The sequence below is a fragment of the Hemicordylus capensis genome, chromosome 9 (assembly GCF_027244095.1).
Source record: "Hemicordylus capensis ecotype Gifberg chromosome 9, rHemCap1.1.pri, whole genome shotgun sequence".
In the NCBI taxonomy this organism is placed as follows: domain Eukaryota; kingdom Metazoa; phylum Chordata; class Lepidosauria; order Squamata; family Cordylidae; genus Hemicordylus; species Hemicordylus capensis.
Window position 1 is genome coordinate 3245586 of NC_069665.1, and position 258864 is coordinate 3504449.

Here is a 258864-nt window from a genome sequence, read left to right on the forward strand (position 1 = left end):
CATGCGTGCAATGCGTGGCTGTGTGAACGCCCAGCTTCGGTTTTTCCTGGAGAAATCCCTGCTCCGAGAGCCCAGCCCATTCCGCAGGGACATAGGGTAAGGCAGCTTCCAGGGCCCCCCACCCCGGAGTTGGTCCCTTGGTCCATGGAGCTCAGGGCTCCCCACCCTGACGCCAAGGAGCCTTCCCCAGCCCCTCCTGGAAATGCAGCCAGGGATTGAACATGAGACCTGCCCTTGCTTTAAAATGCTCTTAACACACCTTTATAAATTTGGCCCGATCAGGACAATAAAAGCATGATAAACACACTGAAAGCCTTACAATGTTATCACCTCTTTCCATCTCTAGAGGAAGTAGATGACCTTGTCAAAAACCACAACGAGCATTTGCACACTCTCCAGACGGCACCAACCACCCTCCATCACGATGTCCTCCTATCATGTATGAATAGGTCGGGATACTGGGATGTTTACAGGACCCATCACTTTAGAGCTCTCAGCAGGGTGAGAAGTGCTACAGGAGGTCTTTCCCCCTAGAATTATAGCTTACACCTACTTCGAACTCAACTCCACATCAAGCAAAACGCAGATGCAGAAGATCCTCTTTTATTGAGACACAAGCAAACTAGGAGAAACCTGCAGACTTTTTTTTTTTATTAAATTTTCCCATTTCATCTGTACAGAAAAAAAATGCACATTATGTTCAGAATCAGTTAACAATTCAAAATTACACAGCATGGACATGTAAAAACAAAGAACAGCCAAGATTTTATACATAGAAATGAAAAACAATTTACAAAAAAGTTAATGTTACATTTTTAAAAGGATAAAGGTCAGCCAACATCTGCTGCATAATCTACCGTCTGCTGTCTTTCTACGAGGCCTGTTTCACAAGCTGCAGGAGGGGCTTCGAACATCACCCCTGGACACCATCCTGAGTTACTCTGCTTGCATGCATGTTCCTTCAAACATGTCGGTGTAAGTCAGCTTCCTTCCTGTCGCCCACAACCATAGTTATGGGCTCCAAAACATTGACTGGGGGGGGGAAATGCAGCTAGGCTCTGATATGTCCCAAGGCTACAGTAGAAAAGGAACTGGATTTTATTTGTACCAGTTATGGCAGATTGGGGTGTGTGGGGAGGCTTTGAAGTGCCAGCTGTGCAGGATCAACACCCCCAAGCCATGCAAACTGATGGTGGCTCTTCCCGGAGATTCTCCCCCTCCCTCACCTTCCCGCCGGGCGCTCTTAATACACAGGGAGTGCCTGTAGTGTGTCTGCTTGGAAAGAAGCAGCCATTCATAGAGACCAAAGGGGCACAGCATGTCTGGTCCTTCAGGTGCCCATCTCACCAATTCTGCAACACAGTCAAGGTTGCTTCTATGAGCCACTGCCAAGGAAGCAGGGAGGTAACTGCTCCTCAGACTCTCCAGTGTCACTTGCACAGCCCCTTTGCAAGAAAGAGCCAAGGGCCTCTGCAGAACTGGCCTCTCTCCTGCCTGCCTGCGCAGATGAGCCCACCTACCCCGCCCTCACAAACTCTACAACATCCTATTTGGTGGACAAGCGACAAGGTTCCTTTCTTCTGGAGGAAGCATCGGCACAAGGGCCAGAAGCAGGAGCTGCTTGTGTAACAAGAAAATAAAGGCCAATTGTTGCAGACAAGCGCCAGGAGTTCAAACAGGAATTTTTCAAGAGGGGGAAAGCAGGCAGGAGCAGCCTCTCCCCCAGTTTTAAGCACCTTGAACACACTTAAAAACTGTGGCTAGGCAGTGCGGCTCTTTCCACCTTCGTCAAACAGCTGCCCTTACATGCCTTGTGTGCTCCTGAGCAGGAAGTGGAGAGCACAGTGCCTGCAACGCAGTTAATATTTTACCAAATAAACCCTTTCATCAAGAGCAGCCCTTAAGAGTAAAGCCTCAGGAGAAAGGCTTGGCTCTCAGAAGAGCCAGCCAGTAGCCGCTCCTCCTAAGGAGCCCAGAGGGGTGCCAAAGTCTGCCCCTCTCGCCACCCATGAGTGGTGCTGCCTGCAGGCTGGCTATTCATCAGGTAGAGCTGTGCAGTTAACTGCACAGTGAATGGCCAACCTGCAGGCAGCATGGCTCTTGGGCAAGGCAGGAGAGAGAAGAGCAACCTTTGGCACCCCCTGGGCTCCTTTGGACAAGCTGCTACTGGGGCCAGCATACTCTCCTGCCCAGGCAGGACTTGAGGAAGCAGCATAAGGAGTGTGTGCACGCAGAGTGATGGCACAGAAGCCTAGCTGCAGAGACCCTTGGGGCAAAGCTCAGGAAACCTGCTGCACATGAACTCAGGAGGCCGCTTCTGTCTCCTTAAGCAGCAGCCGACTCCAGCTAATGGAGTGTCACGATGTGTCCCAACCGCCTTGGGGTCCTGCCTTGGCTATGGCAATTAAGCCTCCCTCCACGTCTGACCTTATTGCAAATACTCCAAGTGCCACCCGGAAGCACTCCACAGCTCCTCTTGCCCTCGCACATCAGTAGCACCACTGCATGCCAGCGGCTGACAGCATCTCCAGGTGCCCTCCAGGCCAACGGCCACCGCCGCTTGCTTGGGAGCTGCCCCAGCACACTCCCACCAGCACCTGGGGAAGGCAACTGTGGTGAGCGGATGGGCCCACAGTGAGAGAGCAGCTCCTCCGGCACCAGAGTCTAGCCACGAGCAGGTCAGAATGACGGGGCCCTCCTCGCTTAGCAGTATCGGGCACGGGGTGGCTGCTCCAGCTCCCTCCCAACTTCTCGCAGCATTCTGAACGGGACACGCCCAGGGCCGTGCCTTGCCTCCCACCATGTGACTTTGGGCTCTCGCCATTCTGCCACTCACTTTCTGCACCCAGCCTTCCCACTGGGGTTTTCGAGTTGCTCTGGGAGCAACTGTGTGCCCCCCCCGCCCCTACTTCTCTTCCCAATTTTGGACGATAGCAGATGTGACCGTGCGTGTGTCTGGACCAGAGTCCCCACCCCCAGCCCAGGCCAGTACCTTCGGAGAAAAGGGATCCTGTGTGCTCACAGGACAACACTGAAGTGGCCTCACTGGGGAGCCCCGGACACACGCCCCCTTTTCAGTCCCACCATACCCCAAGTAGGGAGCAGGAGTGGACGCTCGTCCTATACTAGTCCAAACTAGACTCCACTGGCAGTGGTCCAAAGAAACCTTCAAGTACACACACTAGAGAGCAGGTCTCCTGCACCTGCTTCCCCAGCCACGTCCCCTGAACTCTGGAGGCTTGGCCCGGGCCGTGGTCACCAGACAACCTGCACATGCTCTACCAGCCTCCCGTGCCCAGGGGACAGACTTGATCTTGCATTGCTCATGCTCCAACAGGACAAAAAAAGAAAAGAAAAAATAGAGCTTCCCTACAGCTAAAATGTTACACCCTTTAAGAGCAGCAGAAAATATTCACAGTATTGTTACGCATGACAATCCGTCCACATCTACATTACAGCCAGCTGGTCCCCACTGGGAAAGGCTCCTGGACCTGCATCAGATGCAGAAGCTGACATTTGCCTAGCTATGCAACAGCGAAGAGGAAGAGGCGGCGGCGGCTGCATTCGAGCATCCTGCCTTGGCTGGCAAGTCCAGGCACATGACGTGGCACATACAGGCAATCCCGTCCACCAGGTTAACAGACACCCTCCCTGTACAGGCCATCCAGTTTATGAAATCACTGCCACGTTGCATTCCTCCCCAGTGTAGCCAAGGGGAGGGTGGAAGTCTGCAAGAAGCATCCTTCAGCCAAGGCACCACCTCTCCCCAGCTAGAGCTCCCTCCTCACCCACCGCTGGTTCTTAGTGCCAGCAGTCTGCCAGCTTCCAAAGAGGCCCAGGATGCTTCCCTGGACTCTGGCAGCTCAGTGGAGAATCTTAGCAACCTGCAGAGGCCTACTCAGGGAGGGCTAACTGTCTGCAGCTTAGGCCATCCTGTGCGGAGTGCCGAAGCCATCCCGTTCCCATCCAAAGATACTGACTCCCCACCCAGCAACATGCCTCCACTAGGGCTTGGCCCACGGCTTCCCTTAGGGTGCAGCAGAGTTTCGCAAGGCGAGCACGGCAGTTTCTTATCCTGGTCAATCTTTTATTTATCCCAGAGGCAGGGAAACAATGGAAGGTGCTGCCTTCTGGCAAGAATGGTGGGGGGGGGGGGCATAAAAGGGAGAAAGCCCCACAACAGAACAACAAAAGCTGATCAGCAGAGATGACAGACTTCTGGAGGCCACTTCCGCTGACTGAGGATGCATGGGAGACGTTGGTGCTAGGGTGAGCCCGATGTCCAAAGCAAGGCCAGCTGTGAGTGGGGGCCAACGACCCTTCCCTTCGGCTCTCCTCCTGCCCAGCCGCGGAGCACAAGGCTTGCCCACCAAGACCAGCTGCCCAACACTATGCCTGGAATAGATCTTTAAAATTTTACTTTAAAAACCTCTCGAGCTGCAGGTTGTCAAGTCTGGTTTGGAGAGTGAAGGCAGTTCCAACAGAACAAGAAAAAAGAGAGAGAGGGAGAGGCAGAGAGAAAGAGAGAAAGAGAGAGAAAGAGAAAGAAAGAAAAACTTGTCTACAGGCAGGCAAACAACAGTCGCTAACGATGGGGTAACGAAGCTGCTGGCTGGGCCGCCAAGGCTGCACGTGCCAACTCGTTCCGAGGGTGGAAATGCCATGGACGAGATGGGGAACTCAGCTGACACACGCTGCTGTTCTAAGTTGCTTGCACTCTCCGCAGAGGAGTGAGGTGGGTGGGGAGACTATACAGAGGAGGGCTGTACAAACTGGGCCCTGGGCAGGCCTGCCTTCCTTCCTCCCTCGCGCTGCCAAGGCAGGCTCTACCTGTCCTTCAGCTCTCGTGTCACCCGCTTGGTGATGCGGCCGCACATCAGGCCCACCAGGAACAAGACACAGATGCCCACGCTGATCACGGAGAGAATGTAGTTCTTCGAGGGAGAGGTCAGGACTTGCATGGCAAGGTCAGAGAAGCCTTCTGCGGGAGCAACCTGGCAGGCGAGGAGGAGGAGGAGGAGGAGGAGGAAGAGGGTCAGTTCCCAGACCACCAAGACACACACCAAAAGGAAACAATCCCTCGCCAGCTCTAGCCATGGAGTTCAGGGGTCAAAACCTCAGACAAATGTTTAACATCAAGGTACTTTTATTACTAGAATATCATCAGAATCCAGTGATCAGCTTTGACTGCATATCAGCAAAAACCTATTACAAAAATACCACATTCTCCACCATGAAGCTCGAGCATGTGATACTAAACCAAAAAAAAACCTCAGTGCTGACACAATTACAAAATTTCAAATTAAATTCAAGCTTGCTGGGTGTGTTTTGATTAGGTCTCCTTTGGCAGCTTTATGGTGCACCTATCTTGAAATGGTTTCATAACTGCAAACCAGTTGGGAGGGGACCAGCAGGCCTTTCACAGTCCCCTCCACAGTGAAAATGCCTACATGTCAAGTCAGGAGCTGTGATTAGATGAAATAAATCTTAGGTGATCAAACAACTAAAAACTTTGCACAGTTAGAAAACTAAGTCTGCATGGAGTTTGCTGGTAAGGAGTGCTTTGGCAGGTTGTCCGTCAGTCCTGTGGTGTTTATTGATGCGCCGACACAGCAGGCCGACCAGGAGCACGACACAGATGCCCATGCTGATGATAACCGGCAGGAGGATGTAGTTTTCGGACAGAGGGATCAATGCTTGGATGGAAAGATCAGAAAAGCCTTCTGGGTGGGAGATCTGGAAGGCCTGGAGGAAGAGGAATCACTAAGCGTCACGGTGTCATGTGACAGAGGTCATGTGCAGAAATCTGAAAGGAATCCCAGCAGAGAAGCCAGGAAGAGGCGATGCATGCAGTCTCCAACATCTATATAAACACACAGAGCATGGGGAGCTAACAGGACAAACCTGAAATCCAAATGTGAGCAGGCAAGTATGATCCGACAGGCATCCCTGAAACTTGGGTGGGATGAGACTCATGACTGGAATATAGTACTTGACAGGTGGAAAAGGTTCAAAAGGAACAGACCCAACAGAAAGCAAGGGGAGAAACTTATTATAGGTAAAGGTATACACCGGCACAGAAATCCATGAATCTGAGCACAGAAGCCCAGTCGGAAGTCTCTGGGCAAAAATAAAGGTGAGAGAAATAAAGATGGTACCATTGTGGGAGTTTACTGAAGAGCCATTGGCCAAGCAAAAGACATAGGCGATGCTTCCCTGAACGAGAGGAGTACGCTTTCAAAGAGGTGAGCCACCATGATCATGCCAGCTCTTCTGACATCTCCTGGAAATCTAACTCTGCTATAAACAGTATGCCCATTGCATTCTTGCCTTGCTGACATCATCGTCTTTGAGAAGATAGATCAAGGGAGTTGGCTACACTGGACTTAATCAGTACCAACAGGGAATAATTGGTAAAGAAAGTGGTGGGAATCTTGGGGGGGGGGAAGAGATCACATCATCTAGCAATTTGAGTTATCAAAGGAAGGCCAGGGCGGAGGGGGGGAGGAGAATAAGGGTAGTCAGATGTGTACTCCAGATTTTTACTCTGAATCGGATACTCTGGGATCCGATTCAGGATCCCTGGGCTGGCAATTCTTAAGGTGAGACAAGTCCAAGAGGGACAGGAGATCATGGAAGCCAAGAGCCTAAAGGCACAATCACAAACAATTCCAGTGAGGATTAAAAATGGAAGGTATTTGAAGAAACGAGCATGGCTATACAGACAGTTCTCTGAAAAACTGAGAAGCAAGCAGGATATGTAAAGGAAATAGAAAGGGGGGGAGGGGGCACATTAGCAAAGAACCAAAGAGCAGCCTGAACCTGTAGAGAGGGTATCGGGAAGACTAAAGCTCAGAATCAGCTGAGGCTTGCAAGGGATGCCAAAGACAACAGAAAGGCAATATTGTGGAGTGGTGACGAGGAATGGAGAGAAGGCAGAACTGCTTAACTCCCGTTTTGCATCTGCCTTCTCCCAACAAGGGAGACGTGGCCCAATCAGACAGCAGTTACTCTGATGAAGGAGGAAGGGCACTGGATGAATTTATGTCTCCAGGGCCAGATGAACAACCTCCCAGTGTATTGAAGAAACTTGCAGCTGTGATCTCAGGGCTGCTGCCTAATCTTTGAGAACTCCTGGAGAATTGGTGCAGAGAGATGAGCAAACGTCCATGTCTTCAAAAAGGGAGGAAAACGAGGAGCCGTGAAATTACTAAGCGTGATGGTGACCACCAATCATCCTCTTAGAACAGACTATCTTAGAAATTCTGCTATCATCCACTTAGAACAGCTTGGGTTTGTCAAAGTAAGCCATGCAAGACTAATTTTATCAAGTGACTAGTTTAGTAGACCATGGGAATGCCATGCACATAGAGTGTCTTGATTTTAGCAAAGTGTTGAAGCGTAACAGGCATTTTATCATTGTTGGCAAAATGGTTAAATGCCTGCTAGATGATACTAAATGGTAAATGATACAATGGGAGATGATTAAGTGGATTCACAGCTAGCTGAACCGCCGGGCTGTAATCGGTGCTCATTAAGGACTCCACATCAGCCTGCAGAAAGGTATTGAGTTGAGGGCCACGGGAGTCTGTCCTGGGCCCTGGGCCGTTCAACATTTTTGTCGATGCCTTGCAGGAGGCAGTAGAGGGGGTGCTTAACAAATGTACAGATGACATGAAACTAGGGCAGTGAACCTTAGAGACTCAAGATTCAAAATGTTCTTGACAGGTTTAGACGTTGGGCAAAACCATCAATAGGAGAGACCTGCCTTGCAAGCCGTACATGTGAAACTGATCTGGGTGTCTTAGTGGACCACAAATGGAACGTGAGCCAGCAATGCAATAAAACTGCTAAAACGGCTAATGCAATCTTGGACTGCAGTGTCCAAATCCCAAGTAGTAACTGTTCCGTTCTCAAATATCTGAAGGACTGTCCGATAAGAAGAAAAGCTGACTTGTTCTCCACTGCTCCTGAGGCAGGTGCCCAGTGCCTAGACTAGGTTATTTAGAGAAAGAGCTATTTAATAAAAGTTTTATTTGTTCCAGGCAGCCCTGTTTCTGTTCTAAATACACTACTTGTAGAGGGGCTAAAGAGAAGCCCATTGCCACCACTAGCTTGCAATGTCCAGCATTAGTTCTCTCTCCACGTTCAGGTGAGATCAGCTAAATGGCCTGCAATTAAATTCCCCATGTAAATGGCGACTGCCAGGCCAGATCTCCTATTCTTGGGCGTTTTATCTTTCTCGTGTGTGTGTGTGTGTGTTTTGATATGTTTGTAGAATACGGGCTGCATTTTATATTCGGGCTAATATCTGTAATAGGATTTTGTAGGAATCAAGCCACCACATTTTTATGGCACTGTGACAGTAAATTCTGCATCTTAAAACAATATTAAAATTCAAACACAGACCCCAGCAGTACCCAACGACCCAGGATATCCCATTCCCTCCTATGACCCAGATCAAGCAAAGAGAGGGGGGGAGAGAGAGGAGGAAAAGGAGCAACAGCACCATGTGCTGGGGGAGTGATAGGAGGGAAGGCAAACTACAAGAGATGTTCAAAATTAGGCAAGGGGAAGATAAAACAGGATTCAAAGAGTTCTTCGCTTTCAGACCAGAAGTGCTGTTCCTTGAAGCTGAGGGGGAAAGGTGTTCTGAAATGTTAGCCCCTCTCTTTTATCTGTACTTCCCAGCCACCCCCAGGAGTTATGCCCAGTGGCAGAGGACACATTCAATGAACAAAAGGTCCCTGGTTCAGTTCTTTGCATTTCTGGTAAACTGAGGTTGAGCAACAGGGCAGGGAAATGCCTCTGAGCCCCCCCTGCCAATCTAGACAGACAATACTAGGCTCATTAAGCCAGAAGCCTGACTTAATGAGCCCCTGGTGGCGCAGTGGTAAAACTGCCGCCCTGTAACCACAAGGTTACAAGTTCGCTCCTGACCAGGGGCTCAAGGTTGACTCAGCCTTCCATCCTTCCGAGGTCGGTAAAATGAGTACCCAGAATGTTGGGGGGCAATATGCTAAATCATTGTAAACCGCTTAGAGAGCTTCCAGCTATAGAGCGGCATATAAATGTAAGTGCTATTGCTATTGCTATTGCTATTGATCTCAGGCACCATCACATGTTCATCCATGAAGGAGCTAAACCAGGGCTCTGGGGAGGAAAGGGCACAAGTGTGCTTCTGCACACACGTCCAGTTATGTCCCTCACTCACCCGCGTCTAACAAAGGGCATCCAAGTAGAGGCAACCAGGAGTGGCGAGAGGGCCACTACACTTGTTGCATCTTCTGAGCAGACACTATTCTCTCAAGAGTCAGGGTGTCCTTTCCTGTAACTGAGCCCCCCTTGCTCTCTACAGCAAGACAGGCAAACCAGTCAGGATTTAAGCACCAATGCTACAAGGGGGAAGGCTGAGACCCAGGGATGATCTGTCAGGGCAGGGTTAGGCAACCTTGGTTCTCCAGCTGTTGTTGAACTACAACTCACATCAACCCCAGCCACAATTTATGGCTTGTGGGGGTCGCAGGCTGCTTTTATGGGAGGAACAGAGGAAGCGGCCTTCTACCGAGTCAGGCCATTGGTCCATCTAGCTCAGTATTGTCTACACAGACTGTCAGCGGCTTCTCCAAGGTAGCAGGCAGGAATCTCTCTCAGCCCTGTCTTGGAGATGCTGCCAGGGAGGGAACTTGGAACCTTGATGCTCTTCCCAGAGTGGCCCCATCCCCTAAGGGGACTATCTTACGGTGCTCACACATGTAGTCTGCACAAGGATGAGCTTGGGTGTGGCAGGTCAGTTAAGTCTTGGCATAAGTGTCCAGGAGGGAGCCACCAGTCATCCTCGCACAGTCCTGGACAACCTGCAGCACCTGAACGTGAGCCATATGGAACATTTCCCACTGAATAAGGCAAGGATTCTTAAACCCGAGTCCCCAGATGTTCAGTGGACTTCAGCTCCCATCACCCCCAGCCCCGATGGCCTATGGATAGAACCCCTGGGATAAGGAGTCTCTGCAGACCTCCACCATTCTGTCCTGACTCCCATAACCCACCTGCATCCCAAAGGCTCACCTGTGGAACAGCCCAGGCAGCCCCTGCTCACCTTTGCCGCATAGCTCCACATTTCTATCCGGTCGTTAAGGCGTTTCTTACACTCTGGTTGTAACCGCACACGCTTGTCCTCCAAGGCCTCCATCAGGCAGGACATTTCTGGAGAACAGAAGAGACTGTGTTACAAAGACTGCCTCTCTTTACAGGGCCCTAGAAAAGCGCTTCACTTCCAGAGAGTGCAAACACGACAAGCCCAGCAGGGGAGCTCTGCTGAGCCCACAGAGCGAGTGAGACCCAGCCACCCAGCCACCCTCGGCCTTTTTTTCAAATGCAACGTTTGAAGGCCAGACGTCTTGATCCTTAAGTGTTATAAACTTGCAGGTCCTAGCGTGAGAATTATCACTTTGTGGAGCACAGGATATGGCACAGTAGAAGCGGCTGGATTCTGCACTGGCAACAAAACAAACAAAAATCTCTCTGCTGTTCCTATAAAAATAAACTGAAATGAGGCTACCAAGAACTACCCATAGAAGATTGCTCCAAGTTTCAGCGTTTCCTGACAATCAAAAGGCGAGCAAGGTGGCTTTTTACTGTGATGAAGAAAGGATTCAGGATCAGACTCCTGCACAAGAGCTCTCTAGAGGTATCAAATGCTTCAAGACTCAGCTGGGGAATTACCCAAACATGGGACTGCACAAGGCCAGTGATGAAGCAAGTTTTACTCCCCCTGCCCCCTTTCTCTCTCTCGAAAGTTTTAATCAATCATGACCAGAGAGACGAGCCTGAAAACACACGAGCAACTTCTGAAAAGAGCTGATGGGTCAGAGGAAAGACAAGAGTGGGGCATCCCGAATCACAAGTTCCATTCCACATTTCCGAGCTTTAGTATGTGCCCTTCTTTCCCAAGCCTCATTTTTTCACTGATCCTGGGCCTCTTTTCCCAAATTCCTAACAAAAATTTACAATGAACCACATAAAACAAAGTACATAGAATTTCAGTTTGCTCCAGCTAGGAACATAAGAAACTGCCATATACTGAGTCAGACCATTGGTCTATCTAGCTCAGTATCGTCTTCACAGACTGGCAGCAGCTTCTCCCAGGCTGCAGGCAGGAATCTATCTCAGCCCTCTCTTGGAGATGCTGCCAAGGAAGGACCGTGGAACCTCCGCGGCTCCATCCCCTGAGGGGAATATCTTACAGTGCTCACACATCAAGTCTCCCATTCAGATGCAACCAGGGCATACCCTGCTTAGCTATGGGGACAAGTCATGCTTGCTACCACAAGACCAGCTCTCCGGCAAAGATGCCTCCAGGGGCAGAATTTGGGGGCTCCAACCCTGGAAAATCCCAGACCACAAAAGGAAAGTGTCCTGGGGACACAGTTGGAGTGGGGGTCTGCCCAGCACTACCAAGTGCTTCCAAAGCTCCCCACACATGCCCCAAAGTCAGTGCAAATCCAGAAGCTGCCAGCTATGAAGCAGCTAGCATACACCCTGATGAAGGCAAGTGCATAAGAAGGTCACCCTGAGCTGTCACCACCAAGGCTCCTGGCATCCATCTCCTCAGGCTTTGAAGCAGCCATCAGGGAACAAAAGCCTGCAGACCACTGAGTTGGGGGATGCAGCAGCACTGCAGGCACAGGAGTTTCTGGGGCCCCACATTTGTTCACCCAGGCTTTTAAGTAAATACCGTTTTAATGGTTGTAACTTCATTTTAAACTATTGTTTTAACATTTTAAATTGTAATGTTTTAACTTTTTGTTGTCATATATTTTATGCAATGTTTTATTTTATTTTATTTTAATTTTTGTCATTTATCTGTTTTCACTTCTTGTTTTTGTTGTAAACCACCCAGAGACATAAATTTTGGGCAGTATAAAAATGTGTTAATAAATTAATTAATTAGATAAATAAAAAAAATAAAATAAAATAATAATAAAATAAAGCAACAGACTACTTACGTCGCCCTCGTCCTGGTGGGATGGCAGCACAGTGGTGCTTGATGTCGAGGGCACAGGCTGTATGAAGGACAGGGTCCACAAAGATGTCTGCTTTACTCTCCTTCAGCATGTTGAGCACCTCCTGCAGGATGGAAGAGGGCAATGCACTCTGAAAAGCGTCACTGGGGTGCTCCGGCTTCACTCACCCCACCCACTGGCTCAGGAGCAGAGGCCTGCACACCGTAAGGCCCAGGGGCTGGATTCGGCCTGCAGGGACTATTTTACTGGCCCCCAGGTATCCTGCAGCAACACAGGAGCTGGAAACTGCCTTGTAGCGCCATCCTGTGCATGCTTTCACAGAAATATGTTCCATGCGAGGCTTACCCCCATGTAAGCATGCCTAGGATTGCAGCCTGAAAGCAACAACAGTTTAGGGAGAGGAGAGCATTTGGCATTTGTTTGGGGCTGGTGTGCAATCCAGGGGCCCCACTGTTAGAGCAGGGACAGGACCGATTTTCTGGCCACTATCCTTGGTTGAAACTATGGGCCCACTGACAGGGGGAACAGATCCACAAGTAACTAATAATATTTAATTTTTATGTATAATGTGCTAGAAATTGACCTTGGTCCCTGCATGCCAAGCTGTGGATGGTTCTGGCCCACTAGGGCATATGAGTTCTGCAGCCCTGGTGTAGCATAACACAGTAAGACTGAGCTCAAAATGAAAACATAGGAAAATGGGTTAAAATGGTCCCCTCCAGCTAGCCCAATTTTAAAGAAAAGAAAAAAGATGTTGCCATCCTAGAGGGCTTCAGGGTTCACAAACAGCTTCTGGAAGTGTGCTCTGAAAACAGCACTTGGACCTTTGAACACTTGGTGGCGGTGGGCTAAGCAGCTCGCCCAGTCAGGAAGCTTCTGCACTACTGAAGCAATGATTGATGGAGGGATGACGTGCCATCAAGTCGTTGTCAACTCTCCACAACCACATGGATAGATTCTCTCCAGGATGATCTGTCTTCAACTTGGTCTTTAAATTCAAGTGGTGCATTCACTGCTGTTGTAATCGAGTCCATCCATCTTGCTGCTGGTCATCCTCTTCATCTCATTCTTTTAACTTTCCCCAGCATTTTGGACTTCTCAGGGAGCTGGGTCTTCGCATAATGTGTCCAAAGTAGGATAGTTTGAACCTGGTCATCTGTGCCTCGAATGAAAATTCTGGATTGATTTGTTTGATGATCCATTTGTTTGTTTTCCTGGCTGTCCATGGTATCCTCAGAAGTCTTCTCCAGCACCAAAGTTCAAAAAGCGCACACCACTTATATTAGCCCCAAGTGGAGCATATTTATGGTAGTCCAAGGTTATGAAGGCACCGTGTCTGCTGCTGGTCTTACTCGGAAAGAAAGGGATGCACTAGATTGTTGCTTCCCAAGCAAGTGGAAATAGGGGGATGTGTGGGATAATGCAAAAGGGGAGGGGGCATGCATCTCTGTTATGCTTCTGGCAAGTTGAAATGAGACTAAGGAGGCAGAGCACAATGCCTGCCAGGAATCTCTAGAGAGGGCATTTAAGAGAGCCCTGCCCATCTACTAAGATAATCAAGGGAGGTCCGGTTGCAGTTACCATCGGCTCCTTTGGTGGCAACCCAAGCTGGGCCCTCTATAGGGTTGCCCAGGGCTCTGGAACACACACCTAAATGAAATCAGAACCTCCCCATCTCTGGTTGTGTTAAACGGCTTTTGAAAGCACACTTGTTTTATCAGGCTTTTATTTTATGATGTTTTAAAGTTTAATTGATAATCTAAATTTGTTTTTACATGATGGTTTGGTTTAAATAGTAAGCCACCCTGCGATTTTATATAGGGCAGTATAAAACTACAATCAACCAAAGTCCACAATTCAGGGGCCATCGGGCACTGGAACAAATAACCACCAGCTGCACACAAAACAGCTTACGGCAGGGGTTCTCCAACTTGGGTCTCCAGAGGTGGTTGATCTACAACTCCCATCATCCCCAGCCACAAGGCCCAAAGGGTTGATGGGAGTTGTAGTTCAACAGGATCTAACTTTGAGAACCCCTGTCTTATGGAGAACCACAGTCTGTGCCCAGAACACTCCATGCCCCCTTTCCACAACCACCACCATGCACCTAGTGCTCCTTTACCTTTTTGCACATTTCTGTTTTGATTTTAAGCAGGTTCACTTTCAGACACTCTTCGACTTGCCCTGTCTGCTCCTGGGCTGCTGCTTCTTCTGCACACAAGCTAGAAATCTTTCAAAAACAAAAGCATATTAGGATGAAGGCCCTATAGGGCAGACAGGCCAGCAAACCACTCCAAAATAGCATGGAGGAAAATGAACGTTTTCATTTTAGTGAAGGAAGAGCCCAGAGTGCAATATCAAGCAACAGAAAGAGGGGAAAGGGCTTCCCCATTTTTAAAGGATAACCATGGCGGTTCTCTTTCAAGGAGCAATTCTCTTTCAATTGGGGGGGGGGAGTGGAAGATACTGGCCCTATCCCACTTCAACACCCCTAACCCTCCAGTGGCTGTTGCTAGTTTGTGAGTCCTTTGGGGTGGAAGGACCATCTTATTGTTATTACTAAGTAAATGGCAATGAGCCCCAGCTCTCCAGAACTCCTTGCCCCTTATTCTTAGGGCTTGTCCTCCTCCCTATCTAGTTTTAAATGAAAGCTGAAAACGTTTTTATCCCAGTAGGCCTTCCCCCTAACCCTATACATTTCTCTGTGACAGCCCTGTTTTAATGACTGCTTTATCCTGCATTTCTATTTTAGAGGTTGTGTTTTAATGAGTTTTCAAATGAATTTTGTTGTGAATTGCCATGAATTTATGAAGAATGGCAGCATACAAATCTTTTAAATATAAACAATAAACTGCTTTGTGAACCTTTTGTTGGTACCAAACAAGGCCCTCTAACATAACTCAAAGAATTTTTCCTGGGATCAAACCCAGAAGCTACTTAAGGCAGAGGTTCTCAAACTTGGGTTCCCAGATGTTGGTGGACTAAAACGACCATCTTTCCCAGCCACCACGGCCTTTGAGAGCCCCTGCTTTAAGGACTGAGTTTAAACCTTACCACACACCCCACTCAGGGGCCCTGGCGCCACAGGGGGGACAGGAGAGCTGGTCTTGTGGTAGCAGGCATGACTTGTCCCCTTAGTTAAGCAGGGTCCACCCTAGCTGCACATGAATGGGAGACTAGAAGTGTGAGCACCGTAATCTTCACCTCAGGGGATGGAGCCACTCTGAGAAGAGCAAAAGGTTCCATGCTCCCTCCCTGGCAGCATCTCGGAGCTAGGGCTGAGAGAGATTCCTGCCTGCAACCTTGGAGAACCCGCTGCCAGTATGTGAAGACAATACTGAGCTAGAGAGACCAATGGTCTGACCCAGTATGTGGCAGCTTCCTATGTTCCTATGATCACTTGGGGCCCTGGACTACATTCCTATATAAGGTTTGTTCCAGAGGCTCCACAAGGTCTCGGTACCAACTTCCAGCAGACAGAGCCTCTCAAGGAGAAGAAGAGAGAGGAATGACAAGTAGCAGCCAGAGCAAGCTTGCTTGCTTGTAGGCTGGTGCGCTATTTGCCCCACAGCATAATGCTACGAAGGGCCAGTTGATCCTGCTTTCCCCCCTATATGAAGTAGGCATTTTCCCAAACTGGTCTTTAAATATTAGAATGGAGAAGGGGGAGGGGGAAGGAAAGTGCTCCACTCCAGAGTGGAGTGAAGAACAGGCCCGGGGTGGGGAGCGGGATCCCAACATGATTACACTAGACAGGCTCTTTCTGCAAAAGATGCCAAGCTGGTTTTCCTGTAATGCTTTGCTGTACTCTCAGATTACTCTTGAAACAAGTCTAACTTTTTGCAAGTTACAACAGCACAAGTGATGAAAGTCACAAGAGTACTTTCCATTGCTGGAAAATCTGGCTCAAGAATCTCTGTAGTTCAGGTTGTGCTACCAAGAGCTTGTAAGAGCTCGTCAACATATATAGGATGACGCAAGACTGAACTTGGAAGCTCCCACCTCTTCAGAGCAGTGCATCTGCAGCTGAGGATCTAACCGGTAATCAAGAGCAGATTCCTCGATGATCACTCGAATCTGATCTTCGCAGTCTGGAGAGAGGCGCTGTTTGGAGAAGGACAACAATCATGCCAGCTTTGCCCACTGGAGAAGAACCAAATGTCCACTGAGCCTTACTTGCCACTTAGCTGAAATGATTTGGTCCCTGCACTTTCACCTCCTAAATTTGCTGGCAATCAGCAGCAAGGTCTGGCTGCTTTTTGCACACGATGCCATGTGATGTCCATGGAAATGCAGCAGTCCAGTATGAAAGATAATTCCACTTCTGCTTCCTAACTGCATGCCCTTGCACAGTTTGAATACACCAATGAACCCCCAGACCCACAGAATCCAGACCTAAACAGACTTGCAAGCTCTCCAGTATTATAGGAAGCAGCTAGCCAACCCATCCATGTCCTAGATTCAGCATAAAACTACCCACTCAGGCTTCCATGCAACCTGCAGAATGGACACACTCCTCTAGTGCAGGACTTCCCAATCACTGGTCCCCAGATGCTGCAGTCCCACATCTGGGGGCTCAAGGATGGAAACCCCAGTATTAAGGGAGTGTCTCTACATTATGTTCATCACTAGGTGTGTCGGCCAGGTTCCAATTTTTGAGAAGCATTCAGAATTCTCAACAATAAAGCGGAAAAAGCTGGAGGAGTTTGCTGCTTATATCTTCTCTCCAAGCTTTTCCTAGATGTTTGAAGGGGGAGGTACAGGGATAATTAGTTGCTAAGGAAGGAAAAGATAAGCACAGATCAGCTAAGGATAGAGAAAGACAGTCAGTAGCTCTGTTGTCTCTTCCAGCTTTTGTCTGCCTGTCTCAGAGTAAACCTTCAGAATCCTCCCCTGTCACAGCCTGGCTTACATGGGGCAACTTTTGATGCAATTAATGGAACAAGTAGCTAGGTGCTAAGCTCTTAATTAAGAAAATAACCCCCTAGGAGCCCGCTTTACCGCATTTTAATGTGTTTGTGTCCAGGCTAGACAGCAAATGCACCTTCCTCTCCCAGCTCTGATGTGTGCACGTGCACACACGCGCGCGCACACACACACACACACACAACGTCACCTGGTCTGCGTATTTCAGCTTCAGGCAGGATATCACCTGCCCTTCCAGCTCAGAGTCATCCTTGGCCTTGCTCAGAATGCTTTGACAGAATTTTGGGATGTCTGCTTTGCAGGCCTTCCTGAGCACTGGGTTCAGACGGTAGTCTAACAAAGAGGAAATGAGCTTTATCAGCATTTGAGATCAGCTCCTGAAAGGAGGCACCATTGGCAAGCCTGCCCTTACTAAGCAGCCTGCAGCTAGATTGGCCTTCAACAAAGCCAAATTACAAGAAGTCTCACCTTCTCTGGAAATGGGTAACACACTAAAGACTGGGGTTCTCCAAATTGGAAACCAAGTTGGAGAACCTCATCCTGAAGAGAATCTATCTATGGGGTCGCTAAGAGTCGACACCGACTTGACAGCACTTCATCAATCACTCAAGCAAGCACGCTGCAACTGCACTGAAATACAGGGGGAGAGAATGTGGTAGGAGGTATGCAACTTAACTTTCATTTAAGAACAGCACTTTCTAGTCCTTATGGCTATAAACCAGGGGCAGGCAACCTTAGCTCTCCAGCTGTTGAACTACTACTCTCATCATCCCCAGCCAAAATAAATTAGGGCTGGAGATGATGGATGATGGGAGTTGTAGTTCAACTGTTGAAAAGCCAAGGCTGCCTGCCCCTGCCATAAATACATACTTAGATACATATGTGGTGGCAAAGTCTACTGAAATCTCCAAAGCCAGACTGATGGCTATAAGCTTTCTTCAGGAGATGTCTTTGTGAGAAGGCTTTCTCCAAGGTGGCCCCAAAATGTGGAAATCTCTGCTTTGGAAGATTTGAGGTAAAGTCTGCCTCCTCTTCAGTGCCAATCTGTTTTTTCCTCCCCAGAAGACCTTTAATTAGCTGTTTGAAGTTATCGTCTGTAGGTTCTCACGCTTGTTTTGTTTTTTCTTTTTAATTTTCATAGCTTTATCTTGTCATGTGATTATTTTGACTATTTTAAGCCCTTGTTGTAAGCTTCTTTAAAGACACCTTTGACTGGGAAAATGGGATACAGGTTTACTAAAATAAAACTCAATAAATAGGTTTTCCAGTAGCTGGAGACAGCTGGGCTTCAAGGTCATTGCCTTTCCCCTGACAACTCTACTTGTGCACTTCATAACTACTAGAGGCCTGGAGATGCAGACAAGGGATGTGCACAGAACCAGATTTTGTGTTTTGTTTTGAGCTCGGAAAAAAATGCAGATGGCCCAAAGGTTTCATCGAAACAGCAGTCAACCTAGTTGTTTCCACAGAACAAAACTTGAAACGTTTTGAGTGTTTCGGCCATAGGGAACAATGGGGAAACTCGAAACATGACATTGTTCCCCATGGGTAGCTCCTAAGGACACCAAAGTGGGCTGCGTGGTAGGGCATCATATTTATTTATTTAATTTATATACCGCTCCTCCAAAAAATATGGCTCAGGGCAGTTTACAACAAATAAACACAATTAAAATCAATTAACAGTTAAAATCAAAACTAAAATCATATTTTAAAAATCATTTAAACGTTAAAAACATTAACATTAAAATAATTTAAAACCAGCATTAAAAATTGAAACCATAAATCTAATTAAAAGCCTGGGTGAATAAATGTGTCTTCAGCACCTTTTTAAAAGTTGCCAGAGATGGGGAGGCTCTTATTTCAACAGGGAGTGCATTCCAAATCTAGGGGCATCAACGGAGAAAGGATGCTACCTACCACCCAGCCCGCAAAAAGAAATGGGCAAGCAGGCAATTTTTTAACCTTTCCACAAGCCAATCTGAAGCAGTGCCAAAAAACCAATCCGCAAGGGGAAAACAGGTCCCCAAAATGGCGCTCAATACATTGAAACATTTCAAATCAAAACGGGGTAGTTTTGTTCCAAGCTTGAAACAGTCCCTTCATTTAAAGGGCGTTTTTGTTTCGGGGTTGAGACACTCGAAACGGCCCGTTTCGACATCAAAACGTTTTGCCCTTTGCACATCCCTAATGCAGACAGTTCTGCCTGCTGGTGCCTCCCTCTTCCTCCCTCCCAATCCCAGCAAGCGGCCTCCAATTACCTGTGTTCTGTGTAATCTGGCGCTTGGTGATCATTTGCTTGCATTTGGGATCCATGACCTCGCTGTTCTTGTTCTGTTTCAAGCACTGAAGCATGTTCTTTGCATCTGCTTCTGGACAGAATCTCTGTCAAGGGAAACCAAGAGGCAACAACTAAGCAAAAGAAAGGCACACACACACACGTGGTGAAGAGGGACAAGCCAGACAGGTTGCCTTGCTTGCCCATCTTGAATGTGGATCTGAGGCCAACTGGCATGAATTATTCCAGTTATTGCATTGCACTAGTGCCTATGCAGCCTAGTAATGCCAGAAAGGCCACAGTAATGGCACATTTCAACCCATATACTACTGCAGAGAAAGTTTTGCAGCAGAGTCAGGACAGGAGCTTGGAAAAACAGAGCTGAGCTGAGCTGCAATCCTGGCGGCCTCTCCAGCGGGCTGTCAAGTCACCGACAAGCCACCAGTGTCAGAGAACCTTTTGGCTGTAACAGACTCTGCATCAGGCTGCAGCCGGGCAAGACATTTTCAGAAAGTTTAACCGAGCATTGAACCATCATTAGCAGAACAAAAGCTTGCTGCAGGTTTTGATGGTTCCCCATGCCAGTCAATATGGGATTCAGAGCTGGATTTTTTAAAAGGTGGGGGCAGGGGGGCGCGCTTGAGAACAGAAAAAAGATGTTTTAAGATGAGACCCGCTTGAGCATATCCAGACTGAGCGGGGCTGGACTATAAACTTAAAATTTGTCAGATGATGAAATGATTTTACTTGAGACTCACAGTCTAGCCAGATGCAGCAAAAACTCTTATTTCACTTGTTCCTATTCATGGTACATTATGCCGCCCGCGGCTCCGGCCGGGCCCGCCGCCACCAAAGGGAAACTGATCCAAGCCCCCTTCAACCAGCTACCCTCACCTTGATCATCTGCTTGCAGACACGCATCAGAGTGTAGTCCAGTTCTGGGTCCATCATCTCTGTCTCCTGGAGTTTGAAGACCTTCTGATGGCAGCGGGCAGTCAACTGTTTCTTGCTTTCCTTCAGACACTCAACAATCTGCAGTTAAACAAAAGCTCTAAGCAACATCTCAGGAAGGAGGCTACCACGGGAGCAGCCTGGCTGAGAAGAACAGAATAGGATAGAAGAATAGAGTGAGCCGACGACTCACTGATCAAAGAGGTAATGTAATATATAATATATAATACATGCAGCATCTCATCAAAAATGGGAGCGGTAATGGGGTCTCACCTGAAGCACATTTTGGCTGAAGTATTTAACAGAGGGAGGTTAGATTAGGAAAGGTTTGGAGTTAGGATAATTATTTCAAGGACAACTTGTAAGACTTAAGGAACTAGGTGCACATAGCCTAGAGAAAGAAGAATGGGACAAAGTTCTGCCAAGGAAAAGCACAGAGCGGAGAAAATTTAAATGCATGAGTAACTGAGCAGTATCTGGAGGAACAGAGCCATTTCTGCCTTCAGGCAATATGGCTGTTGCTTAAGTCTGGGCTGCTTCAGCAAAAACGGATCCATAAGGAAGTGCCTCAGAAGAGGCTAACCACTTTTTGGGCAGAGGCTCTTGGGCAGCTGATCAGTCCCTCCGATGCTATGAGCCAGGAAATAAGCAAAAGCACTCAAAATCAAAAGCACACCTGCATATGTTTAAATGCAAAACAGATTCCTGCTGAAGCTTCTCTTGCCAAGCAAGAGCACATCCCAAGAGAGAACTGAAAAGGTTGGTCACCTGAGCATTGCCATAGGGAACGTTCTGACAGTGGTCCCGGATGTCAGTTTTGCATGCCTCATAAAGGTCTGGCTCCAGGCGGATATCCTCAGTCTGCAAGACAAGTCAACAAGTTAAAAACAAAGAGGTGCAAAGTTTTCACACACCATCATTTTGTCTGCAAGAGAACGGTCTGAAAATGCTGCACCAATGGCACATGTCCCCATGGAAGATCAAGAGGATTTACAGGCACGGGGACAGAAGCCTTTGGCACTTCAATCACCAAAAAGTGGGGATGGGGGGGAACATTTTGGTGAGCTTGCATTCAGGCAAAGAAATCTGGGGTTATGGCAATCCAGTAGGGATTCTTTGACATATAATCCAATATGTCTCAAAGTGTACAAAAGATATGCCATCAGGGCGCTGGGAACCTTTTCTTTGACCGCAGCAAGGTTAGTGTTGACAAAGCACTAGGAGGATTCTAAGTCACCTACTAAGTCAGGATAGAATGGCCAATGACATGTTGGGAGATGTCTGAACTGGTGAAATTCTCAGCCTTCTTGAGACTGGAGGGAGCGTTTGAGGAAATGTGTCACAACTGGAGACCTGTACATGCCAACAATTGTCTGTATTTAACCTAATATGTATTGAATTATCAATATCATAATTCTTCTATTTATTAAAGTTAAGTTCTAAAATAATGAATGACATTTATTTTTCTTATATATGCATGTGTGTACGTGTACACATAACTCTGTGTGGGGGGGGGTTTGCATTATTTATACTTATTTGCCAACTTTTTCTAATAACATGCTTCATGATCTTTATATGTATGCTACAGCTGAAAATTATGTATCTTATTATAGTGATGTGTACCTGTTTATATTCTGTTTATATTAATAAAGTGAGCACACAAACCCCAAGATTCAGACCCAAAAGGGAGGGCAGAGCCGGGGCATGGAAAGCATACCATCCCATCATTAAAAAGTACTCTGGAGAACTAAGCATCCATCTCTTTTCTGCAGGCAACAATCAGCACTCTGGGTTACACAGTACAGGCCACCTCCCTCACCTGTTCAGCTCCTCCCCCATGGGCCAAGAAAGGTTCTCAGAAAGGTCACTGAAACAAGGCCAAGGGATTGGGGGCTGGCTTGTGGTTCTACAAGTCCCAGAGAGCTGATTGAGAAAGACTCCCGTCTGGGGATGGACTTCGCTTGGTAAACAGCCACAAAGTGCTTAGAAAAGCTGACCTTCTGTATAGGAACATAGGAAGCTGTCATATACTGAGTCAGACCATTGGTCCATCTAGCTCAGTACTGTCTACACAGACTGGCAGCAGCTTCTCTAAGGTTGCAGGCAGAAATGTAGTGGTTCTCTAAGGTTGCAGGCGGGAGTCTTTCCCAACCCAGTCTCAGAGATGCCAGGGAGGGAACCTGGGACCTGCTTCATACAAAGCAGCTGCTCTAGGGAATGTACTAAAATGAATGACAAGGAATGCCCACTGAAGAGCCCTGGTTCCTTCCAATGGCCATTCGGAAATTCAATGCATCGCATGGCCATTTTGAAGAAGGAACATAGAAAGCTACCTTCTATCAAGTCTGACCATTGCTCAGGATTGTCTACTACACAGACTGGCAATGGCTTCTCCAAAGTTTCAGGCAAGAGTCTCGCTCAGCCCTATCTTGGAGATGCTGCCAAGGAGGGAACTTGGGACCTTCTGCATGTGAGCATGCAGGTCCTCTTCCCAGAGGGGCCCCATCCCCGAAGGTGAAGATCTTACAGTGCCCACACATGTCGTCGCCCATTCAGATGCAAACCAAAGTTCAAAAGGGACAATTCATGCTTACTACCACAGGACCAGCTTTCCTCTCCTGCAGAAGCCTGCGATAAGCCAGATTTGGACGGGCATAATTAGAGAGAAGCAAACATGCTTTGAGGGATGGCCAAACCTTCCCACTGGCTGGATCCAGGGAGAGAGAAGCTCTTGTGCGGCCTCAGAGTAGCAAGGGAAGAGGGTGCATTTACCATTTCCAGCTCCTCGACACGCAGCTGCTTCCGGCATTTCACAGAGACCCGGTGCTCCTTTCCGTCCTGCAGGGTGTCGTTGCGCACCGTGGTGCTCAGGCAGATCACCACATCCACCCTGAAGAGGAAAAGCAGCGTCACAATGCCACCCTGGACCCGAGGCTGCCTCGGTGCAAGTTCCTTAGCAATCATTTGCTTGCAGATTAAGAACAATTTCTTTAGTTAGATTCTGAAGGTGGAATTTCCTACGTACTTTTTCTTGATGTTTGGGCACAGCTTCAGCACATCCTCCTTGCAGGCCATTTTAAATTTGTAAGAGAATCTGAAATCCTTCATCTGGACCTAAAGAGATGGAGAGGACTGTTAGCAGGCACCTTCCAAGGTCAGATGCAAGAAGAATCTCCAGAGCATCCCAACGGCTAAGACTATAGCTGTCCCACTGGGCGTGTTCTACACTTCTCTTCCCATCTCTCAACTCTTGCCTGGAGAGGCTCCATGAGGAGGCTAGTTTGAGTGCAACAGTCACAGAGACCACAATGGGCTCCAGTCACATGCATCACCTGACTTCAGTTCACTAGCCATGCAAACTGGGTGGGAGCGAGCAGCAGGAAAGGGCTGGGACATGGTGTCAGGGTGCCACAGAACCAGGAAGCTCATTAGCAGCAAATAAGCCAAGGCGGCACCAAAAGAAAATATTAAGCAGAAGAGTTCAATTCCCAGCTGCTGAGAAGACTGAGAAAGCCTTCACGGGAGTAGGAGGAAGTGGACGTCTGACACCCAGTCTAAGACAAGTCAGGAGATGCTGGAGGACCTGCCACTCTTACCAGCTGGAAGTGGGTGACCCCAACGGCACACTTCTCATTCATCTCCTTCTGGTGCTTGTTCTGAATGAGGCACTCCATGAGGTCCCCTGAATCGATCTGGTTGTCTGCTACTTCCTGAATGGGAAAGAGAGTTGGAGGGTTTTACCACCATGCCAGGAACTGGGTCCCCTCTCTGACAGCCTATGCACTCCAGTTAAGAACACAAAAGGACCCAGAACTGGGGAAGGCCAACACATTGCTCTTGGCCCCGACTGTTAAGATGACGAACTGGGGCTCAGTAACTCAGGTTGTTGCTCAGGGTGCTACTGTGACAAATGCCTTTGCAAAGCCAGAACACAAGAACACTTTTTAAATGCTGCTCGAAAATATAATGAGACAATCAGCTAGAAACACCATGCTAAAAACAAATAAAACCTCTGCACCTAGGCAACCAACAAAAGCCAAATGATAAAACTGATTAAATGAGCTCATTTTGCATAACATACTTTCTCCTATTTTCTAACATTTATTAATCATAAGGGCTAGAAACTTGCTCTTTGTAAACAAAGCAGAAGCTGAGATTCTCAGAAAGTCAAGTCTACACTTTCTGCACTCCCACAGAATTATAGTATGCACAAAGCCCTGTACATAATGTTTGTTTCTTCACTTGCAACAACTCTTGGTGCTTAGACTAGCTGCAGGGGAGTAACAGCAGGAGAGAGGGCATGCCCTCAATTCCTGCCTGTAGGCTTCTCAGAGGCATCTGGTGGCGCACTGTGTGAAACAGGATGCTGGACTAGATGGGCCTCCTTGGGCCTGATCCAGCAGGGTTGTTCTTCTGTTCATTGTATTACGAGACTACAATCCCCTTTGAATCTCATATGATGATATAACAGCACAGAGTCACTTACGTGGCAGTAGGTCTGGATGATGGGCTCACACGCTCGCATCAGCAAGGCTTCAATCTGGATATCCTGCCAGAGGCACAGAAAGCATCGAGTTTATCCAGGATCGCACCCACTCAACAAGGCAAGTTCACATTCTTGGGCTTTTTCCTTTGACATCTACACTGCTGGGTACACCTTCTGTCTACTTCTACTACAATAATACCACTTTTTCAACAAGAGTTCCCAAAGCAGAAAAATAAATAAGATGGCTCCCTGTCCCCAAAGAGCTCACAATCTAAAAAGAGACACAAGGAAGACACCACCAGCAGCCACAGGAAGGATGCTGTGCTGGGATTGGAAAGGGCCAGTTGCTCTCCCCCTGCTTAATATAAGAGAACCTCCACTTTAAAAGGCATCTCTTTGCTCAGTTAGCAAGGGTAGCAAGTTGTGAATGCAGGAGCTCCCTCCTGGTTTTAGCCTCCCTAGATACAGGTCAAGAAGCCTTCTGTACAAGGAGCAGCCTACCCATTTGAAGAGGAGTCCTCAAGAGCAATAACTGGTTTCAACAATGGATGGCTTTAAGAAGAGTTTGGATAACTTCATGGAAGAGAGGTCTATCAATGGCTACTAGTCGGAGGGCTATAGGCGGCCTGATCCAGCAGGGCTATTCTTATGTTCTTAACAAGTATCCCTTACAGTCTGTGGCCTAAACTAGATTTAAACAAACACCAGCAGGTTTCAGGGAATGATGTTTGTGATAAAAAGGTCTAGCCTATACATACAGCCTTAAAAAAAGAGAGACACTAATTTACTGGATTACATTTTGTTCCCAGACACCTGCAGACACCAAGCTTCAGTGGTTATTTCTGGACAAGCAACTGAAACCTGATCCTTTCTCCTCTTCCTTTAAGTGACCAAAATGAGTGTTATCCATTTCAAGACAGTGCATGATGAATCATCAACCCACAGGCAGGTACTCCATTGGCACCCACGCACACCATGCCAGTACAACCACCACAATGCAGGGAGCCTCTTTTTCATTCAGGACTAAAGCATCTTACCTCAGATTCCAGCTCTGTGAGATTTCCAACTATGTCTCGGCATTCAACCACCAAGTCATCCAGATGGTCCTGGAGACACTCAAGTTCCTAGACAAGGGACACAAGGAATCTTAATGAAGAACACATCTGTGCTGGGTGAAGATTCATCTCATTACTGCCTGAAGAAGCCTGCAAATGCACCTCAAAATGCCCCTGGAACGCCTCAGTTTCAGGAGCAAGAAACTATGCTAACCAAAACCAACTACCACCCTTCCACTGAAGATCTGGGAAGTGAAGATGTGACATGACCCCTTTCTAACCAACACTGTAAGCCCAGGAAGTTGTCAGCTTTAATTTATCCAAACTTACAGAGAGAGCACTGGAAAAACTAAATTTTGCTTCCTCCTGATGCATGCAGATCTAATGACTTCCCCCCTCTCCTAAATAAGCTTGACTTGTGTGCATAATGCAATACAACCAATTCTGAAGGAAGAGGGATTCTGAATTTTAAAGAAAGTAAGAAGAAGCAGGAGGTACACAACAAACATGTTTTGCTTTGCAACACAGGAGACCTACACATTTCAACAAGAGACTGTTATCCTGGTTTAAAATTCAGCACATCCAGCTTGTTATTCAAGACTGCTAACAATTACATTTGTTGCTAGCAGACCACCACCAAGTCCTCATGAAGTATGGGAGACGCCCCTGAACGCTCTGTCAGAACCAGACTGCTAAAGCCTGTCTCCTTTAACCCTCTGACTCCTTTCATTAACCCACAAGCACAAACATCAGCACAATACAACAGTTGGGGGAGCTCGCATTCGGATCTCCTCTCTGCACATCTACAGAGCTCTTTGGTACTCTCCTGCCAAGGATTGATAAAAGGGAATACCCGCATCTATGCCATTCTGAGTTTCTTGGAGGAATGGCAGGATACACACGGAATAAGCTTCAGCTCTGGCCAAACAGACAGCGAGAACTAACATTTGCAAAGGGAACATGACAAGCCTTGTGGAGAAAAAGCAGTTTCAGATCTGTAGGGAAATGCTGAAAAACGTGTCAGGGATAAAGGAAGTGCTTACTTCTAGCAGCCTGAAGCCCAAGAAACTCAGATCAGTGTTTAAAAACCAGCAGCAGAAGCAGCCCACACTGCTTGCTGGATGCAGCTGCCCTCTAGGGCTGCCATGTCACTAGGCTACAGTGACAGCAGAAGCCCCAACGAATGGGATTCCCCAGTCACGGTCTGGACTCCCAGCACAGAAGCCCTTGGTGCCTTGTCTTTCCTCCAAGTTCTCAAACCTTCCTGCCAAAAATGCAAGACACCAGGCTCACCCTCCAGTTTAGCCCCTATCCTACCTTCTTGTCATCACCTCCCCAACCCCATGTCTCCAACACACTTTGCTTCCCCCAAGTCCCTGCTTTCCTCAGCACTGCCAACTCTGTCGCATTTCCTTTAGAGGCCCCAATCCGTGACGACGACGACTACTATTACTACTACTACGAATATTTATATACCGCTCTTCAATCAAAGTTCTCAAAGCAGTTTAACATAGACAAATAAATAATACATATGTAAGATGGTCCCCTGTCCCCAAAGGGCTAGCAATCTTTAAAAAAAAAAAAAACAGAAGGCAGATACCAGCAACAGCCACTGGAGGGATGTTGTGCTGGGGTTGGAGAGGGCCAGTTGCTCTCCCCCTGCTAAACAGAAGAGAATCACCACTTCCAGCTGCCAAACCTCCTTTCTGACCATAATCCCAAAGGGGCTTCTTCAGAGCCTGCTCTCTCTTTTGGCCCTCTGCTACCACAGACAGCGCTGGAGGCCTCATAAGAACAAGAGGAAGCCAATTCAGAGCACTATGCTATTAACAATGGGATCATCATCTGCAGGTTACAGTGGCTCTCCAGGCCACGATCATGCCATCTTGCTACAGCACTGCAAGTGCATCTCAATATCTGGCATCTCCAGGTAGAGTTGGGAAAAGACCATTCTCTGCTTGAACCTACGGAGCATCTCTGCCAGTCATCAGTGCAGGCAATACCGGCCTAGGGGGCCAATTTCCTAGCCTCATCCATTCCTAAAGGAGCAGGAACTAAGTTACTTAATTGTAAGCAGCCCAAGCATCTCCTATCCATTTTACAAGAGCGAGATCATGCATTCGGCACATTATCTCAAAACTTCGCAAAAGCACACAAGTAATCGGCAAGAGAGGTAATTATTTTTTTGAGCTAGCGGGGGGAACCCTCCCCGCTTCCTACCAAGAGTCCAAAAACGAATCCCCCAAATACCTGTCCCGTCTCAGTTTTGTCATTGCACCACTTCCCCAAATCTATCATGCACTTGTCCTGGAGAGCTGGATCCAGTTTCACATCCAAGGCACGCTGGTGCAGAATTCGCTGGACTTCTGCTCTGCATTCTCGGGACAGCTGCCAAACAAAAGGAGGGAGATTTGTTCCAGATGGACCCTCCCAACTGCTCAGAGCTGGGAGGGAAAAGGCTCTTCCCAGCCGGCAGTCAACGTGGGCCCTTCTCTTCCAGAGGCAGACCGCAATTCTCCTCTGCTATTCTTAGCCTCCTCCCACCCAAGCCCAGAGCTGCATGCTCTCAAATGGGCAGTTTGCAAGGGCAGCTCCCCACACCCAGCTAACCCACGTTTAAGTTACCAAAATAGCAGGCAGGCGGGACACAGCGGCATTATAAGTGTAGGGGCACTCTTTCCCGCCGCCATCTTGGTAGACTGAGGGCAGTCAAAAAAGAAACTCTGTGCCAGGCAGAGAGGGCAAGCCCAAACCTCCAGACTGGTAGGAGTCTCTGGCCAAGCAGGGAAGGACTCCCAGGGATGAAAAGCTGCTGACACTTGGTATGTGCTGCCAGGAGGCGGTGGCTGGGCATTCAGCGGAGGGTTCGCTACTGGAGCATGGAAGCTGGTTGCACATAACAGAAGGAGGAGGGCCCCTTATAATTCACATTGAGTGACTCTAGCAAGACAAGGGAACAAGGCAATGCTCCCTTTCCTGTCTACAGGAAGAACTGCCCCAACCTCCTGTAAACTAGCTCCATGGGACCAGTTCGTGACGCAAAGGAGCAACTGCCAGGTTTGCTCTGCCCAGAACTCCACCAGCTTAGTGGGCTCAGGGCAAACTGGTCATCCTCCTCCTCCAAAAAAGCAAGCACAGGTACAGCATGGGGGAGGCGGGGGGAAGAGCTACTCAAGACTGTGTGGTAGAAGACAAAATCAAGCAACCACAGAGGGGCCCCTTTTGCTCGGCATGAGCTTGTAAGGCAGGAGAGATCTCCTTGCTGAACAGTCCCTCAACAGAAGCTCCCCCAGAAGCTTTCTGCCTGACATGCAAGTTCTGTACAAGCCGGGAGCTTCTATGAAGGAGCATTCAAGCGTGAGCAGACTCCCACACCTGCAGTCCGAGATGAGCCAGTCCAGTAAATGCTACTTCCGCACACTTTGCTGACTGTGCCACTCTGCAAAAGCTGCCTACGGTTTGTCGGTTATCTGACGCTGACCACAGCCCTAAACAGGCCGCCTTGCCTTCCTCTCCCAAGCCTTAACCTGCTAGCTTCCCTCCCACCACAGCCTTTCCTGCTGCTTGCTCCAGAGCACTAACCTCAGCTGCCAGCAGCAGCGGCTAGACCACATGCCCTGGCAACAAAGGAAGAGGAGGCCATTCTGCACGTAGCCTACTCAGTCAACAGCACACAGACAACCTGCCTATCCTTCACCATAGGAGAAACTTTCCAAGCCTCTCCCAGGGGCCATGTGCAGGCCCAAGATTCCTCCTTCAAAAACTGTTTGTCTGTCTCAGAAAGCCTTCACCAACACATCCAATTACCTTGCAAACCGGAAACAAAAAAATGAGCAACTGTGCTGGCACAAGATGATCTGAGCACCGTGGAAAGATAAAGAACAAGGGTCCAGTGAAGCAGAGGCCTGCATAGTTTGTTGCCCTTTTCCATGAAAGAATGCCTTTGGCTAACAAGCAGTTTGCAGGAAATGGCAAAAGGTGGTGGGAGGGATGGGCTAAGACTGACAGCATAGCCATAGCTAGGCTAAGGCATAACACCTCTGCTAATGAAAGAGAGAACTGTGTGCCTTGCCACAGATACCACTCCCAAGGAGAACAACAAGTTGCTTACCTGTAACTTTAGTTCTTCTAGTGGTCATCTGTACTTTTACACCAATGGGCTATGCGCCTGCGCAGAGACCTCATCGGAACCTAACAAGCTCAATTCTCCTGCTTTTGACTGTACGTGATCACCTTGTCCCATTCGGTCAAAAATGGGGCCAGGCGAGTCCGAAAGCTCCCTGAGTCATTGTTTCTTTTGAAAGGTGTTCGGGCATTGCTTTTGGAAGGGCAGCTTATTAGGCTGTGGGCCCGACTTGTATTGTGACTGGTATTTGTTGCCACGAAAGGAACCTTCAGAAGGCAATTGCGGTTGAGATGGGGCCTTCTGTTGATAAGGGGATGACCTGGAAGGCTTCTGCAGTTTGAGTGCCAGAGAAGAATAGGACATGGACTTCGCCATGCTCCTCAGCTTTTGAAGCATGTCATCAGTCTGTTCCGCAAAAAGGCTAAAGCCTTCAAAGGAAAGGTCCTCAACTCTAGCGCGGGCCTCACAGGTCAGGCCAGAGGAACGCAGCCAGGCATGCCGCCTGAGAGCCACCGACGTGGCCATCACTCCACAGAGTGTCTGGTCAAGTAGAGTTCTTGTTTAGCAACTTGTACTGCTTCTCGTAGGAACGCCTTAGCAGGATCATGCTTATCTTGTGGTAGTAGATCCAGAAAGGGAGCCACTTTCTCCCACAGAAAGTGGTTATATCGGGCATTGTAGGCCTGATAGTTGGCCACTCTTAAGTGGAGGACTGAGGCCGAATAAAGCCTTCTCCCAAAGAAGTCCAATTTTCTGCCCTCCTTATCGCCCGGTGCTGACTGGCCGTGACCTCTAGTCTTCTGCAGAGACGCTTCTACCACGATAGAATTAGGGGTAGGATGATTCTTCAGGAACGCTGTATCATCCTGTAATTGCACCCTATAAAAGTTCTCCAAGCATCTATTAGGCTGCTACAAAGTCGCTGGCTTCTTCCAATGACCCTGCATGACCCCCAATAATGCCGAATTAAGGGGTAAAGCAGCTGGTACCTTAGCCTCCGCATCAATGAGGCTAAACAAAGGATCCAATTCCCCCTTCTGTTGCGTACCGAGGCTCTCGCCCAAGGCTGAAGCCATCCGTGCCACATATGCTGAGTATTGTTTAAGATCTTCTGATGGAGAAACAGAGTCTGACTATATATCCAGGGGAGATGAGCCCTGGGAAACACGTTCCGATTCCGGAGAGCTAGGATCACTCTCATAGCCTGACTCAGGAGGAGCCGATGAGTCCTGGGCCAAGGCCGCCAAAACCGTAGGGGATTCCGGCTTGCTGCCCTTATCAGTCGGCATCGAGGCAGGAAGCTCCGCTGACAGCACCTGGTTAGAGAGCGAGGCTTGCTGCATAACAAAAGCCACAGAGGAAGAGACGCGCCGCTCAGGACGATCCCAAGGGGAACAGTTTGGGGAACGAAAGCGCGGCCTTTCTTTGGAGTTTGAGGGTGGCTCACGCCAGTCCCGAACAGTTCCAGGTCTTGCATACGCGGGATCATCTGGGTATCAAGGGCCATATCGAGGCCTAACATAGTCCAAGTAGTACAAACGGTAGTCCCTGCGGTATCGGTCATAAGAATCCAAGTCCCGACGCCAAACACTATCCAAGGGTGCCACCTCTGATACATGGTACCGATCCGTGTACATGGGCTCACGACAGTCCCAGTCCCAATCCTGTCTGTAAACAGAGGAGTGATCTTCTAAGTTCCAACGGGAGCTTTGTTCCCTAGGAGAGAGATGCTCCCAATGCCGTTGAGAGGGTGACCAATGCCGAGGCAGCCACGACGCATCTTCGGTGGGCTTTTCTGGCGAACAGGCCTCCTTCCCCGATGAAGCGTAGCCAGGTTCATCCGTCGCTACCGACTGTTCTCTACGCGGGCGAGCATGCTCAGGTGCCACATCCAAGGAATCTCCGGTCAGTGGCGAGTCCAACTTAGGCTTCTTGGCTAACTGTCCCTCTGGCGTAGAAACCAACGCATTCTTCTTTTTCTTCAGAACAGAAGGGAGGTGTTGACCTGCCGGCAAGTCATGAGATAACTTCAGCACCTTCTTCTTCATTTTTGACCTTGAAGGGGTCGGGGAAGAATCTGGCACCGCTGGCAGAGGGTGCCGAGGCAAGTCATCCGAACACACCAAAGCGCTCGAAACCGAAGGAAAGACGATGACGGTGGGTGTCAATACTGGTATCGAGGCCGGCTTTTCGGCTTCCATGGAAGTAGATTCAGGACTGTCAGACTGTACCAATGAAGCCATTTTAACTGAGCACTTCAAAGATAAGGCTTCTGAAGAACAGAGAGACAAGTCCCACAGGGCTGCGCACAGGTGAGAAGCCCTATTCTCGAGAGCCTGCTTCATAAACCTCTGGCAGTGAAGACAGGTCTCGACAAAGTGGGATTCCACCAGACAAAGACGACACTCTGTATGAGTATCGGGGGGAGGGATCTTAGATCTGCAGTGAACACATTTCTTGAAGTTCGTCATGCCCAGCATAAATGCCGTAGGTTGGCCGGCCACAACACTCCATCCCAGCCGGGATTGGAGCTCTGAAGATGGGAAAACCCCTTAGGAAAAACAAAACGCCAAGAAAAAATCACTACTACACGAAAATAAAGTAACGAAGAAACAGAGAACAAAGCAGGAAAAAAACAAGGGGGTAGAAATAATTCTAGTCGTTGCTGAGCTGCAGATTCCACGATGTTGACTGAAGCACGGATGACGAAAGACTGAGGGGATGAGGAGTGGTGCAGCCGCATATAGCGGCTGCGGGCGGGGTTCCTGCCAAAAGCAGAATTGAGCTTGTTAGGTTCCGACAAGGTCTCTGTGCAGGCACATAGCCCATTGGTGTAAAAGACAGAGACTACATTGAAGAAGCAGAAGGAGAAACAATCAGTTTCACTGCTCCTGCTTTGCTGCATGCCTCCACCCAACGTGCATTAGTGGGATTTCCACTTTTTATGCCTATTTCCATGCTTTGGCTGTGAACATCGCGCAGGATGGCCTCTGCAGCTACCCGTTCCTGGCAGAACTTGCAGCTTTTAATCCCAAGAGCTCTTGCCCTTGCCACTCAGGTACACAAAAAACTTAAGCTAAAAAGGGTGTGGAGGTCTCATCACACGGGCACCTTTTTACTCATGCAACTTCACAGCTAAGGTGGTTGGATCACTGGAGACCTGCACATAGCTCACATGTGGAATTTCCCCAGAGCCACTTGCTTCATTTCTCCATCCCATCCGGATATTCAAGGCCTCCTTCCAAGGTCTCAGAAGGCAGTGGCAAACTCACCACATGACCTCAAATTACCCTTGTTCTCTGACACAGGAGGGCTACTAAGACTGTGGAATGGTGCCTACCCTCCTTCCCTGCTCCTCTGTGCGGTAGGCATGTCTGTACAAACAGGAGAAGATCGCCCCAGGAGGGATCATCTCATTTGTCTCGTTCCAGCCGTGTGTGTGGCATAGTCGGGACGCATCTCCCTGGCACTTGCGGTAGAGGACAGGATCCAGCCTGTAAAAGCAGACACATCCATGGAGACGCTGATAGGTTCTAGGCTGCCCTTTGCTCACCATCAAGGGTCACAGATCTCCTACTGAAAATATCTCACCTCTGAAATGTAGCAACATCAAGAGAGAGGCAGGATCCATTTGTGCACAACACAAAATCCAAGCCCAGCATTTTCCATGCCCCACCCCAATAGAATATTTTAAGAAACAGCAGGACAGTTTTGTAGTTTTACTGCAATTTTAAGGAGGTGTGAGGAATTTTTGGGAGCCTCTCAGGAACTATAAAGCAGGGTATAATGTTTTAAAATAAAATATAAAAAAATAGAAATATGGGTATGCACAAAAATATGACTAAGGTGGAACTACTTCAGGGAAAAGAAACAGTTTTTACATTAGAAAGATCTTTGGCCTCATGAGCCACAGGCTCTAAACAGGCTACTTTTAAAAAGCCTATTGTGTAGTTCAGTAAGACTGGGACACCTTCCAGAGTCTGCTGGAGGTCTGGATTAGCAGTGAGAGAATCAGCACCTACAACAACAGACAGCTCTTGAAACTTGGCCTGCAAGCCAGAACCCTCTATTTCAGGGCTGCACAACTTCAGCCCGCCAATTGCTTGACTACAACTCCCATCACCCCCCAGTCACAGTGCCAACAGTCAGAGATGATGGGTGTTTTAGTCCAACATCTGCAGGAGGGTCAAAGTTATGCAGCCCTGCTCTACTTAAAGGTGTAGCTCCCCATTTCCTGTAGACCAGGGATTCTCCAACTGGGGTTCCCAGATGATGTTGGACTGCCGAAGGCCACAGTGGCTGGGGAGGATGGGAGCTAGAGAACCCCGATCTAGACTTTACCTTTGAAGTGCTCTTTCCTGCGGCCCAAGAAGCCGATTTTCCCGCTTTGCGGGGGGATCAATCCCCCACTTGGTGCACCACGGCGTTAGCAGTAGCAGACACTACTGCCTGGGCTCAGGCCTCGTCAAATACCAAGGTGGCGATAGAGTTCTTGGAGAGGGAGTGAGACCTCTTTCTTGCTACTGCCGGCCTGCGCAGCCATGAATGGACAGCACGAAAGAGAGCTTGGGCAGCCCAGCCGCAAACTGTCTCCCTTTCCCCGCTGACTCACGGCTGTACCCGATAAGGGAAACAGGGGAGAGAGAGGCGGCCATCCAACTACTGAAAAACTTTGCACCAAAGAGAGCGACAAAAACAGCTCCTGCTCAAAGAGAGACAGGGCCAAGACTGGAGCCTGAGGGGTCGATCCCTCCCTCCCACTGGCTCGACGTGTCTTCTTCTGATTGGCCCTGTCTCCGAACAGCTGGGAGGAACAAACTATCCTAGGATACACTCCTCTTACTAAGGGAGAATGAGGCAGCTGCAGCCATTGCAACTGCAAATAGTACATTCTGCAAATTCTGAATAGAAACAGCTCTTAGAGCGGGAGTCACAGAAGAACTGAACCTGCCCCCCACAATGCAAGTTCAACACAGGACTGCTTTGGCCCAGTGCTGCTGGCAGGCCCCCTTGCAGATGGCAAGGCCTGCACGTTGCCACATCCCCCACTCACTTCCAGTCCCGCGAGATAAAGTACTGGAGCTCCAGGAGCCGGTGCTCACACTCCTCCACCATCTTCTCCGTATACAAGTGCTCCATAAGGCAAGAGAGAATCCTACAAGAGGGGCAACAACAGTCCGTCATTCATTCATTTTCACTTACATGCCGTCTGGCGAAAAATGGCTCAGGGCAGTTCACACACACACACAAACCCCATTTAAGATATTTACACAAAATGTAAAACCATTTAAAGCTAGCTGACCTGGCGCAGAGCATCTGCACCCCTAGTTCATCCTGTCCTCCTTCCCTCCCCGCCTGCCGGCCCGGCAGCCGGCGCTCTCCCTCCCCATACGTGGGCACTTTCCTTCCCCACCAGCCTAGAGATGGCCACTATTTTCTCTCTCCGCACCCATCGCTAATCTGGCAGCTGCTTGCAAACTCTCGTGAGAGCTGACACACATGGGATTAGCGATGGATACGCCTAGAAGAAATAAATATATAGATATTAACATTAGAACTTGTTCTAAAACCCTTAAAACCCACTTAAATTTTATTAAAAACCAAACTGAAGAGGTGGGTCTTTGTGGCTTTCTTGAAGGCCTCCACAGGTGATAGCCTGAGTTCCCTCTAACAGGGATTCCCAGAGGTTGTTGACTACAACTCCCAGAATCCCCAAGCAAAAGCCACTGCAGATGGGGATTCTGGGAGTTGCAGTCAACAATCTCTGGGAATCCCTGTTAGAGGGAACACTGGTGATAACCCTCTATTCCCCAAGGAGCACGTTCCACAAGCAAGGGGCAGCCACTGAGAAGGCCTGAACCCAAGTTGCCATGAAACAAACTGGTAGCACCCAAAGAAGGACCTCCCCTGATTTAATAAGCAGTGGGAACCTTGCCGGGAAAGGTGCTCTCTCAAGTAACCTGGGCCCAAGCTGTTCAGGGCTTTAAAGGAAATAATCAGCACTTTATATTTTGCCCGGAAACCTATCAGCAGCCAGTGCAACTGTTTAAGAACAGGCATATGGTATGGTCTCTCCGGGCTACCTCAGAGACCAACTTGGCTGCCACATTTTGGACTGACATTGCCAGACTGCGTACAAAGGCAGCAGAACGCACTGCAGTAATCCAGTTAGACCAAGAGAGACAGCACTTGGAACACGGAGCCTTCACAGGCCCTGCACCCACTAGCCTCTCACACTGACAAGAGAGACACAAGCTAAATGTAGAAGAGGAACTGCATACTGCAACACACACACACCTCTGGCCCATGCTTCCCCACATCCCTCACTTGTAAGGCTAGGACACTCCACCAAGGAAGAGCAGCCTGTAGACTCACACCAAATCCCGTCACCCTGCACCCAAGTCTCTTCTCATGCGCCAGATGCCCTGAACACCGCCCCCCGCCTCAGCCCTCACCCAGGCTTATTAGCCGCCACCCCCAACCCCGGCCCCAAGCAGCTGCAGCAAAAGCAGAGAACTTCTCAGGGGGCCTCATCACCTACATGGGGTCTCCGGCACGAATGTGTTTGCAGGCTGTCTGGATCACTGACTCACAGGCCTCATTCAAAGCTCTGTCGATGCGGTAATCAGCACCAGGGTCAGCCTCCTGGATCAAGGTCTGAAGCTGGAGGAGGAAGAGAGATGGGGAAAGAGTTTAGCGAGTTCTGTCCTTGGCAAAACAGCAAAGCTAGCTGCATTGGATTCTACCCTCACTTCAGAGACTGCTTCTATAGATGGGTGATCTTTTTCACAAGTTCCCATTGATGTCAATGACTGCTCCCTGGAAAAAACGTTTGCTATGTTTTATGGGGGTGAAGAAGCCTCTGAGCAATTGGTGTATCTTTCAAGCCCAAGCCCAGTAAACAGCAAATGACTGAGATGTGCCAAATAGAAGAGAATTCTCCCCTGCACCGCATTCAGTCAGAACAGGATTTTTGTAGTGCTGCTATTTCAGACGCAAGTGAGCGAGGAAGAGAGGAAACAGGAAGCTTGACTGAAGAAGGCGAGGCATCAAGCCACCCACGACAACACAGAGCAATCCAGACGCTTTGCAGCTCAGAGATTCTCCCGATTACCTCTAGAGCATCCAAAGGAGACTCACCAGGCCAGATGCTGTTCCACCCCATGGGGCCTGAGTGGAGGAGAGCCAGGTCTCTCTAAGGCTCAAGAATCGCTATGCAACAGAATCTCCCAAACACAGAATATCACGGACAGAAGCGGGAGCCTCCAAGTCTGAAAAAGTGCTGGTGGTCAGGGGTCTGCGGGGAAGTGGCATCTCCCCCCAAGCATGACCTTGGGGCAAACAGAGCCAGCCCTTGGGTAGGTAAACAGACCCAGTCCTTTCATTTAGGATGGGGAAGGGAGACAGGGATACTCTTTGAACTGGGCAGCAAGAGAGGAAACTAGCACAAGGGAGCAAGCAACAGGGATGTAGCTCAGTGGTAGAGCACCTGGTCTGCATCCAGAAGATCCCTGGCAACACCTTCAGGTGGGGCTGGGAAAGGTCCCTGACCCTGGAGAGCTACTGCTGGCCAGTGTGGGCAATACTGAACTAGATGAACCAAGGGACTGAATCATCGTAAGACAGCTTCCTATGAAGCTGTGCAGAGGATTGTGGCAAGGAGGCAGGGTGGATTTGATTTAAATCAAACTGATTTAAATCACGATTTAAATCACTAGCAGGGTGGATAAAAATCAAAAAAATCCGATTTAAATCAAAAAAATTGGATTTTTTGGATTTAAATCGTATTTTTGATTTAAATCGGATTTTTTTATTTAAATTGGATTTTTTTTATTTTTATCCACCCTGCTAGTGATTTAAATCGTGATTTAAATCGTGATTTAAATCAGTTTGATTTAAATCAAATCCACCCTGCAAGGAGGTAACTTTAAAAATTCACAGGTCTCCTTGGAAGAGGAGACTTTGCAGAGTGAATGGAGTTGTGCAAATCCAATGTTGTGGAGGCAACAATCAAACAGAAGCGGCAAAGCTAAGTGAAATCTCACCAACAGGTAAGGACTGGCTAAGAGGGAATGGAGGCTAGAAATGTCTTGGACATCACCACCCACCCAGGGAAGAGAATGAAGATCTATGAACTGGTTCAATGCTGGCCCCTAGGAGTAAGGATATGCCCTGCAGAGGAAAAACCAGAGAACGGCCTTCCATTTGCAAACAGTTCTGTGGTCAGACTTGTCACTGATGGTTTGCAAGAGGAACAGGGCAGGATTTTCCAGTGGGTGGGTATTTCACCAGTTCTTTGCAAGCAATACTTCTCAGGAGCTGAAAAGCAACTCAAATTCTAACCACAAGGAAGTGTGTCCAGACAGCCTAACCCCTATCAACCTCTCCCACATACAGCGGTGGCGCCCCAGAGAGCTGTGCCATGTCTTCAAGACCAGTTAGGGGCACTGAACACTCAACGTCACGGCACAGTTGCATACATCAAAGCCATCGCCATCCAGAAAGAGAGGCTAAGCTGCCCGAGGAAACATCAGTAGTCTGACAACCTGTTCCTGCCTGGAAAGCAGCTTTCCTGCACTCACCATTTCAAGATGAAAGATCTTTGGAAGCCTGCCTGACATGGGCAACAAGCCACCTCCAATATCAACAGAAGCAAGCGAGCTGTCTGGTGGGCTTCCTGATTTGGTTCCAGTCAACACTCTGCAAGTTATGCCGGGACTGACACTCTCAAGTAAGCAGCCCAGGGCCATCAGTCCTGCACAGGACATTGCCTGGGCTCTCACAGCTCCAACCGTAATGTTGCCCAAGCTTTTAACTCCTACACTGTTGGAGAGAGTCATGATCACAGCACCTATTCACTCAGAACGAGGGAGAAGTGCAAGGGTAGAAAGCGAAGATATGGCTCTGCCAAAGAACCCCTCCAAACACCCACCCCTCAAACTGTTTGGCATGTGTAAAGGTTTCAGAGAGAAAGTGATACATAGCACTGAGAAGCAGGATGCATGCAGAAGAGAACGAAAGAGACCAGGAGCCAATGAGAGAGCATATGGAACAGGACCAAGTGGCAAAGTCCTAGGATGACTAGACCACTGGGATGCCCCACTCTGGGGCCATTATAGGACCAGTGTTCCCTCTAACAAGGATTCCCAGAAGTTGTTGCCTACAACTCCCATAATCCCCAAGCCAAGGCTACTGCAGCTGGGGATGCTGGGAGTTGTAGTCAACAACGTCTGGGAATCCCTGTTAGAGGGAACACTGGTTAGGACACTTCCTATGCCCTTTACACACAAACAGGAGGCTACTCTGTGCACAGCTTTATCTCCTCACACAACTGATGTCTACATCAGAGAAGCACGTGTGGCTTCTTGATGCCATGTGCACAGGGATTAAGGGGCCACAATACAGACAGGCTGCTTCATCAGTCTACTTGCAACAGAACCCATACTAGGACCACCCATCACAGGTTGAAAAATATACATCACCCACCCCCCACAAATGAAATTAAGTTGTTAGAGCAATTACTATACTACCTTGCATTTTTCACAGCTCCATATACCAACACATGCAAAATGTCTCTGGGGTGAACTATGCAATACTTGTGCTGGTCACCTAGCTCCATGAGACCGATGAGTTTCTTCTAGCAGCTGCCCATCTACCACCTTGTGCTGAGTTGTTCCAGCCCCCTTCTCAAACTCTCTTTACAAAGCAGGCCTATGGGACTAAGTCAAGAGCCTTTGCGACCTCAAGAGTCAAGGTGTCCAGCACACTGCCTTCCTCAGAGCTACCTTCCACTGAAGGAGCAGAAACAAACTGTTTTATCTATGCATGAATAGCAGGCCATCAATCAACAGAACACTTAACCTTGAGCACCACCAGGGACCCGAAGCCTTTTTAAAAAGCCCTATCAGCTGCTCGTTTTTTGGTCATGAAAACCGCTTTCGTGAGGTTTTCTGGAGAGCGGTATATAAATAGCTTAACTATCAGTAATCAACCCATTTATGTCTACATCAATTGTTTTATTAGAGTTCCATAAAATTGATATTAATTAACCTCTGGGAGTGAAGACTCCCTGAAGCAGTGAAGCTGTAAATGGCACCCCAGTTCAGGTTCTGGTTCTACTTTACAACATAGAAAAGGAGCTACAGTACATTTGGTACCCACAAGCGGATCCTTCTTTCCCAGCCACATGCTAATCCTGAGCCATCCATCCTGATCTCTCTGGACAAGGTCAGGTCTCCGGGATGTCAGGACAGACTGGCTGGACTAGACTCCACCTCGTCCAACACAACCGTGGTCTTCCAGGTGCCTCTGGAAGCTCAAAGAGCCAGCTACAAAGGCAACAGCCATGCCCTTTTTCTTAATGGTCCCCACTGCCAGACTTCACCATGAAACCTTGAGAGGTACAGTTTTCTGTGAGCAATACATCCCATACTGCAGCAAAGGCCACCTGCTCTGGGAAGTGTGGAGCAGACTTGTGGAGCAGACTCCCACATATTTATTTAGGAGAGGTTATTTGCTCAAACTCTGGAATCACCTGCTGATGCTCAAAAACCTTCATTCTGCTCAGGGGAAGATGGGCCCCAATTCAAAACACACTAAAACTAGTAAACCCAGGTACAAATATGATATTTATATACCGCTTTTCAACAAAAGTTCCCTAAGCTGGATGGATGGATGGATGGATGGATGGATGGATGGATAGATAGATAGATAGATAGATAGATAGATAGATAGATAGATAGATAGATAGATAGATGAAATGGCTCCCTGTCCCCAAAGGACTCACAATCTAAAAATAAACAGAAGATATGACTCCAGCAACAGCCACTGGAGGGATGCTGTGCTGGGGATGGATAAGGCCAGTTGTTCTCCGCTCAATAAAGAGAATCACCACTTTTAAAAGGTGCTTCTTTGCTCAATTAGCAGGTAAAGCATACAAGATCCAGGATGTCAAGATCTAGGAACAGGGTGGATAAACCTGGCCCTCCCGATTATTATCTATCTATCTATCAAATTTGTACACCGCCCCAAACTTTCACCTCTGGGCAGTTTACAATAGCATAAAACCAGTTAAAAACATATACAAAAAACTTAAAACAATTTAACCATTTAAAAATAAATCAGAGATTAAAACCCCCAAAATTTAGGAAGCTGAGAAAGCTTGGGCGAAAAGATGGGTTTTAAGGTGTTTTTTGAAAATTGGCAGAGATGGGGAGGATCGTGTCTCAGCAGGGAGCTGAGCAGGGAGCTGTAGTTGTTGCACTACATCTTCATCTGTTGAGCTACAATAAATTGAGGCTGGGGATGCTGGGAGCGGTAGTCCAAAGGCAGCAGGAGGGCCAAGTATGCCCACCCCTGATCTAGGATGTTGGGACAGGCATGAGAAGGTCCCCGCCCCCATCACCACCGCCTTACCGACTGCTGGCAGCCGACGCCCACGTTGCCCTTCTCTCCTCGCACCACTTTCATCAGGCAATGGAGTGTCCGGCCCTTCCGATGCAGTCCCGAGCAGTGGTGCTCGATCTCGCTGCGGCAACCCAGGATGATCTCTGGGCTCAGCGAGAAGTCTTCCATCAACATGCGGCGGTAGTCCAGCATCTCCCCCTGGCATTCACTGCTCACTTGCCGGCCTGAGCCAAGCCACAAAAGACACAAGTTGGGAGACGTCAGCCCAGGACATGCTGCACACAGCAGATGTGCCGTGGAGCCCCATCAGTGCGATCACAGACAACTGCATCAAGTATGGTATACACACCACGCACACGCATACGCACGCGCACACACACACACACACACACACACACACACACACTGTGCACAACCTGTTACATTCAGTAGTTTTCTCCTGCTGCAAAAATTTGGGTTTGGCTACTTTCCCCTCCCTGACCGTTTATAGAGTTATTTTGGAACTGAAGAAGGGCTGTCAAGAGTGGGGCGGGGAGAGAGAGAGACCGACGCCTGAGCCGAGGAAGCCGGCTGGAATGCAAGGATGGGCCCACGGCCCCAAAAAGCCACCATAACTACCCTTTAGGATGCCCAGACCGGACTTGACCATTTCCAAGCCTCCTTGAGCACAGGGTTACCTTCTGGTTACCTCCTGGTTACCTCACATACACTGAGAAAGCTAAATTGTATGCCAGACTCCATATTCCAGGCTGCACAGAGTGCAGTTTGTGATCAGGGCTGTCTTCCCTGAGCATATGATGCAGAATTTGCTTTCCAGAATGAGGGTTTGGGGTCCATGTGTGTGTGCGCATTACAGCAAGTCTCACCCTTGAATGTGTGAGCAGCAACTGATGCTTGCACTGTTTTCTTTACTTGTTTAAGGATGGAGCTCAGCAACACACACAGTTTCTTGCCCTTTGCCGATTAGCAGTAGTAGGGTTCAAAATATGCAAGCTGAAAGATCCCTTGATTTGCATAACGTATTCAGACGGCAGAGTCTGACTTCTCTCCTCATCATACCAGGAAGAGTAACTGATACTGCGCGGTTGCAGTAGGGCCATCTTCAAATCAACAACAACATTTTCTAACCCAGAGTGATGGCGGAGAGTGCCCATTGCCCTTTAAGCCTGTTCTGTACATGAGGAATCCCTCCATATTTTTCCCAGACTACCTCCTCTTCACAGCAGCAGCTCCTTGGATTCAAAGAGAGGTGCCCCAGGGAGTAGTTTAACGAATGCCCCAGTAGTCAGGGAAGAGATCTGTCTATCTGGATCACTGGTTGCCTATCAGTTTAATGGTGCCCCCAGGGCATTGTGGGAGAAGGGGAGAGAAAGAAACGCTCACATGCATACGCACGGACACTGCCTAGCTAGTTTGAATGGAATCCGCAAGCCAAACCACCACCTACTGATACAATTCAAATGGGATGCTGTTCCCCTCAAGCTATAACTAGAAGTTACATTCTACAGAGAAGGTAACTGGGAGACAAGAGACTACCTAACATTTGTTCTTCCTTGGAGTAAACGTCACAAAACATTAACCTGCATTAATACTGTAGAAGCTTTCCAATGTAAAGTTTCGAGGGCAGGTTGCCTCAAGGCAGAGGGAAGCGAACAGGCTGGTCTTCCACAGCACTGCACATCCAAAGCAGCGTTCCAAATATTTTAGAAAATGTACAACCCACCTTTGGAGTCGCAGACAATTCAACACTGAAACATAGCCACAATCAAACGACTACAAAACAAGTTGATATAAATGCAGCAGACCTGGCTTTTGCAGGCCTTTCATTGTATTTGTACAACTTGTTGGCTTCTATGTTTTGATGATTTTGTTTTTACTGCTACTTTTTATATTGCTTTGTTTGCGTTCTTTTGATTTATTGTGGTTCTCTTGTTATACATCAGTTGCCACGCAAATCATAGGCACGTTTACTCAGGAAAACAGAGCACAGGTGCTTCAAATTCAGCATTGTGAAAATACAACAAACATTCTGGTACGGCTTTCAGTTTCTCTATTCTGGAAGAGCAAAATCAGATGGCATTTTTGTGAACACAAATGTTGCCGCCAAGACCTCAGCATTTAGAATGAGACCCCTCAGATCTAGCAAGACTGCTTACGACCGGCACATCCCTCATTTCACTCCAGACACAACCAAGGAAATGAAACACAGATCTCTCTGCAGCACCCAGCGAAGGGTGCTCTCCTAGCAAGCCACCTCATTTCAGTCTGGCTACTAGAAGATGAGAAAACTGGACCGGACTGGACATACTCTGTCAATAGTTGCTTATGTGTTCTTCTGGTCTAGAGGAATACACAGTACAACAGTGACAGGAGTCTGCTCGGATGCTTTCCAGGAAGACGACAGGTATTAGTCATACAAGTGGAAGATTTTGATTGGAAATTTGCTAAGGCCCAAATCTTACGGAAGGGGCAAGCCTGTATCTGGGCTGTGCCATGCCACTTCAGACTGCAGCTTCAGCTGGAGGTACATGGGGTGGAATGTTCCACCACAAGGAGAAACTCCCGGCACATACAAACTAGCAAGTCCGGGAGTCTCCTCTGCCCCCATCATCCACATTCTAATTTCCTGTGCACAGGAATCTGCTTGCCTGGGAGAAGTTCCCATCACGCAGGCCCCACCCTCACCCCCTGGCATCTTTAGCATGAAGTGGCACTGTCCAGACACAGCTCTACATCACTTTCATGAGAACTAAGCCAATGTCCTGTTACAGAACAGCAAGAGAAGAACCTAAGGGGGCAGCTAGATGAGTGGTCCTCTGTGGTCACTCTGCATGGCTTACGTGCACATGGTAGGCTCCCCCCCCACCCGCCGTCCCCCCGATAGGTAGTACTTGCCCTACCTAGGCTGCACCCACCTCCGCAATGAAGCAACAACAGGGCAGCTGAAGCATCAAGGACTGAGGGCCTGGGGGAGGGCAAACAAGTCATGTATGCTGCAGGGTGGGGGTGGGGGGGTGGCAGCAGGCAATGCAAAAGGAAGAGGTTAGGGCCTCTCTCTAAGGCAGGGGTTCCCAACCTTGGGTCCCCAAATGATGCTGGACTACATTTCCCATCATCCCCAGCCACAAAGGCCACTGTGGCTGGGGATGATAGGAGCTGTAGTTCAACACTGGGGGACCAAGGTTGGAAATCCCTGCTTTAAGGGACGACTAGCAAGACCCTGATGCCTGAAGAACACATTTTCATTCAGAGCAATCGTGCCCTGCCCCTTCAATGAGGGTTTAGCGGGAAGGCAGATCTAGCTGTCAGTGAGTACTTGAAGCAATCCTGTGTGCGGCGAGGCTGCCTTACCTCTGTGCACGGCGGACTCCAGACACATGAGCAGGTAGGAAAGCCGGGCCTCCCGGGAACGAGGGAGGTTCTCCACATTGCAGCGGTACTTCTTCAGGTCACTTTTGCAAGACTTTGCCAAGGAGTAACTGACTTTGTAGTCCTGTGCAATCAGTTTTTGCCGAGTTGTCAATGCATCACGACACTGAGGAGAACAAGCAAGGGGGCAAGTGAGCTGCCAGCTGCTGTCAAGACACACCAGTGCACTGCTCCTCTGTCACCTGGGCTCTTACTGTGCTGGACCAAGGGGTGGCACAAACATTTAAGCCCAATGGCTGCTTTTAGAGGAAAAGCCACAGCTGGCAATGGAACACACTGCTGACGGGAGTTTAAACCCCCTGAAGTTTCAATTCACTGGAGCAATACTTCATTTCTGGAAAACACCATATGACAACTCGGGGTGGGAGGGAAGAAATACAGAGAGGACTGCACAGCTTTTGAAGTGCACTAAGCCACCAGCATGGCCTGTCATTTCAATCTGCTCTTTATTTTACAATAGGAACAAAGGAAGACGCCTTCTACCAAGTCAGACCATTGGTCCATCTAGCTCAGGATTATCTACGCAGACTAGCAGCGGCTACTCCAAGGTTACATGCAGGAGTCTCTCTCAGGACTCTCTCTCTCAGATGCCAGGGAGGGAACTTAGAACCTTCTGCATGCAAGCATGCAGGTGCTCTTCCCAGAGCGGCCCCATTATCTCCTAAGGGGAACATCTTACACTGCTCACACACGTGGTCTCCCACTCAAATGCAAACTAGGGAGGACCCTGATTAGCAAAGGGGACAATTCATGCTCACTACCACAAGGCCAGCTGTCCTCTCCAATTATCTGTCAAAAGGCAAAGAGGAAGTGAGGAGGTGGAATCACCTTGGAATCATGATCCACAGCACGTGCTCAAAATATTGCCACTTTGGGAATCTAAAAACCACCTTAAAGAGCTCACAAATATATGTTTCACAGCTAACGAGAACTCCCCACCCAGAGAGCCTGCAAGTCTGAGTGCAAGCTCCCAAGTCTGATGCATGCTGGCAACTCAGTTCAACCACACAAGGCAAACCGATAGCTCAAGGGTGGGCAACTTATCTTCAGGCCATGGGCCACAGAGGTGGCTGCTGCCGAAATATAGCTCTTTCAGAGTGAGTTTGTTTTAATAAAAAACAGGAAGAGAATGGGTGATGACATCTAGAAAGTCTCTTCATATCTCAACTGCTGTAAAAATTTAGCATATTATCCTCCTCCTCCTCAGCGGTGTACATGGTTATGTTTACTTTCACAACTACCCCGTGAGATACATTAGGCTGAGAGAGAAGTGACTGGCCCAGAGTCACCCAGCGAGTTTCATGGCTGAATGGGGATTAGAACTCAGGTCTCCTTGGTCCTAGTCCAACACTCTAACCACTACACCACACTATTAAACAGACATGACCTGTTAGCTTTCGCCTTTCCTTCTCAAAAAGAAGCATATGATAACTTTGTCCCATTTTTCTATAACCTTTCTCCCTTGAATGACCCAAAGCAATGATACCAGGACGATCACTTCAGCCATACCCACCCACAGGTAACCACTCTTACTCATCTACCTGACCACCTAACACAGTTTAATTCATTCACTGACATTGCTGTCTACATAAAACAGACATTTCCCAACAACTTTAGATCATTCAGAAAAGACAGAAAGCCAATCAGTGCTAAGCAGGCTGGATCCAAAAATTCCACTAAATGAAAGGGCTACCTACCTTTTCACTCATAGATTCTTCAAACTTGTGGTTAAAGAGGCACTTATAGACCCTGCCTTCCCCAGCCTGAGTCTGTGAAACAAAACAACAGTATTGGTCACACAATGCAATCCGCATGATAGGAAATGTTCAATATGGAATTAATTCACATTTATAATACTTGCATCTTACTCTTCCTGCAAGGAGCTTACGGTGCCCCCTCTTACTGTACTTACTGTGCCCCCAACTAATGAGCTGTAAATAGGAAGGATTTAAGGGTTTATAATAGTGTGGATTAATAATATTGATGATATGGATTATTGTTGTTTTTGTTGGTTAACTCGACTATATTACTGTTTGTTGTGATTACTGGTCACAGACCAAAATAAACTTCTTTCATTCATACTGTACCCCCCAATATCCTAAACAACCCATGAAGGAGGCTGGTGCTGAGACCGTATTACTTGCCTAAGACCACCCAGTAAGCTTCACAGCCAAGTGGGGAGCTGAACCAGGTCTCCACCGTCAAACTTCCTCTACTCAGACCACCTCAGTAGCTTTTTACCACAGTCCAACATGTTGCAGATGACAGTGCGCTAGACTGTGTTCAACTTATTTTGTGCTGCTCATGATGACGGCTTCTTTCAGAAATGTGACAGAGTTGAGACTTTTTTAATTTATATACAAAAATATGAGCATCTAATAATAATCAATGCCTCAGAGCATAAGTAATTTATTTTAAATGATTTGCATCTAGCCTCTCAGAGACAGGCTAGATTCTTAAACACACCTCTTTCTATACGAATAGTTATATACAGCTTTTCAACAAAAGTTCCCAAAGCAGGTATACACACACACACACACACACACACACACACACACACACACACAAGTTCTCAAAGCATATATCTATATCTATATCTATATCTATATCTATATCTATATCTATATCTATATCTATATCTATATCTATATCTATATCTATATCTATATCTATATCTATCTGCTATCTCTCTCTCTCTGCTTTGGGAACGTGTGTGTGTGTGTGTGTGTGTGTGTGTGTGTGTGTGTGTGTGTGTATAATAAAATTGCTCCCTGTCCCTAAAGGGATCACAAAAAGACACATAAGATAGATACCAGCAACAGCCACCAGAGGGATGCTGTGCTGGGGATGCATAGGGCCAGTTGCTCTCCCCCTGCTAAATATAAGAGAATCACCACTTTTAAAAAGGTGCCTCTTTGCTCAGTTAACAGGGGACCCCCCCCCCAATAAAAAGCAACTAAAATAAAGCCACAATTCACAGCTAAAGTCCCCAAAGTCACCACCAAAAAGCAAAGCATTAACAGCACGCCTGAGGAATGGCAGAGCAGGGGACAGGTGGGCCTCTATGGAGAGAGCATTCCACAATGTCAGTGAAGAAAAGGCCCTGCTCTCAGTGGTTGCCCACTGGAGCTCAGAAGGCAAGGGCACCCAGAACAAGGCCTCAGATGGTAATCACAACCTAAAGGAAGGCACAGTGGAATGAAGACAGTCCCTTCGCTAATGAGGTCAAAAACTATTTAGGGTGGCAGTCTTCACTTTCTTTCAAGCAGGGCCACTTTGGCAAAAAAACAAAAACAAAAAACAAAAAACCCTTCAATGTGAGAGCTGTTTCCCACTGTTCTGACCTCTAAACAGTACTGCACTCTTCTTAGTGCTGGGAGAGCCCTGTAAGAGATGGAGCCCTCTCTTAAGAGCTCAAGGAAAGCACTGGGAGGGAGTACACTTCCCAGCATTCTGTGCACATCTTCCAAGATGGTGCAGGGGCTCAAGAGGCCTCAGTTTCCCTTAAAGGAGCTCCCCGCTGGTGAGAATGGCAGCCTCCACATGGTGCCCAGGAGACTGTACAGAGTATTCCGTTTTGGCCAAAGCTTTGCACAGGCTTAACAAACAATTAGTCAGGGGTCTGCACTTTGGGTTCATGGGGGCTGCCACTGGCCCTTGGGCCTTTCATCCAAGAACACTGATGTTTCATCCAAGAACAATGATGAACACTGATTAGGGCTTTAAAGCCCTAAATAACCAGCACCTTGAACAGAACCGGAAACCAATGCAGATAACACAAGATGAAGTAATGCACTCCCAACAGACAGCCCCTGTTAAACACCTGGCTATAACACACGTATTTCTGAACTGAGTTCAGTAGATTGTGCATTTGAGGAACAGAGGATTGAATCAATTGATCTGTTCTATGATATTCTGTGCCTACAACTGGGCCACGTATTGTGTGGCAAGTGGGGGAGCTCGGGCGTGGACTCCTGGTTCAAGGGAAAGAAAAGGAGGACTCACATTTTCACAGAAGCGCTCCCGGTCATCTCGACATGCAAAATAGAGGTGCCGGTCCAAATGGAAATCATCGGAGGAGAGCTCAGCCACACGAAGAATCGCCTTTTTGCACTGCTCCGAGACCCGAATCCGGGGCTCTGTCTCTTCTGCCTCCTTCACCAGGCCTTTCTCCAGGCAGGCTACCACCTCACCTTGAGAATGGGCATCCTGAGCACAGAGAAGGAAGTTAGCCACAAACAGACCATACTAGCACCCCACCATTTCTGCCTGTCACTCCAGGAGACTACAAAAGGCACACAGTTATCAGTTTAATAATGTGCTAAAATGTGTTCAGACAAGGCTGAACCCACCTCTCCTTTATACTGCGGCTGAAAGCACCAATACCATATTTTTGCATATATATAACCCATGGGTTATATAATGTTTTGTTTCCCTGAGGCAGAAGGTGCAAGGATCTAAGTGGATGAGGGTTATACAACATTATTTCTCCAGAAACTCATTTGCTTCCCTCCTTTCTCTGGCGCCTAACCCTAACCCTGCACCTTCTTCTGCCTCCCAAGGGTGCTGACTTTGTCGACAGAGCCAGTCCAATCTGCTCCAGCTTTTACAGTTTGCTTTCCAGTGTCACATGGTTAAATTAAGAGTGCATCTTCCTAGAGAGTGTGGGGGCAAAATGGAAAAATGCCCCCAGGCAGAAAAAGGTCCAAGTGCAGGGAAATACACAGGTGCAGGCTATGCACTTAAAACCTTGAATGCCAATTCTGTTCAGGTAATACAAGGGTGTGGGTTATATACACGAAAATACGGTATATCCCAATGGAAGATCTGAGCCTGTAAAGGCTTCATATCTTTTCAACATTCCAGACTAACAAGAGATCACATAACACTCTAGTAGCGGGGCTGGTGGACACATGCAGCCTATCACACTGTGGGGGCAGTTAACACAAAAGTGATCCTGCCACCAGCAGTCTACAGGACCTTCAAAAAACTGTTTCCTGACTAGTCAGTGTGCCAGCCTCACAAGCCCTCCCGCTCTGTGGGAAATGCAGGAAGGGGTCAGAGCTGCAATACACACAGCAGGGATGGGATCTTGCTCCACTACAACAGGAGGGGAGATGGATGGACGGAAAGAGAGCAAGACATTTAGCTAGGGACATGCCAGGCAGTCCAGAACAAGTACTAGGACTACAAAATCTTTTTCTTCCAAAACATTTGGTTTTATAACTGTAACTGCACTTCCACTAGGAAACCTTAAGTGGTTACACAGTCAGCCTAAATCTGAGGGTCATCACCAACCTATTAAAAACTAATGCAACCTTGCTCTTGTAGAGGATAACTCAAACTCTGTCTAAAACATTCTTCTACCAAGCACTGGGGCAAATCCCCAAAATAATACAAGTTTTGAATGCTGGCTGCAATCCCCTCCTGGCCTTTTCTGGAGCAGACCTTACTCCAGCAAGAGGACACTCTCTCATGCCCTGGAGCCTGCACATTTTGCAAAAGTTTACCTTTTCTCCAGGGCGAATGCTGCCACACTTCAGGATGTTAATATCATTCCTGCAGCCTTCCATAAAGCCACAGATCAGGCGGTAGTCACTGAAAATTATGGCTGTCATTTTGGTGATGTACTGGTGACACTGGTATTCGGTGATATTTCCTCTGTGATCTACCAGACAGGACAGCACGTAACCTTTCCCAAGAGGCTCATCTGTACACTCCTTGATCTGTTCAGAAAGATCCAGGTTAAAAATCAGGCCTGTGTTTCATCTAGCAATTGTGGAGAAATGACCAGCATGCCTTCCCACCTAACTAGCATTCAACTGAGCAACATGTAAAAACCTTGACCTCCATTTTAAGAGAAAGGTGGCCAGAAAAGATATTAATGGGAACAAAGACGGGCATGTCAAACAGTTGATAGATCATCTGACCTATCTGACAAACGTTGTCCAGTAGTCCATGAAGCCATAACAATGATGTTTGAAGAACTGGTCTGTTGCCTACTTAGTACAACTGCCTTTAAAGAGCAGACTTTTAAAAATAGTTATTATTTCAACAATTTTTAATTTATTATTATTTTTAAATGTATTTGATTTATACACCACCCTTCCAAAAATGGCTCAGGTCAGTTTACATTAAAACCAAAAACAAAACAATCAAAATAAAAAACCAATTAAAAGCAGATTAAAATTACAATTAAAACTAAACATTAAAACTAAATATAATTTAAAGCCAGGCTAAAAAGATGAGTATTCATGGCTCCTGATATAAACAAGTTTTGAAACAGGGCTGATCCTGGTGTTCCAAAGTACGAGCCAAAGAGAATAACTGCTCAGGGAACTGTCCCCACTGACAGAAAGCTTATCTAACATTTTTAAAAGCTGTAATTTATTTATCATATTTACATGCCACCCAACATATACTAGGCAGTGCACACAATCCAAATGATAATATAAAAATGGAAGCAATTAACACACTTTCACAGGATAAAAACAATTAAACAGTTTAAAACTAATAATTAAACGCCAGAGAAAACAGGTGTGTCTTAAAGGTCTTTTAAAGAGCAATCAAGACATGGAGAAGCTCTTATTTTGACAGGGAATACATTATTGTAACACAGATAATGAAATTAACTTTCTCAACTCATTTGTTTTGGGGTTCAAGTATCAAACCTGTTTTTAAATTAATGCTTAAAAACAGACAATAGTTGGCCAGTCAATCAACTAAATTCCTAATCCTAAAAACACGCAGAGAATGAAATCTGTGGCTGCTGTTGCTCCTCGGGCCCCGCTCCCAAAAGACTGATCTCAACCTGAGGAGAAAAAGATGAACATTTGGGGTGAGAACATTTCACACTAGGAGGCTCATTACAGCAAGGATGCAATCCTGCAGCCACTGGAGGTGAGACTGGCTGATAAGCATGAGAGCAAGAATCTAAGAACAAGTCTCATACTATAATCCATGGCCTCGCAAACCATAGAAAATGGCTTTGGGAGTCTAGTCCAGTAGGAAACATGCTCACTCCGTCACCATTCTGAACAAGCTACAAGTGATGGAGTAGCACAGCTACTCATTGCCAGAAAATGTAATGCAGGCTACCATTTTCTCCACTGACAGATCACCTCGGCAAAGACAAGGCACTCCAGCGTCTAGAATGGAAGCAGAAAAGCCACACACAGGATAGCTGAGAAGCAGCTCTAGCCAATTTGCTGTATTACTCCAACACTTTTGGAACTACCTAAAGAATCTGAACCTGGTAGATCAGGTACAAGTTTAGAAACAACTGCACTATTTGTAGGACAGAATTACAGTTTACATCCACTTTTGGGTCAAGTTCAGGCAATTTCTAGGGATGCGCGGAAGGCTCCTTCCAGGTCAATAGTCCGATATTTCAGCAGGTGGTGGAGCGGGGAGTTCTAAAGCCCATCTCTCAACCCAGCATTCTGGAAAAGATCCCCAAAGTACTGTGTCTAATGCGCATGCACACAGGCACATGTTCACTCCCTCCATTATCAGCCAATACTTTAAAGCACTGTTACAGGGAGAGGGAGAAATATACTATTGTGCTGCATAATACATGCCTGAACAGGGTGAGTTTTAAGAGTTGTGAAGTACATCCAGCATCCCAGGCTAGAGATTAATTCTTAAGAGTGCACTTGAATAAGCAAGGTGATGACGGGGAGTTAGGGAAGGTAGCATTAGCTGGGCTATTTGTCAATTCAGCAACATTCTCCATGTAATTCTTTCAAGGTTATCTAGAGAATGCTGAGGAACTTGAAATAAAATATCCTTGTCAGTGAGATAATTGCCAACTCCAGTCAAAGCAAGTTTTAGAATACCATACAAAAGCCCATCACAAAATACTGGCAGCCTGCTCACCTAGGACAGCAACCAATATTTATTAGATGGCTAATATGTACAACTGGATTTTTACGGAACCTCTTAATGGATCATTTAATATGCACTACCTCTCTGCACCATTAGCCACAATTTGCAGAAGTCATTAACATCCGATTAAAATTCTGCAGCATTCCCTTTGCATTTAGATATTTTCATCCAAGATTTACAGTGTAATATTTAGAACACTTAAATCGTCTGAATAAAAATTGATATCAACTGCTGCATTTGCCTGCTGGAAAAACAGCATAGACAGACTTAGGACCCAAATGTTCTGCAGGGCTGGGAAGCAAAGGAGTCCTCACTCCAGTACAACAATAACTCCATAGTACAATAATTTTAAAAAGACCAATACACAAGGGCATGTGACTAAGAGAAACTTGTGACAATATTGGTCCATGGTCAAGTAAGCAGTCAGCTGACTTGTGGACCAACTCTAGCTAGCTTACAGAGAACATTTACCAGTATCTGTTATTCGTGCTGCTTTCAACCATTTCACCCCAAAATTATCCCAATGGGTTTTCATCTGGCTCTTGGCAACCTGGAAGTCAAGCCCTCCCATATACTTAGGCTGCATGCCAACTTCCACAAGTCCCAGTTCACACCATGGGAGTTAACATATTGAGCCTCACTTGTTAGCTATATTCTTCCAGGCTTTAATTTTGTCCTTCCAAATTGACTTGTTCTCTGGGATTACTGCAGCTTAACTTTTCCAAGTCTTGACATCAGTACTGCATTCAAACAGGAAGGAGACACACAGGCAACACTGGCTTGCCCTCAAAAGAAAAAGTGCTCAGAACAGCCTCAGTGGAGCAATATGAAAAGAAGCACTTTACTGGAAAACACATCAGTGTGCTAATGAAGGCAAACACATGCTTTCTGCATTTATACAAACAACTATGAATTGTCAATGGCTGTGTCACTTCTGGTATGCAATTCCTCCTTTTCCAACCCAGAATTTAAGCATATTACACAATTGCTTAAATAAGTGTTTTATACACACATTTGACAACTTCATTTATTTTATTATGTATTAGATACTAGTGCACAAAATTCTAGATTTTTCCTAAATTCTGATATACCTCAATTTATATTTTACAAACACCAGGAATAGAGTAAGAATTTTAATGATTTAAATTCTGCTGCAAACTAAGTTGTCCATCCTGTCAATACATTCTACTTAAATTACAGTACGTCAACAATCCATATCACCACTATGGGCCTCTTAATTACGACTCAATCTAATCAGTTTGCAGATTCTGATTTCCAGCCACGTACCAAGTTGGTCCCTCCATCCAATTCCTAAAGGCAATTTAAATTATTCACCAGTAGTTGTGTTTTTTGTTTTGAGGTTTATGCATTTTAAGAGTTGTTCAAGCTCCCTGGAGAGAAACAGTAATAGTGAAGACAAGTGGGACCAGCAAGAAAGTGTTGTAGTGTATATCTTAAGGAGGACCCTGTAGAACTGGAAAAGGCGCAGAAGATGGCAACCAAGATTATTTATTTATTTATTTATCAAATTTGTATACCGCCCCAAACTTTCGTCTCTGGGCGGTTTACAACAACGTAAGATGATCAGTAGTCTGGAGCAGCTTCCTTATAAGGCAAGGCTGCATCATTTGGAGCTCTTTAGTTTGGAAAAGAGGAGACTATGGGGAGACATGATAGAGGCGTATAGAATTATGCATGGAGTAGAGAGTGTAGACAGACATTTTTCTCCCTCTCTCACAACATTAGAACCAGGGGCCATTCCATAAAACTGAAGGTCAGGAAATTTAGGACCAACGAGAGAAAGTACTTTTTCACACAGTGCATAATTAATCTATGGCATTCTTTGTCATGGGATGTGGTGATGGCCACTAGTTTGGATGGCTTTATCTAGTAGCCATTGAATTAGTAGCCATTGATAGACCTGTGTCCTCCCTGAATGTATCTAATTCATGGAGGACACAGGTCTATCAGTGGCTATAGGCCACCTCCAGCTTCAGAGGCACAATGCCTCCAAATACCAGTTGCAGGGGAGCAACAGCAAGAGAGGGGCATGCCCTCATCTCTTGCATGTGGGCTTCTCAGAGGCATCTGGTCGGTCACTGTATGAAACAAGTTGCTGGACTAGATAGGCCTTGGGCCTGATCCAGCAGGGCTGTTCTTACAACTAGCCCATAAGATGAGCTCTCCTGTTCATGCACAGTGGCTGGACTCTATACGTAGTCACCAAACTGGCAGTCATACCAAAGGGATCTGCGTCTGTGCAGAGACTTCTAGAGCTTTCTGTAGCTCAGCCTAAAGAACACTGGCATGAACACAGAGACCATAAAGAGTCAAATGCCTCATCTCCCTTCCCTGATGGACATTCAAGAAGGATACCATGATAATTAAAAGCCAGGAAGAGAACCAGGAGAATTAGAAGTTGCACTCCCCCAACCTTCTTCCTTCAAATGTCGTTTACCAGAATGACCAGAGCATTTTCAGGTCTACAATCAGTCTGAAATAGGTCTGAGAACATCAGCAGTATCTGAGAATATTAGGATAGTTTATACATGTTGCCCATGAAGAAATGGTCTGCAACCAACTGGTGCTTGAAGGACTTGGCATGTGTTCAGGGAGAATTTCTTCTTTAGTGCTCTCACAGCAGGTTCTTCTCTCAAGCTTGCTGAGATCACCCATTCCCTTAACTGAAACATTCACTGCCTCCCAGACTCAACTGGTTATTCTCCTCAACTAGATGTTATCAACCCAGATGGGAAAGGACTAACCCTCACCCCAGTGCAAACACTCCATCAACATCCCCCAAGATAAAAAACTGGAACTCATCCAAGCAAAAGAACTGACTAGAAGGGCCTAAAGAAAATGCTCCATTTCTGAAATGTAGAATTCTAACAAAGCCTCCCTGATAGCAAGAAAAGGATTATCTAAAACATACGTAGAGACTGTTAGCAGCCTATTCGCATGCTCCTCTCAAGCTATGAAAGTGAACAGAAAGAAAAAACTCACAGCTCATCCTCATTTAGAATTGGCATCAGTTAGAATACTTTGTTAGCTGTAAGATTACCCCTGTTGAATCTTCCTCAGTCTTACCTCAGCTATGGTGGATTTGCAGACCTCCTTGGCCACAGATTCGAATTTTGGGTCTCTAGTCAGGTTCAGTTTGTAATTCCACAACAGCTACAGAGAAAAAAGGGAAAACAAGATGAAGCAGAACTCTCGTGCACACTAGGATAACAGCTACTGTTCTGGTTCAGATGGAAGCAGAAATTCAACCCCACCCAACTTTTTTATTGTGGTACTGGGACTGCTTTTCATGGCTCCAAGTCAGACTGAAATCTATGCAAAAGATTTTGAGCACTGACAGCCTTTAACAGGTAAGCTTGCCCCACTGAGCAGACTTCCCAAAAATTCCCATAATGCATAGGAGTTGCAGGGGATCATATGGTTGGTAGAGCTGGGCTGTTTTTTTTTGGGGGGGGGGGTTCATGTGTGTTTTTTCATTTCTTTTATTCATTTATCCTATTTTACTATTCCAAGTCAATGAGTATCTGCTCCAGGTGGATCAGAGACAGATACAGATTAAGCATGACCAGCTCCAAAATATGCTGCTCACAGACTTGATGCCAGTCTGGCAGCCTCAGGAAATTTTCGTTTTAAAGACATAACTAGGGAAAACCCACACCTGAGCCGATGACCCAGGTCTTATAGCAACCTGCAAATAAGCATTCAAGTGTCACTCGGAACAAGGCTCCCATTCTTTGCTCGCTCTCCCCCCACCCCACTAAAAACCACAGTAATAAGCCATGGCAGCCACCAGGTTCCCTACCAACCTCTGGTTTCACTCTGAGGGAGGGAAGAGCAAGGCCTGCTGTGATGGCATCTCCTAGGCTTTGCAAAGCTGCACAGTGCAGATCGGCACTGCTTTTGACTCAACTGCTCACCCAGGGACAATTGCTATTCACTCCTAGCAAGTGACAAACTACAGGGCTCTCTACTTGGCCTTCTGTTTTACTTAAAACTCCTCTGTGGTATCTGCACAACCAAGAGAATGCTGCACCACTCTCCCAGAAGCAGTATCAACGTCCGTACCAAAATGGTCACCAAGGGAGATTTCTTTCAGTTAGGCAATCAACTGGAAGTCAAACCTTTGACAATGCAAGTGGCCACAGAAGGAGAAACAAATCTGACCCTTTCCTTCATGGATGGGGTGGTCCAGAGTCCCAGAAAGAAACATATCGACAAACAAACATAGCAAAAAGGGATAGATGCTCTATAAGCAGCATGCATCAAACCCCCTTGAAAGCACACACACTTACGTGGTTGCAGTCTGATGAGATTTCATTGTCCGGCTGGAAAAGAAAGAAAGTGACATTAATTCAGAACAGGACAGAACACACCGTTTCCTTCCTATCCCACAAACAGTCACAGGCTATTGTTTCAGAACAATGAACACTATTGAACTAGGCTTGCAGGTCAGTCTACAAAAGTTACCAGCCCATAAATTGAACACAAGTTTATCTAATCTACCCAATCTATCTGTGCCAACAAGGGAATGATCTCAGCATTAGAGATCTACTGTGCCGGGGGGGGGGGGGGGGGTGGCATGTCACTAGGGTTGCTTTTAAAATAAATAACTAACTATCAATGTGCTCCCTGCTGAGATAGGATCCTCCCCATCTCTGGCAATTTTCAAAAAACACCTGAAAACCCTTTTCACCCAGGCTTTCTCAGCTTCCTAAATTGTGGGGGTTTTAATTTCTGGTTTATTTTAAAATTCAAAACCCGATTTGGGGGCTGTAATTGGGGGCTGTAATCACTGTAATTGTTTAATTGCTGTTTTAAAATGTTTTTAAATTGTTAATTGTTATATTGTTTTTTAATTTGTTTTAGCTCTTTACTGTTTTAGTGGTGTGTTTTAATTGTAAACCGCCCTGAGCCATGTTGGAAGGGCAGTATACAAATCAAATCATCAATAAATCAATAATAAGAGTATGCCTGTTATGACCTCTCTAGGTGGTTGGACACTGAACTTGTCTTTTCCCCACTGTGTCAATTTGCCATTATGAATTCCATTCCACAGTAAAGGGAAATACTGACACAACCCACACAACAAACTCTGCTGTCCCTTTGGACTTGTTCTATGCAAAACCAGGGGCACAAGACCAGAAGAGATCACCTGGATCCAATGTCCATGTTACAAGTTGTGGGTTCTCCTCCCACCAAGAATAGCCTCAATGAGAAGGAACAGAAACTGCCTTGGTTTCCACAAACCACTAGTCACAACCAGCAGAGCCTTTAGTTAGAACCCTCCCCTCAGCCAGCCCAGCAAGCAGCCTTTTGAAGTAGTTCCAAGCACCTTTGCTGCCCTTGTGCGTGGAACCTGCAAATCCCTCTTCAGCTCCCTCCTGTCTTTTGCAAGTGGTCTTTGGGTTAATCCAGGAATCCTCATTCCCCAACTGTGCCTATTCAACTGCATTAACTTGCCTTCCAGTCCTTTCCTCTCCCTCCCCACACCTTGTGGCATTTCGGCCTGCCAGTTGTAGATGCTTGGGGGCAGGGTTTGGACTGGCTGATGGACAGTCTGTTAAGCTGATGGTTTGCTGATGGTTTCACATAAAACAGCAATAGTTCTACCTGCCCCACAAGAGGCAGGTAAAAAACCACCCAGTCTCCCCAAACTTCTAGCTTTCCACATCTCTGCTAGCCCACTCTGGCTCCTGCTCAGGTAGCCAACTGCTGAATGCTAACCCACGAAATGACAGCTGACTCTGCTAAAGCACAGCCACTGCAATCAGTGCAGGCTCCTGTGAGCCCCCTTAACCCATTTCACCCAGACCTAAGCTGCCCTGCTCACTCCAAGTGCTCCTCTTTAGAGCAGAAGTCCCAGTTCGTTCTGGCTCGGCCTCTGCATCCATTCTCAGCTGTTCCTTGTGGCAAAACAGCCACTTGATTCCTGGATTCACTAAGTGGGTGACAACCAGACACATTACTGGCGACCACTGTTCCCTGTAACAGGGATCCCTGGATGCTGTTGACTACAACTCCCATTATCCCAGCCAAAGGTTACTACAGCCAGAGAGGCTATGTTCCATCCACATTCTGCAGTACCCAACAGTAAGAGGTGAGTAAACCTACCCCACATGGTTTTGTTGCACTAAAGCTTTGGTTATCATCCAATCTTTATTACGGTCATAGACCAGAGTACAAACACACACAAAAGAACACACACCAAAAAAAAAAACAAATCCCAGAAAACATATAAACAAATATATCACGATCAAACATTCTAAAGCTTAGGAAAGAGAAAAAAGATACAATATTTCAAGTACTGCTTTTGGTTTTCTAAAGTCAACACACAGAGAGGAATGCAAGACAAGCTTTATATAGCCTTTTCATGAACTAACAACCCAGAGAACAGGATGTGGCAGGTTCTTTTGTTTTTAGCAACTATGAAGGCCACTTCAAACGCAATTTGCCACAGGTTTATTTAAGATAGACTTCGAAAATAAGTAGAAAAGGTAGGCAGAACGGAACGCTGCTCCAATTCATTACAGTCCTACTGAATTGCTTCTATCTCCTCCAAGGCGAGAGCAACATAACATGAGATTTTAGCCATGTGCTTTCTCATCTACCCAACTTTTAGCATTATATTTAAATTGTGACTAAAACATGAATTCACACAGGCAAACTACGTTAATCCTCTTGTGTCAAAACCTGACAAAGCATTCAACAGTGGCACAGATATCTTTGATTAGCCTCAAGTTAGTATGTTGCAGACTAACACACTTGTTTAGTGGTCTAGATACAAGCTGTAGAACGAAACTGCATCATCACAAGTATCAATGGTTTAGGGGCTTGCATGTCCAGGCACCAAGTATGTTTCTAGCCCTGCCAAGGTAAGTGAATGGGCCTGATCGCCAGCTCATGACTGCTTCAGGGATGCAAGGATGGAGTTATGAAAATGCTACTCATGCTACTACGTTTATATTTGAGCTCTAAATACAAAAGGGAAGTCTGCAGACCTATCTAGTCACCACTGTTAATGCCAGAAGTCAAAGCTGCATTATTATGCAGAATGATCTTCTTGGGTGGGTCAAGGCATCACACCAAAATCCCAAGGCGTGCACGCCCCCAACCATTACCATCCTACTTAAAAGCAAATGGCCAGACCATTTTGGAACCTGTCATGACTCCTGACCAATTTTCAACTGTATGAGGCACCAATGAAGAAGCTGGGGACTCTTATTTCTCTTCTGTTATGGCTCACTTTTAGGTTATGAACTATTCTTACCTAATCTAAGATAACCAGTTATTACAAGTCTTCTGGAGAGGTTAATGAAGAAGCTATTTAAGCTGAATTCAAAGCTAAACCAAAAGGTCAAAAAACCCTGGGAATCCCCACAGGGTGCAGGAGTATTTGACACAGAGACTAAGCAATCCCCCATAGGATTTGAGCTGGAAAAGCTGAATTTTAGATGGAAGAAAACCAACTTCAAGGGTGGGGAGGGGGGAGACTGAAATCCTTCACTTCAACCTCTTTGTTCCCAACATACTGAGGAGGCATCTAAACATTGCCACAAACATGTTTACCGTTGAAGTCTGCTTTTTCTCCTGCTGAAGAGCCTTTGAAAGAGTCTGAAATAGTTTGATCAATACAATATGCTCTCTTGCACCATGTGGAGCTTCCCTTTCTCCATTTTGATTTAACACTGATGGGCTATTTGTGTGTTGAAATTGATTTTCAAAAACAGTAGAGTTAGAAGTTGCAACTACAGCCAACATGATTAACAACTCTTTTCATGACTAATATGATAACAACCCCTCCCCTCCCCACCCGATAAAGACTTGAAATTAAAGAGCCATTCCTTAATCTCACCAATCTAATTCTTATTGCTTTCAGCCCCACAAGAGTTCATATGGAATTGCTAAGTGTGCTTTTTAAATGGGTAGATAAAGCTTGGGTTCTTTTAAATTGGATTTCTGTGTTCCTAATTTGAGCTGTTAGTGAGCACTTTAAAAATAGCCTGAATGAAGTTTGACTACCTGCCTTCTCAGGTCAAAACAGCACAACAGATAGATCCAAGACCCGGACATCTAGATCCTAAGACTGGCTCTGTTTTAGACAGAAAGTCCAGCACTTAGCGCCTCCCCTGAAACAGCCTTCTTCCTTGGAACACAGGAAGCTGCCTTATATAGAGTCAGAATGACCCTTGGTCCATCTATTGACTGGCAGCAGCTTCTTCAAGAGGTTGCAGGCAGGAGTCTCTCCCAGCCCTAGTTGGAGATGTTGCCAGGGATGGAACCTGGGACCTTCTCCATGCAAAGCAGGGGGGGTTCTCACTGAGCTACAGCCCCACTCCAAAAGAAGACATGACTTCTTTGCTGGACTAGGACCAGGGAGACCAGAGTTCAAATCTCCATTCAGCCATGATACCTCTCTCTCAGCCTAACCTACTTCACAGGGTTGTTGTGAAGAGAAACCTAAGTATGTAGTACACCGCTCTGGGCTCCTTGGAGGAAGAGCGGAATATAAAATGTAAAACAAACAACAACAAAAAAAACTTCTTTAATGCTGCCTGCTTCTGCAAGGAATTCAGGAAGCTCTTTTGAGCTTCTGTACCTAAAGAAAACAATAAGTGCCACCTTCAGGGCTTCCCTGATTTCTGTGGTGCAGAACAGGATGGAAGAGAGGACAAACACCTCTAAAGTTGTAAGCTCATCAACAGGCTCCAAGGAGAAGGGAGCAGAGAATGTAATATTCCAGCACACCAAACAAAAGCTCCATGTAGCGACAAATCAATTGCCTTTGATGTGCAATTTGGTTTATTTATTTGGTTTATTTATTATTTATTTGATGTGCAATTTGGTTTAGGAAGTTATTTGAAATGCCTATAAAATACTTCAGATTTTTTTAATCTGATTTAAAAATTGCTCTTTCACTGCCAGTTTTAAAATTGCCTCAGTTTAGAACCATCCATTCAGCTTTAAAAATAGCCCATTACCACCCAAGGCCAGGGATGAATGGATAAAAGTTCCAAGAGCAAAGAAATGTGAACATGTATACAACTGCCACAGCCCATGCATTGAGGCAGTTTCTTACCAGCACACTGAGTTTTGCTCTGATTCTTTTGTTCTACTCATGCTATCCCAAAACTCGATTTGATGGATCCCTTTTCCAGGTCTGCTCCAATATTAAAAGTACTGCTCTCATGAGCATTTAACATGAACTCTTTGATAAATACACACTGGCAGATGGAACTTCCAAATCTTGGGACACCCTTTTGTATCATGCAGAACTTCGAGTGTCTGTGTCTCAGACTGCAAGCCCAGTCTTTATCTATGTATATAGCTTAGGTATTTTGTTTCGTTTAAGCACTGTATGCAGACATAACATAGAACTCTTCCTACAAATTCAACACATCATTAAAGTAAAATGTGCCGTTGAGTTGGTATCGACTCCTGGTGACCACAGAGCCCTTGTCTTTGGTAGAATACAGGAGGGGTTTACCATTGCCATCTCCCACGCAGTATGAGATTATGCCTTTCAGCATCTTCCTATATCGCTATGCCCGATACAGGTACCAGAGGGGATTCAAACCAGCAACCTCTGGCTTGCTAATCAAATCATTTCCCCGCTGCACCATTAGGTGGCTGTCCAACACGTCATTAGGGTTGACATATCAAAATTCCAACACACTTTCTTGTTAGCATCTGCAGTTTTCTCTTAGCAATCAAGCAAGCATTCATATTCACACTACTATATAATACACTGACACAAAGGCTAGCCTGAATTTCACACTGCAAAAGAATCACTTTGCATGCTATTTTAATATTCTTTGCACATAAGGATACCATGGGCTCCATATTGGTATGCCTTAAAGGCTTTGTAGATTGGCACCGGAAATGCAGTTGAAACCTGGCAACCTGATAGTATCACATGAGAGAATAAGAATTTTGATTTGCTGCACAGTCAATCCAACAACAGGACGTTTTACTCAAAACTGCTCAAGTCAACTATTACAAGTTCATAAGCATCAGCCTTCTACTGAGTCAGACCTTTGCTCATCTAGCTAAGTATTGTCTTCACTGACCGGCAAACAGCTCTCCAAGTTTCAGGCAGGAGCCTTTCCCGGCCCTGCCAATTTTCTCTCTGCTAGGAATATGAAAAGCTTTCAAAACACTCCTTTGCCTTATATGAACTGTGATCCAATTTGTTATGCTTGACATATATTTAGTAAACAAAACCTTTAAAAGTACCCATATAAATACAAATCAAAGGTTTTCTAAGAGCTAGCATTTGAACTGAGAAATTCCATTAGAAAAAAATTCAAATATCCAATGTGCAGTTTTTATCCAAATGCAAAGCTTTATATATAATTTTTTTTAACAGCTTTAACAAGTTTAGCGGTAACATCCAGCCCAACGCTGAGCATGCTGAATATTTTGGCAATCCAATAGGGGCAGGGTGGCTGTGGATGCAGAGTCCACGACTATCTGAGGTCTGACTGACTAGGCAAAGGAGAATACAAGGATGCCAAGATGCAGAGTTAACCAGATGATCTTGCACTTAAAAAGGAGATACCTGCCTCCTTTTTGAGAGCTAACTGTTGAAGACACATGAATCTTTTTGGAGTGTAGGGTGAAGTGCACTTTAAACTGCAATCCAGAAAAAAGGTAACCTTGAACAAGGTAAAATTGTGACCTGCAGACGCAGCCACCATATATATATATAAAAAAATCAGATATAATCCACCATATAATCAGAGCCAGCGTGGTGTAGTGGTTAGAGTGCTGGACTAGGACCGGGGAGACCCAAGTTCAAATCCCCATTCAGCCTCATGAGACTTGCTGGGTGACTCTGGGCCAGTCACTTCTCTCTCAGCCTAACCTACTTCACAGGGTTGTTGTGAAAGAGAAACTCAAGTATGTAGTACACCGTTCTGGGCTCCTTGGAGGAAAAGCAGGATATAAATGTAAAATAATAATAATAATAATAATAATAATAATAATAATAATAATAAATAGCACAAAGGTTGCCCTTTATTCATAATGAGAACGAGCCACAAAGAATTCCCCTACAGATCCCAACACAGACATAGCCAATTTGCTTGCTGAAATGCTCACTGCCTTCATGGTATGCAAGACAGGGGTTTTAAGAAGTGTGTGTGTTGCAATGCTTAAGGCCAAAAGGGACATATGCAAGCCATGTACAAGATTCAGTGCCCCCCCTCCACCACCACAGCCAATGCTTAGAAAAGTATGAACAAGGGATAACACAAAGTTCTCCTACAGGCTTGATATACAATTTAGATGGCACTTCACAAGCCCCAAAGCAACACAAGCTTAATAATCCAGGCAGCTCTGCAGGGGTCATGGAGCGATAGTCTTAAGAGAAACATCGTGAACTCACAATCTTCCTCCATTGCATGGATGCTCGAAAGAGAGACCAACCAGAGCAAAACGTAGGAAGGAAAATTTGCTAAACTGGCTGATGACAGGGAAAGTAAGAGTACCATCGGCTGGTGCTGCTTGGGCACCATACTCCTGGAAGGGGGGCTTCTTTCTGGACTTGCCCCCTCCCCCCCCCCACACAGCAGTCATCGGTTTTAACTGCAGCATCGCTATGACTGTATTGTTTAATTTATGGCAAGTGGCTCTGCACATGTGTACAGGTATACGTACTTGTTTGTGTGAGAATGACCATACAAGCGTTCATCTAAAAAGTGGGTCTAGGCACAGATGTGCAAGTTACAGATAGGCAGTACACGACTTGAACACGAGTGAATCTTTGAGTGAAGCCATGTACTTCCAAACTGCAACTTACATGCATCTGTAAATGCATACAGATCTATCTATCGATACAATACACAGCCTGAACATGTGTTGAACATAATGTGTGAATAGGACTGAAGTTTCGCATGAAAGACCTAGACTTCATGACCAAAAGCCACAGGATTCTAGCCACATACTGATGGACGTCACAATGCAAGCAGTAATTGTTCAGGCACAGCAAGGGCTCATAACGTTACTTCATCTTAAAGAGGGCCGAGAGATAGCAAGTGAACAGTCTGCAAGAACCTGATCCTGCAGTAATACGAACGCTGTGGGTGAAGGCCTGACTAGTCCCTTGAATGGGAGACCACTGATAACATCCCAGAAGGATTCTTTCCACAGAATATGTTGCAGAATAGATTGGCCCATGTCATTCCTAATCTTGCCCTGATAGCTGTGGCAACACTTGTGGTCCAACGTGTTTTACATTTACAAAATCACACTCAAGATTGCTTAATCATTAAAGCAAAACTCATCTGTCACACTAGATGACACCGACTATTCCAGTTTTCTGTCTGACAGTGGACAGCAATATACCTCTGGGAGCTTACAAGAAGCCAGCAGGCCCACTAAAAATGGTTTAGTTACCATGTTCTACCTACCCAGGTCATCTTTATTTTTGTAGCATCCTTACAATTTAACCAGGCTTCCAAATAAATGTACACAGGTTTTAAGTCCACAATAATTATTTCTAGCTCACAAATACTGATGTTAATTATTTGTTGTCAAACCCACAAGTTCCCAATTTACAATTTTTCGGTTGATTGCTTGGTGACAATATTTACTTGCCACGGGTAGCCAGAAGATTGGCCATTTACAAGCCTGCATGTTCCACTTAACGGCAATTATAGTTGTAGTGAATTCAAGATAGTTATTCCCAATATTGGGTAAACCTCTTAGAGCAGAAATCCCACCTCAAAATCCTGCTCTGTCACTGGAATGAAAAGCACTGCTGGATCATCTCATTCAAACATACAAGCTCCTTTGGTGTGAAAGTCATTTTAAGCTCATGCCAGCAGAAAGCTTCTGACAAGGCAGCTTTCACAGCTATTACACCGAGCATAACTAATGAGGATTTTGCTTTTAGTAGTATTGCTCTGACTGTTCTTTGCAAGACCTGCTATGAGCGAGTTCTCATAAGAGTTCTCATTTGAGCCAGGGAAATTTCTCCAGCCAAGCAACACTTTTCCCTCCTTCCTGCCCTGCAGTTCTGAGGACAACATGCTTCTTTGCTTACCATTCGTTATGTGCAGTCATTTGATTACCAGGTACATCTCATTCTTTGTGGCTTTATGTACAAAGTCTTGTAGCGTCATGGCATGGCAGCAAATCTACAAGTATTCTATCCAGACTCCTCATCCTTCACACATCAGTCTAGATGCCAAAGTACTGGACTTGCCAGAAGCAGGCCTGCTCATCCTACTGGGTGGCTCTAAGACCCTGTACTATAAGGAATCATCATGAGGGAATGAGTCAGACTGACCACCAAGCCTTATGAAACTCTTCACTACAAGCAGAAACGGGGCACGGATGCTCAAGAGGTATTTGCAGAGCAAACAAACTAGTCCACAATGCTCAAGGAAAGGGGGGATCCAGAGCCATTAATCAATCCAGCACAGAGAAAGTCCCCCCACCCCAGTTCCAAATACAGCCAGACTGTCATAAGGAAAAGCCACACAGAGTGAAATGTCTTTGGAAACAATGGTGCTTTCTCTAGCAGTAGTAGTCCATTTTTACTCTACAGACAGTGAGGAAAATTCTCAACCAGAGATCTATGAAAGTTTTATTCTGCTGAGAGACTTGTGTCCTGTGATTTGCCAAATTTATTTCACTCTGCATTAAGTTGAACCCTATCTGCTTCCATAAACCTTTCCAGAATCTGATTCCAGGTATTCCATGGTCCTAAAGTAAAACAAGGGATAATGTGCTTTGATCCAGTCTCTTACAGCAACCATATTTATTTCACTCTGCATTAAGTTGAACTCTATTTGCTTCCATAAACCTTTCCAGAATCTCTGATTCCAGGTATTCCATGGTCCTAAAGTAATACAAGGGATAATGTGCTTTGATCCAGTCTCTTACGGCAACCTACTCACAAGCACATTGCTTTCTGCACTCAGCCAATAGTTGAGAGTGCAAGGTGTCAAACCTAAGCCATTATTTCTCTATTCATGAATTTATATTCTGCCTTTCCTGTAAACTGCAACAGTGGCAACGGATATAAAAACAAGCGTTTACTATACTAAAAAGCAACAGACAAAAGCAGCAAGCAGGAACAAGACAGACCAAAGTATAATGTAGCTGAGATAATCAATTTAGGAGGACTTGCAAAAGAGAAAGTTTTCAGTTTAAACAGAAACAAGGAGGGAGCCACTTTTTTCTTACTTTGTAAAATTTGCCTTATAATTACACAAGCAGGGGACATTAGAAGCAAAGAGGTCATGATTTGGTAGGCACACTGGAAGGCACTGCGGCAAACTCACATTAAAAACTGCAAACTACTTTAAAAAAATAATACTGTTTCTCTGTCCCTCTTATCCCTCCCCATTTTAAGTGCTCTTTGCTTTGAATTTATGCTTTTTCAAAGTTCTGTTTTGAATTTATTCTTCTTGCACATGCATTTCCAAACAGGACTCCATATTCTATATGCAGTCACATCAGTGCCTTGATGTGTTCTAGCCCTAACACAGCATTCAAGGACTGCATTTGCAACTCCGTGTCATCTTGTGATGAGCCAAGGCCGAGATCTCCCTCCCCAACCACCCCACACTCATTGTTTCCAGCAGATGAGCCCCAAACATCTAATAACACACATTTGTTTGCCTGCAAATGCAGGGGCTTGACCACTGATGATCTGCCATTTGACTCCCTCTGCAGCACACAGATCACTGGGTTGGTTGCACAGCTGCAGGAAAGGGGCCAGGGCAGACTTGACTGGATAGGGAGATAATGGGAGACTGGAGCGTGGAGGCGGCTGGGCACCAACTTCCTACTGAATATTCATTCCTTAATGGCAGGTTCAGCTGTGTCAATATTGATTAATTGCAGACACAGATCAGTGGACAATAAACTGTGGCTGTGAAGAAGATGAGCTAATGTAAAAGGGCGGGAGGAGCTCAGATGTCTTTAACTCTGAAGCATTTCTGCATTGCCACCCTCTCCCCTGCAGAATTGCACAAAGATGTACCCAACAAAGAAGAGATATTTTGGAGACTGACGAAGAAGAACTGCTCTTCCCTCTTTGGAGTGGGCAGCTCTATTTTAGGCAGCACCCTGATAACAAACTCACACTCCATAGTTCATTCCACCCTCAAACTTTGCTCACGCCCGACTCTTCCCTTCAATGCGTTCGTGTGTTCCCTATCCCACCTGCTTCCAGAAACTGTACAAGTTTGATTCTACTGGCATTTTCATGCTTCTCATTGAAGTGTTAACATGGGACAACGGGCCACCTCACAGGTCAAGACTCAGGCAGCCGATGCATAGAATGGAGGTTTTCCTGCAAGCGACATCAGCGCAGAGCGGCATCTGAACTCCAGATTGGTGCACCCCATCATTTCGCATGTTAAAAGAAGGGAACCGCAGACAATCTCATCTCAGGCAGTTCTTTTGCACTGAAGAAGCAAGGAGAATGTGTTTCCTATCATATGGGCCCTTTCTAGCATCTGTGCTTGACCTAAAGGGGTCACTGCCCTTGGAGAGGAAATGTTTGTAAATGATATAATGCCTTTCAGTCAAAATTGTTAATTTTGTCAAGACTAGAATGTTTGGTTTTCACCCATGCACGTCAATCCAGAGACTTCAGAAGGAGCAGACGGGGGGGTGGGGGGTGCACACATTTCTATAACACAGGAAAGGAAAACTGCAAAAATGTGTCCCATGCACAGCTCTGATTAGACCACGGGGAGATGATGATGATGATGAAGAATCTAGACAGGACAAATATCTACCAGTCAAGTGTTTTCTTTCCATGTTGTCCTTCATAGTCTGGTTATAGGTTTCATTATCATTTTGTGCTGAATCATGTATAGCTATTATTATTTGTGTTTTAGTGCCTGTGAAAAAGGATGTTTATCATATACATGTTGGGCTGAACACAGCATTTTGTGAGATTTCAAAAGCATTTTGTGAGGTTTGTGAGGAACCTAGGGGTTTCTTCTTTTTGTTTTGCTAGCAAAAGCCAAACCAGCAAAGCTGCCACAAGCCTAAAATTGCTACTAGTTTGAAGGAAGCAAAATAATTTGTTCTGGTTCAAATAAGTGTTTTGATACTGGATTCAATCAAAAGAAGAGGGACCAAAATCCTGTTATGTAAAAAAAATTAAAATCTACCCAATCTCTAGGACAGCCCTTAAGGTCTATGCCTCTGCTTCATCTTCACTCAGCAACAAACAGGCTCGGCCAACGATCTGAAACAGAGCTTATCCTGGCCTGAACTCTACATCTGTGGGAGCAGATAAGAGTAACGCAGCTCAGAGTTAGTTCCACGTTACTGAGCTAAATGAACTCAGGCGGCAGGCCACTCAGAGAAGCTCTGCTAGCGATCAGATGTGGGAGCGACAAGAGGGGGTGTTTTGCCCTACCCTGGACACCCCAGAGATGCTGCTACTCATAGGAACATAGGAAGCTGCCTTCTACCAAGCCAGACCCATGGTCCACCTAGCTCACTATTGTGTCTACACGGACTGGCAGGGGCTTCTCCAAGGTTGCAGGCAGGAGTCTCTCTCAGCCCTATCTTGGAAATGCCAGGGAGGGAACCTGGGACTTTCTGCAGGCAAGCATGCAGATGCTCTGTGCTAGGATTGCTCTGAGCTACGACTAAGCTATGGTCCCATTATCCTCCAAGGGTAATATCTTATGCATCGCTCAAGAACTGCAAACCAAGGCATACTCTGCATAGCAAAGGGGACAATTCATGCTCACTACCATAAGAACAGCTCTCCTCCTCGAATGATTCCATTCCATGAAGCGGAGTCGTGCTCTTCAAGAGAAGATAGTGGACATCAGTTCAAGAGTGATTAAGTAGATTACAGACAAAATGGCTAGGAAGCCGGGAAAAGGGCAAGGGCCCTTACGTAAGAAGCCCCGAGAGTACCGCTGTGCCACCTTGTGTTGGCAGCCTGACAGCCAAACCATAGACTCACTCTAAGCTGGCTTCACTTTAGCTAGAAGCCTCTCCCCACCAGACACATACAACCCCACGTTCAGTGTTGCACAACAAGGCAAACACATCTGAAAGCACCAGACCCCCATATCGAACATGCCTCTTCCAGCACAGGCATGCAACACCAGGAGCACCGAATCACCACAAGAGCCTCCCGTTCATCTGTGCAATCAAGTTAGCTCTGCCAGGGGACTCTGCTCGTGGTTACCCCGAGTTTACCTGCACAACCCCCACTTAGGCTTCTTTCGGTTTTGCTTCACATTAAAACCAAAGGAGGAACAGCCAAAACCATAGTCTGGACACGCAACACAAACACTAAGACCACGGATATGACTGCTGAGTTCCAGTCTACACACAAGCAAGCAGCTCAAGGAGCAGGTGGCCAGCCCCTGCCTCATCTCTTGATCAAAGTAATTATTTGCAGGCCCAGAAAACCAGCTGCAGCCCAATGCACAGCCTCCTGGGAGAACAGAATGAATGACATCTGACAAAGCAATTCTAGTAGAGCATTTGAATGATAGTGCAGATCTTGCACTCTCTCCCTTGCACCCTCCTCAGGGGACAATTAGCAGGTAAGAACTGGAACCCTGCCTACACCATAGACTTCTAGTAAATAAGGACAAAAGTTATAATAAGGAAGCGAAAATCAAGATCGTGCACCAGCTTTGTCACTACGGGTGTGGGGGTGTTGGGGAAGCAGTGTGCCCCAATATAATTTTTACACACACACACACTTAATAACACACACTCAAGATGAAAAAGGCTAGGAATGCACTGCCTCAGAGTGTATTTGGCCACACACTATCATCTCATGCCTTCTGCAGTCTCATTTTAGTCCTCTGGGGGTTTATACACAAGCCACAATCCTCTGCAGACATCCACTTGCATTTCTAGGCACATCACATATGACTAGGACTACAAATATTTATAAACTGCTTTTCAACAAAGCGGTTATCAAAGCGGTTTACATAGAAAAATATAAACAGAAATCTACATATAAAATCAAAGACTACAGGCATGCTGGGGACCACTGCCAGGGTCAGCATAGTTTAATCAGAGTTAAGGGAAAGGAACGCAGACAAGAGGCCACCTCCAGCCACCAGGACCAAGGACACTGAGCTGGGATGTCCAGCTAATGCATCCTGTCTGCTCTCAAGTGGCCAGTGCATCTCTGAAAGGAAAATATTAAGTCCTTGGTTTATAGTATCCTTTTAAAAAATAAGCTCCTGCTCAGCTATTTCCCCTCCCATGTGCACGTTTGGAAATACAACAGATCAAGAAACAAGCCAGTATGTTAAAAAAAGGGGGGGGGGAGCAGAGATACTAGTTTCAGCCACGGAAATCTTCACTCTATGGGGATAAAAATGAAAGCTCAGAATCCAAACTTACTGATTTTTCAGAAACAGTTTCTGAAAGAGAAACACTTAATGATAATATTTTTAAGCTATATTATTAAAATGACACAGTACTGGTTTCATGAGGCTAATTTTATTAACAGCTACTGTGACTAACTATATGAGATGATGTATTACTAACAAGTTCATTGTTGTACAGTTTGATTCAGTGGCTCAGTTCACACTGATCCACCCACTTTGGCTTAACCATATACTGTGACTTGGATTGTTAAATGATGCGGCCCGGGCCATGCCTTCTTCAGAGAGGTGTAAGGGGGAGAGCAAAGAGCAAGCTATAACCTAGACAGCAGGCCCACCACCCCAGAGATATTTGTCTCCTCCCACTCACCCCGTTCAATTGTAGCTATGCCAGGGCTTGTGCAAAAGCAGGAACCACAGTTTAGCTCTGGCTTACAAAAAAAACCCAACTTGAAGTTGTTTTCACATTCTGGTTTGTAAGCCAAAGTTAAACCACTTTCGGGATCCACAGAAGCCAAAGAACCAGGATTTAACATGCCTGGATTTCCAGCAGCATGCAACCCAAAAAAGGAAAGAACTCCAGCACACTGACTTGGCTGTCAAGTCAGTGCCATCAAGTCAGTGTCGACTCATAACAACCACATAGATAGATTCTCTCCAGGATGATCTTCAACTTGGCCTTTGAGGTCTCTCAGTGGTACATTCATTGCTGTCGTAATCAACTCCATCTACCTTGCTGATGGTTGTCCTCTTCTTCTCTTGCCTTCAACTCTTCCCAGCATTATGGACTTCTCAAGGGAGCTGGTTTTTCGCATAATGTGCCCAAAGCATGCTAGTTTGAGCCTGGTCATTTGTGCCTCGAGTAAAAATTCTGTATTGATTTGTTCTCCTGGCTGTCCATGGTATCCTCGAAAGTCTTCTCCAGCACCAAAGTTCAAAAGCGTCAATGCTTTTTCTACCTTGCTTCTTCAAAGTCCAGCTTTCACATCCATAGGCCTTCATTGATACTCTATTATTGAAAGCAACCCCCAACTATTTTTTAAAAATATCTGAAGACCCACCTCTTCACCCAAGCTTTTTCAGCTTTTTAAATTTGTAGTTTTAATTTTATACTGTTTTAATTTTATACTGTTTTTAAGTTGTTAAACTGTTTTAGCCTTTTATATTTGTTTTAATTGTTTTTATGTTGTTATTAACCACCCAGAGATGAAAGTTTGGGCGGTATACAAATCAAATCAAAATCAAAATCAAATCATGTGAATTATGTGGACCAGGCCAAAATCAAGATTTGCTAATGGTTCTTAACACTGTGGTGTGTTCTTTTCCACCCTTTCCCAGACTTCTGGAAACACCTTGGAAAAGGGTTGTAGCTAGTCGTGTGTACTGTAATTTGCTGCTTTTAATATTGTAAACCACTTTGGGTGCCTTTGTCAAGGCAGAAAGGCAGTATTAAAAAGTAGCAAAACAAACAAACAAACAAATAAATAAATATGCTCCAGGGCCTGACAAATCCCAGGAACCTGGAAGTCACAGCACCTAGTCTAGGTTATTTAGAGGTAGAGTTATTTAATAAATTCTTTGTCCTAGGCAGCCCTATTTCTGTTCTAAGTATGTTACTTGTAACGGGATAAAGAAAAACCCAATTACCCTCCTCTCATGATGTCCATCACTAAGTCCAGTGATCTTGTCCAGTTTTCTTTTTCCGACTCCTAAATTTTTGGGCTACATTTAGAGCTAGATCCAAAGAAAAACTGTCACGGCTTGGCATTCCAAGGTTGACAAACAGTTATTGCGGGTTTTCGTATTTTCTTCCATTTCTGGAAAATGCTGACACTATCTAGCTGGAAGAGGTTTCTAAATTGTGTTAACATCTTCCTTTTAAGATGAAATTTTCCCAACACTGATCATTTCCAGTTCAGTTTCCTCGGTTTACAACTTGAAAATACCAAGATGTTTTGGTACATTTGGCTAAAACAGCTTGCTGCTCAATCTCCAGTACTGGGTACACTTGTAATTATCTGAATAAAACTAAGACATTTATATTTTCAAATCTTATTAAATAGTTCAATTTAATATGCTAAAGCATTTTATGTTCTTAGACTTGATAGGAATGTTGTGCACAGTCTTCCACTTTCCCCAAAGTTTCAATTTTTTTCCACCAAAACAGGAGAAACTGTCCCATTGCCAGGGGAATTTGAATCCCTCATCCAGGAGTCTGACTAAATATCTGCTCAGAGCCCTGTTCCTTGCCCTCCCTGTAAAGACAGAGCTGGGACAGATGATTCCTTGGGGTAAAGGACCTGCAGACCCACAATCCAATGCTGTACTCATCACATTGCCAAAACAGGTATGAAAGCCCAACGCATCATTTCTTTTTTCAAGGATATGCATTCAGAACTCGGAATGTACAAATATGGTTTTAACTGTTGAAGTTAGCTTGGTTAAAAGGACTAGAACTGCCACAGCATTCAGGCAATGGCAGTTCAAACACAAGCATGACTCATCACAGCAGCAATTTACACTGTGGTTGCAAAAATGCAGAGGTGGAAATTACCAGCCTTAACCCATAAAGTTGCAGTGAAGAGCTATGAAGAAGACTACCACTCTACCCAGCTTTCCTTCCTCAAGAAGATTCTAAGCATAACTGAGTATCTGCTCAGAGTCCTGGCCACACACAAGGGAGTATGTGAGACAAGCCTCAAATACATTAACTAACCTTGACTTCAGTCAATGTCTTAGTACAGCTATGCAAGTGTGACATCTATATTACCAAAATGCAGAAGGGAGTTACCAAAAGCAGGATGCAGAAGGAAGACCTTGCTATTTTTCTTGACAGGCTGTCACTAGATGCAATGGAACCCCATTTACCAGGAAAGTGGGTAAGGATGGAGTATTTTCCTCCAGACTGCAAGAACAAAACATAAATACAAGCTAGTCCAGGGGTAGACAACCTTGCTTCTCCAGCCACTGTTGTGGTACAACTCCCATGGGGTGATGGGAGTAATAGTTCAATGACTGCTGGAAAGCCAAGGTTGCCTGCCCTTGAGCTAGTCTATGTAACAGTACCTTATTCCAGATCACAACCTTCAATTAAAAAAAAAATTAAAAAGATGCTCTTCCAAGAGACACATGTGCTTCAAATGAATTAAGGCGCTCAGTGGCTTTTTCACTGAACAAAGATTAATTTTTGCCACAGTCAAGAACTGCACTTTAAAGAACTTCCTACGTATCACCAGTGGGAAGTTAGGCTGAGAACACACAGCCAAGGACACAAGTTAGTTATAAGTTTATTCGGTCATTGACCAGCAAAAAGGACACAATGTGAACAGCACATTAAACCAAGTATCAGAACATGGGGCGGCAGAGAGGAGCTTGTGAAAGGCCCAGTTTAGCATAATTAAGAATAAGCCACAGCATGCCCTTGGGTCACACACCTGCTCCATACCCAGCAAGTTGGTAGTTCAGAGCCTGCTTTGTTTGAACTAAGCACAGTTTGGATAAACTAGTTTCGCAAGTTTGGACATAACTGTAAAACCGTCATTTACTCAAAACCAAAAATAACCCTCCCCCTGCCCAATCTCCTCCTCTTGAGCATGAAAAATGGGGGAAGGCAGCATGAGCGCCACTAACATATGAGTCACTCTCATAACATTAAACCATGCATTACATGTCAACCAAACCTACATATCCACAGCGAATACCTGCTAAGCCCTTGTTTAGGAGAAAGTTCATCCAAAGCTAACACCTATCCAAAATGAGCAGAGTTCTAGAGTTCAAGGGTAGGCTGTTAAGTAGACTGTAGTCTAAATGTGGACCATCTGAAGGTTGCTGGGATTCTTGTAAAAGAAAACTGGACTAGGTGGACCTTAATCTAATCCACAACTGGTGAAGACCACCCTTTCCCTAAATGCTGCAGGCAGAGTAACCTAAGCCACCTAATGGTGCAGCGGGGAAATAACTTGCCTAGCGAGCAAGAGCTTGTCGGTTCGAATCCCCGCTGGTATGTATCCCAGACTATAGGAAACACCTATATTGGGCAGCAGCGATATAGGAAGGTGATGAAAGGCATTACCTTATACTGTGCGGGAGATGGCAATGGTAAACCCCTCCTATTTTCTACCAAAGTCAACCACAGGGCTCTGAGGTCTCCAGGACACCAACTCAACAGCGCAACTTTACTTTGAGCAACCTAACTTCAAGGACTCAATGGTGTCATTTACTTCAGGTGGATTAGGAAAGTGAACATGTACTGGTGTTGAACTGAAGCACTCTCTTCTGCCATGGCTACTAAAAGAGCCTATCAAGACAGTGATTTTAAGTTTATTTTTCAGCCCTGTACTATTGCAGGAAGTTTTTAAACCATTAAAGGTTTCTTAAGTGGCGCAGCAGGGAAATGTTCGACTAACAAGCAGAAGGTTGCCAGTTCGAATCCCCGCTGGTATGTTTCCCAGATTATGGGAAACACCTATATCAGGCAGCAGCGATATAGGAAGATGCTGAAAGGCATAATCTCAGACTGTGCAGCAGGAGGCAATGGTAAAACCTTCCTGTATTCTACCAAAGACAATCACAGGGCTCTGTGGTCACCAGGAGTCAGAATCAACTTGACGACACACTTTACCTTTATACAGTACTTACTAGCATCCCCTGCTAACTTGGCAAAGAGGCACCTTTTAACGTGGTGATTCTATTGAGCAGGGGGAAAGTAACTGATCCTATCCACCCACAGCACAGTACTTCCAGTCACTGTTGCTAGTGTCTAGCTTATGTTTCTTTTTAGATTGTGAGCCCTTTGGAGACAGGGATCCATCTTATTTATTTATTTATTATTTCTCTGTGTAAACTGCCCTGAGCCATTTCTGGAAGAGCGGCATAGAAATCGAATGAATGAATGAATGAATGAATAGAATATGACAGAACATTGCATTGCACATAACTTAGCACATGGAAGTACTACAAATATTGATGATTTTAATGTTGATCACCTTAGTTTGATCATTGATCATTTAGTTTCTATTCAGAACTGTATACCCAGAAATGGAACTGCAAAGTGCTCATCCACAAGGTTTCTAAAGGCTACGATCCTTTACATGCTTATTAAGAAGTCCCATGTTCAGTGGGACCTACTTCTGAATAAACGCACAGGATGAGATTTCTTGTATATTTTTTGACAAATCAAAGTAAAATCAAAAAGAAAAGGTTGTTTGAGATTAGGAAGTAGGGCTGTGCAATTCGGGTTTTCAGTGATTCGGTTCGGGTCCACCCCGATCTGTTCTGTGCCCGAATCTGGGCCACCCGAATCACCCCTGATTCGGATTAAATCCGAATCCGAATCGATTCGGGAAGGAAAGATGGGTCCCAGGGGGGCAAAATAGTGGGGTGGGGTGGTAGTGCACAATGGTTGGAGGCTACCACCCAAATTTCAGGGGAATTGGGCAAAGGGCTGATTTTTGGGGAATTTTTTGAAGTTTTAGTGTCTTTGGGGCAGTTCGGGGGCATAGAGTGGGATCTGGGCAAAAAGAGTGGGATGGGGTGGTAGTGCCTAATGGGTGAAGGCTACCACCCCAATTTCAGAGTGATTGGGCAGAGGGCTGATTTTTGGGGAATTGTTGGAATTTACGTGTCTGTAAGGTTTTCCCCCATAGAGAAGCATTGAGGTGTCAGCAAATGGATAGCTTCACGCGGGGGGCAAAGGGGTGGCCTAGAGCAGTGTGGGGTTGGTGGTAGTGCTATGTAGGGTCAAGGAAGCTACCTGATTTTTTTCAAAGGATTTGGGCAGAGGGCTGATTTTTGGGGAATTGTTAAAGTTTATGCGTCTTTAAGGTTTTTCCCCATAGAGAAGCATTGAGGTGTCAGCAGCCCCATAAATGCACTTGGGGGGGTGCTGGGGTGGCCCAGAGCGAGTGGTGATTTCTCATTAGCTATCATAGAATCCACACACAGAATACCTCTGAAACAACAGAACCCTGTACCCCATGGGTTAGAAACCCATGGGGGTGGTTGGCACCCTATGTGCACTACACTACCACTCGCTCTGGGCCACCCCAGCACCCCCCAAGTGCACTTTAACCCTACATAAACTTTAACATAAACTTTAACCCTACCTGGCACTACCACCAACCCCACACTGCTCTAGGCCACCCTTTTGCCCCCCGCGTGAAGCTATCCATTTGCTGACACCTCAATGCTTCTCTATGTGGGAAAACCTTAGACGCGTAAACTTCAACAATTCCCCAAAAATTAGCCCTCTGCCCCATCACTCTGAAATTGGGGTGGTAGCCTCCACCCATTAGGCACTACCACCCCACCCCACTCTTTTTGCCCAGATGCCACTCTATGCCCCCAAACTGCCCCAAAGACACTAAAACTTCAAAAATTCCCCAAAAATCAGCCCTTTGCCCAATTCCCCTGAAATTTGGGTGGTAGCCTCCAACCATTAGGCACTACCACCCCACCCCACTATTTTGCCCCTGGGACCCAAAATTCGGGCTGACATCACTTCAGACCTTTTTGCATTCAAATCAATGGCTGCAAAAAGGTGGGAAATTCAAAGAGATGTCATCCTGAATCACCCGAATTTTTCGGGCCCGAAATTCGGGTGATTCGGCTCGGCCCCGAAAAATATCGGGGGACATCGGGGGTGATTCGGTTCAGACCCGAATCCCCCAAAATTGCTCGTTTCGGGCACAGATCGTTCTGTGCCCGAAATTTTTTGCACATCCCTATTAGAAAGTCTGCAAATTTACACAGAAACAGGAAGAACTGTGTTTAGAAAAAAACACCCAAAGGTTTCTCTAGACATAGAGAATACCCCTATAATGTTTTGAGTGTTCCAAGTTCTTCCCATACATTCTTAGTAATCCTTATAATCACCATGTAAAGCAAGTCAGTATCTTCCCTATATCACAGGGCTTGATTAATCCTAAGCACCAAGGAGCCATGGCAGCTATGAATTTAACCATGGTGCCTGGACTAGGATATTCAGAAGTCTCTATTTGCCCCAGGCAGGCAGCCCTGTTGCTGATCTAGGTCTTCTGCTTGTAAAGGGGACAAAGAGAAGCCCATTTACCCTCCCCCTCCACAATGTCCATCACCAAATCCAGTCATCTGCCCAGGGTCCATTTCCTGGCTCCAAGATCCAAAGAATATTTGTCAAGGCCTGCTACATTGCATATGGTAGCAGGACCCTGAAAAGCAGAGAGCCAGTTTGGATGTCACACAGAACCACTGCAAAAATCTTGGTTCTCTTCAAAGGTGCACACTCTTAAGAATTATACTTCTGACTGAAGTTAGGAACAAATCCAAATCAATAACATCATCCAAATCAACTGATCTTGGTTTGTACCAAATTGCTTGAAAACTTGGTGGGTTTCAAATTTCAATTATAAGCAATTAGATTAGAATAAAGCAAGATTAGTCAGTTCAGACATCATGACCCATTTTGATTTGCTTCTAGCTGCAACTGGAAATAGAATTCTTCTGATTTGCGCACAAGGGGTGCACATGTCCCCAAGGATTTGAGATGTTGTGTATGAGTTAACCGTGGTTCCACATGACGTTTGAAGTGGCCCAGTGTGAATACCCTATAGCAGGGGTGGGGAACCTTGGCACTCCAGCTGTTTTTGAACTACAACTCCCACCATCCCCAGCCACAATAATTATGGCTGGGGATGATGGGAGTTGTAGTTCAAAAACAGCTGGAGTGCCAAGGTTCCCCACCCCTGCCCTATAGCATAAACTAACTCAGAGCTCAGGTAGACTCATTAATAGCAACACACACAAGTGAGAAACCTGGTCTTGAAGGTCCTTTAATGAAGATTGTCACACTCTCTGTGGTCTCTTAATTGTGGAATTACAGGGTTCTATGGTTTACAGAACTGTACTTGTCCAAGACTCCTATTTCTTACATAAAGTACATTCATATTAAATATTTATTAAAAGCATTTTGAAGAACTAAAGGAAAGCAATAACCAAGTTTCAATATGCTAAAAAATGTGTTTTACCAGTTATGAAACAATACTTCTATAAGATCTCTTCGTTTCCCCAAAAATGTCTTTCCATATCAAGCCCCAAGGCAAGTACAAGAAGTTTTCCAGCCCCTCTCCTAGCTGTAACATCTACAGGCCAACAGCTAAATTATCTGAGAAGTTACCATTAAGGCACTACCCAACTATTGCCCCCTCCTACAGCTCTTATTAAGTGGGCAGATTGATATTTAGGAACCACCTTATGGTCACCTGAGATGAGAGCACCAGGTAGACAACTACAGCACAGTGGGCAGGGGAGGGGGTGAAGTAGCATTCAGAGTGGATTGAAAAGCCCTTCTGACTAGAGTACTGCACAGGAAGCTGGTTCCAAATCATATAAAGAAGTAGTTTCAAGATAAGAGGCTGTGAAATACAAACAGAATGGAACAGCATAACCAAATGCACCACATATGAATGCTACTAACAGTACCTGAAAGTACAATACCCAGCTTATGAAATTAAAACTACCTTCACACACACACACACACCCCTTTTAAACTGAACACATTTTCTTCTCCCACCTCACACAAGAAGTTGTGATGTGGTTCATCTCAGGCCCTTTTTGGACAGTTCCCACAACACAAATAACCTAATGTAGTTCAGTGGTTCTCAAACCCGGGTCCCCAGATGTTGTTGGACTTCAACTCCCATAATCGCACAAGACCTAAGTTTAAAAAACCCTGCCCTAGCTGAACTGAGCCATCTAAGAAGCAGCAGGATAAGATACAAATACAGCCCAGTGCTTGAGGAAGACGCCAAGCTGGCAAGCTCATGTACACAAGTGTCAAAGACAGCTAGTTACCAAGTTATGTGAAATCTAAGGCTGCAGTCCAGGGAGGCACATATGCCATATTTTTCATGATCTTTACTCATCCTGAAGATTAAATTCTTTGACTGGAGGCACTATGTACTTGCTAAGTTCAGTTGCTGAAACTATCTTAGGAACACAGGAAGCTGCCATATACCGAGTCAGACCATTTGTCGATCTAGCTCAGTATTGTCTTCACAGACTGGCAGTAAACAGTGGGTGGATTCTTCCAAGCAACTAGCTCAAAAGGCAAGAAATCATCTGGTGCACAGTTAGGGCACAATCCACCCTAGGGCAGACATACTATGGACCATTAGGGAGGTTGTGTACACCTTCTGCATCCCTATCCATCCTAGTTACTCAATCTCAGATAATTTTCACTAAGTCAAAAAAGAGAACTGAGTGGGGCCATGGGTAGTATGCAAAGACCTCTTGGTCCCTGCACAGCAGTTATCAAAAAACTGGATCAGGTATGAGCGAGGAAAGCCTCTGTTGAGCTTTGATGATGATCCTTCCACTTAGCATAACCAGAAAATGAAGCATTTCTTAAATCTGAGATTTTCCCCTCATTTGATTAGTTAGCTTGGATGACTAAAGAATTCAGAAACTCAAAAAGTTAATTTTTAGTTCAAGGCATGCAAATTCAGGCCAGAGCTGGGGGTTTTTTGGTTTTTTGTTTTAAGATAAGTGTGCACGCCATCTTACTGTACCATTACTAGCATAATCCAAAATACACAACATTAATTTGAATATTAGTTTCTAATTTTCTTAAACATGGGGCGGGGGGAACGCATAACAGTTTATCATTACCCTCTTCCTGTTCAATACTACTACCCCCCCCCCCCCAATAAAATGAATTGCAATGAGAAAACAAGAAGAGGAAGAGAAACAACAACAACAATCTATATACCGCTTTTCAACAAAAGGTTCCAAAGTGGTTTACACAGAGAAATAATAATACAATGGCTCCCTGTCCCCAAAGGGCTCACAATCTAAAAAGAAACACAAGGCAGACACCAGCAGCAGTCACTGGAGGTACTGTGCTGTAGGTGGATAGGGCCAGTTACTTTCCCCCTGCTAAATAAAGAGAATCACAATGTAAGAAGGTGTCTCTTTGCCCAGTTAGCAGTGTTATTTATAATGAGCAAAAACTTGGATGCTTCTGTAAGTTGCACTGAGCTACAAAATAATCCCTGTAAGCCAGAAACTTATCAACTAAAGTTAGATGAACAGAATTCTGCTCCAATTTCAGGGGTCTATTCTTTCTCCACCATGATCACCACCTTAACTGAAAATTTTCTTGACAGAGCTTAAGTCACTTGATGGCAATGAGCAGTGTATTTAGAGAGCACATAATGCCTTGCCTCATACAAAAAGGTCTGGCCCAGTGCAGACGTCACACAAAACCATTATTTAACCCAGTTCTGTGCAACATCCCCTAGCTTTAGGCAGGCGTGCTCAAGGGTAAGGGGACCCTTTGCACATGAGAGGAATGACTCTACTTCCGATTTACTGCAACATCTGAATATGGTAAATACGGTTTTGTTATAAACTGACTTGCAAACAAACTGGGATCTGAAGTAGGCATTCAGATGTCACAGCAAATCTTGCCTTGTTCCAAACCAGGATTCCAAAGAGATTCATTCCTCTCACACCTGATGGGGAGGCGGTAATGTATTTTCCCAAGGATAGGGAACATCATGTGAAACCCAGAATTAAGCCATGGTTCCACATGACATCTGAACTGAATCTTTGTCTTCTTTGAAAATCAAGTGCAATGGGGCATAAAAGTAGCTGAGCACTTGTCTGCCTATGGTCAGAGTCAAGAAGCATTTCACAAAACATGCAGCAGGCCTATCATCAGCAAACTGTCTTCCTTTCTCTAAACAGAGAGAGAAAGTTTTAACTGCTGCCCCCACACTGGGAGAAAAATGGTCTTACTGTCAGAATTACTGCCCTGCTTTTTTCTTCCTGACCAACACAATTTTGAGCTGACAGGTAAGGGATTCTTTAACAACCACAGGCAATAAGGAGTGACAGTGACAGACAACACGCACAATGTTTCTCAACTTGGGCCATTTCTAGTGCAACTTATCTGAGTTTGGCTGTGCACTTGATCCAAGGTTCTCAGACAGTAGGAGTGTGCAGGAGCCAGTTCAGCACTTCCAAAATGAAATACGGAACTGGCTGGAATGCTGGCATTCGAACCGGCTTGACTGGGTCAGCAAGGGGTGCCTTTAAAAAGAGCAGGCAAGGAGCTCCTTACCTGCTCACCTTCGCTCCTTTTCCATGGCCAGCATACAAGCAAATGTATGGCGTGCATGCAACCACCCATGTACATGCTGATGCCAATCGACGCTGCAGGAAGCAGTGCTACGGGGCAAGCAGGTAAGGAGCTCCTTGCCTGTTCTTTGAAGCACCCCCCCCCCGCCATACACAAACACACACACTGCTCCAGGGAGTAACGAACTGTTCATGCACATTCCTATCAGATGGTTCAATTTGTAGCTTCCTGAAGTTTCCCTTCTTATGAAAGGTCACTTAGCCAAAAGGAATACAGACGGACTTTAGGTACACTTGGTGAATTTCATTTCAGCAGTGGGTGGAGAGGGGAGAGACGCTCAAAGAATGGAATGGGGACTAATAATTTCTAATAGATTTGCATATCCTACAAGTTACACAAATGTTTGATTCACAAACAATAAGATTTATTTGCCCCAAACTTGTAAAAATTACTAGAAGAACCACTGACACCAAATTACTAGACTCTGGGTTCCTATCAAGTTGGTTTTCATTGGCCTGAAACTGGATGTAAGTTATGTCAATCAACAACTTTGTCAGCAAGTTTTTTCATTCAACAACAAAAAAGTTCTCAAAGCAACTTACATAGCAAAAATAAACAAATAAGGTCCCTGACCTAAAGGAGTTCCCTGTCTAAAAATAAGAAGCTGACAGTAAACCTAGATCTGAACATGCCTCAACCCACCAGCTTTTCTCACCACTATACGAACATTTCAGTCCACGTGCTTGTCACAGTAAACCTATAAGTGCCTTGCAAGCAAGTAAACAAATGTTAGCAGCAGGACTGTGCACACATACTTAGATTGCTCATTTGCACATACTGCACAGAGGCAGGATGGGCAGGGGGGAGAGAGATCCCATTTACAAGACAACTTCCTTCTTGCTCACCAGACTGCCAGGCACGGGGCTACTGCCAAGCCTGAATTATAGGATCAAGCCATATAAAACTGTAGCTCAAGAAGGGTGCCAGACTCAAGACAAAAGAGGGCAAGACTCAACCAGTCATGAGCGCATTCCCTAGACACCTCTGCCGCTCAGCATCTCTCCATCCTGCCAGCAAAACACAGCAGCCGTTTCAGGCGCCTTTCCGAGGGGGGTGTCCTCCCTCTTTCCTTCTGCCTCCCCACCCCCGCTTTTAGAGTCTTGTTTTGGCGTCAAAACAGAGAGAGGCCAAAGCCTCGCTCAGTGCCCCTTCTAACAGGGAATCCCAGATGTTGTTGACTACAACTCTCATAATTCCCAACCCAAGGCCATCGCTGCTGTGGATGCTGGGAGTTGTAGTCGACAATATCTGGAATTCTCTGTTAAAGAGGGAATGCCAGTGCCCCGGCCAGGATTTCCAGCCGAGGCACTTGACTAGCGCCCGGTGGGGCGAGGAGAAAGGCTTCGCCGGTCACCCCGAAACCCCCCTCCCTTTGCCCCCCTGCAGCACTTGTGGGACGGGCAGCCCCTCCGGGCACGAGTGCCGCCGCCGCGGCTTCGCAAACTTCTCCTCCGGCTGGAAAACGGCACTGCAGCAGCAGCAGTGGCGGCGGTGGTCCCGGCTGCCCCACGGAGGGCGGGGGTCCCGGCTGCCGCCCACCCCGCAGAGGCCCCCCGCCCCGCGGGCCCAGAGCTCGCGCCAGACCCACCTCGCGCACGTCCTGCAGGCACTCGAGGACGGCCAGGTTGTTGGCCCAGCTGTGCTTGGGGCAGACGCGGGCCACGTCCTCGCGGCAGACGGGCTCGTCGGCCAGTTTCCAGGCGCCGCCGCCGGCTGAGGAGGAGGCGGCGCCGCGGGGCCCCCGGCCGCCGCCAGCGCCGCCCGCGGGGGCCACCCCGAGCAGCCCCGGCTGAGGAGGCTGCTGAGGCCCCCCCACTACCGCCGCCGCCGCCGCCTGCTGCTGCTGCACTGACAGCCCCGGGAACCCGGCAGCCGCCGCGGCCCCGCCCTGCTCCGCCCGGGCCGGCCCGAGAGCGGCGAGCACCAGCAGCCCGAGGAGAGAGCGAGGCCCCAGCCCGCGGCTCCGGACCCGGACACGTCCGCACGGCGCCATCTTGGATGCGACTCCTCGGCTCGGCCCGGCCCGGCCTCGCTACCCCCAGGCCCCGCCCCCCACAGCCGGCGCCTGCGCAGCACGGCCCGGGGCCACGCCCCCTCCCGCTCCGGCGCGCGCCCGCCGGCCCAGCTGCCGGGTGACGTCAGAGCCTGGCCGGAGGGGCGGGGGGGAGATTCTGGGATAGTGATGCACCCCAAAGCGGGAAAGAGTATTCACAGAACTTATGTGTGTGTGCGTGTGTTTTTGTTACCCACCATAACAATTGGATAAGTGCGTTAAATTGGTATTTGGTGGGAGGGGGGAGGGATGTCAGGATACAGGCAAGGCATTTGCTATGGCCAGGCTGACCCATCTGCTTGACCAGAGTTTTAGGAAAAGCTAGGCTTTGGGGCCTGTGATGGCAAGAATATACCTTCTGTGCGGTCTCTGACGTGCTGTTTTTCACACAGTTTCCAAATGTCAAAGGGCGCTCTTGCGGAGGGCACGCCGAATAAGGGCACCCCAAGTGCATCTTGGCAATTTTCCCAGTTTAGTTTCCACATTTTTTAAAAGGGATGGAAGAGATGTGGCATTTTGACAGGATGAGCATAAACCACAGAAGCCCCTGTAGGGTGCATTTAAAAAAAAATACATGGTTTCATTTAAAACACCTAGATACAAGTTTTGCAGGTATTGATGACACAAATTCTACACAAAAACAAACATCTATAATGATAGACCAATTGATTTATATGTCAAGAAGGGGTGATAAATTTGATGATAAGTTAAAGAGTGGTCTGAATTCTTCTGACCAATCATTATTAAGACAAACAAGGGGGCAAAATTGAACCACACACCAGGGCAACTACAGAGTAGGAGATGGGAAGAAAAGAAGGTATGAAACAACGGAACAGATAGCTTTCGATCAAAACATCTAGATTCCCGATTGATGATTAGAACATGCTGTCTGAACCCTGAAATTGTATCGTTCTGCTGTCTTCGAAAACCTGCCAAGATTTGGGTGAGAACAAACAATCACCCATTTCTATTTGTCTGCGTGTTTTCATGGGACTGTGGCACTCGGGCTGCAAATTCCTGTCCCTGGGAGATGCATCTGCCTTGATGGCAATCCATAGCCAAGCAAGAACTTTGTTGTGACAGATCTTGACCTCTCCATTGTTTGATTGGCTGGCTGCTCTTGTTTTTACTATCTTACTTTGCCATTAGTTACCTGCTTTATTTAAAAGTTGTTTTAGGACACTTTTAAATTTTGCTGTGTTCACTGCCTTGCCTAGTTCTGTAGCCAGATCAGAAAGGTGGGGTATAAAACCAGATTCTACATATCAGCATTTAGCAGATAGTAGAGGATCAGTCTCCCTGCCACTGTTGACCCAGGCAGATTAGCTCCCCAAAGGGAAACATCCCAGGCTGTCATCAAGTACAAGGGAATAGCCCCCAAATCTCAATTCCATTTCTCTAAACTGCAGCCACTCCCCTTCCCTCCCCTACTTTTTGCAGGCAATCAGTGTGGCATTGCACTGGGAGGGCTTTGCCACAGCCGTTAATTTAGAAACCACCACATGTAGGGAAATGGTTACAACGACACTTTTTATTCTTACCATTGAGTAAAAAAAAAAAAAAAAAAGAACAGATTACACACAGAAACGACAGCTCAGTGAAGACATGTACATTGTTGCAGAGGTGAATGAAGACAGAGAGCCACACTTGAGGAATGCTGGTATGTGGTTTAAACACTCATCAGTTCAGGCAGCACAAAAAGGGGCAATTTGTACCAGCTTCAGGCAAAACCAAGCAAGGTTTTCAGAGCAGATCAGTCTTCATTTTGCATAACATTCTTGATTATTAACCTTTATCAAAGAGCGCGTACGCACACACACACACACGCACACAGAGAGAGATACAATCCCATTTTAATCCAGAGCAGAAGATACAAACTGCCATCAGCACTCAAGTGGGGTGGTTTCTTCTGCAAAGAGTCTTTGCAGCCAGACTTCTGCTTCAGCAGAAACCAAGCGTGGATCTGTTTCAGGTTCCTGTGATCGTTTAGGGCACAGCATTCCATCCAGTCTTTACCAGGAGCTTTGCAAGAAATCTTAAAAAGGAGCTGAAGGAGGTAAGAATCGTACCTGAAGTTCTTGATTCTTCATCTGCCCCGTTTCCCACTGAAAGTGTCATTTAGCAGTCAGCCCCCAGGTGACATTGCTACCACCTTTTACCCAAACCACAGCATGATCAAAAGGAGAACCAAGGCTGGAGGAACCAACTGCAAACCATCTTCTTGTGGAGAGATGGGGTGAAACAGCAATGCAGACTACCTTCTGCTTCATCCATGATGTGGTGGTGGACTAAGAAGAGTGAACAACAGTGGCTTAAAGAGTATTGACACAGACTCCTCTAGGTGACATGAGGAGTGGAGCCAATCATCTTCATATTTATAGCAAGGGCCACTGCAAGACTCCCGAGAAATACAAAACAGCAGCCAAACCTCTTCCCAGACACAAGGCCCTATAAATCCACCCAGGGCAGCAAAGGTCAGGAAAACAGTAAAGCCACAAGAACTCATAGCTTGTTTGTTGTTGGGAGTTGGAAGAAACTCTTATAGAATTTTTAAAAAGAGGGGAGAGAGGATAAGAATCAAGCAGGAATGGGGGTGGGGAATTACCCTGAGGTACATGGTTTTGCTTGTATAGCAATATGGGCACGTTTCACTTCCAACTTCAAGGCAGACACAGTGTCCAGTGAGAATAAAGCTGGCTTCTGCAGAACTGGCTCAGTTCAGAGAGTGTCCCACCAGGGAAACAGGCCGCATGTGGTCATTGCCACTTGTAGATCTTCACCATCTTCTCTGTCAAGGTAGCGAGAAAGCTGTTGCGATTCACCTCATAAGGGCAGACATCTAACACAGGAAGGTCAGCAGGGAGTTTCTGGAGCAGGGAGCCGCTTCCTGCATCCCACAACTGTGGGATAAACAAGAAGAGGGTCAGAGCTTACCAAGGACTGTGCTGTATTGCACAAGGTTCTGCAATTCCAGCTCCTGCAAGGAGGAGGGATATGGAAAACTGTTCCCCACAAATGAACTCCACCTCGTGGCTGTGCAGGGCATGGCATTCAGCAAGGAGCCGCGTCACAACTAGACAGGAATTCTAACCAGCAGAGCAAAGCTTCCCCTTCCTGACCATCCCTCCCTCCCATGACAAGCGGCAGGGGTGTAGCTATAGTTGGACATGGGGGGGACGGGACACAAATGTCCTGGGGTTGCTGAAAGTGGGGAGGGGGGCTGCAGCTGGGCAACAGTTTGCTCTTTGCTCTCCCCCTCACACCTCGCTGGAGGAGGAAGAGGCGGAGGGTAGGCAGGGGCCACATTTTGTCCCAGGGCACACTCCAACCTTGCTGACCCCCAGACAAGCAGTCTTTCATCACAGCAGGATTCTGGGATGGATTCAGATCAAAGCAAGCAACTGTGGGGCAACGCTGGGGGGCTGCCTATCTGATGTATGCAAGAAGAGAGAGCAGTCACCGCCCTAGAACCAAAAACGAGGATTTCCTCGCCCAGCCCCTGTCCCAGGGAAAGTGAATAGGGAAGTCTGGAGAGCTCCATTTCCGTATCAGTGTCAGGCATGCTATGCCATCCTTCCCAGGCATGGCATTTTCACCACAAACCAGGGCCTGAAGCCCTCACTCTGTGGCTATATCAGCTCTATGCTCCTGAGAGTCAGACTACCTTGCCTGCAGGAAAAAAGACACCGCTTACAATGGTCAACATTCTCCCCTACAAGATGCCAGCATTTTAATCTATTAACAGGGAAAACGCCACTGTGTGCCACTTCTATATATGTGCAAAACCATACCATGGCAGAGTTGGAGGCTTCATCCCCAGCACACACAAGAATGCTGCCATCATCTTCCGGACTCTGGAAAATGGCATTTTTGGTCAGGAGCTTGCATGTTGGGCCTGCAGTAAGAGTCTGAACTGGGCGACACGAACAGACGACATCATCAGCCGCTTCGGTCAGCTGAGTCGAGGTCAGCTCCATCACCACGCACCGCAAGCAGTTGTGGTTTCTGTCTGTGGAATTAAGGGGAGGGTGAGAAGAGCTTCCTAGAGACCCCAACTGATGCATACAGTGAGAAGTCTTAACAAGCAATGCTGGAATTGGGTTTGAGGATAGGCCCTTCAAGGGGTCGCTGTCTGACCCATTCCTCATGGGGATGGCCCCTTTTTCTTAGGGTACTTCTTGTGTGCATGGGCATGTCACCCTATGGCAGTGGGCAATGGCTCACATACAGTGGGACTCTTGGGGGCATGCATTTCCAAAGAGAGGTGGGTCCCTAAGGCAGGTGATGCCTTCCCTCCTGCTCTACTTGAGTGGCTTGAACACCCTTTGGCAGAGGACTCTCAATGATCCACACTTCCATTTAGTGCACATTCACTGCCCCATCACCTTAATGGCTTGAGAAGAAGGGAATCCAGAGAGCATTGCTGCTTTGTCCTTCTCTTCTTTCCCTGTGAAGTCTTAGGAAGGGGCCAGAGATATCAAGGTTGTTCACATGACCTTCTGCTGGGCTGGGGAGGGCGGGAGGCAGGAGAGCATGTACCTTCCACACAGAGAACCCAACAGCTATCCTAGCTGTGCGACTCGCACACCCACACGATTGGCACTGCTGCGAGCTGCGCAGCACTCTGCAGCCCGGGAAAATGCACTCCAGCCTCCAGATATTGAGGGATTTCCCCATGAGTCGGGCACTCTAAATGCCTGGCTGTGTATGCTCAGGCTGCATGCAGTCCAACCATTCACATGACCCTGTACCTTGGTAAAAAGGGAACCCCAGGTAAGAGGTCGGGTTATATTCCCGGGCTACCCGGGGAGGCAGTGCTGGGATCAGCCTTGATCCCAACACTTCACATGAGCAGCCCTACCCAGCAGCACCAGCAGCCTGTCTGCACATGTCTGAGCAAGAATCTGTTCTACAAGTGAATGTGTAGATGACTGGCACTGCCTTGGCCAAAGGCAGAAAGGTACATTGGTACTCACCGTGAAGGTGTCTTCTGGCTGGTGTAGAAGAGGTCACCCAACGTGGGATTACATCCCTCCACATGCTCCAGAAGGCAGGAAGTAGAAATACTTGAAGATCCTTAACCCCATGCATGTGGGCGGATCCCTTCAGTATCTAAAACAGCTCAAGCTTCAGAACATCAATAACATGAATAAAAAACCAACAAACTAACTACACAGTGAAGGAAGGAAACAACACAATAAACATCCCTTCCAATACAGAGATCCAGAGAAGATTAACCCGGGTGGGCCTTGGGTGACCTCTTCTACACCAGCCAGAAGACACCTTCACGGTGAGTACCAATGTACCTTTCTCGGCTGGCGTAGGAGGTCACCCAACGTGGGAGATACCACAGCACCAACCACGGTAGGGAAAACAGAAATAAATACTGGATCTATTGACCCGGAAGGACCCACTGCAGAACCCGCCGACCAAAAGTAGCTCTGGCTGCATTATGCTCATCCAACTTGTAATGTCTGGAGAAAGTAAACAGAGAAGACCAAGTCGCTGCCTTACAAATCTCCTCAAGCGACACTGCTGATGACAGAACAGCCGAAGTAGCCGCCGACCTCGTTGAATGAGCCATGATCTGCTCTGGCACTGGAAGCTTCTGTGCCTTGTAAGATTCCACTATGCAAGCCTTGACCCATCTGGCAATGGTCGCGGCCGCCACTTTGGATCCTCTCTTGGAGTTTTTGAAAGCCACGAACAAGGCATCGGACCTGTGGAACACTTCTGTCCTATTCAGATATATCCGCAAAAACCGCCGAACATCCAAACGGTGCCACTCTTTTTCTGACTGATGTCGAGGCTTGGGACAAAAAGAAGGTAAGTAGATATCCACCGATCTATGAAAAAGTGAATTCACCTTAGGAACAAAGGACGGATCAGGAATAAGCCTCACTGAGTCCTTGGGAAATATACACAAATTGCTCTTTAATGATAAGGCCTGCAATTCTGAGATCTGTCTAGCCGACGTAATGGCAACCAGGAACGCCACCTTCCAGGACAACAACTGCAATGAAATAGAACTGAGAGGTTCAAAGGGAGGAAACTGCAAGCCCCTTAAAACCACATGTAGGTCCCACGAAGGGAAACGGTGGCAAACAGGAGGAGACAAAAGGTCCGCTCCCCTCAAAAACTTTCTCAACAAAGGATGTTTCGCCTGGAATGACTTCTGCTGAGGGAAGAGCATCTGAACCAAATACGCAGCCTGTCTCCTAAGGGTGTTTGGCTTAAGGCCCAGGGAAAGGCCATCCTGCAGGAAGTCCAATAACTCACGTAACCTGCAATTTCCCGGTTGCAGAGCTCGCTTGGCAGTCCAACACAAAAAACTACGCCATGTCGACTGATACAATTTTATTGGTGGAAGCATTCCTGGAGGAGAGAATGGTCTGAATCACACCTACCGACAGTCTTTCCTTCTTCAACATGGCCCTCTCAGCTTCCACGCGGTCAACTGCAACCACTCTGGCTCCAGATGGAAGATGGGCCCCTGCTGCAGCAGATCTGGACATACCGGGAGTCTGAGCGGCTTTTCTACCGCGAGAATGACTATCTCGGAAAACCATAGTCTCCTGGGCCAATAAGGTGCAATCAAAATCAGCGATGCCCGAGATTCCCGCAACTTCCTTAGACAACGAGAGAGTAAGGGCACTGGAGGAAAGGCATACAGAAGATACGGAGACCACTGAACTGATAGCGCATCTGTGGCCTCCGCTCCCTTGGTTGGGAATCTCGAGTAAAACCTGCGCAGCTTGGTGTTCTGCTGTGACGTGAAAAGATCTATTCGCAGTCTGCCCAGTCTCTGAGTTACCCATTGGAACACTGCAGGGTGAAGACCCCACTCTGCTGGCTGAATCTCCTGACGGCTTAGCCAATCCGCCTGAATATTGGAAGCCCCGCTCACATGGTGTGCAAGGATGGACAGAAGGTTCCGCTCCGCCCAGACCAGGAGCTCCAACGCCTGCAGATGAAGGGACTTGGACCTCGTCCCCCCTTGCCGATTTATGTGCGCCTTGGTTGAAACATTGTCCGTGCGCACCAACACATTTCTCCCCTTGACCGCCGGGAGGAAAGCCTTCAGGGCCAGGAAAACTGCACGCAGTTCCAGCCAATTGATGCTGTGGCAAGCTTCCTCCGCCGACCACAGCCCCTGCGCAGACCTGTGGAGGCAGTGCGCCCCCCAGCCGGAAAGGCTGGCGTCCGTTGTCACCAAGATCCTCCTTGGTTCCACAAACATTTTTCCCTTCTCTAGGTTTTTTCAAACGGTCCACCAGGCAATAGACTCCCTCAGGCCCCCTGACAGGGGAACCTTCTGGTTGCGTTTGAGAGCGATTCTGCGTTGAAAGGGAAACAGCGCCCACTGCAGATGGCGAAGATGAAGTCTGGCCCAGGGGACGGAGTCCATGGCTGCCACCATAAGACCAAGTAGTCGAGCAAGCTTCAGAACGCTGAAAGACGTGCACCCCAAGGTTCTGCGAGCTAGGGAGACGAGAACCGCCATCCTGTCCTGCAGGAGGAACAACCTGCATACTGACATGTCCATGACCACCCCCAGGTGTCGAAGGTGCGTAGATGGGATCAGGTAGCTCTTGCCCACATTTATCAAGAAACCATGCTCTCGTAGCAGGGACATCGTCCTGGACAGTGCCGCCTCCACGGCTGCCGCCAACCTCGCTCGAATCAAAAGATCGTCCAGGTAACAATAAAAGTGAATGCCCTCTGTGCGGAGTATGGCCACTAGAGGGCACAACACCTTCGTAAAGACCCTGGGGGCCAAGGACAGGCCGAATGGCAGGGCGCGATACTGGAAATGCCTGCCCCCGTAACAGAAGCGAAGCGACTCAGCAGGTGAATTGGGACATGCAGATATGCATCCTGGAGGTCTATGGATGCCATGAAGTCCCCTGCTTGCAATGCCTCTGAAATGGTGCACAGAGTCTCCATTCTGAACCTCTTTTTTATCACGAACCTGTTTACCGGGTGTAGATTCAGGACCGCCCTTGCGGAGCCGTCCTTTTTTGGCACTGTAAAGATCACAAAGTAGACGCCCAGTCCCCTCTGGGCCAAAGGCACCTCCTCCACAGCCCCTATGTCCATCAGGTGTAGGATTGCCACGAGTAGACCCTTGTGCTTTGCAGCATTTCTTGACATGGGCGTAAGGAGGAACCTGTTCCCGGGAGGACTGGAGAGTTCCACTCTGTAACCTAACCTTACTATGGATAGAACCCACCGATCCTCGATGGACTCTCTCCAAACGGGCCAGAATTCCAATAGGCGCACCCCCACCTTGCAACCCTGATTGTCAGGACTGCTGTTTGGGGCCACGAGACTGAGGAGTAAAAGACTGCCGGCCCTGATACGGAGAGAACTGCCTCCCTTGCCCCCTGGACCTGTTCCACTGAGGCCTAAAAGGCCTGAACGAATCACGCTTTCTGTATTGTGGTCTAAAGGCCCTTGGGGCCTGAGTGGGCCTGCGCATAAAAGCCTTCTCCTCCTTACGCTGAGCAGATGGCAGTGACTTCCTCTTATCTTTAGTTTCAATTAAAACCTCCTTAAGAGCGTCATCCCCAAAAAGCTTACCACCCACGTAGGGTACAGCTGCCAGGTTGGCCTTGGAAGTATTGTCCACCTTCCAATATTTCAGCCAAATATTACGCCTGGCTAACACCCCTGCACTCACTGCTCTATCTGAGAAACGCACACTATCAAATGTAGCGACTGCAGCAAGGGCAGCCGCTCTTTGCAAGGAGGAGGAGTTTGCGGCGCATCCGCGCCTGATCAGTAGGGGGGTCGTTAAGAAGTTCATCAATCCACAGCACAGAGGCCCTATTAACTAGAGAGGCTGTAGTGTCAGCTCTAATAGCCATGGCGGAGGATTCATGCGCGCTACGTAAAGCCGCTTCGGCTTTTTTATCTGCCTGATCCTTGAACGTGGAGTCCCCATCCTTAGGCACCACTACGCCACTAAGGAGGGCCCCAAAGGGCGCGTCTGTCAGAGGGACCTTCAGTAAATTAAGGGTATCCTGCTCAAAATTGTACAACCTAGAAGCGAATGGTGGTGCACGCTTGGCTGAAGCGATAGAAGCCCATTCCTCCTTAATGGATGCGGTAAACCCCTCTGGCATAACAGCCCTATGAGAGGGAGTCTTAGATTGAGGTAGCACCAGGGCCCCTTTGGATACTGGGGTATCATCCTCAATAGAAACAGTCCTTAGCCCAAGGGCCATTAGAGACTGATTAATAATGGGCTGTGCATCCTCCAGCAGGGACAGCCTCTGATTCTGTACTCCTATCCCCTGCTCATCAGGAATCTCACCTTCTTCGCAAGAAGACAACCCCAGGTCCTCCTCCCCCTGCACAGATCCAGACTTAGATCCCTTTAACTGGAATGTGTCCGGGGACTCCTCCCCTGATTCCCCTGAGGAATGAAGTTCCCTACCGGTATAAGGGGTCACCCTCATAGAGTGCCTGAGCCTTTTGTGCAGCGGAGACTCAGATCGGGAATCTGAGGAGGATGAACTATCCCTCCTTCTCCTATGCGCCCTGACAACAGGGCGACCCTTGAGAGCTGCACCTACAGATTTTTGCACAGCCTCCTCTACCCAGCTTTTCAGCAGAGCAGGCTGAAGGGCACCTCCTCCTGTCCCGCTCGTGGCTGGGTCCCCAGCCGAAACAGCAGTATTGGGGGAAGCCCTGTCAGCAGAGTGGGTCTCCTCCTCCCCACGCCCCCGGGCGGGCCCTGGTCTCACCAGAGTCAGATCCCCTGGGCTGTCTCCGCAAGCCACTTCTCTCGGCGTGCGTCGCTCCGCTCCCCCGCTCAGAGCCGAATCCTCCTCCGCTGGTTCCAGGCACACGGGGCTAGAGGCTTGCAAGCCCGCCCGTCGTGGCCCGCCCGCAGCGTCTCCAAGGGAGCGTCTGGCCACTCGTGAAAAAAGGGGCAGCGATAGCGAAGCCGCATCCTCCCCAGCTGCTTTGCTCACTTGCGCAGGAGCCGCGCGGTGCTTTGAAGCGCCCGCTGGTTGCTCCCTGTCGGCGCGTGCTCTCTTCTTCTGCTTCTTTCTCTTCGGGGGGGGGGTGAGTGGCAGCGACCTTTGTGCCCGGACTCTCCACGAGCAACCAGATCGCGGCCATCAGGCTGCGGGAGTAACTGGTGTGGCCTGCTGGCGCCAGCCAGGCTCCCCTTAGTGGCCGCCATTTTGTCCAAGCCCTTCGCGCCGTTTTTCAGGTTTGGCGGGAAGAGCCTCTGTCGGGCTGAATGCTCCCTAAATGCGAACAGGCCCAAACCCTTTCTAGCGGCCATCAATCGGAGGGCTACTGTGGGGGAGAGAGCAAGCTAGGACTGGAGAGGATAGGAGGCTAGGAGCGATGAAAACAGACGGACAGGAGAGGAAAGAAAATTTTAAAAACTTCTCTTTTTTTTTGGAGATATACAGAAAAACAAGTAGGGAGAAGTAAAGGTCTACATAGGCTAACAGATTAAGAATGAGTAAGACAGCAGCAAAACAAGAGACGAAAGTGAAGACCAAGAAGCAAGCCTCGCAAGTGTGTCCTCTGGAGCTAAGGCAGGAAGTAGAACTGAAGGGATCCACCCACATGCATGGGGTTAAGGATCTTCAAGTATTTCTACTTCCTGCCTTCTGGAGCATGTGGAGGGATGTAATCCCACGTTGGGTGACCTCCTACACCAGCCGAGAATTACTTTGTGTTTTATATGTTTTTATTTGATGTTTAATGCTGTGTTGTGAGCCACCCAGAGAACTATTTGTTATGGGGTAGGAATTAAACAAGTCTGAGAAATGCTGCCCTGTAAACCCGAGGCAGTGATGCCTCTCAGAGAGACAGTATGGAGGCAGTGGAGATGGTGAGGGCAGGGCAGCAAAGGCTCAGCAGCCTAAAAGGGGCCTTCTGTGTTTTCTAGTGAAGTTCACCTGTCTCTCTTATGCCAAAAGAGGTGCTGTTGGGCTCTGTCTGGCAGCTATCACATTAAGCGTGGCCCTTCAGAGCTGGAGATGAAGGGAAATATACTAAAACTATGAGGGATCAGCACAGACTTACAGCAGCCTTGGAACAAGTTTCTGGCAACTCAAAAATCAATTTGCAATTCAGTGACTCCTCCAGCCTCTGTGAGCTCCTGCCTACCCCAAATAACTTGCCAAAGTGTACATCTGCAGCAATCTGGCTACACAAGAATGTTAGTGCTCTTCCGAGCTGGTGAAAGCAGCCTTTGATGATGAGGCTTCTTGTCCCTTCTATTGGCCCTGGCACTAGCCCCACCTGGACTCCTCAAAACCACCCACTTGAGATGGCGTCAGCCTTCTACTGAAGAGCTTGCGATTCACCATGCTGCTATCCTCAGATGCCTAAGCTGCATCTTTTCCTCAAAAAGATTCACAACTGAACAAAGCCTTCATAAAAAAGGAACAAATACTGCAGCACAGATGCCTTTGCTTGATGCCTCTCATCCTACAAGCAGAAGGAAGCAGCCTGCTTCTAAAGAAGCACCTCAGCCAAAGAGTCACAGCAGAGACCAACTGTATCCATATCCACACACATCAACTTACTGGGCCTAAATGTGGCAAGGCAGTGCCGTGTGCTAGCCTCCGTTTGAAGGTCAACACAACCTCCAGGCTCTAGGAGGAGGTGATGAGGCCGATAAGAGTCGCTGGCCTTCTGTTCCCAAAAACAGGCTCCTTCCAGTGTCCCAGAGACCAGCCCACCATAGGGCAAGGAGGCAGAGGCCATTCGAGGAAGGTATGACAAGGAGACCACTGGGCACCTGGGAGGAAGGAGCGAGAGTCAGTGCCATCAGGCTGGTCTGCTTCCACCACTGCATCGTAGCACACACAAATGGGGAGGGGCTTCAGCGACTGTCTCCAGAAGAAAGCATGCAACAGTTTTTAGCTGATTCAGGCTCAAATGTCCTACACGCTTGCCTGAGATGAGGCCCCACTGAACACTATGGGTCTGACTTCTAGATTAACATGAACAGGAATAGACTATGCATCACTCACTATTGCTCACAGCCCCGGGAATGGCTGAAGAGTTGGTTATCAGTGGGCACCACCACAAGCATGAAAAAAAGACTGGCAACTGATAAGCTGTGGTGCAAGGCACCAAGGGTTTGATTAGTGCCCCAGGTAAGTTCACAGAGGCCCAGTCCTTACTATTTAGTACATGCGTCAGCCGAGGTGGTCAATACCATCAGGGCGGACGAATGCTCATTGTGATTTTCGATAAGGTCTACACCCCTAGAGATGGAAAACAGGCGAAAGCATTGCAGTGCTTTCAGACAGTTAAGATAAATGGACAGTCAAGAAGAATAAATGGAGAAACAAGGAAGCAATCAGAGAAAAACAGAGAGAACTGCCTGGAGCCAAACGCAGGACTAGAAGCACTGGGTGGGGCCATGCTGCCATGACTCTTAAAGGTTTCAACTTAATTTGCATTGTCCTGCCTTCGAGCCATGAGGAGAAGCATAACCCACACTGAGACATCCTTGGATGGCAGCAGCAGAGAAGGCGTGATGACACAGAGAAAGCTGTAAATTTTTCACCTATTTTCCATCTCTAGAGGGGGAGACGTTGCCAAAAACTACGATGCACTTGCACCACCCGAGATGGTACCAATGGCCCAAACGTGTGGGCCTGACTCATGCACTCATTAGAACAGTCTGCTGAAAGCATAGAGGGACGTCTCTCTTCTGCAAGCCCAGCCTGCTCTATCCTCAGGCAACCAAAGCCCAGAGTTAGTATTCTGCATCCAAAACTCTTAAATTCTGTGCCAAGGAAATGATGCTCATCACCCAGACCATGTACAACACTGCACATTATTTGCAACTTTTAAATGGTCGACACACATATTAAGCAGTTTGAAATCCTCTCTGTGTTCAACTCCCATACTGAATGAGGGGGGCAACCAAATCTTATGCGACTGGAACTATACCTGGACTTCTGTGGCGCCAGCTCTTGGACATGAGCGCTCGTGTCCCTCAGGTCATACACCAAGACCGAGCCATTTACCAACCCAGCATAGACATAGTTGGTGTCATCGAGGCACCAGCAACAGCTCCAGATGGGGCGGCCTGCATTGTACGTCTGCACAACGGTGTTTGTCGTCAAGCTGAGGGAAGGGCAAGGGGAGCATATCACAGGTCAGCACACGTGCCCATGTGGGATCTAGGTGCTCCTCTCCCCGGCCCATGCGACCTGTGGGAGGGAGGCAGGATGGCTTTCCTCACCAGCAGCACTCACCTTGTAAGCTTGAGCGTGTGGTCCAAAGCAGCAGATAAGAGCAAGCCGTCTGCCCGGTTGCTGAAGGCCAGGCCCCGGATCTGCTTGCTGTGGATGGGGACGTACTGGCTACTCTTCAAGTTGATGGCACTCATCATCTTAATTCCACAGCCTGAGGGACAGAGCAAAGCTGATCAGCAAAAAGCTCTCTGTGCTGGACTTGAGCTGATACAACATGCATCCTCTTGACTGACTGTATGGATCTCTACAAGACTCCACGTCTTGCTTCAGTCAGCAACTCACCGGGGACAAAATTGCTCTGTGGAGAAGGCTGCGATACAACAAGGCAGCTCAGTGGGTCGCAGTAGGCCATCACTCGGCAGCTGCCCACCTGGGACACCAGGAAGGCCCTCTCAAAGTGGTACTTGTGCTGGCCCTGGCTGGGCGAGAGGCAGCCTGGGAAGCAAGAGCGAGAGTTGCTGGGCTGCTGGGAGGAACTGGTGCTGTGCCGGGCCATCAGCGCTTTTAATTCCTGCAGAATGGAAATTAAACTAGGTTTACTCAGAGTAAGCCCAACTATATTAATGGGGCTTGCTCTTCAAGGGAGAGTGCATAGAACTATAGCCTAAGCATCTAATCCAATGCAGCGTTAAGTGTTCCTAAACCCACTGAAATCCCATAGGGTGTGTCGACGCTGTACAGAACTGAGCTGTAATTCTAGAAAGTGCTTTGCAATCCACAACTCTCCCATCTTCAAAACATCCCGCAAGAAAGTCACAAGCATTCCAAGAGAAACTTAGGGAACAGAGGCTCCAAAGTAACAAACTTGCTCAAGTCAAGTTCTTCTGGCTGACCAGAAATTTAACGCCAGCTTTCCAAAATCCAAATCGAACATTGTGTCATTTTCAGTCATTTTAGCTATAATGGCCCAAATATGGTTTTAATTGTCTATATTAAGAGAGCGCTTTTTTCTTCATGACCAGGACCATTAAGATGGTCCAGGGAGGTCCACCTACAGTTGCCACCAGCTTGTCTGGTGGTGACCCAGGATCCGGTCTTTTTTATAGCCACGCCAAGACTTTGCTGGCTGGAATTAAAGCTTCAGTACCCTAGGCAGCCTTCAGAAAATCTCAAGTCACACCTGTTTTGCCAGGCTTTTGGTTAGTTAAATAGTTTTAAAATTGTTCTAAAGTGTTCGTTTTGCTTTTAATTATTTCACTTGTTTTAATTTTTGTGCCTTGTATTTTGAATAGAGTAACCCACAAGTATTGGGCGGTATATTAGTGTTTTAAATAAATAAAACTATGTCATTTTGAGTCTCTGAAGTGGAAAGATAGGAAACATTTTAAAATAAATAAACGTATGTACACAGGCAGCATTTATATGGAGCTATTAAGTTCTGTGTGAACACACACATACCCAAGAGGGCACAGAAATTCATCAGCTCCGAGTTCCAATATGGAATGTTAAGGTTCTGTGGCACCCAAACCTACTGACAATTTTTTAGCTTATACAATCAAACTCTGCTGGAAACAGGAGAAAGTTTTCCATTCTCCGAACCCAAGCTGATACAGAATGGGAGATGAGGCTTCCCCACTGCACATTTGTTTACTTTGGAAGAAAACATAGAGACCGAGACTGGGAGTAACTGGAAGGCCCTGCCTCAGCAGGCTGCAACTAAACGTACCTGGACTTGCTGCCGAAGTTTACTGCACTCGTCCGTTAAGACCTGCAGCTGGAGACGGCTTTGTGCAGATTCCAGCTCTGCCTTCCTTCGTAGCATTTGCTCCTTTTCTAAAGAACTGCAGCAGGAAACAGAATCCATCTTTATCAGTTCAGATTAAGACTGTGCTACCCTGATAAAGTTCATGTGGGTCCTCCCAATACCAGGTGTACAGGACAATTATTTTTCCATTCTGCTTTTCCTCCTACACCAACTGAAGGTTCTGAGAAGCCCAACAGCTACTCAGGGCAAAATTAAATAGTGGTCTCTTGTCTTGGATGGACATGTCCAAGCAGTAGCCCTTTTCTTCCAGCATGAACCCAACAGAACAGCCAACTCATTCCATTTTTAAGTGTGTACTAGTAACGTCCCCAACCCCCAAAACTTAAAATGGCAGGCAAGCCTATATTCAGACATCCATACTCTACACCTCTCACAGCTGATAACACAAAGCGCACCCTTAGACTAAAACCCGGTATTACATCAGAACATAAGAAATACCATACCTACAATCTTGAAGATTCATCACTTCCTACACCTGATCGGTTTCTGGAAGTACAGTCAGACTAAAGGGCCTCAGCAACAGATGGCTAAATCAGGTGTTTACGCTGGGCACCATTTCCCCAAGCAGTTAGAAGAGAGGGGGAAAGAGTACTGAATATACCTTTTCATGTGCTCCTGTTCGCTGGTATCCAAAGCTTTCAGAGTACGAGCATAAAGGACCACTATGTCCGAGCGCTTGGCTTTCTTATTGCACTAAAAATGAAGAAGAGAGAGAAGCTGAGTTAGCTTCTTAGCTGCCAATGTCTCTCTACACCACTCTGCTCATAACCACCAACACAAGCAGAGGCTATCCATAGCCTGGAATTGTTTAATCTCTCATGACTGCCACACAACCCAGCTGGCACAACAGTTGGTGTTCTGCTTTTAAGAAGTGCCACAGCTCAGTGGTAAAACATCTGCTTTGCATGCAGAAGATCAGTTCAGTCCCTGGCAGCATTTCCAGATAGGGCTGGGAGAGAGACGCCTGCCTGGAACTTTGGAGAAGCCACTCCCAGTCAGTGCTGCGAGACAGACCAACATTCTAACTCGGTATAAGGCAGCTTCCCATGTTCCTAAGCAGGGAAGGATGTACACAAAGGCTGCACAACTGCAGCTGGTTTTGGACTACAACTCCTATCATCCCCAGCTACAGTGGCCAACAATCAGGTATGATGGGAGTTGTAGTCCATTATCTGCAAGAGGACCAAAGTGCACTGTTCTGATGCACACAGCATTGGTTGCCTATAGATACCCCCTATCACTAGGGGTTTTCCTTTATTTAAAAAATGAAAGACCCCAAAGAGGCAATAGTTGTGACCTGTTCAATGTCACATTCAAGCAGGTTAAAGCTTCCACCAAAACACTTCCTTGTACCAACAGCCAGGGATTTATTAATCTGATTGAATCCAAATGAACTGAGGCAACACAGCAAAGACATCACTTGAGAATGCTAAAAGCAGGTGGCATCTGCCACTCTCTCCTTGCCCTTCCACCACCACCTCAGAAATCCATTGCTAATGTTATCTCATCAGGAATTTTTGCCAACGGTCTACCACCAAGCATGACATAAAGGCTCTCCCCACAAATACACTGACCAGAGAGCAGAACGACTTGATGGAACCACCACCCAGGTACAGCTTCCACAGTCCAGACCTAAGAAGTCCAGCTCCACTCAGCACTACCTGAGGCCTAATTTGAAGCACTACAGTCAGCTCAGATGCCAGACTTGAAAGAGTGCAATGAGAAAAGTTTACAGGAGGCAAGTCGCAGGAGGAGAGGTTGCAGCAAGTGGGCCTGAAAAGGAATGGGTGGGATGCAAGGGAGAAGAGAGGGATGTGCTGACAGGGAGAGAGGGAGCAATTGCTCTCTGAAGACAGGAAAAGCAGCAATGAGTTCAGTTACAGAAAGGAAGATCTGGGTTCAGCTGGGGTGGGGACCAACTTGAAAACATGGAGAAGGATTCAACAGTGGAACAAACTGCAATATTTCCTTCCTTGGAGGCCCCCACAGAAACAGTTTATTTCCATCTCTGTGTGGAATGAGTTTTGTGTGAGCACATGCATTCAGAGTGGGGCCTTCCTAATTCAACCTGAGCGGGATCTAAAGTTAACTGAGCAGACATCAACAAACGTGAGCGGAGCGGATGCGCGCCTTAGAGGGAACAGTGCACAGAAAGTATAACTTGTCGTGTGGCAAAGCAAGTTCTCAGGCTCTGAGGCTAGGGAAATTCACTCCAATACAGCAAAATATATCTTGGCATGTGGTAAAGCAAGTTCTCAGCCTAGTGAAATTCACTCCAATACAGCTCAGATCAGGTACCTTGAGACAAGCCAGGACTGCAGTTATTAGGCCACCCAATGCCACCTAACTCCTCTCTTAAACTGAATCTCTTTCCATCGAGAAGCCAGTTTCTTAGGATGTTAACCCAACAAGGCACACACCACGCTTTTACCTGTGGACACTTGCCCGCCTGCCCCTTCAGCCACCTCTCAATGCAGCTGTAGCCAAAGAGATGCCCACACCGCAGCGCAGAGAGACGGTGCTCTCCAGCATTGGTCCACTCTTCAAAACAGATGGCACAGGTATCGCCACTCTCCTCCTCCTCTGGGGAAACCATAGGTGCAGCTAGGTTGGTTCTCTTTAACGGAGTAGTCTAAAGGAAGAGAATATGGGGAGGGGAGGTCAAGCAAAGGCAATCACTGTTTTACCACTGACATCCACACCACAGACCCTCAATCCTTCCCACCTTCTTCTTCTGCTGGACAGCTGCACCTCTAGGGATAGGGCACTCTGGATCATCAGGATTATCTCCAGGAGGTGCCATTTGGGCCAAGTTAGAGACTGCAGAGAAAAAGCAAAGGAGTAATTCATGTGGACAGGACTGGGGCCAGACTGCAACTAGTGTCATGAAAACCAAGTATGAACTTACAAAACATTTTTATTTTTATTTTAAAGGAAAGGCAAAATAAATGACAGTGTAAGACTTCATATAACAAGCCCTGAGATCAACATACTTCTGTCTCACCAATACCTTCTCTAAAACATCTGACACCCAAATATAAATACAGTCAAAACAGAGATCCCAATCTTTTCTCTCAACCCCATCCCTGCATCACCCCAGTTTCCTCACTGTGAAGTGTTACCTTCACCCCATCTCAAGAGCACAGTCATAAAGCCTATGAAAAGCTAAGAAGGCTAAGAGTAAATGTTTCATAGATAAAAGGGTTCATATAAAGGTTTGGACTTGGGACAGGGAAACCTAAGTTCAGATCTTTCCTCTACCATGAAGCAAACTAGCTGGTCTTGTCCAGAGAGGCAATGTAGTCTAGTGGTTAGAGTGTCAGACCTTGGCTAGCAAGCCCCAAATTCAAAACCCCACTCAGTCAAGAAGCTCATAGGGTAACCTTGAACCAATCACTCTCAGCATCATTGGACCAATCCGATCTCACAGAGTTATTGTGAGCAATGACTCACCCATTCATGTATGCCACCCAGAGCTTATGGAAGAAGGGCGAGATACCACTGTCATCATCATCATCATCATCAACAAGTAATTCTCTCTCACACTATCCTATCCTCAGACTATCTCTCAGGGTTGTTATTAGGAAACAAATGGAATAACCCTGTAAAATAAAGCTGCTGAGCACTTTAGAAGGAGGTAGGAAATACAACACATAAATAGATTAAGGTAAAGGTAGGCAGTGCAGCACGAGCCATTTCTGGTGTGTGCTTTTTTAGAGTCTCTTAAAGATATAGAACTAACACAGACCTTCCAAACCAGGTGCCTCATCAAGGGCTCCTGCTGGCTCTTCCTCCTCCTCTTCCTCTACCTCAGTAGAACTGCTGCCACCAGTATCCGAATCGCTTAGAACCACAGTTCCATCTGAGCTGTGCCCACTGGGGTTTGCTGAGAGACGAGATGCTGCCATGGTTTGAGTCCTGCTGACCTGAAAATAACTGTCCAACGGGGCAGTGGACCTGAAGACCAATAGTATAAATTGTCATTTATACAGCATATGTGCCAATGGTCTGACTCACTATAAAGACACTTCTAGTGACAGACAGAGCCATAGCTCAGTGTTTGCATACAGAAGGTCTCAGTTCAGTCCCTGGCATCATCTCCAGATAGTGCCAAGAAAGAAACCTGTCTGGAAACTCTGAAGAGCTGCTGCTAATGCAGACAATACCATGACTCTGACTCATTCAAAGACAACTTCAGTAGAAGGCAGGTAGGGGACAAAACAGGCTCTAAGCCAGTACAAAGTACAAGTCACCATTCAGAATGGAGCTGCAAGATATTAGGCACTGGGTCCAGTATTCTCTAGGTTTTTTCCATTTGTGTGTGGAATAAGTCTTTTTCTGGGTATCAGGATCAAGGCAGTGTGTGAGCACGTGCATTCAGAGTGGGGCCTTCCTGATTCAACCAGAGCGGGATCTAAAATTAACTGAGCAGACATAAAAAACCGTGTGGGAGCACACACATGCCAGACACCTTAGAGCGAACACTGACTGGTTCTCTGGATAATTAAAATTGTTGTGACCTGTCACATTGGTGAAACAGCCTAAACATCATTTATATCAGGGGTTCTCATGGGAGTTGAAGTACAAGAACATCTGGGGACCAGAGTGTGAAAAGCCATGATTTATAATGGCTTAAGTTTAAAATTTAACAGACTTTAGGGTATTTGCCTAATGTGTCAGTTAAATGTTCAGTAGTTTAAAGAGTGTGTCTTGGCCTGCTGTGATTGGATGAAAACTCTCATGCGAGTAAGTCAGACGAGAGCTGGTCTTGTGGTAGCAACATGAATGGTCCCCTTAACTAAGCAGGGTCCATCCTGGTTTACATTTGAATGGGAGACTAAATGTGTGAGCACTGTAAGATATTCCTCTTAGGGGATGGGGCTGCTCTGGGAAGAGGACCTGCATGTTCCCAGTTCCCTTCCTGGCAGCATCTCCAAGGCAGGGCTGAAAGAGATTCTCATCTGCAACCTTAAAGAAGCCACTGGCAGTCTAAATAGACAATACTGAGCTAGATGGACCAAGCGGAGCAGATTGAAAGCAAACAAATAACTTCCCGTGCGCCTGCGCTTCCCCAGAGCCCGCCCCTTCGGCTTCCCGACCCCACCCTCTATGGCTGCCGAAGCCAATCAGAGGAAGCCCAAGCAGGACGGCCTGAAGGGCCAAGGGGCCGGCTGCGCATGCGCACCCCTCCTTTCACCTGGCTCGGGCCGTCGGTTGGGAAGCGCGCGCTCCTTCGTGGCGCTGTTGCCGCCGCCGAGGCGGGTCCCTCCTGGCCCGAGGAGGCCTCCGCGAATCTGCGGCAAAGGCGCCCCAGGAAGCCGCGGCCGCCGCAGGCCCCGTCAATACCGAGGCCTCCTCGTCTCCAGCGGGGGCGGAGGCTGGGGCGGCCTCCTGGGAGCCAGCGGGCTGCTCGGGCTCTGAGGAGGAGGCGGCGGCGGCTGGCTGGAGATCCACGTCCATGGCCTCCTGGGCCATTTCGCTCCGCCGCTGCTTCCCCTCGGGAGGAGGAGAGGGCCGAGGGAAGGACCCAGGCGTCCGGGCTTCAGAGTCGCGGCGGCCGCTCAATCTCCCCGCCGTCGCGGCCGCGCCTCCCACCCCCGGCGCTCCCATTGGTCCGCTGCGAGTGACGCGCGCCGGGAAGAGACTGGTTCTTATTGGGTGGGGCGGTCCGCAACCGGCCTTACCATTGGGCGGGCGGCCTGCCCGTTTTCCTGTTGCGACGGCAAGCTTATGAGAGTCAGGGAAGGGGGCGGGGCGTTGAGGGAGCGCAAGCGCAGTGAGTGCCCTGGGCTAGGAGTAAGAGCTTTGCTAGACCTAATTCGCTTAGAGCAGGCCTGCGCAAAAAAAAGCCCAGGGACTGGATTCGGCCCTCGCAATATTTTACTGGCGCCCAGGTATCCTTCAGCAACACGGGAGCTGCCTTATAGCACCATCCTGGGCCTGCTTTCTCAGAAATATGCTCCATTCTGTGCCCAGTGAGGCTTACTCCCCTGTAAGCATGCCTAGCATTGCAGCCTGAAAGCAAAAGCAGTTTAGGGAGAGGAGAGGACTTGGCATTTGCTTGGGGCTGGCATGCTCTCTAGGGGCCCCACTGATTGAGCAGGGACAGGACCTGTTCTCTGGCCACTATCCTTGGTTGAAACTATGGGTCCATTGACAGGGGGAATAGATTCACAAGTTTTAATTTTAATGAAATAATGTGCTAAAAATTGACCTCAGCCCCTGCATGGCGAGTAGTGGATGGTTTTGGCCCCCCAGGGCATTTGAGTTGTGAAGCCCTCGCTTAGAGAATGAATGAATGGCTTGTTTCAACCATTTGATCGGAATTACACAAAATCCCCAAAAAGATGATCACTTTAAATCCATAACTCAAAGATTTAACTAACAGTAACCCCACCACTAAAACTATACATTAAACTGATACCAGCTTCCGGCAGACCTTTCCAACTATAGAACAAAACTTGACAATATTTAAAGAAATTTCATCAACATTTTCATGGCAATTCTTTTATGGGGGTAACATAATAATCTCAAATGTCCCTATAAACATTACAATATAGCAGCATGTGTGCTGTTGTTTCTAGACTCCCACTGGTGATACAAAGGCAAAATCTCTCGGCATAAGGTCTTTTATTGTACCTCTCTTCTAGTACAGCCATTTGAAGTGCATTGAGATGAGCGAGTGTTAGAGCTTTGCGATACTTGGGAATAGTTATTATACTAAGATATCTAGCTGGTTTATTATTGACACACCTTGGTTTCCCAAGATAACACCTCTGTGGGAATGCGACTAAGGATTAGAGATTTGATAGACTGGCAACTCAGTTGCCTGAAGATGGGACTCGCTTTTGGTTCTACGAAATAGTGCCACGCCAGGAATCCAGCCTACTTGGCAGGGGGCATTCATGAGTCTCCCACCACAGTAAAAAGTTCAAGTAAAAAATAATTCTATTGTGGTCTTGCTTCGGATTGCAATTCATTTTTGCATACACATGCAAATAAATGAATATTGCTTTGGCCCTTTAATAATTGCACTGCTCCAACTTTTACAATATTCATAAAAATACAAGCTCTAAATATGGCATGGCAATAAAGAATTCATATTCCCTTTTGACAATGGGAGAAAATGGGTGTCATATAACGGAAGAGCTGGGGGGGGTGTTTGCTTTGCCTAGCACAAACCAACCCCCACCCCATCACCTAGGGTCCTTGGTGGCTGCTTCAGTGCTAGTCTCCACAAAAGGCTTGTGAGAGTGTCAGGGGCGTAGTGAGGTTCCCAGTGGTCAGCGGACAAAGGCAGGGGTCCTCCATCGCACGTGCAAAGTGCACACACGCCCCAGAGCCCCAAGCCATGCCCCCCCCATCTGACATCAGATAGAAGGAAGCGGGGCAACCTGAAACCCCCCACTCCCCCAAAGCCTTCCTCGCCCCATCTCTAACTCAGTTGAGTCTTTCGGGAGGGTGGCCGCAGCCGTATAAGATAAAATAATAATAATAATAATAAACAGTCTGATTTTTGATGAGAAGGAGTTGCTGTTTTCCACAAGGACTTCCACGCTTTCTTCTCATCTATCAGGCAGTTGTAGTGGAAGTGGCAGCCCGCAAGTTGCTCACAATATCTGCAAAACAAAAGGAAAGTTGATTTTCAGACCAAAACTACTAATTTTGCTTGTGCAAGAAAATGGGGCGTACGTTGGTCTGGATCCCTCTTAGTCACAGTGGCATTGAAAAAAGACTCAAGGGCCTACTGGAGGACAGGCTTGTAGCCAAGGGTGACTCAATCCCTCAACTGCTCCCCCGTTTCTGTTTCAGGAATCTAGTATAAATGCTCTGTGCCCCCACTCCATCCCTCTCCCTCTTCATACTGCCACTACTTGTAGTACCTTTAGAGGATGGGCGCATGGAAGGATCATAATTCCGACATTGGTTGATGATATCCTGCAGGGCATCAGGGCAATCTTTCCCCAGCGGTTCCTGGTAGCGTTGCTCGCAAACCTTCTCCTGGATCTCCTGTGCAGTGCAGCCTAAGGCAGAAAGCACAGAGGTGTGGGCCTGAGAATTGCTTCACGTGACCTCCTCCCTTGGCATTTGACTAGTCTTGCTCCCTATTCTTTAAGCCAGGGGTTCTCAAAACCTGGATCCCCAGATGTTGCTGGACTTCAACTTGCCATTGTGGCTAGGGATTGTGGGAGTTGAGTCCAACAATATCTGGGGACCCAAGTTTGAGAACCCCAGCTTTGGGGCCTCCTAAGGTCTAAACTGCAAATGCATGCAACAGTAACAACCTTAGCAAAAAAGGAGTTTCAGAAGGAAGCCATTTTCAGGGGAGAAGCAGCAGTTGTAAGAGTCTGCTCAGCGGATGCCCTGCCAGCTGCTTTTCTGGGCACCCTGCCAACCCAACCCCCCACCTCACCCCCATGATCCCAACTTCTATATGTGTTTTTCCCCTTGCAAACATGTATCTGGAACTCCATAGGCGAAAAGGCAACTGAGTTTGTGTGTGTGGATGAAAATGCAGTGGAAAAGTAAGAGGCAGAGAAGCAGTTACGCAACATATATGTGCGCATGCACACCCTCACCACTCCAACATATTCCCTCACTGGAGGGCCACCACCTTGGAAAGCATCTGAATGTGTTTATATTTTGCAATGTGGCTGAGATAACATCTGCTAGAGGTGTACACCACCACCACCACCTATATACCACTTTTCAACAAAAGCAGTTTACATAGAACAAATAAGATGCTTCCCTGTCTCAAAAAATTCCCTATTGCAATCTAAAAATAAACATAAGGTAGACACCAACCACCACCACTGGAGGGATACTCTCCTGGCGCTGGAGAGGAGGACCAGTAGCTCTCCCTTTGCTAAATATAAGAGAATCGCCACTTTGAACGGTACCTCTTTGCTCAATTAGAAGGGGTCACAATCGGGGCACAACTAAGCATTCTCACATAGAGCAGTCTGCCCCATTGTCAAGGAGGACATCCCTCCATTTCACTTCATCTTCCAGTGGCACGAGGGAAGTTTAAACCCAGTTGCTGCCCTAGACTACAGAACATGCTGCTGGTCTTTCCTGTGATGGAAGGAGTGGGACCCTGCCCACATCAGCACCTCACCTTCAAAAGGGATCTTTCCAGTTGCGATCTCCCACAGCACAATCCCAAAGCTGAAAAGAAGCAAACAAACCTGAGGATTCTACACTTGTCTCCGCTTAGGACTCGGGGTTTATCATTAGCCACACTCAAGGGCTGAGACAATAGAGAATCACAGAGTTGGAAATCACCAGAGTTCCTCGGGTCCCGTCAATGAGGCTGTTCACACAACCGAAAACTTGGTAGGACAATTGCCCTACGCAAATTTGGGAGCTGTGCACACTCCCAGTTTTTGGTTGTGTGAGGGCCAACAACTAGGTAAGAGGGAGAAGTGATTGTGGGGGACACAGGAGCTGGATAGAACAGCACCATCCAACCCAGCCTTCATGCCCAGCATTTGACCCTTTCCAGATGTTACCTGTATATTTCACTGGGCAGGTCATATTGGTGGTGTATGGATGCCAGGCCCTCAGGGCAGATGTAGGCGGAAGCAGCAACTTCTTTGTGGGTCTCCTTGGGCTTTCTTCGGATGGAAGACTCCGTTCGAGACAGTTCAAACCCTGTCAGCTGTTTGCAGGGGAGAGTGAAAGCAGCATTAAGAACACCGTGTGATCAAAGAGATGGAGGACCAGGCTCAGCACAGCAACACCCCCATGGGGATATGGCAGTGGAGAACCCATAGGTGGTCACGAGGAACGTAATGCTCCACCGAGCCAAGCAAAGACAACCACATTCACAGTAAGCATTTCTCACATGGAAGAGGATCTGCTTTTGCCCCAGGATATTTCCCATGCCCTAATGCTCCAGTTAAGTCAGAAGTTCTCAAACCTGGGTCTCTTGTACTTCAAACCCCATAATCCCCACCCACAATGGCCAACACCGTTGCAGATGAGGATTGTGGGATTTGAAGTCCAACAACATCTGGAATCCCTGGCTTGGGAACCCCTGACTTAAATGCAAATGCTCAGGGTCATTTTAAGACCCGGAAAGGCCGGGGGGGGGGGCAGAATGTTATGGTCCGCCACACATATGGTGGAACATCATGTTTGTGCAATGGCACAAAAGCACCATTGCACCAGTGCAAATATTATGCAAATAGAGTTGTGTGACAGTGAGGCCATTATTACAACATGGCTGGCCATTAGAGTTGTGTGACAGTGAGGCCATTATTACAACATGGCTATGAGCCCCTGGTGGCGCAGTGGTAAAACTGCCGCCCTGTAACCAGAAGGTTACAAAGTTCGATCCTGACCAGGGGCTCAAGGTTGACTCAGCCTTCCATCCTTCCGAGGTCGGTAAAATGAGTACCCAGAATGTTGGGGGCAATATGCTAAAATCATTGTAAACCGCTTAGAGAGCTCCGGCTATAAAGCGGTATATAAATGTAAGTGCTATTGCTATTGCTATGGCTGCACTGTGGTGCAACTCCATCTGTGCAACTTTTGCACTTGTGCGACAGCACTCTTGGGCAGCTGTGCAAACATTGTGTTCCATCGCATGTGTAGTACTCAGTAAGTCAGCCAGAGGAAAGAGTAGGGGGAGCTCAAATGAACATCCTGCCCCCGGGCCTCGCGGTCTTAAAAACAACCTAGGCTGTTGTATTTCTGGAGCATTACTCCACTGAACTATTACATTGTGCAGGGATTATGGGAGTTGTAGTCCAACATCTTTAGGAGGGCCAAAGATGTGCAGCTTTAAGAAAAAGCCTCATCTGAATCATTGCACAGCTGTTCTTTCCCCCAAATCCGTGGTTGTCCTCTGCTCACCCCGACCTGCGGGCGGGGGAGACCTATCAACAGCATTGAAGCTTACATCTGAGTAAACATGAATGAGAGCAAGCTTTAATTAAAAAAAAAATGGGCAGGGTGAGGCAGAGGATTGTAATAGCAATCAGACTGGCCTTGATTTTAACACAAAATGCAAAAGGTGATGGCCTGCAGAAAAGTGACAAAGCCGCAAAAGGGTGTCCAGGTGCCAAAGGAGTGAGCATGCCCATGGGACTGCAAGAGGTCCACAGCACCACCTGGGCAGAAAGCCACTCCTCCTCCTCAGACTCTACTGCTTTCCGCATTGCATGTTGTTCTGCCAACATTTTCAAGTCAGAATAAATGAGGTTTGAAAATGGGTGTTTCTCAGGAACAGGGTGTGCTTCTAACAGGATGTGGAGGACATCCTTTGGACGCCCCACAAAATCACCCATAACAACGAAGGTTCATGATGTAATAAACCTCCGTCTGGAAGGCCTACAGGTGGGGTTGCTGAGCAACCCTGCAGTTCTCCTTACAGAACTACAATTCCCAGTGTGACTTTTTAAATGACTTTTAAAGTCATGACTTTTTTAAAAAAGTGGAAAAGCAAAGAGGAAAGAGGTACCTCTCCCCCAAGGCCCATCCATAGTTACACACAAAGATTAGTGTACCTTCACACGGTAGCCTGCAGCAACCAGAAATTTGGTACTGTTGATGCAGCCATGCAGATGAGTCTTCTCCTGTGTCTGATGCAACCTGGAACATAGGAACACAGGAAGCTGCCGAACACTGAGTCAGCCCCTTGGTCCAGCTAGTTCTGGATTGTCTACACTGACTGGCAGCGGCTCTCCTCCCGCAACAGGGACCAGAAGAGCATTCTCCCCTTAGATCCAGGCTTCAGCAGTGAGTCTCTCCTCACTGCTGAAGTCTCACTACCTTCCACTCTCTGTTTCTCACAGAAACCTCTCTAGCCATCTGCTAGGGCAGGCCGGCTCAACCCCCCCCCCAGCTGTTTTTGGACTACAACTCCCATAATCTCTGTTTTGGACTACAACTCCCATAGCGGCCAATAGCCAGGGATTATGGGAGTTGTAGGCCAACATCTGCAGGAGGGCCAAAGTTGAGCAGGCCGGTGCTAGGGTAAACTGGCCAACTAGCACGATCCGAAAGAAGCCCAAGCAGCCAGGCAAGGAGGACAAGGGCAGCCTTTGACCACGAGGCCTTTCCACAAGCGGAGAAAAGAGAGAGAGAAGGGTCAAGACTGAGCCTCCGGCAAGGACAGAGCAACTGTTGAGGCTTGAGCATCTGCAGGGCCTTCCCCTCTCCCAGCTTACCCGTGCAGGCCGATGGAAGCCTGGTGGGCCATTTCCATGCGGACCTTCCAGGACAAGTGTGGCTCCCGTTTCAGCACTTCCCGCAGGGTGCCCTTCTCGCAGTATTCCATCACAATGGAGAACGTGGGGGTCGGACCAACTGCAAAGAAGAAATGGCTGCGGCTTTTGGCTCTTCCCCATAGGAACATAGGAAGCTGCCTTCTACCGCCAAGTCAGATCCTCGGTCTATCCAGCTCAGTATTGTCCACCCTGACCGGCAGCAGCTTCTCCAAGGTTATCCAAGGTGACAGGCAGGATCCTCTCCCAGCCCTATCTGGATGTGCCAGGGAGGGAACCGGGACTGTCTCGTCATGCAAATGCTCTTCCCAGAGCGGCCCCATCCCCTAAGGGGAACATCTTACAGTGCTCACACATAGTCTCCCATTCAAATGTAAGCCAGGGTGGACCCTGCTTAGCAAAGTGGACCATTCATGCTTGCTACCCGCACAAGATGGGCTCTCCTTCCATAGGCTCTCATCCCTTGCTCTCCCCCCCCCCACCCAACCCTCTTTGCCTTTGGGCCTTGCTGCTAAATCTGGAATAGGTAGTTTGCAGCCCCTTGACACACTCAGGACATGGGTAATGCCGCCCTTACCACTCTCGTCTATGCAGATGCCGTACAGACGAAGGATACAGGGGGACTCAAACGTCTTCATGGTTTTGACTTCTTGCTCGAATATTTCCCTCACCTTCCTGCAGGAGGAAGCAGAGGGGTCGGTCTCTGGCTTAGGGCTGGAGCCTTCTCCACCCAACCCTTTCCTCCTGCCAGGCCAGCAGATGGTAGGGGAAGCTGGCCTCCCAGAGTGGGGCTGAGGGAGCTCCAGGTCCCATGGGGCAGTGACTGGGTGAGCATCCAGCTTCTTGGGTGGTGGGTGGGAACCGTGGGGGGCCCTTGATGTCAGAATCCCTCTGAGTTCATACAGCAGCGGCAACCCCTAAATAGCCTGCGCAAGACCACCTGGAGGCCTTTCACACATGGCTTTATGCCTCGGGGTATCTGAAGAGCGAATCTGCTTTGCAGCAGATTCACAAGATGTTTCCTTCGGGGGGTTAAATTGACAGTTCACATAGCTGTCGGCTCCTCCCGCACTCCTTCCCATAGTTTCTCCCACTATTTGTTTCATTTCCCCCCCTCCAACCCATCACATCCCACGAGGAGGCGCGAGACACCTCCCTTCAGAAGGACTTTTTTTTAGTTTGACAGCCAGCCGGATGCCCACAAAAGTGACAAGTCAAAGCAACAGAACTTAATCCCAAGCTTCCAAACATCTGCATATGTAAGCTGTGTTCCGATGGGGTCTCTTGCCCCTTGCACGGAGGAGGCTTGCCGTAGCCACTCACTTGCTGGTGCTTGCAGGGTTGTTGAAGACTTTGATGGCCACAGGAAATTCGTTGTACTCTCCTCTGAAAAGCAGGTGGCTCTCAAAGCCCATCAGGCGCTTCCCCCGGGTGAGCAGTTTCCTGTCGATCTCCTTGATGTCGCAGTTTGCATTTGACCCCTGCTCTGTTTTTAAAGTGGAGGGAAAGGGAGGGGGTTAGGCAGCGAGGTGACTCAAGACGACCTTCCTGCGGCTGAGGCAGGTGCCAAATGCTCCCCCACCAACCCACCCACCCACCCTGCTTGTGCCCACCCTCCTCCTCTTTCCCTTTTTTAAGGGGCAAGGGGTCATCTTCCTGACTCACTGGTGCCTCAATCATCTGCTGCCTCAGGAAACTGCCTCACTCCTCATCATGGAAGGACCACCTCCAGGCTCAGAGAGACAGGAGGCTAGGGAGGCAGAGCTGATCTCTATAGAGAGGAGAGCTGGTCTTGTGGTAGTAAGCATGACTTGTCCCTTTAGCTAAGCAGGGTCCACCCTGGTTGTATGTGAATGGGAGACTTGATGTGTGAGCCCTGTAAGATATTCCCCTCAGGGGATGGAGCCGCTCTGGGAAGAGCAGAAGGTTCCAAGTTCCCTCCCTGGCAGCATCTCCAAGAGAGGGCTGAGAGAGATTCCTGCCTGCACCCTTGGAGAAGCCACTGCCAGTCTGTCCGTTAAGTGCCCCTCCACATTTCTCATGTTGTGACATGGAGGTTGCTTCACTGCTACCAGGATGCTGTCCATATTTCCGATGCCTTGATTCGGGTTTTATTGATGGGTTTTGGCCCTATAACGTTGTAAAACTGTTGCAGGTAAGTGCTGTGTTTTTCCGTTGTACGGAGGCTTGACCCGTGTTTGATGCATGTGGTCTGGACGGTTCACATGGATTTGCCGATTTTTACAGCCCCTTTCTGCCCATTCCTGAAATAAGGTTGCCGCGTGAGTTCTTGTGCAAGGGTACAGCCCACAATGGTGCAATTCGGTTCTCATCTGCTTTTGGCTGTTGATTTCGATCGCTCATGTTTTTCATTGAGGGGTTTTGTTTGTTTGTTTGGCACATTCACACTGTGGATTTGCTGGCTCATTCAGCAGATTGAGGATCTGTTGATATGTAAAGCCACACAATATATTTTTCTTAATATATTGACACTTCTTGGTTTTTCATTTCTGCCTTCAGTCCTAGGTTTTGGTCACATTTGTGTCTGGAATCTGATATGTAAAGTCAATTTTTTTTTTCCTTTTTACAAATATATCTAATGTATTTCCATCCGTTTAATTTCCACTTTCGTCCTTGGTTTTTGATCCCATTGGTCTCACACCCCACGTTTTCGGTGCTTCTGCTTGTGCAAAGGAGAAAGTTGTTGCACCTTGGCACAAAAGCAGTGAGATTTATTTATTTATTGAAAGAGTTCATCGCATCAGCAGTTCCCCACCCGCTCCGTGACCCTATTGGCTGGAAATGGAGGAGGAGGAGGGGGCAGTGAATGCAATCCAAGTAGAATATGGACACCTCCTGCCTGGAAAATCCGCTGCAGTGGTGGGCAATATGGATGGCCAAAACCCTGTCACGTTGCATAGAAAACTGCATCAAAACCTCTGCACTCGCTGTTCAAACCGCTGCCTAATTCTGTTGCACTTTGCAACACTTTAACCGTTGCAAATCTCGTAGTCCGGAAAATGCCCTGGAGCTGATTCACCCCATAACGCACCAGGAGGAAACATCATTCCCTGTGCATAAGGGAGTGAGCTGGCCACCAAAAGATGAGGAACTTAAACACGCTCCCTTATGTCCTTCCTGGTGCATTATGGGCAAGTCAGCTTCAAGACCAGCAAGTTTATACTCCTCACTTTTGGAGTGAGTTAGCCAGACAAGCTGGTTGGGGGATGTTGTCGTAAAACAGGTGTTCTCACCCTTAGAACCCCAGATGTTGTTGGACTTCAGCTCTCATCACCACCATCATGGCTGGGGAATGATTAGTTAGTTAGTTAGTTAGTTAACATATTTTATACCGCCCCAAACTTACATCTTTGGGCGGTTTATAAGACGATAAAAACAAAGGTAAAACATTAGTTAAAAATAAAACAAGAAATTTTTTAAAAAACACAATTTAAAAATGTCTAAAACAATATTCTAAAAACAACATTAAAACAATCAAAACAATATCAGTTAAAAGCCTGGATGAACAGATGTGTCTTTAAAGACTTTTTAAAAATTGTGAGAAATGGGGAGGTTCTTTCCAGGGAGCTCATTCCAAAGTCTCGGGGCAGCAACGGAGAAGGAGCTGTAATCCAACCATATCTGAGAAGCCTTGCCCTAAAGAGCGGCCAGAAGCAAGTAAGCTTCGCCTTACCTGAAATATCTGAAAGATGAGAACTAAAACTATGGAGACCATCCCTGGAACAAACAAACAAAGGAGGGAACACTTACTTTCTTTTTTCTTTGGTAAAGATTCTGCAGTGTTGATTGTCAAAACCTGCTCCAGTTTGCTTTCTATGCTCTTGACCGAATGACGGATGCTATCCACACGATCCTTGATTTCTTTGTTGTCTGTGGGCAAAGGAAGAGGAAGAGAGGGCTGTATAGGGAATCCACCCTATACTGAGGGCCGGAGAGCCCATTCACACACTCAAGCCTTTGAGGCTGTCACTTCTGGGTTATTACTTGAAACATCCACCTTTTAAACGTGTTGAAGCACCTACCCAACAAGAAAAGGCTAACGCATTTGGGGCTTTATTTCCTGTCTGAAATGTGCAAAATACATCAGTAACGAAATCAGAAACAATTCCAATAATCCTGATTCCATTACATGTTTTGAACATTTCAGACTCTATAATATTTAAGGGTTTTGTAATACGGCCTTCTAGTAGATGTTCTCTTGCCAGTGGGTATATATAATGTCAACTTGACAATTTGCTTATGGCTACAGGCACCGAAAAAGTCGTAACGTGCCCAATTCGGTTATGCTCGGATCTGCCCATGGGGACTGATCTAGGCCATCTTTCATCTTGTTTATTTACCCATGTAACTTGGTTTCTTACCTCCCACTCATGGGCCCTAACTCTGGGGTTCTCAAACTTGGGTTCCCAGCTGTTCTGGGACTACAACATCTATCATACCCAGTCCTTTGCCCATTCTGACTGGGAATTATGGGAGTTGAAGTCCGGGAACATCTGGGGACCCATGTTTGAGAACCCCTGCCCTATCCTAAGCCGAGCCCCTACAGGTGGGCTAGCTGCCATTACCCCTTCCAGCCCATGTTGGCTTGCTTCTTAAACACGCCCCCCCCCCCATTCCCACCCCACCAGGTGTGTGCCTATAATTGAGCGGATGAGTTCAAAGAACCCAGGCCCCCAGATCCTGAGGGGGCCCCAGATCCACCCTTCCCTATTTTCTTCATTATCTCCCTCATTATGAGGGGTCACCAGGGAGAGGGGCAAACACGGACCCCTCTCCCCTAGCTAAGCCCCTGCACCCCACTGGTCTCAAAGCTAGGAGAACTGATAAAACGCAGAAGTACGTTGGAGCATCTCCTCCCAGGAAGTGCTGTCCATTTTCTGATCGTGGCGGTCTTCTTTGTGTAGGACGTCTCTCTCAAATTGAGCCCGGGTGGATTGCTCCACTTGCAGAAGCAGCAAGAGTGCCTGGAAAGCATCATTTAGGCCCTCGTTCACCTCTGCAAACTTCTCCACCACATTATTGGCTTTCACAAACTTCTGCAGCTGGTTCTGGTCACTGTACTTCACAAGCAGCTCCTTGGCCCGATGCAGATTATCCAGCAGTGTCTGCAGGGTCTCTTTCAACCTGGGGGAGATCTGTTTGGCGGACTGGGCCTGAAGAGCTTCAATGGATGGCAGCAGAGCCTTGATACGGACCTCAAGGCGTTGGCTCTGGTAACCACAGCACTTCACCTGCTTGCATTGCTTGTAGATGATTTTTGCGGCCGCCAGAATGTTCTCCACAATCTCCATCACTGCAAGAGAAGAAAAATGAGCAAAGCAGGACTGAGCTGATAGGGTCGTTAATGCTGCCTCTTGGGTTGGAACTGCTATATACCGAGTCAGACCATTGGTCCATCTAGCTCAGTATTGTCAACACAAACTGGCAGCGGTTTCTCCAAGTTTACAGGCAGGAGTCTCTCTCGGCCCTCTCTTGGAGATGCTGCCAGGGAGGGAACTCAGAACCTTCTGCTCTTCCCAGAGCGGCTCCATCCCCTGAGGGGAATCTCTTACAGGGCTCACACTTCTAGTCTCCCCTTCAAATGCAACCAGGGCAGACCCTGCAGAGGTGGTCCTTCCATGAGGCAAGGTGAGGCAAGGCAATCACCCCAGGCAGCAGATTATTGGGCTATTAGAGAGGAGGCCAGATGTCCTTCCGCCCCCTACGTTAGAAAGGGGAGGAGGGTGCACAGAAGGGGACTGGCATTTACCATCGACTTCAGGCACACCATTTGTGATTACCAGGGGCATTTCTAGGTACTTAAGAGACCCAGGGCCCATATAGTTCATGCTGAATTAATGCTTTTTCAAGGATGGAAAAACATTAATGAAGTCTTAATACTGAATATTAATGCTAATTGTATACTTATTAAGGTATGTCTTTGTTGCCCTGTTTAGTATGTTAAGTGAAATATATTTCTAACCAAAGTGTTTTTTAAAAGTTTCGGGCCTGCAGCTCCAATTTGGATAATTACGTTCAATCATGCTGCACTTCAAGAACACTTTTTAAAGTCTTTATAATACAGCACCTCTAAAGGTAGAAGCGGCAGAGAGCTGGGTGAGGCCTGGAGCTCTCCCTCCCCTGCTCCGTGCAGCTGCCTCCATTTTTGGAAGAGGGGGCTGATGGATTTGGGGCCCCGAGCAATTAACTGGGGGGCCCTGCCCCATGGGACAACCCCGTAAAAGAGGCCCCTGGATCACACCAGGCTCACAGAGCATCTCTGACCTGCCCTCTGGGAATGTCTACACGGCCCATTTGAACCAGCTTCACACCTGTTCTGGTACCATGCCTCCCCAGCAAGGAATATCACTCGTGCATATTTCCATAAATTATGAAAACTAACAATGAAAAGTCTAAGGTGCTCAAACGAAAGGACAGTGCAGGACCAGCTGCTCAGAGCCTTTTTGACTTGGATAAAGCACTTTTTCTCTCTTCTCTTTGGGACATTACAAGACAGCCGGACTGACCCTCAAGTTTTAGAAGTCACTTCTGGCAAAGTTCTCTCACTTGAGAAATGGCAATTGGACATTGGTAGTTATAGCTCTATGAAAATAGAAGGGTTTTTATTTGAGTGTAACATATCTGCTTTATATTTGATTGTTCTCATGTCTATTATCTTAGACTTTTCATGTTTAGTGTTCATATTTTATGGAAATAGGCATTGGGGAAGTGCACGAACTGGTTCGGCATTCCATTCAAGGAACGCTGAACAGGTTCAGAACCCCCCCGCTGGGACCAGTTTGAATGCGGGGGCAGGGGTAGCTTTAAGGCACGGGGAGGGTGTGCTTACGTCCCCCGCCGTGTTTCCCGCTCCAGAGCAGCTTTAAAAAATGCTGGTGGGGGGCGGCTGTAGACCCTCTTGCCGCCTTCTTCAGCGTAAAACTGGAAATGGTGCGTGTTTGTGCACCCACCACCCATGTGTGCATGCACGGCGCACACGCACACACACGTATGCCACTTCCGGCTTTACGCTGACTGAGGCGGCAAGAGGGTATGCAACCACCCTGCACCAGCATGTAGTCAAGCAGCGCTGGAGGGGGAAACGCGGTAGGGGAGGTAAGCACACCCTCCCCGCGCCTTAAAGCCACCCCTGCCCAGCCTCCTGGGTGTGCACGGAATTAGTTCTGTGCATGGCCCTAAAATTATGCATGAAGGAACATGTATATATTTTAACCCAGCTACAATCTGCAATTTAAATATATATGACTAAAGGATATTTGGATTCTCTTTGAGTTATCTCTTGCTCTTAATGAATCCAACAGCATAAAGTTCAGTGATTATCCCAAGCAAGGGAGAAGCCTGGGAATTAAAGTTCTGTGAGGTGACCCCTGCCAGCAGCCTTCCGACGTCCTCAGCCCCCTCACAAACAGAGGCGCACTGAGCCATGGATCATGGGGATTTGGTCCATGGCCTCTTGTCCTCGGGGGAGCCTCCAAATGTTCTGGAAGGCATCCCCAGGGCCCCACCACTGCCCCACAACCACCAGGCAAGTCAAATAAATAAATAAATAAATAAATAAATAAATAAATAAATAAATAATAAAGTGCTGCTGCGCAGCGGGTACAGGGGCTGCCAGCGGGTGTGCGGGCCCTCAGGGGAGGGAGGTGGCGGCAAGAGCTCCTTCTCTGAGCCCACCTGCCTCCCAAGTGACAGATCGGGCTGTTTTCGGCCCATTTGGGGCCTCTGCACACAGCAACAGCCACAGGAAGGATGCTGTGCTGGGGTTGTATGGGGACAGTTGCTCTCCCCGCCCCGCTAAATACAAGAGAGTCTCCATTTTACAAAGAGCCTCTTCGTGCTCCGCGCTGCTTTAACCTCACCGACCAACTCGTCCTTTGGGTTAGACTCAAGTGTCAGAAAGTAAAATAAGACCATGGGTATGAGAACAACTAGTGAGGACAGGAAGGAAAGGGATGTAATGATCACCCCAGCTGGGTGGGGTCCTAGTCAGCAAAATCAGAGTCCAATTCATGGGGAAAAGAAGAAGAGCCCTTGAAGAGTCCGTTTTGAAATCCACTGTCTGTAAGAGGCAGGATGTAGCAACTCTGAGAAAGGAAGAAGCGTGTGCAGTCCTGACTTCTCACTGTGCTGTGTTTTCCCCCCTTTTCAGGAGGCAGACTAGAAGCTGAGCAATGCGACCTTCCCTTTTTCACCCATTAACGTTTCCACTTCCTTAATGAGCACCCGGCCAATTGATTGTCTGACTTCTCTCCCTCTTTCTTCGAGGATACTCGCAAAAGCCGCGGGGGCCCGAGCAGTCCTAGGTCCAGATGGACTAGAAACTAGAGATTGTCTCCGAATAACCTGTGCTTGTGAATTTTGCACCATCTAATGTTTCTACACTGGGCATTTCCTAGGGAATGGTTAGCAATAAGTCGCTGAATGATCAGAAGAGGCCTGCACTGCAGATCTTCTCTTGCCAGTGGGTGTATATAATGTCAACCTGAAAATGTGTCCATGGCTACCATCATTGGAACAGTGGCAGTGTGCCTGATTCCATTGCACTTGGAATTGCCTGTATGTTAGACTGTCCACAATAATTGACTACGGTTCTCATGTATTTCTCCTGTACTGTTTCTCATGTTCTCATGTACTGTTTCAAGCAGGTGCCAGAAAAGGCAGAAGAACAAGAGACACAGGGGTGTGGCAAGGTTGGAGTGGGCCCAGAGGCATGATTTTAAAATGGGCCCCCCCTCACTGAAGCTCAGCTCATGAAGTAAAGAAATCTTAAATGAGGCTGAATAGTGGTAAGAAAAAGCATAGTAACATATAATAATAAAAGCATAGTAATATATATATAGCTCCAGATCTTAACACTCACATCAATTTCAGAGGATGAATACAACTGAAGGAAGCCCGAGCAGGTGCGCGGCTGGGGGAGTCAGTCATGTGACTTGCCTCTGGGCACCCCCCCCAAAGCAGTGGGCCCCCAGGCAACTGTCTCCCTTTGCCCTATCGTAGTTACGCCCCTGAAGAGACATCATTGCTGATGCACGCTGAATAATTGAGAAAGCCAAAGCAAACAAGGCAGGCAGGCAGGCGGCTGCAAAGAACTCATGGGTGGGGAAAGGAGATGGGAATTCCCCAAACAGTATTAGCATACAAATGAGCTCCTCCTGCCACCATACAGCAAATGTTACACAAGTAGGCCCATTGTTTCCAATGGGCCTACTCACAGGTAACAACTGCTGAGTGATCTGAGCCACTATGCACTTGCAGCAGGATCACTGGAATTCTGGAAACCCCCTCTAGCACAGCAGTAGTTGCAGGGGGGTTAAAATAGTTGCAAATCCAGGGTTAAAGTCCACAGCTGGGAACATTAAATCAACAATTGCTCTCCTTTGCTACCTAGGAAGTATGAAATCATGGCACACCTCTCTTGAACTGTAGGGGGATGTGGGCCAGCAGCAGCTATCTGCTGCTGGCTGTCTTCGCTTTCACCCTACACCTGAAGAAGGGGGTAATTATAATCCACAAGCTCATGAATTAAAACACCCGTTAAGTCTAAGAGGTGCTACTACCTTGTTCTTCTTTTTTGGCTAACATGGCACACCCCACAGAGCTATTTTTAGCCTTTTCACACACCACTTCACTAACTTCACCTCCTCCTCGATGGACTTATCCAGGCTTTCCTAAATCTCAGCTGTGATCCTAAGACAGTTACCTCCCAGGTTTCTAAAGCAAGACCAATTCCTCAGACTCATTCGCCATAATAAACTGGTGAGAGTATTTGAAGTGAACAGAGGTGCACCTAGGTAATTCTGGAGCCTGGACCTAAAGGCCTTTGGAGGCCCCCGCCCCGCCCCGCCCCCTGCAAATTAAGCATCATCATGCTCGGTTGGGCAACCACACCACCCGGGACAGACTAAAGAGGATTTGGGGGCCCCCAGGGGCTGTGGAGGCCCTGGACTCCAGCCCCAAAGTCCAGAGGTAAGAGTGCCTCTGGAAGTGGATGCTGCACAGCCTGCATTCACACACATTGTGTCTTCTATCCTAGCCCTTGTAGTGGGGCAGGTTGCCCTAGAAGAACCCACCCCGACCTACCTGGTCTGCTCCTGACTCCTTCGCTCTTCTTGTCCAAACAAGAGTTTTCTGCAAGCACTTCAGGAAACTTCTCGAAGATCCCCCTTTCCCAGAAGCTGGCCCCTCCTTCCTGCCAAAGGGTGACGAAAAGCATATGCAATTCTCATCGCTCCGCTTTTGTTTTCTGCAAACTTTCGCTTTGACTACTTCCACCGGGGAGTGGTTGGTTTATCGTGCTGAGACATGGCTGTTCTTTAATCAGCTAGAAGTGGAATTAAAGCAGATATTCCAAAACGAGCACATAGAGTGCTCATCCCCGTGTGGCCAAGCTCCTGCTGGGATGTTTACTCACAAGTAAGTCATTTCTGCCTTGGGCCTTTACTATAGTCAGTGGCATTTGGGACCACTGTGCCTTGTAGAGCCGCATAGGGCAGAAATAGACCAGGAGCATCTCTAGCAAGGAAATGGAGGGGCTGCACCGGTTGAATGCCTGGACATATCCCTTCCCAGGCCAGTGTTGATCCGAAAGGCCCAAGGTGTGTACGAGCATGAAGCCTAGTTGGTGAAGTCAACATAATAATATACAAGCGACTCTAAATCTCGACATGTCACGGAAGTTAAAATGACTTAATGTCAACCGCCAGGCTTCAGGGTACCAGGTGCTGAGATGGAGTCAGAGCACTGGAGGCAGATCTCTCCCCCAACCCCCAAAGCAGAGGCCTGAAGGCTGGCCGGGGGCTAGAGTCCAGGTTGGGAAGCCACAGGAACTGCCTTGGCAAGAGATTGCAGGAGAAGCTTGAAGAACAAGCAGGAACAGGAGCACGGGGGGTTCCTGTTCTGAGTTGGCCTGGAACAGAAGATCAAGTCTGAGCAGTAGTTGCCAGCAGCTGGTTGTGGGGGCAGGGAAGCAGGGGCGTAGCCAGTAGGGATGTGCACGGAACCGGAGGGATGTGCTCCGGAACCGGAGGGATGTGTAGGGGTGTGCTCCGGAACCGGCTCCCTTCGAGCGGGGGGGGGCTTTAAGAACAGCGGAGGATGCATTTACCCACCCACCCCACACTTCCCCCTTTCCACATGTCTCGGGTGGGAGCATGCCTGCCGCATGCATGCACAACGTGCACGCGCCCGCCCGAAACGCCTGCATGCTTGCATGGCACTACCGTTGACTTCCGGTCACTGCAACAATGGGGTGGCCAGGAGGTGTGCTGCCACCCCGCAGGGCTATTTCTACGCAGAGCGCCGGAGGGGGAAGCGCGGCGGGGGTGGGTGGGTAGGTGCACCCTCCCCCTTCCTTAAAGCCACCCCTGCTGCCGCATTCGAGCCGGTTCCAATGCAGGGGTTCCAAACCTGTTAGGCGTTCTCAGAATAGTACGCCAAACAGGTCTGTGCACATCTCTAGTAGCTGGGGGGGGGGGCATGTTTGCCCTAACCTACCTTAACCCTAACCCTAACCCCTTGTGGACTGCTGGGAAGAGTGAGGGAGGTAATGAAGAAAATAGAGAAGGTGGAGCAGGGGGGGGGGCTCAGGAGCTGGAGGGCCCAGGTTCTTCGCTCAATTATAGCTACACCTCCAGGGAGAAGCGATTGAAATCATCATTTATTTTTTAGAAACATTTAATATACCGCCCACTCCAAAGACTCCGGGCAGTGTACAAAAACATGTCAACAAGGCAACATTAAAGATTGCATTCTAAATTAAAAACTAAAGTAGCTAACGGAAAACAAATGCAGTAAACTACAGGGCAAAAGCCAGGCGAAAAAGAAAAGTCTTCAGCAGAGATTTGAAAACCAGCAAGGAAGGGGCCAGACGAATCTGAAGGGGAAGAGAGTTCCAAAGAAGTGGGGCAGCAACCGAAAAGGCCCTTCCGCGGGTCCTAGAACTCCGAACCTCTCGAAAATCAGGGACCGACGAAAGGGCCAGCTGAGATGATCTAACAGGACAGGATGTAACTGGGTGAGAGAAGCGGGTCGGTAGGTCAACAGGCACCAAGCCCCGCAAGGCTTGGAAGGTCAGAACCAGGACTTTGAATTGAATTCGGAGGCGAATGGGTTCGGAGGAAAGAACCACACCCATTCCCTGGAGAATCACAAGGAGTGGATTAGGATCTCACAGGCCTGGGCATGATGGCGTGTCGGGAGCTTGAGAGGTTGGCAGCTGGTTCTGGTTGGATTTGGAGAAGCAGAGGTGGGAGCAGAGCAGGCTGTACCCCCCGCTGGGCTAGCTGGGGTTGGGACGGGTCTGCCTCTGGGTCCTGCTCTGAGAGGGGGTCCAGGGTCTCCAGCTGGAGATATAGCCCCCCCCCTTGTCCTCTGAGTCTCAGAGTGTCTCGAGGTGGCCCAGCCCTCTGGATGGGACCATCCTCTGGATAGACCCTGACACTTAACCATAACCTGTAGTTTCCATGCTTAGTAGGACACAAGTGACATTGTAAGAACGTTAACCCTCCTTTAATCAGAGGCTGTGGCACTGTAAGGTATCACTTATAGCAATACCCAGATTCCTGTTGGCCGCCAGGTTCCTAGACAGAAGCCCTGTTCACACATTACATTCAACACATGCACAATCTATGTACAGTATATAAAAGTAAAGTGTGCCATCGAGTCAGTGTCGACTCCTGGCAACCACAGAGCCCTGTAATTGACTTTGGTAGAATACAGGAGGGGGTGACCATTGCCTCCTCCCGCGCAGTATGAGATGATGCCTTTCAGCACCAGCGGGGATTCGAAGCAGCAATCTCTGGCTTGCTAATCAAATCATTTCCCCCCTGCGCCATTAGGTGGCTGTGTGTACAGTATAAACCTGGTATTTAATTATAAGTTATATGCCTACAACAGCTGTGAGGTCTCTGGTTGGACACCCATGTTATTTGGCTAAATCAGGAGTTCCTTGGATCCCCAGATGTTGTTAGACTACAATTCCCATCATCCCCAGGCCTGGGGTTTGCTTGGGCTGGATCAACACACAATTTCTGCCACCCTTGGAACAAATAAGTAATCCCGTTGCCTTTCGCATTGCTTTGGGAGACGGCAGTACTTGCACATGGCCACAAGATGGCAGTGACGCTCCTTGTGGCTCCCCCTCAACCCACTCAGCAGCACTCAAACCTGTTCTGGGCTTAATCTGACCTGGGGCTCAGCCCTGGAAGCAGCTTTCAGAGCCTGGATCAGCCCAAGAAAATGTGAAGTTAACACAAAAGAAGAGGATGCATGCCCTGGAGCATGTACAGAAGGCCTTCCCCTCTCTGCTGAGTCACCAAAGTCTTTAAATTATCTTACGTTAAACTTATAAGTTAAAATTATCTTATGGAGCACTGGTCTTGTGGTAACAAGCATGAATTGTCCCTTTTCCTAAGCAGAGTCTAGTTTGGTTTGCCTTTTGAAGACCAATGACATCTGTGAGCCCTGTAAGATATTCCCTTTAGGGTATGGGGCTGTTGCTCAGTGGCTTGCATACATTTGCTTGCATGCAGAAGGTCACTCCCTGGCAGCATCCAGTCATTTCCTGGCATCACACCCTGGCAGGCAGCATCAGGCTTCTGGTAGGGCTGGGAGACGCCCATGCCTGAAACCTCAGACAGCCACTGCCTGCCAGTGTAGGCTTCCTAGGTTCCAGATCACCTTAAGATGCTTCCTTCCAGGAAGAACTGAGATCTGGCACCCCTTGTTTTACAACATTAGAAAGTTCTGGGATGCCTCTTCAGGTTCATCCCAGAACTTCCTCATGTCGTAAAACAAGGGGTGCCAGATCTCCGCTCCCAGCAGCTGGTCTGGGAAGTGCCCAGGAGGCCACAAATGCCAACCAGTTACAGAGAGAACAGCTTGCCTGGCTGCAGCAAGGAGTCAGTTTTGCTTCGTCATGGAGCATGACGACGTTTGCTCTTTGCAGGGTTCATGGGAGGCCTAACCTCACTGCCGGCCAGCTCTGCATACAGGAGCAGCTGGTCCTAGCGAACCGGGGGATGCCAAAGGAGGCCGCTTGGCTGGCTCTTCCCTCTCCTGCCCAGCCCAAGAGCCTTGCGGCCTGCAGGCTGGCCATGGGTCAGGTAGAGCTGTACAGGCAGCGCACAGGGCGGGAGGGAGAGGAGCAACCCAAGGTGCTGCCAGGAAGCAGACACACCTGCCTCAGGGCTCATTGGGATGATCTGCGACTGTCAGCAGGAGGTCCGCTCTTGAGAACGGCAAGTGAACCCACACAGTGGCTGCTCGTTCTGCTCCCCTCCCACATGCTCCGCCCCAGCAACAAGGAGGGCACTGCGACACACATCATGTCTTCCAGTTGTTTATTTTTCAAAATCCATACAAGCGATGTACAACTGTGTAATGTCTATAGTCTTATCTAGCTTTACTTTACTTAGCTTTACTTTATAACTTTTAAATATCTCTGCAGTAAACGTTAGGAAGGAAGAGGAGGTGGGTGGGAATCATGAGGTCAGTGGTGGGGAGGACAATCCCGGCATCTCTTTGCAATTACTTTCCTTGGAGTTTAAAGGCTCCAGAGGTTTAAAAAAAAAAAAAACAACATTTCAGGCATGTGTGTGTGCTGGTGTATTAAGAACAGGCACAAGGTTAGAACAGACCTGAAGGTGTGTGTGTGGGGACCCCCTCAGGGCATTCCTATGCTTACGGTGAGATGGGAAGAAACTGAAAGAAAAGTTTGTTTGCTTTGCAGTTGGGTGCTAGAGAGAAAAAGTAGGGAGGTAGCTCAGGCTAGAGTGCCCAGCGAAGGCGAGAGAGTTGGGTGTCCTCCTGATCAGCAGCTGTCTGTTTGCAAAGTTCACGGAAGGAGGAAGGGAGAGGAATTGTGGGTGAACTGGGAGCTGGGTAGAATGGGCACGTCCCCAAGATTGTATCAAGCATGGGCAAAAAGCCGCCCTACCCAGCCCGGCTCCCAAACAACCATTCTCTCCTCCTCCCTTGATCACACGGCCGCTCGTCGGGAGTGCACCCGACTCTTCCATCCTGGCTGGGCACTCTTCCGATCCCACTCAGGGGCGCGAGAACAGCCCTCATGTTTCAGTACAAAGGCAGAGCGAAAGAAGCTCCTTATGTTCAACACCATGAATGTACAGTGTGCACAGATATAGCTATTCACGCATTACGTTGGACACACGTAACACAGTACATTTCCAATCTGTAGCCTGCATTTGAGGGGCCTGAGCCCAGGTTCATGTTTAAAATGAACACAGGTCGGTTCACTCACAAAACCGTGGATGAGTGTGCAGACTAGGTACAATGCAATGTCTGAACAGGGCTGATGGGAAGGGGGCATCAGTCTGGAAGGGCACCGGAGAGCCTGGGGCTGCATGTTGCCTTTAAGAAGGCAACTATATAAAATCTCAGGGCAATTTACAACTGAAACCAAACAAGAGCAGCAGGCCTTGGGGTAGCCAGCATGACTTGTCTCCTTAGCTAAGCAGGGTCTGCCCTGGTTGCACATGAATGGGAGCCTAGAAGTGTGAGCACTGGAAGAGATTCCCCTTATAGGGGATGGAGCCGCTCTGGGAGGAGCAGAAGGTCCCAAGCTCCGTCCCTGGCAGCATCTCCAAAACAGGGCTGAGAGAGATTCCTGCCTGCAACCTTGGAGAAGCCGCTGCCAGTCTGTGACGACAATACTGAGTGAGATAGACCAATGATCTGACTCAGTATATGGCAAATTCCTATGTTCCTAAGAAAAAACTGTGGTTCCCCCCCCCCTTTTTTTAAAAAATAGCGATTAGAGCCAGGCTGCACAACTTTGGCCCTCCAGGTGTTTGGGGAGTACAGCTCTAAAAATTCCCAGCCACAGTGGCCAATAGCCACAGCTCACTGGCTTATTTATTCTCTATTATTTATTTATTTGTCTACATTCATCCTGCCCTTTATAAAATCTCAGGGCAGTTTACAACCGAAACCAAACAACAACTAAAACCCCCAAATAGAGGGTTTGTAAAAACAAAAACAAAAAAAACCCCAATCAAAATTACCATCAATAAAACTTTAAAACGTCATAAACCAAAAAGCCTAATAAAACAGGTGTTCTTTTTCAACAGACATTGAAAAATGAGAAATCATGGGAGTTGTAGGCCAACATAGGCAGGAGGGGCAAAGTCGTGCCATCCTGGTGTAAAGTCACTCCCTTCGGGGCCTGGAGAAAGCTCACCAAACCGTAGGAACCTCAGTGTGGCTCCAGATCCCTGTGCGCCTGAAGCAGGCCACTAAAGGCTGCCCCGCCCTTGTGCACAGCCCCTTCCCCTTCTTAACGTGGGGGGCAGAGCGGCATCTTGCCACCCCATTGGTGCCCCCGTAATCTGCTACCTGAGATGACTGCCACACCCTGCCTCACGGAAGGGCCGCCCCAGGACAGTCCAGTTCACTGCTATTGCGACAAGACTGCTCTGTGTGTGGCAACCTGGTCAGCAGCAAACCCATTTAACAGGAGGCGCAAGAGGAGAGCCCTAGAAAAGGAAGCCCTTTCGCCCGGAAAACTAATGGCACACACGGACCATCTTCACACACCAACACTTCCCTTTAATCGTCTCTCAGTAGGCTTTCACTTCCTCCCTCTTGTCACTGGTGGGCAGCTTTGCACCACAGCCTTGAACAGGTTTAGGAGGGGATTCCTTCTCTCCAGGGAACTGCAGCACAGGGCTGCCTAATCTCTGAGCACCTGCAGAGTTGCCAGTATTCCGGGGGGGGGGCACCATTATACGCATTGATTTTATATAGTCACATAACAATTTGTCTAGTAAGAACTAATCAGCCTACTTTCGTTGCCTCTACAACTGGACTAAATTTGGTCCAAATCAGTTAGGCAGTTCACAAGTTATCCGACTTGCGCCCTCAAACATTCATGTGTCCACCATCTTGAATTGGGGTGGATGAAATCAACACCAACTATGCCACTGAGGTGTCCCTACAACTGTACCTGGTTTGGTTCATATTGGTCCAGGCATTGCGAAATTGATGGGGGCAGGGGGGACGACACACACAGATGGACACACACACAAAATGCCAGGTGATCTCATAAAGCCTACTGGAAGTAGGCTAAAAATAGATATGCCCAGAGAAACAGAAATAAAAAGCAGAGTAGCAGCAAGATTACAGGCTCCTCATTAAAGAGCTGCTAGTCCATGCAAGCCTTTTGCCAGAGTGCTTCGGTCCCATTTTTGTCTAGGGACACTAGGATAGTCTCGCAAACCTGCTTGGAGGAGAAAGAGACGATGTTTCTTCTATCTCAGATAGCATGTGAATGGTACAGAAGGCAGGAAGCTGCTCCTGAATTCAGGAAGTCCCCAACTTACAAATGGGCTGTGTTCCAAGGTTGATTTGTAAGATGGATGGTCCTAATTCGGAATGCAGGTACTTTCCAAGAGTAATGACTGGCTGGCGGTTTTAAGTTGGGGACTGCCTTAATGCAATATTTTATGGAGCTTTGTTCGTATGTACAGGTATTCGTAACTTGGGGAGTGCCCGTAACCCATAAGTGCCAGACCCTATTTGCCCTTGGACATGCAAATGCAGACCCAGAATAAAAGGGGGGGGACCCAAACCGGCACATCATCTATCAGGTGGCTGCCCCAGCACAGACTGCACCCGTTTTCTCAGTGGCGTAGCGAGAGAGACCACATTTGCTTTGAGGCACTATTGGTTTTCTTTGGCAGGGGGGAGAAAGAAAGAAAAGAGAAAAGAAAAGAAAAAGAAAAAGAAAAGAAAAGAATCTGCAACAGGGTCCAGATGGAAAGGGGAAAGAGATAGAAAGAGGGAATCTCAAAGAGAGCAGCACAGGTTGCCTCTTCCTAGGAGCCAGGGGTCGCTAGTGGCCTTCCCTCAGCCATCGATGAGCTTTGCTGGAGGAGAGGTGACAGATCGGGGAGGAAGATGCAGGGGGGGGCGTCCCAGTCCTGCAGGGTGTCTGCCAGAACCCTGCCAACTCTGCCTTCTTGCAAGAAACCCCCAAACCAGTCCTGGGGGGCCAACTGACGCCTGGCTCCTGGAGTCACCGGCAAAATGAAAGCAGAAGGACAAGGGCCCCCACCATGGCACAACCCAAGGAGCTCACGTAGCTCAGCTCCCTCCAGGCTCATTCTGAAAGGAAACGCAATGAGCAGGATTCAGAGGTGGGGGTGTGCTGGTCTGTCAGGTCGCTGGGTGCAGAGCACACTGGACCCTTGTGGGATGCTCCTGTGGCTTATTGCATCTTACTGGTAGGAGTGGGTTGAGCTGCTACTTACAATCAGGAGTGGAACAGGAGTCACTAACACTCCTCCCCAAATCACAGCTGAGAGGCAGGGAAGGGGGTGCTGGCATCACCTCCGCCTTGAGAAAGAAGTGTGCCCCCTACCTTACAATAAAGTGGCAGATCAACTTGTATTGCAAACATGGCATGCCGTAGAATCTTATAAAAATAATTCCATGCCTGCTTTGCAACTCTTGTAATTAGTGTCTGTAATTACCCACATGATGGATTTGTACAATACTGTTGTTGAAAGTCATGCCTAGAAATGACAGACTATTGCCATGTTCTGGAATTTATGATTAAGGCACATGCCAGAACAGGTCAAAAACTGGGATTCCCTTCAAAGGTAGAGACCATGTGATGTAAGTGTGCAACTTGTTAGTAGTGACATATGATTTGGGGAATTCATGAAGGCTATGAAAAAACACAGCACAGACAAAGAGGATAGGCCATTATGCAGAACCATGACTTATTTCATCAAACCACAGTTAGTTTGTATGAACACCAATCAATAAGCTGTGGTTTATTTCAGGCAGGTAAGCCACAATCTGAATTCAAGGTTTGAAGTTTGTTTGTCCCAACCATGTGATGTCTGAACCCACAATCATGGCTTAATCTTGGTTGAGCTCTGCCCTTATAGAACACTCATACTGGGCTGGTTCAGAAATCATGCAGAATCTCTGTTAACTCTTGAGTTCTGCACAACATCCCTCAGTCTTGTGAGCGCATGCTCCCTCTCCCATCCCTACGTGAGCATCTAACCATGGTTAGTTAAGAAACATGGCTTATTTCATCTAAGCATGGTTAGTTATGACCAGTCTCAGCTTATTTTAACCTACTGGCTTCAGAGAACCTGAGTTCTGAAAATCACTTCAAGCCTCGGGTTCAGATCGCAGGTTAACTCAAGCCAGTAGGTGAAAATAAGCTGAGATTGGTGGGTTCAGATGTTGTGACCAATCCATGGTTGGGAGGCTGAGGGACATCACATGGAGCTCAGAGTTAACAGAGGTTCTGTGAGACGTCTGAGCTCAGCTATAGAAAGAGGCAAGCCTATATCATAAGGAGAACAAACCCAAGATTTGGTGATCATCTGTGACAGCAATTCAGGTTTCTTAAACAAACCTTAGTTAAAATAAGCCATGATGACGAATGATGTCTGAACCAGTTTGACCCAACTCCAGTGCTCCAGATATATTCTTATGAGGATTTCTAGCCGGCTTCCTTTTGGATTCAACTGGAGCTTTCTGTGTTGGATCACTGTAGAAGATTACTTGGTTATAATTGTGCAATATATCTTAATTGATCTGCTATTTATTGCAAGGGGACCCACATTGCGTTCCAACTTTTCACATATGGGGATAGCCTTTCTTTCTCCCTTCTCTTCAAAAACAACACACCCAACCCCCACCTTTATCACATGCAATTGACCCCCAAAGCCAGCCCCCCAAATCCCCAATTCTGAATAAAGCTGAATGCATCTATGAGGCTGAGTGTATCTATGCAATCCCCCACCTTCTGAATTGTAAGAAGCATCACAAGTGACGGGAGAAAAACTGGGGAGGGACATTTTGGCACAGAATCCTCTGCCTAAGGACAGGTGGCTGGATTTGATCTCTCCAGTTCTTTCCAGCTTCAGTAAACATAACCATGTACACCACTCTGGGCTCCTTGGAGGAAAAGCGGGATATAAATGTAATCATCATAATAAATAACGTGTGCTGAATCCTGCACTTGCATAGCAAATTTGAGGACACCGAGAATCCACGGAGCCCTGCACTAACGAGAACTGAAGGGACTGTCATTCCACACACCCAAAGATCAGAGTTGGCTCTGGCCTGTGGGGAAGCAGTACCCCTTTCCCCTCACCCCAATTATTCACCCGGAGACGGCAACCAGGAGGGTGACGTGCCCGCCATTGCCTGCCACCCCTGTTGACCATTCTGCAAGCACGGGCAGTGCTAGATGTCGGAGACGCGACAGGCAGAAGCAGTCTGCATACCACGTTGCATCATGGGATAAGAGTTTCCCGCAAGAGAACGGCCACCTATGCTCAGCAATGGAACTTTGACCCTTGGATCCTGGGGCACTTCAAAGACAGCTGAGCAGAGCAGAGCAGAGTCTTCTCCCGTGGACAGCGCCTCCTGACTACAGTCGTGCAGCCGGGCTCTCTCCCCTCCGTTAGCTTCTGCAGAGTTCCAAGGCACAGCGGCCCGTCTGAAGGCACACTGCTGCCAAGAAGACGTGGATAGAGTAAGCAGACCTCCAAGAGCAGTGGAGCAAAATGACAGTCCTTTCTCCCCGGGTCACAGGCCTCCAAGCCTGCCTCTTCCAGTTCTGCAGGGGGCTGCCCAGGAGCAACAGGGGCCAGGCCACCAACAGGGGACTACAGATGCTAGTCTTCTGTCCCAAAGGTTTCCTCTGGGATGAGCGTCTGAAACGGACGATCCCAGAACCTGCTGGTAATGCCAAAACCTGCAATGAACGAGAGAGGGGAGAGAGAACAAGCACAGTGAAGAGCTAGTTGGGACTCTTAAAACCTTCCTTTTCAGTGAAGTCGATGGCACATGTGGATTCCCATATAAGCAACTACAGGAGACCCTCATTATTGTTTTGAGTTTGTTGAGATTGTCTTGAGATTGTTTTAATGAAAAGGCGGATATAAACATTTAACATTTAATAAAATAATTTGCAGGTTCCCCATCCGTGGTTTCGTATATCCACAGTTGGGTCATAGAGACCCAGTTGCTTTAATCACAGGGAGCAAGTACGGCTATATTTGCCTATCTGCAGTTCCTGAGTGTTCGGAAATGGCTTCTCGTGTCATTTCCAGCTGCCATTTTGTATCATAGAGTCATTTCATCGCTCTTTTCTTACCCCCATGAAAACCAGGCAAAAATTGGATAATTGGCGGGGGGGTGGGCGGTTGCAGGACATTGCTGGAAAGCAAAGTATTGAGCTTATTTCTGCTCCCCCCACTTTTCCCTGACATTTTTTAGCTTAGGAACCTAAACCGCCCAGTCTCATAGGGTTAAGGTCTCTTTATTTGCAGTTTAGGTATCTGCAGCAATAGGCCGGAACAGAACCCCTGCAAGTAAAGAGGGCCTCCTGCATATGGAATGAAAACAAACTGGATATTCTCCCCCTGCTTCTGTCACCTTCCTTGTTGTGTCAGTAGCCAGATGGTGAGCCCCTCAGGGCAAGGGCCTGTCCTCTCACGGATGGAATATAATACTAATATTAACCTTTTTTCAGCCATGCTTTCAGCTGTCAGTGTCCAAGCTTCACAATGAGCTGCTTTGGGAGATCAGCAGGAAGGAAAAGGCTCCCTGCAGAAATCTGGAACTTTAAGAGAGCCCTTACTTTTTAAGCTGGGCCTTCCAGGGTTTTTTAACTGTTTTATATTGTTTTAATTTCTGATTGTTTTTACTGGTCTTAATTGATTGTTATGTCTCTCTTTACTGCAAACCGCTCAGAGGCATGAGATGGGGCAGTGAGTGTATAAATGGATGGATGGATGGATGGATAATAATTAGCAAGCAGCCAAACAATATGAAATGGCTACCTAAAGGCCATTGTGGCCAGGGATGGTGGGAGTTCCGGTTCAACTTGTGGGGACCCACGGCTCGGAATCCTGGGAGTGGTAGTCCAACAGTATCTGGGGACCCATGACTGGGCACCCGGGGTGTTGTAGTCCAACAACATCTGTCTGGGAACCCCTGATCTAGGGGACAGAATCCGCCCATTACCTGCTTTCTGGTGTTCAAAGTGGTGCTTCACGTGGTAGGCCTTCAGTCCATACAGGTAGGTGCCTTTCTTTGGTGACCCATAATGCAGATAGTAATGCATCATGTCATAGATAACGTAGCCAAAGAGACCCCCAGTAAAGAGGGAGGTCCCAAATCCTCCAGGAAACATAAACTTTACAACGACATAGAAAAAGCCAATGATGAAGGACGCGGGGACCGGTGGGAAGACCAGGCGGGAGTCGTCAAAGGGAGACTGGAAGGGAAACAAGAGACAGAATGCATTACACTTTGCTCTGTGGATGCCACAGCTGGAGAAGCACAAGCCACATTGTGGAGTCAAACGCCACATGACACAGGAGAACCGTGATTCATCTTGTGACGTTTTTACTGAAACGCAGCTACCAGAAGAAAGGGAAAGGGAGGGAAAAGAGAAGGAGAAAGTGGAGTTGTTTCTGAATAAACCTTTAGTTAAACTTACATAAATGTCTATGAGGGAAACAGCTATAAAACAAAAGCCTATCCAAGATGGAAGATCCTTAATTTTTTAAATTAGCAGACAGTGACAGTAAAAAAAGCTATTTTCCTGACTGGAAGAATCAGAATGTGTGGCAAATTTACAGAAGAATGTATATAACTGCTTTGATTCATTTGATGTAGGCTGGGCTGGATTACTTCGCTGATTAGTTTTTGTAAATGGGTAAATTCTGTGCAATAGTCTGTTGACTTCATACATAAGAAAAACTATTTGTTTCCTGTGGGAGGATATGGCTCCACTTGCATTGTGCATGTTCAAATGTTAATGCATGTGCACATTCCTAGAATAGCATTCCTGCCATATTCTCATGACCTCCGTTTTTCTTGAGTTTTCTCCCAAAGAAAGAGAGTGAGAGGAATCAGTTTGCCTTGCAACATGTACCAGGCCGGAACGCCAACATCCAAAGGAGCACCTGGAAAGGCTGTGCTTGTGCTGCAACTTTGCGGGGTGCAGAAAGGCAGCAAACTCAGATATTAGCCATGGAATTCAGCTAACTAAAAATCTCAGCTTTTAAAACAAACAAAACAGCAAGAGGCGATTTTCTAGTGCTTGTAGTAGAAACCAGGTTCCATCACCTTATACAAGTTGCAAAATTTGGCTTTTATTGTTGCCAGATTTAAATTATCTAGGTGCAGATTTCTGATTTCTCTTTCAGGGTGGGATTTAACAGCAGCTCTTCAAGGTTGCAGGCAGGAGTCTCTCCCAGCCTTGCCTGGAGATGTTGCCAAGGATTGAACCTGGGACTTCCTGCATGCAAGCAGATGCTCTTCCCCATCCCCACCTTAGGAAGCTGCTTCATACTGGGTCAGACCCTTGGTCCATCTAGCTCAGCACTGTCTACCCAGACTGGCAGCGGCTTCTCCAAGGTTGCAGGCAGGAGTCTCTCTCTCAGTCCTATCTGGAGATGCTGCCAGGGAGGGAACTGGGAACTTTCTGCATGCAAACAGGCAGGTGCTCTTTCACTAAGCTATGGCCCCATCCCCTAAGGGGAATATTTTACAGTGCTCTCACATGTAGTCTCCCACTGAAATGCAAACCAGGGCAGATCCTGTTTAGCAAAAGGGACAATTCGTGCTTGCTACCCCAAGACCAGCTCACCTCCCTTAAACGGCACCAAATCCTGGGAGGGTCCACTCCACCCAATTAGGGACTAGGAGTCAATCTGCAGTGAGTCTTCAAGACGAAAGAAGATCTTGGAGCTCCCTATGAGGTGGGGCTACAGATATGCAATTCAGCACCAACCGGTCGACATTTCTAGAACTGGCCATCCCTTTTGAGGGCTAGAAGACATTTCTTCAATGAGCATTGATACCTAGTTGTCACTAAAGCCAGAGCACACCCTAAGGAGGTGGGTCTAAAGCAGGCCTGCGCAACATAAGGCCCCGAGGCCCAGATTTGCCCCACAGGGACTATTTTACTGGCCCTCAGGTATCCTGCAGCAACACAGGTGCTGGAAACTGCCTTATAGCGCCGTACGGGGCCTGCTTTCTCAGAAATATGCTCCATGCTGTGCCCAGTGAGGCTTACTCCCCTGTAAGCATGCCTAGCATTGCAGCCTGAAAGCAAAAGCAGTTTAGGGAGAGGAGAGGACTTGGCATTTGCTTGGGGCTGGCATGCCCTCTAGGGGCCCCACTGATTGAGCAGGGACAGGACCTGTTCTCTGGCCACTATCCTTGGTTGAAACTATGGGTCCATTGACAGGGGGTATCTAGCCACAAGTAGCTAGTATTCTGTAAGGGCGGTCTAGAAATCGAACAATGAATGAATGAAATAATAAATAATATTTTTAATTGTAATGCAATAATGTGCTAAAAATTGACTCTGCCCCTGCACACCAAGTTGTGGATGGTTCCAGCCCACCAGGTCATTTGAGTTGTGTAGCCCTGATCTAGAGCAATGATCATCACTATTTTCCAAGCGGAGGCGACTTGGGCAAATAAAAACGACACCCCCGCCCCAACAAACCCTTCAATGAGCCATATCCTCCTGCCCTGCCCTCTGCCCAGTACTGCTCTTTTCTCAGTGCTTTTCTCAGGGCCCTTTGAGCGAGACAGAGCCCTCCCTTCAGAGCTCTCTGGGGAAAACCCTGGGGAGGGCTATGCTTCTTCCCAGCCCTGGTGCACGCCTTCCAAGGTGGTGCAGGAGCGCAAGAGGGTTCCGCTTCCCTTCCAGGAACCCCCAGGGGGACCATGCAGAGCTTTCCGTTTGGGCCAGAGCTTCATACAGGCCCAAGCAATAATTAGTCAGGAGGCCACACATTGATGGGGCCTTCCCACGAAGAGCAATGGCCTGGGGAAATAGCCGGGAACGGCAGTGTGAGCAGCACAGGAAAGAGGTCTGGCATTTGCAGCTGGCTGGAAGGAACTTGCGTGCATGCCATGGGCTTTGCGGGGAATGGAAGCAGCTTAAAAGCCTGGCTAGCCTTATCCATCCACCCATCATCTTTGTATACTGCCTGCTATGTGCATCTCTAGGAGGTGTTCAAAATTCAAAACAACATTTAGAAGTCAACACAGATTGAAATACACAACTCACAATAAACACAATTGTATAAAACAGTTATTAAAACCAATTGCTAAAATTAATTCTCATTAAAAGCCTGCAAGAACAGGAGAGTGTTGAGGGTCTCCCTGAAAACCAACAGAGAAGGAGATGCTCTTATTTCAGCAGGGAGCATCTTCCAAAACCTTGAGGCAGCCACAGAGAAAGCCCGGTCCTGGGTCGCCACCAGACGAGCTCTAGCCGGACCTCTCCAGAAGATTGCAACAGGCGGCATGACAACCGAGGCGCTCTCCTAAATAGCCTGGACCCAAGCCAGTAAGGGCTTTATAGGTAATAACTAGCGCTTTGTATTTCACCCGGAAATGGGTGTCCACTTGCTCTCCCCTGCTCAGTGTGCATATTTGCAAGCAGACGGATACTGCACAAATGGGATAAACCATGAAGAGAGAGCACTGATAAGCTACACAGGCTATTCTTGGAAGTGCGCACCAGTCATAGGAACCGGGAGACACATACACAAAACGATACTCTGCTAACTGAGCAGAGAGACACCTTTTTGAAGTGGAGATTCTCTTTATTCCATGGGGGAGAGCAACTGGCTCTATCCAGCCCCAGCACAGCATCCCTCCTGTGGCTGTTACTGGTGCCCACGTTATGTTTCCTTTTGAGTCCTTGGGGACAGGGAGCCATCTAACATATTTATTATTCATTTCCCTACGTAAACAGCTTTGGGAACTTCGGTTGAAAAGAGGCATATGAATGTCTGTTGTAGTAGTAGAACAGCTGGTCTTGTGGGAGCAGCCATGACTAGTCCCCTTTGCTAAGCAGGGTCCTCCCTGGTTTGCACTTGAGTGGGAGACTCCATGTGTGAGCACAGGAAGAGATTCCCCTCAGGGGATGAGGCCGCTCTGGGAAGAGTGCCTGCATGCTTGTGTGCAGAAGGTTCCAAGTTCCCTCCCTGGCAGCATCTCCAGACAGGGCTGAGAGAGACTCCTGCCTGCAGCCTTGGAGAAGCTGCTGCCAGTCTGTGCAGACAATACTGAGCTAGACCCATGATCGGACCCATGGTCTGAAGGCAGCTTCCTAAGTTCCTATGTACCCTGGGACCATCCACCACACAGCAGTTTGCAATGCCCCGCCAAAACCTGCTTTACCAGATGCACAGCAACATTCCCCACTTCTTTCCTCTCTCCTTTCACCATTGCCAAAAGCTTTCCAAATCCAGCCCAAACCCAATGAATGCCTTGCAACATTAAGAACGTCCATCTGCATACCGCTGCCTAATTTATTCACAGTCTGGAGCTGGAGAGCCTCCCTTGCAGTGCCAACATCTCTTTCCCCGCCGCTGCCATACCAGTGCCTGCTCTTCAAGAAAGTGCCACGAAGGAACGCCCGCCCAGCTGTCAGCAGCTCCCACAGCCCGCTTACCTTGTGATGCTGGCCATGCATCAGGAAATGCAGGGTGATCAGATAATAGTTGGTGGAAGGCGGCTTCATGTGGAAGACAAAGCGGTGGATGAGATACTCCAGCAGGGACCAAATGCACATTCCCACCAGAAAGAGCAGTGGGAAGTAGTATTTGTGAACACGGATGGCATAGACTGCATAACAAGGAGGGAAATGGAATCATCAGCAAGTTATCTGTCTATCTGTCTCATATCCCGCTCTTCCTCCAAGGGGCCCAGAGTGGTGTACTACATACTGTACATACTGAAGTTTCTCCTCACAACAACCCTGTGAAGTAGGCTAGGCCGAGAGAGAAGTGACTGGCCCAGAGTCACCCAGCAAATATCATGAGGCTGAATGGGGATTTGAACTCGGGTCTCCCCGGTCCTAGTCTGGCACTCTAAGCTCAGCACTCATTAAACCATCCCTTTCTAAGGACAACGGGAGGCACTCAGAGGTCCGTATAACCCCACTTTCAGTTTCCAGTAGCACAGAGGTTCTGAAAAGCAAGTCTCCAGACGTTGCTGGACTACAATTCCAATCATCCCCAGTTCGGCCATTGTGGCTGGGGATGATGGGAGCTGTAGTCCCACAACATCAGGAGACTCACATTTGCAATAATGGACAACCAAAGCCTCTGCTGGGAAATCCATAAGTAGGGCATGAAGACCACACCCACACACCTTTGCAACTTGAAAGGGGGAGGCTGAAACCCCTCACCTTTCCTCTGCCGCTTATCACCGCTGGGTTGTGGTCATCATGGTGGCCACAGCAATGAAAGTGCTTCCGCACTGCTACTGGGCACCATTCCCCAGCCCCGCTGAAGAGGCTCTCACTGTGATGTTGCTTCAAACACTGTCATGCAGCCAACTCCACTGGCTATGTTGCATGGTCATGAAGCCTGTTCAGAGTGATGACAGTTCGCCCTGTTCTCTTCTGGGCAACAGAGGGAGGGGGAAACAGTGCCCAACAGCAGCAGCGGCAAACGCTGTAATTGCTACCATGGTAAATATGGAGAGCATTTCCCCACTATTCACAGGATGGTCCAGGGAGAAAGTTGGCCTTGCAGCAGCGAGCATGGATTGTCCCCTCTGCTAAGCAGGGTTTATTCTGGATTGCATTTGGATGGGAGACAACTCGTGAGCGCTGTCTGCTGTGGGATATTCCCCTTAGAGGATGGGGCTTAGAGCTCAGCGGTAGAGCGTCTGCTTTGCATGCAGAAGGTCCCAAGTTCAATCCCTGGCAGCATCTCCAGATGGGGGTGGGCAAGATTCCTCCCTGCAACCCTGGAGTGCTGCTGCCAGTCAGTGTAGACCAGGGTTTCTCAACGTGTGGGTCCCCAGATGCTATTGGACTTCAACTCCCATAATCCCCAGCCCCAGTGGCCTTTGGTTGGGGATTATGGGAGCTGAAGTCCAATAACATCTGGAGACCCAACACTGAGAACCCCTGGTGTAGACAATACTGAGCTAGATGGACCAAGGGTCGGACTCGGTATAAGGCAGCTTCCTATCTTCCTATTGCCCTGAACAAAGTGCCACAAGGGAGGGGGTTGTTCAGGGTGGCATTTCAGCTCAACTGCAGCAACAACCGTGGTGTGACCTCTGGTGAAGGCCCCCAAAGCTTTGCAAAGCGTCCCCAGGTAAGATGGGCAGAGAAAGCGACCGGGGTGTCCTGGAGAAGAGGCAGCCCTGCTCCTGAGGATGTCAGAGCACCAGGTGCATCGGTCTCCTCCTCCTCCTCCTCCTCCTGCGGGCCCTTCCCTTTTAGAAACCTGGGAGGGTGGAAATGTCACCCTGGCGGCGGCTTCTAGTCCCCAAGGGAGGCACAAGCCGGGCGTTTGCCTGAATGTCCGGCCAGCTGTGTGGGCTGGGCATGGAAGACTCCTCTGCCCGCAGGGAAGAGCCGAGGCGGCTGGTACTGAATGGCACCCTCAGCCCCAGGGAAAACAGGCAGCCCGAGAACAAGGGACAGGCCAGGCCCCAGACTGCAGGTGCCGGCAGGAGGGCTGGCGGGGGGAGACTCGGGCTGCTGCCTCTGCACAAGCCCTCCTCTGTGATGGCTGGACTGGGGGCGGGGGTGGCCAGCCGGACAATAGCATCTCTCTGTGCTCCTGGCTGAACAACTCCCTGCCTTCGGTCACAGCTATTTCGCGGTCTTGCTCCAGTTTAGCAGTGGGGGGGGGAGGCAAGGGAGGAGAGCCGGTCTTGTGGCAGCCAGCATGCATTGCCTCCTTTGCTAAGCAGGGCCTGTCCTGGTTTGCATTGGGATGGGAGACTACGAGTGTGAGCACTGGGAGATGTTCCCCTTAAGGGATGGAGCTGCTCTGGGAAGAGCATCTGAGGTCCCCAGCTCCCTCCCTGGCAGCGTCTCCAAGACAGGGCTGAGAGAGACTCCTACCCGCAACCTTGGAGAAGCCGCTGCCAGTCTGTGTCGGCAATACTGAGCTAGATGGACCAAAGGTCTGACTCCGTAGAAGGCAGCTTCCTATGATAAGGCCCAGAGGGAGCCTCCTCACACTCCACTCCCACCCCCAGAGAAGGGGTAGGCATCTCCAGATGTTGCTGAACTGCTGCTCCCATCAACCCCAGTCAGCAATTTATTACAGCTGGGATGATGGGAGTTGTAGTTCAGCAGCATCAGGCGAGACACACATTGCCTACCTCTGCTCTAGACCCTAACCTGGGGTCCAAGCCGTGTCCCCTGTAAGATGGCTTCCCAGATGTTGTTGACTACAACGCCCATCACCACCAGCTGCCATGGCCTTTGGCTGGGGATGATGGTAGTTGTGGTCAACAACATCTGGGAAGCCATCTTACAGGGAACACTGGTCCCGAGATGTTGCTACAACCCCCATCACCCCCAGCCTTCATCCTCTGTGACTGGGGATGATGGGGGTTGTAGTCCAACATAATCTGGTGACCCAAGATTGGAGTCAACCCAACCAAGAGGATCAGGGGCCTGGAGCACCTTCCTTATTATTTATTTATTATTATTTATTAGATTTTTATTTATTAGATTTATTATTATTTATTAGATTTATATACTGCCCTTCCAAAATGGCTCAGGGTGGTTCACAACATGAAGGAAAGGCTACTTATGAGGAAAGGCTACAGCATCTGGGGCTTTTTACTTTGGACAAGAGGAGACTACGGGGAGATGTGAGAGAGGTCTATGAAATTATGCATGGAGTGGAGAGAGAGAAATTCTCCTCCCTCTCTCACAACACGAGAACCAGGGGCCATCCCAGGAAACCGAAGGCCCGTTGACCCTTTCTCCAGTGGGCCTCTCGGCCAGACGGCTCCTCAACCAAGCCCCTCCGCCTCCCAACGGGCGACACCCTGCCCAGAAGCCTGCCCCCTCCCCGCAGCCCCGTGTTCTTGGAAAGCCCCTGGCAGGCTGTGCATAGTCACCCTCTGTGAATGTCGAAAAGAGATGGGTGTCTTCCTGGGCGAGGGACACGTAGCCATGCCAACTAAAACAGAGCACCACTGGGATCCAGACTGCAATTACCATGTACCTGCAAGGAAAGAGGAGGGAGCTTCAGTCCAGGAGGTCATAAGAACAGCCCTGATGCTGGGTCAGGCCCCAGGAGGCCCCTCCAATCCAGCATCCTGTTTCCCACAGTGGCCCCCCAGATGCCTCTGAGAAGCCCCCAGGCAAGAGGGGAGGGCAGGTCCTCAATCCTGCTGCTGTTGCTCCCCTGCAACTGGTACTCAGAGGCATCGTGCCTCTGAGGCTGGAGGTGGCCTCTAGCCACCAGACTAGTAGCCATCAATAGAGGAGAGCAGGTCTGGTGGTAGCAAGCATGACTTGTCCCTTTAGCTAAGCAAGGTCTACCCTGGTTGCCTATGAAAGGGAGACTTGATGTGTGAGCCCTGGAAGAGATTCCCCTCAGGGGATGGAGCCGCTCTGGGAAGAGCAGACGGTCCCAAGTTCCCTCCCTGGCAGCATCTCCAAGATAGGGCTGAGAGAGATTCCTGCCTGCTGCAACCTTGGAGAAGCCGCTGCCAGTCTGGGTAGACAATCCTGAGCTAGATGGACCAAGGGTCTGACACGGTACATGGCAGCTTCCTGTGTTCCTTCCAGCCCTCCATGGATTTGTCTAAGCTCTGTTCCGCTGGGTGAGGAAGAGGTCTGGCAATCTGAAATTCCACAGGTGTGCAGATCTAGTCAGCTCATTCTTTTCCTGGCTGCCCGTCTTACAGCTGCAGCAAGGTACGTCTTAGGAACAAGGGCTTTCTGCATCATTTCTGCTGTAGAGAGTCATAGCTGGAAGGGACCAGGGGTGCTGATCTTTCCCTATGCGTCTGAGGAGCTCCCTGCTCATTTTACTGAACGCCCCACATCAAGCTGATTAACCCATATCTTCTCACAGCTTTGGGTGCCTTTGTCAAGGCAGAAAGGCGGTATTAAAGTGTAATAAAATAAATATCTTCTGTCCCCGAAACATACTTCTCTTCCTCACCAAGAACGCCTTTCCCCTCCACCTCCCCAAAATGTGAGGAGTTGCTCCACAGGTTTCCCCTCTGTCTGCACCCCTGGAAGGGAGCTTGGAGGTTTTCAGTCCCCCGTTCAGCCATCCAGCCAGGGGTGTATCTAGGGTAGGGCAGGCAGGGCACGTGCCCCAGGCGCCACTTGAAGGGGGCGCCATTTTGTAAAATTACAAAATTACAAAAAAGGCTTCCGAAAACAAAATGGCCACTGCGCATGGTCAAATGGCCTCTGTGAGGCCCTAGGTCATGTCAGGCCTTGCAGAGGCCATTTGAGCATGCACAGTGGCCATTTTGTTTTCAGCGGCCATTTTTTTTTAAAGATTATTTTTAAAAATGGCCACCGCACATGCTCAACTGGTCCCTGCAAGGCCCTAGAGGCCAGTGGGGGGAGGGGGAACCTTTGCAGACACCCCCCCAACAGCCTTTAGGAAGCCCCCTGAAGAGGCTACAGGTTAAAAAAAATTAAAATATATATATAATATAAGACACTGTACACATATTCAGATTGACACTATGTACAGTGAATCAGGGCTTGTGAATACTGAGCTGAAGCTTATGAGCTAGAATTGTATTCACTTGCTCTTACTTTGCTTCTTGTGATAAGTGAGTTAAATGTGATGTCTTGCTAATATGGCTATTAATGGTGAGTTTGTCTTTGAATCCATGTAAAATCCTTAGTATTAAGGCCCACTGGGAGTTTCTTGCTCTCTTTCTCTCATTTTAACTGTCTTTCTGAAAGACTAGAATATATTCCAAGCAGTGACACAGTTTACTCTGCATATCCTTTAATTATTTTCCAGAGTATCTGGGAAAAGTCCAATTCGCCATTTAATTTTAAAACTTATGTAACAGTGATGCTACAATGCATAGTAGAGAATTAGACAGGAACGTCTGTTTAGTTTTCCAAATACACCTCCACATAGTATTTGGGAATTTCATGAGCTCCAGAATACTGAAATTTATAGTTTTCCAGCCCTTTTAGGTCTGGCTATGTCCACTGCTAAATAGTTTTTGAAATATTAAAAGATTAACGAGCTTGACTTGTATTTTTCAGCTGATATTATGGTAAAGTTATCTGAAAGATGGGTGTCAGATGTTTGGACAGGGGGCGCAATTTCAGTGTTTGCCCTAGGCACTATTTTCCCTAGATTTGCCTCTGCATCCAGCCTCTCATTGAAAGGGTCTCTCTCTCAGCTTTTTTCACTGGGACTCCTGAAATACTGCCATTCCCAGCAGCCATGACTTGTGCAGTCTGCTGGGCCCTGATGATGATCAGGGAGCCCATTCCAGCCAGAGCCCTCATCAGAACATTTGTTGGGAGAGACTGGACTGCAACTGAAGACAAACTTAAAACCTCTTGGTTGCCTTGGACCTGAAGCCCTTAAACAGGAGTTCTCAAACTTGGGCCCCCAGATGTTGCTGGGCAAAAACTCGCACCAGCCCCAGCAACAATGGCCAAGGGGGAGATGCAGCCCCAACATCTGGGGACCCATGTTTGAGAACTCCCGATTCAATTGTTTATGGCCATCCTGCATTTATGCCATTCATCTCTGGTAATGCATTTTATTGCTTCAGCATTGTATAGTGTGCCTCGGGGCCAGATTGTGACATGCTGACACAATCTGTCAGTGTCGATCTGTTACCGGTAGGGTTGTCCACAAAACCGGTTCACCCGGTTCGGTTTTGAACCGGGTTCGAACCAGGAGGGGCTGGTTAGGTTTTGGTTTTGTTCGAACCACCCCCTGGTTCGGTTCGAATTCGAACCGGTTTGAACTGGTTTGGACACCCAAACATTGGTAGGATGGTAGCTGGTACCCAGGGGTACCTGTCACCCAAACCCCAAAGCAATCGGACACTTGTACGATTTTTTATGAATTTTTGAAAATTATTTATATATTTTTTCCTCATAGGATATAATGGGACTCCAACCAGCCCATTATTGCTTATTGTGGAGCACCCATGGGTGTCAACAACCATGCAAACCCTGAAGCAATAAGACACCCCTATGATTTTTTATGAATATTTGAAATATTTTTAATTATTTTTCTCATAGAGTATAATGGGACCCGAACCAGTCCATATGCCCTATTGTGGAGCACCTAGGGGCACAAAAGCGGGGTGGGTGGTACACAGACAGGGGTGCCTACCACCCTCAAAACCCCAAGGCAATTGGACACTCCTCTGATTATTGGTGAATTGTTAAAGTATTTTTGAATTCCTCATAGAGAATAATTAGGATTGCAGCAAATGTATAGCTTCACGTCGGGGGGAAAGGGGTGTCGTAGAGTGGAGTGTGGTGGGTGGTAGTTCCTAGGGTGGGCAAGGAAGCTATCAGAATTATTTGAAAGGAATTGGGCAAAGGGCTGATTTTTAAGTGATTTTTGAAGTTTACGGTCTTTAAGGTTTTTCTCCATAAAGAAGCATGGAGGTGTCAGCAAATGTATAGCTTCACGTCGGGGGCAAAGGGGTGGCCTAGAGCAGTGTGGGGTTGGTGCTAGTGCCAGGTAGGGGCAAGGAAGCTACCTGAAGGCTGATTTTTGGTGAATCGTTGAAGTTTACGCGTCTTTAAGGTTTTTCCTCATAAGCTATAATGGAGCTTTCAGCAGCCCCATAAGTGCACTTGCGGGGTGCTGGGGTGGCCCAGAGCGAGTGGTGGTGTATGGCACATAGGGTGCCAACCACCCCCATGGGTTGCTAACTCATGGCGTAGGGTTCTGTTGTTTCTGAGGTGTTCTGAGTGTGGATTCTATGATAGCAAATGAGATTTTCAATGAGACACTCACTCTCATTTTTGCTATGGGTGCTCCACAATAAGCAATAATGGGCTGGTTGGAGTCCCATTATATCCTATGAGGGGAAAAATATAAATAATTTTCAAAAATTCATAAACTATCATACGAGTGTCCAATTGCTTTGGGTGACAGGTACCCCTGGGTACCAGCTACCATCATACCAATGTTTGGGTGTCAGAACCGGTTCAAACCGGTTCGAATCGAACCACCCCCTGGTTCAGTTCGAATTCGAACCTGCAGCTCGAACCTGCTGGCTGGTTTGGTTCGAATCCAAACCTCCGAACCACCCCGGTTCGAATTCGAACCGGTTCGCACATCCCTAGTTACCGGTTTATTGACATGCTTGTAACATCTCTAAACTGTGTTACACTTAAAAGACACCACCAAGTTACGAAACAGGTTGGAAGGAAGTCCTAACCCACTCCATCACTCACTGCTTGGGACTACAGTGCCCATCACTTCTCCTCACCCTGCTGCTCACAGTGAAGGCAGTGCTCATCTGAAGAGATGATGCTGGTAGGAACATAGGAAGCTGCCATATACTGAGTCAGAGCATTGGTCCATCTAGCTCAGCATTGTCTGCACCGACTGGCAGCGGCTTCTCCCAGGTTGCAGGTGGGAGTCTCTCCCAGCCCTGTCTTGGAGATGCTGCCAGGGAGGGAACCTTCTGCATGCAAGCAAGCACTCTTACCAGAATGGCCCCATCCCCTAAGGGGAATATCTCACAGTGCTCACATGTAGTCTCCTAATCAAATGCAAGTCAGGGCCAGCTCTGCTTAGCAAAGGGGACAATTCATGCTTGCTAGCAAAAGCCACCTAGTGGTGCAGTGGGGAAATGACTTGACTAGCAAGCCAGAGGTTGCCGGTTCAAATCCCCGCTGGTATTTCTCTGACTATGGGAAACACCCATATTGGGCAGCAACAATCTAGGAAGATGCTGAAAGGCATTCTCTCATACTGCACAAGAGGAGGCAATGGTCAACCTCTCCTGTATTCTACCAAAAACAACCCCAGGGCTTTGTGGTTGCCAGGAGCCAACACTGACTCGATGGCACAATTCACCTTACCACAAGACCAGCTCTCCTCCTCACTGACATTATGTTACCTTACCTCTCCAAAGGTGTTTCTTTTTTAGACAGTGATCCCTTTGGGGAGAGGGAACTATCCTTTATTTATTCTTCATTTTTCTATGTAAACCACTTTGGAAACTGTTGAAAAGCTGTGTATAAATCATAACAGTAGTAGAATGCTGCCTGTAATCCTGATGGTGGGCACTGGTCTAAACTGTGCCGTGGTCTATTAAAATTTCAGCATAAGTTCAGCAGGGAGGCTGCTGGAGATGGCCTAGCTGACATCATAAATGTCCCACTGAGGCAAGATGTTTGAAGGAAGCAATTGTGAGACATTTGCTTAAGAAGCCTCTCCTGGAGCCCTCAGTGGTGGATAATTACAGGCCAGTCTCCAAACTCCCTTGGGTGAGCAAGAGAATGGAGAGTGAGATGGCTGATCAACTCCAGGCTGTTTTGGAAGATACTGATTATATCTTGATCCATTTCAAACCTGCTTTGGAGCAGGCTATGGGGTGAGGACAAATTCGCTTGGCCTGAGGGATGATTTCTACCAAGGAATGGACAGAGGGAGTGCAACTCTGTTGGTTCTTGTCATGTTCTCAGTATGGCCATCCACTTTCCACTGAGCCAAGGAGTTAAGGTGCACAGGAACACAGGAAGCTGCCATATACTGAGTCAGACCCTTGGTCCATCTAGCTCAGTACTGTCTACACAGACTGGCAGCGGCTTCTCCAAGGTTGCAGGCAGGAGTCTCTCTCAGCCCTATCTTGGAGATGCTGCCAGGGAGGGAACTTGGAACCTTCTGCTCTTCCCAGAGCGGCAGCTCCCTCCCCTGAGGGGACAATCTTGCAGTGCTCACACATCAAGTCTGCCATTCATATGCAACCAGGGTGGACCCTGCTTAGCTAAGGGGACCAGTCATGCTTGGTACCACAAGACCAGCTCAGAATTTCTCGCTGGAGGAGCTTTTCAGGCTTATGGGCAGGGCTTATTACATTCACCAGCCCCACCCTGGCCTAGCTACCCCCACTGCTCAAGCAAGGCTCCTTCCACTCCAAACCCTCCTCCAGAACTGGCTGCTCATCACTGGCCATTCCGCCCTTCTATGGCCCCTGAGAGCAGCTAGGTGAAATTATTAAGGATGTGCAAATGGATTCGAATTCAAATCGATTCAAAATCACCCCTTAAAAGGTCAATCCAAATAAAATTTCAAATTGAATTTTCAAAATTTGATTCAAATTTGATTTGAGAGCTATTTGGCACCTTTTAAAAAACCATTCAATTTCAGGCCCCCGGTTGGTTTTTTAAAAGGCACCAAAACAGGGTTGAATCAATTTGAATTCTAATTGAATTGTTGGACGAGATTCAAATTTGATTCAAGTTCAAAATGAATTTTCAGAATTTGGTTTTAATTCAAAATGGATTTTTAAAAATTCATTTCATGCACTTCTCTAGAGATTATATTGAATGGTAGGATATTTATTTAAAATAAAAATGCTATGTACAGTTCTGGTCCATATGCCAAAAAGGACATTATGGAAATGTTGCAGAAGAGCACAACCAAGACATTCGAGGCCTGGAATATTTTAAAATCTAGATCTGTATCTGTCTATCTGTCTAAAAGATTTATACCCTGCTCCTCCAGTACACTACTGCTTGGGGCGGCTCACAACATAAAATAGATAAAATGTAAAATAAAAGATTAATAAAGTTAAACAAGGCAAAAGATCTGGCTAAAACCACATTTAAAATTATTATTTTTTAAAGTTTCAAATTAAAAATTATTAATAAACCGCTAAAAACCGAGGACTATAAAAACTGAAGAACCTAGCAGATATCACTAGCAGATAAGCCTCTTTAAAAAGAAGTGTTTTTAATTTATTTTTTTAAAAAAACCCTGAGGGAGGGAGCATGAAGAAGCTCTGCTCCTTAAGTACCTTCCTTAAGAGGCAAGGCTACAACACCAGGGGCGGGTTTCGGGTTTTTGTGCAAAAAGGTGACCAATGACAGAGGTCTATAAAGTTATGCATGGTGTGGAGAGAGTGGAGAGAGAGAAATTCTCCCCCTTCTCTCCCAGCACTAGAACCAGGGGTCATCCTATGGAACTGAGTGCCAGGGAATTTAGGACCAGCACAAGGAAATACTTTTTCACGCAGTCCTGTTGGCTATATACTACCTCCCGACACAGAGGCAGGATGCCTCCAAATCCCAGTTGCATGGGAGCAACAGCAGGAGAGAGGGCATGCACACATACCTCTTGCCTGTGGGCTTCCCAGACCTTGGGCCTGATCCAGCGGGGTTGTTCTTATAAGTAAAGTTTAGAGGTCCATTGACTCCCCTGCCAATCAATGATTTGGTGACTTCTGCGGACAGCCTTATGAGGCATTCCGAGCCTCGTAAGAGGAAGAGTCTGAACTGCAGAGCCCCAAGGCACCCTCAACCCATCAAAACTGAAATGGGACATGCTCCAGAGCCTCACCAGGCTGTTTTGGAGAGAGACTCAATGAAATCCGAGTGAAATAAGCGAATAGGCCGATCCACCGGTTGATGCACCCATTCATCGTACTTCTCTCCCAAGTAGCCCACCTGCCAGAGCAATGGTTTACGCCAGTCCACGAGGTCCTGGAGAACAGAGAGAGAGAGAGAGAGAAAGAAAGTAGACAGAGTCAGGCATTAGGGTAAGAAGACCTGGTGTTCTTGGGACCCACTCTAGCTTTATGGTTAGAACCATTACTCAGGACCTTCCAAGAAGCAGATGCAAAGTAGTAGGGAAGTGCAAAGCGATTCAAATTCAGATCAATTCAACTTGAATCTGAGTGATTTGAGTAATATGGATTTGAATTGAATCACTCCTTAAAAGGGCAATTTGATTCAAATTTGAATCTTTAAAATTTGATTTGAATTTGATTCAAGAGCTCAGGCCCCTGATTGGTTTTAAAAGGCACCAAAACAGGGTCAAATTGATTCAAATTCAAATTGAATTTTTGGACCAGATTCAAAAATTTGAATTTAAAATCCATTTTTTGGAATTTTTTTCAAATTCAAAGCAAATAAAAAATATTCAATTTGTGCACATCTTTGATTGCAATGAAGAACATGGCATATTCAACAATTCTAGAGAAGACCAAGAAAGAAGCAAAGACCAGGGAAGGGGTGGGAGTCAAATTCAGGGTCTGGAGCATCTCAGCTTTCATCAAAATTTTGTCCCTACTGACCTCAAAAATATACTAAGAAATATGTCACAATGCTTGATTGAGGAGGAAAGTTGGCAGGGTCTGCTCTGGTTTGAATTTGGATGGGTGACTAAATGTCAGCACTTAAAGATATTCCCCTTAGGGGATGAGCCCATATCTCAGTGGAAGAGCATCTGCAGGCTTGCATTCACAAGGTCCCAGGTTCACTCCCGGGCAGCATCTCCAGGTAGGGCTGGGAAGGATTCCTCCTTGAAACCTTGGAGAGCTGCTGCGTCAGAGCAGACCAGGGACAGGCAACCTTTGGTACTCCAGCTGTTGCTAAACTACAACTCCCATCATCCCACATGAATTGTGGCTGGGGGTGATTTGAGTTGTAGTTCAACAATAGCCGGAGTGCAAGAAGTTGCTTACCCTTGGTGTCGACAGTACTGAGTTAGATGGACTAATGATCTGACCCTGTATCTTCCTGTGATCTGATCCTGTATCTGACCCTGTATCTTCCTGTGATTCCCTTGACGCTCCACACGGCTAAGAAAACTGGAATAAGTTATGCAAAATAGCTTTTAGGAAGCATGAGAGATAGCTCACTTTGCATCCTCTTTCTAAAGTAAATAATGGACATTGTATTTCTGTTTTAATTCAAGCATCTCGTTAAATTGTATTTTTAAATTAAAAATAAATTTTTATCTCGAGAGCTAAGGATGCAAATGTGAATGTCACAACTGAATATTTTAACTTGGTATAAGAGCTCCTGTATAATTAGATTGTGACTGTTCAGGTATGGTGTTATTTTTTGAATATTGCATATTAGATAATAATCTAATAATCTAATCTAAATATTGCATAATTAGATAATATGCAATATTCAAAAAATAACACCATACCTGAACAGTCACAATCTAATTATACAGGAGCTCTTATACCAAGTTAAAATATTCAGTTGTGACATTCACATTTGCATCCTTAGCTCTTGAGATAAAAATTTATTATTGGATTCCAGGCAACATACATTTTTACATTCAGTGTTTGATTTTTAAATATGCAGATGGGCTTACAAGCTTAAACTCTGTTCAGTTCAGTTTATTATGATCATTGATCAAATATACAAATCCAGATAAAATGGGTCCTTAAAAGTGGATAGTGGATACTGATACTGTGTACACACACACACACACACACACACACACACACACACTATTAAAACTGAAACCTAAAATTGAAATAAACTAGAATTCATTCATTCATTCATTCATTCATTCATTCATTCATTCGATTTCTATACCGCCCTTCCAAAAATGGCTCAGGGCGGTTTACACAGAAAAATAACAAACAAATAAGTAATGGAACAGGATGAGGAAAAAACAAAAACCTGTATTATCCATTTCAAACTAAACGTGCAGATCTTAATCGTAGCCGTACAAAATTTGGCCACCAGATGCGAGACATTGGTGTATTTATCAGAAATAAGTTTAGATAAGACATGTCAGAGTTATTAGGGTATCTAAAAGCAACAGGAACAATGTACCTAAAATGCAAATAACTATAGAAGGAACAATACAAAAGCACATAGCCAAATGTTTCAAGATCACTACTCCCACAAGGACACAGTCTCTCCGAATAAGGGACAAGCGGAACCCCTTGCAACATTTTGAGAAACCATTTCCCCTTTCTATATATGGTCAAGCATTTCCTTTCCTGTGTCGTACTGCAGTTGAAAGGTATAAAGTCAAGGTTTCTCTCTCTCTCTCTCTCTCTCTCTCTCTCTCTCTCTCTCTCTCTCTCGGAATTGGGTTCCACATTTCAAGAGACAAAGTTTCAGGACAAGAATAAATTAACATGGTTGTAAGATTTTACTCACTGTATCAGTTATCTGCGCCCTGCCTTGAGATATGCTCTTATGAAAGGCAGAATATTAACATAACTATCCATACATACATAACTGGCTTTTTTCTAAAATCAAACTGCTCTTCTAACATAACCACCAGAGGAGAGAAAAATCCCTCTTTAACATCTTCCTCTTGATTAACACAAGTGGCATAGGTTATGCAAAACAGGTTTTTTGTTTTTGTTTAAAGCATTACGTAAATTGGCGCTGTGCTTTTCTTTGTGCAGGATTTTACGTCCCCTGCCCCCGCAGATTATACCTGTTCTCCTGAACATAATTATGCAAAGGTATTGGGCGGGGTGGGATTGTGTTTGTCATGAATAATGTCTATATCACTTTTTCATCTGTAATAAGCAATGCTGCTTACATTGCTGAATGAAAACCGTACATAACAACAGCTTTCAAACAGCTCAGTTCAGACAACCAAACAGATCATGATATAAAAATATGAACACATAACTATGAGCACCCTGTTTATGGAATAGCCTCCCCAGTGAGGTTCGCCTGGCTTCATCACTTTGTTCTTTTAGACACCAGGTAAAGACCTTTTTGTTCACCCAGGCCTTTTGAATTTTCATTTTAAAATAAATTTCATTTTAAAATAAAGCAGTTTTTAAGCTGCTTTGTATTGTATTTTGTATTTTCTTTTCAGCTTTTTTGTCTGTTATGATTTAATGTGTTATTTGTTTTTATTGTATGTTATAATCTTCGGTTGTGAGCTGCACAGAGAACGATTTGTTATGGGGTGGCTAACAAAATTATTATTATTATTTTACACAGTCAAACAGGTGTTATTGACTGGTTTGTTTTATCCAGACATCGAGTCCTTCCCAAGGACCTGGGATGCCAGGATTTTATTGTCAATGTTGTTGCTGTTGTTATAGGTATCGTCGCAGAATATAGGCTGTTCCCAGTAAAGCTGCTTTTTGTAATTGGCTGATGGTGATTTCTGTGGCCCCGATGGTGTTGAGGTGCTCTTCAAGGTGTTTTGGAATTGCACTTAGGGTCCCAGGAGTAATTGGTGCCCTAGGTGCAATTCCAAAACAACTTGGGAGGGAAGGTTCCACAGGGATTCCCTCCCTGGCATCTCCTGATAGGACTCCTGCCTGCAACTTTGGAGAAACCGCTGCCAGTCTGTGTAGACAATACTGAGCTAGATAGTTCAAGGGTCTGACTCGGTGGAAAGCAGCTTCCTATACAATGCTGAGAGTGACCTGGAGTTGTCTTGTAAACCGCCAGAGAACTTGCGTTTTGGGCAGTATAAAAATATGATTGATAGATAGATAGATAGATAGATAGATAGATAGATAGATAGATAGATAGATAGATAGAAGAGAGGCATCAAAGAGAGACAGGGCAGTAATAATGGGTGACTTCAACTACCCAAAGTGTGTCGTCAAGTTGACTCCTGGTGACCACAAAGCCCTGTGATTGTCTTTGGTAGAATACAGGACCACTGCTATCTCCCACACAGTATGAGATGATGCCTTTTAGCATCTTCCTATAACACTGCTCCTCAATATAGTACCAGCAGGGATTTGGACCGGCTACCGCTGACATGCTAGTCAAGTAATTTCCCCACTGTGCCATTAGGTGGCTTCGACCCATGCATAGATTGGATAAATTCCCATTCAGGTAATGAAAGAAGAGACCAAATTTCTAGACATGCGAAATGACTGTGCCTTAGAACAGTTTATCGCAGAACCAACCAGAGGGATGGTGACCTTGGACTTAATCCTGAGTGGTGCCCAGGACCTGGTGCAAGATGTCAGAGTTGCAGAACCATTGGGTAGCAGTGACCATAGCGTGATCCTCTGGTCTATGACCGTAATAAAGATTGATTAGATTAGATTAGTGTGATCCAATTCAGACAATCGCACCTGGACCCACAAGTGCGGCTGGGCTTTCTGGCCAGCCGGCCTGCTTCTTCTCTCCCCCCACCCTTCTCCTCCCTGGCGCTTTCTGCCTGGTGGGCTGGCCGGAAAGCTGGCCTGCCTCATCCACCCGCCCGCCAACTCCCGGCAGAAGCTGCCTCCCACCGCTGCCTCCTCCCTGAGGCCCGCCTGGCCCGCCACCACCTCCTGCTCCCTGAGGCCAGGCCAGGCCAGCCTGCCTCCTCCCACCTGCAACCAGCATCACTATTTCCCGCCCCCATTGCTATCCTATCTGGCAGTTGCTTGCGAATTTTTGTTGGAGCTGCCATGCATGGGATTAGTGACGGGTACGTTTAAGACAATTATATATAAAGAAGAAGAAGATCTCTAAAGATAAAGAAGATAGATAGAAAAAGGACAGCTGAGTAACAAAGCAAGCCCCAGCGCCATTCTGGTTTTAAGATGAATTAAAAGTCCTCTTCAGATGTTTTGAGCAGAGACATGGCACTCAAATCGGTCTCAAAGTGGGTTTGGAAGTCCCGCCCACCGGTCAATCAATCCAGGCAGCCGCCAATCACGGAAATGGCAGTCATCACAATGACAAACACACCTGTGACAAACACTCCTGTAACCATGAGTGGTGCGCTGCCTGCCTGGACTGATCGACAAGGACTTCCAGACCTGCTTTGAGACTCCGTACTCAAGGACAGAGTCCGAAAGTCGTATTCGTGTCGTATTTGCATCTTGTACTCGAGTACAGTGTTTCTATTAACAACAGCTAAAGAGGGCTCATCATCATCTCTGGAACACTACCTGCTGAGCACATGCCCTTGCTTGTGATTGTGTTCAGGGAGCAGAGGGCTTTCCACAGCTTGGCTTTTAACCTCCACAGTGTATTCAGTTTTATAGGTACTTCCTTTTCTAGAGCTTACGTTATCGTCATCCACTGCTTTGCATCTGGGATCCATCCTCCTCTCTGTCGTCACTCCGGCTTGGGGGCTGGCCGACTTCCATTTCTGGAGGCAGCTCTGAGAGACGAGAAAAAACAGAGAGAAAGAGAATTCAGAGCATGTAACCTTGTGCTTCTCAGAACATCCCCATGCCAGCTTCTGCCCACAGCTGCTTCTGCTTTGCTTGGCTAAGACAGCACCAGCCTGAAACTTTTGCAGGTTTCTAACTGCACAGCCTTGTGTCCAAGCCAGCAGACTCACCAAACTGGGCACCATCACATCTTACCAGTATTGTGTAATCTGCTTTGTGAGCTTTTTGTTGAAAGAGGCTGTAGGAATATTCTAAATAAAAATAATACATGCACAGAGGTGCACCTAGGCACACCGACCACCTGCACCGAAAGGCCTTTGGAGCTGCCGCCCCCGGTTGGAGCCCTCCCCCCAGCTGCAAGTTAAACATCATCACCTGAAGTGCCCCCCCACAAGTTAAGCATCACCCCCCTACACACACACACACACACACACACACACACCCCTCCCGTGACACCCAGTATTTTTAGCACGTGGGTTCTTGAGGGCACAAACAGCAACTGAACTCACAAGAATGTAAGAATCTAAAATAGGTATATTTATGCAAATATGCATGGAACTTCGCATATTCCCATTGCACATATTTCTTTCTCCACTCCCCGCTCTGTCTCTAAAGCAGAGGTCATGCTCAGCACCCAGCACAGGTCACAGTCAGCCAGCCGGTGCAGCGTGGGCCGGCGGCGTGGCCACCAGACCACCCGGGACAGACCAAAGAGGATTTGGGGGGGGCCCAGGGGGTGTGGAGGCCCTGGACTTCAGCCCAGAACTCCAGGGGTAAGATTGCCTCATATACACACATGTCGAAAGGGCTACACGATTTAGAATGCGGTCAGCATCCTTGGCACCTCAGCTGTTGTTGAACCACTCCCATCATCCTGTTGAGCTGCAATCAAGAGGGCAGCTCAACAGGCACTGGGGAAAGCCAAGGCTCCCTGCCCTGCTTAACAATGTGTCTTCCCAGGGCGGCCCTTTCATGAGGCAGAGTGGAGCAGTTGCCTCAGGCGGCAGACACTAATCAGGTGGGAAGACGCCTCCCCCTCTCATAAGCCCTTCAAAGCTTGCAAAAGACACCAGAGGAGAAGAGGCGGCTACTGGCAACCGTCCCTCCACCCCACCTTCCACACCACTTGCATGCTTGCAGTTTTGAAAGAAGCTGGCTCCACCAGGCCATGGGACAAAGACGCAGGTAGTGCTTATCTTGGGCCACCCTGTGTTTTGCTGATAATTTTAGCTTTCTTCTTTTTTTTTTAAAGCAAGCTTCTGAACTCAGACAATACCACGTAAGCAGCAGCCCATCGTGCGCGGAGGCGTGGGAGCCCACCATTCTGCCCCCGCCCACCCCACGTGGCATCCCCACTTCCTCATGATCACACGGGCTGGGAGGGCATCCAGATCAGCTCCATAATGCTCATCCGGAACCCCAGAAACTTGGAAATATATGGGTGGCACCTCCTTTAACCCCTGCTAACGGGGCAAAGAGGCCCCTTTGAAAGGGCTGCCTTGCTTATATTTAGCAGGGGAGGGGGCAAATGGCCCATTTCACCCCCAACACAGCATCCCATCTGTGGCTGGTGGTGCTTTCTACCTTGCGTTTATTTTCAGATTGTGAGCCTTTTGGGGACAGCTTCTCTTGACGTGGCAAAGAGGCACATTCTAAAGTGGTGGCTCTTGTACACCTAGCAGGGAGAGCAGCTGGCCCTATCCAGCCCCAGCACAACATCCCTCCAGAGTTGTTTCTGGTGTAGACCAGAGTGTGAGCCCTTTTGGCACAGGGAACCATCTTATTTATTATTCCTATGAAGTGAGACTAAGGCCCATGTAAACATGTGGCTGGATAGATTGTTATTTGTTTAAGTTTTTAGTAAACCACTTCGAGAGGTTCGCCTGAAAAGCGGTATACAAATGCTAAATAAAATAAATAAATGCATACATACATACATACTCCTATGCCTGGCACTGGCAATTCAGAAACAAAAGATATGAAGGCTTGAGGGGATGAAACCAGACAGGGCAATCACTTCTCTAGTTCAGACTTTTCCAGCAAGGAATCCAAGTTAGGGATGGAGGAGCAGAGTTCGAATTGGGCGGCCGTGTTCCAAGCACACGAGCTGCCCAGCGATCAGGAGTTGCCTGGCCTCACCTCTCCTCTCCATCCTTCTGCCTGCCTCACCGCCCACTCGCCAAGCTCCCACTGACCATTCGCCAGGTTCCCAGGCTAATGGGAAGCAAGGACGTCCAGAAGGGAGCCTTCTTGTTTCCCACTGGCCCAGAGCCGGCTGGGAAGTCACAACGTGCATGCCCCTTGTCTGTGCATCAGAGTGTGAGTGCATTGTGCATTCCCAGCCAGCTCTGGGCTGGAGGGGAGAAAGGAGGCCCCATTGGGGGCTTCTCACCAGCCTGAGAGCCGGTGAGTGGTCAGGAGCGGCATTGCAGGCAGCGAGAGCCATGAGTAGCACCACCACAGGTGAGCAGAGCGCCCTGGACCACCAGGGGGCAGCCACACCACACCACAGTTGTGGGAGGGAGGCTGCCCATGTGGGTGTATTGAACACAGGCCTCTTTGCCCTCCCAGCACCCCTGGGATGGGGTGAGTATTTGAAGCAAGGGGGCTAGGGAGTGCTCTTGAACCTACGGAGTTGCCACCTGAGGAGACAGATGATGGGTCCATCTAGCTCAGGATGGTCTACGCCGAATAGGAATCAATTCTGGGGCCTCTTGCATCCAAACCATGGATGGGGCCTCTTGCATCCAAACCATGCGCTCCACCTTTGCAAAACTGCCTTGTATGCATCAGATGCCCAGCCTGTCTGCACTGGCTGGCAGCGGCTCTCCAAGGTTTCCGGCAGGGGTCTCTCTCAGCTCTACCTGGAGATGCTGCCAGGGACCGAACCTGCTCTGTACACAGAGCAGGTGCTCTGCCACTGAGCTAGGGAGCCTCCTCTGAACCGACAGTCTTTTAAAAGGAAGAAACGAGAAGCAACTTGTTTCTCAATGAGCCAAAATGCCTTCCAGAGGTTAGAAAGCCAAAACAGACTGTGAAATCCCCACACCGGCTGTGGCAACAGCCTGTCCACCGCCCAGTTGGGCTTCCATGGAAGGGGTTAAAGGTGTCCCACCTCCTCCATGGAACAGTATGGCAGTGTATGTCCGTTCTACAGGCATTTCGCAGGGAGCTAATGATCGAGCAGCACCAGAAGATCTGCCAAGCATGCATCACTCTAGGGATGTGCAAACTGGCTCAAAGTCAAGCTGGTTCGCCTTCAAGCCGGGCCTGTTTGATGGCTCACCTGGAGCCAAACCGGGCCTGGTTTGGTTCAGCTTGACATTAAGCCAACCCCATCCCCCCTCCGGGCCAGACCCAGGCATGCAAATAGCCAGTGCGCATGCGTGGTGGTCTTCAAAATGGCCACTGCGAGCAGGGGGAGGGGCGGAAATGCCCATAAACAGCCCTAAAAAGACCAGGGGGAGGCTGGCAGGGGGGTGGGAACTGTTGGAGACCCCCCCTCCCGCTGCCACGGCAGCACAACCTGGAGGCCATCCAACCAGCCAGGAAGTTTTATTTTAAAAAAAATATGTTTTTTTGTTTTTGGATCCCTGCCTTTGAGCTGGGCCTGAACTGGTTCAGCCTCGAGCCGAACTGGGGCCTGGCTCAACGTGCATGGAACCGAACCAGGCCCATTTCAGTTCGAGTCCAGTTCAATTCGAACTTGGCTTCCCAGTTTCATTCACAGCCCTACATCACTCCATTAACTTAACAGCCCAGTGGCTGGGAGAAAAGCATAGGAGCCTGCCCACAAGCGAACCTGAGCCTCTGCATCACGTTCCGTCTCCAGGGACTGGGCTAGCTGCCAGCAGAAACCAGCACCAAGGAAAGCACAGTTCTGTGCGGAGGTCAGCACAGTGGGAAATGTCTCTCGCACAGTTTAGAACACCATCTCTTGTCACTTCTACCTGACTCAGTTCTTTAGCCTCCATCCTCAAAATGCCTGGCTCAGGAACAGGAATATGCTCAGTATCCTCTGCCGTGAAGACGGACGCAAAGAACTCATTTAGCTTCTCTGCAACCTCCATATCCTCCTTAATAATTCCTTTCACTCCCTCGTTGTCTAATGGTCCAACCGACTCCCTGGCAGGTTTCCTGCTTCTGATGTATTTAAAGACGTTTTTGTTATTCCCCTGTATAAGTTTTTCTTATTCCCCTGTTTGTTATTCTTCCTCTCTGAAAGGATACTTCTGAGGAAACCATGCTTCTGAACTTCAACCAATCTGGCTGATCCAGAAATTATCGACTCTCAGGCCTGAGCACCTGACAACGCAATATCCCTGGAGCTCTAAAGCTAAGAACATACCTGGAAGCTCTGTTGCGAGATTTGGCTTTTTTAAAGCCATATTTTGGGTTACGGCCCATTTGACTCACGAGTATACCCCTTAGGTTCTGGCCACCCTGCGGAAGGGCTCTCAGTGGTAGAGCACACATTTTGCATGCAGAAGGGCCCCTGTTCCATCCCTGGCAAACTGGGCTGGGAAAGATCCCAACCAGAAACCCCGGAAAGCTGCTGCCACCAGTCAGTGTAGACAATGCTAAGCTAAATGGACCAAGGGTCTGACTCAGAAGACAGCTTCATATGTTCTCCACTGTACTACGCAGTACAATCTGCCCACCCAGCCAAGATGAGTTATTGGACCTTCTCCAGTGAGAATCAACGGCTCCATTTTTAAGCTGATGCCCAGGTTTTAGTCAAGTCAGCCCGCTGTGATATCTTCCAGCCTCTCTCCATCTCCTGTCTTCATCACAAAGCTCCTCCCCACACCCCACCTTGCGAAATCTGGCTCCAAGAAAGCTTTGCAGGCCTTCCCAATTGGTGACACCCATAAGCATTGATGCCAGCAGTATTTCGGAGCTGCTCTAATTGCAGGGACCGGAAGCACAACCTTTCAAATTCGGAGAGCTACCAGCCGCCCCAGCCCAGGCTGGCCCTACCTCCCAGCTGATCTTCCGGCCCAAAGCTCGGCCATCAGCACCAAGTGACTTACGCCATTCAAGGATATCAGGAGGGGGAGCGGTGGCTGCAACCAGACAGAAACATGGGAAGCGACCTGATTTGCAGGGCCACAAAGCAGGGGCAAAGTGATCTGCTTCTGGTGGCACACAGTTTTCACATGACACCCCTTGCTTTCCTCTTCCCTTCCTAACAGAAAATGAATGACTAGGGAGAGATTTGTGGGGAAAGGCACCAGAGGTGTGATCTTAACCAGCACCCACAAATTCAGGCTCAGCTCACTAGCCAGCCTTATCTGTGGTCACCACCAACACCCTTTCTTCCCTCAGATCCTTTTCTGGCTCTCAGGCAGAGGGCTTAGGAGAGAAGCAGGGTGCTGTCCAGATCACACACACTGTTCGGCAGTAAAATGCTTCAGCTTAGCAAGATCGTTTGGAAGACATAAATAGCTTGCGCAACCCTCCTGCAACGGGGAAATACAGCTATCTTTTTTGCGAAGCACATGCAACGTTGCAGGACTAGAACGCAAGGAGAGAATCCGAAAGAAGGCATCGGAAATGGGAACGGCACCTTGCTGACAGCAGAGGGACTGCGATGTTGAAAAACAGGCCGTATGGAAGGACACATAGTGGACAGTAGTGACACTGTAATCTGGGAAGTGCCCTGGTCTTCTGTCATTTGCAGCAGGATATGGAGAGGGTAAGGAACAGGGGGGGCCCTCTCATGCTTCTCAAACATGGCACGGAATGAGACCTCTGGGGAGGAGATCAGTTTGTCCTGCCCACCAGAGAGAGGGCTGGGGCCACTTGTCACTGACAAGCTGTCTAGCGCATCCGTAGGTACCTGAGCTTAAAAGAAAAAACGAGAAAGGGGAGGGTTCTCTAGCAAGGAAAAAAGGGAGGCCGAGACCCAGCCCAGCAGAAGGAAAAAGAAAAGAATCTCAAAGGGTAGAGCTATATGGAATTCATTGCGGAACTTTTTTCTGTATGAGCCCCATGCGTTTCGGTAACATGGCCTCCAACGGGGCAGTTATGTTATGGGTTATGTTAGTACATCACCTCGGCATAAGAGATATTGGCACAGGCGTTCCCAACCTTGGGTCCAACTACAACTCCCATCATCCCCAACCACAATGTTCCATCATCCCCATGGCAGCTGGCAGTGATGGGCGTTGTAGAACAATGTCAGCTGGGCGCTTTCCAGATTAGCTGCTCAACAGCGGCAGAATGCTTTTGTTCAGGCAAATTGCATTCAAAACGTAAATAGCAAAATGCCCAGCAGAGAGAGCAGTCTTGTGAAAACTAACAACCCGAAAAAACAGCAACTTTTAAACGCCGGATATACAACATTATAGCATTATATCGCAGCGATTACATTCAAAACAAGGCATCGGAATTATGAACGGCACCCTGCTGCCAGCGCCAAGACTGCAGTGTCGCAACACAGGAAGTGTGGAAGCACACTTCAGAGATCCACCGTGACCCCATTGCAGGGTCTAGTCTGGAAAGCGCCCTGGAGACCCAAGGTTGAGGACCCCTGTTTTAGAACCACAGCTAGTGAACATTTGTGTGGTCAGCAATGATTATTTTTGTACCCTCAGTGACAGCAAAGGAGACTGCTCCTCCGTGCCCAGGTGAGGCGCATCCCAGTTCAGCTGAGAAACATGCCAGAACAGCCAAAGAGCTACCACTTCCCACAAGCAGAAACCAAAGTTTTCACATCCATGGATTTGTGTCTCATAAGGATTATTTATCGAGAACATTTTTACCCTGCATTTCTCACAAGGATTCAAAGTGCCTTACAATAAAACGTGGAAATAAAAGGTTTCCGCTGCAAATGGACACTGGAAGTCCACCAAGTTCACTGTGGCTACTGGCCACTGTGGCTGGGGATTATGGGAGTTGTAGTCCAAAAAACAGCTGGCCTGCTTTAGGACTGGGTCCCCCTGTCTTCCAACCTGTGATCAAATGTTCAACATCTACCTCAGCAGCTGAGGGGTGTGGAATAGCATCTGATCCCTCATCAGCCTGGCTATTTGGTAGAAGAGCACCATAGACAGGGAGGGGAAAGGGGGACAGTTTGGCATTTTTGTTATACCTCTCACAGGAACATAGGAAGCTGCCATATACTGAGTCAGACCACTGGTCCATCTCGCTCAGCATTGTCTACCCAGACTGGCAGTGGCTTCTCCAAGGCGGCAGGCAGGAATCTCTCCCAGCCCTATCTTGGAGATGCTGCCAGGGAGGGAACTGGGAACTGTCTGCATGCAAGTCCTCTTCCCAGAACAGCCTCATCCTCATCGGCCCTCACCACTGAATGCCTTGCACTCTCACACATGGAGTCTCCCACCCAAATGCAAACCAGGGGAGACCCTACTTAGCAAAGCAGCAATTCATGCTTGCTGCCACAAGGCCAGCTCTCCTTTTCTCCTCTGTCTTCTCTCTAAGCCAGCGTTTCCCTAAGCTTGGGTCCCCAGGTTTTGCTGGACTACAGCCCCCGTCCATCATTCCCGGCCATAATGGGCAGGGAGGCGGAGAGGCTGGGAACCCTGTGATAAGCCACTCACGAAAGCAAAACCCGTCAAGTCACGAGGGTTGCACAGGACGTGTTCAGACGCACGCTGTCCTTGCATACATTCTGACAGCAGGCTGCACATTTGCTCCAAAAGAAAATTCACTAAACAATTAAAACAGCCTCTCAGGATAAGACCACATTAAATCGTTTTAAAATGTCATTTAAGAGCCTGAGAAAACAGGTACAGCTTGGCGGTTGGGAGGGGGTGGGGGTCTTCCTAAAAGCAAACAGAGAAGGAAGGAGATGCTCTTATTTCAGCAGGGAGCACATTCCAAAGCCCTGGGCCAGCCACAGAGAAGGCCCGCCCCTGAGTCACCACCAAACAAGCCAGCAGCAACTGGAACCAGACCTCTTCATTCATATATATATATATATATATATATATATATATATATATATACGCGTGTGCATACACGTGTGCTTTTTTCTCCTGAATTGCAGCATGGTGCCTTAGGAAAGCACCAGGAAACAACCCACTTCAAGAAGAATGCCAATAAAGCCCAGCACAGCCGCAGTCAATCAAATTCCCATCTCCTCCCTGGTTTTACTGCATTACTCAGATTTTTTCACCTATGCAACTCTGCATCAAACTCACACGGGCTTTACTGGGGCCTGGATACGTCAGCCCTCTGCAGACACACCCACCTTCAGTCTACAGTGGCCGCCCCAGAGTTTGGGTCAGGAGTCAGTCCGATTGCCATTCTAGAAACCCACGCCTTTGTTTGGCATGAGCGATAAGGAAGGCGTATCTGCAACATCTTTCAGCTGGCCTTTTGTTCCAGAGCAGGGAGGCAAGGAACCACACCACAGGGACGTGCCCATTTTACACTCATCGCTGTTGCTGTTGCCTGTGGGGTAACGCTGGGGCCACTGAGGAACTGAACAGGTTCCTCTCTCCGGCTCACCCACAGGAACAGAAGCCTCCCCAGGAAAGAAAGCAGAGCCCAGCAGATTACTGGAACACCAGCAGGAGAGGAGAGCTGGTCTGGTGGTCACAAGCATGACTTGTCCCCTTAGCTAAGCAGGGTCCACCCTGGTTGCATATGAATGAGTACCAGTTGCAGGGGAGCAATTGCAGGAGAGAGGGCAGGCCCCTTTCAACTCCTGCCTGTGGGCTTCTCAGAGGCATCTGGTGGGCCACTGTGTGAAACAGGATGCTGGACTAGATGGGCCTCCTTGGGCCTGATCCAGCTGGGCTGTTCTTATGTTCTTCAGTCTTCTTTACTATCAGTCCCATCACCCATTTTGATAATCTGGAGAGGTCCGTCTGCAGTTGCCACGATTTAGTCTGGCTACTCAGAGATGGGCCTTCTCTGTTGCCACACCGAGACTCTGGAATGTGCTCCCTGCTGAAATAAGAGCCTCCCCACCATCAGTGACAGCTTTTTAAAATGCTCTCTAAGGACATTCACCTTATTATCCACCCAAGCTTTTTAACTAGGATTGTGATTTTAAACTGTTTTAATGTTTTTTATTTTTGTTTTAATTGGTTGCATGTTGTTGTAAACCACCCTGAAATGCAAGTTTAGTGTTGTGTACAAATATCATCAACAAATAAAAAACAGTAGCTAACAAACATGGTGCAAAATTGTGACTCAGTCATGCGAAACGATCAAATGTTTCCTTGAGCCCAACTTGGGGAGCTGGTTACTGCCACAAAGGCCCTGTAAACTGGGGCGGCACCTTTTCTGCTACGAACCTGCACGAGGGATGTGTGAACTGGCTCGAGGTCAAGCCGGTTCGCCATCGAACCGGGCCTGTTTGATGGCTTGCCCTTGAGCCAAACCGGGCCCAGTTCAGATCAGCTTGACCTCAAGCCAACGCGCCCCACCCCACCCCACCCAGCTCAGGGGTTCAAAAACAAAAAAAATATGACCCGGGCACACAAATGGCTGGTGCGCATGTGCAGCAGCCTTCAAAATGGCAGGCGGAAGCAGGCAGAGGGCCGGAACGGCCCAGAAAAAGACCTGAGGGAAGCCAGCAGGGGGAAAAGAGACAGTTGGAGACTCCCCCGTGCCATGGCAGCAACCCCTGGAGGCTGCAAGAACTAGGCAGTTTGTGTGTGTGTGTGTGTGTGTGTGTGTGTGTGCGCGTGTGTATATATCTCCACCCCACCCCGCCCCCCCACCGAGCCAGACCTGAACCAGTTCAACCTTGAGCCGAACTGGGGCCTCTCTTGACATGCATGGAACTGAACCGGGCCCGGTTCGAGTCCAGTTTGATTCAAACAGAATCGGACTTTCCAGTTCCATGCACACCCCTAACCTGCACATGTATGGAGGAGATCAGCCAAAAAGACTCCACTTCACCCCACATCTGACTAAGTAGGGAAATCAAGAGCTGAACTGGCACTTCTGCTGTCCTTCCCCCACCAAGCCGGACTCCCAAGAGAGAGCGACAATATCCTTCAGGCTTGAAAAGGAAAGGAAAGGAAAGACCTTTCAGCAGGTCTTTGCAGGAGACTGAAGATCACAGTTCACCCTTTGCTGGCATGGAGGTACCTAGCACAGTCTGGGCGGCTCCAAGAGTCATTGGTACAAGAGCACAACGTGATAACCGTTTGCAGCTGTTACAAAACTCTAAATCAGCTTTCCCCTACCAGGGTGCCACAGGGCCAGACTCTCCTGGTACAGAAGGGAGCAAAGTCACCTGCAAATGTGGAGAGTTTAAACACCAACGTTTGGAGCTGCTAACACTCAGGGCCGTAGCCAGCTGGTGGCATCATGGTGTGTACCTTCCACACCAAAAGATTATCTTTCCTCCCCAGCCTCACCGACTGTTTTCACTGAATATTTTATAACCTGCCTCCCCTGACTTCTGCAATTCCCCCCGCCAAGAATTTGAGGCTGGTTACAGGCCTGATAACATTCCCCTCTGCACCCAGCAGGACCGGCCCTTCCTGGTGCAAAAGGAGGAACCAAGCAGCTAAGAACTGCCTGAAGCTCGGCAGCCTGATACCAGGGAAACAGAGGGGCTGGGAGCTCAAAAGAAAGAAGGTGGGTGTTTGCTTTATGAAAACTAATTGCTAGGTGTCCATCTGTGCAGAAAATGATGCATTTGTGCAATCTGTGCTGCTGCCAGGATGGAAGAGGAAGGAAGCAAAAATAAATAGTTTGCCAATGCACAGAAAGTAGAGGGCTGTGTTTATTTTTATTTTATCTTCAAATGTATATCCCGTTCTTCCTCTAAGGAGCCCAGAGCAGTCTACATGCTTATGTTTATCCTCACAACAACTCTGTGAGATGGGCTAGGCCGAGAAAGAAGTGACTGGCCCAGAGTCACCCAGTGAGTTTCACGGCTGAGCGGGGATTTTAACTTGAGTCTTCCTGGTCCGAGTCCAACACTCTAACCCCTGCACCACACTGCCCTAACCACTGCACCACACTGCTGGGGGGGGGTGCTCCACTTTTTAAAAAAATGAAGTGTGCTTCAGGATGGAAAACACCGAGAAACACTCCTCTAAATAACTTTGCTAGCAACCAAGCATGCCTGTCTCCTTAGCTAAGCAGGGTCTGCCCTGGTTACACAGGAATGGGAGACTAGAAGTGTGAGCACTGTAAGATATCCCCTCAGGGGATGGAGCTGCTCTTGGAAGAGAAGAAGGTTCCAAGTTCCCTCCCTGGCAGCATCTCCAAAACAGGGCTGAGAGAGATTCCTGCCTGCAACCTTGGAGAAGCCACTGCCAATCTGTGAAGACAATCCTGAGCTAGATGGACCAACGGTCTGACTCAGTATATGGCAGCTTCCTATGTACTGTCAGAAAACAAGCAAAAGTTGTGAGTTTAAAAAAAAAAACAGAAGGGAAGAGATTGAGGGAGAGAGATAGCACATTGATCGACGGCTAGTGTCCTCTCTGGCATTAATCCCAGGCATTGCTAACTGCAGAACCAGAGGTGGGAAATCTCAGGAGGCAGGTAAGGTTTCAGGCGACTGGAGAAGGATGACTAGGCTGCCTGGCTTTAAGAAAGAAAAAGTACTGAAGATTAAAGGTCTGCTAACTTTTCATATCTGTTCTTGGGAAGTTACTCATACATGTCATTGTACATTCATAAAACTAAATTGTTGCTATATTGTTGCGTGGTGTGACATTATGTTCCTTCCTCCATGTTTCTGAACTGGTCAAATAATCTAATAAAGTTTTTCTATGAATACAAAATCATAAAATGATTCAACAGGTAAGATTTGGGGGGGGGGATCAAATGTGGGGTGGAGGGGATATCCTGGGCAATTGCTCCTAGCAGCCAATATAACCGCATGGGTGGGGTTGCCTCCTACCCAGCAGCTGAATGAAGCAGGACAAAAGGACCTCTGAACCAAATGCTGCTGATGAGCACCCCATCACAGAGAGCAACCTTGATTCTGACTAACAGATGACTACTACAACAAATACTTATATACCACTTTTCAACAAAAGTTCTCAAAGCAGTTTATATTGAAACAACAACAACTGAAGATAGTTCCCTGTCCTCAAAAGGCTCACAACCTAAAATGAAACACAAGGCAGATACCAGCAACAGCCCCTGGAGGGATGCTATGCTGGGGTTGGATAGGGCCAGTTGCTCTCCCCCTGCTAAGTACAAGAGAATCATCACTTCACAGTGCCTTCTTCTTCATCCCCCCCACCCCCTGTTAAGATCATCTGGGGAGGTCCGGTTGCAGGTCGCCACTGGCTCGGTTGGCGGCGACCGGAAACCAGGCCTTTTCTAGAGTTGCCCCGGGACTCTGGCATGCGCTTCCTGACAAAATTAGTGTTTCCCCTTCTTCTCTGAATGTTTTTAAGAAGGACCTAAACACATACCTGTTTCGTCAGGTTTTTTGTTTATAGTTCGATAGCTTCAGTTTTAGAGTTTTTATTCTATTTTACATTGTTTTAATTATGTTAATGCCTTAAATGGTTTTATATTGTAAACCGCCCAGGGACCTTTTTGGTATGGAGTGGTATATACATGTACATTAACAACAACAACTCGCTGATCCGGTGCAGAGCATCTGCACCCCTAGTTCTCCTCTCCTCCCCATCTTCATTTCCCCCCCCTCCCTTCAGTCCCAGTCCCCGTTCTCTTTCCTTTCTCTCGCCAGCCTGGCCGGCACTTTCCTTGCACCACAGCCGCCTGGTGGCCACCACAGCTGCTCCACGGCTGCTGCGTCTACACCACCGCCACCTGTCGCCCTGTCGGTGGCCGCTTCTGCACTGCAGCTGGCCATTCTGGTGGTGGCCACTTTGCCTCCGCAGCCGGCCGGCCTGGCGGCGGCTGCTTCTCCTCACTGGCCATCCAGGCCACCCGTCCCCGTTGTTAATCGGCCACTCACTCACGAACTCTCGCAAGAGCCGTCGCACATGGGATTAGCTATGGGTACGTTTAGGAGAATTACAGATAGTGATTTTGTAAGAAAATTGCGCAGACTGATTATAAGGAAAGACACAAAGTTGCTGCAATGATCCACTGGAATTTTTCTGCAAGAATTACAGATTGCCAGCCAGCAAGAATTGGTGGAATCATCCAATTGAGAAGGTCACAGAAACGGAAGTGGCAAAAATCCTTAGAGATTTTCGAATACAAACTGATAGGCATTTAGCACACAATATGCCTGATCTGACAGTCATCGAGAATAATCAGGTTCTGATAATTGATATTACAAACCCAGAGGATAGAAAAGAATTAGGGAAAATAACTAAATACAAGGACCTTCAGATTGAAATTGAGCAGCTCTGGAAAAAGAAAACAATAGTGGTGCCAATAGTTGTGGGTGCCCTTGGTGCAGTACCAAAAGAACCTGAATGCCATCTCGACACCTTGGGCATCAATAAAATTACAACACAGGCGGCGACACTAGTTGGGACAGCACGAATACTACGATGCTATCTTTAATTCTTCTTTAGTTATCCTAGACCCTTGGAAAGGGCCCATTAATTAAAGTACCAAATCCAGTCAATAACATCTGGTAGACTGTGCATAAATATCATCATCATCATCATCATCTGCCTCTTTGCTCAGCAAAAGATGATTGGCTTTACAATCAACCTTTGCAAGCAACCCCTTTCTCTCCTGGAGGGAGAGAAAGGGGAATAGACACTTTCAGGTAGCAAACGCTGCCTGATATAAACGGCAAGTGCTCGCTGGGAGGGGGGCGGCAGGGCACCTCTCTAACCACAGTTGGGGTGGGGGGCGGGGCATGGGGGGCACTTTGCGCCCCCTGCAATGGCGCACAGGGCATGTGCCCTGCCTGCCCCATTGCCTCTCCCAGGTTTCAGGCAGGAGTCTCTCCCAGCCCTACCTGGAGATGCTGCCAGGGATTGAACCTGGGGCCTTCCGCATGCAAAACAGATGCTCCTCCACTCAGCTATGGCCCCATTCCCTAATGGGAACATCTTACAACGGACAACATTCACATGCAGTCACCCAACCAAATGCAAAACAAGGCAAACATTGTTTTTCAAAGGGGACAGTTCATGCTCTGTACCAGGAGACCAGCTTTCCTCCTCAAGTGACCCTTGAATTCTGTCCTGCATGAGAAGTCCAGGGCAGAAACGTGTAGATGAGGGGACCAGGCCCATAGCCAGCTGGTGGCATGGTGGTGTTAATAATAATAATAATTATTATTATTATTATTAATAATAGTAATAATAATTATTATTACATTTCATATCCCGCTCTTCCTCCAAGGAGCCCAGAGCAGTGTACTACATACTTAAGTTTCTTCTTACAACAACCCTGTGAAGTAGGTTAGGCTGAGAGAGAAGTGACTGGCCCAGAGTCACCCAGCAAGTCTCATGGCTGAATGGGGATTTGAACTCAGGTCTCCCCAGTCCTAGTCCGGTTCTCTAACCACTACACCACGTGACTGACGTCAGACATGGGGCATGGCTAACCCCTGCATCTGACGTCAGACCTAGGGGGCAAAGCGAGCATGGCCGCCGGACATGGGCCACCCCTGATCTGGCTCTGCTAGTGCCGTTCTCATGACAGAGGGGTCAGGAAGACGCACAGCTCTCCTACCCTAGATGGGTGCACTACTCCTCCAACCGTTTTTAGAGTTGCAAGAACAGCCTGATCAACTTGGAGGGGATCCTTAGGGACCATCTAGACCTGCCAGCCACTGCATGCAGGACATCCGGCTGGAGCATCCCCAAGAAGTGGCCCTCCTGCCTCTGCTTCTTCAGCTTCATCATCGTTCAAAGATTAGGTGGCATGACATCTACACTAGCCCAAGAGGCAGAAGCAGCTTGGGAAGCCATTTAACAGCCAGTATGGGAATGTTTCCTCAGACATTCATAAATGACCTCTGCCTTTTGCAAGCCTTGCACACGGCTTTTGGGTGACTCTCGCTTCAGAAAACAATTACATCGCACTTGGTTTTGGTTATGTGCTGCATGTATTCCAGCCACCAGAGATTGCTGACACTCCTATTTGCAACGGTTAGTGTGTTACTGTGATGGAATAGTGCAAAGGTTTCAAAACAGGAGTAAAGGGTTGTTTCGTGCTTCGTTGTAAGCTGGTGGCCATTCATATTTTCCATCCGCTGAAACGTATTTTCCAGGCAGGAATGTCTATATTCTCATTGAAACGCATTTATTTGCCCCTCCTCCTGCTCCATTGGGGCCAATGGAGAGGTGGAGTGTGTGTGTGATGTGATGACCTTGGAGAAGCCACTGCCAGTCAGGGTAGACAATACTGAGCTAGATGGACCAAAGGTCTGACTCGGTAGAAGACCGCTGCCTCTATTCCTATGTACATTGTACAAGGTGCACCGACGGCTCATGGACTACCTTCTGCCTTGCCTTTTAACCCCCCTTATACTTCGATGGTGGTTCCCAAGACCATCTTGGATTACTACATCAGAACTCACTGGCCTTGGGACTGGCTGCAGGCACACCTTACTCCGATCCTATTTTTGAAGCTTGGAGCATGGGTGGGAAATAGGGATGTGCGGTTCGGTCCGGATCCGGCGGCTCGATCCCGGACCGAATCGGGCCCTTCCGGGACCGAGCCGGACCGAATTCGAGCCGGTTCGGGAATGAAATTGAGTCTCTGGAGTGTCTCTTTAAAGTTCCAAGTCTGTCCTCCATTTTGTGTCTCCTTCCTGAAACTTTTGCTCCTCCTTGCATCCATTTTGTGATGCTATTTCCAGGCATTGTATTGGCTGCGCTATTGATCCTTGATTGGCCAGAATGAGTCCTTTGGTCTGGTAGGCTGCTTGGCTGTTGCACTGTTGAGAGCTGGCACCCTGTTGGCCGTGGGGGGAGTGCAAAGGTGGGGGCTCCCAAAGGAGGGAATTTCAAACCTATATAAACCCAAGCCTCTTCTCTGGAAACTTCTCTTGGCTGCAGTTGTGGGATCATCTCTGAGACCTGCTTGCCCTTTGCTGGCTGCTCTGGTGTCTCTGTGAGTCCTGACTGTGTCCTGTGTCTCTCTGTGTGTGCTCTGTCTAATCCTTTGTCCACCTGCCCTTTGTGACTCTCTGTGTGTCTCCTCTCTCTGTCTGTCTCTTGTCTGTATACTGTGTGTTACTTCACTTTACTTTCTTCTTAATTTCCCCCAATTTTCCCTGTTCCTTGTCTGTCTGCTTTTCTCCCCCCCTCCCCACCTTTCCCTTCTCATCCTTTGGGCCTACCCTCCCCCACTCCCACCCACTGCATCCTCATTGCTTTAAAACTTCTTCCATTAATTATTGCTCTTTGTCCTGCCTTGTTTTTGTCCAACTTTTTGATTTTCACATTGCATTGCATTGGTTTCATTTATATATTGCTTGCTGGTTTTGCTTAAATTGTACCATTTTGTTTGTTTCTGCTGACTGCTGCTGCCCTGCAAGTTGGTTCCCTGAATCCCTCCCCCCCCCACCCCCAGAGGATTCTGTTGTTGTTTCTTGTTGTCCCATATAATCAGTTTTGGTTCCCTGCTCCCAACTTGCCCCTCCAAGTCCAACCACACCCCACCCCAACCCCACCCCATCCAGCCTTCTCCCAAGTTTGCTGCTGCCAAACAGAGTCCAGTTTTCTTTGCTTGGTTCCACTTATTCATTTGCTATTATTAATTTGCAGCAATTGTGGTTTCATTGTCTCTGTTCACTTAGTGGCCCCCCTCAGAGTCTGTGTTTGGTTCCCCCTCCCCACACCCCCACACCCAAGTTTTTTCTGCTGGTTATAGTCTTTCTTTTCATTTTTTTTTAAACTTCTGGCTTGTGTTCTCTTGATATATATTGCTTTATATATTTTGCTACCCTCCTCCTCCTCCTCCCCCCCCTGCCTGCCCCCCCCACCCTCCCTCCTCCCAGACCCTAGCCCAGGCCCAGCTCCTCCCCCAACCACCCCATCCAGCCTAATCGCTGCTGCTGCCCGAGTTGTTCCAGTTTCTCCTTTGCTGTTTGTTGTTGCCCCCTCCCCTTCCCCCCAACACCCCTCTGCCACACACTAGCCCCCAACCACACACACCCTCTCTGCTCCCCCCACCCCACCTCTTTTTCTCCTTGCCCCTGACTCTCTCCACTTACCCCAGGCCCCCTGCCACACACTAGCCCCCAACCACACACACCCTCTCTGCTCCCCCCACCCCACCTCTTTTTCTCCTTGCCCCTGACTCTCTCCACTTACCCCAGGCCCCCTGCCACACACTAGCCCCCAACCACACACACCCTCTCTGCTCCCCCCACCCCACCTCTTTTTCTCCTTGCCCCCGACTCTCTCCACTTACCCCAGGCCCCCTGCCACACACTAGCCCCCAACCACACACACCCTCTCTGCTCCCCCCACCTCTTTGGACCGCTGCTACTGCTGTGTCCTCCCCCCACACCTGAATCCCCCCTCCCTGCTGCGCTTCTCCTCTCTCCTCTTTCTCTCTATCCTCTCTATTTCTCCTCTCTCTCTTTCTTTTCTCTCTCTCTCCTCTCTTTCTCTTTGTCACTGCCCCCCCTCTCTTTTCTCTCTCTCTTAGTCTTTTCTCTCTCTGCTCCCCTTCACTTTCCACCTCCTCTCCCACAGCTGCAGCCGCACACAGTAGCCTACCCACCTGGCGGCTGCCATCGGTTTTTTTTTTCTTTTTATAGTTTTTGGTTGATTTTGTCTCTGCTTGGGGGTGAGTTGAGCGACACAAATAGTGTTGTCTCCTCACTTCTGCCCCTCCATCGTTGTTGAACTACCCCGGTTGCCTGTGTGCCTCGTGCGGCCGCCCTGCTGTGTCTCAGCCCAGGGTGGCTGGCTGGCGGCGGCGAATCCGTGACCAGCAGTGAGCGGCAGGAGAAGGACCGGAAGAAGAGGGGTTAGTGCGTGTGCGATTGTGCACCTTTTGTTGCCCCTTTCTCTCCCTAGCTGGCGGTTTTAAATAGGGACACCCCTATTCTGAAATGCATTTGGGTGTGGGGAGGAGGGAGGGAACCTTGGAGAGGAGATGTACTGTTGTAAAACTTGTGTCTTCATGCCCATGCCCAGTAAAGAAATTGCTGCTGTGTGTTGCGTTGCATTGCATGCGTCTTGCAGGTGGTTTTTGAACAGGTGCCTTCCAGAGTGCTTCCTTGCCTCTGGGGCAGTCTGAGTGGGGTCCAGGGTTCTGATGCGATGCTGCCACTACATGCTGGGCCCATGCCATGCCAGAGTGCTTCCTTGCCTCTGGGGCAGTCTGAGTGGGGTCCTGGCTGGGCTCTGATGCTGCCACTACATGCTGGGCCCATGCCATGCCAGAGTGCTTCCTTGCCTCTGGGGCAGTCTGAGTGGGGTCCTGGCTGGGCTCTGATGCTGCCACTACATGCTGGGCCAATACACACGTATGATGATGATCATGATGTTCAATCCATGAGGCTGCCATCAAGTGTTTGCTGCTGCTTGCTTGCCATGGCATTGGGCAGGCAGAGTCACAGAGTGGGTGGGTTCAACCTCTGTGTTGGTGTGACTGGGTTCTGGTTTTGGTTGTTTGCAATTTAGAGTCACTAAATAGGCTGCATTGAGTTTGATGCTCCCCCCACAGGAGCATTACTTGAGAACCACCCCCCAGAACCCACACTTTGTGTTCAAGTTCACTAAATAAGGGTTTCCTCCTTTGATCTGCAGGTTCCCAAGCGTTGACTGCATCCCTCCCCCACCCCCGGTAGGTGCTGTGCCCTCCCCCCATCCACTCTCCCCCCCCAAAAAAGTTAAAAACTTGCCACCCACACCACAACTACTCCACCCAACTGCCCGTGCCACCCTCCCACACCGGGGTTCCACCCTTTAACCCCCTATTTTTCTAAAAAAAACCCTCCCAGGCCCATCTCCCCAATTGGCTTGGTGGTTGACTCCCAAATTCAAAAAGGACACCCTCCCCCTCACTTCGATTGGCTTCCCCCCCCATATCAAAAAGTCTTCCTTTCCCCCCAATTGGCTTCCTTTTTTTGAAAACAAACTTCCCCCCCGCCTCCTCCAAATCAGCTGCCTTTTTTTTGGCCCCTAAGCCCCTCCAAATTATTTTTTTGACCCTGTCTGGCCTTCCTCCTAAAGTCTCCCTCCTTCTGACCTAGCAGCATGTCTGAGCGCCGTGTGGCGGGCAGGGCTCGCTCAAGGCTGGCAGGCAGAGGTGGGAGAGGCCAGGTGCGGGGTGCGCCTGCGGCACGGGGAGGGAGAGGACGCGGGGAGCCTGAGGACACCCCAGTTCTCCCCATTGGAGAATTCTTTGCTCCGGCCCCATCTTTGGTGCGCAGGATTCAGTTCCCTACGCCTGCTGCCGCCAATCGCGGCAGAGGCAGAGGCACCGTTAGGGCTGTGGTGGGTCCCTCCTCGCCGGCGGCACCAGGTGCTGCTGAGCTACCGCCAGTTGTTGAGGTGGAGGAGACTGTGGAGTTGGAAGAGCAGGTAGAGGGCGGTGAGGACCGTGCGGCTGGCAGCGATGCAGCCAGGTTCTCCCTCCCTCTGGGGCCCCTTCCCCCTATCCTTTCGCCGCTCAGTGGGGCCCCCCCTCGTGAAGCCCGACACTCTGGTGGGGAGCGGTCTGGCGAGGTGGTGGAGGAGAGGCCTGCCTCTCCGATGCCAGTTGAGCCGGGCCCTTCCTCCGCTGTGGAGGGCGGAAGGGGCGGGTTGGGTGGCAGCAGTGGGCAGGCAGCGGCGCCCCCCCCCCAGGACTGCAGCCACCCTGCGAGAAATGGCCTAGGACGGCGCCCAGGGCGCAGGAGGCCAAGGGCAGTGGTGCATGGGTGCATTTTGAGGTCCCTCAAGATGACCCATTCCACGCCCGCTGTGTCCACTGCAGGATGCTTGTCAGCCGTGGAAGGGACCCTGCGCACCTGGGTACGACGCCTATGTGGAGACACCTAGAGCGTCACCACCCAGGTCTCAGGGGACAGGCTGGCAGCGCTAGTGCGCCTTGTGCATCTGCCACTAGGGCGGGCAGCGGCAGTGTGCCAGCCAGCAGGCAGGCTACACTGCCCGTCCAGCGGTGGACGCAGTCCTCGGGCAGCCAGCGTATTGTTCGCGTGGACCATCATCACCTCACCCGCCTCATAGGGGAGATGATTTCCACCGATGACCAGCCGTTTCAGGTGGTCGAGAACAACGGCTTCCGCCGGATTCTCCAATACCTGGCTCCCGAATATGTCATCCCCTCAAGGACCACGTTCAGCCGGAACGTGGTCCCCTCCCTGTACCGCCGGTGCAGGGAGCTCGTGTCGGCCGAGCTGCGTGCAGCTCCGGCCGGGACAAGCGTGCATTTCACGACTGACCTCTGGACCAGTGTCAGTGGGATGCACGCTTCTTTCCTGGCCCTCACTGCCCACTGGTGGGGACCGGAGAGTGAGGGGACCTCCGCGGGCGATGCTTCCGGGTCCGGCGCGGCTCCCGCTGCACTACGGCACAGGTGGGCCGTCCTGCACGTGGAGACGATGGACACGAGGCACACCGCGGAGGAGGTGGCGGCCGTACTCGACCGCCAGATAGAGGAGTGGATTGGCGGGTGTCCACACCTCTCCCGCGGCTTCATTGTCACCGACAATGGAGCCAACGTTACCGCCGCTGTCGAGACAGTCATGGACTGTGTGAACATACGGTGTATGGCACACACGCTCCATCTGACCGTCAGGGACGCCCTTGGCCTTAAGGAGCTGAAGGCGTCCCAGGAGAAGGGGGCCCGCCCCATCCCAGCTGCTGTTGCTGCCACGGCCACACTTGTGGATAAGTCCCGCAAGCTGGCCGCCCACTTCCACCGCAGCGAGAAGTCCAGGAGACTGCTTCGCCAGAAGCAGGATGACCTTGGCCTTCCTCGCCATCTCATCCCTACGGATGTGGAGACGCGGTGGAACTCCACCTTCCTCCTGTTCCAGCGCCTGTTGGAGCAGGAGAGAGCCCTTGTCGCCCTGGCGAGGGACGAGTCCTTGGATGTCTGCGACTTCTCGAACGCAGAGTGGAAGCAGATGTCCGAGGCGGTGTCGGCACTCGAGCCCTTCCAGCTTGCCACGAAGGGCTTGTGTGGCAACACCACTCCCTTGAGCCAGGCGCTGCCCACAGCTGTTGGTCTCGAGAAGCTGATGGGTGGACTCCATATCTCTCTGACCACACCAGAGGGTCGTGCTCTGGCTGGGAGGCTGAGGTCTGGGGTTGACAAGCGGCTCGTTGATGTGCTGGGAGACAGGGAGGAGTATGTCCTCGCTTGTCTCTGTCACCCAGCCCTCAAGGGCAATGCCGTGAGTGCCGACGACTTGCCCAGGTGGAAGGGCATCCTGGTCGAGAAGGTTAGAGAGGAGGAGGCCGCTAGGGCCCGCAGAGACCAGGGTGTTGGTAGTGGTGCGGGGGCAGCCCTCGCGGCCCAACCCGCACCCAGCAGCAGCATGGGTGGCCAGCCGGCGTCAGCTTCCCCTTCCCCTCCCTCTTCCCAGTCCAGCAGCGCAGCATCCCAGGCGGCGCCATCGCAGCAGCCATTTGCTACCGACTCGAGATCCGCCCAGTGGTTTCAGCGGTTCTGCTATGGCGCCATGCCTGGTATGCGGGAGGCTCGACCTGCCAGGCCCCCCTCCAGTGCTGAGCAATGCGTTGCGCAGTACTTGGAGGAGCCTGTGGAGGGAGACGGCGTGGACTGCACACAGTTCTGGGCGAGCCGCCGCCAAGTCTGGCCAGACCTGGCGGTGGTGGCTGTGCGCCTCCTCTCCTGCCCCCCAACCAGTGTCCAGAGCGAGCGGGTGTTTTCACGTGCCGGGGACGTGGTGACACCCTCTCGCTCCCGCTTGGACCCTGGTCTGGTGGAGCAGCTGGTCTTCCTTAAGGTGAACCTCCCCCTGTTGGGCTACCCCAAGCTGGAGTTTGAGCCGGGCGAGTGATTACCGTGGGTTGCCCCATGGTTGGTCACCTGCCTGGCTCGACCTCTGTGCTTATCCCTACCCTCCCCCCTTCCACCTCTAGCTGAGCTGACGTGACAGATGCTGAGCCGTGCCAGCCAGTCGCAGCGTGTAGTGTGCCCACACAGAGATGCAGTGGTAGTAGTAGTTGTAGTGCTGCGACTGGCCAGATGTTTACAATGCTCATGCCCACCTAAAAAGAAACCCAATGCTGACCAGCACAGGCCCTTTATCTATCCACCTGTCAGCATTTGGGGACCTGGCGTGGGCACGGCACACACCCCCAAAGTAGCACAGCCCACGGAGTACTAGACTTAGCGGCAGCGGCGGGTATACGTTCTAAAATGCAGTGTAGATATGTAAATACTGTATGTAAATAAACATGTAAATAATTTTTTCTTTAAAAACCCCATGTCAAAATCAAGCCTCAAAATTATGCAAAAGAAAGAAAAAAAGGTGACAGAGGGAGAACAAAATGATGAATGCCAAATGAATTGATTTTATTGAAAACGTTACCAGAAATCATGTGTGGGGGGCTTGGTTTACATGGAGAAAATGATTGGGTGATTTTTTCAAATGAAACGAATGAATTATTATCATCTTATGTTCATCTTGATTGTGGTCACTGTTGATGTTGGCTGATGGCAAAAAACCCAAAACCATCAGAATAGCAATGAACTGGCTGCCAACACAACATATTGATTGATAACTGTGCAGGGGGGGAATTGGGTCTGTGTGTGTGTGTGTGTGTGGTGCAGGCGCAGTCTGTCTCTTCCTGTTGTCTGTCTGTCTGTCTGTCTGTCTGTGTGAATGGATGCCTAGCACTGTCTCTGTGTGTGGATGCTTTCTGTGTGTAGTGTGGTGTGCGTCTGTCTACATGTTTTTTTTCCTCCCCCCCCCATGCCTCCCTCCATCCTTCCCCTCTCATCCTCTCCCCTTCCTCTTCACCACCTTCCATCCTCCCTCCCTTCCAGCCCACCACCGCCTCACCTGCCCCCAACCCTGGTCTGGCAGATGATGAGAGTCTGGTCTCTCCCACCGAAGCACACACGTGAGCACGTGTGTGCACAAATATGTGGCTGACCAACTCTGAGCCGGACCCTCCCCCCTTCAATCCCCTCTACATCCCTCTCCCCCTCCCCTTTCCTCCCCCCTGCCTCCCTGCCTCCCTCCCTGCCTCCCTCCCCCCTCCTAGCTAGCAGCACACACATACACACACTAAACACCTGTGGTGGCAAACACCACCAGCACACATGCACTCACACTGGTGCCACCACCTCTGCCTTGGGCCTCTGTGTCCTTGAGCAGATATGTGGTGGTGGACCAGAGAAGCATTTCTTTCCAGCAAGGCAAAAGGCATGCACTCACTGCACGCACACACACACACACACACACACACACACACACACACGAAGAGGTGAAAAGACGAGAAGAGGCAACTTCTAGAACCAGCAGCAGCAGGTGAGTGTCGTGTAATTGTGTTGCTTCCCAAGGCCACTGCCCATGCTCAATGCTCAGTCTGCTGAAACTAAAGAACTAGCTACAATCACCCTTCCTCACATGCAGCTCAGCTCAGCTCAGCTGAGCTGCACAGCACACTGACTAACTAGACACTACAGCTGGTGGTAGAAAAAACAGAAGTCTAGATTCTAGAAGATGTCCTGGTGGATTTTAAACTTTCAAATCTGTGCTAGGATTGCCTCGCCTCCTCCTCCTCCTCCTCCTCCTGCCTGTAATTGTGCCCTCTCCCCTTGCAGTTGCGCCGTCGTGATGGGTTGGTGATGTGCGTGCGCCGTCTACTTAGCTCTCTCCTCCTCATGTTGGCTGGGCTTGCCAGGCACTGGCTGGCAGCAGCTGTTGGCTGTGTGCTAGGCTCAGGCTGTGGCACATGTGACTGGACTGGGAATGTTATTGTAGCAGCAACACTGGTTGTGGTGGTAGCAGTAGTAGCTGTTGCTGTTGCTGGGCTGGTGGCTGCTGGCCTGTGCTGACTCTGTGCACTTGGTCTGGTCTGGTAATTTGGATGCAGATGTAGGGTGTGTGTGCATCATCCATGGGGAGCAGCAGAGCAGAGCAGGTTGGCTGGCTTCTGTCTGTCGGGCCTAGTCAGTGGCAGGCACTGAGTGAGGCGGTGGTTTCTTTGGGCGTCACATCACCCATCATGCAGAGCGGCAGGTCTGCTGCTCTGCTGCTCCGCCTGCTGCTTCTTCTCTGTGTGTGCTGCTCTTGTGCTTAGTGTGCTGCTCCGCTGCTGCTGCTGTGCTGGCAGGCAGCACAGCAGTGGCCTTTTTGTTAGATCAGAGAGTGGGTGTTGTCTCTCTGAGTGTCCTCCTCTTACTTGCTTGGATAGGAGTGGTGGTAGTAGGTAGGCATTAAGATGGACTGACTAGGTGTTACGTGTTAGGGCGCCCAGAGAGAGGGGCCAAAAAGATGGGGTGGCAATTGTTGGGTTGCTCCTAGTATTATTGGTGAATTTTTGAAGAAAAATTTTTTTCCATTGGCTAGAATGGGGGTTTGGGGCTGCCCCAGACCCGCCTCTGTGGGGTGGCAGCACCGCCAAAGTGGGTCCGGGGCCATGGCAAAAATGCCCTCAGTCCCTCCCAGCAATCCCCGTAGAGATAGGAGTGATGGTTCTGTTGTTTTTCTGAGGTGTTCTGAGTGAGTGTGGTGTGGATTCTGTGATAGCAAATGAGAGTGGATTCATGGTGTCTCATTGGAAATCTCATTAGCTATCATAGAATCTACACTCAGAACACCTCAGAAAAACAACAGAACCATCACTCCTATCTCTACGGGGATTGCAGGGAGGGACTGAGGGCATTTTTGCCATGGCCCCGGACCCACTTTGGGGGTGCTGCCACCCCACAGAGGCGGGTCTGGGGCAGCCCCAAACCCCCATTCTAGCCAATGGAAAAAAAATTTTCTTCAAAAATTCACCAATAATACTAGGAGCAACCAATTGCCTTGGGATTTTTGGGGTGGAGGACACCCATGGGTGGCTACCACCCACCCCAGCCCTAAGGGCTCCACATTGTGAGTTATGGGCAAGAATTAATTTTTTTTAAAAAATTTTGTAAAAAATCAGAGGAAGGTCCAATCGACTTGAAATTTGGGTGGCAGGTAGAACACAATGTCCCCTTCAAAACCAGCCACTTTTTGTGATCCGAACCAGTTTGGTTCGGATCCGAACCGGTTCGAAACCGGACCAGACCGGGGGGGTGGTCCGGCAAAACCAAAACCGAACCTCCCCGGTCCGGTCCGGACCCGATTCGGACCCGAACCGAACCGGGAGAACCGGTTTTATGCACATCCCTAGTGGGAAACAGTGTTCCCTCTCACAGGGATTCCCAGATGTTGTTGACTACAACTCCCATAATCCCCAGTCCAAGGCCATTGCAGCTGGGGATGCTGGGAGTTGTAGTCAACAACCTCTGGGATTCCCTGTAAGAGGCAACAGTGATGGGGAAGTAACCCTCTGGTGCCAACGGTGAGACCTCCTTGGGGCAGGGTGGGGGACAGGGCTTGCTACTGGGGCGCAGTTCTTAATTCTATTGATCTGGAAAGAGCAGACAATAAGCTCTGACTGCCTTGGCCAACTATCCTCGCAGGGAGTTGAAAAGCAACCCAAGGATGTAGTAAAGCTCACTCATCGTACAGCACACTGACGGACAATCTAGACACAAAAAACATTTACATTCGGAAAAGATATTACTTTAGCTCTAAAAGAAACGGCAGCAGACACCTCCCAAGCCTTTCCATGTGTCTCTCTCCAGTTGTTCGCCATCCAACAGTTTGAGTCCCGGAGTATACGGCTAAGAGGGAGCAATCCCAGCACTTTACTCCTGATGGTTGAGTTAGGGGTGCTAGTACGCCTGTTGGGAATCCCTCAGCTAGATCAAACTGCCATTCCCTGGAAAATGCAGAATCACACAGTTCCTGTTGCCCTCTGCCTCCCCGTTGCAAGTCAGATGGTATTCTCCCAGCTGATGGGCAAAGCACGTTGCGGGAAAACAAATTAAAGCCACATTGATTGATTGATTGATTGATTGATTGATTTCTATACCGCCCTTCCAAAAATGGCTCAGGGAGGTTTACACAGAGAAATAATAAATAAACAAGATGGCTCCCTGTCCCCCAAAGGGCTCACAGTCTAAAAAGAAACATGAGATAGACACCAGCAACAATCACTGGAGGGGTACTGTGTTGGGGATGGATAGGGCCAGTTGCTCTCCCCCTGCTAAATAAAGAGAATCACCACATTAAAAGTTGCCTCTTTGCCAAGTTAACAATAACCATTGGGAGGGGCAGCAAAACCAAAAAAGAAACTCTAAGAGGAACCAGCAACCAATCCACTAATGTGACCAAGAGGCCACAACGCCTGCCGCTGCTCTTGTTCCGTCTGTGGAATTATTCCAGCATGGCCCAGGGTAAGTGTGGATGCCAGCTTTTCAGAGAGAAGTGGTGCATGGCAGTCAACAGCCCATTTTCACAGCTGCAAAAGTCTCAAACCAAGTAGGTTTTGAAATGAAAGAAAGGGCCCTTGCAGCGTAGGTTCTGCATCCACTGCCCATATCCAGGCTTGCATTAGGTGAAGGTAGCGCGCGCACACACACACACACACACACACACACACACACACAGGGCCAAAAGGTTCTCTCTCTCCTTCCAAGCTCTGGTGGCTAGTCCAGAAGGCAGCAATGCTGCCCAAGGTGATTTAAAGCAGCAGCTATTCCTCAGGGAAGAGGAGTGCCACCTTCCTACCCATATCCTGAGGTCATCTTCAGAACCTTTCCTAAAGGTGCCTAGGCCTTCAGAGCCAGCGTGGTGTAGTGGTTAGAGTGCTGGACTCGGACCGGGGAGACCCGAGTTCAAATCCCCATTCAGCCATGAGACTTGCTGGGTGACTCTGGGCCAGTCACTTCTCTCTCAGCCTAGCCTACTTCACAGGGTTGTTGTGAAAGAGAAATCAAATACGTAGTACACCGCTCTGGGCTCCTTGGAGGAAGAGCGGGATATAAAAATGTAATAGTAATAATAATAAGGTGGATGGTGATTACAATTTGGGGTCTATGGCAGAAAGATCTCCTGTTGGAATGTTCTTCCATTGTAAAAATAAATCTCCCTATAAATAGAAAGCCAGGAAGACCACAGGGCTCTGTGGTCACCAGGGGTTGATACTGACTCAACGGCAGAACTTTACCGTTAAACCACATATACCCTCTAGCGCAGGCCTGCTCAACTTCAGCCCTCCTGCAGATAGATGTTGGCTTACAACTCCCATAATCCCTGGCTACTGGCCACTGCGGCTGGGGATTATGGGAGTTGTCGTCCAAAAACAGCTGTGATTTTAGCCTGGTATTTTTAACTTTATTTGTTTAACTTTATTCGCCATATTTTACATTTTATCTGTTTTATTAATGAGAGCTGCCCCAAGCAGTAGCATACTGGAGGGACAGGGTATAAATATAAACAAACATTCATCGTTTTATGCTTGTATTTTATAGTTTTTAAATTAGATTTGTTTTATATGTTTAGCTTAATATTTTAATTGTCATTTTTATTGTATGTTTTTAAACTTTTGTAAACCGCCTTGGGTTTGTTTTTAATGGAAGGTGGTATATAAATTCAACAACAAACAAACACAACACAACACATACACACACACACACACACACACACACACACACACACACAGAGCCCATCTCCATTTTCCCCTGCTGTCAACTACCATGCCCTTTTTCTGCTTTGCCTGCAGGCGTGCTTGCTAATTCTGCAGAGCAAGATTCTCCTCTCAGGTAGCAAACATGAATTGTCCCCTTTGCTAAGCAAGGAGGGGAAGCCGCACATGAGTGCTATATTCCCCTTAGGGGATCGGGCCATAGCCTAGAAGATCATCTAGGTCCCAGGTTCCCTCCCTGGCAGCATCTCCAAGATAGGGCTGGGAGAGACCTTGGAGAGCTGCTGCCAGTCAGTGTAGACAGTACTGAGCTAGAAGGACCAAGGGAATCGGACTCAGGACAGGGGCGGAGCTACCACTGTGTGAACCGGTTCAAAGAACCTGGGCCACCAATGGAAAGGGCCTCCGAAGCCCACAAGGGGGCATTGGCTTCAGGCTCCAGAAGAGCCCCGAGCAAACTCGCCCCAGGGGAGAACTCGCTCAGGCTCTCCGGAGCTCACGGCCACGCCCCCTTTGCACGTGACATCACATGCTCCTCCAGTGAGGGCTGTGGGGTTGCGCAGAAGTAAAGGAATCATGTCAGCTCAATGGGCTTCCTTTAAAGTAGCATCACGTGCGAAGGGGGCATGGCCTCGAGCGAGTTCTCCCGTTATTTCAGGCCGTGCTTGCAGCCTGAAGGCATCTATTTCCCTTTCGCTCCCTCACTGGAGGGAAAATAGATGCTTTCAGGCAATGAACGCTGCCTGAAAGGGACAGGGAGTGCTGCCTTGGGGCTCTCCATAGCCCAGGCGTGGGCGGGGGAGTTTGCGCGGGGCTCTTTTGGAGCCCGAGCCACGCCCTGGGTGCGTGACATCACCTGCACACGGCATGGCTAGAGGGGCCGCCGGGCGGGGCCAGACCCAAACCTCCATTCCGCTGGCTCCGCGACTGACTCAGTATAAGGCAGCTTCCTGTCGATCATAAAAGGAAAGGTTGTTCCGTCGAGTCGGTGTCGACTCCTGGCACCCACAGAGCCCTGTGGTTTTCTTGGTAGAATACAGGAGGGGTTGATCATGGCCTCCTCCCGCACAGTATGAGATGATAACTTTCAGCACCTTCCTATATTGCTGCTGCCCAATCTAGGTGTCTCCCATGGTCTGGGAAGCACACCAGTGGGGATTTGAACTGGCAACCTCTTGCTCTCTAGGCAGGTTGCTTCCCTGCTGGGAGATTATTCACAGAGGTGCTCATTTCCTCTTTTACTCTAACCCAGGGGTGCCATTAGAGGGGGGCCCATGGGGCACAGGCCCCCAATGAACGGCTCAGAGCCCCGAACCTCATCAGCCACCTCTCTTCTCAGGAACCTCTTCCAGAAAGGAAGTGCAGCAGCGGAGGGACCAGCACAGAGCAGGGGAGAGAGCTCCGAGCAACACCCCGGATCGGAGCCAAGTTCACCCTGTTCTGCCAGGGTTATGAGCAGGAACTTATTTATCCAACAGTAAATTTCAACCCCAACCAAAACTGCTTCCCTTCATTTTTCCCGGCTTCCTCCACCTCTCTTGTGCACTCTCATTTTTAAAACCATCCCTTCAGTCTGTTCATGCACCCGCTGCCTGTTCAGCAATCTTGACTAATAGAGACTCTTTTACAAGGGTTTCTTTCCCCGACTTTTCCACACTCCCACCTCCTTAAAATGTTGCTGACCTTTTTGCAGCATTCACCTCCTCTCCTCTTCTTGAAATGGACCCTGCCCGCATATCCTAGCACTCTGCAAAAGGAGCTTTATATGTGGCAGTATACAAATATGGCATCTCTCTCTCACACACACACACACACACACACCCCACGCATTTCGAGAAAATCTCTTCACAGCACGCTCCAGCAAGATACATGCGCCACAGAACACAATGACAGCCGTGTTCTTCAGCCACTCACACAGCCACCAGCCACGCCAGTGGTCTGCATGCTCAGGCCAACTGCTGCATTTGGCAGAGCACAACCTGTCTGCTAAAAAAAACCCCAAAAAACCCAGACCTCTCTCAAGTCCAGATGGTGCAATCAGCCGCACGTCTTTCATTGGCATGGCCCTCAACAGCCCAGTTTCAGACAGCTGAGAAGGCACAAAGACACCACGTAGCGTCCAGACTGGCTCTCCGGAGCACCAGAGGGTGTTGAGGCACCTGAGAGCAGAGCTGTCAAATGCATTCTTGTCCCATGAGCATGGCGGCGCCCAGCCCTTTTGCAAAAGGGGAGGAGGGAAGGTTGCCAGCAGCCTCCTCTTCTCTCCTCATAAGAGCCTTGCTGGATCAGGCCCAAGGAAGCCCATCTAGTCCAGCATCCCGTTTCACACAGAAGCCCACCAGATGTCTCTGGGAAGCCCACAGGCAAGAGGTGAGGACACCTCTCTCCTGCTGTGGCTCCCCTGCAAATAGTAATTAGAGGCATTGTGCCTCCGAGGCTGGAGATGGCCTATATCCCTCAGACTAGTAGCCACCGACAGACCTGTCCTCCACGAATTTGTCTAAGCCCCTCTTAAAGCCATCCAGGCTAAGGCCTCGTGCGTCTTGCAAACGTCGCAAGGGTCAGGTTGGTCCCAGAGGGCTGTTCCTAGGGTGGAGGCAAGGAGAATCTTGACAACCTGTTGCCGCCCCAAGAAACAGCCACCTCAGGTCACAGCCTCACCCTGCCTCATGAAAAAGCTTCCCCTGCTAACTACTTGCTAGCAGGGCTGCTTCGGCATGGCCATAATTACACATCGGTGAAAGCAATGAGGGGAGACAGTGGCACGACTAGCTTAAGTTGCATCAGTTTCAATGGGACAGTCATAATTAACTCTCTGGAAGTTGCCACTCAAAACTGTTGGCTGAAACACACTAAGCAGCCTTAGACAGAGTCAGGCCACTGTTTCGTCCAGCCCAGTGCTGTCTACACTGACCAGCAAGGGGCCCAGCTCAAATTATTTTCTAACGCATCTGCCCTAGACCTGGGGACCTATTAGGCTTGTCCACACGCTTGTTATTAGGGTGGGCCACAGATGTGTGCACAGCTAAGAACAGAAAAGCATAAGAACAGCCCTGCTGGATCAGGCCCAAGGAGGCCCACTGAGTCCAGCATCCTGTTTCACACAGTGGCCCACCAGATGCCGCTGGAAGCCTATAGGCAGGAGTTGAGGACATGCCCTTTCTCCTGCTGTTACTCCCCTGCAACTGGTACTCAGAGGCATCCTGCCTCTGAGGCTGGAGGTGGCCCACAGCCCTCTGACTAGTAGCCGTTGATAGACCTCTCCTCCATGAAGTGATCCAAACCCCTCTTAAAGCCATCCAGGTTGTTGGCTGTCACCACATCTTGTGGCAAGAATTCCACAAGTGGATGATGCGTTGTGTGAAAAAGTACTTCCGTTTGTGGGTCCTAGATTTCCCAGCAATGAATTTCATGGGATGTCCCCTGTTTCTAGTGTTAGGTGAGAGGGAGAAGAATTTCTCTCTATCCACTTTCTCCACACCATGCATAATTCTATGGACCTCTATCACATCTCCCCACAGTTATCATTTTTCTAAACTAAAGAGCCCCAGATGTTGTAGCCTTGGTGGTGCTCCAGGCCCCTGGTCATTTTGGTTGCCCTCTTCTGCACCTTTCCCAGTTCTACAATATCCTTCTTAGGATACGGTGACCAAAGCTGTTCGCAGTACTCCAGATGTGGCCGCACCATAGATTTGTAGAAGGTCATTGTAATATTACCATTTTTCTTTTCAATCCCCTTCCTAACGATCCCTAGCATGGAATTGGCCTTTTTCACAGCTGCCGCACACTGAGACGACACTTTCAACGAGCTGTCCATCACCACCCCAAAATCCCTCTCCTGGTCCGTCACCGCCAGCTCAGATCCCATCAGGGTATACTTTAAGTTGGAGTTTTTTGTCCCAATGTGCATCACTTGTCACTTGCCAAGTGGTCTTGTGGTAGCAAGCATGACTTGTCCCCTTAGCTAAGCAGGGTCCACCCTGGTTGCATTTAGATGGGAGACTTGATGTGTGAGCACTGTAAGGGATGGAGCCGCTCTGGGAAGAGCAGAAGGTTCCCAGTTCCCTCCCTGGCAGCATCTCCAAGATAGGGCTGAGAGAGATTCCTGCCTGCAACCTTGGAGAAGCTGCTGCCAGTCTATGTAGACAGTACTGAGCTAGATGGACCAAGGGCCTGACTCAGTATATGGCAGCTTCCTATGTTCTCTCTTCTGGAAGATGACTTCCTCCCGCTCCAATCCTGCTTTCTCCCTCACACATAATCAGAAAATGGAAGCACACTCAGCTCCTGGACTAGGGTGGGCCACTTGTCCCATCCCAATAATAACTGTGTGAACAAGCCTTTTGTACACAGAGCATGTGGTCTTCCAGTGAGCTATGGTCCTCCCCCAGAAAACGCAACATTCTCTTTAAGTTGGACAATGTTCCATTTGTTCCCGTGGCATTCTTTTCTTCAGACACTGTTGATGCAGTTATTAGTGCTGTGGCTTCATAAGCAAGTCCTCCTGCTAAGTGAGTAAAGATGCACCTTTCAAAGTGGTGATTCTCTTATATTTAGCAGGGGGAGAGCAACTGGCCCTCTCCAACCCCAGCACAGCAGCCCTCCAGAGCCTGTTGTGAGCCCTTTGGGGACAGGGGGTCATCTTATTGTATTTACTTTTTCTATGTAAACCACTTTGAGAACTTATGTTGAAAAGCGGTGTAGAAGTAGTAGTCGTTGTTGTTGTCAGTGCTCCCTCTAAGGCATGTGCGTACACTCATGTTTTTTGATGTCCGCTCAGTTAATTTTAGATCCCGCTCAGGTTGAATCAGGAAGGTCCCACTGTGAATTTACGTGCGCGCAAACGGCCTTGATGCTGCTGTCCAAAACAAAATTCATTCTGCACACAGAGGAGAAAAATTAGAGAGAACACTGGTAGTCGTAAGGACTTTTTAAAAACCACTAAGCCGATGGAATGCCAGAATATGCACCCCTGACTGATGCTGCAAGTAGTCAAAACAAGAGGCTACATCATACAACCATCGAGTTGGGAGGGATGCTGGGAATCTTCTTGTCTAACCATCTGCTCAGGACAGAAATTTGCTCAGCCTCCTGGCAGGTGACCATCCAGCCCTCGTTTAAAATCCTCCAGCAAAGGAGAGATCATCATTGCATGAGACAGGCTGTTCCACTGTCCAACAGCTCCAAAAGGTAAAGTGTGTCCTCGAGTCGGTGTCGACTCCTGGCGACCACAGAGCCCCGGGGTTGTCTTTGGTAGAGTACAGGAGGGGTTGGCCATTGCCATCTCCTACAGTCAGGAAATTCCTCTTTTTTCCCTGAGGATTTCACCTGCCCAGTCTTGAATCCAAAATTACACTCTACTGCCCCCACCACCAATATTTATCTACCAGTTTTCAACAAAAGTGTTCCAAGGAGATCACACAGAAAAGCAAACAATGGTATCGGGACGTTCCCTGTTTCAAAAGGACACACAAAATGGACACACATAAGGCAGGCACCAGCAACAGCCACCGGAAAGGATGCTGTGGTGCTGGGGCTGGATCGGGCAAATTGCTCTCCCTGTGCTAAGTACAGGAGAACTGCCACTTTAAAGGTACCTCTTTGCTCAGTCAGCAGGCATTAAATATATTTTCTTATGCAGATTACAGGCAGTAGTCACTTTAACCATTTTCTCTGAGCTCATGCATGCAAACATGCATTGCAGACCCCATGCTAAGAAATCCACCTGCAGAGGGGAAAACTGGGAGTGGAGAAGGAGTGGAAGCACGTAACCCTTTATTTGCTCCACGCCTACAGCTACAAAAATTGTAGCACACAATTCTTACCCGAGGGGAAAGCACAATCCAAAACCAGGCAGCCTGCACCTCCAGGACTGTATCTGACGCAGAATAGGATTTTAACAACTTCTCTTCCATGTGGGATGGAGAGAGTGGGAAAAGCCAAAGCCACACAGGTCAGTTAGGAAAAAAACAACCACCAACACAACAGAACTGTTGTCAGCATGCTTCAAAGTATGTGGTGTTTCCTGAAAGCAGAGATATTTATTTATTCATTTGATTTCTATACCATCCTTCCAAAAATGGCTCAGGGAAATAAACAAATAAGATGGATCCCTGCCCCCAAAGGGCTCACAATCTAAAAAGCATAAGACAGACACCAGCCACAGTCACTGGAGGTACTGTGCTGGGGGTGGAGAGGGCCAGTTACTCCCCCCCCCCCACCGCTCAATAAAGAGAATCACCACGTTAAAAGGTGCCTCTTGGCCCAGTTAGCAGGGGGAGGATGTTAGCAGGATATCAAAGTCCAGACAATGTGAACATGAAAAGGCATCACCAGCCAGCCTTCTTTCCTTCTCCAAGCCATGTCCCTATAGAGGATAGAACAAAGTCCAGCACAAACACCTGCTTTCTGGGAGCAGACTGTGACACCTTCACAAGATACCACTGAGGGCAAAAGGAGGCTCAGCAGAAAAACCTGTCCAGGAGAGTGCTTTATTTTGAAGCTCGAGTAAATTCACCCCAAGCTTTGCATACATCACTCGGGGTGTCAAGGAATGTCTCTACAGTGGTCCCTTGACTTACAAACTACTCAACATAAGTATTTTTCGAGTTACAAACGGCAGTTTTAGATCCGGTTTTAGATGCGGTTTTTTCGACTTACAAATTTTTGGATGGGGTTTCCTCGACTTACAAATTTTTAGATGGGGTTTCCTCGACTTACAAATTTTATATGCGGTTTCCTTGACTTGCCTGCCTGTTTACTGCCTGTTTATTCTTGAAAAGAAATGTTCCTGTGCAGTTTGCAAGCCTTACTGGGGGTCTGGGTCTTTTTTCTAGGCTCCGGAACGCATTAATCCATTCCCAATGCATTCCTATGGGAAACCACTTTTCGACTTACGAATTTTTCGACTTACAAATGTGCATTCGGAACGGATTAATTTCGTAAGTAGAGGGACCACTGTATATCAAAAGGGATACAAACCCCACCACCACACCACTTTCAAGGGCAACAGTCTTCCCTCCACACAGTTCAGGAAGCCAGCCATCAAAACGAGAAGGGCAAATATGAGAGTCTGTTCTTGGGATTTGATTAAAAGAGGCTTCATAGGAAGCTGCCTTATTCCGAGTCAGACCTTTGGTCCATCTAGCTCAGTTTTGTCTACAACAGGGCTGTACAACTTTGGCCCTCCAGGAGGCTTTACACACAGGGCTTTTACCCCAAATCTCCTCTGGCATGCAGTGTGCCAGTCCACATATTAGCTGTATTTCCCCCAAAGTCCGTACGGGCTATCAGGGACCAGTACAGACATGACTCTGTTTCCTGCCCCCGAATCAAGGCTGCGCATTCTGACTTAGCCCAAAGTATGTCTGGCTTTTTAAAAATCCTGTATTTCCAGCAGCTTTGGGAAACTGTTAATAATTTGGCTTACTCCCACTTTTGTGTTTTAAAAAAAGATGATTACTGGGTCGACTTCCGTAACACCAAGTGACAGCAAAGGAGAGTTTGACAGCTCATTCGGGTGTGTTCTTGGAGTGATTTGCAATTGCAAGCGCTGGGGGCAGGAGGAGAGGTTGTGGCAGATTGATGCAATTCTGTGAAAGAAGTCCAGAAGGGGAGAGAGAGGGAAGGAGAAATTCCTGAGTTAAATGCAAGCACAAGCAAAATCTGTGTCTTCCTATGTTTTCAGGTTTGGTCACCATGAGAACACAGCGTACATATGCAGATGTTTGGACGCTTAACCATGGAGATTGCAGGTTAAGTGTAACCTGAGCCCTTTGTGACTCTGCTGATCTTTAGTCATCACAGAAAGATAGCAATGATTTCACAAAGGCAAGCTCATTGTAAAGACCAGCAAAGATGTGGGTCAGATTTGGCAGGTTGAGGTTAAGCGTTCTGTTGTTTTGACTTGTCAATTTTGTGGAAATCCAGCCTGTTGTCAAACAAACAAACGTAATACTGAAGGGAGGCATCTCGCGCTTCCTCCTGGGATGTGATTAGTTGGAAGGAAAAATCAGAGCAAGCAGTGGGAACGCACATAGGAGAAAGATCGCGGGGAGTGAGGGGAGGAGCCCCCGGCTATGTGAACTGTCCATCTAATCCCCCAAATTAAACTGCCTTGAATCTACTGCAAAGTAGATCCACTCCTTGGATACACTGCACCATAAAGCCATGTGTGAAGAATTCCCAGGAGGCTTTACACACAGGGCTTTGACTTCGAATCTCCTCCCAAATGGAGTGGTCCAGTCCACATATTAGCTGCATATACCCCAAAGTAGCTGTGGGCTATCAGGGACCAGTGCAGACAGAACTCTGTTTCCACCTGAATCGGGGCTGCATATGCTGGCTTAGCCCAAGTATGTGCGGCTTTAAAAAATCCGCTCGTCCAAGCGGCTTTTGGGGGGAAACCTGAGGCTTCTGTTGCTTCTCAGAAGTGGAGGAGAAGTGGAGAGCTGGTCTTGTGGTAGCAAGCATGACTGGTCCCCTTAGCTAGCTAAGCAGGGTTGGTTGCATATGAATGCAAGACTAAAAGTGTGAGCACTGGAAGATATTCCCCTTAAGAGATGGAGCCGCTGTGGGAAGAGCAGAAGGTTCCAAGTTCCATTCCTGGCAGCATCTCCAGGATAGGGCTGAGAGAGACTCCTGCCTGCAACCTTGGAGAAGCCGCTGCCAGTCTGTGAAGACAATACTGAGCTAGATAGACCAAGGGTCTGACTCAGTATATGGCAGCTGCCTATGTTCCTCTGTCACCCCAACCCAGCTTGGGTTACTCATCCAGTCAAACCAGCTCCATCTCAGTTTGCCCCAAACAAGCAACGCCCCCATCACCCTCTTGATACATGATCCCCCTTGTGTATAGCCAACATATGAGGGGCACCATGGGAGCCCACGGGCTAATCACACCCCTCCCCCAGGCATCCACGTGCTCAGCACCTGCCTAAAGAGCAAGTGACGGAGTCGTAGCTCAGTAGCGCAGCCTCTGCTTTGCATGCAGGAGGTCCCAGCTTCACTCCCTGGCAGCATCTCCAGGTAGGGCTGGGACAGGCTCCTGCCTGAAGCCCTTGGAGAGCTGCTGCCAGCCAGTGAAGACAATCCTGAGCTAGTTGGACCAAGGGTCTGACTCAGTAGAAGGCAGCTTCCAGTGGGCAGCCACTGCTAATCCGGCCATCCAAATCAATCCTCCACCACCAGTCCGCTGCATTCTGCACTTCCTTGACAAGCCAGGGTCCCAACCTGTGCAAGGTCTCCTCCCCACCTTCTGCATGGCATTCTTCACATGTATGAAATGCATGGCCAGTCCTTGCATTAGTGCAGAGTGTGTGGCTAGTTGCCATGCTCCCATTTCCCTGCATACGGGGGCAGCCAACTACAAATCCACTGGCCAGTTTGCCAGTAGTGAGTGCTCCCAGCCTTCTGGGAAGGAGGACACCCAGCACCCCACACCGATCTCCTCCCCAGAGGTCTCTCTTCCCCTGCCATTTCAGATGGTAAGAAACAGCAGGAATCTGTTGGCAACAGCAGAAAAACAGAGGGCTCCCACTGTTTCTTACTATAGGTCGAGAATGGCAGTTCGGTCCCCAAATGTATTATTTATTTATTCATTCGATTTTTATACCGCCCTTCCAAAGTGGCTCACAAAACCAGTATGGTGAGAAAGCAGCAAAGCAAGAGGTCTGGAGACAGTTCTTTAGTACTGAAGAACTACAAGGGTTTAGTGAAAGAAAAGGTCACAAGCAAATGTGAAAAAGCCTGCAGCTTGTTTCAGCTGTCGCTCATGGCTGAAGAGAGAGGCCAAACAAACAGCCATCTCTGGAGAGACAAAATGGAGACTAACATCGGAAGAACAAATTGGGGAGGAGTCCAGCACTTGGATCCACGGCCTCAAAAAGACCCCAGTGGTCACTGTGGGGCACTGCAGCCAAGAGCCGATGCTGCCAGGGTCCCAGCTCCAACACCTACCACCTTCACTTCCCAGTGCAAATGAGAGAAGACCCGATTCTCTTGCCTGTGTGCCAGAATAGAACCGGAGGTCTGAGAGGGGACTGCTGGTGTCTGCAAATGAGGGCTGGCAAGCGGGCTGGTGAGGAGAGCCCGTCTTATGGCCGCGAGCCTGAACCAGGCTGGGAAAGCCACAACCGCTCTTTGCTGATCGTCAGAACCGCCGGGAGCCACACGGCTTCCAGCAGCAGCGTGGCAGCAAAGCCCGCAACGAGGCCACCCTCTTCAATGGGCTTAAGAGAGCTAGAACTCTCTTAGCCTCGTTTTTAAAAAATCATCTGCCAGCCCCGACTGCCTGCAGACTGTGGGGCTCCCAGCCAGCATGGGGGGGGGGCAGATCCCTATAATGCTCTGCATGCCCTACAATGCAACCACCACAGGACCACTCAACCAAGAACTGTCGTTCTGTGAAGCCCGCGGGGGAGGACCCCACCCAACCACCCACACTCCCTCTTATCTTTTGGCGCAAAACTTGCACAATGTTTTTTATAATCCACACGCTGGATGTCCAAAACAAATGTACAATTACCGAAAGCAACAAAGTGAGGTTCAAGGCTAAGGTAGCTGTGAGGCAGCCCATGGCAATCCACCAGTTGCCAAAGCAAGCGGGGAAGGTACAGGGTGGAAACTAGGAGGCTTCGCCAATTAACAAATGATTAATCAGTGGAGTAACCTCTAGGCACAGGCACAAGACTGTTTGCCTCCTGACTGGCAGTTCTCTTATCTAAAAAGGAAATGCACAGGCAGAATGCCATCAAGCCAGTAGGACGGCGTAGGCAGGAACCAGTAAGGACAACCAGTCTCTGCCATCGTCCCCTAAGGCCATCTTCTCTACTCATGTCCTGCACCTTCAGGAAGTAGAAGGAGCACTGGAGGCAGCCTGGCCTGGAGATGGGAGAGACTTTCCTCTCTTTCCCAATAGTTTCTAGAGCAGGCCTGCTCAACTTCGGCCCTCCTGCAGATGTTGGCCTACAATTCCCATAATCCCTGGCTATTGGTTGCTGTGGCTGAGAATTATGGGAGTTGTAGTCCAAAAACAGCTGGGGGGCCTAAGTTGAGCAGGCCTGTTCTAGAGAGTCGAGGGCACCAACAACGCCACTGCTCAGGTTGTACGGAGCAGAGGTTTTTGCATGTTGGTTTCTAAACCATGCAACGGCACAAGTTTATCTCTAAAACAGAACTCTGGTAATCAGGGGCGGAGCCACCATTGAGCAAACGGGGTCAAAGACTAATCGGGGCCAATCAAGGGCAGTGCCTGGCACCCCAGCCACACCCCCTGTGTCTGACAACAGAAGCAAGGGGTGTATCTTTGCTTGCAAACGGGGCTGCACGGCCCCGTTTGCAGGTAAAATCCCCAGCCAGCGTGGCATTCGCAGCGCGGCCAGGAGAAACTCTCCCTGCCTTTTCCAAGCAAAGACACGCCCCTCTGTATGACATCAGATGCAGGGGCGGGGCTTAGTGTATAACATTGGATGCAGAGGCGGGGCTAGGGGGCAGTGGCGGCAGGCTGGACCCAGACCGCCCCTAACCTCCCTCCACCCCTGCTAGTAAGTGCTGGGAGCAACGTGTCTAAGTGCACATCTATTTGCATTCCTGGAAGTTTTTGACACAGGGCTTTTAAAGCCCTTTCACTCGCATCTCCTTCAGAACGGAGGCTGTGCATTCACATATTGGGCAGATTTTCCCCCAAAGTCCCTACGAGCTATCGTGGAGCACTTCACACACAACTCGGGTTTTTCACTGCATGTTAGAGTGCAGCTCAATTTATATCCGGGGTAAAAAAAAAATTAATCCACTTTTTGCACTGGGTTTTGGGGATAACTTTGAGTTCACAGTAAAGCCTCCCAGCAAACTCCCAGTAAAGCCTGCTGTGTGGAGAACTCCCTGGTGCATATAGCCCATCATGCTGGCCACAAATCTGTCAAAGAAAATCAAGGATATATAATGGGATGCCAACTGAACTTAGGACCATTTACTACACACTCATGTTGTGCTTTCCCCAGTGCTGGTGGAGATCCCTTAAGGGAAACAATCCTCTTGAGTTCCGAGGGCCATCTTGGAAGGCGTGCATGGAACACTGGGAAGAGTAGTCCTACCCAGCGCTTTCCTCATAGAGCTCCATGGGGCAAGCGCTGGAAAGGACTACAGTTCCCAGGGCTCCATGCAGGCCTTCCAAGATGGTGCTGGATCTTGACAGGGCTCTTGAAGCTGTCCGCTCACCTGGCACTGGGGGAACTTCAGTTCTTGCAGAGATCAGCACCCTGGGAAAAGTCTCGCCTGCAGAACAATTTTTATTTTTATTTTTTGGCATCAGAGTAGCCCTACTTGAGAAATAGTGAAGATCCTTGGTCTATGCTCTGGAGCTAGTTTCCCACAGCATTAGGTTCCAGTTTCGAGAATGAGTGGGGAACATCCAGACTAAGGCAGCCATAATTAAGCACCATTGAAATCACAGAGATAAGTTAATCATGACTAACTGAGTCCCGTTAACCACTTTCCATGGGATTCAATCATGACTAATGTAGCCTGGCCCCTTGGATGGTGATAATTCAGGTGATTCACCAACCAGGAAGCCTCTCAAGATGCAACTGTCGCGGCCATTACTTTACCCATAGGCTACGTGACCAAAAGCCCATAGCTTATGGCAAACTCCAGCTAGAAATTTCCAGTTTAGAACTTGTCGGAAGCTTCTAAAAAGAAAAAGAGGCAAGGTCCACAGGGAGGTCCACAGGAAGCAATGTTGTTGTTTTTTCCTGAGGTTCCCCTTTGGGTCCTCCCCTTTCAAGGTTTAAAAAGACATCTGGAGACTCGTCTTTTTAGAGGGGCTTTAAAAATGTTTTAGCTGCTGCTTTTATCTCGTAGGTTTTTAAACTCTCAACTTTTACGTTTGGTTTTAACTGGGTCCTATTTTTACTTTTTACAATCATTTTATATTGCGGCGTCTGTTTCATTAATTTTGTGAGCTGCCCCAAGCTCTATTGCACTGGAGAGGTAGCGTATAAATATCTTTAATACATACATACACAAATTGGGCCAAAGGACACACACCGCTCCTGCTCACACATTCCTGAGATGCACAAGGAATGCAGAAGGACATCCAGGTTACACTGGGGCTGGCCAAGCCTCACATCTTGAATCTAATTTAAACATTGTGAAACTTGTGTAAAAAAAAGATGGCCATCTTCATGAACTATCTAGGAGGAATCCCGGGGTGGAGCTATATTAGGGTGGACGGGTACAAAGAACCTGAGCCGCCCAGCTCCTGGATGGCTGGGGGCGGGGCTGGCTTGTCCGGGGCTCTGGCCACGCCCCCTCATGTGTGACATCACACACACCGGGAGCACGGCCAGAACCCTGGAAGGCCTGGGGGTCGGGGCTTGCCTGCCAGAAAGGAATTGCTCCAAGCCACCAAGGAAAGGGCTGCGGGGCAAACTCAGGCCTCTGCTCCCCCAGCTACACGTCTGGAGGGGTCTGGATATTTAACTCTCTTAAATGTACCCGTCGCTAACCCCATGCGTGGCAGCTCTTGGGGGAGTCCGCGAGCAAGCTGCTGATTAGCGACGGGGGGCGGGAGGAGACGTGGCACGCCAGGCCACCGAGGGAGAACAAAATGGGGGTGAAGGTGGGGAGAAATGAGGACGGGGGAGGAGAGACAGGGAGAACTAGGAGCGCAGATGCTCTGTGCCAGGTCAGCTAGTACAGTATAAGAGGCAAGGACCGGAGGCGTATGGGTGTTGCTCTTTGATTTCGTCATTAACAAGCTTGTGAAATAAAATACTTTTGCTTATTGGCTTTGCTAGCTTAAAGTGTTATCCTTCTTCAATGTAAAAATAAATCCCGCCTGGGAGATTTTAACTTGCTGACTGGTACACAGGAACATAGGAAACTGCCATTTACTGAGTCAGACCTTTGGTCTATCTAGCTCAGTATTGTCTTCAAAGACTGGCAGTGGCTTCTCCAAGGTTGCAGGCAGGAGTCTCTCTCAGCCCGATTTTGGAGATGCTGCCAGGGAGGGAACTTGAAACCTTCTGCTCTTCCCAGAGCAGCTTCATCCCCTGAGGGGAATCTTCTCTTCCAGTGCTCACACATCAAGTCTCCCTTTCATATGCAACCAGGGTGGACCCTGCTTAGCTAAGGGGACAAGTCCTGCTTGCGACCACAAGACCAGCTCTCCTCTCCACTAAATAAGGTCTCCACTAAATAAGGCATGCTCATATACTGCTCCAAGGATGGAGAAAGAAAACCCTTCTGTCTGTGTTGCAATTCCTCCCACCCAGTGGAAACTCCCACTGGTTCACTTTGTCCTACATTTGCGTAGGGAGTTTTCCCCGGGAGGCATCCAACTAGCCAGTGCCATGGGAAGTGAGTGACAGTGCAATGCGATGCCCATCTGCTCTAAAGACAGACCCAGTGACTCCAATCGTTCGTCCATTAGGGAAAGGGACAGGGAAAGCCATGGAGAGCCCACCCACTGAGGTCTAGAAACTTGGGACTTCAGCCTGTCTGGAGTTTTCCTCACTCAGTAAAACTAGCAAGTAGTTTTGCTAGTTCCACTTCATCACATAGACAGATTCACTACCAGCCTAGAGAGTTATTTTTACTTGATTTAGCACATTTTTATACCACCCCATACCAAAGTCCCCAGGCAGTTCACAACCTAAAAACAACCATTAAAACATTGACATGATTTGAACAATTTAAAAGACAAATAAAACTCTAAAACCCAAAGCTTTGACAGTATAAACTAAAAGCCTGGCTAAACAGAGATGTTTCCAGGTCCTCCTTAAAAACATTCAGAGAACTATCCTGATTTTGTTAGGAAGCACGTTCCAGAGTCCCAGGGCTACTAAAAAAAAAAGGCCTGGTTTTGAGTTGCCACCAATTGACCTGATGGCAACCACAACCGGACCTCCTCAGATGATCTGAATAAGTAATCGGATTGATTAAGAAGAAGGCAGTGTTCCCTTAAATACCCTGGACCCAAGCCATTCAGGGTTTTATAGGTAAAAAAACGGCACTTTTCTGCATTTCACCCAGAAACTGATTGGCAGCCAGTATAATTCTTTTTAAATGGGTGTAATGTGATCTCTTCAGGCAACCTCATAGACCAACCTGGCTGCTGCATGCTGTACGAACTGCAGTTTCTGAAGTACACATACAAAGGCAGCCCAGCTTAGAGCACACTGAATGTTACCAGCCTATGCACCACTGCTTTCAGATCATTTCTCTCCAGAAAAGGACATCGCTGGCATATCAGCCAAAGCTGATCGGAAGCACTCCTGGCCACTGCCAGCAAGATACCCGCTACGTTGGGCACGGGGAGTACCGGTCTCATTAACAGATGCCGGGAACAAGAACAGAAGCTTGTGAGCTTCCCAGGGGCAATTGGGGATGGCTGCCTGCCGAGGGCAGGAGGGGGCAACCTGGAACTTTCCAGCAGATGCTTTACTGCATCTCCCATAGTGGCTGGAGATTAAAGCTGCTGTAGTCATGTCGATTTCGACTCCTGGCACCCACAGAGCCCTGTGGTTTTCTTTGCTAAGCAGGGTTCACCTTAGGTTTCATTTGTGTGGGCGCCTATGTGTCAGCACTGGCTGCTGCAAGATTTTCTGCTTAGGGGACGGGGCCATAGCTGAGTAAAAAAGCATTTGCTTTGCACGCAGAAGGCCCCAGGTTCAATCTCCAGGTACAGCTGGACAAGATTTCTGCCTGAAAACTTGGAGAGAACATAAGAACAGCCCTGCTGGATCAGGCCCAAGGAAGTCCATCTAGTCCAGCTGCATCCTGTTTCCAGGTTGTTGGCTGTCACCACATCTTGTGGCAGAGAATTCCACAAGATGATTCCACATTGTGTGAAAAAGTACTTCCATTTGCTGGTCCTAAATTTCCCGGTAATCAATTTCATGGGATGACCCCTGGTTCAAGTGTTATGTAAAAGGGAGAAGAATTTCTCTCTCAACACTTTCTCCACTTTCTCCAGAGAACTGCTGCCAGTCAGTGTAGACCAGGGCTGCTCAACTTTGGCCCTCCTGCAGATGTTGGCTTGCAACTCCCATCATCCCTGGCTATTGGCCACTGTGGGAGTTGAGGTTCAAACCCAGCTGGGGGACCTGGCCTGGTATAGACACTACTGAGCTAGATGGACCAATGGCCCGGTTTGGTGTGAGGCAGATTCCTGTGCACCTGAAGACCATTCTGCAGGTGGCTTGAGAGAGTCCACCAGCTGGTTTTTCTTACATTACAGTCCAGACCTATTCTCTCGACTCAGAAGTCCGCCCCATGGAACTTACAGGAATGCAGCCCAATCCTAAAGACGCTTACTCAGAGAATAGTTTTGATTGCACTGAATTATATTTTAGAGAGAGTGCCCCCAAAGGCCAAAATTATACTTCTGCAGAAAAAGAACACAGCTGAACACAGCAAGCAGCCAAATGACATGCAAGACCCTCCTGAGGGCCAGAGCGGGTAGCAGTACATGTGCTTTTGCCCAAGTCACCCTGAAGTGCTGTTGGGTCAGGATTCGGCAAGGGCAAGGGGAGGAGATGTCGGTCGAATCTTGCAAACGCAAGTGGCCCCCACAGGCCCAGACATGACACTCCTTTGGTGCCAGGCTGCATCTGTTCTGCCCTCGCCCCCGCCCCGGACCCCAGGAAGACACTTCCCGGCCATCAATGGCATTTCAAAGGGGAAAGAATAACAACCCGTTTTTCCAGTTCTGCTCATTCCCTCAACTTGCTGAACTGGTTTTGCTAAGGTGGTAGCAAGGAGAGCCTGGGGGCATGGAAGCGGAGCGGGGGGGGGTGGGGAGGGGAGGGGGGAGAGGGAGAGAATGAATGGCGCTTAGCTGGGATCCAGCAACCCAGGAAAGGACAGGGAGGAAGTTCTAGTGATATACGTGCCACACAAGTGGCACAGGACCGTGCCAAGGAGAAAAGAGCCCCCCCCGGCCCCAGCCTGACACACAAGGTCACCCAGCACCCCTGGCAAGAGGCAACCACTCCTCATGAGCCCTGCCAGAGGCAGACCGTTGCCTTCCCAAAGAAGCCACCTCTTCTAAATGCAGCATCCTTCTGCCCTTCTGTCAGGACAAGGACCAGAGGCCACAGATCCGCCACAAGGGCGGGGGGTGGGGGGGGGGAGAAGAGGGCTAGCCTGCTTTCCTGATTCACCAGCCCTGTATCCCCTCCTCATTTGCTCCAGGGAGACCAGGGGGGCACACTTCGGACTAAACCATTCTCTCTTCCCAAGAACCCGTAATGTAGTTTAGGCTGAGAGCACGAGTGCCCCGAAGGATCCACTTGGAGGGATCCCAACACAGGTTTTCCTTTCCCGAGTTGGACATTCTGTCAAGCACACCACGTGGCATGCACCTCAGCTGACTGACATAGGAAGCTGCCATCTACTGAGTCAGGCCCTTGGTCTATCTAGCTCAGTATTGTCAACACAAACTGGCAGCAGCTTCTCCAAGGTTGCAGACAGGAATCTCTCTCAGCCCTCTCTTGGAGATGCTGCCAGGGAGGGAACTTGGACCCTTCTGCTCCTCCCAGAGCCGCCCCAACCCCAAAGGGGAATATCTCACGGTGCTCACACATGTAGTCTTCCCATTCAAATGCAAACTAGGGCAGACCCTGCTTAGCAAAGGGGGCCGTTCACTTGTGCTACCACGAGACCAGCTCTCCTCCTTCCACACCCCCGGCATGGAGTGGGAAGATGAACTCCACAGTGATCCTATGTCTCGGATCCTGCCTGGCGAGGGCAGGGCTGGGTCACACCTTTCTGGTATCCTCCGTCCTCTGCTATCCCAGGGCTCCCCAGCCCGGTCTTTGCGAAAGCCTTGCCTCATCCTGTGCCCTGCGGCACACAGCACGCCTGTCAGAAGCAGATTACAAGGCAGTGAGACGCTGCCACCTCAAGATAAGCTCCACTTTCCCAAGGTGTGCTTCCCACATAGAAACTGGCTCCAGCGCTGTATTCCCAGGCACGGCCCTGGCCTCAGGCAGCAGATTACTGAGGTGTCGGCACCCTGCCAGCAGGGATCTCTCCACTGCTGCCAAGGGCCAACAGAGTCTTTCTTCCGGACCCATCTGGCCCTTGCTGGGCCAGGAGCACAAGGAAGGAGGAGCAAAGCAGAGGCTGCAGGCAACTTCCCCACTCCCTGTGCCACTAAAACTGGCAAAGGTGGGTCTTGGGAATGGGCTGGCCCTCAGCACTTGGTGCCTTACGGCAGGTGACAAGGACAACGGCGGATATTTATATAACACTTTTCAACCAAAGTTCCCAAAGCGGTTTACATAGATATAAATAAAATGGCTCCCTGTCCCCAAAGGAAAAGGAGAAACATAGAATCTAGAAAAAAGGAAACATAAGATCGACCCCAGCAACAGCCACTGGAGGGATGCTGTGCTGGGGCTGGATAGGGCCAGTTGCTCTCCTCCTGCTCAGTAAAGAGAATCGCCACTTTTAAAAGGTGCCTCTTTACTTAGCAGGGGAGCACCCCGATACCGTCAGCAGCCCTGTGTAATCTCAGATACAGGTTTTTGGGGAAACCTCACATCCATCACATGTCACCAGACCACGCCTCCAGAAAGACCTTTCGTCAGTGGTCACCATTCCGATGCTGCTGAAGCTTGCTTCAGGAGGTTACGAATGCTTTGAAACAGCAAGCAAGGACTCTGCCCCTCTCTGGAAAAAAATATATATGCATGGCTTGGAGTATCCTAACATTGGGCGGGGGGGGGGGAGTTGTATCTTGGGTCAAGGGTGTTGGCATTCAGTCCTCGTGAGTTGACATTACATTGTGCATGAGTTGAACACAATGTGTTAACAGGGTTAGGAGCTACCAGGATTCAGAGAGGAGCCTTCCGGGAGACTTAGCAGGGTAGAGGCCCTGAAGCTCAGGCAGTCTGGGGTGGATTCCAAGTTCCAGCCGGGCTTCAACTCCCAAGCAGCCCACTGGGTCCTTTTGTCCTGGCAACCAGCACTTCCAGGGCTCAATCTGTGGCTGAGCAATGCCAGGCGGGGTCTAGTTCTCCTGTCTAGCGATGACCTTGGCTGTTCCCGACCTCGGCTCCTATTCTGCCTGACTGTTTACCCAGCTCCGGGCCCTAGCCGACTACCACCTGACCTCTGCTAACTGGGCAAGGAGACACCTTTTTTCTTAACTTTTTTAAAAAAATAATTATTATTTAATCATGACACAAAGCAATCATTTGTGGAAAAACCAACAAGCACCACTAGCAATAATATCCCTTTTTACAAACACATAAACTCCAGTTTCTACTTAATTACACAACAGTTTTGTTTAGCAATCTTTCCAGATAATAATATAGTTGGAAGATGGAGAATGAGCAAAATTTTCCTGATTTGTGAATAAAATATGGTAAAAAGAGCATTAGAATTAGTTTGACCTGATCAAAGATGAATAGTGTGGGTCAATTTTTCTGATATAGCTCTGTGCCACATATGCCGGTACCAAATGACAAGAGGCATATTTTTATTTTTCCAGTGTTGTGCAATGGACAATCTGGTGGCTGTTAACATCAATACTATCAATTCCTTAGATGACAACTCCAAATTGACCCCTGAAAATATATTTAATAATGCCAACTCTGGCCTCAGATCTAACCTCTGCCATGTAATTTTGCTCATCTCCCAGAAAACCTCTGTCCAAAAACAAAGAACCCTAGGACAGGACCATCATAAGTGAAAATGTTCCCCCTAGACCCACAACCATTCCAACAGAGCAGGGGGGGGGGGGAATGCTCTCATTCATATAAGCTAATCTGGAAGGGGCCCATATCAACCTATAGAAAAGTTTAATAAAGTTCTCTTTAACACAGGCCAAGGTAGAAGCCAACTGGATTCCATTTCTATCTCCTGTTCCATACCAGATCACTATTAGTCTGCTGTAAATCATTTTCCCAGCTCAACTTAAGGTCAATTAAAGGATTATTTATTTGATTCATTATAATATCATGCAATTTAGAAATTAGGCCTTTAGAGGACTCTGGAGTTTCTAATATTAATATTTCAAACTTAGCCAGCTTTCTATTAGCTTGCTTTAGTGAGAAATAAAAGACTTAAACTGAAGGAAATTCAGCCAGGAGTAATGCATACTCATAAACCTCTCCCATATCGGATCTAAATCTATTGGTTTATCCAAATAGTAGAGGTCTTTTAATTTAGTCACGTGGTATCCAATAGCACTAAGTATTTGAGCAGGTATATCAAAATCAGGAAATTTAGGATGACTGCAAACTGATATAAGCAGGGAATATGATGGAGCAAAAATCTTATACCATTTCCCCCAGGTCTTAAGTGTAACAATTAAAAAAAAAAGATTTTCAACAATTTTGAATCTTTTAGGAAAGTCTGGCATTAAAAACAGGTTATTGCCAAGAAGAGGAGAGAAGCCAAAGTCAAGAAAGATAAAGACCTCAGGAAGGAACTTAATAGGGACTTTCAGAAAGCTGCTAAAAGAAATAAAAAGCAGTACTACAATGACATTGGTAAAGACCTTGAGGATGGAAATAGAAATGGAAAAACAAGGAAAGTTTTCCAAAAGATCTCTGAACTCTGAAGGAGGTTCCAGCTGTGAATTGGTATGTTAAGGTATGCCAAAGGACAGATAATAACTGATTCAGGGAAGATCAAACAGAGATGGAAGGAGTATACTGAAAATCTGTACAACAGGAACATCGCATCCAAAATACCCTAGAAGATATTCCCTACTTGCAAGAACCTCTAGTACAGGAAGATGAAGTTAGATCAGCACTTCAGTCATCACCAAGTTGGAAGGCTACATGAATTGATGGAGTAGCTACAGAAATAGGGCAGGCAACAGAGAAAGAATCAGTCAAGGCTCTAACCAAACTATGCCAGCAAATTTGGAGAATGGCATAGTGGCCAACAGATTGGAAGAGGTCAGTCTACATACCCATACCAAAAAAGTAGACCTAAGAGATTGTGCAAACCATCACACAATATCCTTAATTTCACATGCTAGCAAAATAATGCCCAGGATCATCCAATGTAGATTAGAGTCCTACATAGAAAGGGAAATGCCAGATGTTCAAGCTGGTTTCAGAAAAGGCTGAGGCATCATTGCTGATGCATGCTGGATAAATGAGAAAGCCAGATAACATCTAAAAAGTCAACACGTGCTTTGCTGACTACAGAAAAGCCTTTAATTGCGTCAACCACATCAAGATGTGGAAAATCCTTAGGAAAATGGGTGTCCCACAACATCTCATTGTTCTCATGAGGAACCTATACACAAGACAGGAAGACGCAGTCCAGACGGAACATGGTGAAACAGACTGGTGCCAGATCGGCAAAGGCATAAGACAAGGCTGTCTACTTTCTCCTTCTTTATTCAACTTATATGCTGAACATATACTGAGGGAAGCTGGGTTGGAAGGAGATGAGAGTGGTTTTAAAGCTGGAGGAAGAAACATCAATAACCTGCGCTACGCTGATGACACCACTCTGATAGCTGAGAATGCGGATGATCCACAAGCTCTATTATTTATTTCTTATTTATTTGTTTAACACATTTTTCTACCGCCCAAAATGCAAGTTCTCTGGATGGTTAACAAGACAATAAAAACAACCAATAAAAAGATTAACACATTTCAACAATTAAAATTTAAAATGTTAAAACTATTAACCAGGGTGGATTTGATTTAAATCAAACTGATTTAATTCACGATTTAAATCACGATTTAAATCACTACTCAGTAAGGCTTGATTTAAATCATAGTTTTCTACATAAAGACTAATTCTTGCTGGTATAACTTTAATATGCAAGTAGATGAAGATTTTTAGAACAACAACTTTTCATATTAGTTTTTTTTATCCCCAGTTTAATAGGTTAATCATTCATATTTGGACAACTTTTCTGTTGTACTTAGGAAGGAGAAAAATAATCATTACCTTACTAATAACAATTTAAATAGATTTATTCAACTGAAACAATAACATTACAGCATATGTTATTTGCTTAAACAAACATCCATGTTTGTTAACTAATTTGGCTAAACAAAATATATATATTTTAAGAAACTTAGACTGTCAGCCCAGCCTACACATGAAAAACTTAAATACTGTCCTCTGTAGCTCACTCGTCATCTTCATCTTCTTCTTTGTTCATAATCTGGAAAAGAAAAACAAGCTTTCCTGCTTTATCGGGTCCCAAACGATTTCTCAATTTAGAATGAATGAGTCCAAAGAGAATATTCTTTCAACGCCTGCAGAAGAAGCTACTGCTGTTAAAAGTGAAATCATTACTTGAACAGTCTCTAAATCCAAGTGCTTAAGTGACTTCCACCAGTTCACTTGTGTGACTTTCTTTAAAATATCTTCAGCAAACATATATTTCTTGAATGGTTCCCCCTTAGCTTTGAAGTTTATTATAGTTGGCATTACAGATGGATGATTGCTGGATACCCATGTCATAGCTAACTCCTCTTCCTCAGCACTTAAGTTTGACCCTGGTACTGGATATTGACAATATTTGCCAAAAAATGAGCTGGAGACAGTACTTGTCCCATTCATTTTTTTAATGCTTGTAATTTAAATCTGTCCATGTGTAGTTCTGTTTTTAAGTGTTCACTCAGTTCCTTCCAAATTTCAACAGCATCAGCAATAAAACAGCTATTTTTCTGTATTTTGTTTAAAGATTCAGAGATGGGTTTCAGGATGCTCAGCACATGTTCAACATTTCTCTTAAGCCCAATGTTGAGGATTTTGGCCGTGACAGTGCCATCTATTTTATCTCGATTTTGTTCACAAACTGTCATCAGAATAGGCCAGTTCTTGATATACTGCTCAAAACAGTCCACCACAGAGTTCCATCTAACATCTTGTGGGAGCGTTAGCTTGGTTCCACCCATCCTTTTCAGAGCTGCTGCAGCAAAGTGATTGTTACGGAAGTATTTAGCAATTTCAACAACATTAGTCTTTATATCTGGAACACTTAAGTCTTTGGCTAAGAGGTGCAGCAAATGAGCACTGCAACCATATGTTATTAGCTTTGTATTCCCTTCCTGCTCTTCTAAATTTCTTCTCATCTTGGATACATTTGCAGCATTGTCTGTGACCAAACTGCATACTAGACATTTGAATTTTTGTTCACATGTTATTATAGCTTTTACTGCCACTTCTTGTAAGTATTCTGCTGTGTGTGCATTTCCCGACGTATCAATTGTTTGTGCAAGGAAGACTTTCCCTTCTTCTGTTGTTATACAAGCACATACAATAGGATCATTGTGGACATTACTCCACCCCTCAATACTTAGGTTAACAATTCTACCCTCCAGAGCTGTTGCACATTGCTCCATTTCTCTGTCATACACTTTATCCAGCAGTTTCCCTGCAACATCTGCTCTGCTGGGTGGACTGTATCCTGGTCTCAGTGACTGAACCATATTAATGAAATGTGGGTTCTCAGTCAGACGGAAAGAAGCGTTCGTTGCATAAACAAACTGGGCAATTTTTTCATCAATTAACTCTTTTTCTAATCTGCTAGTTTTTATCACAAACTTATCTATGGTGGTTCCAGGAGGGAAGGATTTTTGTCTTTCTTTTAGGTGATAGTGATATGTGGCTGTGGGTGTCTGATGATGATGCTAATGAAGCACTATCCTGGATGGATAACTCTGAAACTGTAGAACAGGAGGATGGTGATCTTGAAGGTGGATAGTTTCCAGAATCCATGAATTCCCCTACACAAAAAAGTCAATGCTGTTATTTTATTGTTTATACAATTTCTGCTTATTGTACACAGCACTGCCCCAAAAGGAATATTTGCTTTTCTTCATAACTGTACCAAATGACAGTAACATGCAGTAATAATAAGAAATATAATTTTGCTCAAACATGACAGTTCAAGGCAGTCTTTAGAAATATTATATGATTCAATAAAAATGTTTACCAACCTGAAGATCCTGCCTGTTCAAATGTGTTTCTTTGGTCATCTTCATCACAGCACTTCTCATGATGTTACCTCATTCGGGCCACCAGGCCTTGCATTTCTTTGTTGCAGTGTTTGCATTTTGCACGCATGCCTGCCTTACCGATAGGTAAAGGAACTTCATTAAAATATTGCCAAACTGGGTCTCTTTTACGGCCTGCTGCCATTATAGGTTTTTTCCTCCAAGGAAAGAATGTGATAAACCTCAGGTCATACACACAAAAAGATCCAAAGACTTGTCTGTCTGTGGCTATGCAGTATTGTGCTCAGAAAATTTCACTTTCATTTTGTACTGCTTGTCTGCTTGCCCCTCCCTCCTCACACTTAGTTTCACTTTCTTCTTGTGCAGATCTATTCCACTCCAAACCAGAGGCGTAACTATAGGGGGGGCAGGGGGGGCACGTGCCCCGGGCGCCATCTTTTCTGGTCACATGGGGGGCGCCACCATGACCAATTTTTTATAAAAAAAAATTTTGTTAATACAAATGTTTCCTGCTCAGTGCAGCAGCGCTGCAGCAGTCAAGGGAGCGTGTCGGTGCCCCCTTCCCCAAGAGCGGTCCCTTCCGCGCCGCCTGCGCCCCCCCCCCATTGCTTTGCTGGCGCCTGGCGGCCAGTCAGTGGCCTGGCTTGGCGGCGGCGGGCGCTTGTGAGGAAAAACCTAAGTATAATGTAGTATGTGGGGGGGGCGGGGGGCACGTGGGGGGGGCGCCATTTCAGTGCTTGCCCCGGGCGCCGCTTTCCCTAGTTACGCCTCTGCTCCAAACAATCAGGAAAATATTGTTTCTATTCTATTTCACTGGACTTCTTGAAACTTAGCACTGAAGGGGTTGATTCTGTATTCATAGGTTTGTAGAACGATAGGATTAAGGTCTTTTTCTCAACTCTGTTCATGTCATAACATTTTTGCTGTGAAGAAGAGGCATGTGATCTCTGCTGAGTCAAATTCAGTTTTGAGAACTGCAAAAGTAAACCAAGCATCTGTGATAATATCTTGTAGGCAGAGAAACTGCCCAATAATCTTACAAAAACCTCTGGAAGAGCATGACATTGTGAATGGATTAAAGGAATTTATTTACCAAAAAAATTAAACATATACAGCCTTATTCTACATAATTAAAAAACTAATCTTTATTTCATGATGGAATAACCTTTGGATGGTAATATATTTTCCTCAAAAAGCATTTTATTTTAAAAAATCCGATTTAAATAAAAAAAAATCATTGATTTTTATCCACCCTGCTATTAACACACAATCAAAACACGATTAAAACAATAGTTAATTAAAAGCCCGGGTGAACAAATGGGTCTTGACTGCCCTTTTAAAAGTTGTAAGAGATGGGGAGGCTCTTATTTCAGCAGGAAGTGTGTTCCCAAGCCTCAGGGCAGCTGTGGAAAAAGCCCATCCCTGAGTAGCCACCAAACGAACCAGTGGCAACTGCAGACAAACCTCTCCTGATGATCTCATAGTGAAGAAGACGTTCTCTTAAATACCCAGGTCCTAAGCTGTTTAGGGCTTTATAGGTTATAACCAAAACCTTGTACTTTACCCAGGAACTTATCAGCAGCCAGTGTAGAGTTTTAAAATAGGAGTGATATGGTCTCTTCAAAATGACCCAGAGATCAATCTGGCTGCTGCATTCTGGACTAACTGCAGTTTCCAGATTACGTACAAAGGCAGCCCCACGTAGAGCGCATTGCAGTAGTCAGGTCTGGAGGTGACCAGCAGATGTACTACTGTTCTCAGGTCATTTGTCTCAAGAAAGGGACACAGCTGGTGTATCAGCCAAAGCTAATAAAAGGCACCTCTGGCCACTACCTCAACCTGGGACACCAGGGAGAGCTTTGTGTCCAGAAGCACCCCCAGACTGCATACCTGTTCCTTCTGGGGAAGTGTGACCCCATCCAGAACGGGCAGATCAAAATCATCTCCCGAGTTCCGACCTCACACAATAAGTACCTCCATCTTATCCGGATTCAGTCTCAGCTTGTAACCTCTCAACCAGCCCATCACTGCCTCCAGGCAGTCATTTAGGGCGGTTATGCCTTCTCCTGATGATGTTGACATGGAGAAATAGATTTGGGTGTCATCAGCATACTGATAACACCCTGCACCAAATCTCCTGATGATCTCTCCCACTCCCAGTGGTTTCATGTAGATGTTAAACAACACTGGAGACAATACGGAGCCCTGAGGGACTCCATACCGAAGTTCAGTTTTTGAAGAACAACAGTCCCCGAGAGACACCATCTGGAATCTGCCCGAGAGGTAGGAGCAGAACCACGGCAAAGCAGTGCCTCCCACCCCCAACCCCCTCAGACGCTCCAGAAGGATACTATGGTCGATAGTATCGAAAGCCGCCGAGAGGTCCAAAAGGACCAACAGAATCACACTTCCGCTGTCAATTCCCAATTGGAGATCATCCATCAGGCCGACCAAGGCAGTCTCCAACCCATAGCCCACCCGAAAGCCGGTCTGAAATGGGTCTAGATATTCAGTTCCATCCAAGGCTGTCTGGAGTTGGGAGGCCACCACCCTCTCAATTACCTTACTCAGCCATGGAAGGTTGGAGACGGGCCTAGAGTTGCTCAACTCTGAGGAATCCAGGGCAGGTTTCTTCAGAAGTCATCTATTAATGGCCTCCTTACGACAAGGAGGCATCCTGCCCTCCCTCAGAAAAGCATTTATGATCTCTACTAGCCCTTCTACAACAACCTCCCTGCCAGACAGTATTAGCCACATCGGGCAAGGGTCTAGAGAACAGGTGGTAGGCCGCATCGCTCCAAGCAGCTTGTCCACATCCTCATGAATTACAAATTGAAACTGATCCAGCCTAACCACATAACAGGAACTACAGATGTGTCTTTAGTTGCTTCCTAAAAGCCAACAGGGATGGGACAGATCCAGTCTCTGCAAAAAGTGCGCTCCACAGCCCTGGGGCAACTGCAGAGAAGGCCCGTCTGAATTGCCATGAGTGGTGGCACCCTCATCACACACAACACATCCAATGGCTATGAACACAATGTCTGTAAACTGGAAGGTAAAACTGCGATTTTCTCCATCTTATCTGCATTCAGCCTCAGCCTGTTACCTGTCATCCAGCCCATCATTGCCTTGTAAAAGCTCTAGTAGTGAAAGTCAAGGAGCGCAGTGAAAAAATGGGACCACGACTAAACTAATGACAACAGGCACAGCAACCAGCCTCAGAATTAATAATGAAGACATTGAAGGGATGGAGAGCTTCTGCCTTTTAGGATTGACCATCAACAGTCAAGGATCCAGCAGTCAAGAAATACGCCGCAGACTAGCACTTGGTAGGGCTGCAATGAAGGCCTTGGAAAGGATATTTAGATGCCGTAACATGTCTATACCTACAAAGATAGCAATAGCAATAGCACTTACATTTATATACCGCTCTATAGCTGGAAGCTCTCTAAGCGGTTTACAATGATTTAGCATATTAGATTAGAATCATTCGGACAATGGTTTCCCCCGTGACACTCTATGGATGCGAAAGCTGGACCTTGAAGAAGCAAGATAGAAAAAGTATGGACGCTTTTGAACTTTGGTGCTGGAGAAGACTTGAGGATAGCATGGACAGCCAGGAAAACTAACAAATGGATCATAGAACAAATCAATCCAGAATTTTCACTTGAGGCACAAATGACCAGGTTCAAACTATCGTACTTTGGACACATTATGCGAAAACCCAACTCCTTTGAAAAGTCCATAATGCTGTGGAAAGTTGAAGGAAAGAGAAGAAGAGGACGACCAGCAGCAAGGTGGATGGACTCGATTATGACAGCAATGAATACACCACTGAGAAACCTTAAAGGCCAAGTTGAAGACAGATCTTCCTGGAGAGAATCTATCTATGTGGTCGCTAAGAGTCGACACCTTTACGGTACTTAATCAAATCAACCAACATCACCAAAGAACTGTTCTGGGACCTCCATCTTAACCCAGAGTTTAGTCTCTGAGTCTGCTATTAGCCAAAGAATGTTATCAAGGTGCGAAGCTTCATAATAGGCAACTAAATTTGGAACTCCAGTACCACCCTGGAGTATTCATGTATATATCAAGTTATTACAAAATCTCGATTTTTCCCCAGCATGAACATTTAAAACCTTTTGCCATCTACCCAGTATAGACTTAGACAATTTAATTGGCAAAACTTGCATTAGAAACAGTAATCTTAGAAGTAAATGCATCTTTGTAGCGGCTATCTGACCCATCAAGACAAAACTAATGCCTCCCCTATTTTTTATTTTCCGTTTTATAAGGCCAATAATTGGAGAGTCATTCAATCTTTTAAGCTGTAATAGATTTTTAGATACATAAACACCCAAATATCAAATAGCTTTTGAAATTCTGGGAACTCCTGGAGATTTTACTAAGTTATTTTTAGATTTAAAACTAATTCTGGAACAAAGTTGTTCCGATTTAGTTAGGTTTATTTTCAGACCTGCAGCTTCTTAAAGTTTTTCCAGTTATATGCTGAAATAGACTTTAAGGGTTGAAACACCTTTTTTCTTAACCTTTAAACAGGAAGAGAACAATTGTCCCTCTTCAGCCCAGCCTAGTATCTCTCCCAGGGGCTATCTCCCTTGAGTTTCATTTTAGCTTGTTACCCCCTCTAGGGGGGCAGAGAATCAGCCCCCTGTAGTGGCCCCTAAAATTATTCTCACTACATTTTTATCCACCCTTCTTCCAAGGAACTCGGGGCAGTAAACAAGATCTTCCCTATTCTTTCCTCACAGCAACCCTGTAAGGTAGGCTAGACAGAGAGACCAACTGGTCCAAGGTCATCGAGAGAGTCCCATTGCCAAAAGGGGATTTGAACCCAGGTCTCCTCAGTCCTAGCCTGACCCTCTAATGCAGGGAGTCTCAAACCTGAACCACCAGATAGTGTTGGACTTCGACTCCCATAATCCCCAGCCACAATGACCCAAGGCAGGGGATTATGGGAGGGTAAATTATAGGGATTAATGCAGGGGATTATGGGGGTTAAAGTCCAATGCCATCTGGGGACCCAAGTTTGAGAACCCTGATCTAACCGATACCCTTGAAACTTCCTCTGTCTGCCTGGCCCAGAGATACAGTCACAGATCAAAAAGGGTAACACGTGAAAACAAAAATACCACAAATGAAAAAACCATGTGGAAAGAAGAAAAATACAGTGAAGAACTAATAAAACATATGGAAACATATGAAACTTGCTCGAAATTGATTTTATGGATTCTAAGTCACAAAGAATAATATAGAATATCAATATACTTACTATAAATATGAATAACAAGATAAATAACTATAAACAAAAATATATATGAGTATAAACAATAATAATGCAAGAACTATATTAAAGCTATACATAAACATTGATGAGTATTCCAGTATCCAAAGAATAAAAGTCCATAATGAGGTGGAAAAATCCATCCGTTGTTGGAAGAGAGTTGAAGGCAGTGAAGCCCCGCACAAATATGCCATGAAGAGATGAAGGTGAACCCTTGGAGATGCAATGATGTGAAAGGAGAAGCTGGACTTTTTGCATGGACCCAGTGGAATAAAGTCCTTCAGAGAATTTATTCAGTGAATCCCTGAGGACAGGGAGCCATCTTATTTATTTGTTATTTCTCTGTTCGCACCGCCCTGAGCCATCTTTGGAAGGGCAGCATAGAAATCAAATGAATGAATGAATGGATCCAAACCAGCACACCCTCAATCCCTCCACGGCTGCTCTCTTGAGAGTTCCAGTCACAGAAGGCTTGCATCGCGTCCAGTGGGGGCTCTCAGAGTCTGTCCCCAACAGAATCCCAGAATTGTAAAGTTGGAAGAGACTTTGCCTGATTTTTCTAGTCCAACCCCCGCTGCTGAAATGGCTGCTACATCCGTGGCAGTCAGCTGCCTAGCCTCTTCGCTGACCCAATGGGAACCCAGGTCAGCTCAGTTCCTTCACTACCATTTCCCTCCTCCCTGCCTGACTGGGCACAACCCCTACGGCACAGCCAAGCTCAGGGTCACCCCTGCCTCAACCACACGGGTCATTTCTAACTCTTCTCTCTCTACTCTTTCTCTCTGTGGCTTCTTCCCAGATGTGGGCACTTGGTTTCCAGTTCCCCCTACTCCAAGCATTCCTCCATGTGACTGTCTTCTCCCCAACGCAGGTATTTGCTAGTCTTGCTCTGTTGGGTCAATACAGAACAATTTATTTTCAAAAATCATGTCCTGGTGGTCTGTGTAACCAAATGAAAAGAAGCCTTATCTTCATACTCTAGGCTTCCAACTGTGGATCCCCAGATATGGCTGGACTACAACTCCCATCATCCCCTGCCACAATGACACACTCTGGCCATTGTGGCAGGAGATGATGGGAATCGTAGTCCAGCCATATCTGGGGAGCCAAGGTCGGAAACCTTTGCTCTAGGGCTATACCATACTTCTAGCAGAACTGCCCAGATGTCCTTGAAGGCAACATAAAGGCAACATAAAGACTCTAGTCAGGCTAGAAATATATACTGACTACATTTCAGGGCACTGCCCATGTGGGACGGTGCCGTGCGATCCAGGTACTGCAGGAGTTTACAACTCGAAGTGCCTATGGGCACCAACTCCGCTGGGCTGCCCCCTTATGAAAACAATTGGGAAATGGTTTCCTCTGCTGAGAACACAGGTTCTCTGCATCATCTCATACTGCGCGGGAGGAGGCCATGGTCAACCCCTCCTGTATTCTGCCAAAGACAACCACAGGGCTCTGTGGTCAACACCAACTCGAAGGCACACTTTACCTTTACACTACACTGCACAGTGCCCTGCCTCTTCAGAACTGTGTTCCTTTCCTCCACCTTTTAAGTTTTGTTCTTTAAAGATTCACCCTCTCCAGTGCTGCTGAACACACCCGTCCTAGCTTTTTCAAGCTGGTTCTCATGGACTCGCCTCCAGGTCACACAGGCTTGCTCCTTCATATTGAGAGAGAGGTGCGGTTTTTAGAAGGTAAGAACATAAGGACAGCCCTGCTGGATCAGGCCCAAGGCCTGTCTAGTCCAGCATCCTGTTTCACACAGTGGCCCACAGGGTAAGAGATGGAGGCATGCCTTCTCTCCTGCTGTCCCTCCCTCCCTCCCTGCCTCTGAGCCTGGAGGTGGACTATGGACATCAAGACTAGTAACCACTGACAGATCTGTCCTACATGAATTGGCCTAAGCCACTTTTAAAGCCATCCAGGCTGGTGGCCATCACCACATCCTGTGGCAGAGAATTCCACAGGTTAATTATTCACTGTGTGAAAAAGTACTTCCTTTTTAGGTTCTAAATTTCCTGGCCATCCATTTCATGGGATGACCCCAGATTCTAGTGTTGAGAGAGAGGGAGAAAAATATCTCTCTATTCACACCACGCATAATTTTTATAGACCTCTATCATGTCTCTCCATAATCGCTTCTTTCCAAAACTAAAAAGCCCCAGGTGCTGTAGCTTTGCCTCATAAGGAAGGTGCCCCTAACTATCTGGGTTGCCCTCTTCTGCACTTCTTCCAGTTCTACAATACCCCTTTTGAGATACGGTGACCAGAAATGTACATAGTGCTCTGAATGTGGCTGCATCATAGATTTGTACAAGGGCATTGTAAGACTAGCAGCTTTATTTTGGAAAGATCCCTGCTGTTTTTAAATGGCTAGCAAAAGGATTTCCCACCAAGCCACCGACTGCTCTGCCCTCCACTATGGAAAAGCTGGCAAGGTCCTGCAGTGCCAACGTGCAGCATTGCAGGCGCGCCCGGAATAAGCTTGGCAGGATAATCATTGGCCGCATGACGCTGGTGGGGCTGTGTCGTGCCAGGTGCTCCGTTTTCTCTCTGGCATCAGGCTGCCCCACCCACTCTCACCTTTCACCTGTGCCTGAAAGACATCTGCTCCAAACAGAGAAACTGATGCAAGCCACCTGGTGCACTACTGCATTCACAACTCAAGGAAACGCAGTGGGGGGGTTTATAGTCTTGAGTGGTAGGCTGCTTTGCCCTTTCCCTTCGGTCAAATTGTCTGTTGAGTCATGTATTTATCAGGCTGCCCTCTCTGGCCCAGTTCCCACAGTTGTTCAAATCTAAGAACATGGGTTACTGGGGTTCATGGGATTGTGTGATCTCACGCCAAGGCAAGAACCTCAGATTCGTCTTGGGCCACAAACCGCCTTGGTGTGAGTTTGCACAATCATGCTAATGCTGGTAATCCACATAAAACCCAGACTCAAATGACTGTGTAAACAGGCCTTTCTTTTCTCAAGCATGACTGTTTCAAAAACCATATAGACAGCCCCTGTGCATTTCTTTCCGCAGGGGGTTAGACTATGGGGCCATAGATCAGTGGTAGAGCATCTGCTTTGCATGCAGAAGGTCCCAGGTTCCATCCCTGGCAGCATCTCCAGGGCTGGGAAAGATTCCTCCCTGAAACTTTGGAGAAGCCGCTGCCAGTCACAGTAGAGAATACTGAGTTAAATGGGTCTGACTCAGCATAAGGCAGCTTCCCATGTTCCTAGTCCACTAGACTGTCACCCTACATCTGATTGTGTAGAGGACTGTGCTCAAATGAATGATGGGGAATGCCCACAGAAATGCCCGGGGTGCTTTCCAAACTAGCTACTCATCATCAGCAAAATGCCTCTGTTCGGGCAAGTCGAATTTGAAACATAAACAGCAGGGGGAGCAGTCTTGCAGCAACTAACAACCCCCCCAAAACAGCAAATTTTCTTAGAGCTAGGACGTCGCATATCTGGCCTATGTTGCAGTGATTAAATTCGAAACAAGGCATTGGCAATGTGAACGGTACCCTGCTGTCCACGGAGGGACTGCGGTGCTGTGATGCAGGAAATGTGGAAGCACACTTCCGAGATACGTCCGGACCCCGTTGGAGGGTCTAGTCTGGAAAGCGCCCTGGCGTTCCAAATGGCCATAGGAATGCAGGGAATTTCCAAATGGCCACTGGCCATTTGGAAATCCAATGCATTCCATGGACATCTGGAAGGAACCACTGCATTTCCTTGGGCGTTCCCTGCCGTTCATGTTCGGTGTCCTGACACTAGTCCACTGTAGGTCTTCCGTGCCGACGGCCCCAAGTTCATTCGCTGGCAGCATCTCCAGGTTAGGCTGGGAGAGACTCCTGCCTGAAACCTGGGAGAGCCACTGCCAGTCACAAATGCGGACACTTCCACACATAAGACATATTCCCCGGTTAAGTAGCAGTGTTTTTAAACATATACACCTATTGCAAATCACCTCACATAGTCATACATCCTCGATGAAGAACGAGCTGTCACCCTGCCAGCACCAACCCCAGGGCTGGTCCATCCAACAGGCACGCCCAGGCAGTCGTCTGGAGCACCGAGCTGTGGGGGTAGGTTGCCACGCCAACCGGCTGCTTGCCGCGCAGCTGCCTTCGCTTCCAGCACCGCTGCCCACTCACGCAGGTGCCCTCCACCCCTGCCTCCTTGCCAATGCCTACTTCATCCAGTGCTGCCAGCCTGGGCCTTTGCGAGGCCTCAAAGTGCTGTGGCGCGTTATAACGACATCATCACATGCTGCCAAGTGCCACGACACATTATAATGATGTGCTGCAGCAATGTCATTGTAACACATTGCACAGGCCCAGGCTGGCAGCATCAGTGGCAGATGCAGTAGACCCAGGAGCCACAAAGGTGAGGAGGCGATCGAGCAGGCCGGTGGGAGGCAGCGCTGGAGACAGCAGCCATGGGCAGGTGGGTGAGTGGGCTTTCGGTGGGGACGGGCAGCTCCATGTCTTCCACCTTCCTGAGTGGGCAGGGGATGCACCAAAGTCAGTCACCAAAAATCCTTGGGCCAACCCCTCCCTCAGGGCCCCTGGGACACACACACCCCGGTTCAATTAGAGTGATGCCTTTGCACACAATAACGTCTCTCATCTATTGTGGCCCCAAGGGATGGATGACTCTTGTGGCCCACCTTGTCCAAGTGCAGACAATCAAACCTTAAGACAATCGATAATTAAGACCCTTAAGACAATCAAAGTGCAGACAATCAAATCAGTTGCAGGGAAGTAACAGCAGGAAGGAGGGCGTGCCCTCAACTCCTGCCTGTGGCTTCCAGTGGCATCTGGCGGGCCACTGTGCGGAACAAGATGCTGGACTAGATGGGCCTCTGTGGGCCTGATCCAGCAGGGCTGTTCTTATGTAAACCTGATCCTAACACACACTGCATATCCAAGTGGATCAAAGATATTATTATTATTATTATTATTATTTTACATTTATATCCCGCTATTCCTCCAAGGAGCCCAGAGCGGTATACTACATACTTAAGTTTCTCTTTCACAACAACCCTGTGAAGTAGGTTAGGCTGAAAGAGAAGTGACTGGCCTAGAGTCACCCAGCTAGTTTTATGGCTAAATGGGGATTTGAACTCGGGTCTCCCCGGCTGGAAGGCTCATATGCTGGCATCCTGGAGAGAACGGATCCATTTTAGATTTATTTTAGATAATGACCATGTTGGAGATGAGAGTGATGCTAATTGCTTTTAATTGGTTTTATTTGTTTTAGAATGGTTTACATATACACTGCATTAAATATATTGTAAGTTGTCCGGATCATAAATATTTGTGTTCTCCAAATCATAGCTTTGATCCTCCTGGATATACAACACCTAGTACCAGCCAAACCGTAAAGGCATTGTTTCAATCCAGAAGATGAGGCATGTTAATGTTAATTAACCAGTTAATAATAAGATGCACTGGTATAAGAGAAGACCCTGCCTTCTAGATCAGAGCTTCCCAATATGTGGTCCCTCTGATGTTGCTGAACTACAACTCCCATCGTCCCCAGCCATAATAAATTATGGTGATGGGAACTGTAGTTCAGCAGCATCTAGGAGGACCACACAGGTCCATCTAGTCCAGGCCTGCTCAACTTAGCCCCCCCTCCCCACTGTTTTTGGACTACAACTCCCATAATCCCCAGCCAATAGCCAGGGATTATGGGAGTTGTAGACAACATCTGCAGGAGGACTGAAGTTGAGCAGCCCTGATTTAGTCCAAGGGTACCCAAGTGTGGGTCCCCAGATATTGTTGGACTACAACGCCCATCATGCCCACCACACCCTTGGGAACTCCTGGGCTAGTCCAACATGATGTTACCAACAGTGGCCAGCCAGAAGTTTCTGGGAAGCCCACCCAAGCACCAGCAAGCAGCAGCCTTCTCCTGTCATTTGACCCCCTAGAATCTGGTACACTGCCTCGGCACAAGGAAGTCCCATCAAGGGCTCTCATCCCTCGTTTGGCAGCCCTTCATAGACTCATTGTTATTTCTCTGACCCTTCAGTTCACGACCATATCTTGCAGCAGCAAGTTCTATAGCTTCCTTATATACATCTATACATAGTGAGCCAGTGAGACCCGGTTTCAGGAGCTGAGCGGGGAGGGAGCCCTGGGCGGCTGCATCGGCCACGCACACGATTGCCGGCTCCGTGACGGAGCTGGCAGGGGCTGGGGGGAGCGGGGACCGATTGGCCCCCGGAGGGTCCAGCATGTTCCCGGGTGCCCCCGGCAATCTTCCGTGGCTCCAAAGGCACTGAGGACATTCCACCCTACCAACAAGCCTATTAGGAAATCTCCAGAAATGTTTTGCTCACTTCCCTTCTTCCTGCCACCAGGGGCGTAACTATCATAGGGCCAGGGGAGACAGTTGTCTGGGGGCCCCCCCAGAGGCAAGTCACATGACTGACTCCGCCAGCCGCACACCCGCCCGGGCTTCCTTCAGTTGTATCCATCCTCCAAAATTGATGTGGGTGTTAAGACCTGGAGCTACCAGAACAGCAGGTCTTTCTCTAGTACCATTAAATGCCTTGCATCATCCACAATTTACAAAACCTTTTTAAAAATAATTTAGGATGGTGTTCTATTTATTTATTCGATTTTTATTCTGCCCTTCCGAAATGGCTCAGGGCGGTTTACGATTAAAAAGAGAAACCATTCTCACCAATAACAATTAAAACAGAGATATAAATATTAACACCAATTTAAAAACATCCTAAAAAACAATTAAACTATCATAACAATTAAAAGCCTGAAAACCAGGTTAACATTAAAACAATTAAAACTAATTAAAAACCCTGAAAGGCCAGGACAAACAGATGGGTTTTAAGGGCTCTCTTGAAGGTCAGTAAGGAATTAAGATTACGAATTTCTATTAACCTATTGGGGCACATAGATTTATACATATATATATATATATATATATATATAAATTTTTACTCTGCTTTTTGTTACCACTATTCAGCCTCATTTAAGACTTCTTTACTTCATGAGCTGAGCTTCAGTGGGGGGGGACCCATTTTAAAATCTTGTCCCTGGGCCCACTCCAACCTTGCTACGCCCCTGCCTGCCACTGAACGGTTGGCATCTTAGGGTGCAAATTGTCTCTCGACATCTCAAAAGCAATTTGCATGCATGCAGGGGCTGGTGGCTGGCTACCTGGCTGGCCATGAGTAACCGGAAGAAACCCCATGAATGGAGGCGGTGGGGGTCCTTCCTGGGTTTGTCCTGCAAATTGGAATATACTGGCTCCCCTGCAGTTTCAGTTCAGGGGAGAGAGAGAGAGAGAGAACCCATCCCCCCCCACACACACACACACACAGGACCTGTTTGGGAGTAAGGAAGGAGAGAGGAAAGAGGGCAGAAAAGCAGACTGGAGGTCAAACTTTTCATCCAACCGTAGAAGTTCTGCCCTCCCCGCAGCCCACATCCCTTCTCAGTTTCTGTTTAATAACTGCTTTGAGATTATTTTAATGAAGAGTGGTGTAGATCAATCAATCAAATAAATAAATAAATAAATATCATGGGGGGTTGGGAGTGGGGGGGGGTTGTTCTGAAGTCCTGGCGTTTGTTCCTCGCAGAAAAGGGGTTTCAGTCCAGTGTTCACACGTGGTGATGCGACTGAAGGTAGATGAAAGCAGCTCCTCTCCGTGCAGAATTCGGCCACTGCACCTGCTCTGAGCATCAAGTGATCTGCCTCAAAGGGCAGGGATGTGCATGGAACCCGCTGGCCCGGTTCGGCTTGAATCCGGACTCGAACTGGGCCAGCTCGCTCCGGCACCCCCTCGAACCCCACCCCTGGGGCTCGGTTTGGTCGGGGGTTCACGAATGGGTTTTTTTGGGGGGGGGTTGCGCCGGGCAGCGCTAGCCAGTCTTACGCCTGCGCAGCAGGTGGGCTGAGGTGGCTAGCGGAGGGAGGCAGCGGGCCACACGCCCAGCAAGCGGGGCAGCGAGCGAAAGCCTCGCCTCGGCAGCAGCGCCACACCCCTCGACGCCTTCAGGTGAGGAAGCCCGAATCCAGACGGCGCGAGGGAAGCAGGAGCAGCCCAGCCTCTGCCTACTGGTCTCTGCTGCCCGTCCATGCGGCCCCCTTCCTTCCTTCCTTCCTTCCTTCCCGGCAGGACCCCTTGGGGGTGGGGCCCATTTCAGCAAGCAGAAAGCCAGCCGGAGAGCTTGCCCATCTGGGAAGCTTCACCCGTTGTACGCCCGCCCAGAGGGAAGCGGGCTCGCGCCAGGTCCGCCGCCCAGCAGCCAGCCAGCCAGCCCTCGACGGGGCGCCCCTCCGCCTCCTCCTCCTCCTCCTCCTCACCTGCGCGTCCAGCTCGCCCACGTAGTACTGCTGGAGCCAGCGGCGCGCGTTGTCCGAGTGCCGGTGCGGCGGGCCGTCCAGCGCGGCGCTCACGTCGGTGCCGGCGCGCTCCAGCAGCAGCTGCTGGCCGCCCGGGTGGCGGCGCACGAAGGCGGACAGGTCGTAGATGCGGCGGCCGGTGAGCACCAGGCAGGCGCCCTCCGCGCAGCGCTGCTGCACCTCGGCGCGGCTGTAGGAGCGCGGTCCGGCGGCGGGCGGGGGAGCCATCGCGGGCGGCGCGCAATGCCTCCTCCTCCTGCTGCTGCTGCTGCCGCCGCCGCCGACGGAGAACAGGCACCTGCCGCACGCCCGCCCGGGTGGGTAGTATGCCTCTGGCCGGCCCCGCCCTCGCCCCTCCCCGCCCGGGCGCGGCCACCGCCAGCCCGCCTGCCCGCTCGCTCCCTGCCGCCGCCGCCGGGGATGCCCGGAGGAGGGCGACCCGACCGAGGCAGTCCCGTGTTCTTCTGGGGGATTCGCCCAGCCCCTTGTCTTCACTCTCGGGGGCGGCGGGTGGCTCAACAACCCCCGGGCTCACACCCACCTGCCCCCGCTTATATAGGTTTTTTAAACCACCTGCCGATCCTGTCGTATCTTACGAGATGGTGACTCGTGACGAAAGTCTTCGGGGGGGGAAGTGGACGATGTTTCTGATAGGAAATTAGCCAAGACGGGCTCTCCGATGAGATCGTGAGTTCCTCGAAGGTCGTTGAGGCCGTCCTCGCAGTCGTCTTCTTCGAGAAGGAGCGGATGAGCAACCCATATGAGGGGCTGGCCCTTGGGTAGAAAGAGCAACTGTGAATTGCTGTTCGAAGGAGGAGAGCTGGTCTGGTGGCAGCAAGCGTGAATTGGCACCTTTGCTAAGCAGGGTCTGCCCTGGTTTGCATTTGAATGGGAGACTACACGTGTGAGCACTGGAAGAGATTCCCCTGAGGGGATGGAGCCCCTAAGGGGAATATCTGGGGAAGAGCAGAAGGTTACAAGTTCCCTCCCTGGCAGCATCTCCAAGAGAGACTCCTGCCTGCAACCTTGGAGAAGTTGCTGCCAGTCTGGGTAGACAATCCTGAGCCAGATGGACCAAGGCTCTGACTTGGTAGAAGGCACCTTCCTATGTTCCTATGAATTCCTGCCTCAGGTCTTGGAACGGAGCTGGTTTAGCAATGAAATCGATAAGATGCTTTTAAACCTCACAGCAGTTCTCTTAGAGTATTGACATGGCTTGATCTATTTCTTAAGTAACAGGTTACTTAAATGACCTTACTTTGGAAGCAGGCTTGGACTGGCCCACAGGGCAACAGGGCATATTCCCGGTGCGCCCCACCCGCAGGATGCCCCTGTGCCCCACCACACGCAGCAGCAGTGAATACTCCCACCCTTGAGCACCCAGTCTGCTCAAAACCCAGCACCCTCCCCACATACATTCCACCGCCCTCTCAGTGCCCCCAGTCCGGCCCTGATTGGGAGCTACCTATTCACATCGAACAATGAGGAACAATCTCTCGACCCACCGAAACCAGGCGAAGGGAGCCCAGCCCGATTTTGACGGGTCGTGTGCTGCAACGGGAGACATGTGGCTCCCGGCAGCAAGCCCACTTAATTGCCCCCCTCCCAATGAACTGAGTATTGTTTCAATCCACCTGAGTATGGAGGAACTCTGTGTTGTTGTTTGAAATGGGTCTAGATAATCAGTTTCCTCCCAGACCGCCTGGAGCTGAGAAGCCACCAGCCTCTCAATTACCTTGCCCAGCCATGGGAGGTTGGGGACAGGCCTATATTTATTTATTACTAATTATTATTTATTTATTCGGTTTTTATACTGCCCTTCCGAAATGGCTCAGGGTGGTTTACAATTAAAAACAGAAACCATTAAAACAAATAATAATTAAAACAGAGATATAAATATAAACACCAATTTAAAAACATAAAACATATTAAAAAAACAATTAAACTATCAGAACAATTAAAACCCCAAAAACTAGGTTAGCATTTAAAAAATTAAAACTGGCCATCACCCTCTCAATTACCTTGCCCAGCCAAAGAAAGTTGGAGACAGGCCTATAGTTGCTCAACTCTGAGGGATCTAATGTAGGCTTCTTTAAAAAGAGGTCTAATGATTGCCTCCTTGAAGTTGTTGTAGAAGGGCTAGTAGAGATCATAAATGCTTCTCTGAGGGAGGGCAGGATGCCTCCTTGTCATAAGGAGGCCATTAATAGACCTCTTCTGAAGAAACCTGCCCTGGATTCCTCAGAGTTGAGCAACTCTAGGCCCGTCTCCAACCTTCCATGGCTGAGTAAGGTAATTGAGAGGGTGGTGGCCTCCCAACTCCAGACAGCCTTGGATGGAACTGAATATCTAGACCCATTTCAGACCGGCTTTCGGGTGGGCTATGGGTTGGAGACTGCCTTGGTCGGCCTGATGGATGATCTCCAATTGGGAATTGACAGTGGAAGTGTGATTCTGTTGGTCCTTTTGGACCTCTCGGCGGCTTTCGATACTATCGACCATAGTATCCTTCTGGAGCGTCTGAGGGGGTTGGGGGTGGGAGGCACTGCTTTGCCGTGGTTCTGCTCCTACCTCTCGGGCAGATTCCAGATGGTGTCTCTCGGGGACTGTTGTTCTTCAAAAACTGAACTTCGGTATGGAGTCCCTCAGGGCTCCGTATTGTCTCCAGTGTTGTTTAACATCTACATGAAACCACTGGGAGTGGGAGAGATCATCAGGAGATTTGGTGCAGGGTGTTATCAGTATGCTGATGACACCCAAATCTATTTCTCCATGTCAACATCATCAGGAGAAGGCATAACCGCCCTAAATGACTGCCTGGAGGCAGTGATGGGCTGGTTGAGAGGTTACAAGCTGAGACTGAATCCGGATAAGATGGAGGTACTTATTGTGTGAGGTCGGAACTCGGGAGATGATTTTGATCTGCCCGTTCTGGATGGGGTCACACTTCCCCAGAAGGAACAGGTATGCAGTCTGGGGGTGCTTCTGGACACAAAGCTCTCCCTGGTGTCCCAGGTTGAGGTAGTGGCCAGAGGTGCCTTTTATCAGCTTTGGCTGATACACCAGCTGTGTCCCTTTCTTGAGACAAATGACCTGAGAACAGTAGTACATCTGCTGGTCACCTCCAGACCTGACTACTGCAATGCGCTCTACGTGGGGCTGCCTTTGTACGTAATCTGGAAACTGCAGTTAGTCCAGAATGCAGCAGCCAGATTGATCTCTGGGTCATTTTGAAGAGACCATATCACTCCTATTTTAAAACTCTACACTGGCTGCTGATAAGTTCCTGGGTAAAGTACAAGGTTTTGGTTATAACCTATAAAGCCCTAAACAGCTTAGGACCTGGGTATTTAAGAGAACGTCTTCTTCGCTATGAGATCATCAGGAGAGGTTTGTCTGCAGTTGCCACTGGTTCGTTTGGTGGCTACTCAGGGATGGGCTTTTTTTTCCACAGCTGCCCTGAGGCTTGGGAACACACTTCCTGCTGAAATAAGAGCCTCCTCTTCTCTTACAACTTTTAAAAAGGCAGTCAAGACCCATTTGGTCACCCAGGCTTTTAATTAGATATTGTTTTAATTGTGTTTTGATTGTGTGTTTAATAGTTTTAACATTTTAAATTTTAATTGTTGAAATGTGTTAATCTTTTTATTGGTTGTTTTTATTGTCTTGTTAACCATCCAGAGAACTTGCATTTTGGGCAGTATAAAAATGTGTTAAACAAATAAGAAATAAATAATAGAGCTTGTGGATCATCCGCATTCTCAGCTATCAGAGTGGTGTCATCAGCGTAGCGCAGGTTATTGATGTTTCTTCCTCCAGCTTTAAAACCACACTCATCTCCTTCCAATCCAGCTTTCCTCAGTATATGTTCAGCATATAAGTTGAATAAAGAAGGAGAAAGTAGACAGCCTTGTCTTACGCCTTTGCCGATCTGGAACCAGTCTGTTTCACCATGTTCCGTCTGGACTGCGTCTTCCTGTCCTGTGTATAGGTTCCTCGTGAGAACAATGAGATGTTGTGGGACACCCATTTTCCTAAGGATTTTCCACATCGTGATGTGGTCGACGCAATTAAAGGCTTTTCTGTAGTCAGCAAAGCACGTGTTGACTTGTTTGGTGTTATTTGGCGTGCTTGCATAGGGCATCCTTGAACTTCCGGGGGCCGTGTGGCCCCCGATCCCTGCAGCCCCCGCTGGCTCCGTGGTAGAGCTGGCAGCCGTGTGGGCGGCTGATCCGGCTGCCCAGCTACAAGCGACTGCTCGTCTGCGGGAGCCCGCTCTCCCTGCAAGCCCAACAGAAGCTCTTCTCACCAACCGTGAGAAGAGCTTCAGTATCTCATTAAAAGCCTGGGTGAACATACGTGTCTGGGCTGCCTTTTAAAAAGTTGTCAGTGATGGGGAGGTTCTTATTTCGGCAGGGAGCATTTCGGCAGAGATGTTCTGTTTCGATAGAACGTTTGCAGCGGTCTGCATGTTATTTGTAATGAATGTATCTGGGCTGCATGGATGCATTTGTTCTTCAGAGGCAAGTCATAAGAAAGGACATCCCTCTTATGAGCCGCCTGCTCCATGGATTTTGTTGGTTAATGTTTACATTGATATGCCAGGTTTTGGCTCACAGCCGCATTCACCCAGCCTTTGCTCCCCTTCTGCTCTAAGCGATATGATGCTCAATGGTTTGCCAACCCAGGAGTCACAAATCATGGCTGGGATTGTATTCCGTGTTCCCTCTAACAGGGATTCCCGGAGGTGGTTGACTACAACTCCCAGCATCCCCAGCTGCAATGCCCTTTGGGCATTGCCAGGAAATCTCGGACCAACACACAGAAGTACTTTTTCACACAACGCATAATCAACTGGTGGAATTCTCTGCCACAAGATGTGGTGACAGCCATTAACCTGGATGGTTTTAAGAGGGGTTTTGGATAACTTCATGGAGGAGAGGTCTATCAACGGCTACTAGTCGGAGGGCTATAGGCCACCTCCAGCCTCAAAGGCAGGATGCCTCCAAGTACCAGTTGCAGGGGAGTAACAGCAGGAGAGAGGGCAGGCCCTCAACTCCTGTCTGTGGCTTCCAGCAGCATCTGGTGGGCCACTGTGCGAAACAGGATGCTGGACTAGATGGGCCTCCTTGGGCCTGATCCAGCAGGGCTGTTCTTATTCTTATGATTATGGGAGTTGTAGTCAACAGCATCTGGGAATCCCTGATAGAGGGAACACTGAAGGTATTTCCAATTTGCTCTGGGGGACAGATAGTGGCTGCCTCCCTTGCCAAGTTCCTTTCCGGGGTGGGGAGGGGGATTGCCTCTATGTTTGCAAAGCATTCGCCTTTGTACAGAGCAAAATCGGCCACCTTCTTCCTCTTCCCACTCTTCTCGCTTTTATGTGTTCTTTCTCCTGCCCCAGGGCAAATACTTACAGAGGACTTGTGCAAAAATAGCTCAGGTCATTTTGAAAATAGCTCATTTTCAAGAGAATATCAGAGAATCCTAGACTTTTAAATGGCTGGAGCAGAGTTGGCTAACCTGAGGCTCTCTGACATTTGTTGGACTAGAATGTAAGAACAGCCCTGCTGGATCAGGCCCAAGACACATCTAGTCCAGCATCCTGTCACCCACAATGGCTCACCAGATGCCTTTGAGAAGCCCACAGGCAAGAGACGAGGGCATGCCCTCTCTCCTGCTGTTACTCGCATGCAACTGGTATTTAGTGGCTTCTTTCCTCTAAGGCTGGAGGTGGCCTATAGTTGGATGTGGCCAGACTAGTAGCCATTGATAGGCCTGTCCTCCATGAATTTGTCTCAGCCCTTTTAAAGCCATCCAAGCCAGTGGACATCACCACATCTCATGGCAGAGACTTCCATAGATTAATTATGTGCTTTGTGAAAAAGTACTTATTTTTGTTGGTCCTAAATTTCCTGGCCTTCAGTTTCATGGGGTGACCCCTAGTTCTAGTGTTGTGTGAGAGAAAGATGATCACTCTCTGTCCACTCTCCATTCCATGCATAATTTTATATACCTCTACCATTTCCCCCTGTAGTTGCCTCTTTTCCAAACTGAAAAGCCCCAGATGCTGTAGCCTTGCCTCATAAGGAAGGTGCTCCAGGCCCCTGATCATCTGGGTTGCCCTCTTCTGCACCTCTTCCAGTTCTACAATGTCCTTCTTAGGATACGGTGACCAGAACTGCACGCAGTACTCCAAATGTGGCCACAGCCTAGATTAGTATAAGGGCATTATAAAATTAGCAGTTTATATTCAATCCTGTTCCTAATGATTCCAAGCATGAAACTGGCCAAGCTAGTGGCCATCACCACATCCCGTGCCAGAGAATTCCATAGGTTAATTATGCCCTGTGTGGAAAAGTACTTCCTTTGGTTGGTCCTACATTTCCCGGCCTCCAGTTCATGGGATGACCCTGGTTCTACTGTTGTGAGAGAGGGAGAACAACGTTTCTCTGTCCACTCTCTCTGCTCCATGCATAGTTTTATACACCTCTATCATGTCTCCCCTTAGTCGCCTCTTTTCCATACTAAAAAGCCCTAGATGCCTTGCCTCATAAGGAAAGTGTTCCAGCCCCTTGGTCATCTTGGTTGCCCTCTTCTGTACCTTTTCCGGTTCTACAATATCCTTCTTATGATACAGTGTCCAGAACTGTATGCAGTACTTTTCACAGCTGCCACGCACTGAGTCAACACTTTCAATGAGCTGTCCACCACAACCCTGAGATTTCTCTCCTGGTCAGTCACTGATCGCTCAGACCCCATCGGTATATATGTGAAGTTGGGGGATTTTTGCCCCAATATGCATCACTTTCCACTTGCTTACACTGAACCACATTTGCCATTTTGTCACCCACTCACCCAGTTGGGAAAGATCCTTAAATTTGGAGCTCCTTGCAATCTGTTTTGGATTTCACTCAGTGGCATGCCTACTCAGTTTTGTAACCGGGACTCAATGTTCCCTCCAACGGGGATTCCCAGATGTTGTTGACTGCAACTCCCAGAATCCCCAGCCGCAATGGCTTTTGCTAGGGATCTGGGAGTTGTCGTCAACAACATTTGGGAATCTCAGAGGGAACACTGCCTGGACCAAAGGGCTTCGGCCCCCACCCCACCCTGCACAAATGTTGCAACCTTTTTTGCAGCCTGCCAGCCACACTTGCTTGCTGATTTCCTGTTGTGCACCATGGAGGGGTGGGCTGAGAGCCAAGGGGGCTTTGTCTTGCGAATTCTAGCTTATCTTGAAGTATTTCCAGGTTTTTAAAATGCTGGTTTTAAGCCAAGCTACTTTTTCTGAAAATGCTGGAGCAAACAGGGAGAGGCGCTGACTTAGAATCATTAGCATGATCAGAAGGATACTCTCTTTAGAAATGCAGATGTAGCTCTTCAGTACATATCCCTCCCTCGCCCCCCACCATTGGCTAGAAGGAAAAAACAAAGGAAAACATGTGAACTTGCATCAAAAGCAAACCCAGAGCAGAGGGGAGGGGCGGCTTCCCTCCTAACCCTTTACACCACAGCATGAAGCCAAGCCGTGTGCAAATAACTCCCTGGAGAAATGACACTGGTCCACATACTTGAATGTCCACAGTTTCTGAGAGATACTGTATAAAGCTGGATTGTAGAAATTTTTCAATCATATTTTGAAGAGTATATGATCTTCCAGGGAGCTTTGAGTGCAAGGGGGAACGAGGAAACACCCGCTCTCCTCTCCGGAGAATGTTGAAATAAAGACTGGGAAACAACTGAAGATAGATAACTACTTGCTAGATAAAGACCTCTGGAGGACAACTCAGGAAAGTATTTCAGTATCCAACCAATTTTCTGTATTGGAAAGTGACACACTATATCCCCCAGGCAATACTATCAAGGAGTCCCCCGCCCCCATATTAATCTGAGTTGTAGCAAGCAACAACAACTTCCTCAAAGAGCTTCAACTTCTCTGGGTAATGTTTTAGAAATTTTATCAATTTTAGAAATACTGCCTAATGAAGTTTTTTTAATTTCGGAAACTTTAAGAATTTTGTTAGTCAAGTTTAAGAGCCTAGAGACAAAGATGAATGAGATGAAAAACTTTTGATGCATATACCAGAGACTCAGATAATTTGAACTCCTGCCCAGAGCCTAATTGGGAACGCCAAGGGAACCGCTCAGGCTTGCCTAATGACACACTCTCCTTAATTTTACAAAGGAAACAATTAGCAGTATCTGTTGGGGAGTCTGAGCTCAATGCTAACCATTGGCATAGCCTTAGAGTTAAATTACCTTAATTTTACAAAGGAAACAATTAGCAGTATCTGTTGGGGAGTCTGAGCTCAATGCTAACCATTGGCATAGCCTAAGGCTATGCCAATGGTTAGCATTGAGCTCAGACTCCCCAACAGATTGGCCAGGGTAATCAAAATATCAAAATATCATTAAGTCAACTGCCGAAATGCAACACAGCCTCAATTCAGCTACAGTCAGTCTCCCATCTTTCAAGGGTGGGTCATTATAAAAGACTGATTTTAACTTTTCAACTTTTGGGGCTTCCATCTCAACTCATGAGAATGTGTACATATCTGTCCAACAAGTATGATATTTTGGTTTCTAGAGTCCTTAAAAATACCGTTCAGGTTCCCTTGATTTGTAAAGAAAGAACCAGTGGCAGCTGTGTTGGATCCATGGAACAGCCTGACCTTGGGAAGTTAACACCTAGGCTAGAAGAACTACATGTGCAGGCTGTTAATTTAATCAAAGACAAGAATGCTTCAACAGAAAGCCTCCTTAATTTATCCATTGGAAAAACTAGAGAAATGTCTCCTGACTCTGACAAGAGGGAAGAAATTTTGTCTTTTTAAACAAGGAGAAGAACTTTGTGACCAACTTCTGGATGCTCTTATCTCGGCTCCAGTCCCTTTACAAAAGAATGGCAGTTTAGGACAAGCCTCAGCTATACCTTTGGTTCATGTTAACTCAGAAATATATTCACATCTGAACCAAGGGATTTCCCTTCTCCTACGGGTGAGGTAAACTCCAGTAGTGAGTTCGTACACCCAGCTGTAGGGGCAGCCAGCCGGAGTTGTCAACTCCTGATCTCGATTTGTATCTAAGGTCGGCCAGGGTTTTGTCTCACGATCTTTGGACAAGTAGTAATAACAAGTCACTGGCCCAGGAACTTCTTGAGGCAAGTTGGATAGATTCATCCTTCCAGATCCTTCCTGCATCTGAACATCAAATAGGCAGGACAAATGAGGTGAGGTCTGACCCTGATGACTGACTTTCAAAGAATGTCTTCCAGGTATCCTTATTGTGCTTGAATATTGCGGGGTGGTCTGCCAAAAGGCTAGACTGTGCCTTTATAAAACTGATCTCTCAATTTGACATATTGTTCCTACAGAAGACCTGGATGACTGAGGAATTTGACATCTCAAATTTTCATTCTGTGTTAATGGTTGCTACTCCGAGTTCTACGTGGGGAGGAGACCGTCAGGTGGCTTAGGGATTTTTGTGTCGACCCGCTTGATGACACAAGTTGTAAAAAATGCCATTTCATGCTAGATGGGTTGCAGCAGTGTTGTTATCTTTTAGACTGTTTAAGATTATTTGTATCAATCTCTGTTTGCCTCCCCAGTGATCATACTCTCAGCTTAGATCTATTTGGAAGGATGTGGAATCCTTTATTTTTCAGCTCGCCCAAAAACTTCCAGCTGCTATGCTGATCACTGGGGGCGACATAAATGCTAGGATTGGACGTAATGATGCTATACTGGCAGATAAGATTCGTTACTGGCCCCCTGTTATTGAGGGTGAACAATTCTTTCCCCCTCGTATTTCTTTAGATTCTGTTGCAAACTTTACTGCTCTATGTTTAGTTCAGGCAGCCAATAACTTGGATTTAGTCATTCTATATGGAGCTGCCCCTGGAGACCACCCTGGCCAATTTTCTTTTTGGTCTGGTTCTAAACTTTCCGCCACAGATTATTTAATGGTGTCATCTGATCTGGCTTACAGTATAGGATAAAGAATTTTACAATGGAACCAAGACCGGAAAGTGATCATCTGCCTCTCACTCTCTTCTGCAATCTTGGAAATCAGCCCTTGAGATACTCTACTCTCACACATCTAGATTCTTCAGTAGAACCTGGGAGGCTTAAAATCAAATGGAGTCTGCAACTTAATAATACAGTTACTGAATGGGCAAATTCAGAGGAGGTAAAGATATTCATTAGAGACTTTTAAGAGACTTGGTTGACGATGCCTCTGCTTTAAGTATATATGAGGAACTTATACAGAAACAAGTGATTTTCGGCCCGTTAAATAACGGGCGCTAGTAAGCGCTCCGGGCCCCCCGCCGCCATCCGGGCCCCCCGCCGCCACTCCCCCTCCTGCCGCCAGCCTCCATGCCGCGGCCGGTCTCCCCGGCTGGGCAAGGGCCCCAAAGTCTCCCCCCCCGCCCAGCTTCGGCAGCGCCGCCCGGCTTCGGCGGCACGCCAGGCCTCGGCCATGGCTCCGTCGCCGCCTCGGCCAGCTTCCCCTGCCGCCTCTTCCCCCCGCCCGGCTACGGCGGCGCGGCCAGGCTTCGGCCATGGCTCCGTCGCTGCCTCGGCCAGCTTCCCCTGCCGCCTCTTCCCCCCGCCCTGCTTCACGGCGGCCGCTTCTCCTCAGCCGCCGCTTCTCCTCCTGGCCATCATGGCCGCCTGGTCCCAGCAGTCATGTCTCCCTCGGCGTGTTCTGGGCATGCACTCTGCACATGCCCAGAACGGCCGAGGGAGGCACGGACACACGCCTGGGTGTCCACGGACGGACACCAAGGCTTTTATTAGAGAGGATTAAGGCGATTATTATCTAGACCTGGCTCAGCTCATTCTGCCTCAAAAATTCCCTCTAGGAAGTGGTTCGATCAGGATTGTGTAACCGCTAAGAAAAATCTCTTGCAACATTTTAATGGTTTTAAAACCAATCCTTCGCTGTCCACAAAACTGGGAGTTTTGGAAAATAAAAGAGGCTATAAAGCACTCTTAAGGAACAAAAAAATGCTGTCGTCCACAAAAACTGGCCGGCCCTTATTAGATCTGTTGAGACTAAAAATACTGCAGAGTTTTGGAGATTAACATCCTCTTGTTCCAACCTAGCACATAATTATATGGCTAATACAATTACTGCTAAGACTTGGGAACATCATTTTTCTGCCCTTTATAATGACCAGCATATAAACATTCCACCAATTGTTCCACTACACTACTCTCCTCTGTGGCCACTGGTAACTGTATCTGAAGATAAACAACTAATACAACAACTAAAGCCAAGAATTGGTGGGACCATAAAATTGAAAAAGTTATAGAAAATGAAGATGCAAAAATATTATGGGACTTTGGACTACAAACAGACAAACATCTGCCACACAATACACCAGGTACAACTGTAGTCAAGAAGAAAGAAAAACAAGTTAAAATAATCGACATAGCAATACCAGGGGATAACAGAATAGAAGAAAGCGAAATAGAAAAAAATCACCAAATACAAAGATCTACAAATTGAAATTGAAAGGCTGTGGCAGAAAAAGACCAAAGTAATCCCAGTGGTCATTGGCGCCCTGAGTGCAGTTCCAAAAGACCTTGAAGAGCACCTCAGCACCATAGAGGCCACAGAAATCACCATCAGCCAACTACAAAAAACAACTTTACTGGGAACAGCTTACATTTTGCAGTGATATCTATAATAATAACAGCAACAACACTGATAATAAAATTCAGCCATCCCAGGTCCTTGGGAAGGACTTGATGTCTGGACAAAACAAACCAGTTAATAACACCTGTCTGACTGTGTAAATAAATAATAATAATAAAGTTAAACACTAAGCTAAAAAGGAGCTCCATCAGATGGCATGAAAACTGGCCAGGCCAGCTGAAAAGCAGCCACTGCCAGATGATCAGCCTCCCGATGTGTAAGAGTAAGCTAGAACTAGCTGCACCTGCCTGAAACCTTGGAGACTGCTATCGGCTGCCTGTCAGTGTGGACAAGACTGAACTCCATGGACTAACAGTCCACTGATACTGAGACAAATATGTGTATGCTGCTCTTCAACCAAAGTTCACAATGTGGTTTACATAGAAAGGCATAAATAAGGTGGTCCCCTGCAGTGTTCTCTCTAATTTTTTTTATAATCTGTGTGCAGAATGAGTTTTGCTCTGAGCAGAAGTATCAAGGCAGTGTGTGTGCACCTGCTGCATTCAGAATGGGGCCCTCCTGATTCATCCTGAGCGGGATCTAAAATTAACTGAGCGGACAACAAAAAATTTGTGAGCGCGCACATGTGTGCATGCCTTAGAGGGAACACTGTCCCCCTGTCCCCCTGTCCCCAAGGGGCTCACAATTTAAAAAGAAACACAAGGCAGACACCAGCAACAGCCACTGGAGGGATGCTGTGCTGGGGATGGAGAGGACCAGATGCTCCCCCCCCCCTCTTTAGTCTGACTCTGTCTAAGGCAGCTTCCTATGTTTCTGTGCCCTTTATTCTGTGCCAGGGCTGCTCAACTTTGACCCTCCTGCAGATGTTGGCCTACGACTCCCATAATCCCTGGCTATTGGCCACTATGGCTGGGGGTTATGGGAGTTGTAGTCCAAAAAAACAGCTGGGGGCCTAAGTTGAGCAGGCCTATGCAAACTGCTTTGAGAACATTTGTTTTTTGAAAAGCAGTGTATAAATATTACTAGAACCACCATTTAATAAATAATAACAAAACACGAACAATTAGGCCTGTGCCCAAAATGTCAGGTCCTGATACGACCCAATCCAAAAGTGAAACTGTTGGAAGGGACGATGTCATCCGTTCCCAACTCTCATGTTGTCTGTGTTGGATTCGGACTGGCCAGAGATGCGACAGGTCTCCCCCAACCCTGTCTAGAACCTCAGGCTCAGAAAAAAACTACAAATCCCTGGGTGCTTTCCAGATTACACCCTAGAACGGCTGTAAAATGCTTCGGCTTGGCAGGATCAAAAACGATCCCCAGAATCTCAAACTTCTATAATGGGAAAATACCTTTTAAAAAAAATTGCAACAGACTTGCAACGTTTTAGCACTGTAACACAAAGATAAAATCTGAAGCAAGGCATCGGAAATGTGAACGGCCCCTTGCTGTCTGCTTAGGAACAGCAGTGTCAGAACAAAGGAAGTATATAGATGCACACTTTGCAGATCTGTGGTGACACTGTGGTTGGGGTTAATCTGGAAAGCACCCAGAGGACCTACGAAGACATTCCGAAGGCAGAAGATGTGCCTTTTAAATAGAAGTCACATCAGAAGGCAAGGAGGCTGAGGGCATGCTCCCTCTGGAGTGAGGAGGATGTGATACAGCCCTGTGTCCTCCTGAGGGCAAGGAGGAGAGGGCAGGCAAGTCTGGAGCGACATGATGTAATGGAGGTCTGCCCGGGTGCTTTCCAGATTACCTGCTACAACCATAGTAAAATGCTCCCGCTTGGCAGGATCGAATCGAAAACGGTCCCCAAAATCTACAACAGAAAAATCAGCAACTTTTTACAATCTACAACAGAAAAATCAGCAACTTTTTACAATCTACAACGGAAAAATCAGCAAAAAATCATACAACGTTATAGCATTAAATCACAGCGATAAAATCCGAAGGCATCCGAAATGTGAATGGCACTCTGCTGACTGCTTAGGGACTGCAGTGTCACAACACAGGAAGTACGGAAGCACACTTGGCAGATACGTTGTGGACATAGGAAGCTGCCATATACTGAGCCAGACCATAGGTTCATCTAGCTCAGTATTGTCTGCACCAGGCCTGCTCAGCTTTGGCCCTCCTGCAGATGTTGGCCTACAACTCCCATAATCCCTGGCTATTGGCAACTATGGCTAGGGATTATGGGAGTTGTAGTTCAAAAACAGCTGGGGGGGGCAAAGTTGAGCAGGCCTGGTCTACACAGACTGACAGTGGCTTCTCCAAGGTTGCAGGCAGGAATCTCTCCCAGCCCTATTTTGGAGAAGCCAGGGAAGGAACTTGGAACCTAGATTCTCTTACCAGAGCGACTCCATCCCCCAAGGGGAATCTCTTCTAGTGCTCACACATCAAGTCTCCCATTCATATGCAACCTGGGCGGACCTTGCTTAGCTAAGGGGACAAGTCATGCTTGCTACCACAAGACTAGCTGGTTAATCTGGAAAGCACCCTGGACAGCAAGGGGGCTTCCGGCTATCCTGGCTTGAACTCCCTCCGACAACACGATGGCACAGCCATAACAACAGCAATAATACTAACCCCCAAGATGGTACATCTGAAGCGACCTTCTCTTTTCTAGAGGCATTGTTATCTTGTCAGTCACTAGAGGGAGCCAGAACCTCTCCTTCAAACAGCCGTTCGGATGCTGATCCTGGGGTAGGAATCCAGGCAGAGCCTTGTCCAATCCAGAGCTCAAAGATTAAGCCTCAGCAGCAGGGCTGCAGTGGAGGGGGACACGAAGGACAGTTTCTTGGCCTCTCCGGCTGTTTGGGTAGGCATGACCCTGGGGGAGAGCGCCATGGAGAGCACCACCTTCTGCACTTCTGAATTTGTCGCAACATCACTGCTCAGCAGCACCCATCATTTTATGTATTAATCACTGACAAAGACTACTCGGATAACGAAGGCTGCTTTGTCAGCAGTGGCCCTAGAGAAGGGTTCTGAAGTAGGGTGGACCCTGAAGTAAGCAGGGTCCACCCTGATTGCATTTGAATGGGAGACTAGATGTGTGAGCACTGTAAGATATTCGCCTTAGGGGATGGGGCTGCTCTGGGAAGAGCATCTGGATGCTTGCATGCAGGAGGTTCCAAGTTTCCTCCCTGGCAGCATCTCCAAGAGAGGGCTGAGAGAGACTCCTGCCTGCAACCTGGGAGAAGCCGCTGCCAGTCTGTGTAGACAATACTGAGCTAGATAGACCTGTGGTCTGACTCTGTATACGGCAGCTTCCTATGTTCCTAAGTATGTGGATAAAGAGGGCCACACATCTAGCATCCTGTTTTCAGCACTGGCAGGCAGGCACTTCTAGGAAGCACATAAGCCGGGGGTTCTCAAATGTGGTTCCCCAAATGATGTTGGACTACAACTCCCAAAGGCCATTGTGGCTGGGGATAATGGGAGTTGTAGTCCAACACCATCTGGGGACCCACATTAGAGAATCCCTGGACGAAATGAAAGCTTTAAAAATGAAAGCAAATTGGATCCTGAAAAAAACCTTTTTTCCTAATTGTGCTCATAAGGGCAAAGTCCATTTTTAGCATACTTTCCAGTAGGCTTACAAGATCACCTGTCATTTCCCCACCCCCATCAACTTCACAATACCTGGACCAATATGAACCAAATCAGGTACAGTTGTAGGGACACACAGGGACACCTCAACGGCATAGTTTGTGATGAAGTCATCCTCCCCAATCCAAGATGGCAGACGTGTGAACGCTTGAGGAGCAAATGTGTTAACTTGTGAACTGCCTAACCGATCTGGGCCAAATTTAGTCCAGTTGCAGGGAAAGTGGAAGGAAATTAGGCAGTTTAGTTCTTACTAGAACTTTTTATTTATTTCATTTCAATCCTGCCCTTCTTCCAAGGAGCTGAGGGTGGCATGCAAAGCTCCCCACTCCACATGAGGGAGCTTAGGCTGAAAGACAGGAGCTGTTATGAACAGTCCACCTATCAGAACCAGAGGTATCAACTCAGAAGTATGTGAAATATAGGCCCGGAATATAGGTCTGTGTCTGACTCAATTTTATATCAAGAAATGAAATGAAACATGAACTCTGGCACACTGTTCCCTGCTCTGCGGAGGAGGAACCTGGCATTGTGTTGTTAAAATGGGATATGCAAGAGAACACAATAGCCAGGCCTGAATGCTGAATGCTACAATGCATATGCTAAAATGCATCTGACTCACTATGTCTATGGAAGAGTATGGAAGAGTCAGCCAGGGGGCTGATTCCCTCCCCCCACCCCTTCCTGCTACAAGAAGTCAGTGTTAAATGCTTGTATTTGTTCTCCATGGAAGTTCAAATAGCCAAATGGATACTGAGAAAATACTTGTAGGCTTTAAGTATTCTCTCACTGATGATTCTGTCCTAGCCAAAATGTCTTGATTGCCCCACACATGTAAATATTATCTTGTTTTCAATTACAAGAAAAACACTGGATAAAGGTACATATGTAATTGCTGTCTGACACACAATATCCTGAATCCCCTTTACTAATTCTTGACTTCTTAACACCTTTTTGACTGGCAAGGATGCAAATATGCAGATTTGTTGTGGGCAATGTCCCCCTCCCTCCCTTCCTGAAGTGCACAGAGTTTACAGAAGATGATCTCTCTGGACTGGGGAATCTCCTGAATAATTAAGACATTGTCCCGAAGGTAACAGTGAATTATCACCTCTTGGACACACAGGAAAAGAGGAGATCTTTGAATAGATTCTATTCAAGAATCAAAGAGAAAATCACTATAAGAATGAGGCTTTTTGAGACAGAGAGCTAGCATTCTTATGCCTACAACAAGATCTGCTCACACGCTTTCCCAGAGTTTGCTGCCCAGCTGCGGGACTAAGCAGGAACTCTGCCCGTGCTCAGAGGCTGTGACTTCCACTGCGCAGTGAGAAGTCAAGGCTCCCCAGCCATGGAGCTCTGAGCTATGATCTGAAGCAACAGTCTACTTCCTATCAATAACATGCACTTCAGGGTCCTGTACTCAGGTGCACTTTTAAAATGAATGCCGGTACAGGCATTCACACAGATTCAGCAGGTAACTGGCCCACCATCAGACCTCTGGGGCTGCAGATAACACAGCTTTGCCCTCTTCCATCTGACAACCCTTCAGGAAAGCTGTGTCCTCCTGTCTGCCTTCACTTGCCTGGGCTAAAGAGACTGACTTCAACTTTGCTTCTTCTGGAGTTTTGTCCGGAGTATATTATTGCATTTTGAAAAAGCGAAATATAGAGTTTGTTTCTTTAAGTTTAAAAAAAACACGCACCCATCATCTCTTACCTCTATTGAATTGAGCCTCCTCCCTGGATATGGATAACCTGATGCTCTCCTTTCTCCACATCGGCAGGGACGTTCCTGCCTGACATCCTGCTGATGGAGCACATCTGCCAGCACAACATTTGTCGGTCCAATGAATGAGTCTGGCAATTAAGGGCACAATGGAGCTGGTTGCTTCCTGGAGCTCTTCTTCCTTGGTCACATATCCCTCTGTCTGCACCTGCTGTCCACAGCTGTTTTTATTGCAGGGTCCTGTGCAATGACATCCCCCTCGGAGTGCCCATCAAAACACAAGGACTCTTTGCATCTACTTTTTCCATGGCCAGTAGATTTCCAGGACCTTTCTCAACCAAGCTGTAGAGAAAGGACCATGCACAAAATAGTTAATGAGAAGAACTTGCTTCCTGTCACAATGGAGCATAATGTGTCTGCAAGCTTTAACTTAGATGGATATTTTACCACTGTAATTCCCTCTGATATTAAACTTGGGTGGGGCCATGCTTATCAGTTGTTTGGAAGCAAACTGGGGCCACCTAGAATGAAGGTCTTGGTTTCTACATAGTCAAGGGATTAATAAGTATTAATCTGTAAAATCAAAAGCACTTTTTTTTAAAAGCCCAAAACTGTCCAGCAGGAGCCTGGGAGTTTCCAGGACCTATGCAATGCTGAAGGCATTTGGGGTGGGGAGCTGGTGTTGTGGTAGCAAGCATGAATTGTTCCCTTTGCTAAGTAGGGTCCTTCTTAGTTTGCAGTTAGATGGGTGACTAGATATGAGCACTATCTGCTGTAAGATATTCCCCTTGGAGAAGGGGCCATAAATTAGTGGTAGTATACCTGCTTGCATGCCAAAGGTCCAGAGCTCAATCCCTGACAGCATCTCCAGGTAGGGCTGAGAAGGACTCCTGCCTGAAATCTTGGAGAGTTGCTGCCAGGCAGTGTAGACAATACTGAGCTAGATGGACCAAGGGTTAGGGTTAGACTGTCTGACTCCATATAAGGCAGCGTCCGACATTCCTAAGACAACTGGACTTATGGAATAGAGTGTTATGCTATGGAACAGAGCTACGGGATGTCGGAGGCATCCACTGAAATACAAGAAAAAGAGAAAGTGGAGAGAATTGGCTGTTTGAAGTCTTAATGGTGTATAATATTCTGTTGGCAGAGTTTAGGGATCAGAAGATGTTGGAGATTTTATTGCGCAATGTCTGTTATTAGTAGTGTACTAGCAACAGCCATTGATAAGGAAAGCTTTGACTTGGCCAAATCTTTGTATGAACTTGAACTGAGATGAAAACCACAGCTGAGCTCCCTCCGCTAGTGCTCCTGTATTCTCCCAAAGACAACCCCAGGGCTCTGTGGTCGCTAGGAGTCGACACTGACTCAACGGTTAACAGGAGATCTTTTTCTCCCTGGTTATACACCTTTTCTACTAGCTGCCAAGGCTGAGGGGGGCAGGGGTAGACCGAAGGGTGGTCTTGTGGTTCTTGTATCTACATCCCTGCAATGCAAATTGACTTACCTTGGCTCCCTTGACCCATATGCATTAGCTGTTCTACTTACTTCGGGGGGTTTCAGTTTAGTGCTGATAAACATCTATATCCCACCTTTAGGTTCACACTCTCGTGTTAGGGGGATATGGCTAAATTTAGAAGCATTCATTACTGATATCCAGATTTCACAGCATAATTTACATTATGTACTGGCGGGAGACTTCAATGCTCGCATTGGCTTGGATGATCGAGTTCTTTATTCCAAATTTCACTGTTACCCTCCAACTGTAGAACCTCCATTCCCTTTATTCGTTCTAGATTCTAGAGCTAATGCTTCTGGTTTAACCTTACTTCAGTCATTTAATAAGCTGGATTTGCACTGTCTTAATGGAGCGTTTCACACTGATTTTCCCGCAGAGTTTACACACTGGGCAGGAGCTAGACCTTCCTTAATTGACTATGTGGCTATTTCTCGTGGTTCGGCCTCAGCTGTTAGGAATTTTCAAGTTCTTAATCAACCAGAGAGCGATCATTTCCCCCTGCTTCTGAATATTAGTTGGGAAGGCCTTGTTAGGTTAGACTGCAGACAAGACCTTTGCAGGAATGATGGACCTATACTCCAGCGAGTGAGATGGTCTCCTTTCCTGCTTAACCAAGTAAGCTTGTTCCTAAATTCTCAGGATGCCATCTCTCTGCGAGATGCCCTAGTTGGGAAAGGATTACAGATTTCCTCTCCAGCTATCTTAGATCTTTATGATAGCCTAATTAGCCTCCTTTCACCCATGCTCACCAACTCCTGTCCACCAGCTAGTCAGCGCCATAAAACCCCCTCCCGCCCATGGTTTGATTCTGAGTGTCGCGCTGCCAAGAGGACTCTCATTCAGGCCTTTAAATCCCATGCTGAAGGTGCCTCTGCATTTAGCTCGCAGGATTTACTTGATCTGAGGCATCAATATAAGAAATTGTTGAAATCTAAGAAATTTCAATTTACTAAAGAAAAATGGTCTGAACTAATTGATGCGGCTAAATCAAGGAATCAAACAAGGTTCTGGTGACTGATCTCTTCTCCTCACGTGAGAGCTCCCTCCTCGCCAACCTTTATTGTTCCCGCGGAATCATGGGAGTGTCATTTCCACAAACTCTACAGTCAAACTGATCCCACAGAAGCTAAGCTAGAATTAAATACCTCTGACCTTTCCTATTGGAACTCAGTTACATGTTCAGAAATTGAGGCCCTTGTCAAACAAACTAAACCCGGTAAAGCTCCTGGGATTGACCGCATCATTATTGAGATTATACGCACTAACTTAGAATGGTGGGCCCCTGCTCTTGCGTCATTATTCTCATTTATCGATAACACTGCGAAAATTCCTCAGGATTGGGGGGTTGCTTTAATTATCCCTATTTATAAAAAAGGAAGCAGACAAGATCCCGCAAATTACCACCCAATTAGCCTCTTGAGCATTATTTCTAAATTATATGTGAAACATCTCCTGACAAAACTGGCTGACTGGATTGATGCCTATAACATCCTGGCACCTGAACAAGCCAGATTTCGCGAAGGCCGATCGACCATTGAGCAGGCTTTTATACTCCAACACCTGGCTGAGAAATATACTTGCAAACCTGGCTCTGCCCTCTATGCGGCATTCATTGACTTAAAATCTGCTTTTGATTCCATCTCTAGGGGCTGCCTTTGGGCTAAGTTGAGGGACTTATCCATAGATAAGCGTCTCCTATTATTAATTTATAAGCTACATGAAAATACGTCCCTAAGAGTTCGTTGTAGTGCACGGGGTCACTTATCTGCTGAAATCCCCACACATAGAGGAGTCAGACAGGGGTGTATTTTAGCCCCTCTCTTGTTTAACATCTATATTAACTCCATATGAATGCTCCTTCTATTCACCCACCCAAACTGGCTCATAAACATATATCAATTTTGCTGTATGCCGATGACATGGTTCTCCTGTCACTGACTCCAGTCGGCCTAAGGCGGGCGCTTGCATCACTCAGCTCTTTTTGTGCAGAGGAGGCCATTGAGGTAAACTACCAGAAAACTAAAGTACTGGTATTTGCCAAATGCCCCAAGCCCCATGTATGGAAAATAAATGGCCAATTAATTGAACAAGTTAAAATATTTAAATACCTTGGCATAGTCTTCCATGCTTCGGGAGGCCGCCAGGCCCACCTGAACTATGCCATACAGAAAGCCCAGCATTCGGCCAACTTAATTAGATCTTTTTATTTCACGAAGGGCGCTGCATATATGCCTGCTGCCATTAAACTCTTTGCAGCTAAAGTACATCCACAGCTTATGTATGGTGCACAATTGGGCTCTTTCTGCAATTTTTCACCTCTGGAGGCCATACAGACAAAATTTCTTAGATCCATCTTCCTGGTCCCAAATAGTGTCTCAAATGCCGCTATTAGACGGGAGGCAGGCCTCTATACTTCGGAATCGGTTTATTGGAAATGTATTTTCCTATTCTGGCTAAAATTGAAGTTCTTACAAGCGGGATTAGTCCCTCTCACTATGACAGACTCCTTTGATTCGAGATGGAAACGGTCGCTCAAAATAAAATCTCAACTTTATGGGATCCCACTTGAAAAACTCGCTAGGATGGGCTTTACCACAGCTATGAAGGTTATTAAACAGCGAATAATTGATACTGACCTACAGGTTGAAGCCTCCAAAATACCTAGAGGTTTGTATACAGCTCTACAATCTTAAGCCTGCTGATTACCTAAGTCACATAACATTTCCTAAATTTAGGCGTGCCTTGACCCTTGCACGTCTTAATGTTCTTCCAACATCTGTGCTTAAGGGAAGGTTCAAGGGGACTCCTTACGTTTTGCGCTTCTGCCCTTGTGGCTCAGGTGCTATTGAGTCCACTGCACATTTTATTCTTTACTCTGACCTCTACAGGGATGCCCGTTTAGATTTTATTTCACCCTTGTTGAAGTCTTTTCCTGGCTGTTCAGATGACTTTTATCTTGATTTATTACTGTCTAAATTTGATAGTATGAGTACTAATTCTGTGGCCAAGTTTTATTACATTGCATGCAAGCTGCGTATTACCATTTTATGATGTCTTACTCTCTCCTTTTTTTGCTTGTTTTTTGTTCTGGTCACTGATCGAAATAAAAGCTGATTCTGATTCAACGGCACACTTGACCTTTAAGACGCATTTATTCATCCAAGCTTTTAAACTAGAATTTAAACTAGAATTAAAACTGTTTTAATGATTTAATTTCGGCTTTAATTTGTTTTGTGTTTCTTGCGAACTGCCCAAATTCATGAGTTTGGGGCGGTGAACAAATATCCTAAATAAATAATAAAGGATAAATAAGTAAATGCTGCTGCCCCCCTAGTCACAGCCGCCCTTATTTCCAGAAGCCCTACTTCTGTTCGCCTCCCCCTTCCCAGGCCCAAATGCCCCCCTCCTTTCCACCAGAACACAAAGGCTGCCGATAATTAATTGATGGCTTCCCTCCGGCAGCCTCCACCCCCAGGGTAACATGAGCCAGCAGAGGTGGTCACAGGCCCTGCTCAGAGAAACCTAACCAGGGATGAGATCATTGGAAGAGGGGAGGGGAGCGAACACCCACCCAGCGGGCTCCTCTGGTCTCCAGCTTATAAAGCCAGCAGCCTCCGAGGTAGGGTCCTCATCTCTCAAGGGCTGAGCTGCCCAGGAACCACCTCTAGGGACCGATCCTGCTGCAAGAGGAGAATGGCTACCTTTGTCCCGGTAGGTCCTTTTCATTTATTTGTCCCTTGCAAACTGAGCAAAGAGGCACCTTTGTAAAATGTCAATTCTCTTTACTGAGCAGGGGGAGAGCAACTGGCCCTATCCATCCCCAGCACAGCATCCCTCCAGTGGCTGTTGCTGGGCTCTGTCATGTTTCTTTTTTAGACCATAAGCCTTTTGGGGACAGGGAGCCATTCTATTTATTTATTTATTTCTAACGTTTACATAACATTATCTATGTAAACCACTTTGGGAAGGTTTGTTGAAAAGTGGTATATAAATTTTTGTTACATTCGCTCCATGTATACCTTTAGAATGGAACTTGTACCCAATCCCACTATAAGATATCCTTCAAACAGACCTACTTGGGTGCTAGATTGCCAGCTCAAAGAACTGGGAACTTTTGTATCAGTGCAGTATACGCAACCCTGCTGAAATATATATGGCTTGGACATGAGATGCATAGACTGAGATTTGCCATGTCTAAAGACGAAGATGGGTTTTCTGGGTGGTTAGGAAAGTTACATGTTAGGAAAATAGGCAGCTGCCATATACTGAGTCAAATCATTGGTCCATCTAGCTCAGTATTGTCTACACAGACTGGCAGCAGCTTTTCCAAGGTTGCAGCCCCATCTGCAGGGGCACTGCTAGGCATGGACTTGGGGGTCCAGGTCTGTGTGCTCAATCTCCTAAAGGGCCGCATTATTCTCCTCAAGGGAAAAGAAGGTCCCATTATATTTCTGGAGTGGCTTGGCCTAGAATTCTAAAATTTGGCACAGATATTGGACAGGTTATCAGGATTCTGTGTACTGATTTTGAAGCAGATCATTTGACTGGTTGATTCTTAATGGTGTTTTTTTAAGTTAAAAAAACTTTTTAAATATCCAATTTGTTTTATGGCAGATTTTTTAAAAAAAAAAACCCTTGAACTGAAGCCCGCCCCTTGGACCATCATTCCACCCCTCACCCCCCGCATGTGAAGGAATCTTCATAAAAAATGCAACCTTCCCCTCCCTTTTGCCCAACCCTTTACATTTCCAGAATGCCTGGGCATAGAGTTCTGACACTGGGCACACATGTAATCCAGGGTGGCAGGACTCTGTGTATTTTTACTTAAAGGAAATTGGTCAATCCTGTGATTTTTAATGCATTTTCCCCTTCTGCATTAAAGCTGTCAGAAAGAATGAGCTCTATCCATAGTGTATTTCAGATCTAGTGAAAGTGAAACCCACTGTTACATCTGAACCACCAACTTTTTAAACCACAAATGCACTATGCTCAAGTTGGTTTGTGACCCCAAAGGTCTACATGGGAACTGTGAAGCAAGGGGCATGTGTTGTGGTTTTAATTTTTCCTCCTTACAAATGCACTATATGTGCAAGTTAGTTTTAAGAACATAAGAACAGCCGTGCTGGATCAGGCCCAAGGCCTAGCTAGTCCAGCGTCCTGTCTCACACAGTGGCCCACCAGATGCCTCTGGGGAGCCCACAGGCAAGAGGTATCTGCATGCCCTCTCTCCTGCTGTTGCCCCCCTGCAGCTGGTATTGAGAGGCATCATGCCTCTGAGTCTGGAGGTGGCTCCAGAGGCGTAACGATAGGGGGGGCAGGGGGGGCACGTGCCCCAGGCACCATCTTTGTGGGTCACGTGGGGGGGGCGCCGCCATGACCCCTGCCGATCCCCAAAAGATTAAAAAAAATTTTTTTTTTAAATACAAATTTCTCGGGCAAGGGAGCGCGTCGGCGCCCCCTCCCACGAGCTGTCCCTTCGGCGCCCACAGGCTGCAGCACTCTCGCTGTCCTCGCATCGAGCGCGGGGGGCGGGCGGGTGGCGAGCGGGAGGAGAGAGCGTGACTGGGAGGGGATCGGGCAAGGAAGGGAAACGCGGCTTGTGTGAAGGAGTCGAGAGGTGGGAACACGGGAGGGTGGGGGCAAGGAGGGACGCGAGGCGCTAAGTGAAGTGGGGAGAGAGACAGGGTGGCGGCAGCGGATCTTTCCGGTGTGCAAAATATTGAAGTTACTTGGAGCTCGCCTTTGGCGTCGGGAACGGGCCATGGGGCAGCCAGCGCCCCTTGCTCTTTGGGGCATAGAATCGGGACAAAGGTGTGGGGGGAGCGGGGAGCGAGTCAACCTTTATTCAGTCCGAGAAGCTTTGGGGTGCGGTAGACACACAAGACGGGGAGAGGGACGAGAAGAAAGCAAACGGGGAGTGAGAGGTTTTCAAGCCACGGCGTTATTGGGCTCTGTGGGCCAGCATTGGGCAGGAGAGAAAATGGCGACCAGCAGGACCCCGTAGCCCCAGGGTTCCCTCCCTGTTTGGATTTGAGACCGGTGGGAGCGGGGGCTTCCAGCCAACCTGTTTTTAGCACAAGCTTAGGTTCCCATAGCAAGTGCGCCCAGGCGCTTGCAAAAGTCTCAACGCCTCCATGCGCGTGCTCGCGCTCCCCCCCTCCTATGACATCACGGCTCATTACCCGGGAAATGCCAATGACATCAGCAGACAAAAAGGAATGCGGGTCTTGGGAGTTGCTAAGCCCGTCGCGCGAGTAAAGGTTTAGGCAATCTCGAGGGGGAAAGATTGTGCGACGTGTGCACAATACAAGCGGCTTCCAAGTCCAAAATAGGTTTGCACTGTCTGCAGTAGACATTCAAATGGCCAGAACGTGGCTCTGAGGCTGTGTTTGAACTGTGGAGCAAGGGGCACGTGTTGTGTCCCTCTCTGTGAATGGCCAAGAAACTGTGTGAATCCATTGGGGCTTGCATAGGCTCATTAGGCCCAGAGTCCAAAATTACCTAGCTGCACCTTTGCCTATCTGGAGATGCCAGTGAGGGAATTTGGAACCTTGGGCATGCAGGCATGCAGATTCTCTTCCAGTGAGCTAAGGGCCCCATCCCCTAAGGGGGATATCTTACAATGCTCACATATATAGCCTCCCATTCAAATGCAAACCAGGGCAGGCCCCACTTAGCAAAGGAGGCAATTAATGCTCGCTATCACAAAACCAGCTCTCCTCCTTTTATCAGGCGGCTCTTGTCAGGGACGAGTGGGTCTTGCAGCACCCTAAGCCAGTAAAATGGTTTTCATCAAGGGTTTGAAGAAGAGCTTCAGGTGGGAACAGACTGCTCTGTTCCTGGGGTGGAGAAATGATCTTGCACAGCGGTGAGCACGTTGCCCCTGGGCTAAGCAGGGCACACCCTGTTTTACATTTTGATGGGTAACTACATGTGAACGCTTTTGCTCCCATGCAGAAGGCTCCATATTCAATCCCCTGCAGCAGCTCTAGGTAGGGTTGGGAGAGACTCCTGTCTGTAATCTTGGAGAACTACTGCTAGTCAGTGCAGGCACTAGATGGACCAAGGGTCTGACTCGGTTGAAGGCAGTTTCCTATGTTCCTGTGATCTGGCCCCAGAGGTGGTGGTGAGACCTTCGCTGAGCCTGCCTCTGTTCTTGGCCTAATCCCAAACATCTGAAAGGGGCCAGAAATCCAGGAAGGAATTCCCAACTGTTATGGTCTGATTGTCACTCGTCTCTGCTATACGCATCATTAGATACACTGCAGGAATAATAGACTGGACCCAGGCAGAGCTAGAGATGCTGGATCGTAAAACCAGGAAAATAATGACCATCAATCATGCTCTGCACCCCCTCAATGATGTAGATAGGCTATACCGCCCTTGCAGCTGGAAGAGGAATGCTGCAAGTCCATCAAACAGCAGAGGAGGAGAAAAGAGGCTTTGAAGAATATATAAAGGACAGTGAAGAAAGTACACTTAAAATGGTCAACAATGAGAAATTATTAAACACCAATGAAAAAAAGAAGGCCTACAAGAAAGAACAAGTAAAGAACCAAGCAGAAAAAGGGAAAAACAAGCCACTGCATGGTCAATATTTGCACAATATAACCGGAAAATCAAACATCATCAAGACCCGGCAGCAGATCAAGATAGGCAATTTGAAGAAAGAAACCTGAAGAAAGAAGATAGAGGGTTTAATACTGGCTGCACAAGAACAGGCACTAAGAACAAATGCAATAATGAGTACCCAGAATGTTGGGGGGCAATATGCTAAATCATTGTAAACCGCTTAGAGAGCTTCCAGCTATAGAGCGGTATATAAATGTAAGTGTAAGTGCTATAAGAGCAAAAGTAGAAAAATCAACAACAAATAGCAAGTACCTCCTCTGTAAAGAAGCAGATGAAACCGTGAACCACCTGATCAGCTGTTGTAAAAAGATCGCACAGACTGACTACAAACAAAGGCATGACAAGGTAGCAGGGATGATACACTGGAACAGCTGCAAAAAATACAAGCTACCTGTAGCCAAAAATGGGTGGGACCACAAAATTGAAACAGTTGTAAAAAAATGAAGTTGTAAAAATATTATGGGACTTCCGACTACAAACAGACAAACATCTGCCACACAATACACCAGATATAACTGTAGTTGAGAAGAAAGTAAAACAAGTCAAAATAATCGACATAGCAATACAAGGAGATAGCAGAATAGAAGAAAATGAAAAAATAACAAAATACAAAGATCTACAAATTGAAATTGAAAGTCTGTGGCAGAAAAAGACCAAAGTAATCCCAGTGGTAATTGGCACCCTAGGTGCAATTCTAAAACACCTTGAAGAGCACCTCAACACCATAGGGGCCACAGAACTCACCATCAGCCAACTACAAAAAACAACTTTACTGGGAACAGTCTGCATTTTGCAGTGATACCTATAACAACAACAATATTGATAACAAAATTCTGGCATCCCAGGTCCTTGGGAAGGACTCGCTGCCTGGATAAAACAAGCCAGTCAATAACACCTGTCTGACTGTGGAAACAAGAAATAATAATGATGATGATGTTCTTAAACACCACAATATTACTGAAATCAAACACAATGCTATCCCTGCAAGACGCAGAACTTTAAGGCCTGGGGTGACCCACAGTGTTCCATCAAACAGGGATTCCCAGATGTTGTTGACTACAGCTCCCAGAATTCCAAAGCAAAAGCCATTGCAGCTGAGAATTCTGGGAGTTGTAGTCAACAACAACTGGGAATCCTTGTTAGAGGGAACACTGGTGACCCTCTATAACACAGTGGTTCCCAACCAGGGTTCCTCAAGATGTTGCAGAAATACAACACCCAGCACCCCCATCCACAATAAATTGTGACTATGGATGCTGGGAGTGGTAGTTTAGCCACATCTGGAGGAACCCTGGCTGTTAACCACTGTGCTATAGATATACGAATTACTCAAAGAAAACAGAGGAATTTGTTTACCAGGCACTTCCATTCATTTCGATACTTTTATTTAGCCCATTCAGTCTTAAGATCCAAGCTGCTTCTTTTGCAAGAAGCTTCTTTTGGGATACTCCCTTCCTTTCTATGGGGTGTAACCTGTTCCACAGCCCAGAATATGATGTTTTCTAATGGTGCCATCCTGACCTTCTCATCCCATTCTGTGCAGTATGCCTCGTGCTACGGGAACAAGCAAGCAGTGCAGCTCCTGGGCCGGAACAGCTACCTCTCACTCTTTGCCAACCCCCCCTGCCTGATGGGCCAGCGCCCGCGGTTGGCATGCCAGGCCCCAGAGATGACACTACGACAGATCAGCCAGCTGATCCGTGTCTTGAGGAAGCTGAACCTGCGGGACGCCAAAGGAAACCAGCTGTCCCACTCAGAGAGGTGCGTAACTTAGGGAGCAGTCACTGGGGACCGGAAGGCATTGGGGGCGAGCCAAAGGCTTCCCAACAAACAGAACAGCGAAGGCAGTTGCCTCGGATGCTGGGGTGGAGCCACCATTGTGCAAACGGGTTCAAAGAACCGAGGCCGCCAATGAAAAGGGCCACTGAAGCCTGCAAGCGGGGGCGGCGGCATGACTCAAGCTCTGGAAGAGCCCCAAGTGAACTCCCTCTGCCCACGCCCGGGTTCCGGACAGCCCCAAGCGAGCTCTCCCCTGTCCTTTCCAGGCAGCGCTTGCTGCCTGACAGCAAGTATTTCTCTTTCCCTCCCTCGCTAGTGCAGCAGGCTGCTGCTCAAATTTCTGATGCCTTCTCCCTCACTGGAAGGAGAGAAAGAGAAATACATGCTGTCAGGCAGCAAGCACTGCCTGGAAAGGACAGGGGAGAGCTCACTCGGGGCTCTCCAGAGCCTGGGCATGGGTAGGGGGAGCTCGCTTGGGGTTTTTCCAGAGCCCGAACCACGCTCCCCATGTGCATGACATCACGCACATGGGGCGTAACTAGAGGGGCCGCCAGGCACAGACCGCTCTTCGGCTGGCTGTGCGACTGCTCAGATGGCAGAGCCCCAGGAGCTCCAGGCTAGGTCAGAAGACCCCTCAAGTGAAAGAGAGCATCTCCTCTGCCGAGGGAAGGACCAAATCTCAGATGGAGCAATTCATTTCTAGGCATTCAAACTACTTTCTTTTTGTTGAAAAGCACTTCATTTTGTTGAAAACTGCCCTGAGCCATTTTGGAGGGTCGGTATATAAACTGAACCCAAACCCAAACCATACTGCATAAATCGTTTATGACAGACTGCTCAAATTTTAGTGGCTAACTGAAAAAGCCCAGAGATGTCCACTATTATAAACTGGTTAAATAAGAGTTGGTTCGTGGTGAAACTGGAGAAATTAACATTTTCATAGGATTATGAGAAAACAGGGCAAAGAAAGATCATGTTTCTTTACCATGGGGACCATATATGTATAAGATGCTGGATACTATTAAATAAACAAGCACTTCTTGTCCATTTACCATGATAAACTGAGTATCTAATAGAACTGATTAAAGAATCTTGGAAAACCTGCTGCCAGTCTGTGTAGACAATACTGAGCTAGATGGACCAAGAGTCTGACTCAGACTGACAGCTTCCTATGTTCTTCCTTCTAAAGTGCCATAGGAATGCATGCAACATCCAAATGGTCATCAGCCATTCAGAAATTCAATGTATCCATAGGAACATAGAAAGCTGCCATATACTGAGTCAGACCATTGGAATATCTAGCTAAGTGTCATCTTCACAGATCGGCAGCGGCTTCTCCAAGGTTGCAGGCAGGAATCTCTCTCAGCCCTATCTTGGAGATGCTGCCAGGGAGGGAAATGGGAACCTTCAGCTCTTCCCAGAGAGGCTCCATCCCCTGAGGGGGAATCTCTTCCAGTGCTCACACATCTAGTTTCCCATTCATATGGAACCAGAGTGGACCCTGCTTAGCTAAGGGGCAAGTCATGTTTGCTACCACAAGCTCAGCTCTCCTCTCCCTACGTCCCTTTGGAAGGAACCAGGGCTTTTCAGTGGGTTTTCTCTGTCATTCATTTTAGTACATTCCCTAGAGCATCTTCTTTGCATGAAGAAGTTCCCAGGTTCAGTTCTAGGTAGTATCTCCAGGAAGGGCTGGGCGAGCCTCAGGGGCGTAACTATCATAGGGCCAGGGGAGACAGTTGTCTGGGGGCCCACTGCCTTGGGCCCCCCCCCCCGAGGCAAGTCACATGACTGACTCCCCCAGCCACGCATCTGCCCGGGCTTCCTTCAGTTGTATTCATCCTCCAAAATTGATTTGGGTATTAAGACCTGGAGCTACCAGAACAGCGTGTCTTTCTCTAGTACCATGAAATGACTTGCATCCTCCACAATTTACAAAACAGCCTCATTTAAGATTTCTTCACTTCATTCATGAGCTGAGCTTCAGTGAGTGGGGGGCCTTTTTAAAATGTCATCTCTGGGCCCACTCCAACCTTGCTACGCCCCTGGCGAGCCTCCTGCCTGCAACCTTGGAGAAGCCGCTGCCAGTCTGTGCAGACAATAGATGGACCGAGGGTCAGACTCGGTAGAAGGCAGCTACCTGTGCTCCTAAGCTCAATTTATATTTGTTGCAACTTGACAGTGAATGGATACTGCCAGGTTGACTGTTACACTTTGAATGCTCCTTTGTATGTTACTCGCATTTGCTTAGTAACAGAATATGCATTGTTTGAAAAAGACACAGGTGAAGGTAACTGCACCGACTAAAATTCTGCAGCTTAGCGAATAAGCAAGCTGGCACATGAGTTCTCCAGAAACACAAACAAAATGGGGGCAGAGAGAGACAACGTTGGGCATGGCAGAAAAGCGGCAAGGGTCCACGAAACTGAGAGCGCCTATCACCATCTCCCCCCGCCCCATTATTTTGTTCAACATCCAGCCTGGAGTGGAGTTCAGGCGCACCTGAAAGCATGCTGGCTCAAGTTCTCATCCTGAGAAAGGCATTAGCAGCAGCTGGAGCTTGTTGCAATGCAGGGCTGCCCAACCTTGAGTGCCCAGATGTTACTGGACCACAACGGCCATCCGCCCCAGCCACAATGGATGGTGGGGACCCAAGCTTGGGGAAACCCCCAGAGTGGCAGGCTCCATGCTTAAGTTTGGGGGAGGGGGGATGTGGAAGAAGACACTCTTGTGGGGGGGGAAGGGGTGCGTAGGTTTGGCAAGGGGGGTCCAGTCAATTGCGGGGAGCTCCACAAATGCTTAGCGGGGGGGAAGTTGCATTCTGGGGAGCCCCAGTTCTAACACAAACCATCAGGGCTAGCTACTGCTTGCCATTTTTGTGTGAGGAGGAGGAGGAGGATGTGGTGATGGTGGTGGGCCAGGGAAGGAGGAGGGGCCCGAGGGGCGGGGAGAGAGAGGCTCTCGGGTGGGGCTTCCCTACCTGCGAGGCTCCTCTAGATGTTGCTGAACTACAACTCCCACCACCCCCAGCTACAGTATATTGTGGCTGGGGGTGATGGGAGTTGCACTTCAGCAACAACTGGAGGAATTGTTCTGAACCGAGAAGTGGCTGCTGTTGGCATTCAATGAGGAGCACGAAGGAATAACATGCACCTATCATCATCTGGCTTCACTTCATGTTTCATAGCAGCTTCTGGCTCAGAACAATAAACATCTCATTTACTGCTCAGCCAGCTTTGAATCTATCAGCATCTGTGGTGTCCTTAAACACAGTTGATCTTCCAGACTCCCTGGCTGCTGTAATTTGATTTAAATCGAGTTGTTTTTACATGCATATCCTGCTCTTCCTCCAGGGTTGTTTTCATCCTCGCAGCAACCTTGTGAGGCAGGTTAGGCTGAGAGATGTGCCCAGAGCCACCCAGCGAGTTTCATGGCCGGACAGGGATTTCAGTGGCCCTTGGCAGCTGGCACCAGTCTCCCCCTTTTCCCTTCCAGGAGATGTTCGGGCAGCTCCTCCACAGAATCGCAGCAGTCCCAGACGTCAGAGCAGCACTGTCTTTCCTGCTTCCAGCCGCGGCGGAATTCAGGCCCTCCGTGTGACCGATGAAGATCTGGGCAGGCCGGAGGCCCACCTGCAAAAGACTGGGCGGGATTTGCCTCCTTCATCCCAGCTTCTTCCTCTTCCTCAAATTCCTGTCTGCCCACCCAAGCAGAGGGTGGCAAACCTTCCCAGAAATTGAGGCACCTACAAGATGACCAGATTTATTGGGGCAGAAGCTTTTTTGGACTCACACATCATATTCCAGGGCATAAAGTGTTCTCCTCAGTTAGCATCTCCATCCACAGAGAAGGAGAAAAGTAAAGCTGTGAAACAGATCTGCTGAGGATAACACTTCACACATCTGAGGGTGGGTCTTACTCCTGGCCCATGAAAGCTTCTGCCATCCTGAATCCGTTGGCCTTGAAAGTACCCCCATTCTCTTTCTTCCTTTCTCTCTTCCTTCCTTCCTTCCCAACAGACTAGCAGGGCTACGCCTTTGGAATGTTTGCCAGGAGATCTCCTATACTGATTTTTTTTTTTTTTTAAAGTTACATCATCCAATCCCATTGCAGATGAAAAACCACTGCACACATCTGAAAGGGAAGCTCTGGGATTCTGCCCATGATTGTTCAGAGGATGTTGGAAGCTCTGTTCAGTGCACATACAATGCACACATCTGTATGCATCAGGGCCAGCCCCAGGGTTTTGGGCCCACTAGGCAAAGTTTGATTTTGGCACCCCGCCCCCAGTCCAGAAACGCAGAACTCTGGCTTTAACTTGAGCCACACCAGCTGCTCATTTATGGGATCAAATGACCAACCCATGTGGACGACCAACAAATAACTAGGCTGTGCTGGTTTGAGGATACAGTGGGAGAGAGAGTTCTCAGCCTGTTGTGGAGGCAAAACTCCAGCACTTTAGAGATGGAAAGATGCTGTTAATTTGGAAATCTAATCTGAGATCAGCGCAGATCTTATCTATGGGCAAAGTGGGCGGTGCAGTGCTTGCCTTAAATTCCTCAGGCAGCCCTGGGGTCTCTGCCTGCACTCTGCATGCCCGCTGCCTCCCTCTGCTATTTTCCTGCTACTCCCTGTAATATGGACAGCAGAGCCAGAGACTAGGACTGGTCTGGACCAGTGTTCCCTCTAAGGCGTGCGCGTGCTCACGTTTTTTGATGTCCGCTCAGTTAATTTCAGGTCCTGCTCAGGATGAATCAGGGAGGCCCCATTCCAAATAAATAAATAAATAAATAAATAATTTGATTTCTATACCGCCCTTCCAAAAATGGTTCAAAGAGAAATAAAACAAATAAGATGGCTCCCTGTCCCCAAAGGGCTCACATTCTAAAAAGAAACACAAGACACACACCAGCAACAGTCACTGGAAGTACTGTGCTGGGGGTGGATAGGGCCAGTTACTCTCCCCCTGCTAAATAAAGAGAATCACCACGGTAAAAGGTGCCTCTTTGCCCAGTTAGCAGGGTTAGGGTTAGGGTTAGGGTTGCACATGAGCACACACTGCCTTGATACCACCAGCCCAGAACAAAACTAATGCCACACACAGATGAAAAAAATTAGAGAGGACACCGGGAGTTCTCCACACAGCACGCTTTACTGCAGATTCAAAGTTACCCCCAAAACTGGAAGCAAAAGGTGGAATTTTTTTTTAATCCCAGGTAGAAATCGGGCTGCATTCTAACATGCAATGAAAAACCCAATTGCGTGTGAAGCGCTCCCCGATAGCTTGCAGGAACTTTGGGGTAAATCAGCCCAATATGTGAATACACACTCTCCATTCCGGAGGGGATGCAAGCGAAAGGGCTTTTAAACCCCACCACCACCACCTCGTGTGAAAAACCTCAATGTCTGGACTACAGCTCCCATCATCCCTGACTCTAGGTCACGGTGGGGTGGGGTGGTGATGGGAGAAGGGGCACAGCTACAACTGAAGCGGGGGGGGGACACAAATGCCCCTGGGCCCTTGAGGGACGGGGAGCCTCTGGCTGGATGACAGCTTGCTTTTCGCTCTCCTCCCTGGAGGGGGGGTAGGGGGGTCTGTCTTCACTCCAGCCTTGCTACGCCCCCGCTGGTGGGAGTTGTAGTCCCACAGCTACAGCTGGGGGTAGAAGAAAAGGGAGACTTTATTCCAGCCAAACACGTCAAGCAAACGGAGTAAATCTTTCATTGACGCAGATCTAGGCCATAAAGGTTGGGACTCCCCTGGAAGTTTTTTGCACGGGGCTTTTAAAGCCCTTTAACTCTTCATTACAAGCCCCACTGCCCATTGAGGTCACTTGAGGAGGTCCGTCTCCAGTTGACACCAACTCGTTTGGTGGCTACACAGAGTCGGGCCTTCTCGGTTGCTGCCCCGAGATTGTGGAATGCGCTCCCTGCTGAGATACGATCCTCCCCATCTCTGGCAATTTTCAGAAAACACCTGAAAACTCATCTCTTCACCCAAGCTCTCTCAGCATCCTAGATTTGGGGGGTTTTAAAATCTGGTTTATTTTAAAATTTAAAACCTGATTTCGGGGTTTTTAATTATTGTAATGGTTTAATTGTTGTTTTAAAATGTTTTTAAATTGTTAGTTGTTATATTGTTTTTAATTTGTTTTAGCTCTTTACTGTTTTAGTGGTTTGTTTTAACTGTAAACCGCCCTGAGCCATTTTGGCAGGGCAGTATATAAATCAAATAAATAAATAAATAAAATAAACTCGCATCTCTTCCGGAATGGAGGGGGTGCATTCACATATCGGCCAGTAACCAATTGGTTTAATATAGTTTTTTAATCAGAGATACTCTAACCCTGAGATAGACCAAAAGTTCAACCAAAAATAACAATTGAAAAATTACATTGATAAAGTATTGCAGTGGAGAAATAGTGAAGTCCACTGTGGGGAAAGTAATATCATCTGTTTTAAACAAGTCCACAAATCAACAGTGGTGACCCCGCATTTCAGTTTTAGTCTTTGTCAAGTGGAGAATAGTCTTAGAAAAGTTCCATCGACTTGATAGCACTCGTCAAGTCCTTGCGAGTTATTGGGGAGCAGTTCACACACAATTTGGGGTTTTCACTGCGCATTAAGCGTGTAGCCCGATTTATATCTGGGGTTAAAAATATCCACTTTGTGTGTCAGTTTTTGGGGACAACTTCGAGTTTGCAGTAAAGCCTCCCCGTAAAGGCTGCTGTGTGTAAAAGCCTAATGGTTGCGGTGTGGAAGGTTGTGGGGAGGAGGAAGAAGGCACCCCTGTCCTCCCAGCCTCTTCCCCATCCAAACAGAAAGGCTGACTCTGCATTTTTAATGCCTTGAACTGTGGTCCCAGGAAGCCTCCAGACCACTGCCACAAAATATCCTGTAGGAGGGCTGAGGACCAACAAGAGACACCATCAACTTGTAGTGTTGCGCCTGACCCAGGCTTCATGCCTGGACCGCCACTGTTTTGTGCACCCCAGCTTTTGCAAGTTTTTGCTGTTTTATTGCAATCATTTCTACGATTATAGCTCTCTTCTATCCATGCTAAAGGTGAGTGCAGGAAGGTGTATGTCAGCAACTGTGGGAGAAGAGCCAGTTACATCAAGGGCGGCAGACACTGAACCTGCTGACAGATTTGTGAACGGCCTTGCTGGGTGAAAATCCGCAGCAGGAGTGCTAGATTAGCCGGGTCTCAGCTATCTTGTCAGCTACTTTTATGTATTAGCCCCACAGACGGAGAAATAATTAGCCTAATTCTGTAACCATGTACTTATATGTATCATTGCATTTTACTCAGGACAGCTGGCATATGTATCCTGTATGGCAGTTTTGCATAACTGTAACCCTGTCCCCTCCTTACCTCAATTTCCCACTTGGAGAAGCCAGTGAAAACTTGATGACCAAAGCTCCAGACAGGACCTTTGAAAAGTGCTGATTATTGAACTGTTAGCGTCTAACCACCAAGGCCGAAGAGCTGAGCTAGGGAAAACTTGGCAACAAGATTGGTTGGACATCCTGGGGTGCAGAAGGTAAGAAGCTGCTTATGCTGACAGGATGGAAAGAGAAGATCACCTGAAGACCCAAGGCCAGACAGGTGGCGGTGGAGTCGTCATAACTTTAAGTTTTGATGGATGTGAAGGCTGACCTCAAAAGCAGTCAAGAAGAATATTAAACCTGACCCAACCAGTCCCAGAAGATGCATCTTCCCCCTCTCCAATGATGCAACATCCTTGTACCACCATCTTTTCATCACACTCTAGCATCTGTAATCGTTGGGAGAAACCTTGATTGGCCAATCAACTGGTTTCCCTCCACCCTTGGCAACAAACTTCTCCTGCTATCCCTCCCTTTTCTCCCTTTCCTTTCCCAGGTACCCTGCTTACATCATCATCATCATCGTCACATTTATATCCCGCTCTCCTCCAAGCAGCCCAGAGTACTACAAGTACTACATACTTGAGTTTCTGCTCACAACAAGCCTGTGAAGTAGGTTAGGCTGAGAGAGAAGTGATTGGCCCAGAGTCACCCAGCTAGTATCATGGCTGAATGGGGATCTGAACTCGGGTCTCCCCGGTCCTAGTCCAGCACTCTAACCACTACACCACACTGGCTCTCTCATTAGAGTTAGGTAAATTAGCTTTGTTTGCCAGGACCTTATATGTGGCTTAGATCCGGGTTACCTGAGAGGGGTCCCTCTGCAGGTGCCACCAGTTCATCTGGTGGCAACCTGGGATCAGGCCTTCTCATTGGCTGCCCCAGGGTTGTGGAGAGCGCTTCCCATGGATCTAAGAGGACTGTTATCTTTGGAGGCCTTCAGGAGAGCCTTAGAGACCCATCTCTTCCGCTTGGCTTCTAAGGATATCTAGTTTTAAATTTTAATGAGATTTCATCTGGTTTAAATGTTTCTTGATTTTAATTGTTTTGTCTGTCTTTTTATTTTAATGTAAAACGCCCTGAGCCACTCCCGGAAAGGTGGCATATAAATTAAAAAAATTAATACAATCTATTGTACCTCTCCCAATCGGTTTCCTTCAGTAAAAGCATAAAAAGGCACCTCTGGTTTGGTTCCTTGTGTTTCCTCACACATCCAGTGGGTGGATCCCTCTCAACTCTTGCATGGAGGCAGCAAACTGGTCTGCAAGAACATCCGCATATAGGCAGGTAAGCTTTCTCACAGGGTGCAACTCCCATGCCCTTCTAAAACAGAAATGGTTGGTTGGTAAAGTCTCCAAGTAAAAGAGTAGGTATATCTCCTCCACTATAGGGAGTAAGCCCCTTCAGCTTATTGGGTGGAGACTATTGATTAAGTGCCGTCAAGTTGGTATCGAATCCTAGCGACACATAGATTTTCTCCAGGATGATCTGTCTTCAGCTTGGCCTTTCGTAGAGACTATAGTCCAACCAATTAGCTGGCAAGGTCCTCCAGACGCCCCTCCCTGTGCTAGTAAGCCTCCCCCGCCATAGGGAGTAAGTAAGTCCAAGTTCGACAGCCCAAGGAGCGAAGGCCAAGGCCAGCCATTCGAATGAAGTCTGGGGTTATAGTCCAATGTCCCACTGATGAAGCCCGGCTATAGTCCAATGGCATATTGGTGAAGGCCGGGCCTATAGACCAGCAATTAACTGATGCTGCCCAGCTATGATCTAATAGGTTCATTGGTGAAAACCATGGCTATCGTTCAGTGGCACAGTGGTGAAGCCCCTGACTACAGTCTGATTAAGGAATAGTCCCACAGACTGGTGACTTGGAAGCAAAAGGGTAAAGACAACCCTCCCCCCCTCCGCTTGCACCAAGCTTTTGAGATCCTAAGCAAAACACAAAAAAGGGAGGGAAGGAAGGAAAAAAGATGCTTCCAGGCACAATGGACAAACCTCACAGCCTACCAGAGTCTCAGGACAGAGTGGAGAAGAGGCCACGCAGTCTTGATTAGAACAGAAAGTGTAATAAAGAAAGAAATGTCTGGCTGCCCCCCAAATGGACAAAGAAGCAATTACTATTCTCCCGTTGGAAATATAAAAAATGGGGCCATTGTTTATTTCTTACTTTCCTATCCTGCCCTTCTTGCAACATGAAACTCTGGCAGAGAATGAGCAGATCCCAGCCAGTCACTGACAGACCCAGATATTTTTATCACGGGGAATGAGATCTTCATCACACCTGCAGGTGACACAGAGCTGGGAGCAGTGTTCCCTCCAACAGGGATGCCCAGATGCGGCTGACTACAACTCCCAGCATTCCCAGCTGCAATAGCCTTTGCTTGGGGATCATGAGAGCTGTAGTCAACAATATCTGGGAATCCCTGTTAGAGGGAATGCTGGCTGGGGGTGGCTAACACCTCAGAAGACAGGAATACAATTCAAAAAGGATATTGACCGAATGGAAAACTGGGCTGAAACTCACAAAATGAAACCCAACACGCACTGCACTTGGTGGTGGTGGTGGTGGTGGTGATGATCTAGTGCACAGGTAAAAAACTGGGGGTTGCCTGGCTTGACAACAGCACACGTGAAATGGTCCTGAGATTGCACATCAATCACAAGCTGAACTTAAGTAAGCAGCATGAAAGGCCAATGCAATTCTAGGGCTGCAGCAACAGAACTGTAGTTTCCCAATCAAAAGGAGTAAGAGTTCTGCATGGGTGGAAGGGAGAAAGCAGGAGAGAGTAGATCCCGACACGTTTCGAGTAAAGACTCTTCATCAAGGCACTACAACATACAATGTACACCAATGAGGATGGTAAGAGATAGTTATGAAACTATCCACATGTAGTCTCCCCTTCAGATGCAAACCAGGGCAGACCCTGCTGAGCAAAGAGGGCCATTCATACTTGCTGCCACAAGACTAGCTTGAGCAACCCCTCCTTGCCCAGCATCTCTGCCACTGGATGGCTGCTGCCACCTTGTGGCGACAGGCTCAGCTCCAGTTACAGCATAAGCAGCAGAGAAGACATCGCCATGAAATCACTTCGGAAGGTTCCAAGAAGCCGGGAAGAAAATCCTTCAGGGTCTTGTCTGGAAAGAAGAGGCTGATGTTCTCTCAGTGCAGTGTGTTGGGGGGAGCACTATCTCCCTCCGGTGAGCAGAGGCGTAACTAGGGAAAACGGCGCCCGGGGCAAGCACTGAAATGGTGCCCCCCCCGCTGCCCCCCCAACATACTACATTATACTTAGGTTTTTCCTCACAAGCGCCCGCTGCCGCCAAGCCAGGCCACTGACTGGCTGCAAGGCACCAGCAAAGCAATGGGGGGGGGGCGCGCAGGCGGCACGGAAGGGACCGCTCGTGGGGAAGGGGGCACCGACGCGCTCCCTTGACTGCTGCAGCGCTGCTGCACTGAGCAGGAAACATTTGTACTAACAAAAAAAATTTTAAAAAATTTTTAAAATTTGGTCATGGCGGCGCCCCCCACGTGACCAGAAAAGATGGCGCCCGGGGCACGTGGCCCCCCTGCCCCCCCTATAGTTACGCCTCTGCCGGTGAGACTCCCCCTGCTGAAGGGCAGGGGGAGAAAGGCATGCCCAAAGAGCTCTTTGTCTGGAAGAGAGAAAAATCCACATTCCAAAGGAGCTTTCTTTGGGACAGAAAACAGCCCCCTGCACAAGGCCAACAGCCCCCAGCTTAGAGCAGCAGAGAGAGATGCAGGCAGATGAACAAGATTCAGGCACTATGGGAGAAGCAAGTTGAAGGACACTGGTCCCAGTATAGCTCCATCTACCTGGAATGACTGAGATTTGTTTTCCAAAGGATGAAAAAGCTTGCAGCAACTATAAGCTCCGTTTGGCATAATCTGCAAGGGCCACACGATTGGCTGAGCTGCTGTGATGCAAGAGGGTACTAGATTTGCTGGGACAGCCTTGAGTTACTCTCACCCCTAACTTACACCTTATGAGCAGAGGCTCATGAATACTGGTGTAGGTGATTTGCTAGCCATTGTCTGTGGTTGCCATCGAA

The 258864-nt window shown here is 48.0% G+C and overlaps 4 protein-coding genes across 5 annotated transcripts; all 4 read right to left on the reverse strand.

Annotated features, from left to right (window-relative positions):
* Window positions 1-630: 630 nt before the first annotated feature.
* On the reverse strand, window positions 631-84154 carry GLG1 (golgi glycoprotein 1). Of its 2 annotated transcripts, none has more exons than XM_053270822.1 (26): window positions 83700-84154; window positions 56881-56913; window positions 55655-55741; window positions 50191-50406; window positions 48686-48889; window positions 46378-46449; window positions 44603-44786; window positions 41261-41475; window positions 36387-36508; window positions 34899-35000; window positions 33186-33339; window positions 27970-28107; window positions 25702-25788; window positions 24665-24727; window positions 23775-23888; window positions 23204-23292; window positions 22951-23068; window positions 20947-21039; window positions 20122-20259; window positions 19211-19334; window positions 17143-17285; window positions 16029-16130; window positions 14149-14256; window positions 12009-12129; window positions 10100-10206; window positions 631-4994 (listed from the first exon to the last, which is right to left on the reverse strand). In XM_053270822.1, the coding sequence occupies exons 1-26, from the start codon at window positions 84102-84104 to the stop codon at window positions 4827-4829; spliced, it is 3507 nt and encodes a 1168-aa protein (XP_053126797.1). In that variant the 5' UTR covers window positions 84105-84154; the 3' UTR covers window positions 631-4826. The 2 variants fall into 2 exon arrangements, with proteins under 2 accessions (XP_053126797.1, XP_053126795.1); XM_053270820.1 differs by lacking the exon at window positions 631-4994 and adding an exon at window positions 5129-5745.
* A 1521-nt stretch (window positions 84155-85675) lies between these two features.
* Window positions 85676-104815, reverse strand: RFWD3 (ring finger and WD repeat domain 3). Its single transcript, XM_053271361.1, has 12 exons — window positions 104380-104815; window positions 102931-103139; window positions 101908-102002; window positions 101614-101814; window positions 99784-99875; window positions 99084-99198; window positions 97700-97928; window positions 97418-97568; window positions 97110-97286; window positions 95729-95943; window positions 87956-88173; window positions 85676-87064 (listed from the first exon to the last, which is right to left on the reverse strand). The coding sequence occupies exons 1-12, from the start codon at window positions 104790-104792 to the stop codon at window positions 86921-86923; spliced, it is 2259 nt and encodes a 752-aa protein (XP_053127336.1). The 5' UTR covers window positions 104793-104815; the 3' UTR covers window positions 85676-86920.
* Window positions 104816-105621: 806 nt separating this feature from the next.
* Window positions 105622-121643, reverse strand: MLKL (mixed lineage kinase domain like pseudokinase). Its single transcript, XM_053271362.1, has 11 exons — window positions 121520-121643; window positions 116277-116729; window positions 115187-115306; window positions 112739-112901; window positions 111993-112090; window positions 111359-111497; window positions 110696-110780; window positions 108695-108843; window positions 108301-108350; window positions 107066-107206; window positions 105622-106801 (listed from the first exon to the last, which is right to left on the reverse strand). Exons 2-11 carry the CDS (start codon window positions 116725-116727, stop codon window positions 106755-106757), a joined length of 1443 nt encoding a protein of 480 aa, XP_053127337.1. The 5' UTR covers window positions 116728-116729; window positions 121520-121643; the 3' UTR covers window positions 105622-106754.
* A 5559-nt stretch (window positions 121644-127202) lies between these two features.
* Window positions 127203-219738, reverse strand: FA2H (fatty acid 2-hydroxylase). The gene is made up of 7 exons (XM_053271116.1): window positions 219429-219738; window positions 154186-154281; window positions 148780-148922; window positions 141356-141462; window positions 137925-138097; window positions 133460-133712; window positions 127203-132185 (listed from the first exon to the last, which is right to left on the reverse strand). Exons 1-7 carry the CDS (start codon window positions 219693-219695, stop codon window positions 132106-132108), a joined length of 1119 nt encoding a protein of 372 aa, XP_053127091.1. The 5' UTR covers window positions 219696-219738; the 3' UTR covers window positions 127203-132105.
* Between the last annotated feature and the right edge of the window lie 39126 nt (window positions 219739-258864).

What these genes read in the sequence shown, in the direction of transcription:
- GLG1 (XM_053270820.1), bottom strand. Translation starts at nt 84,104, where the DNA reads ATGGCGCCGTGCGGACGTGTCCGGGTCCGGAGCCGCGGGCTGGGGCCT. An exon ending in GGAGTCCGCCGTGCACAGAG is followed by an intron (nt 41,476 to 44,602) that starts GTAAGGCAGCCT and finishes GGCTTGGCTCAG; the next exon opens with GCCGGCAAGTGAGCAGTGAA. An exon ending in AAACAGAAATGTGCAAAAAG is followed by an intron (nt 12,130 to 14,148) that starts GTAAAGGAGCAC and finishes TCCATCCTGCAG; the next exon opens with GAGGTGCTCAACATGCTGAA.
- RFWD3 (XM_053271361.1), bottom strand. Translation starts at nt 104,792, where the DNA reads ATGGGAGCGCCGGGGGTGGGAGGCGCGGCCGCGACGGCGGGGAGATTG. An exon ending in CACACGCTCAAGCTTACAAG is followed by an intron (nt 97,287 to 97,417) that starts GTGAGTGCTGCT and finishes CCCTTCCCTCAG; the next exon opens with CTTGACGACAAACACCGTTG. An exon ending in CCTTGCCACATTTAGGCCCA is followed by an intron (nt 88,174 to 95,728) that starts GTAAGTTGATGT and finishes TTAATTCCACAG; the next exon opens with ACAGAAACCACAACTGCTTG.
- MLKL (XM_053271362.1), bottom strand. Translation starts at nt 116,727, where the DNA reads ATGGAGATTGTGGAGAACATTCTGGCGGCCGCAAAAATCATCTACAAG. An exon ending in GCTTCCATCGGCCTGCACGG is followed by an intron (nt 110,781 to 111,358) that starts GTAAGCTGGGAG and finishes CCTATGTTCCAG; the next exon opens with GTTGCATCAGACACAGGAGA. An exon ending in TGGAAAGATCCCTTTTGAAG is followed by an intron (nt 107,207 to 108,300) that starts GTGAGGTGCTGA and finishes TTTCTGCCTTAG; the next exon opens with GCTGCACTGCACAGGAGATC.
- FA2H (XM_053271116.1), bottom strand. Translation starts at nt 219,695, where the DNA reads ATGGCTCCCCCGCCCGCCGCCGGACCGCGCTCCTACAGCCGCGCCGAG. An exon ending in TGGGCGAGCTGGACGCGCAG is followed by an intron (nt 154,282 to 219,428) that starts GTGAGGAGGAGG and finishes CTCGTCTCTCAG; the next exon opens with AGCTGCCTCCAGAAATGGAA. An exon ending in CTTTGAACACCAGAAAGCAG is followed by an intron (nt 132,186 to 133,459) that starts GTAATGGGCGGA and finishes CGTTCATTGCAG; the next exon opens with GTTTTGGCATTACCAGCAGG.